Source organism: Euprymna scolopes, chromosome 41 (genome assembly GCF_053919585.1).
Source record: "Euprymna scolopes isolate OS-2025 chromosome 41, ASM5391958v1, whole genome shotgun sequence".
NCBI lineage: Eukaryota > Metazoa > Mollusca > Cephalopoda > Sepiida > Sepiolidae > Euprymna > Euprymna scolopes.
This window is the reverse complement of record NC_136522.1, coordinates 64,364,840-64,627,339: the sequence shown is the minus strand read 5'-3', so window position 1 is coordinate 64,627,339 and position 262,500 is coordinate 64,364,840. Positions and strand designations below refer to the sequence as shown.

At 33.1% G+C, this 262,500-nt stretch overlaps 2 protein-coding genes, 1 non-coding gene and 2 pseudogenes across 37 annotated transcripts; 3 read left to right on the top strand and 2 right to left on the bottom strand.

Annotated features, from left to right (window-relative positions):
• The first annotated feature begins 10,082 nt into the window (after positions 1 to 10,082).
• LOC145266556 (WD repeat-containing and planar cell polarity effector protein fritz homolog) lies at positions 10,083 to 15,759 on the top strand. The gene has a single exon (XM_080122370.1). It carries the CDS (start codon positions 13,423 to 13,425, stop codon positions 15,616 to 15,618), a length of 2,196 nt encoding a protein of 731 aa, XP_079978496.1. The 5' UTR covers positions 10,083 to 13,422; the 3' UTR covers positions 15,619 to 15,759.
• Positions 15,760 to 32,412: 16,653 nt separating this feature from the next.
• On the top strand, positions 32,413 to 224,935 carry LOC145266555 (mediator of RNA polymerase II transcription subunit 25-like). Of its 35 annotated transcripts, none has more exons than XR_013864744.1 (22): positions 32,416 to 32,649; positions 44,155 to 44,200; positions 45,722 to 45,846; positions 47,806 to 47,904; positions 48,465 to 48,585; positions 51,267 to 51,332; positions 52,965 to 53,046; positions 53,996 to 54,061; positions 56,539 to 56,912; positions 58,479 to 58,497; positions 63,701 to 64,303; positions 65,692 to 65,794; positions 69,738 to 69,903; positions 71,731 to 71,892; positions 89,559 to 89,633; positions 110,162 to 110,245; positions 114,838 to 115,063; positions 123,793 to 123,837; positions 137,857 to 137,892; positions 150,797 to 150,927; positions 170,937 to 171,101; positions 190,810 to 190,947. XR_013864744.1 is itself a non-coding variant. In XM_080122353.1 (22 exons), the coding sequence occupies exons 1-22, from the start codon at positions 32,516 to 32,518 to the stop codon at positions 224,678 to 224,680; spliced, it is 2,832 nt and encodes a 943-aa protein (XP_079978479.1). In that variant the 5' UTR covers positions 32,417 to 32,515; the 3' UTR covers positions 224,681 to 224,935. The 35 variants fall into 35 exon arrangements, 26 of the variants coding, with proteins under 26 accessions (XP_079978482.1, XP_079978479.1, XP_079978466.1 ...); XM_080122353.1 differs by lacking the exon at positions 170,937 to 171,101 and adding an exon at positions 224,673 to 224,935 and having other exon boundaries at positions 32,417 to 32,649; positions 71,734 to 71,892; positions 114,961 to 115,063; positions 190,810 to 190,996; XM_080122340.1 differs by lacking the exon at positions 170,937 to 171,101 and adding an exon at positions 224,673 to 224,935 and having other exon boundaries at positions 32,417 to 32,649; positions 71,734 to 71,892; positions 190,810 to 190,996.
• On the bottom strand, positions 180,951 to 181,086 carry LOC145266778 (U2 spliceosomal RNA; annotated as a pseudogene).
• On the bottom strand, positions 189,616 to 189,688 carry Trnar-acg (transfer RNA arginine (anticodon ACG)). The gene has a single exon. It is a non-coding gene; the product is annotated as a tRNA-Arg (tRNA).
• Positions 224,936 to 256,236: 31,301 nt separating the features above from the next.
• On the top strand, positions 256,237 to 256,338 carry LOC145266810 (U2 spliceosomal RNA; annotated as a pseudogene).
• Positions 256,339 to 262,500: the final 6,162 nt, after the last annotated feature.

Below are 262,500 nucleotides of genomic sequence, written 5' to 3'. Positions count from 1 at the left end.
AAATTGCTTGTTGTAACCATATCGACGTGTTTGTCTTTCTTTTGCCAATTATCCAATGTGTTCTTTCCAGGTAATGCAGACATCCTTTTAGATCGCACAAGTTCAGGCAGAATATAAATGCTGATTTGTGTCCAGTACTATCAGTTGTCACAGTATGTGTTTATATATTTGTACGTACATCATTCACTCCTAAACTAATTAACCGATCATCAAGAATTTCTTAATTTTATTTTCTGGGAGCAAAGCGTGGATGAAAGCTTTTTAAAAATTTTTTTTATTTTTACTGAGGAGTCTCCACTTATCAAGGCCCAAAGGCCACTCGAAGATAAGGGTTAATGAACGTTAGGTGGTAGTTTAGTAATCGTTAATGGTGTAAATTGGGTAGAATTGGATTATTTATGGGGACGGCTCAGCAAGAATTTGTTTACATTGGATTTGAAGGCTACTATGTTGTATTTAACAGAGAAGCAGGCCAAATTCAGATATTTCTGGTTTTTGTTTTTTTAATTTGAACAATAAATATAAGACATCATATGTGTGTCATTCAAACACGGTAGTGTTTGACTGTTTGAATGACACACATTTATTCATTTACATATCTATATCTACCCATAATAATAATAATAATAATAATAATAATAATACAGTAACTAGTAATTATTATATGTTGAATGTATGATTTTTCTTTTTTACTGGGGAGTCACCACTTATCAAGGCCCAAAGCCCACTCGGTTCTAGAGGAGTACATAGACGAAAAATCCAGGATTGACACGCTAAGACGGATGATGTTCATTAGTGACGAAATAGTCCATAAAAATATAACGAACTCTAATCATAAGTATAATCATTCATAGTTTCGTTCTGATTCAGAGTCCCCCCGCCCCCCCCCCCAAAAAAAAAAATTTATTAATCCACGTTCATAACTGGATGTTTACGCAACATTTTTAAAAAAAAAATCTTTCGCACACTCACAGTATGTAAGTAACTCACACCTTCGACTAAAAATTTCAAATTGGTTTCGAAACATGCTAGTGTAGTGATTGAATATATGGTTAAGTGGCAGTTTTAGTCATTTAAAACTGCTTTCAAGCTTCACCGCTCACTCATTTTTCGACCAAATTTCAAACAATTATTACAGTTTGTAGATCACCTTCTCAGCTATATTGTGAAAAAAAAAAAGAAAAGAAAAAAGATTCAATTCTCGTTCAGTAAAACAAAAGTTATGATGAATTTTCTGGTGTTCAAAATCGGAAAAATATGTAAGGAGGTGAGCGACGTTTTTTATGACTGATTTCCATAGCAACCACGTGACTACTAATTCACTGCTGTCGTGGTGAAAAGAGAAGTAACAAGTGAAACAGAGAGAATGAAAACGGGAAAGGGAAATAATTGGGGGATTTTATTGAAAGCAGACGAGTGTGCCGTAAATTGTAATTACATGTGCGTTTATGGGGGCAAAAAAAATAAAACTGAAATTAAACAAAGAACAAGTGAATTTATTGGAAGCCTGGAAAAATTATGGTTTACATTAGAAAAATGCGAGCATGAAAAGTAATATGGTTAAGCTTAAACATGGAAAAGTAAAGGACTAGTTGTTAAAACTGGAAAAGAAAAGGACAAGATATTCTAGTAAAAAATATAATAAATTTATAACTTAAAATATTGTAGCATTAAGATTTTTAAAAACAAATTCAATTTATAACATTATATAATCAATTCTTAATGCTGCAATATTTTAAGTTATAAATTTATTATATTTTTTACTAGAATATCTTGTCCTTTTCTTTTCCAGTTTGAACAACTAGTCCTTTCCTTTTCCATGGTTAAGCTTAACCATATTACTTTTCATGCTCGCATTTTATTTTTTATTTTTTTTATTGTAATCTATCTATTATATAAAAAGAACTTTGCTAGTAACATGATCCCTTAAAGAAATTTACATAATACCAGTTGTGATAGGAGCAACTGGTTTAATGAAAAAACAAATCTTAAGAAATACTTGGAAACAATTCCTGGAAGACCAAGGTGTCACGAAATACAGATAGCAACCATAAAGTGAACAGCATATATTCTTAAAAGAGCCCTCGGATATAAATTCAAGTCATAATGAAATCAAATTGTTAGCTCCAGGTCGGAGCCCCTTGATCTCTTAAAAATTGCCAAAATAAAAAAGGAGGGAATTTGAATGCTTACTACACAATATTTTCGAATGCCTAAGGTTTCTCTGTACAGGTTTTTTTCTGGCATGAGGATATTTCATTTGTATGCATATGATTCACTTCTAATCTAATTAATTAATTATTATGAATTTTTGGATTTTTTTTCTAAAAATAAACATACTTCTGGTTTTTGTTTTTTTTTTAAATTTTAACAGTAAACATTAGACAGTGTGATACAATGCTGAAGTGCTTTTCTTCTCGCATTTAAAAGCTTTACACCCGACCTTCCTAGAATACTCGTGACTCGTTGGGTCAGTATATCTTATAGCTAGCTATGGAATAGCGAGTATATTAATTATGCCAAAAATATGCTCCTGCGACAATGACCACCACTTTTACTATAAGAAACTACATCGCTTAATATCAAAAAACTAATTATTTGCGAAAAAATTTAAGTGCGATATTCTTTTTCAGCATACCCGAAAACTTAGAAAAGTAGTAATTTTAAAGGAAAATGTTGAGGTGGAAATCAAGTAAAAATTTACCAAAACTTCTATTTTTATATTTGCTTAAAAAAAGCTCCAGTGTTAGTCATCCTTACCTTAAAATTTCTATGACGTCACTTCCGCCGAATGGCTTTGTAAATAAAGAAGTGCAACTCTTAACGAAAGCCACTATGACATAAATCACTCATCACAAATCAACGGCTATAACTTTTGTTTGTTTTTAACAGGCTAAAAGTCTATCATTTGCATAATCCTAAAAGTATTAATAAACATTTGCAAGTAATTTTAACGTCTTTAAACTGCCAATTGCTGAATCTTATGCAATTAAAAAGACTTAGAAAATAGTTTAAATGATAAAAAAAACTAAATAAAGCACGTAGAAAAACAACTGGTATTGCCTTTGGTAACAGTTACCTTAAGACAACTAGGGTTGAATTGAATTGTGTTATAAAAACATGGCGACCTCAGAGTGTGTTGTCAATCTGTGAAGCTGACAGAAGTTTATATTATCAAAGTCAAAAGTAATCAATCCAGTGAACTTGTCATCCGAAGCTTGCAAAATAACAATATCTCTGTCACTTTGTTTTGAATATGTATCGATGTTTCTCTCTCCTTTCTCTCACTCTTTTTTTTTTTTTTTGTCACTAGGAGAAATTTAAAATTCAGTTTGGAAGTTCGACTCGTTCTTAAAATGCGTCTTCAAATGTTAAAATATAAAAAAAATATTTTGCTTGCTTATTTCATACAGCATGCATTTTTCATGTGAAGATCCCAGCTAAAGATAATTAATTCTCAGGAGAGAATTAATGATGATGAAAATCCTTGCACTAATGACGATGAAAACACGAAAAGAAAATGTGCCAAACAGATGTAACAAACGTTATATAACCCTCTTCATCTAAAGAGAATGTGCTTATCATTTTATCATGTTTAAGACCCGGGGGCGGGGGCTAGTTGGCAGGCCAGGACATAACAGTCTTTCCAGAGACGTCCTCATAAAAACCAAGTCACTCTCTCCTGCAACTAATAGTAACACATCAGTTAATTAACATCTAAAATTCAGTTTTTTTATGCATTTTAAAGGGTTTTAGGGACATTATATGGGCACAACCTTCCATGTGAAACTTTAAATATTTCAGTTAAAGTTGGTCCATAATCATTAGATGCCAATTAAACAAAATTCTTTGAATTTTCATTACTTTTTAAGACCCTTTAAGCTTTAGCCTTAAATTTTGGACATTTATTTCAGATTCAAAATCATGCAATGGGTTTGGATTAAAATTGGAAGAAGGAGTCTAGACATTAGGTTTAATAGCATTATATATTAATTTTAATCTTAGTGTAAAAGTAATGCAAAACTGTAGCAGCAAACAAGAAAAACAAAAGAAAACATCAATAAAAAAAGACCATCAGTAAATCGGTGCCTAGTGGGGGAATCCTTTTTCTCTTCCCTGCAGCCATCTATCGTTATTTTCATGGCAAGTGCTCGTCTGAGCTCCAATCTATGATCCCCCATCGCCAAAAATTCATTAGAAGCACTCGTCTAGCTGAAAACACTATCAATAAATTCCCCTACTCTTTATCTGTGCCTAAACTCAAACGTGGATTCCATGAACAAAGTTTCTTTCTTAGAACGGCACGCCTGTGGAACTGTCTTCCGTTTTTGCCTGCTTTCCAGCTGACTACAATATGGCCGTTTTCAAGTCCAATGCAAACAAGTTCTTGATGAGCTGTTCCACTTAAGTAAAACAAATTTACCCAATTTCCACGACTAACCATTACTATGATTCTGATACTATACACTCTTTAACCCCTATCCTCTGGGACTTGATAAGTGGTGATGCCTATGTAAAAAAAAAAAAATAAAAAAAAAATAGCATCGACTCGGGGACAAATTCTAAAACTGAAAATAACAAATTTTATTTAACCAGAAGTTTATTTTTATGTATGGGAGATGCATTCAATCCTGTATGTTCGTGATCTCCCCATGAGCATGGAATTATTAAGATTAAAGTCCATGAATAAAGCGGGGAAATGTGCATTTTTATAAGACGAAAGTCCAGAATTATAGTCTGAGTGTAAAAAAATATTTGTGTAGTGGTAAGAGTATTGGCTGGAAATCTTTCGTGACTGAAGAAATCCTTTGCAACTGAGGAAATTGTTATTTTCCAAATATTTTACCAAGAAACACTGCAAATGAAAATATACTAGGAAGGTAAGAGTTTTGCGAGAAAAAAATATCCGTTATTTGTTGTTTGCGTGAGTTTCATTGGTAAATGATTGAGTAATTTATCTCTTGCGGTTTTAACTTGGTATTCTTATTGGTGCAGTTTTACGTCTTTCGAACGGAGTCCAACACGAGTGATATTCACAGGCAGCGATGATGGTGACTTGCGGAAACACTGTCTGAAGACTGCAGAAACGTTGTTGAGACTGACTGGTTTTTGGTGTGTCAGACCTTTTATATTGACTTTCTAGAATGTTCCGACCTGTTTACTGTCTACATGCATGAATAGACAAAAATATAGTCCCCCCCAAAAAAGGTCACATCACAGCCACGACTCTACACACTGATAGAATTGCAAATGGTGATTATGTGACGGGCGATTTTATTTAGCTGGTCACTACATAGACAATATGGAGTAACAATAATGCATATTAAGAGGAGTTGGAAAATTTAAGAGAAATCCTTCACCTGTAACAGTATTTTCATGCACCCGGACAGTGTCAAATTACCTTGATTAGGGGTTAAGGGTTAGGTGTGGTCGAGGGTGTTGACACTTGTGTTACATGATAAAAGGGCTGTCCCCTTTTCATGTAAGTAAAAAAACATTAGGGAATTAGTTAAATGTAAATATGAAATAGGATAGTCAAGGATTCGAACTTGCGAAGCTAGATTTGGAATTGAAAATTCCAATCATAAGTTAAAATAAATACAGAATGTTATTGAAATAAGGAATTGCAATGGTTTAGCTTACATATCTGTATATGGAAAAGGAATGTAATAATGAAATTTGTTTCTGTTAAGGAATTTAATCGTCAATTGAAATTGTAAACATATTTTGTAAAAATGTTATTTGAAAAATAGTTTACTGAACTCGGGGTCATGTCAAGTTTGGCAACATGACGTATGTCATCCAATGGGCTTTATGAGCACATGTTTAATCATGCGATGACGTGACGAGTTCTCAATATAGGTAAAGTTTTTAGATGCAGTCTAGGAGAAGAGTCGGAGAGAAGCAGAGAGGTTCAGACCGATTCTCCGTTAGAATCAAGACACCCTCTAGAAGTGAGAGGGTTTTAGAAATAACCATGTAAAAAAACTTTGAATTCCTCAAGTGAAATCATGGACCAGTCATGAAATAAAGGACGTCATCATCTTTGTGTATCTGCGTCTTCTGTGTTCATCATTACAACGAGAAAGGTAACGTGTTTATATTATATGCACAACTGTCAAAACGTAAATGTCAAACGCACTATCTCTCGGTCTATCTATCAAGATATTCATAAATCACCTCTTATTGAATTGGTTCTCTTGTAGTAACATGTACACTGTCTATTATATATATATACAGAACTGTCTCTCTTTAGATGTACTCTGTCTCTATATCTTACCAATGTCTCCATCTCTTACAACATGAACATCTTACGACATATGAACACTCAACACATGAACACTCCTAAGACTGTCTCTATCACTCTAAGACTCTCACAAATATAAACAACAACAAATAACATCAGTCCTCTTCGAATAAGAATTACATAACATATACGAATATTTGGTACCGTATTTGGTACTTCCAAAAATAACACCTGTATGCAACACTTGGCCAAATATGTCCAATATTATGATCTCCCCTGAACAGGAAATTATTAAGATGAATAAAGCTGGGAAATGTGCGTATTTTTATAAGACAAAAGTCCAGAATTATAATCCAAGTAACAAAAAAAAAAAATGATATTTGTGTAATTTCAAGAATATTGACTAGAAATCTTTAGTGACTAAAAAAAATCCTTTGCGACTGAGGAAATTGTTATTGTCAACTTTTTTTATGAAGAAACACCGTGAATAAAAATATACTAGGGAGGTAATAGTTTCGTGGGGGAAAAAAAAATTAATTCTTTGTTGTTTGCATGAGTTTCATTGGTAAACGATTGAGCAATTTATCCGTTGCAGTTTGAACTTGGTATTCTCATTGGTGCAGTTTTACGTCTTTCAAACAAAGTCCAACATGTGTAATAATCACAGGCAGCGACGATGGTGTCTTATGGAAACATTGTCGAGATTAATTTGTTTTGGGTGCATCAGGCCTTTTATATTGATTTTCTAGAATATTCTGGTCTGTTTACTGTCTACATGTGCAAATAGACAAAAATATAATCCCATGGATTTGTGTGAAAAAAGGTTGTGTCACAACCACGACTCTACGCGTTGATAGAATTATGTGGGTGAACAGTGACAAATTCAAATTGTTCCTGAAATGAATAAATTCCAGCAGAATACATTCCTCTGATTACGTGACGAGCAGTTTGATTTAGCTGGTCACTACAGCACTTTAATTTGAATTTTTTTGTTTTGTTTTGTTTTTTGTATAAAGATAATTTTTTAACGCTTATTTTCAAAACGACTCTTATAAGCTTAAGCTTTCGTTAGATGAAATAAATTGCATTAACAATGTCTATGTAGCATTTAAGTAGGACTATAAAAATGAATTGACCATCCAGTCATGGAAAAAATGTTATTTTTTTTTACACACACACACAAAAAAAAAAAACAAAAAAAACATTTTAAGCACTGAATTTGCATTTTTGTTTTGTTCTTGTTTTTTGTATAAAGATAATTTTTAACGCCTATTTTCAAAATGACTCTTATAAGCTTAAGCTTTCATTGGATGAAACAAATTGCACTGTCTATGTAGCGTCTAAGTAAGACTATCAAAATGAATTGTAAAATTTGACTAATTTTCATATTCTGATAACGGCCATCTTGGTTTTATAATGAGGTTGACCATCTGCTCATGGAAAATTGTCATTTTATTTTTACACAAAAATGATTTGATAATTTAAAAAAAAAATCCTTAGCACTGATTTTTATTTTTATCAAAATTAATTTTACACCTATTTTCAAATGATTGTATGCTGTAATGTAAATGGTATTTGTAGCATATAAACAGCATTATCAAAATGAATTGCAGAAGTATACTAATTTGCATATTCCGATAGCGGCCATCTTAGATTTATATCAGGGTTGACCATCTGCTCATGAAAAATTGTCATGTTTTTGCACAAAATGACTTGCCAATTATTTAAATCCTTAATCTTTTGAGCGTAGACTTTTATTTATTTTTATTTTTGTAGAAAAATAATTTTTTACACCTATTTTTAAAATAACTGTAAGCTTGACCTTTTATTGTATTCCAAAACAATTTGTGGCATATAAGATAGTGTAGCAGTAGGTGTATCAGAATTTTTGTAGGAATTTTTGACATCCCTAACACGAAACTGCGAATAAAATATAAAAAACTCATAATTTCTCCTTTAAAAGTGGGTTGTTTATTTTCTTTATGGATTATACTTCCAAAATAAACTATTAAAGTTGTATAAAAAGTTATAGAAATATTATTTTTTTTATTTGTTAAAAAACAGTAATGAAATTAATTGAATTTTACAAGTTCAGTATTTTTCAATTTTTAAAATTAAAAAATCTATCAAAACTTTTCTATTGATTCAATTTTTACGATATTTTCAGAGTCAATGTGAAATTTTATGTTCTTTCCAATAGACCGAATATAATATTTTAGACAAACGTTTTTTTTTAAACTCATGCCCTCCCATTTTGAAATGTCTATTAAAAAGTAAATAATTAATTTATGTACCAAAGTTTTATGTATCATAAATTGAAGATAAAAGATCAATAAATAATATATTCAAATTTAAAACAAAAAGGACGTGTTTTTTTAGAAATTTACCTGTAAAGTCTGAAGTTTAAAACCTTTTTAAAAAAAAAACACGTTTTTTTTTTTTTTTTGCTTTTTTTAAATGAAACTTTGGTCCTTGCTCCTTTAATTAAAAAAAAATTAGGGCTTGAATTATATTTTTCGAGTAGTTATAAGCTTGGAAAGACAGAGAGTGGAATTATTCAATATTTTTCACGAAATTTCTGACACACCTAGTAAGAACTATTTTCTCTGGTGAATCAATGCCATCCTCTGAGTTCTCCGGCCACTGGCTGACTAATCAGCTAACAGGTGCATTGATTCATCTGCTCCCTAAAAGTCTTAAGGAAACGCCAGCCAGTCAGATCCAGACCTCCAGCCTAGCAACATCTATCCTCTTTCGTCTCCTGTCCACCAGACATCTCGCTATAATATTGACGGTCTCGATTTGAAACAACTGCTATCCAGCCGGGGACGACACGATATTGACTGACCTTTGATGACCTTAAAAAATTTTTTTTTCCCTTCTTCCCTTTTAGCAGCCTGACCTGCCAGTTCCTGCTACAAATAAAATACTCTTCATTGTTATTGTCTAAAAGGAAGTTTGTGTTTCTTTTGTGCCTTGTTCTTTGCTTTAATTTATTAGGAAGGTAAAATAGCAATCACATCTCCTAAATAGTACGGAACCTGTGGAAATTTCACAGCGGCATTTTTCATATGTAATATATTGCTGCTAGGTATACTGTAGACGTTCAGCATGAATGGAGACCTCATGATATTATTGTAGCCCTTTTGTTAAAACTGTAAAATTATTTATCTACGTGATCTGGTTAATGTAGTGTCAGAATATATCTGGTTATCCGCGTTTATCTCCAAAATCCTTATAGGAGTTTGTGACATATTTCTATTGTATGGACGTTCAGCTGGAACAGAAATACCATGATATCATAATACCATCTTTAAACAAAACAGATACTACCCTTGGATCCCAGATAGAAGATGTAAAAGAAACTCGTCGTTTAATTTCAATGTATGCCCTTTTTTTACAGCGGTGAAATTTCACCGTTTACACCGCATCGCATGACACCGGGTAACACCGTTACGCTTCAGGGCAGCATTTATTTTTGAGAACTATTTTCTCATCTGATGAGATATCGAACATTTTCCGGCCGATATCGTTGCCGTTTTAAACGAACTCTTTATTTTTCTGTCGGAATCGATAGAAACATCCGGGATTTAGCAGAGAAGTGAACAAACGAAAAAAAAAAAAAAAAAAAAAAAAAAAAATTAAGCATAAAAAGAAATCAACTTCACAGCCAAATTTATTCGCCGAAAATTGTATTACATTTCTAATTAATACGTTGACATTTTTTTTTTGTATTATTTAAAGATGTTTATTTTTTGTGCACTCACTTGTGTCTCGTAAATATATATATATATATATATATATATATATATATATATATATATATATATATATATATAATATTACACTTATTCAAAAAAATATTAAAGTTTTGGGGTCCAGTTTCTTTAAAGGTGAGAATGATTAATTAATTGCAAGTATCAAATTAATTATTGTCATCTTTAGTTGTTTTGATTAAAAAAAAAAAAAAAAAAATCAGACAAAAACTATTACTTTATTTAAATTTAAAAAAGATGCAATATCACTAGCCCGAACTTTAAAAAGTTGTACTAATTAAGGAATTAAATCCGCCAGAATACATTTCGATTTCCTCAAAGTATCTGAAATTAAAATAGACCAGTAATAGGTACTAGTGCAGAGAGAGTGACCCGGACGTAAATAATAACGTTATTATTTAAAAAGCCATTCTTAACATGGGGAAGGTAGGGTGTTTTGTACCTATTCTATACTTCAACCTTACAATTGAATAAAAAAGCATCATAAAACTTGAAAATACGATTTAAAAAATAGCGCAGATCTCTGCAGTCTGCACTAGCACCCAATAATACAAGTTAAACATCCCCCCCTTTTTTTTTTATCATTTATTTATTTTGTAATTTCCTTTCCATATCTGAATGTAATGAACTTTACAAATACCAAATTGAAATTGATTTTTGAAATATCTAACGCACGAATACTATCTCACTTTTGATGCTTACGTAGTTTACAAACTTTTTTTTTTTTTCATTTTTTATAGATCGTATTAAGTTGAGAAAAATTCAAAATCGCAAATGACACTACAGTTTAAAAAGCAACAAAAACGATAATAAAAGGAAAAGACCATACTAGTGCAGAGAGTGATCCGGACGTAAATAATAACGTTATTATTTAAAAAGCCATTCTTAACATGGCGAGGGGAGGGTGTTTTGTGCCTAGTCTATACTTCAACCTTACAATTGAATAAAAAACATATCATAAAACTTTAATTAAACTTGGAAATACGATTTAAAAAAATAGCGCGGATCGGATCACTCTCTGCGCGAGCACCGAAAAGACTCCCTGTTAAATAGGACTAATGATAAAATAAGATATAAATCCCTACCCCCAAAAGGGGGGAGCGTCATAAATATATTTTAGCAAAATAAATAAATAAATAAGAACGTAGATTTGGTTTCCAAAAATGTAAATTGTATTTCTTTTTAATTCTTTTTGTTAAATTGGCATGATTGTTGTAGAGCAAGAGCACAGTCGACCATTTCAAATATAAAATGTAAATACATACAAATATTAACAGAAGTGGGTACTCTTACACCCAATTCTATAATTTAATTATTGTTTATAATAAGTAAAGAAAAGAAAAAAAGAAAAAGAACATACAAATTGTTAATCTTAATAATTATAAAACCCTGTGGGTGGACCGACCGTCTGGGCGTCCTTGCTTGCTTTAAATCTTATATATTAGCAGATACCCGGCGTTGCCCGATATTAAACGTAACATTAAATTCTTAAAAAAAAAAACAAACAAACGAAAAAAAAAAAACGGATAGAAATTGCATGTGCATGCGAGTATTGTTTTTTTTTTTTTCTAACCATTTCACTTCTTGTAAGTAAAAAAAAAACAAAAAAAAAATACTAGCTGAATCGAAACCAAAACCTTCACACAGTGAGTCAAGTACGATAACCATGAGGCCAGGGGCCAGCTTGCCACGATCTTTAAAAAGTGTTTTCAATCCTACTTATTCTTAACATGAGGAAGCTGTTACACGAGCGATTTGCGCATGCGCAGTCATGAAACAGTTGACAAACTGCTAAAAATCCGATGACCCCTAAGTACCAAATTTTCAATTTTCAGCCCTTAGCACCCCTTTTTTTCTGGATGAAAACCGATTAAAACGTTTTTCACATGTCTAAATATCCCATATATCAAATTTCAAGTCTGTAGATCAAGAATTCGTTGAGTATTTAGGTTGAGAATTGTCCTCATATACATTCTCACTTTTATAGATATCACATTTAAATCTAGATAAGCCTGCATGATTTCACCGTAAAGAATCATTGTATTCCTTGTCATAACTAATACGTAACTGTTTAAATACAGTATTTATCTAATAGCTTAATGTTTTGGTTTCGATTCTAACTGATGACACTCAAGTCATATTTCTTTTTAAAACTTTTGAAATCACTACTATATATTGGGTACAATATAATAATGAATAGACAATTGGCTCTATAATAATAAATACAAGATCTGCATAAATTAAAATATCATATTTTAAGCATATTTTACGACCAGGCAATGCCCGGTGGCGTGCTAGTTATTCATAAAAAGTAAAGAAAAGAAAAAAATACAAATTGTTAATTTATTAAAAAATAGAAATACAATACTGTAAAATAACTACACAAACTTTTAATGAGATAAAAAAAAAAAAAAAGTTTTTATTAAAGTAATTCCTCCAGGATGCATTTCGTTTTCTCTATAAATGAGTCGGTCATTTTAATCTTTTGCTAATTTAAAAAAAAAAAAAATCCTAAAAGTATTTATTGTCTACTAATGATAATAAAATGAAATAAAATATCAAATTAAAAACTCCCGGGCAACATCTGGTTGATATTACTGACAGATAAATATGCTTTTAAAAGTAAAACTTCACCCAAAACTAAATACAATTGTAATTCAATATATTTAAGAAATATATTCATTAATCTATTTATGTACAAAAGAAAAAAAATTATGAAAGTAAATCCACCAGAATGCATTTTGGTTTCTCCATAAATGAGTAGAATATTTTAATCTTTTAACAGCAGTTGCAAAAAAAAAAAAAATGGAGTACTTCAGAGTTTTGAAAGAATCTCAAATTTAAGGTTTAAACGTGAGAGGTATTTTTATTTTTTTGCAATTAATTGTCCAATTATTCTCGATGAAGTGACCTCCCCCTCCCTTTTTTTTTAGAAGCATTTAAGTTATTTTTAGGCTGGAATTAAAAAAAAAAACAAACAAAAAAGTAACAATCCTACAAGTATTCACAGTAAAAAAAACAAACTAGTTAGTGATTTTGATATCATCCCTAAATTAACACAAACAACAAACTTTCACAAAAAAAAAAACACTCAACTAGCTACAACCACTACCAACAATTTCCCCCGTTCTCTATCTGGGTCTAAATCTAAGTGCAGATTTCACAAACTGCCCACGTGTGGAACACTGTTTTGCTGACCTACTTCCTGGCCAACTACAGTATGGTAGCCTTCAAGTCCAATGTAAACAAATTCTTGTTGAACTGTCTCCTTAAATAATCAAATTCTACCCAAATTACATCATTAACGGTTACTACACTACCACCTCACATTCACTAACCCGTATCCTTGAGTGGGGTTTGGCCTTGACAAGTGGTGATTCCCTTGTAAAAAAAAAAAAAATGACAGGGTGCATGGCAGAATTGTTTTTCTGGTCTCTCGGTAACAACGTCTGTATTCCGGATCACGTTATCGGCTGTCATTCGTACCACGATAAGGAGCAAAAAGTTTCGAACCCCGAACATCCTTACTTGGAAGAGAGACAATTATTTGCAGACAGTCAGGATATTACGTGGACCCCACGTAATAAGCGGCCTGATCGTCTCCGCGATACGCTAAAGGATGTCGAAGCACTTTTGACACAATACAAATGTGTGAAAACTAACTGGAGAAGCCGAACTGTTCTTCAAACCGTGCTAAGCAATGGCTGTTTGATTTCATATCAACTCAAAAGCAATGCTGATATCGAGAAATTAATAATCGACAAATCGTTGATCGGCAAATTAAGCAGTCAGTTCATCTCCGATGCTGTCCTTACAAAATCGTTTTTTCTATTTTCTTATCCAGACTGTGCCAAACTTGATTATATATATTTCCAAAAAACACCATCGACCGGTGATGACATCAAAAAGCTTGAGAAAATCTCTTCCTGGGACCCCAAAATCTATCGACTCCACATTCCTGGCCCGACGACTAGAAGAGTTTCCCGACATCTCTGTTATTGCTCCAACTCGGATCTTTTGCTTGCTTGGTGGTCACTAAACCCAGAAGATGCGTGTCCGTGGTCACCGTTGGCTAGTGAAAAAGAAGAAGCTAATTTAATCTTGTTGGCTCTCAGCGGGCCGCACTTGGAAGTTGTATCTTTCGTAAAAACAGAATACAGCCTCTTGCAAGTAAATTTTAGCCGTTGCCATATGCAGCAGATTCTTACAATCGAGCTGGTCTCAAGCCGCTCAGGAGAAGCCACAGTTGAAGTTGCTACCTACCAAATATTGTCAGCTCGGATGCAGCGTCGGAATAACGCTGTCTCTCTCGTTCTACCCAGCATGGTTTCATGCTACTGCGTCCACCCGACGCAGAATAAGATTCTATTTGGTTGTTTCGACGGAACTTTGTTCATGTTCGATCAACTTGGACTGACCACATGCTCAACCCAGGCGAATATCACCGCATCCTGCATGGCGTGGCACACCAACGGCAGCGTGGTATTTATCGCCAGCTCTTCAGGTAACATCCAGATATTTGACCTTGCACTTAACCATTTGAGATTACAGCTTGTTGGTGAAAATCTTTCTTTAGATAAAATTTTAAAAACAGAACCATTTTTCAGGAACACGACACTTCTGCAAGATATCCAGTGGAATTCCATATCCGAATGCGAAGACACTGTAGGCGATCCACATTTTCTCCTTCTTATCTATAAGCGCGGACCGCTTGCTGTTCTACGACTCTATCTTGGACTAATCAATTCGGAAGGCCTTTCAGTTCTGGAACTGATTAAAGAATATTTAAAACATTCTCAGTTAAGCCAGGCTACGAGTCTGCTGTGTTCACTGCGATGGGACATTGACGGTCCAAGTTGCTATGCGGGACTTTCTGCTATCGTGAACTATCTACTACGACAACCTTTAAATGCTGAAAGGGAATCTTATCTAGAAAAAGCACTCGGCATGTTTTATTCTCCGAAGGAATCTTTAACAGATGCAGTTATATTAGAATATCGGGATCCGATCTGTCGACTAGCGCGGCGATTCTTTCATCTCCTTCTGAGATATTCTCGGTTTGATAAAGCTTTTCTCTTGGCCGTCGACATCGGCAGTGAAGACCTCTTCATGGATATTCATTATGCAGCATTGGATTGCAAAGAAACGGGATTGGCCGAAGTGGCCAAGAAAAAAGCTGAAGAAATCCGTGACACGTACGTTAATACATCAGACGACGACTACGATTCACAAGAAAGTGCTGATCCAGAACTTTATTCTTACGACGACGATTGTAGTGCCAAGTCTGGGTCTTTGGGAAATGCCTATCACAATCGGTTGAAAAGATCTTCAAGTTTGCGTAAGAATGCCACGTCGTCCCGTGATCCTCTTGACATGAAAAGACATTATACAAAAGAGAAGTTATACAAAGATGTAGATACACGATTGGACGGGTACTCCAGAGAAGTATCCGACTTGCCTGATAATCAGTCAGAATATTCCAATGATGATATTGGTCATAAACTGGCAAATGAACTTATACAAGATTACACGGCTGCACTGATGGATTCCCCTCCCCATGAAGGAAACAACGGTCATGTTCTGACTTATCTTTAATTTGAGAAGCTTTATTTATTGTGGACCCAGTGTAGAGTTAGCAGCTGAAAGGGACGGATTTAGCACAACACTATATCTGACGTCAGTTAAACTCGACACTCTTAATAATAAATGTAAATAAAACTTATACTTTTATATTGATTTGGTCTTTGAATGTCTTTTTTTGTTTTTTTGCTTGTTGTTTTTTTTCTTTTTTTTTTTTTCAAACCTCCATAAACATTTACGGTAGAAATATATGACCCCCCCCCTTCACTACTAGCTAATGTAAATGTCTCCTCTCATCACCTAGGACATAAGCTAACCAACCCTCTCCTCTATTGTTTCAGAGTGTAGAGTGAACAGCATTCTTTAGTGGAACTTGGAGGACGCACTCAGACTACATCAGGATCGTCAGTCTCTTCTTCGCCCATTCCTTGTCGACTAGAGAAAGGTGTGCTACTCATCTATGCTGTTCACTCTACACTCTGTTTGATTTTCTCAAAGGTAGAACAGTAAAAATCCACGGACATCGGAATGAGGATGCCATTGGGTATGAGGAAGTCAAGGGTGATCTCACCATTAGCCGAGACACTTGCAGAGGCATCCGGCATTTGCACCACCACCATGGTGAAACAGTTTTAATTCCACCACCGGAGGTAAAAAAAAATAGATTTAATTAGGTTCGAATCAGAAACATTCCATGCATGAGATCGGCTTTAGCAAGTCCTTCTTGGCACTTCCTTGTTGTGAGCTGCTGCTGATTTTGGTCAGCCAATGTCCATCTTCATCTTCTTGGGGTCAACAGGTCAGCTATCCACTGACAATTCTTCATCTCCAGGACTTGTATAGAATAACTACCTATCGGAAATTCTTCTGAAATTAAACATGGCTTCCAATTCAATGCATAGAATGTGATGCATAGAAAGCTAAATGTCAAGAAAGGACAAGTTTTTTTTTTTTGTTTTTTTTTTTTAAATGCTTGGATTGCTAGTCGAGTGGATATGATGATTTAAAACCTGAAACCCACAGAGGAATCAAATGATCAACATTTAGTTTGTAACACCTATGAGATATAGTATTTCTAGCATTTGTAAAATACTAGCATTTCAGCCCGGCGTTGCCCGGGTGTTTGGAGGTGTATGCTGAGCAAAAAAAAAAAAAAAAGAGTAAATTTTTTTTTAATTTGACCCCTATTATGACCCCTTAAAATTTATAGTTTCGGGCTCAAATCACTTTATTAAATTAGATCCAGGTTCAAGGAACCTATATCTAAAATTTCAAGTGTCTAGACCCAAAATTGTCGGAGGAGTTTGGTAGAGTTCTTAAAGGTCAAATCGTTGAAATTTGACCCCTTAACAGCCAAATTTCTGGCTGACACCCGTCACATCGATTTTCCCAAATCTCAGTACCCGGTATTTCAAATTTCGAGTCTATAGACTAAAAATTGACAGAGTTATTGCATAAGGAAATGTACACAGACAGACAGACAGACAGACACGTTCACTTTTATAGATATATAGATAAGCTCATGCTATCTTTTCTTTTAAACTGAAGTTGAGATTAGATGACTATAGTCTTAACAGCGCACATTGTGATATAAATGGAAGAAACTGTCAGCGGCTGAATTAAGTTCAACATCAGAATTTTGATTGTCCATGCTCATGCTGTGAAAAAGAACGCTCAGCATTCTTTAGTGGAACTTGGAGGACGCACTCAGACTACACCAGGATCGTCAGTCTCTTCGCCCATTCCTCGTCGACTAGGGAAAGGTGTGCTACTCATCTAACTACTACCACCACCACCACCATGCATGCACGCATACAAAGAAATTTATTCAACAATTTTGAAAAATATTTTTTGCTTATTTTTTTGCTTGGTTCTTTTGCTTTATAACCCTTTTCAAATTATTTGGTACTAGTGCACGTATTGATCCATGCTGAAATAATAACGCTATTTTTTAGAAAGCCATTCTTAACATGGGGAGGGGGAGGGTGTTTTGTACCTAATCTGTACCTTAACCTTACAATTTGATAAAAACAGATATAAAACTTTAATTAAACTTGAAGATACTATTTTAAAAACAGCGTGGATCAATAAGTGCGCTAGCACCAATCATTTAATGCTGAATTCAGTCATTTTGGTAAAAGTTTTAATGTTTTTATATCTTCAAATATTTATTCATGATGTTTGGTTTGGTTGTTTTGTGGAGGAAAATTGTTGTCTTTGTGTTTTACTTTGCAGAACATGATTGAGTTTTTCAAAGGTAAAGGAAAAAAAACATAACATCAATATTTTGTGCGTTTTAGGTCAGGAAGTCAGTATCTTCAAACAGCTTGATCTGGTGGCATTAGGCTTATTAATGAATACCAATTTTTGGCCAATGGAGGTGAAAGCAATTTGATTTAGAGTGACGGAAATCTGCCAAAAATGAAAATTATATTTCCTGATTATTAGTCAATAATTTTCAAAATAAGTTTTATGCTTCAAGTTGTTTGTATCTTTAAATATTTATTCATGGAGTTTGGTTTGGTTGTTTTGTAGAGAAAAATTGCTGTTTTTGTTTTTTACTTTGCAGTTTATTTTTTTGAGTTTTACAAATAGAAAGAAAAAAAAAATAATATCAACGTTGGGTGTATTTTAGGTAAGAAAGTCAATATCTTCAGGCAGCCTGATCTGGTAGCATTAGGCTTATAAATTCCAATTATAGGCCAATGAAGATGAAAGTGATTTGATTAGAGTGAGGGAAATCTGCCAAAAATGAAAATTGTATTTTCTGATTATTAGTGAATCGTATTTTTGGGTATATGTAGAACAGTTGTGGTAGCAAGTTCTGTTCATAAAGGTGAAGGTTAAGGAAAGAAAGAGGGATGAAAAAAGACTTGGGTAGAGATAGTTTTGTTTGAAAGTTAGTGTTTTTATTATTGTTGTTGATGTTGTCGAGCATCATTCATTTATTTCGAGTGAATCAGATGATTTGATTGTTGGTATATGTTTCCTCAATATCTTTTTTTTGTTGGGCAGCAACCCCACTACAAAATGGCGATCTGACATCTTCTCCTAACTACACATATTAATTGTAAGTTGTTTGGAAACAACAAAAATACTTAGTTCAGTGCAAATAACAATAAGCGACCGTACATTAAAAAATATCAATAATCGACGTCTGACATGGTGTTTATTATTTTATTGTTGTTAAGCATCATTCATTCATTTTGTATGAATCAGATGATTATTGTTGGCATTCATTCCTCTGATATCTTTCTAGTTAGAATTCTTTCTAGAAAGATACCAGGTACTTACGCGAGAAATCACATGAAGGTTGCCAACATCCTTAAGTGAAAGCGTTTTTGTGAAACGAACTGGATTCGAACTTGACGCACCCAGGCTGTCAGTCTGTGTCGTTAACCACTTACCCATCGTCACCTCTTTATTAGTGTGTTTGGGGGGTGGGGGGTGAACCAAAGGTTCTTGTTTCGTTTTTTTTTTTTTTTTTTTTTTACAACCGTGTTTTTCCCCCGAAAATTTGTTTCACTTTTTATTTCTCGTTCTTTTTTGCTTTCGATTTAATAAGTACTTGTGGAAAGAAAACAACTTAAAAAGACGAGAACTTTCAAACGCATTTTTGGGAGAGAAATTCAACAAGAACAACCATTTTGTTAAGCATCATTCATTCATTTTGTATAAATCAGATGATTATTGGCATTCGTTTCTCTGATATCTTTCTAGTTAGAATTCTTTCTAGAAAGACATCAGATACACCGATGCAGGTTCCCCACATTGTAAGCGAAATTGTTCAGTTCATAAAAGGGAAGGATAAGGAAAACCTGGGAGGAAATAACAATGAAAGAAAGATGGATAAAACAGACTTGGGTAGAGATAGTTTGGTTTGAAAGTTAATTTCTAAAAGCCGTTCAACACATGCCAACGTGTAAAATGATGATGATCATTCATTTCCGTATAAATCGGATGATTCTCTTGTTCTAGAAAGATATCAGGTACTTACGAGAGGAACCACATGAAGGTTGCCAACATTCCTAAGTGAAAGTGTTTATTGTGGAACAGTCTGGATTCGAACTTGGCACACCTAAGTTGTTAGTTCGTATCGCTAACCACTGAGCCACCCGCACCTCCTGTTGTTGTTGTTGTTGTTGTTGAACATCATTTATTTCGTATGAGTCATGATTATTGTCAGTATTCGTTTCTCTGATATCTTTCTAGTTAGAATTCCTTCTAGAAAGATATTGAGTGTTTATAGAAATGAAGATGAAGGTTGCCAACATTCTTAAGGGACAGTGTTTCTGTGGAACAAACTGGATTCGAACTTGGCATAATCAGGTTGTCAGTCCGTGTCGTTAATCACCTCACTGGTGTTGATGATGATGATGATGATGATGTTGATCACCATCACCATCATCATCATCATCATTTTCATATCGCATTAATCTGAAGATTATTGTTGACATTGTTTTTGCCGATACTTTTCTAGTCAGAATTATTTCTAGAAAGACATTGGGTACTTACGAGAAGGACCACATGAAGGTTGCCAACATCCTAAGTGAAAGTGAGTTTTGTGACACGAACTGCATTAAAACCTAGGACATCCAGGTTGTCAGTCCGAGTCGTTAACCACCGTCATTGGCTTTGATTTTCCTGATATCTTTCTAGTTAGAATTCTTTCTAGAAAAATATTGGATTCTTACAGTCAGGACAACTTGAAGGTTGCCAACATCAATAAGTGAAAGTTTTTCTGTGTTGTTAACTACTTAGTCACTGTCATTAATGATGCCTGTATTGTCTAATTGTCTACGGGATATTTCTCTGTGGTGAATGAGCTTTTCTACAGAGTGTGACCGAAAGAAATGAAACTTTCTTGGTCGGACGTGACTAAGCCAGTTGTGGTTAATTACAATTAATAAACACGGACGATAACGACATCTTGTTGTATATTTATTATCTCACCATCCTGCTTCTCTCTAAAAACGTATCCCAGGAGCAAATGTCCTGATGCTACCCTTCACTTTTTCTGTTCTCGGTTAGCGGATGAGAAATCCTTCTAGATTGAGGCAATTTTAATTTTTTGTTCCTATCCAGAGTGCCCTTAAGTTTCTTAGATCATGCGTCATTTTCTGATCCCTTTGAGTTTTTTTCTCCAATTCCAAGAGGACAGTGTCCTTCGACAGAAGAGTCTTGATCGTAATATAAGACTTCTCATTCCAACGTTCAACATTTTCAGCAAATTTATCAGGCAGAGATAAAGATAATGACCAGCTAATACCGAAATTTGGTGTTGAACAACCGCAAGTATGCATGGAAGACAATTATAAAGCATCATTTTAATAGGTTTGTGCTCCATGATGCTTGCTTATGTGTTGTGGCCAGAAGGTCCATATCCCAAAAGGCCAATATTCTTCTTCAGAAGAGTCTTTATTGTAATATAAATCCTTCTGTTTGATGCTGTGAATCCACACCGTTGACACTATCAACTACGCCGTTCTTTTATTTGATTCTTACTTTTTCGCCTACGCACAATGAAATTGAGAGACAGAATATGGGTTGATTTATTGTTATGGTGTTAAATGGTAATAAAACGAAAGGAGCACAGGACTCTTAGAAACAAACATGTATTCACATATATTACAGGCAAGGCGGGTTGAGCAATACCATTTCACAACTGCTGGGCATTTGCATACGACCTCCTTGGCCATGTACCAATCTCTGACTCCCAGGCACCGGTACTCGTTACCGGAAGTGAATTTTCCTCTGTAAAAAAACTTACTTGATCAAATTAAGCTAATTTTTAATGAGAACTTTATTCCACAACAGCACGTAAATCATAGAGGGTTTTTTTTTGTTTTTGTTTTTTTTTGTTTTGCTAAACAGCATAAGCACTCAATGATTTCATGCGGACTAAAGAAATAACGCTATTCCAACTTATCATAAAGCTGTTTGACAATTTTCAAATGATTCAATAGATTGCAAAGCATCGGTTCTTTCAGTTTCAATTTATATATCTATAAAAGTGAACGTTTCTGTGTGTCTGTGTACATTTTCCTTTGCAATAACTCCGTTTATTTTCAGTCTACAGACTCGAAATTTGATATACAGGATACTGAGATTTGGGAAAATCTATGTGATCGGTTTTCGGTCAGAAATTTGGCTGTTAAGGAGTCCAAGTTCAACGATTTAACCTTTCAGAATTCTACTAAACTCCTCCAACAATTTGGGGTCTAAACACTTGAAATTTTAGATATAGTTTCCTTGGACATAGATCTAACTTAATAACTCGATTTGAGCCCAAAACAATAAATTTTAAGGGGTCATAATAGAGGTCAAAGTTAAAAAAAATTGACCGTTTTTTTTTGTTTTTTTTTGCTCAGCATACACCTCCAAACACCCGGGCAAAGCCGGGTCCCCATGCTAGTTTTTATATAAAGTTCAAATTCATAAGCCATTTTCTTTCTAGGCTGCTGTATGAAAGAAAAGAAAAACTGTCACATTATTTTCACACATTTTCATTTTAAAAAAAATTTGGTGCTTCTACACTATTGGGACGAGATTTTGTAGTCGACAAATGGAGTTTGCAGATAAAAAACAATAGTTTTAACTGATTTTTTTTTATCAATTCTAATAAGTTACATTGGTAGCTTCCAAATTATGCAGTTGAAATTACCCTGAATATTACTGAATTATTTTAAAAAAAAAACAACTTTAATTGTGTTAGCAGGTGAAAAATTGCCGCCATATTTGTTTAATTTGAACGGAAAATTAACTCCCTGTTGAACTCTCCTGTGTTTTACGATCATTTTCATCAAATTCTATTTTTTATTTTCTTTAATAAATATATTTCTACCTTCTCGATTTTCGCAAATTTTGGATATAATCATCTTAAAAATATAAGGAATACATAGATACCAAGGATGGAGTACTGTTGCCACATCTGGACAGGAGCTGCTAGAAAGCACTTATCCTGCCTTGATAGAGTTCAAAATAGATTGGGTAGCCTCGTAGGGGATGCCTTTTTCTCTTCCCTGCAACCTCTTTCTCACAGAAGAGATGTTGCGAGTCTGTCTCTGCTATATCGTTATTTTCATGGCAAGTACTCGTCTGAGCTCAAATCTATGGCCCCCCCTTGCCAAACTTTCACGAGAAACACTTGTCTGGCTGAAAACATTATCAATAATTTCCCTCACTTTTTATCTGTGCCTAAACCTAAACGTAGATTCCATGAACAAAGTTTCTTTCTTAGAACTGCACACCTGTGGAACTGTCTTCCGTGTGCCTGCTTGCCAGCTGACTACAATATGGTTGTCTTCAAGTCCAACGTAAACAAGTTCTTGATGAGCCGTTCCACTTAAGTTAATAAATTTACTGAATTTCCATTACTAACAATTACTAAATTATCCAATTGACTACTGTACACTCTTTAACCCTTATCCTCGATTGGCCTCTGGGCCTTGATAAGTGGTGATGCCTATGTAAAAAAAAAAAAAGAGAAAAGATACCATTGTTTTCATGTGAAATTCAGTTTTACGATTTCCAAAACTCTTGTCCCAATTCTGCTGAATAATTTTATGTTTCCCATTAGAGCTCTGCTCTGCAGGTCGGGTCGGATTATAAACTTGGACAAGCCTGATCTGGCCCACAAGCCGTAGTTTGAAAACCCCTGATCTATTAGTATAAAGGATAGTTGTTTGTGTGTATGTTCAGTAAAAAATAAAAAAGCTACAAAAATGCATAAGAACGAATCATTGTCATAAACATCATCTACAAAGTTGAACGCATTCTGAGAACTCGGCAGCCATTTTCTTTCTAGGTCGCTGTCTGTGTCTACCATTTACCCTTGATTAATAATATAAATAATCAAAAGATTTGTTTAAAAATAAATTTAATAGTAATTTTAGAAATTAGGTGCGGCCGGATGTATACTAATGTTAGAACCCCCCCCCCCCCAAAAAAATACACTTAATCCTATTCAGGTCTGGTTGTTAATATTGTTAAGTTAGAATGGTAATGCGGACAGACGTCTACGTATTATTTTTTTTTTTAGCCGTGGATCATCGCTGATTAAATACTAAGTCTAGAGATTATAAAATGATTTTGTATTAAAAAAACCAAAAAAAAAACCCAAACAAACAAACAAACAAACAAAAAAAAAAACCCAAAAAAAACCCCAAACAAACAAACAAAAAAAAAAAAACAAAAAAAAAAAACGATTGTGTTTCCTAAGTAATGAAAGTTTAATTACCGTTTTATGCAACATTGCCGTGGATGAATTTATCTCTCTCCCACGGCGAGAAGATGTGTCATTAGGATCGGAAGGTAGGACACTTTTGTCTAAAAAAAAAAAAATGCCCTGGACAGCCTCACCGGCATTCTCCAGTAAGGGGGCCTCAGGCGATCAGCAATAAACCAACCCTTTAAAGAGTAGAGATGAGATCAAAGTTTGAGAGCAGAAAGTTGTCCATTTTTTTAATTTATTTTTTTTTTTTTACTGCCTCTTTAAACTAAAACTGCCGAAGAAATAAAAATAAATAATTAAATAAAAATAAAATCTTGTCGGGGTTTTATTTATAATATAAATCTCACATGTCATGTATGTATGTATGTATGTATGTATGTCTTGTATGTATGTATGTATGTATGTATGTATGTACACGGGCCATGTCATATGCTACTGGTACCATGTAACCCAGTACTACCTGCCTCATGGTCGGGTCACTGGCGACTAAACTGGTTCCTCCACCAGACTTGTTTGGTGAGGAGGGCGGCTAGTCTCCCTGAAGGATTAAAAACAAGACCTTCCAAAGGGCGAATGAACTCTTTTTCTGGGTCAACGACCAACTAGCACCGTATATATTTGTGTGTGTATATATGTGTATTGGGGTAGAGAGGGCTCCCGTAATCCGTGGTGAAGGCAACCTTTCTAGGAGAAGCAAATCTCTAATTTAAAAAACCATAAAGCGGAAGACCAGTACCCGCATTAAGCTGGTCTGCAGTTTAATTTGTTTCTGGCTATCTTGCTCTTGCTTGTTGCTGGATCTCAACATTTTGAACCGAGAGAGAGACTTAGCTGTCGTACAAAGCTAAGACTCTGTAACATCATATTTGTATAGATACTCCCTCAGACATTTGGAATCACGGATTTTAAATGTCTGAGGGAGTGACACTCGTCTGACAAGACGTTGCAATCATCATCATGTATGTATGTATGTATGTATTTATGTCTGCCTAAAACGTTCGATAGAGACAACAGATTTTCACGAGATTGGTATTGTTTTGGAGCTCGATCCTTTGGATGACAAATATCGAAAAATTGGACAAAAACATTAATTTCTTCACCCTCAACTGGCCACTTTTCTACAGAGAGGGGTCGCTTTTTTCACCGATATTTTCGAAAGACATCCACTCTTTTCAATTGTCTAGCCTTGATTTAAACCTATGTCACTTCTGATTTGGCGATAGGTGGAACAAAAAACATGTCATATTTTTTTTTTTTTTTCACATTCTTTTCCTCCTTCACAGTATGGGTTTGAGTTGCCTGCCTATTTCTACCTTTTTTTTTTTTTTTTGCTCAACACACACCTCCAAACACCCGGGCAATGCCAGGCACCCAGGCTAGTTTATCTATAAAGCACACCAAATGGCTGCTGCTGTTTTTTTTGGTCCCCCGACAAAAGGAGGGTGAACGTGTAAATTCACACTTGTCCGTTCGTCTGTCCGCACTTTTCTCAATAACTACACCTTCATATTTTTTGAAATTTTGCACAAACATTAAACATAATGTGAGTAAAAATGAATAGAATCGATTTTTCGGGAAAACTTTGGCCCCCCCCCCCCTAGGGGTGCCTATCGGGTTAAAATGGCTAAAATTGACACTTTTGTGCTTATTAAAAAATTGATATCTTGGATTTTTATAAAACTTTCTGAAAAGTTATAACTAACTGATTTCTATATAATTTTGTTTCGCGATAACTCTTAAGTGTGCCCCAGGGGCTCTTTTAGGGCTAATAAAAACACTCCATTTTTGGGACTATTTTACCATATTTGTCCAAAATTTTCTGTGTATGTCTATTTAGCAGTTTTGCATGGTGCTGAACTCAAATTTATATATGTTAAGGCTTAAAACTGTACCATTTGTTCATTTTCACCTGGATTTGACGTCCCCTGGGGACTTTTGGGGCCAAATGGGAGGAGAGGGGCAAATGCTGAACTTAGTCATTTTTTTTTATGGCTCATTCACTGTGCACTCACAGAGGACCATGCATGCTTCACATTTTTTTTTAATGGAAATAGGTTGTGACAAAGTGTGAAGCCACTTGATGTACGGAGCTAACAAGGAGGAAAGAAAACAAATGCCTATTGGCCTTAGTCTTGAAAAGACCATGGCTGTAGGTAGAAGGAAAACAGTGAGCAGAAAGAGAGTTCCACAACCTTGCAGTCTTTGGAAAGAAGCTACTGGAATAGAAAATAGGAAGCTGTATTACAATGAGGTATCAAAACAGCAAATTGATGGAGACCACTAGACCAAAGAGTCAAACGAGCTGGAACAAAGGAAGCAGGGAATAGATCAGTCTATGGAAAGAAGCAAGATAGCAGTAAGGTATTAAAACAGTTCATTTACCAATATTTACCAAAACAAGAAAATAAAAGATTTATCGATTGTACACAACAGGTGTAGCACTCACAGAGAACTACTTTCTCTGGTGAATCAATGCCCCCCCCCCTCCCTCTAAGTTCTTCGACCACAGGCAGACCAATCAGCTAACAGGGCACATTGATTCATCTGCTCCCTAAAAGTCTTAAGGGAACGTCAGCCAGTCAGAACTGGACCGCCAGCCTAGCAACATCTATCCTCTTTCGTCTCCTGTCCACCGGACATCTAGCTATAGCATTGACGGTCTCGATTTGAGACAACTACTATCCAGCCAGGGACGACACAGTACTGATTGACCGACGACGACCTTAAAAGAACTTTTTTTTTCTTCTTCCCTTTTAGCACCCTGACCTGCCAGTTCCTGCTACAAATAAAATACTCTTCATTGTTATTGTTTAAAAAGAGTTTGTGTTTCTTTTGCTCTTGTTCTTTGCTATAATTTATTAGGAAGGCAAAACAATTACACCTCCCCTAAACAGGCCACTAAACTGAGGTTTTATTAAAAACTGTTATCTTCAAGATTAGCTGAGACCCTTTTTAGTAATTTATAATTGCCTTTTGTTAGATAAATTATCAGTGGTCTTATCATTTTGACCAGGTGAAAATGTTTGTTTTTTAAAAAATAATTATTAGATCAGGGTTAAGGTTTTGAATGAAGCAGATTTCATTTTTTCCCATCATATTTTCCCTTTTGGCAATGGTTTCAACCATTTGTTTGATTAAAAATTCGATAATATGCATAAACGCTTACTTTCTTAAGTGGTCTTATGATTTTGACCAGGACTGTATAAAATATATATTCCTTGTACCTATTTGTGAATTATTCCATGGATTTCGGCCTTTTGGATTACTTTGGATCATCTTCCAATTACGTGATTCCCTTGGATTTTACTTGTACGAATCGAAATTTAACTAACTTTCTTGGATTCTGCATAATTGGATATTTTACCCTTCACCAGACTATCCATTCACATGAAATCACTTTTTTATTCACCCTATTCCCTCTGCTTCACTTTTTGTTATCAAGTAACATCTATGACTTACTTGTAGTTTCATTTAATACTTTTGAAAGCAAAATTCGATCCCGCATTTTGCTAAATCCTACCTTCTGATGAGAAGGAAAGTATTTCTTTGAAACTCTGCGGATTAAGGACTATCCACTTATTTAGTGTTTCCTTTTTAAAATTAAATATATTTTTAACTCTTTTTCAATGTGTTTTTTAACATATTTTATTAACTACTTGTTCTTATTATAAGCTCTATCTTCTATTTGGTTTTATCAAGCTTTTACATCTGGTTGAGATTACTTTATAAATATTAATTCTTTAATATTTATAATTTACTTTAGTTTTGCCATGTTGGATCATTTTGGTAAACTTAACTGTAATTCTTATTTTATATATATATATATATATATATATATATATATATATATATATATATATATATATATGAAATTTATTTATACAAACATTGATGGCTAACGTAATGTACTTGCAATAACCCTTATCCCTGAGTGGCTTCCGGGCCTTGATAAGTGGTGATCACTGTGTAAAAAAAAAAAAAAAAAAAAAATGTGCATACATGTTTCTGTAATCACCCGCATCGGGGGATCACGTCTTCAGGCCAAGAATTATCGTCGAGAACTGATATTTCAAACAAAAACATTTTCTTATTTCGTTTACAAAGTTAGAATGTAACATGGGTGGGGGTTATGAGCGGGGATATATATATATATATATATATATATATATATATATATATATATATATATATACTAGTAGGCCGCCCTGCATTGCCCAGTCATAGAATACACTTAAATACGATATTTTGATTAATGCAGATTTCATATTTATTATTATATTATATTGAACCCAATATATAGTAATGATTTCATAAGTTAAAAAAAATGACTCGTGTGCAACCACCGAGAATCGAAACTAAAACGTTTAGCTTACGATTTACTTTTTCCTTTGATGTTAATGCTTGACCTATGAAGACATGTTTGCTGCAAGGTTAAAAATTAAAACATGAACCAATAGCTATTACGTTATGCATGCATATTTTTAATGCTAGCATTTGACCTTCATCTGACAAATTTCATTTTTTTTTTAATTTTTACACTTTTGTACAGATTTTCTGAGGCAAAAATCCATATATAAAGTTTCGCATGGGTTCCATTATCTTATATATGAAGTTTCATGTCTGTAAATCAGAAACTGACAGAGGAGTTTGGCAGGCAAAATTTTTAAGCAAATATATATACATATACATAAATATATATAGAAAAATGTTTGTATTTACTATACCTTTCTATGCAAAGATTACGCAAGTATAAATCATGTAGAATATCTGCATGAACATGTTTACACGTAATAGTTAACCAAAGATGATCATACCATAGAAAAGCGAAAAAACTAATAGGGAATTAATTGAAATAAATATTTAAAAGAATATGCAAATTAGCTATTTTTGTTTGCAGATGAATGCAGTTCTGCGACCCATATAGAACAAAGTTGTATTTTCTTTTTAAATAAACAGAAGAAAGGTTCGCCTTTTTCTTTCTTGGTCTTCGGGCCAAGATCTTTTTTCTGTTATCAAAGTGTAGTATTTGTTCCGGAAGATACTGCAATTAAAGACCCCACATATCAGACCGTTGCTCTTGAGCAATCAGTTTTGGTCAGTGTAGGGGAAACCCTTCATACCAATTGTCACTATCCAGTTCGCTCTCAGGGGAACTGCCCCCCCCCTCCCCTCACTCTCCACATAAAAAAATGGCCTTGTGCCTAATTTGCTCAGTAGGAAAGCAAATAAATGACTAAATAGAAAAAAGACCGGCCTTTTTTGCTTGCTTGGTCTTCGGGCCAAGATCAAGGTGTTAGGGCCTTGTGCCTAATTTTGTTGAATTGAATTTTTTGTACGTTTTTTATGTTCAATTTTTTCTTTCTCAATAAAATATATAAACAAGATCAAGGTGTAGTATCTGTTCTGATACCTCACTTAAGTTAATTGGTCCTTGGACAATATTATATTTTACTTTTTATTCATATCCAGCTTTTAATTTATGAAGTTCTATGTAATTGAAAATTTTTCATTAAAAAAAAAAAAAAAAAAAATAGAATTTGATGAAAACGATTGTAAAACACAGGAGGTAATTTTCCATTCGAATTAAACAAAGATTATCAACACGATTAAAGTTGTTTTTTTTTTTAAATTAATAATGCAGGATAATTTCAACTGCATAATTTGGAAGCTACCAATGTAACTTATTAGAATTGATAAAAAAAAAAAATCAGTTGAAACCATTTATTGACTACAAAATCTCGCCCCAATAGTGTAGAAGCACCAAATTGGCCCAGCTGTTTCAGGGTCCTTAGGGAACTGTCTGTCTGTCTGTCTCTCACACACACACACACACACACACACACACACACACACACACACACACACACACACACACGGTGCCTTTTATATAATAATAATAATAATAATAATAATAATAATAATAATAATAATAATATGTGAATGTGTGTGTAATTATGTTTTTTTTTTTTAAATTATATTTCACTTTTTATTCATATCAAGCCTTTAATTCTTGAAGTTCTATGTAATTACAGAGCATATAACAAATACATAACAAAAGCCTATGCTCCAAATTTCAATTTATTCCTTTAAGTACTTAAGTGTTCATTCCTACTTAAAGGAATAAATTGTAAGATGGTCAACATCTTGAAATTTGGAATATAGGCCTCTTCATTTATTTGTTTATATGTGTGTGTGTGTGTGTGTGTGTGTGTATATATAACATGTTTCTCAAGTTATTTTTTCAGCAAAAACCTAACAGCCAGCCTTGGTTCTCTCCAGAATGTGCTGCTGCCATTGCGCACAGAAATCACTTTTTCCACTGCTTCAAACGTAATAGATGTATGGAAACTAAAGCCGTTTTCAGGACTGCCAGCAACCATTGTAAGAAAGTAATAAGGAACGCAAGAGAGTTGTATGCTCAATCTGTTAAGTCCAAAGTAGCTGAGCAGCGGCTTGGTTCCCACCAGTTTTGGCAAATAGCAAACAGAATTCTGAACAGAAGCGTGTGCTCCATCCCAACTATTATCAATGGATCTGAGGTAATCTCGTCAGCATCAGACAAAGCCAAACTCTTTGTCAAGAACTTTGCAGCTAATTCTACCCTTTGCGACCAAGACCGCCAACCCCCAATATTTCCTCTTGTATCAGAAAACACGCTATGTGATATACGTATATCTGTACGTGATGTTGCCAAGCTAATCAAAAACCTTGATTCCAGTAAAGCAACTGGCCCTGATGGTATTCCAATTATAGTACTCAAAAAACTTCAACCTGAACTAGCGCCCATACTTACAAAACTGTTTAAACGTTGTCTTAAGGAGAATAGTTTCCCATCTCCCTGGAAAATCTCATCAGTATGCCCTGTATTTAAGAATTCAGGTGATCGCTCATCCCCCTCTCAGTACAGGCCAATAAGTCTCCTGTGCGTCATGAGTAAGTTGCTAGAATCTGTATTAAATACAGAAGTAATCAAACATCTCAACAAAAATAACCTTCTTAGTGACACTCAATATGGTTTCCGTTCTGCTAGATCTACAGCAGATGTCCTTACAGTTATATCGCATAGGATTAGCAAATCTCTCGACGGTGGCAATCTTTCTAGGGCAATTGCTCTTGACATATCTAAAGCCTTTGATAGGGTATGGCATAAAGGTTTACTTCATAAGATCGCTAGCTATGGTATAGCTGGAAAAGTCTTCTCAATTATTAAATCATTTCTTTCTGATAGATTCATAAGAGTAGTAGTTGAGGGGCAAAAATCAGAAGCTCACAATATTAATGCCGGTGTCCCTCAGGGATCCATCCTGGGCCCAACTCTTTTCCTGATCTACATTAATGATCTTCCAAATCATATCCTTACATCATTTGTAGACATTTATGCTGACGACACTACCATTTATGGTAGCACATCTAAGACAGTAAACGAGCAAGTTCTCTCCAATTCTCTCTCCTCTGATCTTGAGCACGTAGTACAATGGGGAAAGGAGTGGCTGGTTACTTTTAATGCATCTAAAACCAAGCTTCTCTCTTTACATCATCAACATTCTAATCCACATTTGTCATCAATTGAAATGAATGGCTCTCGTCTTCAGGAGGCCTCAAGTTTTGACAAGCTTCTGGGCTTGACCATTACTCCTGATCTTAAATGGAACACGTACATCAAATCTGTTGCCAAGGCCGCTGGAAAAATGGTGGGATCTTTCTATCGATCCAGTAGATATCTCACTGCTGATGCTATTCTCTATCTATATAAGAGCCAGGTACGTCCAAGGATGGAATACTGTTGCCACATCTGGGCAGGAGCTGCTAGAAAGAACTTGTCCTGCCTTGATAGAGTTCAAAATAGACTTCGTAGCCTCGTAGGAGATGTCCTTTTCTCCTCCTTGCAACCTCTATCTCACAGAAGAGATGTTGCGAGTTTGTCTCTGATGTATCGTTATTTTCATGGAAGGTGTTCAACTGAGCTTCAATCTATGGTCCCCCCTCGCCAAACTTTCACAAGAAACACTCGTCTAGCTGTAAACACTATCAATAATTTCCCCCACTCTTTATCTGTGCCTAAACCTAAACGTAGATTCCATGAACAAAGCTTCTTTCTTAGAACTGCACGCCTGTGGAATTGTCTTCCGTTTTCCTGCTTTCCGGCTGACTACAATATGGTTTTGTTCAAGTCTAAAGTAAATAAGTTCTTGATGAGCCGTTCCATATAAGTTATTAAATTTACCAAATTTTCATTACTAATGATTACTATATTGACCAACTTCTACTGTACACTCTTTAACCCTTATCCTTGAGTGGCCTCTGGGCCTTGATAATGTGGTGATGCCTTTGTAAAAAAAAAAAAAAAAAAAAAACCCCCCCTCTCATAAAGTGCTTAATTATAGATTCTACAAGTGCTAATATAAATTATTTTATTGAAAATCATTAGATAAATGTATGTGTGCGTGTGTGTAAAAAAAAAAATGCTAAAGTTGAAATAAATATAGGTTAAGGCTAGTTTTTTTCTGGTCTCAGCAAAAGAATAAGCATGAAAAATTGCTGATGAAAAAAAATGCAGAGTTATCACCCCTTATGTCACCGTTTCGTCCAATAACCGACAGAGGGCAGCACTCAAAATTAATTTCTCCAGAGAAGCCGGATTAAAAAGTCTGTATTTGTTTTTTTTAACCCTGCAAAGAAATGGGTATTACGCCTGATCCACAGCAAACCATCTTTCCACCCGTTTCTGATGTTGTATTTGTGATTGAATCCACAGCCAACCTCGCCGCCCACATAGACGTGCTAAAGAACTCGTATATTATACCTACACTTGAGTGAGTAGCGATTTTATTATCGTGCGACGGTTTCTTTCTTTTTTTTTTTTTTTGTGTGTATACGTGAGTTAGCCATTATGTGAGCTGTTCATAGTGTACGGATGGCCATTAGCGTAATAAGTAGTTTTGTTTTGGTTTGAAAATCAATTTACATCTTTCGATTTATGGTGTCGAATTTAAAAATTTTATTAATTCTATTTCTTATGTAAAATAATATAAGCTTTTCGCATGTTTTTAAAAAGTAATTGGAAACAAAACAATGGCTAACATTTATATATTTTCAGAATATTTTCACATTTGTTTATTATTTAAGCTAACAATTTACAGTAACTACACCGAATGATTTGTTATTGTGTTAAAAAATACTTCTGCAATTTAATGAACCAATGCTATCTTTTTATATAAATTTGTTAAATAAAATTTTCAAGTTAAATAAGTGCTGAATAGTTAACAAATCCAACCTATCGATGTTAAGAATTTTTGGGTTTGTATTACTGTACACATAGATTCGAAAAAGTTGTCACAAAACAAATATATAACAAATGTTATCAAAGGCAAGATAAGTTACTTTTCTACCCAACCGGATGTTTTTAGTGTTTATATTTAATGTAACATGTTTATTCAGCTCGAAAAACATACAGTGTTTACCGATGTATTGGAAAATGAAAAATGGCGGCCGACTCTCTCTCGGAGACGGTAAGTTTGGGAAAAGAAGTTATAAATAAAAGTAAAAATACTGTTAAAAACCCACCGAATATATGTCAGCCTATGTCACGGTAACATATATTTAGCGAGTTTCTAACAGTATTTTGTCTTTTTTTTTATTTATAACTCATTTTCCCAAACTTACCGCCTCAAAGAGAGTCGGCCGCCATTTTTAATTTTCCAATACATCTGTAAACACTGTATGTTTTTCGAGCTGAATAAACATGTTACATTAAATATAAACACTAAAAACATATCCAGTTGGGTAGAAAAGTAACCTATCTTGCCTTTTGATAACATTTATTTGTTTATATATATATATATATATATATATATATATATATATATATATATTTTTTTTTTTTGACAACTTTTTCGAATCTGTGCACAGTAAAACAAAGCCGAATTTTTTTTTATACTTATGCAGAATACGGACCGTACTGAAATAAAAACCTTGTTTAGAAACTCCTTTTTAACATATGGAAGGTAGTGTGATATAACTTCTTTCAGTTAACAAAATATACCGTAAAACTTAAATTTCACTACTTGGAAATACTATCAAAACAAAAGCACGGTATTTTTTTTTTTTTTTTTTTTCTTTTTAAAACGGAATCCCCACTTATTAGGACCTAAGGGCCAGTCGAGGATAAGGGTTATTTTTTTAAATTTAATTTTTTTTTTTTTTATTACATTTTCACCCCAAACAAGGCACATTGCCACTTTGGTGTAGGGGGCTACTATCAGGGGCAGCATCTAGTTGGGATTTGGGCAGCAAGATGTCGGTTCACGTTGCACTTGAACTTCTGCATGTCAGTACAGTTAGGGAAGCAGGAACCTGGAATGGAATTCCAGAGTCTAGCGCCCTAGCGGTTCTGGGGAAGAAACTACTGGAGTAGAAAGATCTTTTACATCTAGGGATCTCTACTGTGTGGGGGTGGGATTTAGCTGCCTGTCGAGCGAGGGTGTCTACGTTGTGAGGGCACAAGTGTCTACAGTTCGTCAGCAGAGCATTCACCGTTAAAATACTTGTAGAACAGGTAGAGGGATGCAACGTTTCGTCGATGGGACAGAGGCTGAAGCTTATTTTTTTTTTTTTCTGGTTTGTATTACTATACACATAGATTCGAAAAAGTTGTCAAAACAAATATATAACAAATGGGTACTAGTGTACTTATTGATCCGTGCTGAAATAACGTTATTATTTAAAACATATTCCTAACATGGGGAGGGTGTTTTGTTTCTATTCTGTACTTTAACCTTACAATTGAATAAAAAAGCATGGTGCTAGTGCTGAGCACTCAGCAGCGTGATCCGCGCTATTTTTGTTAAATCGTATTTCCAAGTTTAATTTTTTTTTTTTATTATTCAATTGTAAGGTTGAAGTATACAATAGGCACAAAACACCCTCCCCTCCCCATGTTAAGAATGGCTTTTTAAATAATAACGTTATTATTTACGTCTGGATCACTCTTTGCACTAGTACCAAAAACGGTGCTTATTCAGTTTATTACCGAAATTGAAGACGCCATTTTTTTTCCACGCACTTGCTATTAAAATTTAAGGGATATATCATTATCTGGCCAAACGATTACTTCCGGAAAGTGAAATAATTTTTTTCACGAAAATAAATAACAAAAAAATAATTGTTTAATTGAAAATGTTTTGATTTAATTAATGAGAACGGCAAAGTTTTTCATGGATCATTTTTATTTTTTATTTTAATAATAAAAAAAAAAGACAATGAAATGACATGAAAATTTATCAAAATAATTGTAAAAACATTAATTAAAAACATTAATTTGAACAACAAATTAATTTAAATTGTTTTTTCTCTTAACGGGGAAGTTTTTGTTTTTTAAACTTGGAAGTGGGTACAGTTCTTTAATCAACCCTAAAATACTTCTTAGCGGACTGTCTCCAACTACATAGATTCAGCTAGATATGACTCCACCAAATGCGTGTAAAAATAATAAATTAATAATAAATTTATTTCCCTTTCCGGAGTAATCGTTCGGCCAGATAATGATATATCCCTTAAATTTTACTAGCAAGTGCGTGGAAAAAAAATGGCGTCTTCAATTTCGGCAATAAACTGAAGAAGCACCCCCAAAACAAAACTTTCATTAAACTTAGAAATACGATTAAAAATATAGCGCGGATCAAGTGCATTAGCACCAATAAATGTTATCAAAGGCAAGATAAGTTACTTTTCTACATAACAGGGTAAGTTTTTAGCGTTTTTATTTAATGTAACATGCTTATTCGGTTCGAAAAAAACATGCAGTGTTTATCGATATTTTTAAAAGACAAAATGGCGGCTATCCCGCTTTTGATTACATTAAGTTTGGGAAAATGAATTAAAACTAAAAAACCTACAAAATACTACTAGAAACCCACTCAATATATGTTAGCGTGACATAGACTGGCATATATTCGGTGGGTTTCTAAACAGTATTTTGTATAACTTTTTAGTTTGAACTCATTTTCCCAAACTTAATGTATTCAACAGAGACCTCGCCGCCATGTCTTTTTCAAATATATCAATAAACACTGATTTTCGAACCGAATAAACATTTTACATTAAATAAAAACACTAAAAACTTATCCCGTTAGGTAGAAAATTAACTTCTCTTGTCTTTTATTTGTTATATATTATTTATTTATTTATTTTTTTTTTTTTTTACAACTTTTTCGAATCTGTGTATAATAAAATAAACAAAACCCAGAACTTTTCCAGAAATAAACAAAAAACATAACCTTTTTAAATCCCACATCTCTACGGGTTTTATTTTATCATAATTTTTAGGATATATATATTTTAAATCCTAAATTCAGCGCCTCTTTATTTTTTCTTCAATCCTTGAAACGGCATTTTTAACAATTAAAAAAAAAAAAACTTTACATTTTTTAAAATCTTTAATTTTAAATTTTATTCCAATTTTATTTATTTTAATTTTTTTTATTTTTAACGAAACATTGAATAAAAGTTTGGGATTCATTTTTTTTTTTTCTGTTTAATTGGATTTGCTATCATCACAAGTTTTAGTTAAATGTAATGTTAAATCGTGTTTGTACTTAGATGTTGCTTCGCTAAAATCTGGTAACGAGTTACAAGACCCAAAAGGCGACCATACAAAATGAAACCATGGTTCTTGAGGGAACGAAAAGGCACTGACTTATTTATTTGATGAGTGGATTTTAAACCGGACATTCAAAATCGGCATAAGTACCGTGTTTTATTCAAATCTGAAATAAAATTAAAAGTTCTGTTTATTTGTGAAAGATTTATTTTTAAAACAAAAGAAAATATTTTTATTTAAAACTCTTGACTTATTCATTTTACTTGTGAAGAAGTAGGTGTATCAGAATTTTTGTAGGAATTTTTGACACCCCTAACACGAAACTGCGAATGAAATATAAAAAACTCGTAATTTCTCTTTTAAAATTGGGTTGTTTTTTTTCTTTATGGATTATACTTCCAAAATTAACTTTTAAAGTTGTTTTAAAAGTAATAGAAATATTTTTTATTTAAAAAAAAAACAGTAATGAATTTTACGAACTCAATATTTTTCAATTTTTAAACTTTAAAAATCTATCAATTTTTCTATTCATTCTATTTTTACGATATTTTCAGGGTCAATGTGAAATTTTATGTTCTTTCCAATAAACCGAATATAATATTTTAGAAAAACGTTTTTTTTTAAATTCACGCCCCCCCCATTTTCAAGTGTCTATTAAAAAGTAAATAATTAATTTACTCACCGAAAAGTAAATAATTAATTTTCTCACAAATTGAAGAGAAAAGGTCAATAAATAATGTATTCAAATTTAAAACAAAAAAAAAGTAGTGTTTTTTAGAATTTTACCTGTAAAGTTCGAAGTTTAAAACCTTTTTTAATGAAACCTTGGTCCTTTCTCCTTTAATTGAAAAAAAAATTAGGGCTTGAATTCCATTTTTCGAGTAGTTATAAGATGGAAAGACAGGGGGTCGAATAATTCACGCCTCCCATTTTGAAATGTCTATTAAAAAGTAAATAATTAATTTATTCACCAAAGTGTTATATATCACAAATTGAAGAGAAAAGGCCATTAAATAATACTCAAATTTAAAACAAAAAAGTAGTGTTTTTTAGAAATTTACCTGTAATGTCCGAAGTTTAAAACTTTTTTTTTTTTAAAAACACTTTTTTTTTTTTTTTTTTAATGGAACCTTGGTCCTTGCTTCTTTAATTGAAAAAAAAAAAAAAAAAAAAAAAAAAAATTAGGGCTTGAATTACATTTTTTCGAGTAGTTATAAGCTTGGAAAGACGGGGTGGAATTATTCACTATTTTTCACGAATACGTTTAGTGTGAAATCTGTTAAACGATAATCCTGCCGGTGCGTGTAAAAAATGTCTACATTAGAAAAGTGCGTTGATTTAATGGTTAAAAAAGGGATACTTATTTAAAATTCAATCTAATAAAAAATTTCAGATTTTTTTATGATATACGTATCCTTTACCGAACGAAGATATCATATTTCAAAAATTATGTAAATTGATAAAATAATTTTATTTTTAATCAAGAAAAAAAGTTTCGCGTCGCCATCTTGAATCCCCCCCAAAAAAAACAAAGGTAGATAAGGCCACAATAATTCAAACTTGCGAAATCAAACCTTGTAATGCCAACGATTTCACATTCCTCGTTTAAAACCATTCTTTATTTTCTTTATAAAGATAAAACTACTTAATTCATATCATTTCTGGAATATATTTTCGTTCCGTAAATCCTAAAGATTGTATATTCTTTTTAAATTTAGGTTGACCTGTGGGCTTGCATCTTTTATTAAAATTAAGGCGGACGTTGGGGATCTGGGTCTTAAGCCTTACCTTATAAATTCCACAATTTTCACTTTTTTAACGTTTTTCTTAATATCATCCAATGTATCAGATAATAAAAAAAAAAAAAAAAAAAACTTTTTAAAATCATTTTTTATTTTTTTTTACTCTAAAATAACCGGACGTAACTCAGCGTTCACTAACAATTTAATAAAAGAAACGTTCCGGGTGAACACTGAGTTACGTCCGGTTATTTTAGAGTAAAAAAAAAATGGACCCTGAGTTCGTGTTTAATTTACTACAACGTTATAATAAAACTGATTTCTTGGCCTTCGAGACAAGATCGAAGTGTAGTATCTGTTCTTCAGATGCTGCACTTCTATTTCTTGTTCTCTTTCAGTGGAGGAGAAATCCTTCACGATTGAGACAATTTTTATTTTTGTACCTTTTCTCCACGTTAAAAAACGACCCTGGTGTCTAACTCTGCCCCGTGGGGAGGCATAGTACTACAACGTTATAATAGAAAATTGAACAAGCCATGAAAAGTTTTTTTTTTTTTTTTTAATTATCTGATACATAAGTCTCTATTGGATGATATTAACAAGAAAAAAGTTTAAAAATGAAAATTGTGGAATTTATAAGGTAAGGCTCAGATTCTCAACGTCCGGCAAAATTAATTTTGGTTTTATTTGTCAGTTTTAAATCCATTCATTATTTTTATATTTTCTCGAATTTCACCCAAGACACATGGTGATTGCTGAAATAGCTTTTTTGTTTTAAAGCTGACGACCACAAAAAAAAAAAAAAAAAAAAAAAGCAAAAAAACAATTATGTCGCTTTTGGCCACCCATACAATGAAAATGGATACCCGGAAAAAATAGAAAGGAGAAAAAAAAAAAAAAGCATGTCTTGCGCGTCTTTCATGCTTGCGTAAACTTATTTTTTGTTTTTCGATGATCTTTGTGATTTTCGGAATATTTATTTACCGCAAAGTTTGCTAAAAAAATTAAAAAATCTGTATGAATTTGCGAATTCCTCACATTTTTTTTTAAAAAAGTTGATCGCTTTTTTTTGTTGTTGAAACATACGGCCATGCTGATTTAAGCGAAAACAAAAATATCAACAAAATCCGTATTTTTTTTATTTTTTTATTTCAAGATTTATTTTTAAAGCAAAAATATAATGTTTATTTTCACGATACTTGTGCAGAACTGTGCTATTTTTATTTTATTTTTAAGAAAAGATTTTTATGTTAAATCCAATTTTTACGGTATCATTTTTTTATGTAGACGCACAGAATAGTTAACAAAACTGCTAAATGACGTTATTTTTCAGCACGGTTCATAAATTGTATAAGTACGAAAAAATAAAATAAAAACAATGCTTTGTGATTTTTCTATATGCCATTTATGTAAAATATGGGGTAAATTTTCAGATTAGGTCCACCTCCACCTCTACAATTTTCTTTTAAATGACCACTCTATAGGTTTTCGGCCATGCTAAATACGAAAATCGTCTTGAAATTTTGCAGAAATAATTAATTATCGAGATATAAAAAGTTGTATTATGCATTGTATTATTTGGCGGCCATCTTTGTTACGCGTGTAGATTTGTTTATGGAGCGCGCGCACGCGCGTAAAAACGATGGCTATTAAAGAATACAATGCATAATACAACTTTTTATATCTCGATAACTAATTATTTCTACAAAATTTCAATGCGATTTCCGTATTCAGCATAGGGTACTCTTGCATAATTTGACCCGGATCCTCGTGATTTCCCGTCAAGCCCGGATCAGGCGAGACCGGCAATCATCGGGGACAACCAAGAGGCGGCTAAGGAAAAAAGGGTTTGTATTACTGTACACATAGATTCGAAACAGTTGTCAAAAAACAAATATATAACAAACAAATGTTATCAAAGGCAAGATAAGTTACTTTTCTACCAAACTGGATATAATTTTCGTGTTTTTATTCAATGTAACATGTTTATTCAGCTCGAAAAACATGCAGTGTTTACCGATGTATTGGAAAATTCAAAATGGTGCCCATCTGTCTCTTTAACACGGTAAGTTTGGGAAAAGATGTTATAAATAATAAACTAGACAAAATACTATTAAAAAACAACCGAATATATGTCAACTTATGTCACAGTAACATATATTGAGCGAATTTCTAACAGTATTTTGTCTAGTTTATTATTTATAATACCTTTTCCCAAACTTACCCTCTCCGAGAGAGAGTCGGCCGCCATTTTGAATTTTCCAATACATCGGTAAACACTGTCAGCTTTTCTTTGATAACATTTATTTGTTATATATTTGTTTCTTTGACAACTTTTTCGAATATGTGTACAGTAATACAAACCCGGAAAAAAAGCAAAACAAAACGAAAAAAAAAAAAACCCTTAAAATTTTCAAATAACAAGAAACCTACCTTTTTAAAAAAAACAAATACGTTGGTAACGTTTATTTAATTTATTGTAGTATTTTTTAATTTTTTTTTTTTTTTTATAATTATCAAGAAGTTTTTTTTTAATTTATCCGCAAAAAAAAGGTTGATTACCGGTATAATTGTTAGGTGTAAGTACAATTTTTTGTTTAATTAGTATTGATTTTTTTTTAATTTTTTTTTTTTTTTCTAATCAGAAACGACTGTTGTACCCGGCAGAATATATTTTTTTATTATTGGAAGGAGGGTTTCGGCTTTTCGATTTGGCACGGTGACCAAAAAGCCTCCTAAGATTCTCCCAACGTTATGTTTTCCTCGGTTGAGTAAGGATTCGTCAATTTTTACAGTGTGCCCCTGGGCCTCCTATCTGCCGGGGATTCATCATGAAATACTCCTGGCAAATTTCCCTCAGAAAGTTCTTCCAATCCGTGTACGTGTGTTCGGATACAACACCGCATTCTCTCAATATTTTTTTTCAAAGGCCCATAAATAGATGGTTTTCACTATTGTTGCAATATCCAAATTGTAACGTGCAAAAAACGATCCTGTGCGCAATGACACCCACTGCCTACATCACCAGAAGCCATCCTTTACGAAATTTCTTTTTTTTAGTAAACATTTATGATTACATTTGTTGCATCTCATTCTTTGGGAAAGCAATTTCTTTTCCCGACAAAAGGAAATTGTCTGCATCGGCGTTTCCATGTTTTTCAAGCATGCACAGATTTATTCCCATGGCTGTCATTATTTTCAGTTGTTACTTTCTTCCAATTCGATTGTCGTCTGCTTACAGTTACAAACTAAAGTCGGATTAGCGTTTCAACATTTGGGCAACGCTCGGTAGATGCCGATGATTGCTGGTCTCGCCCGATCCAGGCTTGGCGGGAAATCACGAGGATCCGAATCAAATTATGTGAGAGTACCCAGCATAGTAGAAAACTTTTAAAAGAAAATTGCGGAGGTGGACCTAATCTAAAAAAATACCGAAAAATGGTAAAAAAAAATCAAATATATGGCGCACGGCACTGTGTGGAAACGGTGTCCCCCTCTGTCTTCTTTTTTTTTTTTTTCTTAGTGGATCATTATCAAATGAACACTAGTTTACCAAATTATCGAAAAAAGAAAAGCCAATATTTAAGTATTTGCGAGAGGTGCTCAATTTCTAATGCAACATTTTAGTAAATCGATAACCCATTTCAGAACCACTCGATGTATTTAGGTTAAAATTTGTGAACTTAGTCCTTTTAAAAGAAGTTTAGCCCCCCCCTTTTGTTTTTTAATTCAAAATTTCGCTTTCTCCGATTATTTGCACGCAAACAGTCATGGCGACTAGTGAAAACAATACGGACCAGAATACCCCTAAAAATAACTTTTTAAAGGTAAATCTTTAATTCTAGCGCATATTCATTGTCCTTAGATTGTAAAGATTGGGTGACAAAACTTGAAGATAGCCATAAATATGAATAGAAAATAGTTGGAGAAAGCGAAATAATAAAAAAAAAAAAAAAAAAAAAAAAAGTTAAAAATAAAAAAGGCTAAATTCGCGAAATTTGGCCTAAAAACATTGAGTGGTTCATAAGTGGATGATCGATTTACTATGTTGCATTAGAAACTGGGCACCCTCTACAAATATTTACATTTTTTTTGGTAAAATTTTACTTTAAGGCCCGTCTCAAGTTCATATAGAAAAAAAAAAAAAAATTGTAGATTTCGGTGTCCTAAAAACAAATCTAACCATTTCCGTCGCAGAGAAATAGTTTTCACGATACAAAGAAATTACTTTTTCAAAATGTGGATGATCACTTTTCCATATAAATTTAACTTAAAATGAGCACCCACTTTCTGGCCACCTAGTGAGGAGGCATCTTTTTTTTTTCTTTCTACTTTCATCTTTCAATAAAGACGCGAGGAAATTGAAAAATAAAGAATTGTGTAATTCCTTAGGTTATCAGTGGTGACTATTTCATAACACGTAAGCGCACATATTTTTGCTGCAAAGAAGTAGTTTTCCAGATATTAAGCGATGTAATTCTGTTATCAGTGGTGGCCATTTTTATACGCATGTGCATATTTTTTATGCATATGCGTAAAAAAATATGCGCGTACAGAAATAACCACCACTGATAACCTAGAATTACATGGCTTAATATCTGAAAAACTACTTGTTTTTCATCTAATTTGAAATTGTCCGTCAAAGATTACTATGCTATGTGAGTGCGTGCACAAATGCACATTTAACAGCCTTCGTTTATGCTACCGTGCGCAGCGTAAACAAAGGTTGTGATATGGCTGAAAATAGTCCCAGTAAAAGTTAAAGAGTGCACGTTAATCAATGGGATAATATCGTGGTAATCATTAATGTAACTTTGGTAAGTCGGATCACTTAAGGGGAACGGCTTATCAAGAATTTGTTTAAATTGGACTTGAAAACAGCCATATTGTAGTCAGTTGGAAAGCAGGCAAATGGAACAGTTCCACAGCCATGTAGTTCTAAGAAAGAAGCTTTGTTCATGGAATCTGTTCAAGTTTAGGCACAAATAAGTGTGAAGAAATTGAGTGGTTTCAGTTAGACGCATATTTTTCATGAAAGTTTGGCGAGGCGGGATTGGAGCTCAGACGAGCACTTGCCATGAAAATAATAAAGCAAAGACAGGCTCACAATATCTCATCCGTGGGAAAGGGGTTGGTAACATATTACTGCAAATATTTGATGCCTCCGTTCAGTCTTGAGACAGTGGACACCACTGTCAGGGTAGCTGTGTGTGTAATTGTGAGGCCAAGGTTGCATAATCCCAACCAGTCCTCACCCGAGTCGACACCGCTTGGGTCCAGTGGCAAGAAGTGGCTCAAGACTGACTGGAAACAATACCGACATAAACCGAGAGCACGTACAGCACCGGGAATTCCCAAATGGTTACCCATTTTAATACTGACCAAGCTCAATGTTGCTTTGCATAAAAATGTACTTTCATGATTGATGGAGATGCCATCATTTTCGGGTGAAATCTAACAAGCCAGATTTCAGTTACCTCCCCTGTTTATTGGTCTTTAGCTGGTTAAAATAGTTTTTAGGGGGTCAAAATTGAAAAAAATCAGTATTCATTTTGTACATTCATTTTTATTTTTAATTGGTTCATATGTGTGGCGTCGTTACAGTGGTAACGTCACCAGCTTTGGATGCTACGGTTTTGATTCTAGCTGATGGCACCAATTTTTTTTATTTTCACTTTTGAAATCACGACTCTATAATATATACGAAATTAGGAAAAATTAAAATATTGTATTTAAGCGTATTTTACACCCGGGCAACTACAATTTTTCTTCAAAAACTGTTTTCATTACCACTTAATTTTCCACTTTATCATTTTTTGTAATTTTTGGATATGTTACTAATTTCGACATGACAATTAAGTAGATACTATTGCCTTTAATTGAAATTCAATATTTAGATTTTCGTTCCTGTTCTGAACAAACAGCTAAAATTTAAATATCTTAGAAATAACAATTATTAACTATTTTTTTTTTTTCCCCAGATATTTTAATGGTGGCCCACCTGACCCGACTGACTATGGATGTGATGTAAGTAAAACTTTTTAACTGCTTATCAAGGTCAAAAGGTACTCAAGGATAAGGGTTAATGAGATGGATAAATTGACAGTTGAATGATGATGAATATTACAAAAGGGTTGAAAATAATAAAAGTAATAAGATAGTTTGTTTGGGAAGAAAATTAAAATGAGAAATGTTTTCATTTTTAACTTTTTTCTTGTTTTTTACTTTTGTAACATCCAGAAGTAAATGTCTAATAGTGAATGCTACCAGGCTTCCCAAAATCATGATGATTCGGGACAGTTATGGCTACAGAATCATGTGTACTTCTGTAACATACTTTTGTTAATACACTTTTTTTGTTGTTGTTAACTATATATACCACTGTTTGACTTGATTTTTACCATCTTGCAAGGTTACAACAATTTTATAGGCAGAAGAATTGTTTTATTTATTACTAGCTGAAATGCCCGGCATTGCCTGGGTGTTTGGAGGTGTATGTTGAGCAAAAAAAAAAAAGTGGTCAATTTTTTTAACTTTGATCTCTTAACATTTATTGTTTTTGGCTCAAATCAAGTTATTAAGTTAGATCCATGTCCAAGGAACCTATATCTAAAATTTCAAGTGTTTAGACCCAAAATTGTCGGAGAAGTTTGGTAGAGTTCTCAAAGGTCAAATCGTTGAACGTTGACTTATTAACAGCCAAATTTCTGGTTGAAAACAGATCACAAAGATTTTCCCAAATCTCAGTACCCTGTATTTCAAATTTCGAGTCTGTAGACTTAAAATTGACAATTATTGCGTAGGGAAATGTACACACAGACACGTTCATTTATATATATATATATATAATATATATATATATATAATATATATATATCCCTTGAGAGGAGTAATTTATTTATTTATTTGCAGACTGTTATCCTCCTTTTCATAATTGTTGTCGTTTCATCACATTTTGGCCAACTCATCCTGTGGCCTTCTTCAAATGATTACCCATGACGGTATAGGAATACTGTGTCTCTTAATTGTATCCCCAGTAATTACTGCCTTCCATAGTTGTTGTCTCACTACGTTTTAGCCAACTAATTCTCTGGTCAGCTTTGGGTAGGATTGAAACTGCCATCTTCAGACAATGCGCACCTGGAACCGTAGGTGCAGTGGATAGAGGCATTGAGTCTGTACGGTTCCAGGTGAGCATTGTCTGAAGATAGCGGTTTTAATCCTACCCAAAGCTGACCAGAGGATTAGTTGGTCAAAATGTAGGGAGACCATTATGGAAGGCAGTAATTACTAGGGATATAATTATGACTCAGTATTCCTATCCCGTCGTGGTTAACCATCTCAAGAAGGCCAGAGGATAGGTTGGTCAAAATGCTAATATTTTCACTAGCCAGCTATTCTTAGACTACTGCTGATTATCTCACATGACATACTGTTACAGTAATAAATTAACATGCACATGGGCACATTACAAGTTTTCCTATTCTTTATTTAGGTTATCTATTTATTGAACATCAATTGCACTTTATTTTTTTTCCTCTCTTCTAGTTTAGCTGTACATTATATGCCCTGGTGGCATTTCACTCTGCCGACATTGCCCCGGAACCTGCTGCTCGTTGCTATGCACCAACAACAAACATCCACACATTCCTCAGTTGGCTTGACAGCATCCCGTAAGTAACATCTCTTCTAAAAATAATCATTCCGATAAATTTTATTAGAAGGATTTTTTTTTTTTTTTTAAACTGTTTGTGTTTTAAGAAATGTTCAGAATGTTTAAAAAATCAGGTTGGAAATTGGTTGATAGGTAGAATTTCATTAACAAGAAAAAATCATAGTGTTATGGAGGTGTTCCCTGGAGTGTTTGTGACAAACCCCCTAGATTTTCTGTACTCTCTACTAGCGATGAGATGATTTCAATATTTTTACAGATTCCGATATAATTACCGATTCCGTTCTTAATTCCTGATTCTGATTCTTTTCAAATCTTTAAATATTTAACTGTAGAGATTTTGTTTTTAAATTTTGGATTACCGTAAAAAGTACCCCCTCATATATGCGTAGATCATTGCAAATAAAAAAATACATTTGTGGGGGGGGGAAGGGTGATCAATAGGTTTTGGTTTTACTGGTTCAATATTTATAATTTTATCATTAGTAGCAACAAATGAAATTTAAATTTTAAACAAAAATTTAAAAAAAATATATATATTGGAATTGGTGGGGGGATATTTGAATCGTCCCATCACTTTATAGTCTTTGAAGTTTTTAACATTTGAAACTATACAAAAAATTACTTTTTATCATTCGTTAAAAAAACCCATCTAGTCAGCAAGTCATTTAATCACCTGCAATCACTGCATCAACTCTCTTGAATTTACTATAATACCAATTTTTTTTTATTTTTCAAGGGATCATCAGTTGTTTACCATGAAACACTGTTTCGAGGATTTAAAAACAAAACAGTATATTACATCATGGCTCCCCAGTAGTGTTGATCAAACACCACCACCCTTAATCTTAGGAAGAAGACATGTTACAAAAATTTGATCCAATTTCCTATTCTTAATTGCAATTACTAACCTTTTCATAGTATAAAAATGAATTTCTTACCTGTGCGATTCATCAATTTCCACATTTAAAATGGATTATATTTATTTGCTGTCCACTCAGCAAAATGTGGCACAAGGCCGGAAAGTGGTAACCCAGCAGGCTCCCCTAAAGGAGGGGCACTCCTGCAATTTTAAAAATTGCCTGAGTAACCCCGTCGGCATTCCCGGTCGGGGCGCCTCAGGCAGCAAGCAATAAACTTGCCCCACCGGAAAGCCCGGTGGCAAGGCCTGGGAGGGTGGACCTCCTAGGTATTACCCAGGCGGTGTACCTCAGTCCAACAGGTGCTGGGCCGGTCTCCGGCCCCTCACCTGTTGGGCTGAGTGTCAAGTGACGGATCCTTGACTTGTACTATCCATTTGAAATGGATACATTTTTTAATTTATCAGTCTTGTATTTATAAGATTTGGATTAATCCATTTAACTACTTATCACCCCCACTATAATTAGTAGTTTGTGTGTATATATATATATATATATATATATATAATATATTTATATATATATATATTAATCTTATAAATACAAGACTGGTAAATTAAAAAATACATCCATTTTGAATTTGGAAACAGATGAATCTCACAAGTGAGAAATTCATTTTTATAACATGAATAGGTTAGATAAAGTAATTAAGAATAGGAAACTAGATCTAATATTTGTAACATGTTTTTTTTTCTCTTAAGATTAAGGGAGGTGGTGATCAACACTGCTGGGGAGCCATAATGTTTTGTTTTTAAATCCCCGAAACAGTGGTCCATGGTAAACAACTGATGATCCCTTAAAAAATAAATTATTACTGGTACTATAGTAAATTCGAGAGAGCAAGTTGATGCAGTGATTGCAGGTGATTGAATGACTTACTGACTAAATAGTTTTCTAACGAATGAAAAAAATAATTTTTTAATTTTTTTTTTTTTTTTTTTTGTATAGTTTTCAAGGTTAAAAACTTCCAAGACATATATATTCATTTTTTTTTTTTTTTTTTTCCTCCCCTTTGATATAAAACATTTTAATGTTAACAGGTTCATTGGCGGTGCTGGAGAAGGCAAGAGTCATATAGCTGAGGGTCTCAGTACAGCAATTCAAGTTTTTGATGATTTCAAAAAGAGACGTCATCCAAGGTAACAACTTTTTATTCTCATAAATATCACCAGAGTATAAGTTCCAATTTGGTAAAAATTAGTATAGCCCCCCCCCCTTTCCTCAAAGTAACTCTTAATGTAATTGTATAAATTACATACAAAGATCATTCCAAAAGTAAAGCTTTTTTTTTTTTTCTTTTTTTCAATTCAAAAAGTTAGAGCTATGGGAGTTGCACCATTTAAAATAAGCAACCCTTTGTGTTCCAGAGTTTATTTTTTTCTACATAGTCACCACCATTCTCAATGCGCTTTTGCTTGGAATTTAGTGACGCATCTCTGCTTCTGATGCACGTCCATGACAGAGGTTACTTAGTGTCTCACACAGTCAATATCTGCAACAGATGAAACTTTCAGGTCCTGAATACATAAGTTCAATCATCATAATGCAATTTGCAATCCTCTCTTATCCATTCAGGCAAAAAAAAAAAAAAAATAGGAGTCATTACTTTTGAAACGCCCCTCAAAGATAAATTAATAAATCAATAGACAAATTACTCATCTCAAATAATAAATAAGCTTTTTATTTATCTTTTTTGCAGTATCAAGCCACAATGTCATTGTGTGCTTGTCACAAATTCGCCACCTTACCAAATACCAAGTTTTCAGGTAAAAAACTATGCTGGCCACACCTGTGAAGAACTTGTCAGCATGATGACCAATGTAAGTTTAAAATTTTTTTTTGGTAATTTTGAATTTTTTTTTTTTTTTCTTTTTTTTTTTAACTCTCAAAACCCACCTGACCTTGTGTCTAACTTGTAAAAAGGAGGTCAATAAATACTTTACGGGCCAAAAGTATTTGCGAAATAATAAATCACTGCAATTATCTTTTCCAAAAATAAAATCTCATTATTACATTAACTTTTACACAATGTGCCATTCTGGTAATTGTACCATCTCATTTAATTCTGAAAAAGAAAACATTAAATCTTATCTTAACTTTTATCCAAAACCTCAGATATTATTAAAGCATAGAATATGATCTTGAATTTAATGCTTTATTTAAACATAATAATTCTATAGTTAAATATTTGCAGTTAAACATAAAAATATTGGAATTGGGAATATAGTATGGTATTGGAATTGGGGGGAGGGAATATCAGAATCGTCCCATCACTAATATAATATATATATATATGATGATGATTGCAACGTCTTGTCAGACGAGTGCCACTCCCTCAGACATTTAAAATCCATGAGCCCAAATGTCTGAGGGAGTATCTATACAAATATGATGTCAAAGAGTCTTAGCTTTGTACGACAGCTAAGTCTCTCTCTCGGTTCAAAATGTTGAGATCCAGCAACAAGCAAGAGCAAGATAGCCAGCAACAAATTAAACTGCAGACCAGCTTAATGCGGGTACTGGTCTTCCGCTTTATGGTTTTTTAAATCAGAGATTTGCTTCTCCTAGAAAGGTTGCCTTCACCACGGCTTACGGGAGCCCTCTCTACCCCAATACACATATACACACACACAAATATACACGGTGCTAGTTGGCCGTTGACCCAGAAAAAGAGTTCATTCGCCCTATATATATATATATATATATATACACACACACACACACAAATGTACGCATATATATATATAATGTGCGGGTCAAGTGTTTGCAAAATTATATTAATAAATCACTACAATTATCTTTTTCCAAAAATAAAATCTCATTATTACTTTAATGTGCCATTATATTAATTGTCCCATCTGTCATTTAATTCTGAAAAAGAAAACATTAAATTTTATGACGTTTCTGAATTTTTGAGATGAGGATTGGTTATTCGTATCATTTCGATGCCTTGAACTACTGTTCTCATCTTGAGTGTGATTTTCACATTTCAATCGATGTAACCTCCGACCACAAGGACTCGTGGGCTAGTGATTAGGGTACTTGAAAAAATCAATTGTAAAAGTGATCTTCTGAAGAGTGAAGGTTCAATTCTTAGTGTGGACGACTGAAAAAATACAATTGCAAATTACTTAGGAACTCTATACAGGTTTAAAAAAAAAAAAATTTTTTTATTTTAATAATTAGGAAACATGAAGTGGGCCAAAAGAGTTTGCAAAAACTGTATATTAACAAAAATGTGATTACATTAAGTTTTACAGTGTGCCATTCTGATAATTGTACCATATCTATATAAAGTAGTGTGTGTGTGTCTGTGTGTACTACTATCCTACAGCCCACATCATTGATCATGACCGAACCTGGCATGATGGTCCCCGACCTAGGAATGATGCACACCATTTTTCAAGCTCAAAGGTTAAGGTCATAGCCTATGTATATATACTCTCCTACAGCCCACACCACTGGACTGATCATGACCAAACCTGACATGATGATGGTCGCTGACCTAGGGATGGTGCACACTATTTTTCAAGGTTAAGGTCGGGACTTTTACTGTGTGGGTTTGCAGACAAATTTAAAAGTTTTTCTTCAATCCTTTGATGTGGTTACTCTTGATCTGCTGCTGTTTTTTTTTTTTTTTGTTTTTCTTTCTTTGCCCTCATTAACAAAACGTTTCACAGTTTGATGGTCTTGCTTCAGATTTTTTGCTATTTCTAAGGTAGATTGTTTTCAATTCAAGTAATTTCACAATTTGATTATTTCCGCTGGATGTCAGCATCTTTCATCTATAATATAAATCTTACCTGTCTGTTTAAATGTATGTATGTCTGCTTAAACTTTTGACAGAGGCAACGTATTTTCACAAGATTGGTATCGTTTTGAAGCTCAAACCATCGGACGACAAATATAACAAAATTTGCTAAAAACATTAATTCCTTCACCCTCATCTGAGCATTTTTCTACAAGGAGGGGTCGCCCCCCTCTTTTTTTTTTTTTTTTTTTTTTTTATATTTTCGAAAGTCATCCCTTCGTTTCAATTGATTAACCTTAATTTAAACCTTTGGCACTTCTGGATTGGTGATGGACGCAACGGCAAAGATGTCATGTTTTTAATTTTTTTTTTTAACATTCTTTTTCTCTGCGGTACAGGTTCAAGCCTACCTTTCTACTACCACTTTTTTTTTCACCTCACACCTCCAAACATTCGGGCAACACCAGGCACCCAGGCTAGTTTAACTATAGTTAACAAATTTTAGTAATATACAAAAACGTTTGGCTCACCTTAAAAGAGGAACATATGAACTTAAATTTATTTTAAGTTAATTTATAAAACTGCATTAGTGTGATTTACATTAATGAACTGCAAAAGATAATAGACGAACCATTAAAATGCATGCAAGATGAAAATGAACACTTTCAGCCATGAGTAGTTTCAGATTTAAAAAAAATTTATTTTTTATTTTTATGTAGTTATCTGGATTGTTTCTATTTTTATTTTCAGAAAGGTATTTCGTTCTCTGTGATATCACCCAGAAAAATACCTGTCCTTTTGCGATTATTCGAAGAAGTAAGTATACGCTTTAAAAATTTTCTCGTCACAACTTCTATTGACTTTCCAATTGACTAGGAGCAAAGTAGCTGGCCTCCAGACGGTTAGAATCTTAAAAAGATCTCTTGGTTGGGATATGAGATAGCAGGTGGATGTCTAACGTCTGGTTGGATGTCCCATCCCAAGCTTGAACAAACTGATGAGAAAATTGAAAAAAAAAAAAGTCTTTTCATTCAAGTGATCTCTTTCCTGGTACAGGCATTAGCAACTCTCTCTCTCTTTCTCTCAAAGCATTCATGAATTCATTGTTGCTCATTCAGAACCCCATACACATTGTTTCTCGAAAGGGTTCAATATATTGTCATAGCTTTCTATGCAATTGTACAGACGGTAGGTTTTATGAATCTTCTAATAAGCACAATGAGATAGGAAATCATGAACAAGATTATCCCTATTGCTTTTGTATTACATCAATCACTTGCTTTCGATAATCTCGCGTTATCCTGATCAAGGGGGTTGAAGTGGGTTCTTGACCTCGCCCACAAACTAGTGGGAGGGAAGGGGGTACCTTACTTTGTCAGTACTGTCCTTCCAATCTAAAGATATGAGTACGGGACTCGGGTGCCATCAGCCAGATGTGAAACTTGCATAACTGAAGTTTGTATTGAATGCTTTTACCGATGTGGCCATGATTACACAGATGTTATAGCATCGCAAATTTATTATTTAAAATGGAAGAAAATAACTACGATTAGCACATGCGCGGTTTGCAAATCACGTCGAAAGCAAGTTTTTTAACTACCCCCCTCCCAGCCTCCTTCAAAACCATATTTTTATACAAAATACATTTTTATCTCACCACCTTTGGGGGGGGGGGTAGTGTAGTGGCTAATCTCTTATTAAATAATTTTTCTAGATGTTACATCTTTCTTTGGGGAGAGGTAGTCTAGTAGTAAATGTTTGTTCATCATGATGCCATCCTCTCAGGCATTATCTCCACTGAAAGTGGCCTATTTGTAAATAATCCATCAACATTATTTTTCTCAAGTAGATTGCGCTCAATATGAATCCCTCGTTTAAATATGTAATTCTGAAGAGAAATAACATTCTGGATGGCCTAATTTGAAATCAGAAATATTTTCAAATTTTTTCCTTTATTGAGCTATTAAAAGAATTTTTTTTTTTTTTTTTTTTAAATATATTTTGGCTCTTACACAGAATCCTTTATATATATATATATATATATCTATGTATGATGTTTGTCACAAAACAAAAATATCATATTCCAAAAATCACGTAAATTTATCAAGTATTATTTTTAACTAAAAAAAACAGATTTTATTATTATTCAAGAAGGGACTGTCTTGCTAACCATTTTAAAACCAAAGGGAGATGATTAAACAAGAATTCAAATTCGTTAGATTTTTGTGATTCCCATTCGCTTCATTTTTTTTTCTTTTTTTTTTTTTTTAAAATAAAAATAAACTTGCTTAATTGATTTACTTGATTTTTGGAATATATTTTAGTTTCGTCGTGAGTATGTACATTGTGCAGATTTTTTGCATTATTTTTGTTTTTTAATATGGGAGGGAATTCTGGACAAGAAACTATTTTTTTATATTACACGGTGCATTTTTGTTTTTTCTGTAGGGTAACATGGATCAAGTCAATCTGAAAGATTGCACGGTTGATCATCGGCACCAAGTGTTATTGACGGGCTTCTCTCTCCCAGGTAAGAAACTTTTTTTTTTGTTTTTTCCTGCATCTGCCATTTCAGCGCTTTTATATTATAAACGTAAAAAACAAATTGAATTTCGACTGAAACGGATGTTACCTACATAATTGTCATGTTGCAAAGAGTAACATATCCAAAAATCCTGGAAAACGATAAGGTAGAAAAATAATCTATAAATATAAAAGCAAAAATGTATGTGTGTGTGTTCGCTTTTTCTATATGTCTACAAAAGGCTTTTTTCAGAGAAGCGGTTGGTCGCTTCACAACTTTTTAAAACTTTTTATATCACATATAAATCGTAATATCTCAGTTAACAAAGCTCGCCTGTCTATTTAATTTGCTCGATTTCGGGAAGATAAATATTCAACATTTGTCGCTCGCCGCATGTGGGTTAGTCTTTTTCCTATAACATCTTGGGAAAATAAAAATCCCGCAGTCAAACTTGACCTGGTTACAAAAATTAGTAATACAGGGTGACCCCAAAAACAAGACATTCAATTGTCTTTCTGAGCATTTTAGTCAACGTTGGAAAAAAGGCCAAAGACCCTAGTGTTTTGATGTGATGTTTTGAATATAATAAACTAGTTATGACCAAAGTTTCATTTCATTTGGACAAAACACTAAGAAATGGGGCCTAATTAGAGTTGGAGCCTGTTTCTTTTCTTTTTTTTTTTTTTTTTTTTTTTTTTTGTCACCCTGTATTTTTTTATTTTAATTTTTAAAATTTTTTGTTGTTGTCTAAATCAAGATATCTTTTATTCATATTAAGCCAATGATAGCCAATGTTTTCTTAAATGATGTTTTGAAACTTCTTGGCATTTTACGTAAAGTGCCCACAAAATTCTAACGATAGCATGGTCCTTATTTTGCATAAGTACCGTACCAACTAAAATATCAAGTATTCTGATTTTTAATTTTTTTTTTTTTTTTTTTTTTTTTTTTTCAGAACGATCACACAGTCCTAGTCTAGAAGAAGAGCGGCAACTCACAGAAATGCTCCGTGCTAAAATATGTGAGCACTTTATTTTATTTATTTATTTTTTTTACTTGAGTCACCACTTATCAAGGCCTGAAAGCCACTCGAGGATAAAGGTTAATGAATGTAAAGTGGTAGTGTAGTAATCGGTAATGGTGTAAATTGGATAGAACTTGATTATTTATGGGGACGGCTCAATAAGAATTTGTTTACATTGGATTTGAAGGCTACCATGTTGTATTCAACTGTGAAGTAGGCCAGCAGAACAGTGTTCAACAGGTGGGCAGTTCTTGGAAAGAAGCTTTGTTCATGAAATGTGCGTTTGGATTTAGGCACAGATAGTGGGGAAAATCATATATAGTGGTTGTAGGTAGTTAATTTTTTTTTCTTAGTCAGCTAACGTACTTCCTAACTTCTGATGTGGTTGCTACCGGAAGTGGTGACAAAGCAAATCATTTCCCTCATTTTATTTTGTGTCTATATCTCCTCTGTGCATGTACTTTTTTAAAAAAGATTTTCCGATTGTTCTTTTATTTAATAATTATTGAAAAGTTTTTTCAGTCTTATTTTAATTAAGAATTATTGAAAACACTTTAAAATACTTTAAAACTATTTTGGGAATATTCTGTATTAGATACGTTATGATGGTTGAAATTTTATTGTGATTTCAATAATTTTATTTTTGTACTTTCAAACATTTATTATATAAGTTAAAATAAAAAATTATTTTTATAATTTCATAGACATTTCTTATAAAAACTTATTTTTTAATTTTATTATTAAAAGTGCAGCTAAAAAAACTAATTGTATTTTTATCTGTAAATTTTTATTGTATACTTTTCAATATCCTTTTCTAAATATTTTATTTCAATAAATCGCTTCACAGTAGAAAAACTGATTTGCCTTGTCACCGCTTCCGGTAGCAGCCACGCCAAAAGTTAGGAAGTACATTAGCTGACTATAACCTATATAACCTTCAGGTTCCAATTGTAGATTTGAATCTAACACTGGACAGTTTTTTTTTGTTTTTTTTTCTAGGAAATATAGTTAATGTAAAAAATCAAAAACCTGAATATATATTTAAAATTTAATACATATTTTTAACTTATCTTGGCTATAAAATTCCAGAAAGGTTGAGAAACCAACATAAAAAGGTACTTCAGTCATACAATTTAACATCAGGTTATATATGTAATTTTGGGGTTCTTGTGAAGACCCCCCCCACCCCCATTAACAAAATAAAATTAAAGAAAATTCTGTATGATGTACATACCCATAATGAAACAAAAATATCTGCCAAAAATCATGTAAATTGATAAAAGTAGTTTTATTTTTAAATAAAATCAAATTTTATGAGTAACAGAAGAGTGGCTATCTTATCCACCATTTTGAAAACAATTAAAAGCAAACAAAGGGAGATAACTCAACAATAAGTAATTGAAGATTTCTGTTGTAATTGCTTATGAATTCCCATTAATCACTTAAAAATTATTTTCCTTATAAAAATAAAGGTACTTGATCCATTTGTGATTTTTGGAATATATTTTTGTTTCATCACAGACATGCATATCATACATATTATTTTTGTTTTTTAATATAGAAGGAATTCTGGATAAGAATCAATTTTGGTGTTTGTTTACAGTGGCGATCTTTTAAACTGACAAATTTAAAAAATTATGAAAAATAGATTCGTTAGATGTATTTTTAACAAAAAAAAAAAAAAAAAAAAAAATCACGTTCCATTTAACAACGGTGGACCATAATTCAAGCCAAGGATTATCTCCCTTGTTTGTCATACTGAATTGGTTACACAAATCTTCCACATTAAAACATACAATAAAATTCCATAATTAAATTCTATTTTTACTTGTAATTTTCTATTGGATCATTTTTTTCGTAATTTTTTTGAATTTATACTAATTTCACTAGGACACAACTACATAATGTTTTCAGCTGAAATGTGTTGGTTTAAAAGGTCGCCTCTGTAAATAAGCACCAGAATTTTTGTTAACTGTGATAAAAAAAAAAAAAATAAACATGTGAATATTTTATCTTTTAGACAAACACATGTCAGGTTAAATCATTCTTACGTACTAGCATGTCATGACAAAATTAATTTAAATTCCAAAAATTACGAAAGATTATCCAGTAGTTTTGATGGATTTATTTTTAACAAATCTTCCACAATTACATTTGGTTTAAAAATGGCGGATCCTTAATTTCATTCAATTGAAGTCAAGGGTTATCTCTCTTGTTTGTCCTACTGAATTGGTCACACAATTCTTCCATATTAAACATGATAAAATTTGATAATTCAATGAATTCTACTTGTAATTATTTTTCTACTGGATCATTTTTCATTAAATTTTTTTTTTTTTTTTTTTTTTTTTTTTTTTTCACTAATTTCCACATGATATGTAATGTTTTCACCTGAAATGTGTCTGTTTTAAAGATCGCCAATTGTTAACTATGATAAACAATAAACATAAATATCTTGTCTTTGTATTTTAAAGCGATCGTGTTACCTGGTAACCAGCAACCGTCTCCTCAGTCCCTCCAGCCTGGTGGCGGTGGCATGGTACCTGGCCAACCTGTGCTCCCGAATCCAGCCAACCACATGCTGGCTGGCCAGCAGCAGGCAATGGGGCAGCAGGTGATGCGTCCAGGGAAACAAGGTATGGCTCACATGGGAGGTCGTGGAGGGGCTGGTGCTGGCGGACCACAGATGCCTATGACCCCACCGCAGGTGATGCCGCCAAATATGTCGCCGCAGAACATGCAGCAACCCCAGCAGCAGCCACCGCCACCAGGACTTCCCCTGATGCAACCAAACATGGGACCACAACAAATTCAGAATGCTGTTCAATCGCGGGTCATGTCGCAAGCGGTAAGTTCATGTTGTTTCAATTTCAACTTGTTATAATAAAACCACCATTCTTAATGTCAAGAATGAGGGTTCAATAGAAACGTTTTAATTTGAATAAAATAAAATATGCATTAAGTGCACTTGAAACCAAATCAAGCGCACTTGATGCGTATTTTATTTTATTCAAATTAAAACGTTTCTATTGAACCCTTATTCTTGACATTATTCTCGCGTTACCTACGCACAGTTCAAATGTTTCAAAATATGACCACCAGATACAACGCATGGCTCTATACAGACTTCTTTCTCCAACTTTACAACATGGCAAGGAAGGAAAGGAAAAAAAAACCCAAAACAACACACTGAAGATGGAGTCTACCTCTGAAATATATTTGTGATAAATTTCAAACAAAATATTTGTTTATTTTCCTTATATTACATTGTGATTTGCTTTCAAGATCACTTGATGCATATTTTATTTTATTTACCATTCTTAATATTAGTGTTTCTTTAAAAAATTATTTTCATAAGGGAGTCACCACTTATCAAGGTCAGAAGGCCACTTGAGGATAAGGGTTAATGAATGTAAGATGGTAGTTTAGTAATCGTTAATGGTGTAGGTTGGGTAGAATTTGAATTATTTAAGGGGATGGCTCAACAAGAACTTGTTTACATTGAACTTGAAGTCTACCATATTGTCATTGGCCGGGAAGCAGGCCTGTGGAACAGTGTTCCACGGGATGGCAGAAACTTTGTTCATCGAATCTGTTAAGATTTTTAAAGCAAATTGAATTTTATGAGGAAGCGAAGAGGGGGATAGGAACGACCATATTGTTTTAAATTTTGTGAAAATTCAAGGGCGACAATTTAATTCGGCCATAGAGATTTTGTTTCTATTCAAAATGATTAAAACATTTTAATCGCTAAAAATCGAAATGTTGAATCCCTCTGCCTGTTTTACAAGTATTTTAATGGTTGATGCTTCGATGAATTACAAGCTCTTGTACCCCCCCCCCCCCGAACAAACCTGATGAGCAGCTAAATCCCAGCCCTACACAGATCCTTAGGTGTAAGAAAGCCTTCTACTCTAATAGTTTCTTCCCCCAGAACTGCTGGACTTATCAATTCCCTTCTGGTTCCTGCTTCCCCCAACTGTACTGACATGCAGAAGTTCAAATGTAATGTAAACAGACATCTTGCTGCTCAACTCCCTACATAGTATCCCTGCAATTTATGTCCCTGATAGTACATGAAAGTGGCACTGTGCCTTGTTTGGGATGAAAATGTAATATAGAAAAAAAGCAAAATCAAGAAAATCAATATTTGATTTTCTTGATTTAAAACAAAAAACAAAAAAAAACAAAGCTGCTTGATCAATTCAGACGACTTTTGGAATATGTCTTCGTTCCATGATGAGTATGTTCATCATAAAAATTTATCTGTATTTTCTTATTTTATTTTTTTTTTAATCAAGTGTAATTCTAAATAAGCACCAAAACTTTATCAAATTTTAAATGCAAATTTTTTTACTGTTTTTACAAATGTTTTAAATTTTGTTTTTATTTATTTATTTATTTTTTTTTCCAGAATGAGGAATCCATGATGGGTAAGTGTTTACATTTTAAGATTTTACATGATTGAATGAAAGTTTTCCTGTAGAGATTTTGGTCTTTTTTTTTATACTTTTAATAAAGTTGATGCCATGAAAAAAATGTCCAGTGCTTCTATATTAAAATAACGAAAAAAAAAAGTATTTCAAGCAAAACAAATGGTACCTACGTAATTGTCATATTGCAAATAGTTATGAAAAATAAGGTGGAAAAATAATTATTCCTAAGACATTTGTAAAATCTAGCGATTTGGTTTTAAAATCTTCTGATTTGAATTGGAGGGTTGACAGGGGAGGTAATTAAGTTTTTAATTTCTCACAAATTCAATCAGTCCTTTTTTTTATGAAAAAAAAAAAAATTTATTTTAAATTCAAACAGTTAAAAAGTTATTTTAAAAAAAAAATTCACAAATTACATGTATATGTTATGTCTATTTGTTTTTGAAATAAGTTCTATCTGCTTTCAACTGAGTTACTCCCCCCCCTTTTTTTTTTTTTTTTTTTTTTTTTTTAATCATGTGATCCAATATGTCTGACCCAGCATGTCGCCTTATCGGAACTGTTTTTACCCTTATTGTAATTGTTTTTCATGAATAATTATTTTTCTACCATATTTTTCAACTTTTTTCCGTAGGCTTCATTTAGAATATCTTTTTAACCGGCATTATCAACTTTTATGCAAATATAATAACTTGTCTCATATTTTGTAGTTTTCAATTCATCTGCTAACCAGCAAACATTATAGCTTGCCTATGAATATCATTTTGCTAACTACTTTCCTCTGACGATAAGAGCCTATAGAATAGGGACAACGCATTGGAATGTTCATTTTAACATTTCATAAACAACTTTTTGTTATTTCCATTAGTAGAAGAGTTCCTTGTGTCGAGACAAAGATTAGATATCCAACAATTAGAAGCCTGTTGAAGGAGAAAGAAAGACCGGTGTTCAGTGTATATATGTATGTAGAAGCGTGCGTCCGATAGACGGGGCAAAGGATTAGTTAGTATCTCGTAAGAAAGAATAGGTGTGTGTGTGTGTGTATCTTCTTCAGAATGTTCGTTTGAATACAATGTTCATTTCAATACTGCACGTGAGATAAATGTGAGTTAGAAGAGTCATAGCTAGCTTGTCCGCTAGTGTCTCTTTTGTGTATGCATGTGTATATATAAACTCAATTAAACAGTTCACAAAACAGAACAAATACATTTTAGATACCTTTATTGTGACCGAGACAAATAAAAATCTTTGTCTGATTGGCACCAGATAAAAGATAAAAATACTTTCTTCATAGTCACTGTTGTCCGGCGGTTAATTTTTTCCTTTAAGTTCTGCTGTTGAGATACTTTTCCTGCAAAAGAAACGTCATAATACCAAGTTATAATTCACAGACAACTTTATTCATGTTTCTCTCGGAGTTTGCAGACGTTTATCTTAATTTCTACATCTTCTCTAGTTATATCAACTGAATGCTTCCTGCTTGATGTATGTATAAATGACCGTAGAAACCAAAATCTCTTCTAAATCAATGACTCCATTGGCTCGACTCAATCCTCATTCATTTGCGGCTGACTGGAAAAAATCTGGTCTGTGTTTGTGGAATATAAGAGTTTCAGATTTTACCCTTTTATATACTTTATCACGTGATAGAGCTGGCTTGTAATTGGACAAGTCAGGGAGAAAATGGATTTCAAATCTCGTCGAAGTAGCTCCTGCCTGTGATGTAGCGAGTGTCGGTTGCTACAAGCTATTCTTTGAGACACTATGGAATAAGGAAAATTAAAAAATTTTTTTTAACTTGTATTCCTTGTCAACTAATAATTTGGGTCAATGTGCACTGGTTGACCAGTCTGCAAAAGATGTTTATTGCAAAAGCCGTTTTTAACATGGGGAGGTTGGGAATGTTTATTCCAAAATTAATTTTATTTTCAACTTCCTCATGTTAAGAACAGCTTTTGGAATAAACATCTTTTGCAGGTTGGACAACCAGTGCATAAATTGTTGTAAATTCTAATTTACAGAGTATTTCAAATGAATTTATTGTCTGACAGGATACTCAAATAAGATATATTGAAATTTCCATGATCCGCTGAATTTCAAAGAAATGCGTTCTCATCAGCGGAAAGATATTAGCAAATAAATATAGTGAAGCTATGAATTTGCTGGCACTACTATTAATTGAAACAGCATTACGTGAAAGGTAGTCATAAATGCAAAAAAAAAACTCTTTTGTGCAGAGGTTGGTCTCTATCTGGCTGGGTTTGCATTCGGTCGATGTAGATGAGACTTAGGTATTCACCTGGATCATAAGAATCAGGGGAAAAATTTTGTAAAAATAAAGATGAATTAATTTAAGGATTAAAAAACCAGATGAAAAGATTATGAAGAGGTTAAGTATTATCAATGCAAAAAGATAATAGGAGACCATGTTCTTATAAGAAGAATATGGAATTATGCTGTTGACATGTAAACTCAAATTAAAATCCAAAATGTGTAGTGATCCAAATATATATATATATATATATATATATATATATAATAAAAATTCATTTTGAGGTAGAAAGTTTAATTATGGCTAAATATAGTCCAATTAACATTATTAAAAAAGGCTAGCTAACTGGGTTTCATTTCTCGCTCAATAGAGGAAGATTGAGGAAAATTGCGATTTTTTTTTTTTTTTTTTTTTTTTTTTTTTTTTTTTTTTTTTTTTTTTTTTTTTTGTCATTAATATGATGGGAGAGAAAAAAATCGATATAAAATTTTTTTTTTTTTTTTTTTTTTTTTCCCCCCCATTTAATTTGAATAGATTTTTTTATATTGATCTTTTTTCTTTCACCTGCCATATTCATGACAATTTTTACAATTTTCCTCTATTTAGTTCTGTTGAACTAGGAACGAAACCCAGTCAGCTAGCCCTTTTTTATTTTTTTAAAATCTTGTTAATTGGTCTATATTTAGCCATATATATGTGTGTGTGTGTGTGTGTGTTGATGCTGTTTTTGTTGAATGTTTTCTTCATTTTTTGTTCTTGTAATAAGTGACTCGAAGAAATGAACAATTTCTTTAATTTTCTGTGATTTTGTTGTTTACATTATTTTCATATTTCAGACTGTTATCCCCATCTTGGTTGTTGTCATGTTCACAATGTTCTTCAGGTGGTAAAAAACCTCTGAGAATTTCAAACCGAATCGAGATAGACTATTAATATGGGTGTAGCACAGGGGTTGATCCTTGGACCTTTATAATACTTTATATTTATAAACGACATCCCTAACAAAATTTGCAGAAACCTTTAAAAAAGGGCATCCAATCTGTAGCGAAATGTGTCCGTAAACGGATGGTAACATTCAATGCTACTAAGCGTCTTACCTTTTAACACTTACAAGAAACCTCGATCACTAATAGCTATGACTAATAACATCCCACCTGTCTGCAAAGATGGGCTCTCTCTACCATGCTAGAAAATTACTCATACTAAGGGGCAACTTATATCTCTAAAAATCCACTATTTGTCCAAGCTTTTTTTCTTTTTTCATGGGTGGTAAGATTTTATCTTTTTCGATATCTTGTATATCGGATTTTTTTTTTTTTTTTTTCCATGTGTTCCTTCACCAGGAATTGAACTTGCACCACACTTGTTTGTGTGCCGAAGGGATAAGCCTTCACCAAGCGTAAAGATACATCAAGGTTTTACCCCTGCAGCTGGTAATAAAATTCTCCAAGGAAACTTTTTTTGTGATAAACCATTTCTGTTTCTAAACTTTTTTGAGATAAGGATAGATTATTTGTATCTTTTAGATTTTTTTTTGACTATCGTTCTCCTCTTATTTTTGCAACGGTTTGGTCGATATATAAACTCCGACCCTCTTCACATGTATCTTGTCCAAGTCGGGAATCTTTCTGTTGAATTTAGAGATCTGCACAGAAATCTTTATTTGATTCACAGGAGGTAGCATGTTCGTGTTCCATCAGCCATGACTGGATAGAAGTCCTAAGTAATTTGCGATTCTATTTTGAGTAACGTTTGCTCTGAGGATTGAACCTTCAACCTCCATAAGAGTATAACTTAGAACTGATTTTTACCAAGTACTTTATCCACTATGCCACAGATCCTTTTTGAACCTTACTACCCTCATGGATGAAATAAAGGCTTCCATTTGAAATTCTGTGCTTCGGAGTTCAAAAAGATTCCCCTAGTTTTCAACAAGATACACCTGAAGGTCAGAGGTTACATCAATCAAAACATTGTGAAAATAACAAGATGAGAACAATAGTCCAAAATTTAAAAGATATGAATAATCAATCCTCATCTCAAAAAAGTTCAGAAACAGGAATCGTTTATCACAAAAAAAAAAGTTTCCCTGGAGGATTTTATTGCCTGCATAAAATCTTGATGCATCTTTACACTTGGTGAAGGCTTGCTCTGGTGCTGGAGCCTTACTTAAATGAAGTATGTTTCTGTGTGGTTCTAAGAGATCCATCCTCTCAGGCTTTGCCTTCTCTCTTTGAGAAGGGATTAGTTTATTGTTAATCACTTAAGGCACCCCTATCGAAGGATTATGATAGCGCTGCTCGGGGATATTTTTTTTATTGATGTAGAGTGTACGTTTCTCTTATGCATTGTCTTCCAGCATTGTGTCACGTCTTATTGTGGTGGTGGAAATAAATACCTCCAACTATTCCTACTGGTGTTGCCTGTTTGTAGGGTCAAAAAAAAAAATCAGTTATATTAAATCTGACGAATGGTTGTATAAAAATAATTAAAAACACAAGCATTATGAAAGAATCGTTTAAAAAAAAACAAAAAAAAAAAAAAACCTTAAAATAAATGCTAATACTTGCTTCCCTTATTTTGTCTTCACATTTCTGGAGAAATGTTTCTGACAAAAGGGGTAATCACAGCAGCACCAGCACCTCCCTGTGTTCCAATCTGCAGAAGAAGTCATTGTTGGTTTGGTCACATTTAAGGAGAGTTTTTAGATTTATTAAATGTAGAATAGTTGAGTTGGTAGGGAGAGGCCAAGAAGTATTAAATAATCGAAAAGGGTTGAGATGCCATAAAAGAAAACAACCAATCAACTGACTGTTGTGAATATGACACCCCCTCTCTCCCCGGTGGGGCTAACGGTCTAAAACATCCACATGATGTAAAATGCTTTTGCTTCTTGTATTAAATGGATTTTAATTGTTTTTTATCTAGTATCTCGCCAAGCAATGATGGGAGCTCGACAGCAATCACCAATGATGGGACAACCCAACCTCGTCTCTCAGCAAGGTGCTATGATCCCTGGTCAACCCGTAATGGCACCAGGCAATGCTAACCTCCAAGGCCAAATGGCCATGGCGCAGAATCCACAGATGCACCCGGGCCACCCGCATGTGACCATGTCGAATCAGCTCCAACAGCAGCAGGTGCACCCGAACTTCCAAAACAGTCCCGGTTCCCAGATGCCGGCAAATGCTTCCCCTGGTCCAGGCGGGGGTATTGCTACCATCGGCCAGCAGGGCGGTCAACAGCGTATCCACTTGACGCCAGCACAGTTGCAGTCCATGAAACAGCAACAGCAGCAGGCACAGCAGCAACAGGCACAACAACAGGCACAGCAGCAGGCGCAGCAACAGGCGCAGCAGCATCAACAGACTATGAGCCAGGCGCAACAGCAACAAGGAGGGGCCGTCTCGTCTCCTCAGCAACAGCCGCAACAACCCCAGCCACAAGGCCCCAACCAGCCAGGCTTACCGATCGATATTAATAATCCTGCTTTGGGTTCCAAAGTAACAAGAGAGAAAAAGATTTGGTCAGGTAATTGAGATTCAATTTAAATCAGATCTTTGCTGTAATCACCCCCCCATGAAAAAATTTTTTTTTGTGCTGTACATTATAATAATAATTAGATATATAAAAAAAAATGCATTTTTAAGTAAAAACACTTATGTAATTACTTGTCATGCTGAAATTAATAAAAGCTAGCAGGGAAACCTGACATTGCTTGCGATTGAATGAAGATCAACAAATGTACTACACTGCCAATAGTTTTAATGTCATTGAAATCGGTGAAATCGCCATTTTTCAATCAATCGATTTTGATTACCTGCTCTCATTGGGGACCCACCGCGCTGTACTGGGAAAGAAGGTTCATATGCCATAATAACTTGGCCCACAATACACAATAGTTTACATTGCATAGTAGAGAACTTACTCTTGATTTTTATTTTTTTTATTTTTATTTAAAAAATTTATCTATAGAATGACTTGAATTAGTTTAAAATGCAAATATCATAGTTCAGTTGTGCTTTAAACAGAAACATTCATTTTGAATGCATCCCTGTCATCTCAAACAACCTACTGTTGATTTTATATGTCTGACCATTTTGCTGTGATAAAACTTCTCAGATGCACTTTTAATGTTAGGCTGTATAAGAGTGTTAACTTTGGTCAAGATCAGACTGTTACTTCTTAATCGGGTTATTTCGATTATTGATATTTGATACTCAACCTATCTAAGCACACTCGTAGACACATAAAGTAATTTGTGTGAAATTAAAAAAAAAAAAATCTGGCTAGCCGCTTAAGAGTATATAGGGAACAAACTTGCACATACAAAGTGTTTTTTAATTATTTTTTGTATTTTCATTTATTTTTTTTTTTTTCACTAATTTTGACATTACACAATTGTTTTTATTTTTAAATGCATTAAAAATATTTTTTATATCCGACTATAATGCACACTCATTTTTTTTTTTTTTTTTACTATAATGCACAAGCACCTTTTGGTGCTTATTTAGTCTTGCATTTAAGAAAACAAAGATAAAGAAAAAAAAACCTTCGGCACGGCAATCATAGTTTTCAAAATGGTAGATAAAAAGCCATTCTTCTGTTACCCATAAAATTTGATTTTCTCATTTAAAACTAAAACTACACGATTTGTTTACATGATTTTGGGAATATGATATTTTCGTTTCATCATAGATGTGTACATTTTTAATGTAGGTTTAATTCTGGACAATAACATTTTTTATTTTGTTATTTCTCTTTCCGTTTTGCTTTTCTCTTTCCTTTTAATTTTTTTCAATCATTTTGATATTTTTATTTCATCATGGATATATACATACCTTTATTTATTATTTTGCTCTTCCTTTTTCTCTTTTCCTTTCAACCATTTTATTTGCAATGTCTATTTATAATTGTAGGAATATTAGAGTGGCCGGATATGTCCAAACAAGGTCAAAGCACTACGAAAGTGACGAGATCCTTACAATGCAGTATGACAATTGCACCGGGGGAACAAGATATGTAAGGCCTTTCAAATTTTTTTTTTTTTTTTTTGTTTCTTCATTTTTGAAACATGGATTGATATTTCGGATTATTTAGATATTTCATATTTCAGCTGACATGTATGCCGCACTTGACACAGAATATGCCGCAGATGATGATAAAATGTGCTGAATGCATATGAATTAATTCCAGAGGAGTATAGGTTAAAATTCAGAAATTTTAGAAAATATGAAAATCATACTTTTTGTGGAATTCGCAAGAGAGAAAACAGATCTATTTAATAGATGGCTTAGGGCTAAAAAAAAAAAAAATAGACAATGACTACAAGAAATTACATCAACTAATTTTAATAGTTTTTAACCGATGTGTAGATGAAAAGAAACTGAAATACATCTGGATGAAAAAGTAGAAACCATAAACGAAGCAGCAATAATCGCAGACACTCACAATGTACCCCTAAGAAAGAGTCGTGAAATGACTAAAATGACTGATAACCATTCAGATTTACACTCGAATAGGAGACCATTGCTTACGTCTCATAAAAATCATCTACAGGAAAAAAATGGAGTACATATCAAATAGTCCATTTCCGAAACAATAAAAAATTACATGCATATATTGCAGTAGAAATAACCGTATTATATTGGAATGCAGAGTACAAAAAAAGAGATAACTATTCTCATCTTAAATTTTATTTTCACGCCGTTTTACTTTCACAGCGTTTTACTTTCACGGTGTTTTATTTTCATGTTTTGGTCGAGGTAATCTTCAACCTTCTTGTCAAATTCAGAAATCTTTGAATTTGGAAATTTGCACGGAATTTCGAATGGAACCCTTTATTTAATCCAGGGGGGTAGCATGCTCTTGTTCTGTCAGCCATGACTGGGTAGAAGTTCTAAGTAATTTGTAGTTGTAATTTTGAATGGGTATCACACTGATGACTGGACTTTCAACCTCCAGAAAAGTGTAACTTACAACTGAATTTTACTGAGTACTTTATCCACTACGCCACGGGTCCTTGTGGATGGAGCATGCTCTTGTTCCATCATGGTTGACGAAACGAGAGTATACTGTCCAATGAATTATATAAAGGGTTCCGTTCAAAATTCCCAAGTTCCACAGAAAGATTCCCGAGTTCGACAAGATATACTTGAAGGTTGGAGTTTACATCTACCGAAACATTGTGAGAATAACACTCGAGATGAGAACAGTAGTCCAAATAATCCAAGTGATACAAATTATCTTTAAAAAAAGTTTTCTTATATTTTTTTATGTTGCATGGATAAAAAGAAGCTGCAGCACATCTGCGTGGCATGTCAGCTGCTTAAATCGGCAGAAAGAAAGAAAAAAATGAAAGAATTTGTTTGTAGCTGGATTTTTTTTTTTTTTTTTTGTGTCTGGCATTAATTTGCATGTGAGGGGAATAGCTGCTTTCAATCTAATAGACCCCACTTTGTCAACTAAGCTCCAACCCCTGTCCCATCACTGCAATAGTGCATCTCTGTGCCTGTTTTACAAATATTTTAATGGAATGTGCTCTGATAAGCTCATTACACTTGTGTTCCGTTGGCATACATATCCCCGACAAACCTGCTTAGCAACAAAATCTCATCCCTTCATTGTTGAGGACTCTAAATGTCAGAAAGCTTTTTACTCTAATAGTTTCTTCTCTCAAACAGTTAGACTTTGGAATTTTCTTTCTGCTACCTGGTTCCCTGACTGTACTGATATGCATAAGTTTAAATGTAATGTAAATCAGCATCTTTTTAATCTTTCCTAAGCATGGTCCCAAATAGTAGCCCCTTACGTCCAATTGGCGATATGCCTTGTTAGGGGTGAATGTGAGTAAAAAAAAAAAAAAAAAAAAAAAAAGGCCAAGTTGTGGTTGTGGATTACGGTGTTCATGAAGAAGAGTGAGAGAAATGATGAGAATGATATGACGAATGTGTAATGTGAGTGTTATAAAATATGCTTAGATCTGATGACCTCAGAGGAAGATTAAATCTAGAAAGTATAGGGCGATGTGTGCAAAATGAGATTTCAGTGTTATGGTTGAAAAAAACCCAGAAAAGTGTTCTTGGGTTAGATGTAGAACTTGGGGAGAACTGATATGAGAAGGGGTGCAGTAGCTCATATTTATAATAAATAAAATAAAACCGACATCTTGCTGCTCAACTCCCTAGATAGTACCCCTACAAATTATGCCGCAGATGGTAGCCCTCCTACATCAAAGTGGCAGTTAGCTTTGTTTGGGGTGAAAATGCTAAAAACAAAAAGAAAGCACTGACTCCGACACATTCTGTAAAAATGAGTTGCACTGTGTGTGTGTGTGTGTGTGTGTGTGTGTGTGTGTGTGTGTGTGTGTGTGTGTGTGACACCATGGACCCTCTGAATGCGTCCACATCTACGTCTATTGTTGAATGGAGGCTGTGTTCATCAGTCGGTTGATTTCCCCATCTACTCCAAACAACGCTCTGTGTTCAATCAATTAAACTTGTAACTGTCATCAACTGGATACAGTCTTTCACCATGTCCAACTGTCGTAAAACATCACAAACCCTAGATTCTACAAGCTACTTCTAACCTTCATCGGCCCTGTCGGTGGGGGCATTAGAATACGCCGACTGCCCCCCTGCAGAGGGTAAAAGTCCCTCAATGGGGGCCCTGGATATGACCTTAAACTATATCCAGTGGTGAGGCCCCAGCTTGTGGGCTTTGGGGAGTGTGGAGCCACCCTTTTATTGCCATTGCTCCCAGGTCCACTCTGACCCGGAGTGGTAGTACTTGTTAGGGTCCCAACTATGGGTTAAATAGAAACTGATTTGAAAACAACAAATATATTCTATTTAAAATTTTTTTCTTCAAAATCTTTGGATTCTGCATTAAATAACCCGAAAAGGGTTGATATGCCATAAAACAAAAACAACCAGCCAACCAACCTAACCTTCATAAAGCTTGTCTAAGCTTCCATCTTAAGCTTGGCAAGGACTTTGGTCCTTGCCAAACTTTCACAAAAAACACTTGTCTAGCTACAATGACCATAAAGTTCCCCCTACTCTCCAGTGGCGTAGTTAGAGTTGCTGTCCCCCCCCCCTGCTGTCATCCGGACCCCTCCTCCCTTAGATACGATATATATATAAAACCACTTAATCCTTTTTCCAATTATTTTTAACAGTTAAAAAAATGAAATGAGTGTCATTAAATAATTTCAAATGATTTCAAAAAATTAAAAACTACAAAAACATACAATGGTTTAGAGTTTTCAATAAACATCAGCAAAAAGTTTCTAATATTTTAGAAAGGATTGATCACTTAAAAACTTTACATAATATACAATAAATAAATCCTATTTTCAGATTATTTTTGCACCTTAGTCTGGCTGAAAAATTTTGTTGGGAACATTGTCACCCCTCTTTTGCTGCGGTCACCATGGGCAGACCCCCCCCCCCCAACACACACACACACACTCTGCCACCTCTAGCTACACCACTGCCACTCTGTCTGTGCCTAAATTTAAACGCAAATCTCATGAACAGTTTCTTTCCCAAAACTGCCTGCCTGTGGGACTGTTCTCCCCCCCCCACCCCACTTGACAATCCATTTCTACCCCATTTACACCACTAACTAATAATGCACTGTTGTCTCGATGACTATTGTATACTCATTAACCCTTATCCTTGAGTGACTTTTATGCCTTTATAAAATAAAAGCTTCTTGCCAATCCTAAAAGTAACTTCAAATATATCTGTAATACTTTTTACTTCTTGTCCTCTGCCACACCTTGATTATAACTGTATCTCAATTCTCCTTTGTGTGCAAACAACTTCCTCTCCATTTTAAAAAAACATTTTTTTTTTTTTTTTTTTTTTTTTTTTACTTCATAACACTTGGAGGGGGCGATGCCGATAGTATCACAAAACTGGTGTCTAATGTATTTTATCTTTTTCTTCTTCATTTCCAGTAACGCTAACAATTGGCCGAATAAGCTGATCATGCAGTTACTTCCGACGGAAATTTTGAATCATTTCTCTGATTTGTTTGTTAACACGAAAACGCTCACCTTTAATTTTGCCAATTCTGATGTTGAAGCAATGAAGAGTCTGTACCGCATTCTTGCAAACTCTCTTGTAAGTATATATCCTAGCAGTTCATGGTTACTTATACATCTGAACAGTGTTGCCGGTTGCAGCAGTTCATTTGTACCAACAACTTCTACTTCTTTAGGCATAAAAGTTGCCATATTTGTTTTACTAAGCATGATGACTACATATTGAATACTAGGTATTGCGTGGTAGAGAACGTTGACACTTCCCTACATATTGAATACTAGGTATTGCGTGGTAGAGAACGTTGACACTTCCCTACATATTGAATACTAGGTATTGCGTGGTAGAGAACGTTGACACTTCCCTACATATTGAATACTAGGTATTGCGTGGTAGAGAACGTTGACACTTCCCTACATATTGAATACTAGGTATTGCGTGGTAGAGAACGTTGACACTTCCCTACAAAACCTAATGTCGTTACCTCTCCTGATAGGAATATACAAGTGAATGTGGACCACTTATGAATTTGATATTCTCATGAAACTTCTAGCTCCAAAACCATTCCAACGTTGGCAAAACTGCCTGGAAGGCCAGCTGAAGACACAAGTACACACTATCAAAACAGACGTAGAAACTCTATGGTCCACAGGTTTACTGTGTTCACTGCTGGTCCCAGGACTGGCTGCCTATCAATATTCTCGTTGTTGTGAACCATTGTGTGCGTGGTCTGTCTAGAATTCACCCATTATTTAGAAAACTACACTATAATATTGAAATTCAAAATTTTTAATATTCAAAATTTTTAACATTGAATTTCAAAGCAAACCAATTGTCTCTACTTAATTGTCATGTTACAGTAATGAATATATCCAAAAATTACATAAAACTATGAGGCAGAAAAAATTATTAAAGAAAACATTTTTTTTGACAAAAATTTGTGAAAATAAAATATTTGGCTAAAAAAAAACACTGGAGTTTCAAAGGCAGGTAAATAGCTTGTAGTTAGTACCAATTTAAAAAAAATATATTGTGTGTTTTGCCTTGGGTACTTGTACAGTTTAATCAAGATATTAAAAAATGAAAATATCGAAAAAAGGTTATATTGCATGTATTCATTATGGAATGAAGTTCTCCGAAAAATTTTTTTTACTTAATTTCATCAAGTAGTTTGCTTTTCGCTGTAAAAAAAAAAAAAATTGATACGGAGCAAAAGGTTCAATATTTATTTACTTTTTTTAAGGAAGAAAAGCTAGTATTAAAGATGGGAGGGAGTGTCAGTGCTTTACATTGAGTTATCTCCTGTGGCGTGTTCAACAAATTTCATAACGGCTGATTTCAACGCGCTCTCATAAGAACGTGTTTTTCCGCTGTAAAAAAAACTACTTGATCAAATTAAATTAAATTTTTTTTTCCGGAGATCTTCAGTCCAAAGCGGATACGTATAATACAATTTTTTTTTTCGATATTTTCATTTTTGAATGTCTTGATTAAACTGTACAAGTACCAAAAAAACACTGGAGAGTTTCAAAGGGAGGTAAATAGCTTGTAATTATTACCAATATTTTAAAAATAAAAACGTGTGTTTTGCCTTGTTTTTAGCATAACTGAGTTCTTGCTTGTTATTATATCACGTCTTCCCAAAGAAATATGGTGATAATTCTTTTACAATAAAGCTCAGAAACTTAATTCTTTACAATAAAGCTCAAAAAATTTTATATCAAATAAATGAAAAAGATTTTTTTTTTTCTTCATGATTGCAACAAAATTATGAATGAAATGTTTGTTTTGAATCAACGTTTCAAATATTTCGGGTAACTAACGTTGCAAAGTCAAGTAATTACACAAGCTGATCTAATTGCTTTATCTGTTTATTCGCTTCCCTTTCACCACATTTTTTTTTGTTAGCAGGCTGGCTGTGTGCATATTCCAGGTATGCACCAGTGTGAACTCAGAGTGGTGATGCTCATCTTCAGTAAGAAAAAGAAGGCGTTTATCGGTCTCTTGCCCAATGACCAAGCAGCATTTGTCACCGGCATTCGGCGAGTGATAGCTGAACATAAGATGAAAGTAAGTTTGACAATTGAAAATAGAATGAGTGAAAAAAACCCAAAAAACTTTATTTCTGTATTTTTGAGATAAGGATTGGTTGTTTGGATTCTTCAGACTACCGATCTCATCTTGAATGTTATTTCTGCAATGTTTCGATCGGTGTAATCTCTGACCTTTAGGAGTGTCTTGTCGAACTCTGGGATCTTTTTGTTGAATTCTGAGATCTGCACAGAATTTCAAATGGAGTCCTTTATTTAATACAGGAGAGGTGAGTAGCATGCGCTCATTCTGAATTCGATAAGATACACCCAAAGAAAGCTGGAAGTTACAGTGATGAAATATTGTACAAATAACATTCAAAATTAGAACAGTAGTCCAAATAATCCAAACTTTCTTTTTATTTTTTTTTTTAATTCACTTTCTTGTTTTTTTTTTTTTTTTTTTTTTTATATACCTGATATCATTTGTTTTTATATCGTTTGTGTTTTTTTTCTTGTTTTTTAACACGTGATATTTGTGTTTCTTTTTTTAATAGTTGCTATCACTTGTATTTCTTTTTATTGACACGTGATATCATTTGTTTGTTTTCAGGGTTTATTAGTTTTGTATCACTATCATTTGTTTTTTTTTTTTTTGTTTTTTTATAACCTTACAACCTAGTTATGCTAGTCATCTTTAGGTGTATTTTGGATTCTTCTTTGTGTGTATAGTCCAGCAGAGAACAACTTTGAGTTAAGGATATGGGAGTTCAATCGGTTGAACTGAATAAAATATAGTCTTAAACAAATGTGATGTGTTTCATGACATTTGTGAATCCCTTGATGCGCATTATTGGCATTGTCGGGACGATAATGGCTGTCAATTTGAACATGATTCTTCAATTACATTTTTTTTTATTCAAAGCTTTTCTATTTTACTCTATGTTCATAAAGGTTTTATCGTCATTCGAAGTGGGAGTACAGTTTTGTTTGAGACACCCTGTATTTGAAGTTAATATAGCTATTCAAAAAATTTTTTTCTGGAAGATTTTTTTTTTTTCCATTAAATATTCATCTTAATTTTCTTTCTTTTTTTTTTTTTGTGTGCATATTTAGAATTACTTAAAAAAAAAAAAAAAAAAAAAAAAAAAACCAACTTTCTGATGTACATAACAAAACAAATATGTCATATTGTAAAAATCATGTAAATTGGTCAAGTAGTTTACTTTTTGTCTTAAGAAAATCAATTTTTATCCTGGGTTGAATGGGCACCATGTTTTAAATTTTGCCAAAATTCAAGGGCACCAATTCAATCCTACTACAGAGATTTTTGTTTTGCGAAAAATTGTAAAATTTGATTTTGGGAATATGACACCTTCGTTCTGTGACAAATATGTACACCATAAAGATTTTTTTATTTTAAGGAAAGCATTTAAAATTTATTCTCTCCACCTACAAAATTCTTTTTAAAACTATACCAGTTACCAAGCATTGCCCGGAGAGAAAAAATATAACATCTATCCCCCTCTGTTTTTCTCCTCCTCCGTTTTCCCTCCTCCTCCCTCCCTAGTCCCTCTTTCTTCTTTGCCCAGTGTGCTCCTCTCTAGACAGATGCACACATGATTCGTGTCAACATAAGGGAAATAATTAAAAAAGTCAGTTACTTCCCTTTATGTGAGTACATTAAAAGACGGGTGTATGTCTTGATAATAAATGATATAAATGGCCATCTATAATATAAATCTCACTTTTTTATTTTACTTCAGTCGAAGTTCTCAGAAATCAAGGGGCCCACAACCTGGGGCTAACACTTGAAGTCTATATGAGATACATAGATATTCGAATGTTCCATTTAAGTTCTTTATCTCTCAAGCACTGAGTTAGTAAAGAAGTTCAGAAGATAATTTCCCTCTCCCCAGTTAACCATTTTTATATGTTGTAGTATATCTTTTATTTTGGTCTCTTGGTCTTACTGGATTCCAGGATAAGAATTTATCTAGTCTGGTGGAGTATCCAGCTTCGTGCTATTACTTGAGGTAATGTCACTTGGAGAAGGTGCACCATTCCTCCTAAAAGCTAATGTGAGTTAGCCATAGTGAGATCTTATTTGTGCAGTGAATACAAAATGTGATTTTGAATATTTGGTCAGGATTTACTTCTATGGAAAAAGTATCCTCATGCCAGGTTGTTCTGACAAACTCCTGTACAGAGAGACCTTAGACACTCGAGGACAGTGTCTAGTAGGCATTCACCTGTATGTATGTATGTATGTATGTATGTAACTAACTTTCCACAGAAGCGACGGATGTTCATGAGATTGATATCGTTTTGAAGCTCTACCCTTTGGACGACAATATCGAAAAATTGGCTAAAAACATTAATTTCTTCACCCTTAACTGAGCACTTTTCTACAAGTAGGAGGCGCTTTGTTTCGCCAATAATTTCAAGTCATCCCTTCTTTTCGATTGGCTAGCTTTAATTTTTATACATTCATCACTTCCGTCGCTTTTTTTTTTTCCACATTCTTTTTCTCATTTGCGGTACAGCCTACTACCACTTTTTATTTTTTTTATAAACACATACCTCCAAACAGTCGAACACACAATAGTTTAATTTTCAAATAATGAATCTTTTTTTCTAAATTTTAGATATTAAACATCGGTCTTCAAGTTATCTATAAAATAGTAAGGTAGACAGTTTAAGCCTTGATAGGACAACTAAGTCGAGACAGAAAAAAAATGATATTACGTCTGTGACCAAATAGATCTCTGGCATGTATTGTGCGCTTGAATAGTCATCACTCAGCGGACTAAGTGAGTCTTCTCGACATGTAGAAACTCGTCTGATAATTATATATTAGTGTTGGAACGATCAGTCGGAATCGGGAATTGAAAAAAATTGGAACTTTTTGGGGTATCCGAATCGAAAAATTTGTTCCTGTTTTCTGATGCCAAAAACGATTCTTTTAATTGTCTTTTTTATTTGATTTTGTATAAAACAAAATCTTCCACTGCTGGTAGTAAGGATAAAATAATAAATATTTATTGATTTTAAACTACCAGTAGAACTAAAATTTATAGATTACCCCGCTCCCTCCCCACTATAAATGTATTATGTTTGAGAAAAAATTCTGCACGTTTAACTTTTTTTTTTTTTTTTTTTTTTTTTTTTTTTTACAGTAATCTGTAAAAATAACTTTATAGTTAAAATATTTCAAGATTTATATAGAATCAGAATCTGGAATAGATAATTTAATCTGGGAAAAATATTAAAATTCTCCCATTACTAGTGTGTGTTGCGTGTATGTGTGTGTGTCTGCTTCTCGACTGATTACAATATGGTGACCTTCAAGTCCAATGTAAGCAAATTCTTGTTGAGTTATCCTCTTAAATAATCAAATTCTACAATATTAACGATTACTAAACTGCCACCTTACATTCATTAACCCTTATCGTCGAGTGGCCTTCAGGCCTTGATAAGTGCAATGACGCATCTCTGCTTCTGACAGGGGTTGCTTCCTTAGTTTCACATCGTCTATATCTGCAAAACAATGGATAAAATTCTGTAATTGCGGTAAAGTACTGAATTAAGCCAACGTAAAGTTATCGTTGCTTTATTATTATGCAGCTCTATCTGATAGTACATCGAGTGTGTTTGAGAAGTCGATTTTAAGTTTATAAAGTTGGTTCAGATTTTTTTTGTTTTTAATTTTTAAATCAAAGAATAATAATTATCAACTCTTAACCCATTAAATCTCAGAGTATCTAATTTTTTTTATTATTGAAATTTTTTGTAATGACTAAAATTCGGTTAGAATATATTGATAGGAAAAAAGGTTATTTTATTTAGAAAACGAAATAGTGACTCGCATAAGAGTCACAAGAAGACATTACAATTTCAGAAGTCGGCCCATTTCTTTGGTAGTCTTTCTTCTCAGCAAGTCTGTTAAAAACCTGTATTATAACTATGTACTTGGGTTGTACCGATTAATCGGCAGTAATCAGCCTAATTGGCTATTTTGCCGATTAATCAGTAATCAGCGAATTTGCCGATTAATCGATTGATTAGTTTTCTCTTTCCTATTAAATTTAAATCATTTCATCACTGCCAAGTGACTCATCAGATAGCTTTGACACATTAACATACTAACTGCTAATTTACCTTAACATTTAATTAAGTGTCTGGTCACTATTATGGTTTTTTGCCTTTATTAACTAAAATTACAAAATATAAAGTACAATTTCTAATGCTTAAACAATTAGATAAGAAAATAGTAAATTACAAACCAACTACAAAGTACAAATTGTAATTCTTTGAATAACTATAAGCTGAAGTTCTGCACCTGCTGCTGCTCTACTTTTCTATTTTTGCTATCTGCCTCCTCTGCTCTCATAATCTCCTCAGTATTTAAAGTTGAATACTTTTAAGTTGTAATGTAGAAACATTAGAGTTTCTCTATTCTCAGGGCACAGTCTGTTCTTCATAAATGCATACACATTACCACCTGTACTAAAGAGCCGCTCACCCTCCACAGATAAAGGTGGTACGCTTAAATATTTTGAAGCCAATTTACTCAGCAGTGGTAAGGTCTTCTGTGTCTACCACTGAAATGGATCATCACCTCTTGCGGGTAGTTGTAAAGCTTCATAATGGTCAAGTTCTTTTGTGCACTCAAGCGTAAGGGATTTACTTCTTTTAAGTTTAGATTGTGATTCTTATATTTTTGTATTTCTACTGTAGTCGCAGTCTCCAAGTTTAACTCTGCTTCTGCCTACTCTAAGTTTTCATTTGTTACTGTAGGTTTATTTAAAGATAATTCATTAAACAAGCTTGAAAGAGATACAGTTTTACATTCACTGTGATCTTCTTGGCCCTCAATAGAGCTTGACGTAGTGTATCCTGTTGATTCTGCTTCATTATCATCAGTAGATGTAGAATCCAATTCTTAGTGTTTTTCATGTTCTTTTGAAATTAAAATTTGGATCTAAGAAAGTAAACACAAGTTTTTATCATTTAGATAGGATGAAAATCTTGTTTCATTGAAATTGAACGTATCAGCAATTTTATCGACTTATAATGAAATAAGTTACAGTTGAAATTGTTTAAATTGTTCAACAATGGTAAGGATTCCACTGAAGTCAGAAATATGAGAATTAGATTGGACAGTTTTTGAAAGAAATAACCTCAAAGCTAAAATTATAGGTATTATCGATATGGTTGGAGTTCTGCGACTTGCTTCTTTGGTGATTTCTTCACATAGACTCAATAACTGGATAATTTTTTGAACAAGTCCCCATTGGTAAGTTGTTAAGGTAGGAATCTTAGTGTCATGAATTCTCATATGAAAAATACTGAATGAATCTGTTATTAAAATTTCTAGTTTGTGCGAATCCTTCTGCTTCACATTCTATGAAAAAGTCCTTTCTGATTAATGTTTACCAGTTAAAAAAAATATACTGTTACTCTGAAAAACTGCCAAGTTCGTTTGCTTATTTTAAAACTGGTAAACATTAATCAGAAAGGACTTTTTCTGGGTATTCAACATAAAGCAGAACGGTCTGCACAAACAGGAAATAAATGAGTTGTAAACAATCACAGCATTAACTCGAACAAAGCGAATACAAAAATAAAATGATGTTAGAACAATAAAAAAACAATACTTATGCAAAGAATCTTTTAGAAACCAATTTCCTAACATGTGGAGGAGAGGGTGTGTTTTTTTTTTTTTTTTTTTTTTTTTTTTCTAACTAGTCTGTACTTTCACCTAACAATGTAATAATGCAAAACAAGTGACTTGTACCACAAGCATTGAAGGACAACCAAAGTTGTTTTTCTCTATGTGTTTGACTGGGGAATGGGTTGAGGGAACCATCTCAAATAGACAAATGTGATTAGTGCCAAGCAAAGAATTCAACAGAATCTCAAAGAAATACCAAAAATTGTATAAAGAACTCTGTCGTTGATAACATGCAGCTCTTTTATTAAAATGAAATCGATGTTGAATGTGTACGTTTCTGAATTTTTGAGATGAGAAATGGATTCATCGGACTACTGTTCTCATCTTGAGTGATTTTCACAACGTTTTGGTTGATGTAATCTCCAACCTTCTTCAGGTGTATCTTGTTGAACTCGGGAAGTAAATAAAAGGTTCCGCTCGAAATTCCGTCCAAATTCCCGAGTTCGACAAACATTCCCGAGTTTGAAAAGATACACCTGAAGAAGGTCGTAGGTTACATCGACCGAAACTGTGAAAATCACACTCAAGACGAAAACAGTAATAATATTGAACATGTACATTTACTTAATTACATCGCCATTTTCAACAAAGCGAAAAACACTACATAAATATATATGTAATGGTAGCAAAAGTCTGAAAATGAGGAACAAGAGTATGACTGATGAAGAATGGTTTATTTTCTGTTCGCACGTCATCGCAATTTACTGTACAATTCTTCAATATGAAAACAGAAAGATGAAGTGAAAATTTTCTTTGACAAATGATTTAAAGTAAAAAAAATAACGTTAATTCGATTATAAGAGAAAGGAGGGAAATTTTTCTTATGCTTACATCTATTTGCCTCAAATTCAGTGCAGTTGTAAAAGTCTAAATGTTAACAGCGCATCATGCCTGTTATTTGATAATATGGTGTAGATGATGCATGTTGCTTTGATAATCACTTGCAAGCAAAAGAGGGAGTTGACTTGTCTCCGTTTATAATATATTTAATATTAGTATCATTTATGACAACAAAATTTGTGTGATAAATCAGCATTAGAAAACCGATTAATTGGTAATCAACCAATTACCAAAGGCCAATTAATTGGTGATCGGCCAATTTGTAATTTGGTTGGTTGTTTTCTGGCATATCAACCCTTTTCAGGTTATTTAATGCCGAATCCAGTGATTTTTTATATATATATATATATAATTTTTTTTTTTTTTTTTTTTTTTTTTAGTCAGTTTCTATTTAACCCATAGTTGGGACCCTAACAGGTACTACCACTCCATGTCAGAATGAACCTGGGAGCAATGGCAATTAAGGGGTGGCTCCACACTCCCCAAAGCCCGCAAGCTGGGGCCTCACCATCGGATATAGTTTAAGGTCATAATCAGGACCAATTTGTAATTTGATAATCCCTAATATAAATATATATATATTGTTAAAAAGCACGGAGAGTTTCTCCCCCCCCCTCCCCAACTCGTGTGTTAATTTTTTTGTAGTTTTATCGAATGTTTGTATATAGGATCCATATGTTACATATTGTTGTATTTTCTTCTAGCACTTTCTACTGAAACCTCGGTTGTCTTCAGCCGGCTGTTTTGTCTGCTAGGTTTATATATATATACTAGCAGGGAGACCCAGCATTGTTCGAGATTGAATGATGATCAACTAATATTTCACTCCTGTATTTTTATTGTAATAGAAATCCGTGAAATTGCCCGGGATGAAGCTTTACATACCTCCATGCAGTAACTTAGTCCCAAAATATGTTATTCTACATTGCACTCTAGAGAACCTACTGTTTCTTTTATAAAATTATTTTATATAAACTTTTTTCCAGTTAACAAAAAAAAAAAAACATTAAGAAATTTATGTATGGGGTTTGAACCTACAGACTACGTCATGCAAAAAAAAAACCCATAAATTTTCAAGTCTTATAAAATTCTTTGCAGTTAGCGAAAAAAAAAAAGAAATTTACGTGCAGAGTTTGAACCTACAGACCATGTCATGCAAAAAAAAAAAAAAAAAAAGTATGCTATCAACTTACCACAGAATTTTCACGGCCTGTTGTTCTGTCATTGTTGCTAAGCAATGACATGGAAAAAATGGCTTTACCGATGATGAATTAGAATTACTGTTTCGATTATCAGTAATTATCGGTGGTATTCGGAGACAAAACATAACTAAGATCACTCCCAAACTTATACACTAAAGTTCTGCAAATTTTAAAGAAAATCTGTTCCGCCGTTTCATTCTATAAGGAACGAACTCTCACACACAAAGTTGCATTTATAGAAATGTGTGTGTGTGTGTGTGTGTGTGTGTATATATATATATATATATATATGAGAGATAGAGAAATATTAATAGAAAAATATATACTGCTGTTTATAGTTTTAGTGATCAATTTGAAACAATACAATACAGTGTGTAGGAGTTATGAAAGCTGTTTATGCCAGGCATTTCGAAGTCTGATGCTTCTCATCAAAAAAGGAAGGTAATTACTAGGTTAGAAGATAGGGATGCATCGTCTAGCAATAGACATATTTCGGGATTTTGTATTTGGAGTATAGATAGGAGAGAGGGTGTCTAGGAGATTATTAGTTAATTATGGTGCTTTAAATATGCTAAAGAAGGGCGTTTAGTAGGCTTGGATGATAGAGGATGGAGTACACTTTAGGGAGTATGTACTATATGTTCCTATTTACTTGCCTCCTCACAAGGGCAGAGTTAGACACAAGGTCAGTTTTTAATGTGGGGAAAATCCAGCTCCCCAAAAACGAAGCTTTCTGGATAGGAACAAAAATAAAAATTGCCTCAGTCTAGCAGGACTTCCTCCTCCACCAATCAAGAACCGAAAAGGTGAAATCTATCAGAACAGATACTACACTTTGCTCCCAACTACAAGGCTAAGTAATGTATTTACTATATGCTATGGGATTTCATTAACTAATTAATCAGTCAATTTGGGTCTAATGAGTGAAATGTGTCGATCTATACAGAAATAAGGACTGTTATTATTGGAATTTGCCAGGTGTCTAATGAGTTTCATAATTTTTTTTTTTTTTTAATGAAAAAATATTTGTTATTACAAAGATAATTCAATGAAAAAGATATTATTTCTGTTATGAAGAGTTCTAAAAGGGAGGTAAATATTTTTTGAAAACTGAAAATCTTTGTCCAATTTAGCAAAGCTTAATTTTTTGCTAATTGTCTTCAAAAACTGTTTTCATTTATATATTAATACGATAGCATTTTATTTTCTGTGTCACGCTTACGTCCAGGTCATTTAATTGTTATGCACTTCCATTTGTTGTCATGAATAATTTTATCAAGAATTCTTCATAAGTTTTCGTTTTGATTATAGCTGCACTTAAGTCATCTATTTTTTTTTTTTTTTTTTTTTATGAATAATTTTATCAAAAATTCATGTTTTGGTTTCAATTTCGATTATGACTGAAGGAACTCGAGTTATATATATATATATATATATATATATATATATATATTCCGACAAAATAGAGAAAATAAAAAGGAACAAACCGTATCATGTGTTCATCAACGTTTCGTCTTTATTTTGAGACTTCCTCTGGATGAATGAGATTAAGAAACCAAAAAATATACCAGTACAAAATATTTGAAAATGTTTCACATGCTTTGTAATAGAACTGAGTCACACTGTGCACGTGAAACATTTTCAAATATTTTGTACTGATATATTTTTTGGTTTCTTAATCTCATTCATCCAGAGGAAGTCTCGAAATAAAGACGAAACGTTGATGAACACATAATGCGGTTTGTTCCTTTTTATTTTTTTTCTCTCTCTCTCTCTCTCTCTCTGTATATATATATATATATATATATTTCATAAGTTTTTTTTATTTCGGTTTCGATTCAAGCTAATGCACATAAGTCATATGGATAGTTTTTTTTTATTTTTTAAATCGCTACTTTATAATATATAAAAATCGATAGAACATTAACTCTATAATAATATCTATGAAATCTGCAAGAATTAAAAAAATCATATTTAAGCGTACTTTACGACTGGGCTTTGCCGAGCGTTCGTTCTAGCTTTGATAAATACTTTTGCAGTTTTAACAAGAAAGCTACAATAATATCAGAGCGTCTTCATTTACACTAAACATGTACAGAATGCCAACATAAATATATTACATAGGAATTTCCACAGGTCTGTCTACCTTATGGTTTTTCATAAGTTTTGGATATGTTCATTACTGTGACATGACAATTAAGTATATACCATTGGTTTTACTTGAAATTCAATACTTCATTTTTTTTTTTTCAAATTTCACTACAACTTCGAAGAAAAACCAAAAATAGATCTACAGTTTACAACATTAAGAACATTACAATTTTTGAAAGGTTCAATTTTTATACTAACTAGCAATTCTATGCATTTCCTCTTAAGTAAAAAGCCTGAATTTTGAAACTCCGTAGAATAAGGAAACCTTTTTTTTATTACTTGTTTTTGAACAATGAATTTTAATTTGCATCATTTAAGTCCCCTCATATGCAGGGTGGAATGATAAATTTGTCGCCCTAAAGAAAACAACACTACAGCTTTATTTTAAAACTTTTATTGAAAATAATCAATTCAGGTAACTTGAGTATGTAGTAGAGCTGATATCTATTTAATGTAGCCACCTTCAGCCTCAATCACCACCTCCGATACGGGTTCAGAACTGGGAGCATGCCTTTTTCACAAGCGCCAGCGGGAGCTTGGCGAAAACTCAACGGATGGCAGTGATCAGTCTGGCTTTGGTATTGTGGGAGGTCATGTTGGTAATGTTCCTGACATATGACCAAATGAAGTAGTCCAGCAAGTTCAGGTCGAGGGGAGGTCAATGAGAGAAGGGTACAAGACGTAGCACTCCTTCTGAAGCCAAGCCTGGTCTGTTTGGATTGTGGGCAGACGCAGCGTCCTGCTACCACACCCAGGATCTGTCAGTGACCACTTGATTGCACCAAAGGATCACCACACTTTTCAGCACATCCAGGAACACTTTGGTGTTGACTTTTAAGCTGACTTCGAAGATGTGAGGTGGCATGATGTGGCCCTCACTTGAAACTACACCAAAGACTATAACCGTGACCGGTAATTTTGTTTTCATTATCCTGGGAACGTCGCTGTTATTTGTGGCAATCCAGCAATGCATTTTGAGGGTGCTGGCAATAGTTCTGTTGTAAGTTGGATCAATAGAGACCATATGTTTTACAGCGGCTCATCTTCAGAAAATGGGACCTGTTATGGTCCGAGATATATCCGAAATATTTCAACTTTAAAAAAAAAAAGAAATTAAATTTTCTTTTCTTTTTAATGAAATATTTTGCATTTTTAATATGTTCTAAAAACAGTTTTATCTGTTTATTCAGTGTGTGTAATATATATATATATATATATATATATATATATATATATATATATATAAATAAAATCAAATTTTAGTCATTCAATGAATTTAAAAATTTATGCAGTGAAATGTTTGAATTTCACATCGAAAGATTTTTATTATTCTATGTAAGACAAAGAATACATCTGAAATATAACTCCTTATCCTATAGGATTTCAATGTCTACCATCTCTTCAGAGGAGAAAATATTAGCAAATAGTTATAATGGTTTACACCTATTTGCTAAAGTCAGTGAGACATGGAAAATCACAATTAAAAGTTTAAGTATTTAAATGTCATAGAATAATGAAAAGGATATAAAAATTCACATCCAAATTACATGGTAAAATCTCCAAAGTGAATGTCTTTGGTAGCAGTGTTGTAAAATGATCCAAACTGTATTTTATTCTGATGTGTGTGTGTGTGTGCGAGTAGTTTTTTTTTTTTTTCTTTTTCTCCATATAAGTTGGGTAATGAATCATTACTGTTTTTGGTGCTCACTAACAAGTAGAACTATAGAATAAATTTTTTCGATTTATACAAACATTTTAGCTACATGTGTACACCTATAGGTTGGTCACATGCCAATGACTGGCCTATGTGTTACACTAAATGCTCTAGAAACGGCTTACGTATGATCTGTAGATTAGACGTCTTTCTGTCTAGGTAAAGAGCAAAAGAATACCTGAAATGTTGGATGTAGTTAGCTCATTCTTCTCCCAGGATGACATCTTGTTCTTTGAGGGTTTGACGTGGTTGGAATCTTATTTTACAGGTCCGCTTTGTTTATTAATGTAGACATTTAAGGCAGACACAAGAAACGATGCACGACACGAATGGTAATATAAGAAATATAATTAACTTTTTTTTTTTTTTTTTTTTTTTTTTTTTTACAATAAAATATTACAATATTTTTACGAAAACAATTTACAAGTGATAATTAACTCTAACAATTAATACTAACCTTAACTAGTGCTGAGGAAGGGGGTGCCACCCTCCTCTCATTTACAGACAAAAATATACATCTTACCTCATGCTGTCCAGACGAAAAAAGATTAAGGAAAGGAATTGTGGGATTGCATTCTGGTTGCTTATTTTTGTGTGTCCCTCTGATTACGGCCAAATCATCTTCTGGCCATGCTGTAAGGGGAAGGGAACAACCACCACAACTGGAGTATTGATATAGTGCCACATGTTCCAACTAAGCTTCCTCAGACCATGTTGTTAAAATGAAAACCAAGGGAAGAAAAATTCTGACAAGTGACCATGTGACTGGAATTGTTTTAGAATTTAATGTCCGACTTTGATTATCGTAATTTCTGCTTTTATTTTTATTAATGTAGAAGTACTTATTTTTTACAGCGTTGAACTGAATAAGTCTAAAGATGAAACGTGTATGCACATATGTAGCCAAAATATTTGTATAAATTAATTTTTATACTAATATATATATACATACATACATGTGTCTATATTTATAATTTTTTTTCATGTATCCACTTAAAATTTCATAAGATATTTTATGTATCAATTTTCAGTATTTACTTCAATAGTGCTCAATATGCGAGTGAGCTAGGTAGTCAGTTATGAAAATATCTATGGCAGTTAAGCTACACAGAATTTTCTGCATCTCATTTTTCTGACTGATAAAAGCGCGGCTATTGACTGGTGAAAACAGGAGCGGGCATAACAAAGAATCTGATTGGGTAACGAACAAACTTAATACCATGTGTAAGTATAAAAATATGTGTTAACATTAATTCCATGCAATTAGCCTGAGGCGTCCTTACCGGGAAATGAAATTTAGAAAATTCTGTGTAGCCTAATTGCCATATATATTTTCATAACTTATATACATATGAAGGTCATTTCAAAAGTAAAGCCTCCTATTTTTTTAAACTCCAATTGAGCTATGAAGATGGGAATGGTACCATGAAAATGGACGACCATTATGTCACCACCATCCTTTGCCAGGAATTCAATGACCCATTTTTTGCTTCTGATGCACATCCATGACAGAGAGTTGCTTTCTTAGTTTCACACCATCAATATCTGTAACAGCAAAATGAAACTTTCAGGTCATAAATGCATAAGTTTAGTCATCATAACCATGCAATTCTGATACAATTACCGATTCTGTTTTAAATTCCAAACTCCGATATAATTACTACTCCATTCAAGTGGAATAAAAAAAACCATAGGAGCCATTACTTTTGGAACGTCCATTGTACGTGATGGGACAATTTCAAAATTTTTTCTGATTCCGATACAATTACTGATTCCGATTCTTTTAAAATCGCTAAATATTTATTTACAGACTTGTTTTTCTTTAGATTTCTGTAAAAATTCATGTGATATATTTTTGTGAACGTAAAAAAAATACACTTATGCAGATGATATATACATTTTAATTTTGTTTGTAGTTTAAAACTAAAACACATTTACCATTTTCTTTAGTAGCAGTTAAGCTTTAAATAAAAACAAACCAAATAATAAACAATTATATCAATCGTTTTTTTTTTTTTTTTTTTTTTTTTTTGGCATCGGAAAATAGGCACAATTTTCTGATTCCGACACCTTAAAGAAGTTCAGATTTTCTTGATTTCTGATTAATCGTTCCAACAATAATCTATAATATAAATCTCTCCTGTCTGTTTAAATGTATGTATGTGTGTTTGTATGTCTCGCAAAAACTTTCGACAGACAACAACGGATCCAGACAAGATTGGTATCATTTTGAAGCCGACGTCTCTGATGACAAATATTGAAAAAATTGGCTAAAAACATTAATTCCTTCACCCTAAACTCGGCCGTTTTTTACAAGGAGGGGGGGGGGGTCGAGATATATATATATATTTTTTTTTTCCAACATTTTAGCAAGTCATTGTCACCATTGGATTGACTTTGGTTAATTTCAATGTTTTTGACTTCCGGTCATGTCATGGAGACATCAGCTAAAACGTCAGATTTTATTTCACTTTCTTTTCTGCCTTCGCAACATGGGTTCGAGCCTGCATACCACTCCCCTCCTTACTACACACTCGGGCAACGCGGAATCCCCCCCCCCCAACTACCATTTTTTTTTTTTTTTTTTTTTTTTTTTTTTTTTTATACCCCTCTCTCCATCCGGTCTACTGTTTTGATTCCCTCCCCACTACCACTTTTTTTAGCACCTCTCTCCACCAGAACTTCCTATTATTTCAACCAGACCCCCCCACACACACACCTCTCCACATCCGGGCAACGCTGGGTACCCCCACTAACCTAATATACAAAAGGCAAAATGGGTGCAAGCGTTTGTGTATGTCCACAAAAGGTTTTTTATGGGAGATTCCGGGAGAAGTTTTCTTATACTTCCTAGATTGTAATATCTCAGATTTGCAAACTGACATTATTTCTATTTTTTTTTTTGATGGAGTTTAAAAAAAATTCCCTCGTTTCGAGTGTTTATTTGTCTTCTTATTATAAATAAAGCGAAACTAATCGAACGAAAACGCCTGGCCTTCCAGCCGGGTAGTATCTGTTCTGTAATTGGTCCTTGGTCAATATAGGGGAAACCTTTCATACCGAGACAATTACTATTTGGATACTGCCAGAGTGCCCCTTTTTTTTTGGGGGGGGGCTGCTTTTCCACCTTCGTGGGAGGTTTAAAAGTAACGCCATTTCTGCAAGTCATCTTTTTGATTGACTTAATTTTGAACGCTTTACACTTTTGGTTGCATCACGGAGAGTGGTAAGACGTCAGATTTTCTTTCACTTTTCTATCATCGCATCACGGGTTCAAGCCTGCCTGCCTACTACCACATTTTTTTTTTTTTTTACACCTCCAAACACCTGGGCAACGCCGGGCACTCGGGCTAATATATATATATATATATATATATATATATATATATTAGTGAATTGGAACAATTTAATCGGGGGATCTGAAAAAATCAGAAATTTTTGTATTGGAATCAAAAAATTTTATGCCTATGTTCCAATGTCAAAAACGATTTTTTTTTTTTTTTTTTCGATTTAAAACTTAATTTCCCATTACTGGTACTAATGATGATAAAATAATAAATATCTGTATATTTTAAACTAAAATCTATAGGCCCCCACCCCCTCTTACCCTTCCCCACGTGCAAGTGTACTTTTACATTTTCAAAAATATATTCACATGTTACACGAGTATTTATAGTACCTTGCACCCAACTCTGAAATATATAAAAAAATTAGCAAAACTAACTTTATAGCTAAATATTTAAAGATTAAAAAAATACAAAAAAACTGGAATCTATAATTATATACTCGCGTGGGTGATCTGTACATTTTCATTTTGTTTGTAACTTAGAACCAAAATGCATTTACAATTTTATCATTAGCGGCAGTAATGGAAAATTAAGTTTTAAATAAAAACAAATCAAATATTATTTACTATAATTACTATTTACCATATTATCCGGGTTTGTTTTACTGTACACATAGATTCGAAAAAGTTGTCAAAAAAACAAATATATAACAAATGTTATCAAAGGCAAGATAAGTTACTTTTATACCTAACTGGATAATTTTTTTAGTGTTTTTATTTAATGTAACCTTTTTAATTTGGCTCTACAAACAGTGTTTACTAATGTATTTGAAAATTCAAAATGGCGCCGGACTTTTTGTTGAACACAGTAAGTTTGGGAAAATGAGTTAAAACTAAACAAAATACTGTTAAAAACTTGCTCAATATATGTTACTGTAACCATAGGCTGACATATATTCGGTGGGTTTTAACAGTATTTTTCCCAAAGTTACTGTGTTTGACAGTCCCTTGCCATTTGAAACTTTCAAATACATTGGTAAACACTGTATGTTTTTCAAGCCGAATAAACATGTTATATTAAATAAAAACATTAAAAATATTATCCAGTGTGGTAGAAAAGTAACTTTTCTTGCCTTTGATAACATTTATTTGTTATATATTTGTTTTTTGACAACTGATTGCTAGCTATCTATCTATCTATCTATCTATATATATATATATATATATATATATATATATATATATATATTTTACACAAAGTTAAAGGTATTCAAGAATGATAACTAATGAATCTAACAAGTTTATTTAGAGTGCTCAATAAAAGAGAGATATATTTTTGATATAAACAAATTTATATGGGCATGACACTGGAGATGCTAATGTTTTAGGTAAATGGTTGGTTAAAATCAGAAGTCTTCATCAGGTGACTTAATAAATGGTTGCTTTCCATAGAAGAAACGTGTCCCCAAAGAAAAAATAAATTTTTGTTTTCATTTGGGGACATATTTTTTCTGCAGAAAGCAACAATTTATTAAGTTGCCTGCTCAGGACTTCTGGTTTTAACTGACCATTTGCCTGAAACCTGTTTTATTTTACTTCAGTCGAAGTTCTCAGAAATCAAGGGGCACACTACCTGGGGATTTGAATGGTCCATTAAAGTTTTTTTCAAACACGGAGTAAAGAAATTTAGAACATTTTTATACATTGTATGCCTTTCGTTTTGGTCTTGTTGGATTCCAGGACAAGAATTTATCTAGTCTGGTGGAGTATTCAGCTTGAGGTAACATCACTTGAAGGAGGAGCACCATTCCTTGTAAAAGCTAATGTGGTTTAGCCATAGTGAGGAGATTTTATTTGGACTACGAATATTATGTGATTTTGAATATTTGGTCAGGGTTTACTTCTAGGGAAAAGTATCTTTATGCTAGGTTGTTCTGGCAAACCCCTGTACAGAGAGGCCTTAGACACGCGAGGATAGTGTCTTGTAAGCATTCAATTAGCATGTCCAATTTTGTGACCATGTAAATTTGTTTTTTTTTATATATGTATGTACAGGGTGACCCCCCCCCCCCAAAAAAAAAAAAATGGGCCCCAACTCTAATTAGGCCCCGTTTCTTAGTGTTTTGTCTGAATGAAATGAAACTTTGGTCATAACTAGTTTATTATATTCAAAACATCACATCAAAACGCTAGGGTCTTTGGCCTTTTTTTTCTCCGTTAACTGTAAAATGCTCAGAAAAATAATTGAATGTCCTCTGTTTTTTTTTGGGTCACCCTGTATGTATATCCGTAAAGAATAGTAATTCTGTAGGAAATCTCAAGTTGGAGAGCTCAGTGCATAGTAGAGCATAAAAGTTAAAAGAAAAAAAAAAACTTCTATTTTCTCTATATTTCTTCCACCTTCTCTCTAAATTCTCCCTCTCTTTCTTCTCCCACTTATTTTCCCCTCCCTCCCTCTCCCCTTGTTTAATAAACACAAAATGATTGTAAATTTGTTTGATAATTCCAGTCATATACTAAACCCCAGCTAGCTTTTCTCATTTGATAAGGCCCTTTTGGGTTGAAATATAATTATGATAGGATCTGGCTAAATGTGTTAGTTGTTTTGTTTTCTTTTTAAACTTATATAAGGGTGTGTATATGTTTATGCATATATTTATGCATAAACATCTATAATTGTTGTTGTTTTGTTGTTGTAATAATTGTTTCGGACTGCGTAGCTTTGTGCCCCTAGGTGGTGCCTTATTGTGATGACTGCGTTTGTTCTGTTTCGTAGCAGCAAAAAGTTATGCAAGGACAATTTGGCCAGATGGTCCTATCCATGCAACCGGGTCTGCCCAACACCACTCAGGTATACAATTCCACCCTCAACCACCTTGTTTTCACACGGGCTGGGCTATTTTATGCATTTCTTTTTTAAAATTTGGATCCCTCCACTTCTCTCATCATATAACCACTGGTTTATTACTTAGCTAGACGTACACACATACACACATAAACGCGCAAACACGATGGCTGGTTATGGCTACAGCATGGGCTGCGGTGTCACTCGAGCAAACACTTGACTCAAAGCCCTTGGAAACTACACTTTCTCGGCAAATATTAGCTGCATTTTATTTTTTATCTGCAAAATTTTTTTTTTAATCCTAAAATTGCCTTCATATGCCAATACATATTGGAAGCATTTTTTTAAATCTAAAATTGCTTTTATATGCTGATAAATATTGAAGCATTTTTTTTTAAATATTAAGATTGCCTTTATATGCCAATACATATTGAAAACATTTTTTTAAATATTAAAATTGCCTTTATATGCCAATACATACTGAAAACATTTTAAAATATTAAAATTGCCTTTATATACCAATGCATATTGAAAACATTTTAAAATATTAAAATTGCTTTTATATACCAATGCATATTGAAAACATTTTTAAATATTAAAATTGCCTTTATTTACCGATTACTAATTAAAAAAGAAAGTCTTTTAATTAAATGAAGATTTGCTAATGCTTCCAACTTTTGAAGGGTCACACAGTAATTCTATTTTCTTTTTTCTTTGCAAATATTAAAATGTTTGCAGTTTACAAAGAAACTGAAATGCAGTTAGATGGATTTAATTTTGCAATTAAATTGTTTAAATTATAAAAAAATAGAAAGTATTTTATTTTTTTATATACTATTTCAGTTTTATCATATATTCCTGAATAGTTATTTTTTCTGTCAAACTCAATTATTTATAAGCAAAATCCTCAAATTTATTTTGATCCTCTTCATGTTAACAGCTAATTTTAAAGAATAAAAAAAATTATGCTCATATTAAAATGTTATAAAATGCTATACTCCTATTAAAATGTCAAGTAGATATCCCCTTCAAGGCTAACGGGAGATTTAAAAAAAAAAAAAAAAAAAAAAAAAAAAAAAAAAAATCACATTTTTGAATAATTTGGTTTGAAGATGAAGACCTCTATATTTATATTTCTTTTTGTCTGTTCAACTTTTTCTGAGAAACTACTGGCCGCTCTGGATGAAATTTTGTATGGACCTTTATGATAAGGTATAGGGAAGTGTTACAGTATCCATTCGGTGCACAGTTCAGGATTAATAGGAATTAGTATTTAATGCAAAAATGAACACAAATTTAACCTTATTGAATCCTTGCTTTTCCATAAAGCACTCCTTAGTTAACCAGCTAAAACTTTTGCCCATTTTAAATGGGTGGAAACTTTAGTATGCCTATAATTTTTTTTTTTTTTACTCACAAAGCATATTGGCACTTGAATGTGAATGTAAAGGGGGGGGGGTGAGATCTTATTGCTAAGCGGGTTTGTACACCGAGGGAAGTACAAGTATGAGTTCGTCAACACATTCCATTAACATATTTGTAAAAGAGGCACAGTGATGCAACATTGTGGTGATGGGACAGGGGCTGGAGCTTAGTTGATAAAGTGGGACCGATTAGATTGACAACTCTTTTCTTTTTACCCTATCTAAGAGGGAGAGACTAGTGGTAGATGCACTAGCCCAGATGGCAACAATACTCCATGCATGGGCGAATGGTGGCCTTGTAGAGGTACAGGATACTCTCAGATGTGAGTAGTCCTCTAGCTCGATAGAGGGAGCCCACCTTCTTGTATTCTCAAGAACGGATTCTTTTTCGTTCATGACTCTGAAACCTTTGACTCTGGATTAAAATAAACCTGCAAGTTATCACAACTAAAGGATAACGCTCCATACCCTTAAAGGCTCCCAAATGTAGGTGTCGCCACTGAGTGCACTTTAATCTCAGATTCTGAATATCAAATCTTGTCAGTAAGTTCTGCTTGATAAATAAATACCATTTAGCTATTTTGGAAACTTTTTAACGGTATAGAATTTTAGTTATCTTTCTCTTAAGTGTAAGTTTTCGACACCAATTTTTTTTTTTTTTTAATCTTTTTATTTTATTTATTTATTTTTATTTTTATTTTTTTTTTTTTTAGAAGTGTTTCAAACTTAAATAGATATTCAGAAATATATTTAAAATTAAAAAATATTTTTAACTCTTATAACTGTTTTTATGGATACATAACTGATTGAGTTGGTTACTATTGATGGCAAAACGTGTCTATGGCTAATTCTCCCCCCCCCTCTCTCTCTCATATATATATATATATATATGATGTGTGTGAAATCAAAGGGATGTAGTATTTACCGGATATACACAATAGTAAACTTCAAACTACTATAAATAACAGTATTTGCATATAGATAATTTAATCCCAACCGAATAAAAAAAGCTCAATATGCAATAGAGTAGAACTTATTATAAGGGAAAGAAAATTAAAATTGTAAGTTGAACTTTACAATCAAAATTTATTGTTCGACTAATTTTTCTTTTTTTTTAAGTATTGTAAAGTTCAACTTACAGTTTTACTTTTCTTTCCCTTATATTTTTTATTTTTTTATTTTTTTTAACATAGGCATCACCACATTATCAAGGCCAAGAGGCCACTCAAGAATAAGGGTTAAAGAGTGTACATTAGAAATTGGACAATATAGTAATCATTAGTAATGAAAATTTGGTAAATTTGATAACTTATATGGAACGGCTCATCAAGAACTTATTTACGTTAGACTTAAAGACAACCATATTGTAGTCAGCCGGAAAGCAGGAAAACGGAAGACAATTCCACAGGCGTGCAGTTCTAAGAAAGAAGCTCTGTTCATGGAATCTACGTTTATGTTTAGGCACAGATAAAGAGTGGGGGGAATTTTTGATAGTGTTTACAGCTAGACGAGTGTTTCTTGTGAAAGTTTGGCGAGGGGGGACCATAGATTGAAGCTCAGTCGAACACTTTCCATGAAAATAACGATACATCAGAGACAAACTCGCAACATCTCTTCTGTGAGATAGAGATTGCAAGGAAGAGAAAAGGACATCTCCTACGAGGCTACGAAGTCTATTTTGAACTCTATCATGATGGACTTTTCCGCCGATTTCGAAGCATGAGCTTCTGCCACAACAACTGAGTTGCTTTGAAATCCACACAAATGATTTGTTTATAGTGGTGAAGGCTTTGTATAGAACCAACCACGCTTTTTGGTATTACTGTATTACATATACTCCAGGTTAAAGGTATTATTCAAGAGTGATAACTAATGAATTTAACAAAGTTATTAAGAGTGTTCAATGAAAGAAAGAGCAAGATATATTTAAACGACCATTTTCTGAAACATTAGCATGTCCAATGTTGCAACCCCGAGCTTCAATCTATGGTCCCCCCCCTCCCTGACAAACTTTCACAAAAAACACTCGTCTAGCCAAAACCACTATCAATAATTTCCCACACTCTTTATCTGTGCCTAAACCTAAATGTAGATTCCATGAACAAAGCTTCTTTCTTAGAACTGCACGCCTGTGGAACTCTCTTCCGATTGCCTGCTTTCCAGGTGACTACAATCTAATTGTCAAGTCCAACGTAAACAAGTTCTTGATGAATTGTCCCCTCTAAGTAATCAATTTACAGAATTCCCACTACTTATGTTTACTATGCTATAGTCACATAAACTAATGTATACCCATTAAGCCTTATCCTCGAGTGGCCTCTAGGCCTTGAAAAGTGGTGATTTCTGTGTAAAAAAAAAAAAAAAAAAAAAAATGTAAATTTGTTTATATTAATAACATATATTTTAATGAATGTACATAAGATGTAAGATATAGTATTTTATGTATCAATTTTCAGTATTTCAAGAGTGCTCAATACATGAGTAGAGCCAGGTAATAATTTATGAAGATATATGGCAGTTTAGCTACACAGAATCCTCCACATTTCATCCCTGTAGGGAATCGTTGTGCTAGAATTCATGTTACCTTGTGTTTTTTATATACATAGTATCTAAGTTCAACCAGCCACCAATCAGATTCATTGTTACTCTGGGGATTGGCTGATAATTACAAAAGCCTGTGGGTGGGAGTAACCCAAGGTAACAAAAATTCCATGCACTCCATCCAGGGAGCAGAAACATGGGACAGCGAATGCTGCCATTTTTCTGTTGAGATGAAAGCAACAAGATATGCATGTAGTATTGGGAATCCCAGCTTAAATGCTATCTAGGTAGTTTTAGAAATAGAAAGTTTTTTTTTTTTTTTTTTTTTTTTTTTTTTTACAAAGGCATCACCACATTATCAAGGCCCAGAGGCCACTCAAGGATAAGGGTTAAAGAGTGTACAGTAGAAATTGGTCAATATAGTAATCATTAGTAATGAAAATTTGGTAAATTTAATAACTTATATGGAACGGCTCATCAAGAACTTATTTACTTTAGACTTGAACACAACCATATTGTAGTCAGCCGGAAAGCAGGAAAACGGAAGACTATTCCACAGGCGTGCAGTTCTAAGAAAGAAGCTTTGTTCATGGAATCTACGTTTAGGTTTAGGCACAGATAAAGAGTGGGGGAAATTATTGATAGTGTTTTCAGCTAGACGAGTGTTTCTTGTGAAAGTTATATTAGCATATTTTGTTTCCTATCAGCGATTTAGCAGGGTCAGAAAAGGTTAGGTTTGACAGGCATCAAACTCAAGTCACCCTTGAACGACCTAGATAGAATGCATCGGAAATTAGGGATGACACAGGATTGTGGTCGTAGGCTTCCGGTTGGCGTCCACATGGAGAGAGTTGGTCTAGGCAGCAGATGAAGCAGACGGGAAATTGGGTCCCTCCCGACAATCAGGGTCCAAGATGATAGGCTTGCCTTGAATAAAAGATTGAAGCTTCAATCCATCTTGTTGTTCATTAATGAATCTGTCTGCAGCGACCACTCCCCAACGAGATGGCAGACCAGCGACCAGAAGATATCCGCTGGCTAAGGCAAGCAGGTTTGTTCACATTACATTGCGCATACACGTATCGGAAACCTTCCAAGGCAAGAAACGGGGTAAGGATAAGAACACACACCAACACACACATATAGCGGTGAACTGCACGTAACATACGTAAGAGCATACACACCCACATACGTATACGTAAGAACAGTGATAAATGTAAACGAAACGTAAAAGTACACATAACAAGAAAACGTAAAAGTAAACGAATTAGTAATAAACGATTAAGAACTAATAGAGTAACAAATAAATACGGATGCAACACCCTTTTACATGCACACACACACACACACAAAATATTCGGAAGGTTTTACACGATTGCAGTTTAATCATGCATTCCTTACTGAATAATTAGTTTTTCTCTCAAACTCTAAATAATTTCAAGAAAGACAAAATTTCCAAATTTCTTTTCCTTTTAATGTTAATGGAACATCTTGAAGGAAAAATGTCATGCTCCTATACTTTAATAGGAGTATAACAATTTAGACTCCTGTTAAAATGTTATGTTAAGACTCCTGTTAAAATGTTATGTTAAGACTCCTGTTAAAATGTTATGTTAAGACTCCTGTTAAAATGTTATGTTAAGACTCCTGTTAAAATGTTATGTTAAGACTCCTGTTAAAATGTTATGTTAAGACTCCTGTTAAAATGTTATGTTAAGACTCCTGTTAAAATGTTATGTTAAGACTCCTGTTAAAATGTTATGTTAAGACTCCTGTTAAAATGTTATGTTAAGACTCCTGTTAAAATGTTATGTTAAGACTCCTGTTAAAATGTTATGTTAAGACTCCTGTTAAAATGTTATGTTAAGACTGCTATAAAAATGTTATATGTTAAGACTGCTATAAAAATGTTATATGTTAAGACTCCTGTTAAAATGTTATATGTTAAGACTCCTGTTAAAATGTTATATGTTAAGACTCCTGTTAAAATGTTATATGTTAAGACTGCTATAAAAATGTTATATGTTAAGACTGCTATAAAAATGTTACATGTTAAGACTGCTATAAAAATGTTATATGTTAAGACTGCTATAAGAATGTTACATGTTAAGACTGCTATAAGAATGTTACATGTTAAGACTGCTATAAGAATGTTACATGTTAAGACTGCTATAAGAATGTTACATGTTAAGACTGCTATAAGAATGTTACATGTTAAGACTGCTATAAGAATGTTACATGTTAAGACTGCTATAAGAATGTTACATGTTAAGACTGCTATAAGAATGTTACATGTTAAGACTGCTATAAGAATGTTACATGTTAAGACTGCTATAAGAATGTTACATGTTAAGACTGCTATAAGAATGTTACATGTTAAGACTGCTATAAGAATGTTACATGTTAAGACTGCTATAAGAATGTTACATGTTAAGACTGCTATAAGAATGTTACATGTTAAGACTGCTATAAGAATGTTGTGAGATGTTAAAAAGAAATATGCAGAACTTAAAACATTTTTGATACCAAGTTTGGAATATATGCTTTATCATGACCATGTTACTGTTGGAATCGGCTGGGCGTTTTACAGAAAAGGCTGGAACTTGTTCAAACACTGAACCAATGAAAAATTAACATTTAATTTTTCAATTAATGTTTCAATTGAAATTATTTTCATTTTTAATTGAAATACCTTGTTTGCTATCAGTTGTTTCTTATTGAAAAAATCCTGCATTTACTGACCTGCGATTTCCAAAGTTGGCTCTGGCTCACTGAGTAGCTGACGGAAATAACCAGAAAAGATTGGCCGAGCGGTCCTCAATTTTTAACAAACGCTCTGTTTTTAACTAATCCGAATTGATGAAGGTTACCTTTTTTATAAATTGGAAGAAATAAAATTGAATTTTAATTGTGCAAGTTAGGGTTGGGTAAGATTCATGTTTGTAGTTTTATTTGTTGTATTTCCATATTTTTCCTGTTTATCATTTTAATTTTCTCGTAGCAGTTTAATATTTTGCAATCAGCTGCTTCCGGTTATTCCCGTTGGCAGCCGAGCACACCTGAGAAACTTTGTGTAAATCACAAGTCGGTAAATGCAGAAGGATACTCTTGCATAATTTGACCCGGATTCTTGGGAATTCCCGCCAAGCATGGATCAGGCAAGACTGGCAATCATCGGTTTAAATAAATAATTAGACCCCCCCCCCCCATTATCACTGAAAAAATATTAAAAACATTACATAAAAAGAAAAAAATAAATAAAAAAAATAAAAAGTCGATTTTAGCGTTTCAACATTTGAACAACGCTCGACTGAAACTAATGATTGCCGGTCTCGCCCGATCCATGCTTGGCTGGAATTCTTGAGAATCTGGGTCAAATTATGCAAGAGTACCTGCAGAAGTACCAATATTTATTCATGAAACTTACCTTACAATGAGTATTTTATTTGTTTCTTGATCTGAATATAAGTTTTCTTAGAGTTTCATGAAATAATACTTCAAAAATGTTCTTTTACTGTTTCAATTAATTTAATTTTTTTTTTTATTAGCTTTTCCACTGACAGTAAAAAAACATTTTTTATTTATTTTTTTTTTCAAAGAAAAATGTCCAGTATTTGCACAAAAAAAAACAAAACTTTTGTTCGGCAGTTTCCGGTGTTTTCCATAAACCGTCTAGACTATTTCGACAATAGCACGATCCTTATACTGCATAAGTACCCTAAGATTTCACGAGAAAGGAACCCTCTAGCAAAGAAAACAACGAGCAGAATTCATCTACATTTGAACTGATGTCTGAGTGGATGAACTCTATTTGGTTGGTTTTCTTGTTAAAGAATTCCTTTTCTGACTAAAACAGTGGCTACTATATCTTGTGTCTAGAATCCTTATATTTATATTCATGATTTCGATTCTAAAAAAATGTCTCAAATCTAAGTCTTAAGTCCAAAGAAGAACTTAAAATTCAAGGAGTCTTGCTTATTTGAAATCTAATCTGAAAATATTTTTTTTTTTTTTTTTAAATAGGAGCTCTACCTATATTATGCTTTGCCCCCCCCCCCCTCCCAACATATTTTTCCTTTTAAAACAGTCGCATCCAAAATGTTAAGAATTCTTTACATATCTTTTATTAAATATTTGGTGTTTTTATCTATAATTGAACATTCTGGATTTTATTTCCGCTCCTCCCCCCAGAACTACAACTACATATTGTTAAGCTCTTATAATTTAAAGGCAATTTTAAAAATTTTACCACTAAAAGACAAATTAATTTCTGTTGCTAGCAATTACAGCATGATTGGTATTTTTTGCTTTAAAGTCCTTTTTTATTTTTCTGGTTCTAAGGTTTTCTTTAAATTTTTTTTATTTACAAATTTAAAACTATATGATAATGGTTTTAATTTTATAAACTATTAAGAAAGCAAAAAAAAAAAAAAAATTATGTGCAAGTCCAAAGTTCAACCTAATCAAACAAAAGAAACTCTTTCTGAGGTACGTAATCATTAGAGAAAGAAAAATCTCATATTCCATAAATCATGTAAAATGATCAAGTATACTTTTTTTAACTAAAAAAAAACACTTTATTAGGAAGTAAGAACGTTGTTTTGAACTGTCATATATATATATATATATATATATGAAAGGCAAAATGGCCGCGCACATTTTGTATGTTCAGCAAAATAATTTTTCTGCGTAATATCTATGATTTGCGAAATGATGTCGTATTTACATTGAGTTTAATAAAATTCATGCTATTCCGTCCTCTCGGGTGTTTGTTGGCCTCTTTTGTATAAATAAAGCGAAACTCCCTGGTGCAAAGGTGTCAGCGGCCTTTCATGCTGAGACGTCTTGAAAAGCAATTAGCTTTTTTCAATATGTGGGGAAAACCCTTCATATCAGACAATTGCTATTCGGAGGGAGCTTGGTTTCCCCAACATAGTGGGGAAACAAATGAAACGGCGGAAAGCTGAACTGGCAACAGCCAACGTTCATTTCTGCATTTGCTTAGCAAGTCAACGTTTTGATTGACATTGCTAAATCTAAACGCTTTTCACTTCCTATGGCCTTGTAGTGTAGCGGTAAAATGTCACTTTCCCCACTTTCTTTTTTTTTTTTTTTTTTTTTTTTTTTTCCCCCCCACTTTCTTTTCTGCCTTCAGGTTTGTCACAGGTTCGAGCCTGCCTCCTTATTCACATTTTTTTTTTTCTTTTACACCTTCAAACAACGCTGGGTACCCTCGCTAGTATTTAATAAATAAGAGCGAAACAACTCCATTCGAATTACCAAGATCAAAATCAGCTTTGTAATTGCTACAATTGAGTATTAAAATTGCTGAAAACCGTAAAAAAGTTTTTTTTCGTAATTATAAAAAAGAAAATACTTGATCAATTTGTGATTTTTAGAATAGTATATTTTCTGCGACTGGTAGGTATTTCATGGATTATTTTTTTTTAGGTTGAACTCTATACTTGCACCAAAAATTCTGTAATTCCATTTAAAATAACAGAAAAATACTCCTTGAAAAGTGTATCTGTTATCAACATGGCAAACAAGTCATTAAAAAAGAAAGTCTATTTGGTGACTGTTTTGATTTTAAAATCTGAAATCGACCAGCGTTGTTTACCCCAAAGCAGTCCTTCATAATTTTATATCTTGGTGTTAATCTTTTGAATTTCACTAATCAGTTTGTAAACCTTTCATTGAAAGAGTTAGATTTCTTTCATACTAACCCTAAGTCTGAGTTGCAACATTATAAAATCAGGTGTAATTGGCTAAAAAGTAGACCTCCGTGAACAAAAATGTTTAATTTGATTATTTGTAATCATAAAAAATTTGATTATAAAAAAAGCAATTATGTGTTATTGATTAAAATGGAGACAAATAATTGCCCCCCCCTCCCAAAAAAGAAAAAAATCCAACAAAATATAATGACTATTTTTTGATACACAACACTTGTAGATTTCAGATTTTAAAACGAGAAACCATTACCAAGTAAACTTCTCCTTTTTAACCAACAAGTCGATTACCCAAGTAAATCTTGCTCATCTGAAGTTATATACGAGATGCTTTCAATAAGTTTCTAGACATTTTTCATATGAACACTTTTATTTATAGTACACGCATGAAACTCTAGTCCCTTTCAAAGTAATCTCCTCCGGCTGCAATGCATTTGTACCGTTCCAACAACTTCTGGAAGAGCCCACGGAAGTGCTCTTGTGTTAGCGTGTCAATGACCCTTGCCTTTTTTATCTCCTCAATTATCTCATAACGACAGCCTCTAATGTTTTCCTTGAGCTTAGGGAATAATCAAAAGTCAGAGGGAGCAAGGTTTGGACTATAGGGAGGGTGAGGAACTGCCTTGATGCCCATCTTGGTAAAATAGTCCGTGACAAGGATGGAGTTGTGGACTACACCCTTAGAACAAACTTTGTACAAATCTTCGCATCTTCAATTCCTCATGAATAATTGTGTGTACAGTTCCCACACTGACATCAAACTGTGCACTTATCGTCTCTATAGACACATGACGGTCCTTATCCATGAAATTCTTTATTTGGTCAATCAACTCTGGTGTTTTGACTTTCTTACTCCTCCCACACCTCATCATCTCTCACTGATTCCCTGACTTTCTTGAATCTCTTAAGCTACTCAAAAACTGATGTTTGATTCATTCAAGAGGTTTCATACGTTTCTGTGGCATTTTTTTCCAAGTTTAAAACAGAATTTTATCGCATATCATTCTTCTCTTCTTTGCAGTTTTGAAATTCACCAGTTTGTCAATCAGGCTTTAGTAGGTTGTATTCCAATTCCTGCTGTAGCTGTTCATTTGAACCTAAAATCATAAAAATTGGTCAGTCATCTCCTAAGATGTATAGCAATAGTATATTGACTTTTCAAAAGTCTACAATAATTTTAAATGCCTGTACAAAAAAAAAAGTCTAGAAACTTATTTAAGGCACCTTGTGCATTTATGAATTTGGATTAATTACTGCCGAATAATGGAATAGAATTAAAAAAAAAAAAAAAAACTCTGAGAGAATATTGAGCAACGTTGAAAACTCGCTGTTTCTATACAGATCTATTCTTTAAAAAAATAAAATTTGGTATGTCTAATCGGAGCTTACAGTTTACTCCACATCACGTCTAAATTCTATTAGGTTGGTTTGTTTTATAGTCGGCAAGTTGTCCTCACCTTGTTTTGTTTGGTACTCTTGTTTTTTCATTTTTTTTTTTTATTTTTTTTTTTTAAATAGGATTTTGTAAGTTAAAATTAATACTGTATGGTTTGGTCATTAAATTATTAATTAAACTTAACTAATTATTATAAAGCTACTATAAAAATACCCGTTCCAGGACAGGTAAACTTAATTCTGCAAACAGAACAGTTTTGCATCAGTTTTGTTCCCTTTATGAAGATTAACACCAAGATATAATGCTACTAAACCTTGTGTCTAGAATCTTTATTCCAATTTTGATCAAAATTCATCGCATAGTTTGCTTCTGGAAAATGTTTCAAATATAAGGCTTAAGTTTATAGAACCTTAAGAAATTCAAGGAATCTTGTTTAATTCGCATCTAATGACATTTGATCAAATAATGTAAATCTGAAATTTTCTAATTTGAAAATTAGAGCTCTATCCATGTATGTCTTGCTAACCCTTTGAAAATACTTAAAAAAAAAAAAAAAAAAAATGGAATTTGAGAAATATTTATTAATCTCTAGTACTTATTAAATAATTGTGAAAGTCTAAGATATATTAATTTTTATCAAAGGCTTCCATCCTCTTTTTTTCCCCATTTGCATGAAATGTAATTAAACTAATTATATCCCACATTACCCACTCTTACGCAGATGTGTTCTAAATCTAAAAATTTATCTTGATCGATTAATTAGTTTAGGATCCATTTGGGGGGAATAAAATAAAAATAGGAGGCATTACTTTTGGCACCCTCTCCTATACTTATCGCTTTGGGCAGTTTTCGGTATGAAATGATCAAATAGATTGTTTACTTTTGCTTCCAGTTTTTTCCTGTAATTTATGAAAATTGGAACCCCGGGCAACATTAAGTAGCGCTGCTAATTGAATGTGTAATTTTGCCTTATGTTCAATTTTACTTGAATCATAAATGAATCTTAGTCAAAGAAAAAAAGAAAAAAGACGAAATTATTAAAACAAACTTTAATCGGGTATTTCAAATGCAAATTTTATTTTGCACTTCATCTGTAGATTTATGAAACTTATTTAAAGTCTGTGCTCATACAGAATTTCCTCTGTATTAAAAAAAACAAACAAAAAGAAGCAAAAATCCGTATGATGTGTATATCTGTGACAGAAAGAAAATATTGTATGGCAAAAAATACATAAATTGATCAAATAGTTTTATTTTTAAGAAAATCAAATTTTTGAGTAATGGAAGAATGGCTGTCTTGTCTGCCATTTTGACCCCCCCCCCAAAAAAAGGGTGAGGGGGAGATAACTCAACCTAGTTCAAACTTGTGAAATTTTTTTTGCAATGTCTATGGATTTTCACTAAATCGCTTAAAAATTATTTTCTTTATATAAGTAAATATACTTGATCGCAAGTGTCGCTTTTGAAAGCAGATTGAAGGATAAAAGGGAGACAACTCTAAATAATTCAAACTTGCAAGATTTTAGAAATCGATTCTTAACATGGGAAAGGGGATACATTGGAAAAACTCAAATACGGAATACATTAAAAAATGTTCTTTTTTTTTTTTTTATTATTTTAGATTGTTTTCAAACTGGACAAAAACCGTTGCTTTTCTGTTACTAGTGAAATTTTATTTTCTTTAAAAATAAAACTACTCAATCAATTTACGTAATTTTTGGAATATATTTCATTTGGTCATGTGAACATACATTATACATTTTAATTTTTAAAAAAATTTTTTTAATATAGGAGAAATTCTGAACAAGCACCTTGGATTCAGTATTGTAGTGAAAATTGAAATATTGAATTTCAAGTGAAACCAATGGATTGTCATGTCACAGTAATAAACACATCCAAAAATTGTGAAAAACGATAAGGTGAAAAATTAATTATTAATGAAAAGTTTTCAAAGATAATTAGTGAAAATTTGAGTTTTGAAAAAAAAAAAAAATGGAGAGTTCGAATCTTAACAAGAAAGGGAGGTAAATCTTTTCTGCAAACTGAAAATCTTCGGCCAATTTAACAAAACTTCGAAAACTATTTTCCTTAATAATTAACTTTCCACCTGATAGTTTTCTTTTTTTTTCTTTTTTTTTTTTTTCTTTTTTAATTTTTGTATATGTTGATTGCTGTGACCTAACACTTGAGTAGATAACATTTTGTTTCACTCGAAAATCAATTTTCGAATTTTGCTACAATAACAAAGAACCAAATCTTGTCACCATGAACAATTACTTCCCTTTTTATTTTTTATTTATTTTTTTTTTATGCTTTGGCCTACAAGCAAACACTTATTCTCTGACATGGCTTCCACTGCTTTGTCCCTCCTCTCCCTTCAACCCCCACCCTGCCCAATCATGTTCTAAAACTTTCTCCTCACAATCTTCTATGCCATCGCTATGCACAACTCTTTATTGCTTTTGGTCTCTAATGGTTTGATTTTTTTTTTTTTTTTTTTCTTTCCTCAAATTGAGCATTCATTAAACGGAAATGGGGCTAGATGCACATGCTGTGTCCCTGACACTTACGAATCTGAATTTAATGCGTACTATCTTTGCATCTTACAAGGGACGTGCTTCAATTTTACTTGTTTGATCCTAGGGGATAAATCCTCTTCATGTTGCATTTCTTTGTAAAATTAGACTGCAGTTTTTCAGAGTTGGAGTGATGGCACGACCACCAAGTAAGTTAAGCAGTGTTGCACTTGCAGATGGGTGACTAATGTGTTTTTTTTAATTAATTTTTTTTTTTTTGCGGGGAGAGGGCGTTGTATTACTATACACATAGATTCGAAAAAGTTGTCAAAAAAACAAATATATAACAAATGTTATCAAAGGCAAGATAAGTTACTTTTCTACCTAACTGGATACTTTTTAGTGTTTTTATTTAATGTAACATGTTTATTCAGCTCGAAAAACAGTGTTTACCAATGTATTGAAAAATTTAATTTTTTTTTAAGTATTACATTTAATATTAATTGCGTTTTAGTTTTTTTTTTATATACTTTCTTTATTTTTAAGATATTTTAAAAGATTTATTTTACGCCTTATTTTTGTAGAATAGAGGCACCGCAGCTTTTTTTTTTTTTTTTTTTCTTAGTGTTGTCTATAAACTTTAAATATAGTAAGAAATTACAGTTAATTAAAAAAAAATCCTGATACTATTCAAGTGGCAACAGTTACAACGACCATATTGTTTACAACGATATGGGCGGAAGAAAAAAAGATGGCTGAATTTGTTTGTCGTCACTTTTTGTGTGACTTTAAAAATTATTTTTTTTTTTTTTATTAAAAGTTTTTTAAATTGATGGAAAAAAGTTTGTATTACTGTACACATAGATTCGAAAAAGTTGTCAAAAAACAAATATATAACAAATAAATGTTATCAAAGGCAAGATAAGTTACTTTTCTACCTAACTGGATATGTTTTTAGTGTTTATATTTAATCTAACATATTTATTCAGCTCGAAAAACATACATTGTTTACCAATGTATTGGAAAATTTAAAATGGCGCCGTACTCTCTGCAGAACACGGTAAGTTTGGAAAAATTAGTTAAAAATAAAATTATACAAAATACTCTTAGAAACTTGGTCAATATATCACCGTGACATAGGCCAACATATATTCGGTGGTTTTTAACAGTATTTTGTACAGTTTTTTATTTTTAACTCATTTTCTCAAACTTACCATGTTCAACAGAGTCCGGCGTCATTTTAAAGCTTCCATACATCAGTAAACTGTATGTTTTTTGAGTTGAATAAACATGTTACATTAAATAAAAACGGTAAAAAATTTTCCAGTTAGGTAGAAAAGTAACTTATCTTGCCTTTGATAACATTTGTTCTATATTTGTTTTTTGACAACTTTTTTTAATCTGTGTATAGTAATACAAACTTTTTTTTTTAAATTTTTTTTTATCCATTTACCATCATGGTAAGTAACTATCGCAGAAATATTAATTTTAAACAAATATTTGTTTATTTTACATAATTGCATTGTACATTGGTTTATAAATGTATTTTATACATATTTTATTTATTTTTATTTTTAAATATTAATTTTATTTAAATTTTTTAATAAAAAAATCAAAATTTTCATTGTATTAAAATTGAGCATTTATATAAGGAAATAGTGTGAAGTTATTAAAATCGAAAAATGTAGTTTTAAGCAAAAAAAAAAAAAAAAAAATGGCAGTATAAATCAGTTTAGAGATGTTTTAACAGGCAAACAATTGATCCGGTCATGATCAGCAGAAACGGCGATTCTCTTAGTTCTGAGACAGGAAAGATATCACTGAAGAATTCAACAAGATTCAGTCTATTTTATAAAGTTAACCATACCATACTTTGGGGTAATCTTTGATTTGCTACTGTCATTTATTTTCTAAAAATCAATGAAACTAATGTCACTTTTTAAAATGTCTTTATTTAAAATTGAACTGTTTTAGTAAAAAGAGACAGCATAATTTGATTTGGGAACAATTCATTTTAAAATGAATAAGCGAAAATTGTTTACTTGAGCAACATAAGATTAATAACTAGTAACTATTCTTGCTAATTCTTTCCCCTTTATCCTTTTTCCCCTTTCCCCCCTTTCCTTTTTCTTCCCCCCTTTCCTTTTTTCCCCCTTTCCTTTTTTCCCCCCTTTCCTTTTTTCTCCCCCTTTCCCCTTTCCTTTTTTCCCCCTTTCCTTTTTTCCCCTTCTTTCTTTTTTTTCTCCTTTTTTCCCCCCTTTCCTTTTTTCCCCCCTCCTTTTTTCCCCCCCTTTCCCCTTTTCCTTTTTTCCCCCCTTTCCTTTTTTCCCCCTTCCCTTTTTCCCCTTCTTCCTTTTTCCCCCCTTTCCCTTTTCCCCCCTTCCCTTTCCCTTTTTCCCCCTTTCCCTTTTTTCCCCCTTCCCTTTTTCCCCTTTCCTTTTCTTCCCCCTTTCCCTTTTTCCCCCCTTTCCCTTTTTCCCCCCTTTCCTTTTTCCCCCCTTTCCCTTTTTCCCCCCTTTCCCTTTTTCCCCCCTTTCCCTTTTTCCCCCCTTTCCCTTTTTCCCCCCTTTCCCTTTTTCCCCCCTTTCCCTTTTCCCCCCTTTCCCTTTTTCCCCCTTTCCCTTTTTCCCCCCTTTCCCTTTTTCCCCCCTTTCCCTTTTTCCCCCCTTTCCCTTTTTCCCCCCTTTCCCATTTTCCCCCCTTTCCCATTTTCCCCCCTTTCCCATTTTCCCCCCTTTCCCATTTTCCCCCCCTTTCCCATTTTTCCCCCCTTTCCTTTTTTCCCCCCTTTCCTTTTTTCCCCCCTTTCCTTTTTTCCCCCCTTTCCTTTTTTCCCCCCTTTGCTTTTTTCCCCCCTTTGCTTTTTTTGTTTCCTTTTCCTTTTTTGTTTCCTTTTCCTTTTTTGTTTCCTTTTCCTTTTTGTTTTTTTTGTTTCTTTGCTTTTTTTCTTTGCTTTTTTTTTCTTTTTTTTTTCTTTTTCTTTTTTTTTCTTCTTTTTTTTCTTTTTTTTCTTTGCTCCTTTTTTCTTTCTTTTCTCCTTTTTCTCTTTCTTTTCTCCTTTTTCTCTTTCTTTTCTCCTTTTTCTCTTTCTTTTCTCCTCTTTTTCTCTTTCTTTTCTCCTCTTTTTCTCTTTCTTTTCTCCTCTTTTTCTCTTTCTTTTCTCCTCTTTTTCTCTTTTCTCCTCTTTCTCTTTCTTTTCTCCTCTTTCTCTTTCTTTTCTCTTTTTCTCTTTCTTTTCTCTTTTTCTCTTTCTTTTCTCTTTTTCTCTTTTCTCCTCTTTTTCTCTTTTCTCCTCTTTTTCTCTTTTCTCCTCTTTTTCTCTTTTCTCCTCTTTTTCTCTTTTCTCCTCTTTTTCTCTTTTCTCCTCTTTTTCTCTTTTCTCCTCTTTTTCTCTTTCTTTTCTCCTCTTTTCTCCTCTTTCTTTTCTCCTCTTTTCTCCTCTTTCTTTTCTCCTCTTTTCTCCTCTTTCTTTTCTCCTCTTTTCTCCTCTTTCTTTTCTCCTCTTTTCTCCTCTTTCTTTTCTCCTCTTTTCTCCTCTTTCTTTTCTCCTCTTTTCTCCTCTTTCTTTTCTCCCTCTTTTCTCCTCTTTCTTTTCTCCTTTCTTTTTTTTCTTTGTTTTTCTTTTTTCTCTTTTCTTTTTTGTTTTTCTTAATGTGTGCAAGGTGATAACTTACGTACAAACATTAAATGCCTTAGCTTATTATAGATTAGTTCTAATGTCTGCATATATATAAAGTTCTTGAGTTCATTCTTAAAAATCGAAAAATGTAGTTTTAAGCAAAAACAAAATAGCAGCATAAAAGCTTTTCCAGGCAAAGAATTAATCCAATCATGATTAGCAGAAACTTAATGGTTTTCTAGTTTTGACATAGAAACGCTGAAAATTCAACCAGATTCACTTTTTTATAAAACTGTTCTGTCATCTGATTGTTCTGTCCTTATGACACATGGTTATAAATAGAATCGGCCAAATTTATATTTGACCAAAAATATTGCAACAGTTTGAATGCCATAAAATGTAATTAAAAAAAAAAAATTTGACCTTAATTTTTTTTTTTATTTTTTTAATTTTTTTTTTTTTTGTAAGTTAATTTCCGTGATGTTAAAACGTTATTGGATGACGATCTTGTTCAAGAATGGTCGCATGCTCCAATGCCAAATAAAGTAGAAATTGAGGATTGTTCTTGTTTATAAAGCATTTGTAAGAAAAATAAGTTAAATGGCTTAGGTTTCATTGGGTTGTTGGTGACCAGAAAAAGGTTGGATGTTTTTTTGGTTTGTGCAAAGTCAAAACCTAGTAACAATGTGGATTTTGTAACTCCTATAGGAAAGAAATAATTTGCATAATCTGTTGATTATTGATTATTTAAGATAACAAGAACCCAAGTTTGCCCAGCTGGGCAAACTTGGGTCCTTGTACCGGAAAAATATCCAGTAAATAAAACGTTGTGTAGTAAATCGTTATTTTTCTGCATTTTCATACACCAAACATGGATATAAATATCACTAAAACATCGCTGGGTCATAAGCTTCATTTCAATACCTTACTTGCCTGGGTGGATTGCCTGTAGGCTGAGATAAACCACGTCACACACACACATACACACAGACAGACATTAGGAAAATTTATAAGATTCCTCCTCTCTAGAGGATAGTGTCGTTTGGAAAGTTCTTGATTTGTACCATTTCCAACAAGAAAATTGTTGGTTTTTATATTCATAACAGCTTGACTGAGCTCCAATCTATTGTTCCTCTTTGCCAAACTTTCCCAAAAAACACTCGACTAACTACAATCACTATATATGATTTCCCTCTATCTGTGCATAAATCTAAATGCAGATTCTATGAACAAAGCTTCTTTCTCCAAACTGCTTGCGTTGGTTTGCTTCCCGGTTGAATACAACATGATATCCAATGTAAACAAGTTCTTGCTGAGCTGTCCCCATCATCAAATTCTACCCAATTTACAGTCTTCAACGATTACTACACTACCACCTTACTCCTTAACCCTTATCCTTGAGTGGGATTTGGCCTTGACAAGTGGTGACTTCCAAGTTTAAAAAAACAAAAAAAAACACATAGGATGTATAAATACCTCGCTCATGTAGGTATAAAAAAACTTATTTTATTAGTTGTATATTTGAGAGGAGGATCGATAAATATTGTATTATTTGGGTTGTTTCGACTTATTGGTTATTCTCACAACGTTTCAGCCATTATAATTTCCGACTATCTTCAGGTGCATATTCATGTTATTGGTGAATGCTGAAAAATGTTTAGGATTTTTCTGGTTTTTGTTTCTCCAACTCTTTTACGCTTTTTTTTTTTTTTTTTTTTTTTTTACGTTTTTTTTTAACGCTTTTTTTTTTTTTACGCTTTTTTTTTTTTACGCTTTTTTTTTTTACGCTTTTTTTTTTTACTCTTTTTTTTTTTTTTACGCTTTTTTTTTTTACGCTTTTTTTTTTTTACGCTTTTTTTTTTTTTACGCTTTTTTTTTTTTACGCTTTCTTTTTACGCTTTCTTTTTACGCTTTTTTTTTACGCTTTTTTTTTACGCTTTTTTTTACGCTTTTTTTTACGCTTTTTTTTACGCTTTTTTTTACGCTTTTTTTTTACGCTTTTTTTTTACGCTTTTTTTTTACGCTTTTTTTTTACGCTTTTTTTTTTATGCTTTTTTTTTACGCTTTTTTTTTACGCTTTTTTTTACGCTTTTTTTTTACGCTTTTTTTTTACGCTTTTTTTTTTACGCTTTTTTTTTACACTTTTTTTTTACGCTTTTTTTTTTACGCTTTTTTTTTTTAACGCTTTTTTTTTTACGCTTTTTTTTTTACGCTTTTTTTTACGCTTTTTTTTACGCTTTTTTTTACGCTTTTTTTTACGCTTTTTTTTACGCTTTTTTTTACGCTTTTTTTACGCTTTTTTTACGCTTTTTTTTACGCTTTTTTTTACGCTTTTTTTTAACGCTTTTTTTACGCCTTTTTTTTACGCCTTTTTTTTACGCCTTTTTTTACGCCTTTTTTTTACGCCTTTTTTTACGCCTTTTTTTTACGCCTTTTTTTTACGCCTTTTTTTTACGCCTTTTTTTTACGCCTTTTTTTTACGCCTTTTTTTTACGCCTTTTTTTTACGCCTTTTTTTTACGCCTTTTTTTTACGCCTTTTTTTTACGCCTTTTTTTTACGCCTTTTTTTACGCCTTTTTTTTACGCCTTTTTTTTACGCCTTTTTTTTACGCCTTTTTTTACGCTTTTTTTACGCTTTTTTTAACGCTTCTTTTTTACATGCTTTTTTTTATGCTTTTTTATATGCTTTTTTATATGCTTTTTTTATGCTTTTTTTAATGCTTTTTTTAATGCTTTTTTTATGCTTTTTTTAATGCCTTTTTAATGCTTTTTTAATGCTTTTTTTATGCTTTTTTTTATGCTTTTTTTATGCTTTTTTTTATGCTTTTTTTATGCTTTTTTTTATGCTTTTTTTTATGCTTTTTTTTATGCTTTTTTTATGCTTCTTTTTTTTATGCTTCTTTTTTTTTACTCCTTTTTTTTTTTTTTTTTTACTCTTTTTTTTACTCTTAACTATACAGCACAATCAGCAAACACTACTTTATAATTAAGTGCATTCCTCAATTTCTGTATTTAAAATGTTTTTTTTTATTGACAACCCAGGCTCACCTGGGGCTTTTGATCCATCGCTAAAGTGGACATGCAAGGAGAGGATAGAGAAATAGTGTCAATACAGAAATGGTAACCCATACACAAACTTTGTAATCTTGTAAAAATAAAAAAATAAGGGGAGGGGGTGCTGGAGAACATAAAATCAACAAAAGAGAATTGAATTCCTTAAAAAGTTTCAACGGAAAATCGTTCACTCCACTTGGTCAATTTTGATGTTTGTTCGATTCAAATTGGTGATTTCTTAAATTTTTGTAGATGCCAGGAGGAATGAATATGGTTGCTGGCCAGGTGCAACCCCAAGTGCAGCAAATGGGAATGGATCAGAATCAAGCAAATATGGTAAGTTGTGGCAACTATCCGTCAGCTTTCTTTTTCAACTTTTGCCATTCTTGTACCTTTTTTTTTTTTTTTTTAAAACCATTTCACAGAAGATTGTATATGACAGTGATGGAGTGATTTCAATGTTTGGTGATTCCGATGCAATTACTGATTCAGATTCTTTTTAAACTTCTAAATATAATTTTTTTTTTTTTTTTTTTTTTTTTTTTTTTTTTTATGGGTTGGCTGACTAGCATAAAAACCTGTGTAATATGTGCATATATTTTCGCAAATGTAAAAAATAAACTTATGTAAAAATACACTCTCTAGATTTTAGTTTTATGGGTAGTTTAAAATCATTAAATATTTATCGTTTCATCATTAATACAGGCCGTGGAAAATATTTGTTTTTTTTTTAAACAAATAGAAACAATAAAAAGACAGGGGCATTTTTAAGATGGATGTTTCTGGTTACAACACAATTGAACCATGATACTTGACTTTTACATATAAAACTTTAATTCAAGCCATTGTATATAAAAATAATTTTATAAAATCAACAGTAGCTTGACTATCTATGAGAAATTAGCTCTCCTGAATTTTAAAGAACCCAGAATTTATTAAACTGCAAATCTAAACCCAAATTTTATGAATAAAGCTTTTTTCCTAGAGCTGCTCGCATGGGAAACTGTTCTGCGGGTCTGCTTTCCAACTGACTACAATATGGTTGTCTTCAAATCCAATGTTATACCTGATTTCTACAACTGACAATTACTATGTTGCTGCCTCGATAACCATTGTACACTCGTTTGCCTTTATCCTTGAGTGGCCTTTGGGCCTTGATAACTAGTAACTCTTGTAAAAAAAAAAAAAAAAGTGACAGCACTAGTTTTGATGCTCTACCAGACTAGATAAATTTTTATCGTGGAATCTGGTAAGACGAAGAGACAAGAAACCTAATTAATAAAACTCTGTCTGTCTTCAGATTTTCAAACTCTTTCTTCCGACACTGAAAGTCTCAGAGTGGCACTAAGGGCCTCAAATGATTGGATTTTCTTGTGGATCGTTCTTTTATGGGTCTTTAGCCAGTTAAAATAGTTTTAAGCGGCCAAAAATGCATCAAGATTTAAAAAAATCGTTATACATTTTGTACATTCATCTTAGTTTATTTTTAATCAGTTCATATGCGTGTCATGTCGTTACAATGGTAATGGTGCCAGCTTTGAATGCTATAGTTTTGCTTTTGGTTTCGATTCTAGCCGATGGCACCCAAATATTTTTTTTCTTTTTTTTTTTTACTTTTGAAATCATGACTCTATAATAATATATCCAAAATCTGGACAAATTAAAATATCATATTTAAGCATATTTTACAACTGGGCAAAGTCGGGCTAGTATACACTATAGCATAGTTAACTAGTCAATTGGGGAGAGGGAAATTAATGGTCTTCTCTTCTTTATTCAACGTTTGAGAGGTACATGAGAATCTTGATAGAGGACTCGTATATCTATGTATCTCGTAAAGAAATCCAATGTTAGCCCCAGAAAAAAGTCTTGATTTCTGGGAACTTAACTACATCGAAATGAAAACAAAAGTTAAGAAATTCCTCTTTAGCTCAAAAAAAAAAGTCTCTTTGATTTTTTTTTTTTTTTTTTTTTTTTTTTTTTTTTTTTTTCCATCTTAAAATTGATAAACTGTGACGTTTTAAAGTTCAACTGCAGTCGCCTTGTAATTCGGACTCTTTGAACAAGCGTTTGGCCAAGACAAACTAAACATGAGAATAGTTCACTCTACAAGTAAACCCTTACCAAATATTCAAAATAACAAAGTAGTCAAAGCCCAAATAAGACCCCCCCCCCTCATCCTCCCACAACTATAATACACACTGGCTCATATATGAGGTGTAGTGCTGCAATCTCAAGTAATAACAGTTAGCTAGATACTATACCAGACTAGACGAATTTTTGTCAAAATTCAGAAAAGACTACAATAAACAAACTATAGCATGTCTAAACATTGACTCCTATGAGGAAAGGTGTTCCTTCTCTTAGCAACAGTACTTGGCTGGACACTCTACCAAACTAGATGAATTGGTGCATCTTTTCCAAGTGATGTTACATAAAGTCTTTTATATTTTTTTATTTTTTTACTAGAGCAACACGTAACACAAGGTCGTTTTTAATGAGCCCCCCCCCCCCCAAAAAAAAAGGGCACTCTTGCAGTAAGCAAAAATACAAATTGCCTTGGTATAAAAGAGTTTCCCTTACATTGACTGAGGACAAATTAAGTTTCGCATCAGAACAGATACTATACTTAGATTTGAGCCCGAAGGCCAGCGACCTTAATCGAATTTGTAGATCTCGCAAGTTTTAATTATTGTGGAGTTATTTCCCTTGTTTTTGAGTGATTTTTTTTTTTTTTTTTTTTTTTTTTCAAAAATGACAAGCAAGATAGTCACTCTTTCAAAGATAATAGGGAAGAATAGAAAGAGAGATGAGTTTTAAAAGAAAGATACACACTTTAACTTTCTATTTTGTTGTCCAATGCTCCTCCCAGACAATGCTGGGTAATCATTTCAAGTTTCAAAATCGAGGAAGAAGAAAAAAGAAAAAAAAAAGACGCATAGTTATAAACGTCCCCAAATAATCCCAACCCAACAAGTCTTTATTTATATAAAATCACTCTTCCTAGTCCACAACGTCTCGTGGCATAGTGGATAAAACACTTGATAAAATTCAGTCGTAAGCTACATTCCCCATACCCCTCCCCCCGTGTCGTCTGTCCCCCCCCCCTGTATCGTCTGTTAAAGTTAGTTAAAGGGTTCAGTTTGAACCTCTTAAATGGTTACTCCCATTGTAAAATGACAATTGGAAAATGCCGAAAGAATAGAACAGTTGCAACCAAAATGGTGAAAAACACTCCTTGAAAAATTTAGGAATCTCTAAGAATCATTTGGTTTTGTTTGCCTTCTCAATACTATGGCGTGTTAGTCGGAAGAGGTTGTCTGCAATCGTACCATCCGCGATAATATTAAGCAGTTGATGTAGTAAAAAAAACAAAACAAACTGTTCATAAGAATTTTGTTTAATGTCAGGCTTATGGAGGAAGAAAAGGTTCTTTGCAGTTGTGGCAGTTAGATGAGTTTTTATTGATTTGGACATTTGGTTATTGTGTATCATTTTTATTTTTTAAATTTAAATTGTTTAAGTTTTACATATAAAAATAATGCTTACTTATATTGAAATACATTTTGTCTAAAATATCTAGCAGATATATAGGCTACCCGCCCGAGTGATCTGCTGGGTCAGTGTTTGTTGTATGCATTGTTATATATATAAGTTAAGTTTGACATGTTTTTACAAAGATTTTAAAATCTAAGGATTTCGCAAAGCCATAAAACATTGTGACGTTATAATAATTCTTTTTTTCCTCTTCTCACTTTTAAGTATTCACATAATTCCATGAAAAAAAGGATTTAACAAAATTGAAACACATTGTGATGTGAATAAACCATTGCTGTATACCCACTTTTCATCCCCTCCTCTGTTCAGCCCACACTCCTCTTTTTATCTCCCATATCTTTTCTTTACCCACTCTCTTTTCCTTCTATTTTCCCCATGTCTGTTTCCCCCACCCCCATGTCGTCTGTTTCCCCCACCCCCTTGTCGTCTGTTTCCCCCACCCCCGTGTCGTCTGTTTCCCCCACCCCCGTGTCGTCTGTTTCCCCCACCCCCGTGTCGTCTGTTTCCCCCACCCCCGTGTCGTCTGTTTCCCCCACCCCCGTGTCGTCTGTTTCCCCCACCCCCGTGTCGTCTGTTTCCCCCACCCCCGTGTCGTCTGTTTCCCCCACCCCCGTGTCGTCTGTTTCCCCCACCCCCGTGTCGTCTGTTTCCCCCACCCCCGTGTCGTCTGTTTCCCCCACCCCCGTGTCGTCTGTTTCCCCCACCCCCGTGTCGTCTGTTTCCCCCATACCCCTCCCTTCCGTGTCGTCTGTTTTCCCCATACCCCTCCCTTCCGTGTCGTCTGTTTTCCCCATACCCCTCCCTTCCGTGTCGTCTGTTTTCCCCATACCCCTCCCTTCCGTGTCGTCTGTTTTCTCCATACCCCTCCCTTCCGTGTCGTCTGTTTTCCCCATACCCCTCCCTTCCGTGTCGTCTGTTTTCCCCATACCCCTCCCTTCCGTGTCGTCTGTTTTCCCCATACCCCTCCCTTCCGTGTCGTCTGTTTTCCCCATACCCCTCCCTTCCGTGTCGTCTGTTTCCCCGCATCCCCCTCCCGTATCCCCCCTCCCGTGCGGTCTGTTTCCCCGTACCCCTCCCTCCCGTGCGGTCTGTTTCCCCGTACCCCCCCCTTCCGTGTCGTCTGTTTCCCCGTACCCCTCCCTTCCGTGTCGTCTGTTTCCCCATTTAAAGCATTAAAAGAAAACAGGTTAACAGCAGAATTATTGTTGTATATGTGCATATATATATATATATATATATATATATATATATCTATCTAGAATCTTTTGACTGTCTCCAACCACATGTCTTTTCCTTTTGAACCGCTGTCATTTTTCTTTTTAAGTTTATCTTCAAGTTTTGACTGAGTTGCTTCCCCATCATTATTGTAGATACTTGCCCGTCAGTTCGTACTGGGCTCAAACACTGGACCCCTGGGGTCATCAGCCCAGCACACTGTGGCTCTTGCCGACCACACTCCTGCCTCATCTCTTCCTTCCACTGTGTGTTTGCAGGCCAAGATGCAGCAAGCTAAGGCCAAGGAGATGCAAGGAATGACCGGCAGTGAACCCCCGCCGAAACGTCAGCAAGTCATAGATGTCCGCCAGCCGATGATGGGTTAGTATCGTTCTTTTTTCTTTGTTTAATTTGATTATCAAATTTTTTTTTTACTGATAAATTGTAATGTTTTTCATCCATGTTTTTTTTTCTTTCTGCTGTGTTTTTTTTCTTTCTGCTGTGTGTTTTTTTCTGCTGTGTGTTTTTTTCTTTCTGCTGTGTGTTTTTTTCTCTTTCTGCTGTGTGTTTTTTTCTCTTTCTGCTGTGTGTTTTTTTCTCTTTCTGCTGTGTTTTTTTCTCTTTCTGCTGTGTGTTTTTTTCTCTTTCTGCTGTGTGTTTTTTTCTCTTTCTGCTGTGTGTTTTTTTCTCTTTCTGCTGTGTGTTTTTTTCTCTTTCTGCTGTGTGTTTTTTTCTCTTTCTGCTGTGTGTTTTTTTCTCTTTCTGCTGTGTTTTTTTCTCTTTCTGCTGTGTGTTTTTTTGTCTTTCTGCTGTGTTTTTTTGTCTTTCTGCTGTGTGTTTTTTTGTCTTTCTGCTGTGTGTTTTTTTGTCTTTCTGCTGTGTGTTTTTTTGTCTTTCTGCTGTGTGTTTTTTTGTCTTTCTGCTGTGTGTTTTTTTGTCTTTCTGCTGTGTGTTTTTTTGTCTTTCTGCTGTGTGTTTTTTTGTCTTTCTGCTGTGTGTTTTTTTGTCTTTCTGCTGTGTTTTTTTTTCTCTTTCTGCTGTGTTTTTTTTTCTCTTTCTGCTGTGTTTTTTTTTCTCTTTCTGCTGTGTTTTTTTTTCTCTTTCTGCTGTGTTTTTTTTTCTCTTTCTGCTGTGTTTTTTTTTCTCTTTCTGCTGTGTTTTTTTTTCTCTTTCTGCTGTGTTTTTTTTTCTCTTTCTGCTGTGTTTTTTTTTTCTCTTTCTGCTGTGTTTTTTTTTTCTCTTTCTGCTGTGTTTTTTTTTTCTCTTTCTGCTGTGTTTTTTTTTCTCTTTCTGCTGTGTTTTTTTTTCTCTTTCTGCTGTGTTTTTTTTCTCTTTCTGCTGTGTTTTTTTTTCTCTTTCTGCTGTGTTTTTTTTTCTCTTTCTGCTGTGTTTTTTTTTCTCTTTCTGCTGTGTTTTTTTTTCTCTTTCTGCTGTGTTTTTTTTTCTCTTTCTGCTGTGTTTTTTTTTCTCTTTCTGCTGTTTTTTTTTCTCTTTCTGCTGTGTTTTTTTTTCTCTTTCTGCTGTTTTTTTTTCTCTTTCTGCTGTGTTTTTTTTTCTCTTTCTGCTGTGTTTTTTTTTCTCTTTCTGCTGTGTTTTTTTTCTCTTTCTGCTGTGTTTTTTTTTCTCTTTCTGCTGTGTTTTTTTTTCTCTTTCTGCTGTGTTTTTTTTTCTCTTTCTGCTGTGTTTTTTTTTCTCTTTCTGCTGTGTTTTTTTTTCTCTTTCTGCTGTGTTTTTTTTTCTCTTTCTGCTGTGTTTTTTTTTCTCTTTCTGCTGTGTTTTTTTTTCTCTTTCTGCTGTGTTTTTTTTTCTCTTTCTGCTGTGTTTTTTTTTCTCTTTCTGCTGTGTTTTTTGTACTGTATTGATTTGAATAATTTTTTTTTTTTTTTTTTTTTTTTTTTTCTTGCATTTTTTAATTACCCCCTCCGTAATGATTGCTGGAAGTGGTGCTGGTGCAATTGTTTCAGACGGGAACTGTGGACTTTGTTTTCAAGTAGTTTTTGGATTATTGTACTATATTTGTACTGTTCTCATTAGGAAAGATATAAATCCATTTCTCCTAACTCCAGCTAGTAGGGTAATCTTTAATTCTTGGCAACGAAACTAGTATCAGGGGGAGAACTCTAAAATAACACCGACATGACTCTAATGGTTTGTCATTGAGTAGCAAAAAAATCTTTAAGATTTGTAAGAATTTACCCCCCCCCCCCAAAAAAAAAAATATATATTTTATATTAAGCTAATTGTCTTCCTTCACAAAATGTTCACACTAAAGCTATTTTTGGATTATTATATTGATTTCCCCTATATTTCACAACAAAAATGAAGAAAAATCTGTATGATGTATGTATGTGACGAAACGAAAACATATTCCAAAAATCACGTCAATTGATCAGCTAGTTTTGTTTTTATGAAGAAAAATAGTTTTTAAGCAATCAATGGGAATTTGTAGATCTCACAAGTTTTAATCATTGTGGAGTTATCTCCCTTATTTTTGATATTTTTGTTCAAAAATGGCAAGCAAGATAGTCACTCCTTCAAATATGATAAGGAAGAAAAGAGAGGGATGAATTTTAAAAGAAAGATACACACTTTAACTTTGTTGTTCAATGCTGGGTAATCATTACAAGTTTCAAAATTGAGTGGGGGGGGGGAAAGGGGAAGACGCATAGTTATGAACGTCCCCAAATAATCCCAACCCAACAAGTCTTCATTTATATAAAATCAGACTCTTTCTAGTCCACAACGTCCTGTGACATAGTGGATAAAGCACTTGATAAAATTCGGTCATAAGCTACATTCTTCTGAGAGTTGAAGATTCAATTCTCAGTGCAGATGACACTCAAAATACAATTGCAAATTGCTGTTCAGATTTCTTAAGTTTGATCAAAAGGTTCTCGACTTCAAAATAAAGTTCACCTGAAGAATGATGCGAACATAATGACCTAGATGAGAATTGTGATCTGAATAATGCAAAATAGATTTTTTCATTTTAACTTTCCATTTTTTTACTGTTACGTTTTAAAACGATGTCAGTTCAACTTCTTGTTACAGTTCTGAATTTTTTAGATAAGGATTAATTAATCGTATTATTTGGATTCTTCGAACTACTGTTCTTATCTTGACTGTTATTTTCATAACATTTCGGTCAATGTAACCTCCAACCATCTTCAGGTATATTTTGAATGCAACAGCGATAGTATGGTCTTGTTCCATCAACCATGATTGGGTAGAAGTCCTAAGTAATTCGCAGTTGTCATCCGCACTGAGGATTGAACCTTTAGCCTCCTTTTTTATAATGTACTCTATCCCCTGCGTCTTTGTGGACAATTCTAATACAAATTTTGGAGCCTTAAACCCAAGTTCAACAGAAAGATTCTTGAGTTTGAGAAGATACACCTTAAGCAGGTTACATTGATTGAAACATGAAACTAACACTCAAGATAAAAACAGTAGTTTATAGAATCCAAACAATATGTATATTGTGTTGGGATTTTTCTAAAATGGATTTTAAAAAACAAAAATCATTTTTTTTTTTTTTTGTTTTTTTAAATTTGAAAATTGTTTTGCTTGTTTTACAGACGAGATTAAAAAAAATTTTGCTTTGAAATTAAAACCATTTTTTTTTTTTTTCCCTACGGAAATGCAAACAGAATTAAAATAAAGAAAGGACATTTTATGGACATTGTTTCTTTGTGGTTTAAATATTTTTTCCTACATGTTTTGGGAGGCCCTATTTTTATTTTTATTTTTTATTTTTTGTCGTCCCATCTTTTCATGAATGATTTTGTGTTTATATTTTTTATCTTATTTTTATTTATTTATTAAGAATTTTTTTTTTTTTTTCAATTTTCAAACAAAAGCAAGAAAATTAAAATGTTAATTCCTTTATTCATTGATTTACTTGAAGCTTCTTTGGGAATATGTATTTTCAGCTAAAACTATAAAACTACTAAATAGACACTCCCAATGCCTGGGAGGATGATCTCATGACAACAAAAGATGCACTAGTTCCCCTTTCCTAATAAAAAGTAAATAGTGCCTGGGAGGATGGTCTCATTACAACAGAACATATACTGAGCATTGGCAGGCAGTACAATTAATAGAACTAATAGTATAGTGTTAGCTTCATCTATAAATATAAAAGCGAGAATGTGTGTATGGATGTATGTTCGCTTTTTGTGTATGTCTGTAAAAAGCTTTTTTTCGCTGGACTTTTCGGTCGGCTCATTCCTTAAAACTTTTTATATCACGTCTAAATCTATGAGTTACGAACGGGGGTCGCTTGTCTATTTAATTTGCCCGACTTTCACATGCTATTTTTTCCAGATTTTTAGAGCGTCCTGTGTATCTTTCGCTTTTCAGTATAAAACGAGCGAAAACTGGCTTGCAGCCGCGTCATGTTTCAAGGTCAAACATCACGCGACTTTAGGTTCTCGCACCTGTTAATTTCATTTTATAAAAGTTAAATTCAGAGGTTTTTTCATTCCTCTTCTCTCGTGGCCGAGATGGCTAGGTCCCAGGTTTTTTTTTTCCATTTCATTTCCATCTCCACGTTAAAGGTTCGGGGTTCAAGCCTACTTTCCTAATAAAACTTTTTCTTTTACACCTTCAAACACCAGGCCAACATTTTTTTTTTCTTAAACAGTTGTTTTGATCCCCCCCCCCCCAACACACGCCTACAAACACTCCGGGCCATGCCGGGTACCCCCCGCTAGTCTATTATATAAAGGGCAGTTGTCTGTATGTAAGTCCCGATAAAACTATAAAACCAACGCCCACAAAGTTGTCATTTTCTTGACAAATAATATCTTAAAAAAAAAAAAAAAAAAATTATGCCTTTGACTTTAAACTGGTGCAGATGTCATTTCTTTGTAATATCATTCAACACCTGCATTTGTCTAGGGAGCTAACCTTTAGAATTCCCCCCTCAATCACACTATTTCTGTTTGCTACTAGGTTATCCTGACATGTACTAATGTGATCCATGTCAAAATTCATACTAGTTAATATAATCTCTACTTATTGACATAGGGTCCCAATGTATAACCTTAGCCCACAATATGATTTTTGAAAATAAAAATCTTTACTGAAACCACTAGACTCCGTATTAAGTAATTAAATAGTATCAAAAAGGTTGATGTTACAAAAAAAAAAAAAAAGAAATAAACAAAAAAAATTTGAAAAATTGAATTAAACAAGGCTGAACATGGAAAACTAGATGAATGGGTTTTTTTTAAAAAATTTTTTTGTCGAATTTGGAAATTGGCCAAAATTTTGGAAATGCAAAATAATTGGTGCTCCTGCAGAATAAAAACCATGTTATCAGAATTTTCTGAACAGGTTTACGTAAAATACTGGAATATGCCAAACAAAAGTTTTGTCTTGTGGCAGCCATTGCATTGACTGAGATTGTCAAAAAAAAAAAAATTAATATCCAAAAAGTGTGGATGGTTCTGCAAAAACCTTCACCATTATAAACAAATCATCTGTGTGGGTTTCTGACGATTTAGTTGTGTGAACCTCATGCGTCGAAATCGATGGGAGAATCTGTTTTATATATATATATATATATATATATATATATATATATGATGATTTCAACGTCTTGTCAGACGAGTGCCACTCCCTCACTTAAAGTCCATGAGCCCTAACATGACTTTTAGTGGTACTGGCGAATTCACACACTCAAGCAAACATGACACTGAAGACTGTCATTGCTATACATACATATATATACATACGCATACACACACGCACATATCCATAAACATGCACACATATCCATAAACATACACACATATTTACATACATACACAATACATATACATATGCATATATACACATACATTTAACTACATATACATATCTATGCATTATACACAAACATACACATATGCATATATACATAGACACAAACATATATATACATATACATATTGATATATATACATATACATACACATGTACACATATAAACATACGTACACATATACGTACATACACACATGGATACATATAATGATGGCAGATCAATTATTACATGCTTCCAGCATTTAAAGCCTACACGCGTCACAACTTTTCCACTGCTATAGGACTATTTTTTATAGACAAATGTCTGAGGGAGTATCTATACAAAGATGTTACAGAGATTTAGCTTTGTACGACAGCTAAATCTCTCTCTCGGTTCAAAATGTTGATCAAGCAAGAGCAAGATAGCCAGCAACAAGTTAAACTGCAGACCAGCTTAATGCGGGTACTGGTCTCCTGCTTTATGGTTTTTTAAATCAGATTTGCTTCTCCTAGAGGGGTTGCTTTCACCATGGCTTACGGGAGCCCTCTCCACCCCACATATACATGGAAATAAACACATGCATACACACAGAGTTCACGCAAACATACATATGCATCTACACACACATGTAAACATACACACATAGAGGCACACACATATATAAATATACTAGCCTGGGTGCTCAGCATTGCTCGGGTGTTTGGCGGTGTGTTGGGCAAAAAAAGAAAAGTGGTAGTAGACAGGCAGGCTTGAACCCGTACCGCGTAGGAGGAAAAGAATGTGAAAAATTCTGGAGATAACATGGTGTAATAAAGTCGTGAGGGGGAGGATTTTCTGTCTTTGTTCATAATTATTATTTTTATATTAATCGTATTTGTATGTGTCTGTGCGCGCGACAGATTGTCAGTCTATGTATATCTATGGATGTGGTCATGTCACCTCTCCTGTGTGCGTACGTATTGCAATAAAATCATGTACCCTTTTTTTTTTTTTGGTGCTGTTTTACAATCCTTCACTGTGCAGGAGGGAGACAACACTTTTACTTTAGATTCGTTCATTTTTTCATCTCCTTTAGAACACTCGGTGCAGAAATTTTTTTTTTTTTTTTTTAAATCAAAACGAAAAAAAGCGGCGACCAATTTTTTTTTTTTGTGTAACAAAGTTAACATTTCTAATACAAAATGTAATCTGTACGAAGAGAAAACCAATATTTTCGTTAGAAGAAAACATTTAAAAAACAGAAACTGCGGAAATTTAAAAAAAACTTTTTTTTTTTAAATTAAAAGTAAATATTATGGTAAAGTTTTTAAAAATTTAGTCTTTAACCTTTAAAAAATACTAAGAATGAAACTCTTTAATAAAACAGGGATGAAACTTTTAAAGCTGTGGTGACATTTTTTATTGTAACAAAGCTTATAATATTAACAACACCAACATATAGTTTTTAACATAAAAAAAATAAAAATGCGACAATAGTTGTAGAGGAATTGTAAACGCAGCTTTAAAAGTTTCATCCTTGTTTTATTAAAGAGTTTCATTTTTTAGGTTAAGACTAATCTTTTAAAAACCTTACAATAACATTTACTTTTTAATTAAAAAAAAAAAAAAAAATTGCTGCAGTTTTTTTTTTTTTTTTTCATCTAATGAAAATAGTGATGGTTTGTTGGTTTTCTATTAATAGTCGCATACAAACTACATTTTGTATTATTGTTATCAACTTTGTTACATTAAAAAAATTGGTCGCAGCTTTTTTTTTTTTTGTTTTGATTTAATAAGCTATCGTATCGAGCATTCTAGATTATGAGATGAAAAAAAACGAATAAATCTTTAAGAGTTTCTCCCTCTGCACAGTGAATGATTGTAAAACAGCATCGTTTTTTTTTTTTTTTTCTTGATCTTCTCTGATCCATTCTTCCTGTGACGGATCGATGCTGAAAAGTAACATATGATAAAAACACAAGGCCTATCTTCTGGCATGGATTTTTTATTCATTTAATGAGTGAACGAAGCCATCACACTGTCTACCTAAACTTTCTTTTTGCGTTTTCTTTGCATTTTCGCATCTCCTCTGACATGTCTGTCTCGTCTGAAACCAGAGGGCAAACTGCTCATTCGCTTTGTCCAAACTTGGAAGCTATCTTTTCTTTCTTTTTCATGGATTTTTTTTTTTTTTTACCCACAAACTGAATGATATCTCAAGTGTCACCACTGACCCTAGCTACCGTGATTGACATACATCAACCATAACCCCATGAACTTTTTTTTACATTAACCAACCTGTGAAGCAACTCACAATTTCCAACATGGCTGCGTAACCCAGGATATATTATATATAAATGGCCCTTATTCTGTATAAGTATCCCCAAAAAATCTTACAAATATTTTTTTATGAAATATTTTTCTTTTTTGTTATTAATCTTTTGCATTTGTTTATTTTTTGTATCTAATTTATTTTTTATTTTTAAACAGGTGCTAGCCGTGATTCTATTCTATCTATGCATTTTTTTTTTCAATTTAGAGAAATGAATAGAAAAAAATGAACCAGATATAAATCTGTCGTCAAAAAACGCTTGTACGACTGGACAGTGGATTTTCTTACCTGTTTTTTCAACTGCCTCTCCCCCCACGTATTTTTTTTTCTTGGTTCTTACTTAGAATTTGACCTAGTTAGAAAAAAAAAAGCATAAGTATAGAAAAACCTTCATGATGTACATGCTCGTCATGGAACAGAAATGTTATATTCGAAAAGTCACGGAAATTGATCAATAGTTTTATTTTAAACAATTTAAAGCAATTAATATGAAATCCATAGCTGATTACTCGGCTGATCTGACAAGTTTAAATTATTGTGGACATATCTGCTCTTTTTTTTTTTTTTTTTCCATCATGAGCATGGTCAGTACCAGACGGGTCACCATTTTGGAATACCAGGCACTGTATATAAAGGAAGATGTTGACACTTTGCAAAAACTTAACGTTTTTAACGTGCACTTGTACTCTGAATGCCACCCACACTGCGGATTGAACTTGCTTTTTTTTTATATTAATATTACTATCTTAAATAGTATATGACAGTCCCCTTTTACTTACTTACAAAATTTGATTTTCTTAGTAAAAAAATAAAACTACTTTATTAATTTACGTGATTTTTGGAATATGACATTTTCATTCCGTGATGTGTATGTACATCATAATGATTTTTGTGTATTTTCTTTAAAAAATTAGGTTGAATTCTAAATAAGAACTTTTTTTTTTTTTTTTAAATTTATTACCTGCTGCGTATCTAATCTGTTTTTCCCCAACTTTTGTATCCTTGTAGATGTTTTCTATGGCGGAAATCACCCCCCACCCCATTTTTTCAGTGGTAGGTAACAGTCTTTTCTCTCTCATTGACCGAGTGGGTAATCTTGCTGTGTCCGGTCAAGGCTTTTGGGCAAAAAAAAACAAATAAACAAAACACTGAGAAAAATATACTAGTGCAGTTGCCTGTGCTTCGGTCTGCCAATGGACGCTAATGTTGACCATTGCACTCCTCCTCCTACTCCTCCTGCCCTTCTCCTCTCCCTACAACCCTGTTATATACCATTCCACACTCTGCAGAATTGCAGAAGCAATTGCTATAATTTTGCTTTTTTTTTTTTTTAATTTTTTGAAAAATCTTTTTTAGTGTTGTAATCACAAAATTTGTTGCCAAATTTCAATTTAGTCGCGACTTTTCTAGCTAAAACCCAAATCGATTTCGTTCCACATGTCTAAATACCCTATATATCAAGTTTTGTGTGTGTAAACAAAAAATTTGACAGGATAGTTTGGTAGAAATCGTTCCGCAGACTGACAAATGGCCACTTTTATAGGATATATATGTATTAGTGCTTGATAGTAAATAGTTATTTATATTAATCTTTATACAGACATGAACAAGGTTCACTATATTGGTATGACACTAACCGTTCCACACTCTGCAGAATCAGAGAAGCAAATACCATAATTTAGGGTTTAAAAAAATTTTTTTTTTTTTTATTGAAAAGATTTTTAAAAAAATTTTTAAAATCTTTTTTTAGTGTCACAGTTAAAATCATTAAATCAGAATTTCACTTATTTTTTTTTATTTATTTACCAGGTAACAGCATAAAAGCAGTTCCAATATAGTTCATTCATATGTTTATATTTCTGCGAAAATATCTTATTTCCTTATAATATATACCAATCCTTATTTAAGAAGCTCAGTGTAATTACAGAACATAAAGAATAAATGACAAAAGTCTATATTCCAAAGTTCTTTGTAAATGTCAACCGAATTAAAGGAATAAATTATAAGATGGTCAATATCATGAACTTTGGCATATAGATTTTTGTCATTCATTTACTATGTGCGTATGTGTATGTGTGTGAAAAGATAGGGCAATAAGGATTAAAGTTACGTAAGAAACAAACTAAGACATAAACTATTTTCAATAATTCTAAATTAAAATGAGACCAAAAAATCTTTTCAATGATTATTAAAAAAAAAAAAAAATTGTTAAAACATAAAAAAAAGTACACGCACAGCGGAGATATAAGCATAAGAGAGAAAAAAAAAAAGGAACTGATTTTTCTTGTCACCGTTTTCGGTAGCAGACATATCGGAAGTAAGGTAGTATGTTAGCTAACTATTACCAGCATATCAACCATCTATAGCTTATTTAATATTGGATAAAGGTGTCAAATGTATTCGATAGATAGGATAATTATTTTATATTCTTAGAAAACACATTACTCCTTGCCTTTGGTAATCTTCTTTGAATTGAGAACCTTTTGTCTAATCCACAATAGTAGCATTCTCTTGTTCAGTCAGCCATGACTGGGTAGAAATCCTAAGTAATTTGCAATTGTATGTTGAGTGCCACCCGTATTGCGGATTGAACTTGCAACCTCCAAAAGTGTGTAATTTACAACTGAATTTTACCAAGTAATTTATCCACTACGCAATGTGGCGGGACGGCACTAAAAAAATTAAGTTGTGAATTACTTAGGATTTCTACCCAGTCATGGCTGGCAGAACAAGAGCATGCTACCCCCATGGATTAAATAAAGTGTTCCGTTTGAAATGCCCTGCAAGTTCCATGAGTTCCGCAAGATACATCTGGAGAAGGTCGGAGGTTACATCAGCCGAAACATTGTGAAAATAAAACTCTAAGATGAGAACAGTAGTCTGTAGAATCGAAAGAATACTAAAGATCAATTCTCATCTAAAAAATTCAGGAAAAAATGTTTTCTATAGAACTAGCCTGGGTGCCTGGTGTTGCCCGGGTGTTTGGAGGTGTGTTGAGCAAAAAAAAAAAAAAGTGGTAGTAGACAGGCAGGCTCGAACCCGTAACACGAAGGAGGAAAAGAATGTGAAAAAAAGTGACGTCTGTGCTGTTGCATCCATTGCCACACTGGAAGTGGTGAAGGTTTAAATTAAGGCTAGTCAATCGAAAAGAGGGGAGGACTTTTGAAAATATTGCCGAAAAAAGTGACCCCCCCCCCTCCCTGTAGAAAAGTGTCCAGTTGAGGGTGAAGGAATTAATGTTTTTAGCATATTTTTCGGAGTTTGTCATCCGAAGGGCCGAGCTTCAAAACGATACAGATCTTGTGAAAATCCATCGCTTCTGTTGAAAGTTTTAGGCAGACATATCAGCATACATACATTTAAACAGACAGGTGAGATTTATATTAAAGATGAAGGGTTAGGGTTAATCTATAATTTTAGTTTGTGAAAGAAAATATCAGTTTTGTTTTGTTTTTGTAAAATGGCTGAAGGTAGTGCTATTGGTGCTGGTATACAATTCGCGGTGGCGGAAATAACTATTTTTGGTGGTGGTTATCATTAGCCGAGCAGCTTTGGCCGACAATTGTATCAAAATATCCCTAGTTTAATCATGGAAACTCGATGATCCTGGCTTCAGGAAGGTACATGTCTAGCCCCACTGAAGATACAGCAAAACGGTCTCTATGGATCACACACACACACACACACACACACATATATATCAAATAATTTTACATGTGTTAAACTAAAAAAAACAAAAGAATGTTTTTCCAAAGTACTCAATACATATGTAGAGCTTTTATTATCAAATGTCTAACCACACTGAAGAGCTCTGATACAATAAAACAGTCTCTGTGAATGTGTAAGGTGATGTATAAATATTTATTACTTCATCATTTAATATGAGCCACAGAAAATACAACTAAAAGACGTAGCTAAATTTGTTACAAATCATGACTGATAACTTCACCTCGGAATTCTTTTGGCGTTTAGTGTTATTAAAGTGTATAGGAAAAAAGTTGTAGATATATACCATTAATCGACTCCGATATTCATATATAATATTCCAGGTTAATATTTTCCAGGGCTGAAGCAACCACTGAATTTTTTAACGAGGTTCATACAAGAGTGCTCAATATCGAAGTAGAGCAAGATATACTTTTTATTTGTTTTTACATGAACGTTAATATGTCGCTACACGTTTATTAGCATGGAAAACTAACAAATGCAGTTGAAAGAATCGTTTTTGGCATTGGAAAATAGGCACAATTTTTTTCTGATTCTGATACCAGTTCCTATACTTCAATGAGTACTGATTTTTTTTTTTTTTTTTTTTTTTTTTTATTCCCAGATTCGATTAATTGTCCCAACACTCGAACTTAAAAACAATATAATATGAGAGGAAAGAAATATTTAATTAGTTTATTACAAATTCTGACTCACTGGGAAAAGAAGTTCCTCAGACATAACTTTGCCTTAGAATTTTAGTGTGTATTTAGTGTTATTAAAATATACAGGAAGTAGATTGTAGAGAAACAAATGCGATACTATGAAGTTGACTTGAATCACTAAGTGCTGAGAGGGGGGGACCAATTGACAGATAGGAAATGTTTTACAATACACAGAGAGTTAGGAAATAGCAAACAATGAATCTGTAGGTATTTTTAGATTGAACCTTTTAGATTTGACAATGACAATAGAAACCTACAGAACAGATAACAAAAGGAACCAACTACACTTGACAGGAGTATCAATAAGATGCTTAGAGAGGGAAAGGCAGCTTCTGGGTAGCCGGGGTGGGGGGGGACTTCAGATAGCGACGCCGAGAACACAGTTGAAAACTAGCTGCCCTTTGCGGCGAATGGGTGTTCGGACTTGATAACGGGCAGTGTTGGACAACGAATGGACAGTTTTTAGAGCTGACAGCAAAACAGATTGAGATGAGTTCATGACTTGACGGAATGCAGAGGAAACACACACATACTCTCAGGTCCAGTCGTCGAATATGTTTGAATTATTAGCGTTGTTTTTTTTTTTTTTTTTTTTTTTTATTCTATTTTACTTTGTGGACCCATGCGTGTTTTCTCATCGACAGTCATCAGCAAGAAAATGGCGATCCGGCAATTAGAAGAATAGTTGACAAAAAAATGTACGGCACACAATGTTGGGGGTGGGTGGTCTATCGGGGTCCACACGTGGTGTCACACAAACATAAAGCAATAGTACTGGGATAACCCTCCAACCCATTTGGCCACGGCGATGGTCATACCATGATCTTGCAAATTTATGTACTTAATGTATCCAAAAGGTGAAGAAAGAAACAATTTTATGTGCCCCCTCCTCCCCCATCAAGTTCTGCGTTAAGGTAGAAAAAAAAAAAATGAATATTTTGTTCTAAATTTCGCATATTATGCATCCGAGTCCTTTTCCTTTAAGACTGTACCAGAATCATTCTTATTTGCTTTGGATTTCGAAAGTTTTTTTATACACACACACGCACATTCACACGAACAGACATCTCTCCTTTATGTAATAGAAGATGAAGAAAATTTAATTTATATTCAATTATTAGCCTTTAAAAACGAGAATAAGTTTATTTAAACTGAGTTATTTCCCTTTTAAGGTACGAGTTATTTCCCCCCTTTAATTTTCATAGATGAAAATGGATGTGTTTTATGCTTCCATGAATTCAATGTGGTTCACTTTTAGGAAAATTGTAAGAATTTAGGATATTCAGTGTATCTTAAATAGTATGTGACTAAAACCTCTGCCCGCCAGTGTTTCAACCAGGCAATGATCGGGTATATACACGTAGTGTGTATATATATGTGTGTTAAAATGATTAGAAAGAAGTTACTTTTCCTTTTTGGCTTTAATCTCTTCAGTTTTTGTAAGTTTTGCAACTCCCCTTACCCTCAGGTATATTTTATCTGGACCCCCCCCCCCCCAAAAAAAAATACCCATTTATCTTTCCTCATAGTTTCATAGTTTAAACCCACTTGGTCAACCCTCTTCCCCGTCTTCCTCCCACACTGGTGAAGGTCACTTACAGGGTCTTATGATTTGGGCTACACAGTACTCCCCCCACCCTCTCCACCTAACAATGTATCCCCTTCCACCACCACCATCACTGGTATGGCTGACTCATTTGCTTTTCTTGCCCACTCTCTCTCTCTCTTTCAGATATCTTAAATTGCATGCCCTGGCTGAGACAGCCAAAACCAAAAAATCCCCTCCCCCACAAAAAAAAAAAAAAAAAAAAAGATGGCGGACAAAAGAACCCATCATATCTATCAACACTACCACTGCCATCGCTGCAGCCAGCATCACCACTACCACAACCGTCATCATCATCATCATCAGTGCATGTTTATAACTAAAATACCTTTTTTCTCATATTTAATCAACATTTTCATTCATTCATTTATTTTGTATTTTATATGTATTTTTTCTTTTACGTCATATAACATTAAATGGGCTAGCATGAGATGTTGAAACTATTTTTTCTCTAATGTTACTTTTATGGTAGGTGCTTCAATCCATGGTCCAACTTTCCTTTGTAAAACTTTCACAGCGATTACTTGTCCAGCTGCAACTGTCAATCTGCATTTCAATTTTTTGTTCTCAGTTAACGGAGGAGAAATCTTTAATGACTGAGAAACTTTTTTTTTTTTCTCCACATTAAAAAACAACCTTGGTGTCTAACTCTGCTCTCGTGGAGAGGCAAAGTAAATAGGAACACCTTGCACACCAATGTACCAAAAAAAAAAAAAAAAAAATTCCATGAGTAACCCATTAGTGTGGAATTGCTTTCCTAGCTGATTATAACATGGTTGTTTTTAAGTAAATAAATTTTTGAGCCGTCCTCTTGTATAATTAAACCCTACCCAAGTTTCACCATCATTGATCATTAGTGTTATTTGATCATCTACCTAATACTCATTAACCCTTATATTCGAATCGCTTCAGGGCCTTGATAAGCGGTGCCCCCCCCCCCCAAGAAAAAAGAAAAAAAAGATGAACTGAAAGCTTTTATAAATCTTACATTTGTTCTTAAATTTTAGCAGACTTATCTATTCAGAGAGTGGAGTTTTTGAAAGTACTCCTGTTATTTATTTATTTATTTTTTTTATTAGAATCCTTTGAGATGAGTAATTTGTCTATTTCTCTGCGGACTGTTATCCTCAACTTCATAGTGGTTGCTGTTTCACTATGTTTTGGCCAACTATTCCTCTGGCCTTCTTCAGGTGATTGTTACCTGTGACAGGATAGGAATGCTGAGCCTCTTAACTGTATCCTCAATAATTACTGCCGTCCATTGTTGTTGTCTCGCCACGTTTTGACCAACTAATCCTCTGGCCTGCTTTGGGTAGGATTGAAACCGCTATCTTCAGACAATGCTCACCTGGAACCGTAGAGACTCAACGCCTCTATCCACTGTGCCACTGAAGAAGGCCAGAGGATGAGTTTGACAAAACATAATGAAACAACACTTATGAAGATGAGGATAACAGTTTACAAATAAATATATACTTCTGACTGTAAAAACCATTAGTCATTCGCCTTAAAACAACCGTGTATGACATTACATGTGGGGGTAGGGGGGGAGGTTAATACCATGAATATCTATAAATTATTGGTAATTTATTAAAATACTTATTTTGTATCCAGAATTCCCTCTATATTAAAAACAAAAATAAAGAAAAATTTGTATGATATATATACATGTGACGAAATGAAAATATATTCCCAAAAAGATTTAAATCAATCAAGTATGTTTTTTTTTTTTTACTAAGAAAATCAAATTTCTTGAGGAATCAAGTCTGTCTGCCATCTTTAAAATTCATCATTGGTTACCTCCCCCTTAATAAACTCTCTAGAAATGGAGATCAAAATCAGCTTGTAATGGCTATAATTAATAGTAAATTGCTAAAAAGAATAATAAAAAAGACAATTATTTTCTATAAAAATAAAAAAAAAATCTGGATAATGGATACATCTGTGATGAAATGAGAAATATCATATTCCAAAAATCATGAAAAATAATCAAGTAGTTATATTTTATTAAGTCATTTTTAAGTGATTAATGGGAATTCGTACGGATTACAACATAAGTATGAATTAAGTTTTTCTTCTTTTTCAAGAGAGAATATATGGATATACATATTTTTGATTCCTGTCAAGTATCCGCCCTATATTGAAAACAAAAAATAAAGATTTACACACCTTTTGAAAATATCACATTATTGATCAAGTAGTTTTATTTTGAAATAAGAAAAATGAAATTATGAGTAAACGAGGAACAGCTGTCTTGTTCGCCATTTTGAAAACGATCTAAAAACAAAAGGAGATAATTCAGCATAATTCGAAACTTGCAGGATTTATGAATCCTTATTAATCACTCAAAAATTATTTTCTTTATAAAAATTAAAACTACTTGAGCAATTTTAGTGATTTTCGGAATACAATATTTTCATATTGTCACGGATATGTACCTCCATACATTTCTTTTTTTTTTTTTTTTTTAATATAAGGGAAATTCTGGCCAAGAACCATGTTTTTACCCAAAAATAAACAAGGGGATTAATAACCTTTTCGATCAAGCTATATCAATACTAAATAATAAATACACTTTAACTTATGACCAAAATATTTAATTCTACCCCGCGAGAATTAATTATAACGTGTTAACAAAAATAGGTAACATGTAAGCACAGAGGCGTAGAAAGAAAATGGCCACCGAGTTATTAGGATACATCCAACAAGTCTTGTAAATGCAGAAGGTGGCTTTGTGGCTGGGTTTGAATCTCATGACTAGCACTAATACACTGATGATTGGATAAGCGTGAAATGTAGGTATAAAGAATTATGATATGTACACATCTTTTTATACATTTATAGGTATGATAAAAAATGGCAAAAATGTATAAATTCAAAGAAATACCTCTGATTGTCTTTATTATGTTTTTGCTTTTCATTAATTCAAGCAAATGTGTGCACAGAAACCATTTTTAGCATTTTCATTTTGGATACCAAAGCATAAACATGGTTGCTACAAATAAACCATTTCCCATTTACCTCCAATTTAATAGGCTTGTGTCTAATTGTATATACAGGTGCAATGCCGATTTTCTATTATCTCCAGAGTCTTGCCAGATTAATCGTTTTGTCGAATGTTCGAGTGCATTTAAATTCTAATTCAACACATCCCTAATATTTTTAATTTTATTAAAAAAAAAAAAAAATGGTAATATGTTTACACAGCAGCCTAAAAAGAAAATGGCTGTTGAGTTCTTAGAATGTATCCAATAAGTCTTGTAAATGATATTGATGACAATTATTTCATGCAAACTGAAGAAATAACAATTTTCCAACTTGTCATGAAGCTGGCTGACAATTTGGAAATATTTGATTCTAAATAGCCAGTTATGTTCGACAATGTCACTGTTTGTTGTATGAAAAACAAACAAAAAAATGAAATCAATCATTTTCACTGATTACAGATTTTATCTGATTCAATAAGTGAGGTAGAGGCTTAGAAAATGGTGCAAAAAGTGGCTTCGTGACTGGGTTTGAATCTCATGACCAGCAAGAATTGTCACACCTACACTGATGATTGTGTAAGCATGAAACACGTGCCTGTAGGTATAAAGAATAATTATTTAATTTATATATATATATATATATATATATATATATATATATATATGGTAATATGTAGACACAACAATCTAGAAATAAAATGGCTGCTGAGTTTTTAGAATTCACCCACCAAGTTCTGTAAATGATGTTTATGACAATGGTTTCAAGCAAACTGAAGAAATAACAATTCCAACTTGCCATAACGTTTTCTGACAATTTTGAAAATGATTCAATTGATTACCAAGCATCAATTCTTGGAGGTGTGAAATCTGGAATTCACCATGCGCATTGAACCGTTATTTGCAGTCAATTGATGGTTGCAGCTAGAAATTTTCAAAAGATGGATTTCTTTGTTCAATATGAAAAGAACTCTTTTGAGTGATACAAACTTTCCTTACAAACAATTATCTTTATAATTTATACGTGGAGTAAGTATTTCTTTCGGTTTTAGTTTTTACATAAAACCTTACTCGGCCATTTTCTTTCTAGGCTGCTGTGTTTACACATTACAAAAAGATCTATTTTGAATCAATTTTATGAAAAACATACTTAATCTCAATCAATATTTGATTTTGCGTACTGATATCAAGAAGTGGTAGGAGTTATAATTTGGTACTTGTACAGTTTAATCAAAAAATGAAAATATATTGAAAAGTTATATTGTACGTACCCGTTATGGAATAAAGTTCTCCAAAAAAAAAAAAAAAAATTCACCTAATTTGATAGAGTAGCTTTTTTTTTTTTTTTTTTTTTTTTTACAGCGAAAGGTAACTGTTTGAATTTTTACAACACGCCACAGGGAGATAACTCAGTCTTAAGCGCCTACCCCCCCCCCCCCTCCATGGTAAATAATAGCTTTTCTTCATAAAAATCAAAACGTGGCTCCCTTTTGATTGGTATCGTAACAAATTGTTTTTCGCTGTAAAAAAAAAAAAAACCCTAAAAAAAACTACTTGATCAAATTAAGTGAAATTTTTTTCAGAGAACTTCATTCCATAATAGATACATACAACATAACTTTTTTTTTTTTTTCGGTATTTTCATTTTTTAGTATCTTGATCAAAGTGTACAAGTACCTATAATTCTTCTACACAAATATAACCTAATTTTCAAACACGAGCTTCATTTGTCATGGGGATGCAATTTTGGTTCTTAGCAGAAAAGAGCGATTCAACTCTCAAAAACATCTAGTACGAGTCAAACTCCATGACAAAAAACTGTATATGAGATTTCATGCAAATACAAAAAACTATACAGAAGTGAGACCAGTCGCTCCCCTAAAGGTAAGGCTAGAAGAACACCGTAAAGCCGTGACATGGGAGGTTGAAAAAGTTCAGACAAGATGATCACATATGGAAAGAAAAAAAAAAAACACACTTCCCTTTCCGGAGCGAGGTCAAAATAATTAACAGGGATGCAAGGTGGAGGGTCCAAACTACAATGAACATGTTTGAGGACGGTTGAAGGCTAATCCGATGAAAACGTTGCACAAATAAAATCCAAAATGAGAACAGTAGTCCAATCCAAACATGTAAGATAAGCAATCAGCCTTCATCTAAAAAAAAAAAAAAAAAAAAAACTCAGAACTTTAAAAATAAATTTAGTTTAAAAAATGGGTTATTTTTAGGTACATGCTTCTCGGCTGCCCATTTAATGTTACCCAATAGACTGTTGTGTCATTTATTTTACTGCATTTAAAATATGTGTCATTTATTTTACTGTTTAAAAATGTGTAATTTATTCTACTGCATTTAAAAATGTCTTCTCTTTTACTGTATTTAAAAAATGTGTCTTTTGTTCTGTATTTAAAGTGTGTCTTAATCCTATCATATTTAAAAACATCATTTATTTTACTGTATTTAAAAATGTCTTTATTTATTCTACTGTATTAAAAAAATTTTTTTTTTGTGTTTTGATCATTTTAATTTTCATTCATTTCATCTAGTTGGCTGATCATCTTGTCACATCCATATGTATTTAATCATTTTATTTTTCATTATATATGAAACATTTTTTTCTTCCATTTTTTTATATATATATATATATATATATATATATATATCACATTACAGATGTTTAACATTTTTTTTCCTTCTTGCTTTGTTACAGTTTTTAATTTACTGAAATTCGTATTATATTTCTCTTTATTTGTCCATTCCACTTTTTCTTGGAAATTACTGGACTGATCTGGCTGAAATTTTGCATTAATCTTTGTTATAAGCTGCAATGAACGAAGAATTATGGTATCCATTCGATGTACACTTAGGATTAATAGGGATTAGTCATCACAATACCACATTTATTCTAGAAGTTTTTCTCAAAACTATTGGGCCAATCTGGCTGAAATTTTGTATGGACTTCTTGTTATAAGGTGCAACGAACTAAGTATTATGGTATCCATTTGTGCACAGTTAGGGATAAATAATTACTAAGGATTAGTATCTAATGCAAAAATGAGCACTAATTTAGAACTCATTTTCCCAAACTTAACCGTATTCAACAGTGAGCACGCTGACATTTTTCTTTTTCAAAATATATCGATAAACACTAATTTTCTAAAGATTCCACGTTTTAAATTGAGTAAAACCACTAAAAACTTTTGCATATAGGTAGAGTAGTAACTTATCTTGCCTTTGGTTACATTTATTTGTTATATTTGTTTATGACAACTTTTTCAAATCTGTGTATAGTAACGCAATCAACCTTTACTTTAGCATAAAGCACTCGTTCTAAGACACTGTGTTATAACTACTCTAAAAAAAAACCAAATTTCATGGCAAGTGCTCGTCTGAGCTCCAATCTCTCGTCCCCCCTCGCTAATCTTTGACGAGAAACACCCGTCTGGCTGAAACTACTGTCAATTTTTCCCACTCTTTATCTGTGCCTAAATCCAAACGTAGATTCCATGAGCAGAGCTTCTTTCTCAGAAGTGCACGACTGGAACTTTCTTCCGTTTGCGTGTTTCCCACCTGACTACAACTTGGATGTCTTTAAGTCCAACATAAACAAATTCCTGACAAACCGCCCTCTTAAGACACTCTATCAAATCTCCAATACTAATGATTACTACAATACTATCTCGTTGATTATTGTACCCGCAATAACCCTTATCTCTGAGTGGCCTCCAGGCCTTGATAAGTGTTTACCTCCATGTAAAAAAAAAAAAAAAAAAAAAGTCATGCATATGTTGAAACATGTCAAATATAAGAGCACTCTTTAACAAGAAAGAGGAAATCAAGGCCAAACAAATGATTCGTCTTTCTTTTTTGGTAAGGAATAAGTAATTGTAAAGTGATATCGGAAAAACTAAAAGTACAATTAGTGGACGGGTAGGAGAGCATTGAGAAGAAACAAAGATAAGTCTTTATACAAGGTGCCGTAAACAAGTTTCCAAACTTTTTTTCTGTATGCACACTTTTATTGATAATACACACATAAAACTCTAGTCTCCTTTGAAGTAATCTCCTCCGGCTGCAATCTCTTCCAATGCACTTGTACTGTTCCAGCAATTTCTGGAAGGCCCCATGGAAGTCCTCTAGTGTGAGTGTGTCAATGACCCTTGTCACAGCCTCTTTCATCTGCTCAATTGTATCATAATATTTCCAGCTATATTGGCAACAGATTTGATGTATATGTATATACAAGAAATACATTTATTGCTTTTCTATACATGTGTGTATACGAGCAATTCACGTAAATTGTAGTTGCATATTAATGCAATTTAAAAAAAAAAAAATTCATATTGGTATATGAAGGCAATTAATAAACATAAATTGTATCGACATATAAAGGCTATTAAATGTAGGTTCATATGTAAAAGCAATTAAAAAAATGATATACATAAACTGTATTGGCATATAAAGGAAATTAAAAAAAAAAAAAGGTTCATATTTGCATATGTAGGAAATTAATAAGAATATAAATCTGGGTGTCATATATAGACAATTAAAATATGTTCATATTTGCATATGTAGGCAATTAATAAACATAAATTGTATTGGCTCACGAAGGCAATTAAATATAGGTTCATATTGGGATATAAAAGCTAGAAATATATAAACTTTACTAGCATAAAACGGAAATTAAAAATGTTCTTATTTGCATATATAGGCAATTAATAAAAATATTAATTTTTGTGGCATATATAGGCAATTAAAAATGTATTCATATTGATATATATATATAGGCAATTAAAAATGTTAATATTAACATATAAAGCAATTAATTATAAATATAAATCTTTTGAAGCATGTAAGGGAAATTAAATCTTTAAATTAAGATATAAAGACAATTAAAAAAAAATAAATAAAACTTGTGGCACATAAAGTCAATTAAAAACTTGCTCATATTGACAGAAAGGCAATTAAGGCTTTGTAGTTTAGAAATGCAATTTAATTCCTTGTAATAACTTGTAAATCAAATTATTTCCTTCAAAGATTCTAGCTATCCAGAATTCGCTGTATATTAAAAAAAAAAAAAAAAAAAAATTATGACGTACACTCATGATGGTATGAAAATATCATATTCCAAAAATCACATAAATTGATCAAGTAGTTTTATTTTTAACTAAGAACATCAAATTTTACGAGTAAGCAAAACTGGAGCAGTCTCGTGCCGTCATCTTGAAGAAACAAGGACAGATAACTTTACAATACTTCAAACTTTCGAGAGTCGGCTTGTAATGCCTATGATTTCCCAATAATCGCTTAAAATCGTTTATAAATGATTTTCTTTATAAAAATAAAATTACTTGATTAGTTTACGTGAGTTTTGGAATATGATCTTTGCGTTCTGTTCCTGGTATGTACATCACAAAAAAATTGTTTCTATTTTTTTTTTTTTTTAATATGGGGGAATTCTGAATGACCAAGTTTTTAAATTGAGAAGAGGATGAGGAGTTTTATCGATGCTTGTGTAGATTGGTGATCTTTTTAAACCTATGCATTTCAGGTGAAAACAGTATTACGTGTCATGGCGAAATTAGAATAAATTCTAAAAATTGTGAAAAATGATCTGTTAAAAGAAATAATTACAAGTAATAATAGAATCTATTAAATTGAGTTTTATTGTATATTTTAATGTGGAAAAGTTGTGTGACCACTTCAGTATGGCAAAGTGACTTATCTCCTTTGACTTAAATTAAGGACCCACCATTTTTAAACACGTCAGAACGTAATTCTGAAGTTTTATTTATTTTTTTTTTATTAGAAATATATCCAGCATATTTTCTACTGGATCATTTTTTGTAATTTATACTAATTTTGAAATGAGGCGTAAGTATGTAATGTTTTCACCTAAAATGCGTTGGTTTAAAGAATCCCTAACCTACACAAGCATCGTTTTAATCTGTTTTTGTTTAAAAACATGAACCGGCTTTTGTTTGGCTATGACTTCTTTCTTAACTGTCTATTTTTCCTCCTAACCTTAATTAATTTTGTTGATTTGCTATAGAATGGCCCCGACGACAAATAAACCGAAAAATAATGGGTAAGACATTTTTTTTTGGGCCCGCTGGCCTTTTATCTCTAACCAATTAAGATTACAATGGCATCTCGGCTTTTTATTATTATTATTTTTTTTTTTTTCATTAAAAATATATCTTTGTAAGTGGTTTCAGAAAACAAAATTGCTTAGCGGCTTTGGGGAATTTTGTCTTAAATTTGAAGTAATGTTTTATGTACATAAAATTATCATACTTGTTTGTCTTGTTGATCTTTTAAACCCACGCATTTTAGATTAAAACATTATTGCGTACTTACATGGCATGTCGAAATTTAGTATGAATTCCAAAAAATTAGGCAAAGACGTTCCAGTAAAGAAATAATTACAAGTAAAACGTAGAATTTATTAAATTATCAAGTTTTATTGTTTTTATGTGGAAAGAGTTGTGTGACCAATTCAGTATGAGAAACTAACTTATCTCCCTTGAATTGAATTAAATGAAGGGTTTGCCATTTTTAAATTTAATGCAAATGGAGATGATTTTTTTGTTTGTTAAAAATGCATCTAGACCATCTTCAACTAGATCATGTTTCGTCATTTTAAGAATTTATGCTGATTTTGCCAAGTGTAAGTATGTAATGTTTTCATCTGAAATGCGTTGGTTTAAATGATCAGTGTTAACAAGAACCCAAAATATTGTTTGTATGTTAAGCGATACATGTATGTTTAATTCATTTTAATATGAATGATGTATCTCTTCATTGATATTTCATTTATATTCTTTCTCTTTTATTTATTTTTTTTATAACCATGAATTTTTTTATTGAAGTAAAATATTACGTTTCAACTTGATTATATTTTACTTTTTTGTACAGGTAAGTTTTTTTTTTTTTTCCTTCTACCTTTGGGGACATGGGCATTATTCGTCATTCTCTTTTGCGTGCACGTAGTCTGGGGTTTTGATTGACAGCATCTTCTCAACAGGTAGCTGGAACAACATCCAACATATGGAAGAGAAAAGACAAAAGAGAATTCAACTAATTGGATCCGTTTTCCTAACTCAGAGTTGCTTCTCATTTGTCATATATACAGAAAACTTTTTTTTTTTTTTTTTTTTTCTTTTTTTTTTTTTTCTGTTCAGCGTCATGTATATCACGTTTCCTTTTTTAAAAATTAATATTTCAAATATTTGGATAAAGAATAGCACAAAAAAACTTAACGCATACTGGTCAGACCTAAAAGAGACCAGTTATGGTCCAAATAATTATAGTCTGGTATGTGTTAACTTTTTTTTTTATTTTTTAAATATTTGCTCTGTACATTAAATGTACTCACGTGAGAAAGATGTTTGATATGTATTTATGTATTCGCTGCGGTCTACGATGTATACACTCTGACAGTGAGTAAAGCACAACACAGCTGATCTATAAAATATATTGTTTTTATTTCACACCGACAGTTTTGGATCTATAGTTATTGTCTGGTATGTGTTAACCTTTTTTTTTTTTCTTTTGTTAATTTTAATGTATTTGTTATGTATTCACTGGTCTATGATGTATACACTCTGACAGCAAATAAAACACAACATAGCTGATCTATAAAATAATATATTGGTTTTATTTCACATCAAGTTTTGGATTTAAAATTATGACTGGTGTTTTGACATCTCTAAAGGCGGAATGTCAAAGAAATGTGTCAGCTTGCTCTCTGTCTGACTGACTGCCCCGCTTTCTGTTTGTGACGATTTATATAAACATTCTTTTCCCCTGGAATGTTTAATATTTCCCATTTGTCTATTGTTTCAATCGTTTGACCGATATCCTTTCATTTATTTCTGGGTCAAGTTATGCATTCCAATAGACAATGGTAGAAAGTCTTGCGTTCCTCACATGGAATCAGTCTGAAACCCATTGAATGCTTCTCTTCCTTATTTAATAAACACAATAAGGATTTACTGGATTTTACTCTATGAACTTTTTCGCTATGTTAACTGACATATATATATATATATATATATATATATATATATATATATACACACACACACACAGCATAATTGCATTGATACACCGGTTCTCGTCGGATCATTGAAGTTAAGCAACGTTGAGCCTGGTTAGTACCAGATGGGTGACCATTTGGGAATTCTAGGCATTGTATGAGCTTTCCGCTTATCACGGCATTTGTTTCCAGTCGTCCTGAATATACACTCCACTTGCCACTGGAATTTAATAGTGTCAACTCAGGAAAGGTGTGGTTGGAGATTGTGCACCTCCTGCCACAAAAATTTCGTGCGCAGGCACCTGTATGGTGGGTACCCATAGTCTATCAAAGACTGAAGGAGCCTCTCTCTCTCTATGAAATTATGTTGGCCAGATTTGTAAATTAAGCTCACAAATTAAAATTTGATTCTAGTTAGCCAATTTTCATTTGTTATTGTTGCAGCATGTTATTGACAATAAATTAGTGTATTTTGCTACAATTTACTTTATTTTCTTTTAGAAAAAAAAATCTGGCTTGGCAGTTTACTCATATAGACCACCCCACCCCATCCCACCTCACCCCACTATGATTTGGACTTATTTTCGATAGCCTCATAGCTCTCATTTCCTGCTTTTATCAGTTAATCCTCAGATTCCATAAACGATGTTTCTGACAAAGGGGGAAGAATTGTTGCTTTTTAGATTGTAGTTTATTCATATTGTTGGCTAGTTTTTTTTTTTTTTTTTTACTTTGAAGTATTTTTTTAACTTCGTACATCAATTGGCTTCATGCTTGTCTGGAGCAATATCCATAAAAAACTATTAGATAAAGAGAATAACTCTTATTTTAGTAAGAGAAGAGTAAATATTCTTTATTGGCTTTTTTTTTTTTTTTTTTTTTAAATTAGATATTGAACCTAACAAATGGTGAACTTATTGAACATAGCACAAAAACAAATTTATACATAATGGATCCTGGTTAATGCAATAGTGTGTGTGTGTATATATATATATATATATATATATATATATATATATATATATATATACACACAAACACACACTGAAGACCGAAGGATCTTTTGAAAATTATGTGCTTTTGAAAGAAACCTTTTTTTTTTTTTTTTTTTTTTCAAAAGACCTTTTGTATTCCTACACGTCAACACACAGGAAATAAATACAGAAAAGATATAAACATTTATATATTTTTCGTATTGACTTTTTTCCCCATGTGTGTGTATATATATATTGGAAGTTTTTAACCTTTTAAAAACTATATAAAAAAAAAAATTAAAAGAAAACCCTGTTTAATTTTATATTTTATCATTCATTGAAAAACTATTTAGTCAGTAAGTCATTTAATCACCTGCAATCACTGCATCAACTAATATATATATATATATATATATATATATAAATGACGTTTCATCTTTATTGTGAGACTTCCTCTGCATTCATCCAGACGAAGTCTCACAAAGATGAAACGCTGATGAACACATAACTTTTTTTTTAATCTATCTTATCGGAATACTATTTCCATTATTCTCATCATATATATATATATACAGGATGACTTAAAAAAAACGGGCCCAAACTCTAATTAGGCCCCATTTCTTAGTGTTTTGTCCAAATGAAATGAAACTTTGGTCATAACTAGTTTATTATATTCAAAACATTACATCCAAACACTGGGGTCTTTGGCCTTTTTTTTTTTCTCCGTTGACTGTAAAATGCTCAGAAAAACAATTGAATGTCCTGTTTTTTTTTTTGAGTCACCCTGTATATATATATATATATATATATATATATATATATACACACACACAATATGATGGGGCAATTCCAATATTGTTTCCAATTCTTTATAAATCTCTAAATATTTAACCATAAAATGGTTACTTTTTCCAGTTATCTTCAAAACACGTTACATGCGCATGTATTTTCTCAAACATAAAACACACTTGTTGGGGGGGGGGTGATCTATAGATTTTAGTTCCACTGGTAGTTTCAAATGGACAAATATTTATTTTATCATCATTATTATCATTATCATAATTATCATAATTATAATTATCATCATTGGATGATTTTGTTTTAAAAGAAAATCAAATAAAAAAAAAAAGATAAAAGAATCGTTTTGGCATTGAAAAATAATGCACAATTTTTCTGATATCGATTTTGATACACCAAAACGTGTCATTTTTTCTGATTCCAATTAATCATCCCAACACTATCATATATATATATATATATATATATATATATATGACAAAAAGTCTATATTTTAAATTCCTGTCCATCTTACTGTTCTTTCAGTATGTTAAAATGTTCAATTCTTAACAGCACCTGTTTCGTAGTGCAAAAACATTCATATAATTATCAATTTTTGAATCTTTCCTGCCCTGACTCCTCAGAAGAGTATGGAACTCATCAACTTTAAAAGAAAATAAAGGGAATATTGGCATGATTATATAAATTCTAAAAAATCAGAAGAGTAGTTGCAATTGTGTTTTGTGATAGCTACGCTTAAGAAAATCTATTATGAATTTAGTCAAATCTCAAACTTATTTCAAATCCATAGGCAGTAGGGCATTTTCAAATGAGAGAACTGGTTGTTTTGATGTCACTAATGGGAGAAGGAACAAAATTCAGTATAATGCTACTGATCGGGCGAAATGTCAGCTGCCCCCTCAGACATTTTGCCCGATCGGAAGCATTGCACTGAAATTTGTTTCTGAAATTTTGAGTCGACACGAGAAAAATCATTTGATTGATCAATGTTTTTTACAAATAAATCAATACTTTTTACTTATTTCCTTTAACAAAAAACAATTGTGATTTTATTCTAGACAATTGTCTTTGGATCTGTTTTTTTTTTTTTTTTTTTTTTTTTTTTTTTAATTTTCATCTAAATTTCTATTCTCTTTTGTGACCCTCTCAATAAAACACTTACTAATAAATGTATGCACAAAACCAGTTGCTGTGGCAACGATCCAAAATTGCTTAACTGCTACTTGCACAGCAATGAATGCTTACAAACTGAGAAATGTATGCACATAACCAGTTGTTATGGCAACCTTCCTAAACTGCTTAATTGCTACTGGCTCGACAACGAATGCTTAAACACTGATAAATGTATGCACACAACACGATTATTACCACTAAGTTTTTTTTATTGTCAGACGAAAGACAATTTTCTTTCTAGCCTTAAACTTTTAAGAAATATGGGAAACTTTTTGATGAATGTAAATTAAAAAAAAATATTTGTATGGATTTGTTTATGTATATGCGCTAGTTTTGCTGGCAGAATTTAAATTGAACTAGATTTACAATAAAAAGTGAAGCGTGCATGGTCCCCCGTGATTGCACAGTGAACGAAACAAAAAAATGCAAATGTTCAGCATTTGCCCCCCCCCCCTCCCGCCCTCCGTTTAGCCCCAAAAGTTCCCAAGATCTTAACATATTTACATTTGAGTTGAGCACCATGCAAAACTGCTAAATTGACACACGCAGAAAATTTTGGACAAATATGGAAAAATAGTCCCAAAAATGGAATGTTTTTATTAGCCATAAAAAAAGCTCCTGGGGCACACCGAAGAGTTATCGCAAAGTATAGACAAACAAAATTATATAGAAATCAGTTAAAACTTTTCAGAAAGTTTTATTAAAATCCAAGGCCTCAATTATTTTTAATAAGAACAAAAGTGTCAATTTTAGCCATTTTAACCCGAAAGGCACTCTGGAGGGGGAGGAACCAAAGTTTTCCCGGAAAATCCGTTCTGTTACTTTTTTACTCGTATCATGTTTAATGTTTGTGCAAAATTTTTCAAAATTCCAAGGCGTAGTTATTGATAAAAGTGCGGACGGACAAATGGACAAGAGTGAATTTACAGGTTCACGCTCCTTTTGTTGGGCCGACCAATAATATATAATGCAAATCTAGATTTATAAATGTCTAGAAAGAAAAGATTAAATATTCAAAATGTTTTAATTTAAAATATTTTATGATTGTATCAGTTTTAGTACTTAAAAAAAAAAAAAAAAAAAAATAATAATTTGAATAGGATCTGTTATTTTACAAAAATATGCATTAGTTTTATGGGTGGAATTTAAATTGAGCAAAACTTTTAAAACCAAGCAAATATTAAGAAATTCTGAAGACAACATTGTAAATAGATTTTAGAATCAAATTGTTCTACATATTATTATGATATGCAAGTAATTATAGAAGTAAATTAATATCTAAAACAAATATAATTGGTTATTTTTTATTTTACAAAATGAATGTTATTTTATATCTCTCATGGTAGAGTTTCTGTTTTCGATTTTGTGTGCAGCTTAGTGTCCACATTAATGCTTGCTTTATACTGCGAGAGAGTCATGAATTTTAAAGTTTCCTGCTTATATTTTATGATTTGATATAGATTATAGCTCCCCTTTGGTATTTCGTAGATTTTTACGATGGTGAAATAGGCTTATACAAGTTCTGTGCCGTTAACGACTATGCAGTATTACTATGCAGAAGGAGTTGAATCCCTTGAAGGCCATAAATTATTACGAATGAAGATGTATTATTACTTTCAGAGCATAAAAGTTGTTTCAGTGACTGCAAAAAGTCAGTCCATAATCATGGTTTCTGTTATTTAGATTTAATTATTTATTACATTTTTAGATTTATTTTTTTCATAAGTGTCTTACACGCGTTTCATTTTATATATATATATATATATATATATATATATATATATGTATATGTATACTGTATTAACAAAACCAAGACTTAAAAAAAGGGATTGATAGCAGCAAAAAGTGTATTTCATTGTAAGTTACAATATATATATTAGTGATGGGACGATTCCAATATTTTTTTTCCTGATTCCGATACAATTACCGATTCCGATTCTTTATAAGTCTCTAAATATTTAACTATAAAATGGTTATCATAACGCATGTTAAATGTGAACATATTTTCTCAAACGTAAAAACACACTTGTGAGGGGATGATCTAAAGATTTTAGTGTTACTGGAAGTTTAAATCAATAAATATTTATTTTATCTTTACTATTAGCAGTGGAATATTTTTTTTAAAACAAAATCAAATATAAAAGTACTAGCGGAGGGTACCTGGCGTTGCCCTGAGTTTTAGAGGAGTGTGTGGTTGGGGGTGGTGGTGGTAAAATGAAAACAAAGCAAAGTCATAACCCTGTTTAAATATTATAAAAACAAACAATGTTAAAACTATTAAAAAAGAATCGAGTAAAAAAAAAAAAAAAAAAAAAAAAAATTAAAGAAATAAATGTGATGCAATATGAATGGTATGGCGGTGCCCGTGTGTTTGAAAAATCCTAAAAAAGTTTGAGGGGGGGGGGGGGCTCGAACTCGAATCATTGAGGTGAAAGCACAACCCCCCCCCCCCAAAAAAAACATGATGAATTAACTAAAAAGTGAATTAGGTAAAAAAACAATTCCGCAGTGAAGTTTGTTTTGGTTTAGTTTCAGTAGTCACATCACACTCGAATTCTAAATGTATGTTTTTGTTTTCTCGAATTCTAAATGAATTTGTTTTAATTTTAATTTAAGTGTAATGGAAGTGAATTCACGATGTTGTTGCGTTTTAATCTTTGTGTAAAAATAAATGTTGAGTTAAAAGTACTAATCAATAAGTCACAGTCAGATTTCATGGTTAGAGTCGTTAAAACCGGAAGTAAAATCCTGTTAGTCTCGCAGAGTGCGTCACTAACCCCCAAAAAATAAAAGCAAAAAGAAAACAATAGTAATCGCATTTTTATTAATTTTTTTTATTTCTATTTTATCGAAAAAACAGAAAGCATAAATCAGGGAAAAAAGATTTAAAAAAAAAAAAACCCCAAAAAAACCCCAGCATAAGTAACGTTGTACGATTCCAAACCGGTGTGTTTCCTCGTACTGTTCCTTGTGAACGCATCCACTGCAGTGTACATGGGGAGAGGGGAAAAGAGGAATTTAATAGACAAAAGATGTTGCAAATTCCATTGAATCTAAGCGATTTTGGCAATGGACTCTCACCGGAAAAAATATAGGAATGTACCATTGTGGAGGAACTGTAGAGGTAATAGGCCTATAAGCAAACCTCAGATAATGTGCTACAGTCTACGCATTACATTTGCATGTAATGTCATGATTTTTAATCCTATTAAGGTCAAAGTTGGAGGGGAAAAAATGAGTTCATTTTATTTATATAGATTATTAAAGGAATCATTTTTAGCATCGGAATATAGGCACAAATTTTTCCGATTCTGATACCCCTGAGTTCCTAGGTTTCTGATTCTGATTAATCGTCCCAACACTGATTATTTTGAGATATATATATATATATATATATATATATATATATATATATCAGTGTTGGGACGATTAATTTGAAAATTGGAGCTTTTTGGGGTATTGGAATAAGGGGGGGGGGTTAAATTTGAGTGTATTCCCCGATGCCAAAACCGATTCCTTTTAATTATCTATTTTATTTGATTTTTTTTATAAAACGTCTTCCATTGCTTGTTAGCAATAATAAAATAAATATTTATTGATTTTAAACTTCCAGTAAGACTAAAATCTCTATATCCCCCCCCCCCCCACATGTGTGTTTTTACGTTTGAGAAAATACATGCATGTTTAAGATGTGTTTTTACAGTACTTGGGAGAAAATAACAACTTAATAGTAAAATATTTAGAGATTTATAAAGAATCGGAATCGGGAATTTCATACGGAATCGGTAATTGCATTGGAATCGGGGAGGAAAAATGTTGGAATCGTCCCATCACTAATATATATATATTATATATATATGTATCAAAATTTAGGTATTTAAATTTTATGATTTGAAGATATAAAATATAGAAATTTTTGTTTGAAAACAAAGAATACAATTTAATAAATCTGTTTCCTTAACCCATGAGGTTTTGATCTCTGTATCTTAAATGTACTTTTTTAAAAAAAACTTTAATTATTCTATGTTTATTGCTTGCAAAAAAGGTGCTAACCAATAAAAATATTTCGTAATATTTTTCCTCTGAGGAGATGAATAAGCATCGAAAACTGATGGGTTAAGGAAATAGATTTATTCAATTGTATTTTGTTTTCAATCAAAAAAATTTTTTTGATTCATTTGCTCTATCCTGTATATTCAGAATTTTCATTTAGCTGGGATTGTCTTATATAAAATATTGCATCTAATAATATTTTGTAAGACTGAAAATCACTGGATTTACATACCAGTTAATATATTTTCATTATTCTGAAGTGTATGTGTGTAAGGGCGAATGAACTCTTTTTCTGGGTCAACGGCCAACTAGCACCGTGTATATTTGTGTGTGTGTGTGTATATGTGTATTAGGGTGGAGAGGGCTCCCGTAAGCTGTGGTGAAGGCAACCTTTCTAGGAGAAGCAAATCTCTGATTTAAAAAAAACATAAAGCGGAAGACCATTACCCGTATTAAGCTGGTCTGCAGTTTAATTTGTTGCTGGCTATCTTGCTCTTGCTTGTTGCTGGATCTCAACATTTTGAACCGAGAGAGAGACTTAGCTGTCGTACAAAGCTAAGACTCTGTAACATCTTTGTATAGATACTCCCTCAGGTATTTGGGCTCATGGATTTTAAATGTCTGAGGGAGTGGCACTCGTCTGACAAGACGTTGCAATCATCATATATATATATATATATATATATATATATACATACACACACACACAATCAATGTTTGTGTGTTAGCAATATATTTACAGACCATTCAAAAAAGTTTCAATAAGGGTTACAATTTTCTCAGGATCTACAGAAAATATTCCTTCGATTCCATATGGGATCAGTAGGGACAAATATTGGTTAGGCCCATAAAATAACTGAAAATATATTAATGTTAAAAAACTAAGTTCATTTTTTTTTTTTTTTTTTTTTTTAATAGATTTTCTTCGTTGTGCCATAAAATGAAATTTAAAAAAATACTTCAGTGAAGAATTTTAAGTTTAAACATTTTAAATTATTTTTATTGATATTTTTAAAGAAATATAACATCAAGTTTTTTTTTTTTTTTTTTAAAAACACCATTGTATTTTTTTTTTTTTTTTTTTTTTACTTCACCTCATATTGCAAATGGGTTCTTGTCCAGAATTCCCCATTATTAAGAAATGAAAATAAAGAAAATTAGATGTTATGAGTATCCAAGGAGTGACTGTCCCATCTGCCAGTTTGAAAACAAATTTAAAAAAAACAAAATAAAAATAGGGAGGTAATCAATGATTCATGTTGTTCATGAAATCCCATTAATTGCTTAAAATTTTTTTTTTTTCTTTCTAAAAATAAAACTGCTTGATCAACCAACTTTGTAGTGAAACATTCTTATCAATGTAGAGTCTGTTTTTTTTTTTTTTTTTTTCTTGACCGCATTGTGGAATTCTGCGTGCGAGGGTGATGGTAGTAACCCGGTGTTCTTGGTAACAGCTCGATATTTAAATAAAAATAAGTCATCAGCAGAGTGTCGCGCCAGCCGTGCAAAATTGAAATTAGGAAAGAAAATTTTTTTTCTTATCTAAATATCGAGCCGTTACCAAGAACACTGGGCTACTACCATCACTCTTGCACCCAGAATTCCACCATGCGGTCAAGAAAAAGGAAAAAATGAAAAAAACAGACTCTTCATTGATAAGGATGTTTAGCATCGAAATATATGATATAAGCAAATAAATTTGTTTATATATTTTATTTATTTATATATATATATATATATATATATATATAAAAATGCGTTATTTTCAGTTTTCAAAATGTATTTATTTATATACGTAATTATTTAAATTTAAAAAAATTTTTTTTATTTTCTATTTATCATAGTGTTTCACTCCATTGTCCGAAGCATTCCTCCGATCTGCATCGGAACATACCTTACTTAGGGGACAGTCTATGAGGATGTGTATACGATATGTGTTAAGTTTGTTTTCCAGGCTAATTCAAGTTAAGGTACTATTTTCAATGATTGGTGATTCATTTATTTAATTCTTTTCTTACATAAAAATGAAGGCATTTGGTGACTCCTAAAATACTTTTAAATACTCTTATATCTAAAGGGAAATAACTGTATCATAAACTTGTCTTCCTTTGCCAAGAAATATTGTGAAGCATGAATTATCTGCCCCTCAATTTGATCAGACAACACTGCTGTAAACAAAATTTTAACTCTTCTTTTTATAAATATGAAATTCTTTTTCTTGTCTCATATTTTTTCCAGGCTAACTCAAATGACGGGTTATTTTTATTTTTTTTACGTTGTTTTTCTACTTAAACAAGACATTACCACTGAAGCATTAAGGGCCAGATTTATGGAGGTCATCTGAAATGAAGAGTTGTACAGAAAGATGTTTGTTTACATTACATTTAACTTTCTGCATGTTGGTACAGTTGGGAAAATAGCAGGGAGGAAATTATGAAAGCAATCTCTCCAAGGAAAGTGCTATTACAGTAGACTAAGATCATCTTCTGTTATTATAATTATCTTTCGTTCTTGTAAGTTTTTTTACATCAAATAGCTTCACACCTTGTCTGGAGCGATTTCCATAAAATAAATTTTTAGTGTTAACAGAACTGAAGAGAATGAATAAAAATATTAGAAAGAGAAATAAAAATGAGATTAAAATTTCGTACTCTTGCAGAATTTGACCCGGATCCTTGGGATTTTCCGTCAATTATGGCTCAGGCTTGACCGGCAATCACCAGATTAAGCAGAGTGTTTAAATGTTGAAATGCTGAATCAACTTTTTTGTATAAAAAATGTATTTTCTTAATCAGTTTTTTTGGTGATGGGGGTATTTTTTTTGGTTTATTTTTTTTAACATTAGTTGACAAAAAAAGGAATTTAAAAATTTTCTTAAATACTTTTCTGTATTTTCACCTAACAAATACGGCTTTCATGAAAATCATTCATCTTTTCTTATAGAAAACAACTTATTTACACACAAAAAAGTTTGCTGACAAAAAAAAAAAAAGACAAAAAAACTTTCCTATCACCTAACAATTCACGGTTAAAAAACATCTACCCCCCCTCCCCCCGACCCCGACACAAACACCCGGGTATTTTGATTTACCCAAAACTACACACACCTCCAAACACCTGGGCAACGCCAGGTACCCCCCACTAGTTGATTATATAGATCTTACCTGTCTTTTTAAATGTATGTATGTGTGTGTTTGTATGTCTGCCTAAAACTTTCGACAGAGGCGACCGATTTTCACGAGATCGGTATCGTTTTGAAGTTTGACCCTTTGGACAACAAATATAAAAAAATTGGCTAAAAACATTTATTCCTTCACCCTCAACTGCGCAATTTTCTATAAGGAGGGTTCGTTTTTGACGCGTCACCATTTTTGCAAGTCATCATATCAGTTAGAATGACTTTACTAATTTCAACGTTCTAAACTTCCGGTCGTGTCATGGAGTAGGGGTAGGACGTCAAGTTTTCTTTCACTTTCTTTTCCGCCTTTGCGTCACAGGTTCGAGCCTGCCTGCCAACTACCACTTTTTTTTTGTTCAACGCACACCTCCAAACACCTGGGCAACGCCGGCATCCAGGCTAGTTTTTTATAAATGACAGCAAAGTGCATCATTGCATTGCCAATAACAAGTGAACATTGGCTAGTCAGAAGCAAAGTTTGATTTGTCAGCATGATGGCTATTTGGGCCTGACTTTGAAAATCCAACGTTAGTGTAACTTTAAATGCTAGATGACATGGCTACCCTTATGACTTTCAGAAACCACTCAAAATCATGGCTACAATGTTGGGAACGTCTGTCTTGGTCACATGGTAAAAAAAAAAAAAAAAAAAAAAAATCCAATATAATGTCGTAACTGAAAAAAAAATTCTTTCCTTTGCAACGTTTTAGGATTGAAAATAAGTCTTTTTTCCGCCTTCTAAATTGAATATTTCTTTGATTATTTTATTCTGTAGTTCGGCATCAACAGCAGCAGCAGCAACAACAGCAGCAGCAGCCACACCCTCAGCAGCAGCCCCAAAACAGGATGCCTTTGCAGCAAACGCAGTCAGCTTTCACAACTCAGCAGCTTCGACATTTGTTGCAGGTAAAACTCCTCCTCCTCCTCCTCCTCCTCCTCCTCCTCCTACTACTACTACTACTACTACTACTACTACTACTACTACTACTACTAACATCTGAAAATGTGCTATTTTGTCTGTTTTTTTTTTATTTTGTGTCGGATGCAGGAGACATGTTTTGCTTAAGTAAAACAGTCTTTTTGTGGTTAGAGATCTACGAAAGGCTTCGGAAATACATAATTGTCATTCATTCATTTTTTTATTTTTATTTTTGGTAAAAAGTCATCCTAAAAAGGAATCAATTATACTTGAGGCACCCCACAATAAGCAACAGCCTAAAATGACACATTTTGCCTTGACACTGACTTTTGAAAATTTTTACTTCTCTTTTAATCATAAACAAAAAAATACCAACCTCTGCAATAGTCGAAAGTTTTTTTGTTTTTTTTCCCTGTAAGCAGCTTTGATACAAAACAGATGTTGTGAATCCAAACTTTGTTCCTAGAAATATTTCTTCATCTTTATACAATTGTTAGAGTATTGTACTCAGGCTTCTCCATGTTTAGTACATGATATTCAGCATCTGAAGAGAGTTCAAAGACGGTCTACTTAAATAGTGCAGGGTCTATTAGTTTTTGGCTTTTTGATTGACTCCTCCTTCAAACCATCTAAACAATAAAATACATTTAGCCTTCATAATAGCTTAAGACAGGGGTCTTCAAACTACAGCCTACGGGCCAGATCCGGTTCGCCAAAGTCTGTAAACCGGTCATGTTGAGATGTTACGAAAAATGTAAAAATATTCAGGAAAGATTTAAAAAAAAAAAATGTAAATGTGTGAAAATATTCAGGAAAGATTTAAAAAAAAAAAAAATAAAATAAAAAATGTAAAAATATTCAGGAAAGATTTAAAAAAAAAAAAAAAAAAAAAAGTGTGAAAATAGTGTGGTTTTTCCTTTTGTTCAGAAAATGATTAAAAGTATGTGGTTTTGGAGAACCGGTTTCACTAAAAAGCAAAACTAATAAAAAAAAAAAACTGTATAAAACAAGTGTAGGTTATTTAAAAAAAAAAAAAAAATTTTTTTTTTTTTTTTTTGCTTGTGTAGTTCTAAAAAGTCAGCAGTAATTTGTAATTTAGCCTCCGCAATACCGAAACAATACATAATTTTATTTACAAGCACTTGTTTTTTAAACGCACAGTTTTATAATTAAAAAAAAAAAAAGTTGGTTCTTGACCAGAATTCTCCCTATACTAAAAATAAAAAAAAAATATGATGTACATACCCGTGATGAAACGAAAATATCGTATTCCAAAAATCATGTAAATTAATAAAGTGGTTTTATTTTTAAATGAGGAAATAAAATTTTACGAGTAATAAGAGTGAATGTTTTGTCCGCCAATTTGAAAATCTAAAAAACAAAAAAACAAAGGGAGATAATTCAATAATTTAAACTGGCGAGTTTTGTTGTAATGCCTACGAATTTCCATTAATCACTTAAAAATGATTTTCTTTAGTTTACTCACGTCTAGAACCTCTGCAGCAAAGAGGTGTAATTCTTCTGCATGTCAGGTATTTATGATGAAGGGTACAAGTGTTTCAGGTTCATCAGAGCATATTCCATTGAAGTACTCATACAATAGGCACATGGTTGTAACGTGGTGATGGGACAGGGGTTGGAGCTTATTGAGAGTTCAGGACCTATTAAATTGGACTCTGTTTTTGAACTCTGTCTAAGAGGGAGAGAAACTTGTGATAGAGGCACGAGCCCAGATGTGGCAACAATCAGGGTTCTATGGGCAGGTTTATCTTTAGTTGACCTTTGTCTAAATATTTTCGTTTACTAGCCAAATAGAAAAGTTACCAGCTATACCTATGTGATTTTAGGAATATGATACCTGTTTTTGTGACGAGTACATGCATCATAAAGATTTCTTTTTCTTTTTTCAAGAACTAATTTTAGATATGCACCAAATTTTATGTTGATACTTGAAGGTATAAACATTGAATTCAGATGTTTTTTTTTTTAAACAGCCTTCGTTAAAAAGAACGAGTATGTTGTTCTAATAAACTTTTATGGTTTCAATAATTTAACTCTGCTCATTTTATTTAAAGAGAAAAAAAAATGGTGAAAAGGACATTTCTTTCAACTCTGTCATGAGCTTTGGATGATTGTTGGTGAAAAGAAAAATGTTACTAAAAGATGAGTGTTTTATTATTTCTAGTCGCCACTTGAAAAAAATCACTTGCAAATGTGACTGTTTCACTCACAACATAAATCATTGGTGAATTGTGGCTTTGTAGAGATATACTGTCAAGCACGAGTAATTTTTTTTTTAGCATGGTAGAGGGAGCCCAACCTTCTGTGCAGCAGCCTTGGCAATGTCTTCAATCCAATTCCTTTGAACACTAAGACAGAGCAGACAGTTAAGATCAGGTTTTACATCAGTTTTTCTTGTCTTAACTAAGGCCGAGGGTGCATCTCTCCTAGTACAATTAAACATGCCCCCCCCCCCATACTAACTTGGAAATTTCTACGTCTCAGTACATACAGTGCCTGTTAATTCCAAATGGTCACCCATCTCAGATTGGCCAGGCTCATTGTTGCTTAACTTCAGTGATCTGGAGAGAATCGGTGTGTCAATGTGATTATGCTCTGTGTGTATATACATATATATATATCAAGAATTGTAAAATTCAACTGAATTAAAGGAATAAATTATAAGATGGTCAGCATCATGAATTTTGGAATATAGTTTTTTTGTCATTTATTCTCTATATTGCTATGTAATTACATTGAGCTTCTTAAATAAGGATTGGTATATATTATGAATATACTTCAGTAGAAATATATATATATTCAATTTATTTTTACATAAGCAGTAATGTATTGCTACACAGTCATGAGCATATTTCGGTCATCTAGTATTTAGTAACTAGAGATGTGAAAGTGAAGTTAGTAATAAAAAAAATCAAGTCATCTTACAGTAAAATGCTGTTTTTGTCTGTTGGGATGAGAGAATAAGATAGTTAGGGTTTAAGAAGTCGGGTTGGAGACAGCGAAAGATCGGCACACAGAAAATAACAACCTCAAATTATATATATATATATATATGACAAAAGTTTATATTCCAAATTTCAAGATGTTGATCATCTTACCGTTTATTTTTTAACTCCATTGACATTCACTGTTCTTGACAGCACCTGTTTTGTTGCGCAAAATCAGTCACGTAATTATATAAATTATTGAATTTATTTCACGTTTAACGCATCAGAAGAAAAAGCACTTATCAATATTAAAAGAAAATAAATGTGTGTGTGTGTATATATAATATATACACGCTTACCTTCCCCCACTCCGACTCTGAAAACTAAAAACAAATGAATAAAAAATATATATAAAAAAAGCAAGCAAGAGATAAACATAAATAAAAAAAAAAATAAACTAATGAATAAAGATAATTCTTATCAAAAAAAAATTAAAGTCACCACCAAATACAGATATACAACCATAAAAAGAACCTAAGGATATGGGAAATTTTAAATCAAGGACAATAAATAACCACCAAGCTAAGATAACTACCCCCCCCCCAATCCCTACTGCTCACAATCACAAAGTATACCCCCCCCCCCCCCCAGAATGTAGATTGCACCCAAATATCTTATAAAAACCAACGTGGTCTTGACACCCGTTTCAATATCAATTCTTTTTTGGTCTGATGAAGTGTTGTCACAGATTTGGGACTCCACTGAAACATGTATGCACAGATACACACACATGCGCACACACACACACATATATATATATATATGTATTATTTTTAAAAAATACATATGCCGCTCCCAATTTGGGGGTATCAAAATTGGTTAAAGGGAAAATTATTCCCAATTAGCATTTAGGTAAAGATGCACTTTCGTTTGAATTCATTCAAAAAGTATTGCAAAAGAAATAACATATATATATATATATATATATATATATATATATATATATATATATATATATATATAAAAACTTGTGGAAATGTAAATTTAATCAACTCTTTTGGATTTTACCATTATTGGATATTTTACCCTTTACCAGACTATCCATTCACGTGAAATCACCTTTTTCTTCACTATATTCCCTCTGCTTCACTATTTGTTACCAAGTAAGATCTATGGCTTACTTGTAGTTTTATCCAATACTTTTGCAAGCAAAATCCGATTCCGCATTTTGCCTATCCCTACACTCTGTTGAAGGGAAGTATTTCTTCGAAACTCCGGATTAAGGACTATCCACTTATTTTGTGCTTCCTTTTTAAAATTAAATATGTTTTTAACTCTTTTTCAAAGTGTTTTTTTAACATGTTTTATTAACTACTTGTTCTTATATAAAAACAATAAGAAGTGATCTATAGTGATAGCTAATACGATTGTATATCTAAAACCAAGAATAAGGTTAAGATTCTCCAAATTCATACTAGAATTGTTTGTGGAGTAATAGATAAAGTATTAGATAAAATTTAATTGTAAGTTACTCTTCTGGAGTTTGAAGGTTCAATCCTCAGTGCGGGCGACATTCAAAAATACAATTGCAAATTACTTGCAACTTCTAGTGATTATGGCTGACGAAACAAGAACATGCTAACCTTTATGGATTAAATAAAGGGTTCCGTTTGAAATTCCATGAGTTGGACAAAAAAAAAAAATTCCTTAGTTCAACGAGAAACGGTGAAAAAGGTCGGAGGTCACATCTGTCAAGATGAGAACAGTAGTTCGAATAATCCAAATACCAATTAGCAATACTCATTTGAAAAAATTCAGAAACGGTGCTTCATATTCTATCAAAAGTCCGCCATCATATATATATTTCTTTTTTTTTTTATACTCACGTTTACCTCTAACAAGGCAGATTGCCATTTGGACCTAAGGAGCTACTATGCCTAGGAAAGATTAACAAGATGTTGGTTTGCATTACATTTAAACTTCTGCATATCAGTACAGTCAGGGAAGCAGGTAGGAAATTCCAAAGTCTAGCTGTACGAGTGAAGAAAGTATTAAGAGTAGAAGGCTTTTCAGCATTTAGCGACCTTTACTGTGAAGGGGTGTGATTTTGTTGCTAAACGGGCTTATTGAAGGTATGTATGTCGAGGGGGCACAAGTGTAATGATGTGGGCTAGGACAACAGCATATTCTTTTCATTGTTTTGACTCTCTAGTGTGTATCCGTTGATATCTTGTATGCTTTGTTTATAAAGTGATGTGGTTCTCGGTTGATTAACTGTCTGATATATACTTGAGTCGAAACAATGAAAATAATATGCTGTTGTCATAGCCCTAGTAATGAGTTCATTAGAGCACATTTCATTAAAATACTTATAAAACAAGCACAGAGATACAATATTATGGTGATGGGACAGGGGTTGGAGCTTAGTTGACAGTGCGGGACCTATTAAATTGGAGACTCTTTGTTCTACTCTGTTCAAGATGGAGAGACAAGTGGTGGCAACAATATTCAATGTATGGGCGAATGGTAGGTTTGTAAAGATACAGGATACTCCCAGGTGTGAGTAATCTTCTAGCACGATAGAGGGAGCCCACCTTCTTTGCAGCAGCCTTTGCAATGTCCTCAACGTATGCTTCAAACTAGATATAAATCTGACATTTTCCAATTTTGTTTGACTGATGGTAATGACTTACTGAAATTTATCGTCTCCTGTTGGCTGCCTCTAGTTCTAAGTATTTGAAATTTTTTTTTCAGCTGGGATCGATTTAACTTAAAAACGTGTTGAAATATTTTTTTAATTGCTACACTTGAAAAGGTTTGTTATTTATTGTGTTGTTAAAGATTGACATCATTTCGAAATATGCAAGGGGCATTTTTCATACCATACCTCGTATTGATAATTTATTGGCATGAAAGATTTTCCAGAAGGTAAATCGAATTTTCATATGACAAAATGCAAGAGTGCGTACATTTTTTTTTCCTTCTCCATTGTTTTTTATTCTTTCAACTGTGTATACGAAGACATTTGATTGGTAAAATTTCGATCTGTTTTGATTGTTTAGTTTGAAATGGCTGTAAAATTGTTTTGTATCTTTTACAACTCTATGTAAATGTTTTTTATTGCGGAAGACGATTATTTATGTACAATTTAAATCTAATTTGATAGTATAATTTGATGAAACGGCTGTAAAATTAGAATAAAGATTACTTGGCACTTTTGTAGGTTGGGTCAAAATCCAAATATATAATTGAATAAACAGATAAAATTGTTTTTAAAACATAAAAAATGCAAAATATTTTATTAAAAGAAAGAAGAAAAGTATGATTCAATTCCTTTTATTCAAAAAAAAATTTTTTTTGAAATATTTCTGATATATTTCGGACCATAACAGATCCATCTTCAGAGAGTGAATGAGTTCTATTGCCTGTCTTTTTTTCCTTTGCAATTAAAAAAAATTTTTTTGCATTTTTAACATGTTCTAAAAATGTTTTCTCGGTTTTTTCAATATTTTTAAATTCTCAATATGCTTCCAAGAGCTTTAATACAAATTCATATATATATATATATATATATATATATGAATAAAAATACAAACGATGGTTGACATTAAACTTTTAGTAGATAAATGGTAATTAACATTTTGTCCCTTTTTCAGGGGATATCATCATCAAGATTGAGTTAAAAATGCTGAGGAAACGGGTTACAGGCCTGTAACCCGTTTCCTCTGCATTTTTAACTCAATCTTGATGATGTCCCCCGAAAAATGAAATGTTGATTACCATTTTATTTATTTTAGGTTTTCCTTTTCATTCACGTGTGTGTGTGTGTGTGTGTATATATATATATATATATATATATATATATGCACACACACACACCTGGCATTACCAGGTTGAAACATATTGGCAGGTGGAGAGTTTAGTCACATACTATTCAAGCTTCACTAAATATTCTAACTTCTTACAATTTTCGTGAAAGTGAACCACATTAAATTCATGGAACTATAAAACACATCATCTATGAAAATAAATGGGGAAATAACTCTCATAATTTAGAGAGGGTGAAAAAACTCTCACAGCTTCAACTTACTTCCATTTTTAAAGGCAATTGGTGTTGGTTAATAATAATTGAAAATAAATCAAATAAACTTTTAATATTTCTAAATAGAACAATTAAAACAATTCTATTACAACAAATAACATGGAGCTAGTTATTAAAATAGGTTTTCTTAAATGCAATATGCAAATGATGTTACTTTTTGAATGTAGATTTCTTTTGAATAAATAGTATGTATCGAAATCATGCTGGAATGAGTGTGTAAACGTCCATTTTCAGTGTGAAAATTAATTTGTGAAATGTGGTGCCTTTTGTACATATTAAATTGTTAACAAACAAACAAATGGACATACAGGAATACAACTTCAATCTAGTATACAAATTGGTGGACCTGAAAAATCTTTCCCCTTCTCTCTTTTTTTTTTTTATCTTTTTTTTTATCTTTTTTTTTCTCAATTTTTTTTCAGCAGATTATCGAATAGAAATTAGTGTACTAGATTATCAAAAAAAAAAAAAAGTCAATATTTAAATATTAGTAAGGGGTGCTCAGTTTCTAATGCAACATTCTAGTAAATAGATCACCTATTTTAGAACCACTCAACGTTTTTAGGCCAAATTTCGTGAATTTAGCTTTTTTTAAAAAAAAATTATTTTAAAAAGTGAAATTCAAAAAAGGTTAAACTACTTCAAAAAAAAAAAAAAAGTCTAAATTCATGAAAACATTGAGTGGTTCTAAAATTGGGTGATCGATTTACTAAAATGTTGCATTAGAAACTGAGCACCCTTACGTATTTAAATAATTTTTTTTTTATGATCTGGTAGACTAGTGTCCATTTGATAATTTGTTGAAAAAAAAAAAAAAAAAAGAGAAGGGCAAGATTCTTCAGGTCTGCCTACAAATTAAATATTTGTATAATTTGTGTAGTAGAATTCTCGTCCTAGGACAAATAAAATAAATTCCTTGAACAGCTGCTTTGGGTTCTTATTCAGAGTTCAACCTAATTTAAAAAAAAAAAAAAAAATTACAATGGACTACTTGTGCATCTCACAATCCTCGAGACAAGACTTGGCTAATAGACTACTTGTGTATGCATACTTGGCATCAAAACTGACCCACTTTGCTCAACACTCTTATCCCTTAACCTGAAATTAAACCAAATCTTCAAGACTGATGTTTCCCATTTTGAATTTTGTAAACCACTTTTCCAAACAGTTGATTCTCCTATAGCAATGTCACTGTACGCTTCACAAGTCTCTTTGAAAATTTTAGCAGTTTCTCCTTTTTTTTTTTTTAAAAAAAAAAAAAAAAAAAAAAAGTATAACTACCCAAACATGAAATTTGTTGCAATCCATTTTGTTGTAATGAGGAATACCTGAAAATAAATTCAAAACATTTTGTCGGTAATGGAAAATGTATGTGCAACACATGCTAAGGTTCATCTGTGATTTAACTAAACAGTTGACTTGTTGAGGGCCTTCAGAAAGTTGTATTTTTAAAATACTAAGGTCTTCTTTCCGGACAAGCTAATACAATCTAGTTGCCAACATTCTAACTATACCTCTGAAGATCTCTTGTTAATGATCCAATCTATTGTCCTCCCCTTACCAAACTCACAAAATCACTCGACTAGCTACAACTACTATCAACAATTTTCTCCACTTTCTATCTGTGCCTAAATCTAAACAAAAATTCCACAAACACAACTTCTTTCCTAGAACTGCCTGCCTATGGAACACTGTTCCATTGGCCTGCTTCCCGGTCGACTACAGTATGGTGGTGTTCAAGTCTAATGTAAACAAGTTGTTAAACTGTCCCCTTAAGTAATCAGGTTGTGCCCAACTTACACCATTAATTCATTGACCCTTATCCTCAAGTGGCCTTTGGGTCTTGATAAGTGGTGGCTCCCTTGTGTGTGTATATATATATATATATATATATATAACGAAATTTCCGGACAACCTAATATAACATAGTTACCAATTCTAACTATACCCCTGATGAAGATCTCAAGCTAATGGTTTAAACATTCTAGGAAAAATTTAAAAATATATATATATATATATATATACATACATATATATATAATATATATATATATATGTAATCTCCATTAAGTTATATATTGTTTTATTTTCATAAAATGTTACAGAAAAACAAAATGTTCATCCTCGTCACTGTCCCTTTTGGTCGTCTATGCTAGTCCTAGCTAGGTTTACCATTCAGCATAATACCCCAAACACATCAGGGGGTCGTCCTACTTAAGATTCCCTGAATCAAATCAATTTTTTTTTTTTTTTTTAAATTAATAAAATATATTACTATGAGTAAAATAAAATTGTATAAGTCAATTAAATGTAAAGATATATTTAAAAAAAAAAAATTTTTTTTGAAATATTTTTTCATTATTTGTACATCTTTACGAAAGACTTGAGAGTGAATTCCTAATATCACTAAATTTTTATCAAATTTATCTCTTGATCACTTAGTTTTTTTGTTTTTTTTTCTCACTTGCTTTTTATTTTTTGGAGTTTGTGTCGATTTTTTAAATAAAAACAAAAAATTTTTAAGATTAAAAAAAAAAAAATTGATGCTTGTGCAGTAGTTTTTCGATTTCCAAAAAAATGCATTTTATCTGTGCCTAAACCTAAACATGGATTCCATGAACAAAGCTTCTTTCCTGGAACTGCCTGCCTGTGGAATTCTGTTCTGTTGGTCTGCTTTCCAGCTGACATTATCTTCAAGTCCAATGTGAACAAGTTCTTGTTCAGTCGTTCTCGTAAATAATCTGATTATACTAAATTATCACTACAAACGATTATTAACTGCCCCAATGACAATACACACATTAACCCTTATCCTTGAGCGGCCTCCAGGCCTTGATATGTGGTGACTCCTGTGTAAAAAAACAAAAAAAAAAACAAAACAAACTGTACGAACTTACATGTCATGTCGAAATTAATAAAAATTACGATTAAGATCTGCTGGAAATATTTTTTATAAAAAAAAAAAAAATAGGTATTAGCAATCTGCCATTTTCTGCTTTGAAATGACACTTAAATTTTGTTACAATCATAGATTGCAGTTACCTTCCCTGGATTTTAAGAACTCTTAAGCTTTAACAAACACAGTAAAAATATCAAACTAGAGTATTACTTGCTTTGATTGGACTATTGTTCTCATTGTTATTTGTGCAACGTTTCGGTTGGCGTAGCCTTCAACCATCGTCAGGCATGTTGGTTGCAAATTTTTTTCACACGTACAAAACCACAGTGGGAAAAAAAAAAACCTCCAAAAATACAAAATCATCTATGGAGCCAGTAAGTTTTACCCTTTTCTTTTCCAAGATGGTGATCAACATTCCTGTCAAAAACTACATCAATCGACATGTTGCATAAATAACACTCAAGATGAGAACAATAGTCCGATGAAAACGAGTAATACAATCAATCAATCCTCATCTCCAAAATACAGAACTGTAAAACGATAGGATATTATTTCTAAATTATTTATAACAAAAAAGGGAGATAAATGTTTGATTACTCATTAACTAATTATAAGTTAAATTTTTTTTTTTTATAAAAAATTTAGAAATGATATCCCTAGTATTTCATTTGATATTTTTTATTGCCTTTATATTTTTTCTTTTGTAAATTTGCTTTCAATTAGAACCTTAATACAGAACCACAGAAGTGTAAAGTTTCTCCCCTTCCCTTTACCAAACATTGCAACTTGTACACCTGAAGGTCGGCAATTACATCGACCAAAACGTTGTGAAAATCACTCAAGATGAAAGCAGTAGTCCAATGAATCCAAATAATCCAAATAACAAATCCTCATCTCAAAAATTACTGTCAATCATTAATAAATACGATAGAACTTGATAATTCAATAATAATGTTGGGACGATTAATTCGAATCTAGAATGGGAAAAATCAGAATTTTTGGGGGTATCAGAATCTGAAAATTTCTGGCTCTTTTCTGATGCCAAATACGATTCTCTTGTCTTTTCTAAATTTGATTTTTGTTTAAAATGAAATCTTCCACTGTTGGTACTAATAAAATAAAAAAAAAAAAATATTGATTTTTAAACTAGTAAAAGTAAAATCCATAGATCATTCCTCATGAGTGTATTTTTACATTTGCGAAAATATATTCACATTTAACATTCATTTTTACTGTAATCAGAGGAAAAAAAATAACAAATCTATAGATAAATATTTAGAGATTTATAAAGAATCGGAATCAGAATCGGTAATTGTATTGGAATTTGGAAATATATGGGAATCGCCCCATTACTAATATATAGTTGTTGTTTCACCATGTTTCAGCCAACTAATCCTCTGGCTTTCTTCAGATAGGAATGCTGAGTTTTATAACCAATCCTCTGGCCTGCTTGGGTAGGATTGAAATTGCTATCTTCAGACAATGCTCAAATGGAACTATAGTCAATGCCTCTATTCACTCCGCCATGGGCCCTGAAGGGTGATCAAGGCCAGACGATAAGTTGGCTGAAACGTGGTGAACAACTATGAAGATGACAAAAGCAGTCCGCAAAAGAATCAATAACACAAATTTTTTTTACTTGTTATTTTTCTACTTCATCACTTTTGGAATTTTTACCAATTTCGACATAAGTATATAATCGTGTTTTTTACCAAAATGCATTTATTTGAAATTGAATTACAATGTACATGCACCACAATTTTTCTTTTTTAATTCCATAATCGAATGTCATGAATACACTCTCGGATATCTTGATTCATCTTCGGCGCCTTACAATCTTATTGATCATTTTTTTTTTTTTTTTTTTTTTTTAAACCAAACCCCGTTTTGCACACACACACACACACACACACACACCAATATCCAGGTACCATCTTCAACCTGGCAAAGAACAGGATCTCACCATTAATTCAAAACCTCTTCCAAAACTTTTAAAAACATTTAAAATATTTCCTGACTGTTACTTCTTTTTCTCTACAAAATGGCCGACCCTTCTTATTTTTTTATATGGCCTTCACATCTCGTTTGAGTACTCCACCGCCTCAAGTCGAACTCTGGTCTGTGTATAATTTCCTCATCCCTGTTCTTTGCTGGTCCGTCAGTATCAACGTGTGGTTTCCGGGTCTCTTGTGTAAGCATACAAGGTGCTGATCTCTGTTGGTGTCTGCTGGTATAATTGTGCCTTTAAATTTTTGAGATGAGGATTTATTTGTATTATTTGTATTCTTTGGGCTATTCTAATCTTGAGTGTTATTTTTACAATGTTTAGGTCGATGTAACTTCTGACCATCTGCAGGTGTATCTTGTCGAACTCTAGAATCTGCATAGAATTTCTAATGGAACCTTTCATTTAATCCACGGTGTAGCATTCTCGTTTCATTGGCCGTGATTGGGTAAAAGTCCTAAGTAATATGTATTCAAAAATTTTTTTCAAGTTTACAAATTGAATAATTCTGGAAACTTAGAGTATAAATATTATCAAAATTTATTAGACAATCCTAATCGGATGAAAAAGCTCAATATCTGAGATAGAGCATTAATATCAAAATTAGAATTTACCATAATTTATTATCTGACAAAGTTGAAGACTCCTATCCTTTGTCGAATAAAAAAAAAAAAAATTTTAAATTCTAATTTACAGAGTTTAAATTGAATTTCTTATCTATTGTAACTAGCGGAGGTGCCTGGCGTTGCCCGGGTGTTTGGAGATATGTGTGTTGGGGGGGGGGGTTAGATCAAAACAAAATGGCTGAAGTTATAACCCTGTTTAAAATTTAAAAAGAAAAAAGTTGCCCGAGTGTTTTGAGGTGTAAAAGAAAAAAACGTTTTGGTAGGAAGGTAGGCTCGAACCCAAAGCCTTGATGCAAAGGTGGAAAAGAAAGGCCCCCCCCCCCCGACATCTAACCAGCTCGGCCATGAGAGGAGAGGAAGGGAAAAGTGTTTTAAGTTAACCTGTTTGCTTTCCTGGACAACCGGCACAAGTGCCAGGGCGCTGCCTTTTATATGGATTCAGTTTCGCTTTTATACTGAAAAGCGAAACAGACGCGGCGAATGGAAAAAAAACTCGAAAATAGCGTGTGAAAAGGGGGCCAAATTAAAGATAGACGCAACCTCCCTTCGTAAATCATGGATATTATAATTTAGACTGTATATAAAAAGTTTTAGGAATGAGTGAGCACCCCGAGCGCCCCCACCCTAAATATACACACACATTTTAGCTTTTATATATAAGTAGTGTAATGAAGAGCATAATCACGTTGACACACCGGTTCCCAGCAGATCATCGAAGTTAAGCAACTTTGAGTCTGGTCATTACTAAAATGGGTGACCAATTTGGAAATTCCAGGCGCTGTATGTATGTTGCAAAAATCTAACGTTATCTCCCCTAATAGGGATATACATGCGACTGGGGATTGCTTGTGAATATCATACTCCCATGGATTTTCCCCGTGCGGAGGAAGCCGGTTAAACCTAAATAGAGTTAGTGCAGTTTCTCAAACACACACACACTAATCAAGTGCAAGCCGACAGAGGTTAAACAGGTTTTCTAGTGCAGATGGGATCAAACCAAATCAAAGTGGTTGATTCTGGCTTTAAACTAGAACAACCTTGACAAGGGTTGAGTGCATAATGACGTGTCAATTATGTGGGGACCCATATCCCTCCTCTGCCCCTAAAATATATAGAAACGCACATGGGACATTTTGAATTCAGTTAGCTGAGAGAGACCGGCAGAGTCGAGTAGGAGAATGAGAAAGTGAAGACACAAAAAGAGACCTTTGAGTCAGCAGTAAACACATTCCCCGTGGTATAGTGGATAAAGTACTTAGTAAAATTCAGTTGTAAAGTTACACTATTCTGGAGGTTGAAGGTTCAATCCTTAGTGTGGGCAATATTCAAAAATACAATTACAAGTTAAGACTTTTACTGTCATGGCTGAGAGAATGAGAATATGCTACCCTTATGGGTGCCATTTGAAATTCTATGCAGATTCTCATAGAATTGTCTGCAAGGATCTGTGGCATAAAATTCAGGTGGTTAAAGGTTCAATCCTTGGTGTAGGGGCGACACCCAAAAATATAATTTAATTCATGACTGAATGAAGGCATGCTACCCCTGTGGATTAAATAAAGATTAAATCTTTATTTAATCCACAGGGGTAGCATGCCTTCATTCAGTCATGATTCCAGAGTTAGACAGAAAGATCCCAGAGTTCAACAAGATACATCTAAAGGTCGAAGTTGCATGGCTGAAATGTGAAAATAACATTCGAGATGAGAACAATAGTTTGAAGAATCCAAATAATGCGAGTATACGCAACCTCGTTAAAATCTAGTTATTGTTGATTCTGAGTTTGCTGGATTATGCAATCTCTCTCGATGTTTGGAGTCTCGGATTTAATTTTATTTTTGTCATCATTTCTTCATATTTATGATTGGTAAGTCATATTTTGTTGCTCTGGTGCTTCCATATTATAATAACGAAAAAGTATTGAATTTCAAGTAAAATAAATGGTACTTACGTAATTGTCATGCAAATAGTGACATATCCAAAAATTAATGAAAACGATAACGTAGAAAAATAATTATTCATGAAAGACAGTTGCGATAAAGGTAAAGAGTTATACTGGGTTGGACATATTAGATCACGTGATGTAAGCAAAAGGGGCAGTAACTCCGTTGCTACAATACGTAGCAGACAGAATGTATTCAGAAAATTGTGAATTTTTTAATAATTTATTTTAAATGTTTAGATAAAAAAATGATTGAATTTGTGAGAAATTGAAAATTAATTTCTTCCCCTCCAATCTGTAGATTTTGAAACGAAATCGTTAGATTTTATGTCTTTTTTGTGAATAATTATTTTTCTACCTTTATCATTTTTTGTAATTTTTGGATATGTTACTGTTTGCGACATGACAATTACCTGGGTTCTGTTTGTTTTACTTGAAATTCAATATATTTTTCATTATTATAATGTAGAAACACTGTTGGTCTCTTTGTTTATATTTTAATTTTATTTCCATTAAAAACAAAAATTGACTTTTTGAAATGCAATATTTTTTTTTTTTTCCGAGTTGTTTATGAACTGTTTAAATCGACACAAACCTGCCCTTGAACAAACACACGGGTTAGAGCAGCCTTGGTTGTTTTAGAAAAGCAAAGTAAAACTAAGAAGAAATTCTTTTAAAAAAAAAAAAATGAATAAATAAAAAAGTATATGGATTTGCACTGTATCTTTTGTCAGTCTCTGAACTCACTCGCTATTCTGGCTACGGCCCTACAGTACTTGTTCATATACTTGCATTGTACGGTCAAAAAACAAAACAACTTCTGCAAAACAAACAAAAAAAAGAACCATGCTGTAACCTCTTCCTATGTGATAATATATATATATATATATATATAAATATATACTAGATGTAAAACTTTTATTTATAAAAACATTTTTGTTTACACATTTGCAGGCATGTTTCAGTCAAAACTGTAAGACAGCAAGACATTTTGAGGCGGTTTTTTCTTAAAAGGGTTTGAAAGTGGTCTTGTTTCAGTCAAAGCTATGAAAACAGTAGCCTGAAGAAGTCTTGATTGAAACATATCAGCAGATGTTGGCAAACGTTAAAGATCGCACCGGATAAACAAGGTCATTTGATGTTGGGTTTTATGTAAAAAAAACAAAAAAAACTTGGTGAAACTAAAACGAAATATGAAACCAGCAAATGTGTAATTATTTACAAACAGGACTCTACAGACAAACCTATCTTTAGTAGACCTTTGACAACTAAATGTTTTTGTTTACTAACCAAACCCACATGATTTTTAGAATATGACATCTTCGTTCTGTGATGACTATATACATCATAAATATTTTTCTGTATTTTTTTTAATAAGTGTAATTCTAAATGTACAACAAATTTTATGTCGATACTTGAAGGTATAAAGTTTCTAATTTCTTCAGATTTTTTTTAAACGGCTTTAATTAAAAAAAGAAAATAGTGTATTGTTCTATTAAACCTTTATTATTTAAATAATTTAACTTTGTTCATTTGAAAAAAAAACAAAAAAAAAACAAAGTTGGAAAAAATTTTTATTCAGTAGAGAATTTTGGAAGATTGTCAGTGAAAGAAATACAATCGGCAAAAGATAAGCATTTCATTATTTTTCGTTGCCATTTTGAAAAATCACTCGACTGTTTCACTTGCATTGTAGAACCCTGAAAAAACTTATTTTGAAACTGTGATTCTTTCGCAGGTTTTAAAATTTAATCTAAGTATAAAAATATTTCTTTTACAATATTTTGTTTCTAAATCTCTATACCAGTTAATTTTTGCTTGCTTGTTATCGTAATACAAGTTTATATGAATTAAAGCCTATTTGCAAAAGTATTTTTCTTTCAAAATTTAAGTCTCAGTGGCAATTTATTGATTCATTTCAAAATTGTCAACCATCTTCATGCAAAGTTGGAATATTATTTTTTCAGTCTGCTTGAAATCATTGTCATAAACATCTTTTACTAGAATTGTTAGACATATTCTAAGAACTCAGCAGGCATTTTTTTTCTAGGCTGTTGTCTACATATATATATATATACTCACACAGGGTGAGTCACGGGGAAACGGATGTGTTTAGAATATGTTTAGTACATGTTTTTATGTAAATTATAAAGTTTTTTTTTGAAATATTCAGTTTTGTTTTCCTTAAAACCATCCATTTTCGTTACTCACCTTGTGTGTGTATGTATATATATAATATATATATATATATATATATATATATATATATTATAGTATTCTGAATTTTATTAGGTTTATGTAATTGATTATTCAGTAACGGTTCATATACCTATAAATTTTAAGTCGGAATGAGATGACTTAAATTGTAAGCTTCAAAATGACCATATTTTGTAATTGAGCATTTATATATTGTTTTAACAAAATCAAGACATCAAAAAATGGATTGATAGCAACAAATAGTGTATTTCATCGAATGATGAAATACACTATTTGTTGCTATCAATCCATTTTTTGTTAAAACTTGTATGTGGACACTTCACAACCTATATACTCAACAAATTTTTGATCTACAGAATTGAAATTTGGTATATACTAGCAATGGGAAGATTCCAAAATTCCATTCTAAATTTTTAAGAACTCGGCAGCCATTTTCTTTCTAGGTTGCTCTGTGTGTGTGAAATATACATATAATAATAATAATAATAATAATTCTTTATACCTACAGACACTAGTATTTCATGCTTATGCAATCATCAGTGTAGGGGTGACAATTACTGCTAGTCGTGAAATTCAAACCCAGCCACAAAGCCTCCTTTTACAGTTACAAGACTAAAAATTTTTCTTTCTAGGCCTCTGTGCCTACATATTACCCATTTTTGTTAACACATAATTCTCGAGGTACAGAATGAAATATTTTGGTCATAAGTTATAATGTATTCATTATTTTAGTACTGATATAGCTCGACTGAAAGTATATCCCTGTTTATTTTTGGGTAAAAATGTGGTTCTTGTTCAGAATTCCCTCTCATATTTAAAAGAAAAACAAAAATCTGTATGGAGTACATATGTGACAATATGAAAATCTCATATTCCAAAAATTATGTAAATTGATCGAGTAGTTTTATTTTTATGAATAAAATCAATTTTAAGTGATTAACAGGAATTTGTGGGCAGAATCCTGCAATTTTTGAAAGTTTTGAATATTGTTGAATTATCTCCCTTTGTTATTTTTCAAAATGGCAGACAAGACAGCTGTTCCTCATTTACTCATATTTTCATTTTTTTATTTGAAAATAAAGCTACTTATCAATTTACATTACTTTTTGAATATATTTTCGTTTCATCACACGCGTATACATTTTTTTTTTTTTTTTTTTTTTTAATATAGTGGGGATACTGGACTTGTTGGACGTATTCTAAGAACTGAGCGTAGATTTTCTTTTTAAGCTGCTATCTCCACACATAACTTATTACACGAAATAAAAACCGTTATCAGAATCAATTAAATGTGGAAGACGGCTTGAGGTGTTTCATATCAACAACAGAGCCTAGGATAGAATTGCTAGCTAAAAAGGTACTTGTACAGTTTAATCAACACATTAAAAAATAAAAATATCGAAAAAAGGTTATATTTTACATATCCGTTTTGGACTGAAGATCTCCGAAAAAAAATTTCATTTAATTTGATCGAGTAGGTTTTTATTTTTACAGTGGAAAAACACATTTTTATGAGAGCGTGTTGAAATCAGCCATTATGGAAATTTTTAACACGCCACAGGGAGATAACTCCATATAAAGTGCCGACACTCCCTCCCCATCTTTATTACTAGCTTTTCTTCCTAAAAATCGAACCTTTTGCTCGGTATCATAACAAATTGTTTTTTCGCTGTAAAAAAACAAAACAAAAAAAACTACTTGATGAAATTAAGTGAAATTTTTTTTTTTTTTTTTCAGAGAACTTCATTCCATAACTGATACGTACAATATAACCTTTTTTGATATTTTCATTTTATAATGCCTTGATTAAACTGTACAAGTACCAAAAACATTGCAATACCAGCCGTCTTATTATGGTCAGTTCTTAAACATACTTTTCATAATGGTGGAAATTTGTGTTTGAATAATTTTGAATTGATTTATAATTAATTGATTTTTGTAGCAATTTCGGAGTTGTTTATCAATAAATTTAAAATTAATCATGGATTTACGGAATGTATACTTACTTTACAAATAAATCTTTAATTCAATAATTGCTGGAAATGGCAATTTGTTGCACAAAAAAAAATGAGTGAATATATGATTTTAAGGATAAGGGTCGCTTCCTCATTAATTATTTTAAATTGAGTAGCGTATTTGAAAGGTTGGGAACCCCTGGTCTACACATTACATTTTTAAAGCATTATTTGGTCATTAAATTATTAATTGAACCAAACGAGTGGAACAGAAACAAAAATTGTTTTTTTGTGCTGGTTCGTATTTCCTTTCAGTTCTGTTTTTACATGAAACCTGACATTGGGTGGCTATTTTGAAAAAAAAATTTTTTTTATTTATTTTATTTTTTATTTTTTTATCTGAAACGATTTTTAACATTTGTCTAAAAGTGAAGTCCAAAAACTGTTTATATAAGTAAAGTTTTATACCTATTAAACAGCTCTATTCATTATTGAGCACTTTTATATAAATACAGTAAGGATTCACTGAAATTTTACCCCTGTGTATCTATGTAAATATATATTTATTTTAAAATTTAGCAAAAGGAGGAAAAAACCCCAAAAACATTGGTACTGTCAGTTTCAAATCCAGTATAAGGGGATCAGTTTATGGTTGAAAAATATTGGATCCTCTTCAGCCTCTCTTTACATCTGCCCCCCCCCTCCCCGCCCAATGATATAAAAAAGATATAAACAGAGGTAGAACAGAATCCAATATTTTTTTTTATCATAAACTTAAACGTGCCTCCGTTCAGTCTCGAAAGATAATGGATACTCTCTGTAAGGGCAGCTGCGCATGTAATTGTGAAGCAAGCGTTGCACAATCTCCAACCACACCTCTCCTGAATCGGCACTGCTGGAAACAATTGAGATAAGCAAAGAGGATATACATCACCTGGAATCCCCAAATGGTCACCCATTTTTAGTACTGAGCAGGCTCTGTTGCTTAACTTTGGTGCAACGTGATTATGCCGTAAACGAATCCCCTGATATCAGATTTGAAACCGACAGTATCAATGTTTTTCTAACCTTTTGTAAAATTTTAAAATAAATGTTTTGCTCTTATATTGAATATTTTCTTTATGATCGAGCACTGTCCTGGGGTTCTTTGTCACAAACACCTCACAGTTATATAGATATATATATATATATATGAGGCAACCTGATTATGTAGTTGTAAAAAAAAAAAAAAGTAACCCTACTGCCATGAAGCTATTGATATAGCGAAGTACATACAATGTATTATATTTTGAACTTATAAAGGTTGAATCTGCACAAGGCAAGTGGAGGCCAAGAGGCAGTGAAAAGTCCAAGCGGACAGAGTATAGCCAGATAGGCGGAAGGAACAGGAGCAATCCCCAATCTTGATTCTATAAACGGAGTCAAAAGGTTGCTCGCGGCACGCAATATAACCGAGTGAATTACGAGGTGAGAGGGGACGTTTCTTTTATGTTGTATCGTGTATGCCTCAAACTGTGTATGTCTTTTGGCTCTGTCTGTTATCTAGGGACTTGACGTAGCTCCTGTCTGTTACGACCGACTGAGTGAATGATACAGAGAGTGTCACCGGGTGTGCCTCTGAGAGTGATAGGCGTATATATATTTTTTTTTTTTTTTGCTGACAGTGTTGTCTTATTTAGTTGTTACTTTTATTTTATTTCTTTCTTTCTATATTCTTATGGGAGGCGGATTAAATTCCATCCACCCTTCCTGACCCCTGATCCTTTTTGATGACACGAGGTCAGAACTTTGCAAGATACTGCTTTCTGTCTTTTTATTTATTTTTTTCTTCTTCATTTAATTGATTGAACACCCACCAAAAACCCTTTTAATGTTTAATATACAGTTGAAGAAGGTATGTTTAATATACAGTTGAAGTTTTAATGTTTAATATACAGTTGAAGAAGGTATGTTTTTTTTTTTTTTTTTTTTTTTTTTTTTTTCTCAGCAGAATTTAGTTTTGATTGGCTTCGAAATATCTGGTTAAAGATTTAGCGATTGTTTCGATTAACAAACAAAAAAAGTAAATGTCTACACCAAAAATTATGGAAAATCATCCAGTAAAATTTGTTTCATAAAATTAAAGAATGAGGCTTCTGTGCTCAGTGCAAAAGTACCTGCCATTGACTTGGCACTAAATATAATAACGACTGATGACCATAAAAAATATCTCATCCTTAATCATATGTATGCATGCATCGGTGACCACAGCTCTCCAAATTGTTGAGCCATGGTAATCTTCGGAAGACAAGTAAAGACAGTAGCTTCCTGTTGCTTTCTGTCTTGATCCGGTGGTGTATCATCCCCAGATACCAACTTGGAAATTTCTATGACTCTGCGCGGTACATACAGCGCCTAGCCTTACCAAATGGTCACCCATCTGGTACTGGTCAAGCTCATTGTTGCTTAACTTCAGTGATTGGGCAAGAACCGGTGTGTCAACATGATTGCGCTGAAAGAAAGAAAGAAAAAAAAAAAAAATGAAAAATCCTCTTGTTACAAATCTAAAATAAACACCATGACAATGAATACATAATCTTCTGTTGAATTCCGTTGTTGAACATATATTGGCATCTACGTGAATGAAAAAGTGGATAATGCAGTAAAAGAATCATTTTAACAAACCTAAAACCCAATATATATATATATATATATATATATATATATATATATATACAGCCTTTGAGATTTAAAAAAAAAATCACTCGACTGCCGGTCGAGTGTGAGGGGAAAATTTACTCGCCCAAAAATATTTTTACTCGTCCGACTTTGTCTTTGTTTCAGTCAATAATAGTAAATAATTTTACAACAACTCAATTATATTTTTTTTCTTAATAAAAATATCAACAAACTATTCTTCCGATACCCAAATTATGTCGTAAAATTTCATACAAAAATTAAAATATCTAGCCTAAACCGTGGGCGTTGAAAAAAAGTGTTACGAAATCTCCGGGTATTCACGATTGTGGACTGAAATCTCCTGGTACGAGATCTCTGTGGCCCGAAATCACTGATATTCAAAAAAAAAAATACCATTTAGCTGAAATGAACTAGATTTCTTAGAAAATCGGCATGGTTTAATATCTTTTTAAAAATTTAAACGGTCAATTTTTCTCTGTAATTTATGGAAAAAAAACTTTGACAAAGAGCAGAAATTGGTCTCTTTTGTTTCTATTAAAACAAAGAATTCACCTCGGAACAACATTCTGAAATTTAGAATATTTTAAAATTGGGTATCGATGATTTTTTTGAAAGTTGCGCAAAAAAGGGCATGCAAATATCTGAATTTATATAATTGAGAAAAATATGATTACTTGTTGCATAATTTAATTTTCTGTGCGTGCTTGACGGAACGATGCATTTTTTTCCTCTTTCAAATGTTCGTCTTTACTTTTGTAAGCATGAAGTGTATGTAGTTGTAGCGTCGAAGAATTTTTTTTCCAAATGAATTTCAAAATCAGAGTTAAATGAAGGCGACATTTTAGCTACATGCCGAATGTGTAAGTTTGGCCTCTTGTTGACCTTTAGCATGACCACTCTTTTTTCAATATTCCAACGGTCTCACAGATAGAGATGAAAGAATTCATAAATGATGAGACATAGGTGATTCTAAATCACCGCATATTTGAGAGTCGTAAAATAAATCAGTATGCATATATATATATATATATATGCATATATATATAGGTTTGCATTTCCTATAACCTTTGTATGCAAATATTATGCAAGTATAAATCCTGTATATGCATGCATAAATATATATATAAATGTATATGCATACATAAATATATATATATAAATGTATATGCATACATAAATATATATATATAAATGTATATGCATGCATAAATATATATATATATATATATATATATAAATGTATATGCATGCATAAATATATATATATATATATATACATACATAAATATATATATATATATATATATATATAGAGAGAGAGAGAGGTTTGCATTTTCTATAACCTTTGTATGCAAATATTACGCAAGTATAAATCATGTAGAATATCTGCATAAATATAATTACACATAATAGTTAACTAAAGATGGTCATCTCATAAGAAAACTGAAAAAGGAAACTTATAAGGAATTAATTAAAATGAATGTTTAAAAGAATATGCAAATTAGCTAGATCTTTTGCAGATGAATGCAATTCCACGACCAATATATAAGAAAGTTGTATTTTCAAAAGGGTTTCTAATATGCACGAAAAATAAAAATTATGGGCATATAGATTCCCTGCAGATTCTAGAGTTTGACATAAAGATTCCCAAGTTCCACAATATACACCTTAAACAAGGTCGGAGGTTACATTGATCGAAATGTTGTGAAAGTAACGCTGAAAACGAGAACAGTAGTCCGGAGATTCCAAGTGATATGGATAATCAGTTCTTTTCTCAAAAATTCAGAAGCTAAAATTCTGCTTGATAATTTTCTGTAATTTTTAGTATACACGAATACTTGATGCATAAACATATGAAAGAACTTTCCTGTTATTCTATCGTCATTTTTTTTTAATTGGTTGAATACTGACTAAAACAAATTCCTTTTTAATGTTGGAATATACGATTGAAGAAGGATGTTTTCTTTTTTCTCAGCATGATTTATTTTCGATCAGCCTTGAAATACCTGGTGAAAGATGTGGCAATTGAAATATGGCAGTAAAAAAATGAAATAATGAGAAAATTATTTCATTTACTTACATATCAGGCAAAACTTTATACACCAAAAAATTATGGAAAATCACAACTAGAATTTGAACACAAAATAAAATTATTTCATTACGAGCTGGCAGCCCGGCATTACCCCGTCGTACAATATGCTTAAACATGATATTTTAATTTATGCAGATTGCATATGAATTCTTATAGGATCAATCCTCTATTGATTATTATATTACGAGGAATAATTTACCAGGTGAACTAATTTAAAAAAAAAAAAAAAAAAAATGATACTCATCAAATTCCGTCTGCGTTCATTTATAATATCACGTCAGCTGATATTTAGGCTTGATGATGAATGCCCTGGAAAAGTAACTTCTGATTAATGTTTAGTTTCAAAATATGCAAACAAAAAAATGATTTTTGCCGATTTTAAATGGTACCTCCTTTTATCGTAAGTTGAACTCCTTAATAAGAAAAAATTAAAATAAAATAGTGAGGGACACCTGGGCTTGAACACTGGATCATTCGATCTGTAGTTGAATGCTCTACCACTGAGCTACATCTCCAGATTATAATAAATCTTTTTTAAGAAGAAATGGTTTGTTTATAATTTATTATCTCCCTTGAGCAGTGTAACGTAAAATATTCTTTTTATTTATTTACTAGCGGGGGTACCCGGCGTTGCCCGAGTGTTTGTTTCCGGGACGGGGGGGGGGGAGTTTTAAAAAATGTTATGGTAGGTAAGTAGGAAGGATCAAACCCGGAGTCATGAGTAAAAGTAGGAAAATAAAGTGTGAAAAAAAAAAAAAAAAAAAAAAAAAAAATCTGCAACGTTAACAGTTCGGCCACCAAGAAAAGTCCATTCCAGTTCTTTAGGAAAAAAAAAAAACAAAAAAAAAAACGACTACGGTAGGTCGGCACGAACGTGAAAATATAATGTGAATTGTCCAGCACGCTAGTTTAGTGATTTTTAAATAACTTCACATGAAAGAACTACGAAGCCAAACCGGTGTTCTCTTCTCAACTGTTCCTTGTGAACGATCCCCAAACGGTGTTAAGTGGTGGCAGGGGGAGGAGGAATTTATTAGAGAGAAAATATTTTACCACTTCTATTGATCTTAACCGATTTTGGCCGTGACTTCTCAGCAGAAAAAGTATAGAAATCTAAGATTATCGAGGAATTTGAGAAATAATAAGCCTATAACACACCTCAGATATTGTTCTGCCGTTTGTGCATATTATATTTGCATGAAATATCTTGATTTTTAATCCTATTAAGGTCAAAATCTGACGGGAAAAAATGAGTTAATTTTATTTATATAGAGATAAGAGACAAAAAGTTATTTTTAAGATCGGATTTTTTTGATTTTCAATATTTATTGGATGAATTTTTGTACAAAACATATCTAAGAACACTGCCAGGCATATAAATTAACATTGTGTGAAATTTGTAAAAGATGGGCTCAGCAGTTTCGGAACCTATGAGGAAGGAAGGAACTCTCTCTCTCTCTCTCAAACACACACACACAGTGACTTTTATATAATAGAGATTTGTAGTCAACAAACTTTGAAGGATGAGACCACATGGCAGCAAGGGAGATAATTATCTATGACATGTTAGCTTATAGACGCATTATAGAAATGAATTTTATTTAAATATGTAAGTTTTTTTTAAGAAGGCTGTTAGCAAAGTAGAATGCCAGCATGGTGAAATGTCGAAAGTCGTATTTAAATTATAATTCATCGTAAATCTATTTTTTCAAAATCTTATTCATATAAATAGGTAAACACGGACTTACTGTTTAAATATAATCGGGACGCTAAAATGTTTAAAATATAATCGGGATGCTAAAATGTTTTTGATAATTTTAAAAACGAAAATTTATTTGATTGAAGAAAAAAAAATCATAACTCGGTGCATAGCTGGCCTGAAGTAAGGTTGCAAAAAATACTGTATATTTCGGTGTATAAGGCGACTGTCAGATAAAACGAGGTACAAAATTGGAGCAAATTTTAATAAATTTATCATATATCGGTTGTATAAGATAACTGCTGCATCATGAAACCATGGTTGTTTAGCTTAGGCTAGAGATTGCAACACCCGGTATCTTATGAAGTATTGGTTTTTAAAGATGATTTCTTTAACTTAAAGGGTCGTCTTATACGCCGAAATATACGGTACTTCCTTTGCGACCCTCTTCTCGAGTCTCTTAACTACAAGTAACAAAGATAGTACTCTCTAGCAGCTCCTGCCCAGATGTAAATTTAACTTATCAAGAACTTGTTTACATTGGACTTGAAGACAACCATATTGTAGTCAGCTGGAAAGCAGGAAAACGGAAGATAGTTCCACAGGCGTGTAGTTCTACGAAAGAAGCTTTGTTCATGGAATCTACGTTTAGGTTTAGGCACAGATAAAGAGTGGGGGGAATTATTGATAGTGTTTTCAGCTAGACGAGTGTTTCTTGTGAAAGTTTGGCCGGGGGGGGGGGACCATAGACTGAAGCTCAGTCAAACACTTGCCATGAAAATAACGATAAACAAGGACAAACTCGCTTACATCTCTTCTGTGAGAAAGAGGTTGCAGGGAAGAAAAAAGGACATCTATGAGGCTACGAAGTCTATTTTGAACTCTATCAAGGCAGGATAAGTCCTTTCTAGCAGTTCCTTCCCAGATGTAGCAACAGTACGCCATCCTTAGACGTACTTGGCTCTTGTACATGTACGAGAAACAAATAACTAGCAAGGAAGGTTTCTTGTTCGACTTGGATGTTAGAGAGCCTCCTCAGGCCCAGCAGCTGCACTTTGGTAAGTTAGCCCATTATTTATGAGATGATCTAAGACTGACCGAAGCCCATTTATATCTTTGACCGAAAATGTAAGTAGATATCATTGGTTTTTTATGAAAACTCAGTTTTTCGGTTGTCGGATTTTGGTATAATAATGAAGCCCCCCCCCCCCAGTTAATTTTAATGGCAAAATGTTTTGTTTGCCATTTTCTTTTTTTTTTTTTTTTTTTTTTTTTTTTTTTTTTTCTTACAGTAAGGTCAGCGGGTAAGGGACATAATTCTGAGTTTAAATTTCACACAATCATAATAATGATACCAACTTGAAATTGTTTGCTTATCAAATTTATTTTATTATGTAAAAACAAAAATAATAAACTTGTGAATTTTGGTGTACATTTTTTTTTTTTTTTTACCCTAACAGGTAGGTACATAATGTTTCTATGCGATTATAATTTTTTTTTAATATTGAAGTAAAACTGGATAAGCATTCTTAGTATTTTTTTTTCTCGGCACAATTTAAGTTTCGATTAGTCTTAAAATACTTGGTGAAAGATTCGGTGGTTGTTGCGATTAATACACAAGTAAAATATGACAGTTTAAAATAATAAGACAACTATTTCATGAAACTAAATTGTCTACACTAAAAATTATGGAAAATTATCAAGTATTAAAAAAAAAAAAAAATTAATATTCAGTCGCTGCTGCTACCAGATCAGGCTGTCATTTTTGTTATTGGAATCCTTTTGAGATGAGCAATTTTATACATTTATTTATTTTTTTTTATCTATTTATTTTTTTATCTATTTTTGGACGATTATCCTCATCTTGTAGTAGTTGTTCTTACACAACGTTTCCACCAACTATCCTTCTGGCCTTTGTCATGTGGTAAACCACGATGGGAGAGAAATGCTTAGTCTCGTGGCTGTATTCTCAGTAATTACTGCCTTCCATAGTTGTTGTCTTACTATGTTTTTAGCCAACTAAGCCTCTGTTCCAAATACGCATTGTCTGAAGATAACGGTTTCAATCCTACCCAAAACCAGCCAGAGGATTAGTTGGCCAAAACGTGATGAAAAAACAACTATGGAAGGCAGTAATTACTGAGGATACAGTTATGAGATTTAGCATTCCTACCTGTCCCGTTTTGGTTTACCACCTGACGAAGGCCAGAGGAATTGTTGGCCGAAACGTGAAACAGCAACTAGAGGATGAGTATAATAGTTTGCAAAAAAAAAAAAAAAAAAAAAATATATATATATATATATAAAATGACAGTTCAAATAAAATAAAAACAACTATTTCATAAAACTAATTGTCTATACCAAAAATTACGGAAAATTAAGTAGTATTAAAAAAAAAAAAAAAATTTTTTTTACTATTCATAGTTGCTGCTGCTACCAGATCAGGCTGTCTGAAGATACTAGCTTCCTGACATAAAATGTACTCAACATTGATGTTATTGTTTTTGCAAAACTCAATCATGTTCTGCAAAGTCAACAAGAAAACCACAATTTTCCTTTTTACAAAAAAAACAAAACAAAAAAACAAATCTAACTTGATGAATAAATATTTGAAAATATTAAAACAAAAAAAAAAAAAAAACTGTAAGCATGGAAACTTTTTTCCGAAATTACTGGATTCAGTATTAAATAAACCAACAAAGGTTGATATACTGGAAAACAAAACCACCAAACCAAACTATTCATAGTCAATAATAAACCCTAACGGACAAGATTGTTATCGTGTCTTAGGAAAAGGGAGATAATCTGTGACGTGTTGGCTTAAAGAATGAGTAAGAAATGAATTTTATTTATTAAAATTCTGGTTGATAATTTTCCATAATTTTTGGTGTAGGTGTTTAATTTTGTGTATCAAATCGTTTTTTTTTTTTTGTTATTTCATATTGCACTTTCGTATTTCGCTTGCGTGTTAATAGAAGCAACGGCAAAAGATTAAAGATAAAAAAAAAATGACAAAGTTAAAAACATTCCATCATGGTGACTTTTCAGAAAGTGACAGATTTTACGGTCATCATTGCTAATCGACATATTTTTAAGGAAATATCGTTACAAAATTATTTTTTTTTTTAACTACCAGTAAAATTCTGATCTATAGATCATTCCCAACAAACATTTTTTACGCTTGTGGAAATATATGCACATATTACATGGGTTTTTGCAGTTAACATTATATTTAGAAATTTAAAAGAATCAGAATCTGTAATTGCATTGGAATTGGAAATATAAAACGGAATCAGTAATTGTATCGAAATGGAGAAAATATTGGAATGTATATGAAAGTGATACAGGTTCGCAACAGAATTCGAAGTTCGCTTTGTTAGGTGGCTACAGACTCTGTGACGAAGTCTGTAGTCACCATACTAGAGCACTCAATACTAATCTAGAAGCAACTAATGTTGGCATGATTAATCAGAATCGGGAATCGAAAAAATTGGAACTCTTTGGGGTATCAGAATCAGAAAAAAAAAAAAATTGTGCCTATTTTCCAATGCCAAAAACAATTCCTTTTTATTGTTTTTATTTGTTTTAAAACTTCATTTTCCATCGCATCGTACTAATGATGAAATAAATATTTATTGATTTTTATCAGTGAAAGAAAAATCTATGGACAAAATCTATTCAGAGACTGACTTACCGTAGTAATTAGGAAATGACCATGCTATTAACTACATAAATCAGAATAGATGTTAGATTGTACATAATACATCTGGCCATAGCATAACGATTTCGCAATCAGATTTTTTTTTCATAACTTATTCAATTAATGCATTGTTTTCAACTGTAATTCTATTGTAATAATGTTTCTTTTAGTTATATCCCAATTATTTTGTAAGTTTTCTTAATGGCTGTCACATGTAGAAATTATCCAGGAAATTCTTTATTTGGCCAATCAACTCTGGTGTTCTGATTTCCTTAGTCTTCTCACACCTCTTATAATTATTATATTACGACAGTAAACCTTAACTGTATGTATCTCTCTGCCCACAAGTGTATTTTTACATTTACGGAATATGTGCACAATATCATATGAGTTTTTTACGTTAATTAAAAAAAAAAAAAACATGAATGAATAAAAGATTTAAAAAAAAAAAAAAATCTGAATTTAGAACAAAATTGGTCATTGAATCGAAATTAAGGGAGGAAAATATTGGAACCATCCCATCACTATATGCTAGCAACATAAACAGAAATATTTTGCTCAGATCTGATATTTATGAAACTTGAAATGCTTATAACTTACATTAAATATATTGCTGAAAATGACTCAGGGTGACCTGACGTTGCCCGGCTTTGAATGATGATCAATGAATGTTTCACACTCCCATATTTTTATTGTTATTGAAATCGGTGAAATCGCCCATTGTTTAATCAAAGCGATTGTGTGCTGTAGTTGAGAACCCATTGTGATGCTCTGGGAGTAAGCTTCACATGCCTCCCCACAGTGACTTAGTCCACAATACATTGTAGTCTACATTGCACTGTAGAGAATGTAGTGTTGATTTTATAAAATTATTTATTTTTTTTTTTTTTTTACAGATAATGGCTTGAATTAAAGTTTAAAATGCAAAAGTCAAGTATCATGCTTCAATTGTGCTCTAAACAGAAACATTCATTTCAAATGTGTCCCTGTCATATCAAAAAACCTACTGTTGATTTTATTAGCCGGGCCTTTCTGCTTGTGTGATGATAAAACTTATCAAATGCACTTGTGATGTTAGGCTGTGCAAGGTGTTCCTATTTACTTTGTCTCCCCATGAGGGCAGAGTTAGACATCAAGGTCGTTTTTTAATGTGGAGAAAGGAACAAAAATTTAAAATTGTCTCTGTCGTGAAGGATTTCTCCTCCACTGAGAACAAAAAAAAATTGAAGTGTAGTATCAGAACAGATACTACACTTTGATCTTGGCTCAAAGGCCAAGAAATCTCTTAGGGTGTTAACTTTGGCCAAAATTGCCTGTTCTGTCTTTCAAATTTTTTCGTTTATCGATACTTGTTAAAGACCTTCAGATACAGAACTTATCTAAGAACACTGCTAGATACATAACGCACCTTCGTGTGAAATTTCATAAAAATCGACCCAGCCGTTTTCGAGTCCATAGGGAACGAACACACACATATACACACACACACACAAAGTTCTATTTATATAATAGTAAATACAAAGATTGTAACTTAATATTTTTGTATCATAAATAGTTCGCAAATGAGTTGGTAAACCAAATTGGTTTTTAACCGGTTTCATGATGGTATTTTCTTTTAAAATATTTTGGAATAATGTAACGAAGCCAAGTAAAGATAAAGATTTGCCTATATTTAGTTTTTTTTAAAGAAAATCACGGTTTTAGATCGACTTCTTGTGATAATTGGAATAAAAATTTATCATATACAGGCCCCCCCCCCCCCAAAAAAAACCCCCAAAAGCTAAATGTAGGCCATCTAGAACATATGCTGTAGAACGGAAAAAAAAAAAGGCCAAAGACCCTAGTGTTTTGATGTGATGTTTTGAATATAATAAACTAGTTATGACCAAAGTTTCATTTCATCCGGACAAAACACTAAGAAACGAGGCCTAATTAGAGTTGGGGCCCGTTTTTTTTGGGGTCACTCTGTATATTCACCGAGCTTACTATTCATAACAATTTTGACTATTTCATAAAAAAACACATTTTCATATTCACTCATATATATATATATATATATATATATATGTCTCCACATAAAGTACTGTTTCGCTGTTTCACAGCTCATCAGTGTGGCTAGACAAGCAACTACCTCAAGCCAGGATCGAAACCTAACTGCCCACACAACAGTCGGAGCTTCTAACCGTTGCACTATTATGCGGGCAGCAAATTAACAATGTTTTGACATTGTCCAAATACCTAAGCTCTCTTTGTTTACACAAAGAGCATCGCTTAATACGCTAATAGTAATTTGTATATCACTTCCCATTATGCTCAACCAAAGATAAGGAGCATTATAGTCATATATAATGAGAATAATGGAAATAGTATTCCAATGAGATAGAGATAAAAAGAAACAAACCCAGTCACACGTCCATCAGCGTTTTGTCTATCTCCTCGAATACTACTCTTTTTTTTTTTTTTTTTTTTCAAGTCACTCGCCCATCAATGTTTCGTCTTTATTGTAAATAAACTTGATTTGTTTCTTTTTTTTTTTATTTCACTCTCTCTCTGTATGTATGTATATATATATATATATATATATATATATATATATATATATATATATATATTTATTAGTGTTGGGACGATTCTACTATTTTTTTTCTGACTCTGATATAATTATTGATTCTGATTCTTTATAAATGTCTAAACATTTAACTGTTATTTTTTCCCAATTACCATAAAAACACATGTTAACTGTGCATATATAAACAATAAAGACGAAATATTAATGGATATGTAACTTGGTTTGTTTCCTTCATTTCACTCTCTCTCTCTCTAATATATATATATCTATAATATATATATATATATATATATATATATATATATATATAATATAAAGCTGAACGTGTGTGTGTCTGGTCACGAATAGGCTCCTATATGGTTGACTATTATAGAAAACTGATCACATATAATGATAGATGTATTGAGACACAGGAATGGGTATGTTTGATCTGGTATAATGATGATTCATTAAAATTGTGGGGTCTGCATACGCGCCTTGTCCACAAAGTATGGAAATACAAAATTAAAACATTAAAAAAAAAACGTTTACAAGTATTTTTGATATAGATGTAAATAATAATACTTTGATAAGTACGTTTTAACTTAAGTAGGGATGGTATAATAAAATTGTGGGGTCTGCGTTCATGCCTGGCCTCCATAGAATGGAAATAGGCACAAACTTTAATAAAGACTTTTCATATCTATCTGCGTAAGTATACTATGATAATTATGTTTCAGTTTGAAGAAATATGGTATAATAAAATTATGGGGTGTTCGTTCGCGCCTGACCTCCATAGAATGGAAATATGTCACAAAGTTTAACAAGGTTTTTTAATATAGATCCACAGAATATTGTGATAAGTGTTTCAGTGTGAACAGGTATGGTATAATAAATTATGGGGTTTATCTATTTTATTTTTACTTTCATCATATTTTGCTTTGGTTTTGATACCCCCAAATTCGAAGTTATCTCTTTACAACCCTTCCTTTTCAACTTTCATAAATCAGTCCATTTTCTGTAGGCTGTTTTTGAACCCAGTCAACGACGGGTACTTTTGCTAGTATATATATATTACTGTTGGGACGATTCCAATATTTTTTCCGACTTTGATACAGTAAGTGATTCCGATTCTTCATAAATGCCAAGATAATGTTATTTTTTCCCAATTACTGTAAAAACACGTTAACTGTGCATATATTTTCTCAAATCTAAAAACAAACTTACCGGAGAGTGATCCATATATTTTAGCTCTATTGGTAGTTCAAAATCACTATTTATTTTATTATTACCAACAGTGGAACATTTTCTTTTAAAACAAATAAAAAAAAAAAAAATTTAAAGGAATCGTTTTTGGTATCGGAAAATATGTACATTTTGTTTTGATTCAGATATTCCAAACAGTTTTTCTGATTCCTGATTCTGATTAACCGTCCCTAAAGTATATATAAGAATTAGGTGAAATTGCCATTAGTCTATGAAAAAGGTAAAATGGAAAAAAATAACAAAAAAAAAGGGGGGGGGGTGATGGTAAAAATTGATTTGATGCTGAATGTTTTATCTGTTGTGAGTTTTCATGTCAAAATTTGAAATCTGTGACTACTCTTTCTTTTTCTTTGCAATTTCACTTTTTTATTCACAATATTTTCTTTGTTAACCATCTTAGTTTCTTTTAAATGTGTGTCTGTGTATATGTGTATATATATATCTTGCTACAATGTGCAGACCGCTCAATCATATTAGATATCATCAAGCAAGAAAAATTAAGGCACAAAAACTGAAAAGGTTAAACACCTTTTAAAATTTTGAAGAGAGAGAATTTTCCTTGCCTGATGATATCGAATATGATTGAAACGGTCTGCACATCGTAGCAAGATATGACTGTATTTACATAAAAAAATTTATAACTTGCTCTCTTACGATTGAGCACTATCAACGACCCTTGTTGAAATTCAATTATTTTCAATCTTTGGATACCTTTCCACCGAAAAACGTGTGTGTGTGTGTGTGTTGAATAAAAACATTTTTTGAAGTGCTCAATACATATGTAAGAGCTATTATTAATGAAATAATATAAATATCAGAAAATCCTTGCGCAGATTAATTAACGTTTCAATGATGTTACTTATATCGTTAGGTGTTCAATAATAAAAATTAATATCAAGATTATTGAATCAGCATTTTTTTTAATGTTTGTATAATTCCACTTTGTGGGTGTATGTATGTGTGTGTGTGTTTTTATATATATATATATATATATATATATATATATATATATATAAATTATCCCATGGTAAAAGAAAAGAAATAAAATAAATTGAAAAGTCTTGTGAAGAAAATCAGAGACAATTTCAATTGAATAAGGTGAAATTACTGCAATTGATTGAAAAAGTGAAAAAAAATTTGGTTTTGAAATTGATTTGATGCTATCATCTTGATGTTTGAAAAAGTGCGACTGATGAATGTTTTCTTGTTTTGAGATTTGGTGCCAAATTGAAAACTTATGAACCCTCTTTTTCTTTTTCTCTTTCTCTTTTTTCTTTTTCTCTTTTTTTCTTTTTCTCTTTTTTCTCTTTCTTTCTTTTCTTTTTCTTTTCTCCTTTTCTCCTTTTCTCTTTCTTTCTCTTTTTCTCTTTTTCTCCTTTTCTCTTGCTTTCTCTTTTTCTCTTTTTCTCCTTTTCTCTTGCTTTCTCTTTTTCTCTTTTTCTCCTTTTCTCTTGCTTTCTCTTTTTCTCCTTTTCTCTTTTTCTCCTTTTCTCTTTTTCTCCTTTTCTCTTGCTTTCTCTTTTTCTCTTTTTCTCCTTTTCTCTTGCTTTCTCTTTTTCTCTTTTTCTCCTTTTCTCTTGCTTTCTCTTTTTCTCCTTTTCTCTTGCTTTCTCCTTTTCTCTTGCTTTCTCTTTTTCTCCTTTTCTCTTGCTTTCTCTTGCTTTCTCCTTTTCTCTTGCTTTCTCTTTTTCTCCTTTTCTCCTTTTCTCTTGCTTTCTCTTTTTCTCCTTTTCTCTTGCTTTCTCTTTTTCTCTTGCTTTCTCTTTTTCTCTTTTTCTCTTGCTTTCTCTTTTTCTCCTTTTCTCTTGCTTTCTCTTTTTCTCCTTTTCTCTTGCTTTCTCTTTTTCTCCTTTTCTCTTGCTTTCTCTTTTTCTCCTTTTCTCTTGCTTTCTCTTTTTCTCCTTTTCTCTTGCTTTCTCCTTTTCTCTTGCTTTCTCTTGCTTTCTCTTTTTCTCTGTTGCTTTCTCTTTTTCTCTGTTGCTTTCTCTTTTTCTCTGTTGCTTTTCTTTCTTTGTAATTTCACTTTTTTTTTTTTTTTTTTAAATTTTTTTTTTATTCATGATTATCCTTTGCATTAACACCTTTATGGATGAATTATTTCCAGATAAAATTTGAATATCCCCCTCCCCCTCGTTTTAATTTAAGAAAAAAGTTTTTGTAAAACTAACAAGTAAAATAAAAAATAACAATTCGATCACCTTTTTCTATAACAGTTATAAAACTCTCTAGGCACCCATGGGTAGGAAAACGGATATTTGTTACCAACCCATTCTATAGCATAAGTACTTTTTCCTTTTATTGGTATCGTCCTATCACTATAGTATTTGCATTATTATATAAAAAGAACTTTTTGTTAGAGTACATTCCCTATAGACTCTTAAATAGTGGTGCAATTTTTTTTAAAATTTCACACAAATCTTTGTGCCTGGAATTGTTTTTAGATAGGATTTGTGTTAGAATGTCTTCGATAAGCATCTGTTGGTAGTAATGATAAATATTTATTGATTTTTAACGAATACTAAACTAAAATCTATAATTCATCCCCCACAAGTGTATTCTTTACGTTTGAGACAATATCTACACATTTAGCATGTTTTTACGATAATTGGGGGGGGGGGGAAATAACTTTATAGTTAAATATTTAGAGATTTATAAAGAATCGGAATCCGTAATTGAATCGAAAATTTAGTAAGGAATATATGATTATATTGGAATCGTCCCATCACTAATACACACACACACACACACACACACACACACACACACACACACACACACATATATGTATGTTGAGATAAAATGTTCGTTGCATGCTTATTTGCAATTTTTATGGAAGATTGGTTCTATTAGTGTTTTTAAATATATATAAAGCTTTCAATATAATAAATAATATCCAGTAAATATCAATTTTTTTTTTTTCCTTTTAAAGACTTTTGATTCTTTCAGTTCTTGTAAATAGATTTATTTTTTGTATTATTTGGATTCTTCAGACTACTGTTCTCATCTTCAGTGTTATTTTCACATTTTGGTTGATGTAACATTCAAGGTGTATCTTGTCGAATTCTTTCTTCACGGGGTAGCATGCTCTTGTCCCATCAGCCATGACTAGAGGTCCTAAGTAATTCACAATTGTATTTTTTAGTCGCCCACCCTGAGAATTATATTGAAGGGTTCCGTTCAAAATTCTGTTCAAATTTCTGAGTTTTACAAGATACACCTGAAGAAGGTCGAAGGTTACATCGACCGAAATGTTGTGATGACAGGGCTCTACATTGTGAGTGAAACAGTCTTCAAAGTGGCGACTAGAAATAATGAAACACTTATCTTTTGGCGATTGTATTTCTTTCACTGACAATCTTCCAAAGCTCACTATTGAGTGATATCTTTTCAACTTTTTTTTTTTTTTTTTTTTTAAATAAAGCGAACAAAGTTAAATTATTTAAGCAATAAAAGTTTAATAGAACAATATACTCTTTTTTTTTTTTTCTTTTTTTAAACAAAGGCTGTTTAAAAATATCGAATAAATTAGAATGTGTATACTTTCAAGTATCAATATAAAATTTGTTGTATATTTAGAATTACACTTGTTAAAAAAGACACAGAAAAATCTTTAGGATGTACATACTCTTCACAAAATAAACATATTCTAAAAATCATGTGGGTTTGGCTAGTAACTTTTCTATTTGGCTAGTAAACGAAAATATTTAGTTGTCAAAGGTCAACTAAAGATAAGTCTGTAGAGCCCTGGATGAGAACAATAGTACGAAGAATCTAAGTAATACAAATAACCAATCCTCATCTAAAAAATTCAGAAACGTAATTTATTTTTGTATTTAAATTTTTATTCTATTGGTTGTTCATATTTTATTTTCGTTGTTCGTCATTCATTGTGGGATATGTTTAAACTTTCTTTATCCTGTGTTTTAATTGAATGTTAAAACTTTAAATCTGTTGATTCTCTTATCCATTTTTATGTTTTGGCATTTTTTGAGATGAGGATTGATACTTCGAATTCTTCATACTACTGTTCTCATCGTAGACGATATTCTCACATTTCAATCGATGTAACCTCTGACCTTCTTCAGGTGCATCTTCTCAAGCTCTGGAGTCTGCACAGAATTTTGAACTAAGCCCTTTATCTAATCCACAGGAGGTAACTTAGTTTTCCATCAGCCATGATCCGGTAGAACTCTTAAATAATTTGCACTTGTATTCTTAGTATCGTTTGTACTGAGGATCAAATCTTCAAGCTTTAGAATTTCTCTTTGAACTGATTATAAATTAGTACTTTTATCCATTGTGCTATGGTCCAAAAAACGTGTTGAGAATAACACCCAAGATATGAGCAGTATATCTACACATTTAACAAGTTTTTACGATAATTGGGGGAAAAAATAACTTACTTTATAGTTAAATATTTAGAGATTTATAAAGAATTAGAATCTAAATCCGTAATTGAATCGGGAATTTAGTAAGGAATCGATAATTGTATCATACACACACACACTCTCTCTCTCTCTCTCTCTCTCTCTCTCTCGTACACATAGAATTTCTCTTTGAACTTATTATAAATTAGTACTTTTATCCATTGTGCCATGGTTCCAAAAACGTGGGGAGAATAACACCCAAGATATGAGCAGTAGTTTGAATAATTCTATTCCTTGAAAAACTGAGAAATACTTGAAAAATACTTCAAAATGGACATTGAAAATCTGTCGTTGTTTTTCCACTCTTTCTCAAACTAATTCTTAGCACTTTGTGTTTACTCCCACAATTGTTATACATTTACTATTCAAAGTAATGCGGTGCGATCCCGGTGTCACATAGATTATTATTATTCATTTATTTATTGTGGACTATTATCTTCATCTTTTTTAGTTTGAGATGAGGATAATAGTCTGCAATGAATAAATAATACTCATCTCAAACATTCCAATTGATTGAATAATATAGATTCTTATTAGATCACCGTAGTAAAGCAACATTGAGCCTAGCCAGTACCAGATGGGTTATATTTGGGAATACTAGGCGCTGTATGTAGGATGTCAACACCTTCCTGAAAGAACAACAAAAACTTAACACCATCATCTCCCCTGACTGGAATATACATACTATTAGGGATCGCTTGTGAATTTAACATTCCCTCAACACTCTCTTCGAAGGAAGCCAGTTCAACTCAGCTAGAGTGAATGCTGTTGGCACACATAAATGCATACTAACCTAAGAACTCTCATTCATTCTTTCAATGTGGCCATACCATCAAAGTCTCCTGCTTTTCACACATCTCTCTATACAGATTTAATTAGACTATCATTCTCGTGTCATTTCTCTACCTGCAACATGCGTCTCCAACCCTCACTGCAACATAGAAATGAAACTTTTAGGTTGTGGATGCAAAAGTTCAATTGTCATAACAATGCAATTTACAATCCCCTCTGATCCATTCAGAAGGAAAAAAAAAAAAAAAAAATAGCAGACGTTATTTTTTTAACGCCCCTTTGTAGATAATTTACCATGGAATTATGTCATATTATCCTGACACAAGAAATGCACACAAATTTATTGGTACTTAATTTCTTTGTGCGTGTGTCTGTGCGCATATGTATATGTTAATCAGCACAACAAAGTTGTCTCCCTTGAAATAATTAAATTTAAACATACCACCTATTTTTAACAAGAATGTAGAAAATCATTTAAAACTTAAACAAAATGCTAATCCACGGAAAAATAAGTAAAATTAAATAAGATAGTATTGAATACTAGCGGCTACGCCGTGTCGGCATACACACAATGCTGAATGAAACACAAAATCGAGTACATTCAACATAAAGTACACTCTGCATCGTCTTACCATCAACGCTTACCTCGTGAACTCGGAGTATGGGAAATTCCCAAAACAAAATCACTGAAAAAAACAAAATCACTGAAAAAAAAAAAAAAACCCTAAGGTTAAGGATAATAAGTAAACGTTGGATAAAATGATGGTTAAAATTATTACGAACTTGCCAGGATTCGAACCTGGAATCTTCTGATCCGTAGTCAGATGTGTTATCCATTGCGCCACAAGTCCTGTCCGTATGCTGAAAGATGTTACTGCAACTCTATACAGACAGTGCTAAAATCCGTTGACATGGGCAGGTAACTTTTTCAACAATTGCATGAAACGACCCAAAAACCCTTATATCGCGCTTTTTGTGTGACTCGGCGTTGTTCATTACAAACCATATATAGATAATGACAATCTTAGGGACTTACACCTTCCAGGGGGGAAAAAAGAATTTTTCAATTCAGTGCATCTGTTCGAAAGATTTTTATTGGTGTGTGTGTATATATATATATATATATATATATATATATATATATATATATAATCTCACGCACACATAAATAAATAAACATTTAGAATTTTATTAATAGATTAACATAGTTCTACGTTATTAAATTTAAAGAATAGATTTTTATACAAAATAAAATAAATTTCAGGTCTATTTCAATTTCTGTCAAACTGCTCGCGCTTAAGATAGTCCTCGTAAGCACATTTGAACAAAAGTCGAACACGTACAAGTTCAATAAGTTTCCAGACTTTTTTTTTTTGTACAGGCATTTAAAATTGTTAAAAATTCATGTTATTGCCATACATCTTATCAGATGAGGGACCAATTTTTATGATTTCAGGTTAAAACGAACAGCTACAGCAGGGATTGGAATACATCCTACTAAAGCCTAATTGTCACAGCTGGTGAATTTCAAAAATGCAATCTGGACGCACTAAAATTTCTATATTTGAAATTTGACTTTTTCAAATCACAAATTTTAACTTCCTAAATTATGATATACGTGTGTGTGTATATTGCGTTATATATTAAATAAAAGATGCCGAATAAAAGTTATATATAACTTTATTATATCATCAGAACGAAAACCTCTTTAGGCCATGGCATTTTGAAGCTGAATGCTTTTCAACAGAAGTGCTAAAATTATGCAAATATAGAAAAAATTGGCTTAATGAGAATGAAGGAATAGGATAATATGGTAAATAGTAATTAAACAACATATAATAATTACTAGTTACCGTATTATTATTATTATTATTATTATTATTATGGGTAGATATAGATATGTAAATGAATAAATGCCAAAGTTAACTAAATTGACTTAATTTTATTTTCCTTTTTGTGCGTATGATTTCAGCAACAACAACAGCAGCAGCAGCAGCAGAGTGGCCAACAGCAGCATCACTTACGCCAGACACACATGCAGATGTTACAGCAGCAACAACAGCAGCAGCAGCAACAACAGCAGCAGCAACAGCAGCACAGGGTACCCGTCTCACAGCCACAGATGGCAGGGCCCCCTGGGATGGCTCCACCCCAAACTGGTATGGCACAAGCAGGCGGACAGAATTTTGGGGAAGAATTTGAGATGATGTAACCATCTTCGGGGATGGGGTGGGTGTATGGGTGTGGGTATGGGGGGCGGGGGTTGTAATTAATGAAATTGTGCCTAGGACTCGCGTTGCCGTTGGCGACAAAGTGGACGGTCGGTGTGAGTCTAGAAAAATTGTTTCTCCGTTTTTTTTCTTTCTTTTTTTCCTAAGTCGAAACCAATTTGAAATTTTTAGTCGAAGGTGTGAGTTGCTCACGTACCGTGAGTGTGCAAAAGATTTAAAAAAAAAAAAAAAAAAAAAAAAAAAAATGTTGCGTAAACATCCAGTTATGAACGTGGATTAATAATTTTATTTTTTTAAAATTGGAACTCGGAATCAGAACGAAGCTATGAATGATTATACTTATGATTAGAGTTCGTTATATTTTTATGGACTATTTTGTCACTAATGAACATCATCCGTATTAGCGTGTCAATCCTGGATTTTTCGTCTATGTACTCCTCTAGAACCGAGTGGGCTTTGGGCCTTGATAAGTGGTGACTCCCCAGTAAAAAAGAAAAACCATACATTCAAACACTACCGTGTTTGAATGACACACATATGATGTCTTATATTTATTGTTCAAATTAAAAAACAAAAACCAGAAATATCTGAATTTGGCCTGCTTCTCGGTTAAATACAACATAGTAGCCTTCAAATCCAATGTAAACAAATTCTTGTTGAGCCGTCCCCATAAATAATCCAATTCTACCCAATTTACACCATTAACGATTACTAAACTACCACCTAACGTTCATTAACTCTTATCTTCGAGTGGCCTTTGGGCCTTGATAAGTGGAGACTCCTCAGTAAAAAAAAAAATTAAAAAAAAAGCTTTCATCCACGCTTTGCTCCCAGAAAATAAAATTAAGAAATTCTTGATGATCGGTTAATTAGTTTAGGAGTGAATGATGTACGTACAAATATATAAACACATACTGTGACAACTGATAGTACTAGACACAAATCAGCATTTATATTTTGCCTGAACTTGTGCGATCTAAAAGGATGTCTGCATTACCTGGAAAGAACACATTGGATAATTGGCAAAAGAAAGACAAACACGTCGATATGGTTACAACAAGCAATTTAATATTATAGGATAACACAACGGAAGTGAAAAAAAATAAAACATAAAAACAGGAAAAGAAACGTTTTTCTTCAACAAGTATGCAGTATTTGATATACATATCTTTGTGCGAATAAAAAGGAAAACTGAAATTATGAACGTATTCATTAGTGGAGGAGAAACCCTTCATGACTGAGACAATTTTTTATTTTTGTTCCTATCCAGAGAGCCCCTTTTTGTAGAGCTGTATTTTCTCCGCATTAAAAACCGACCTTGTGTCTAACTCTGCTCACAAAAGAATGTGCATATTCGTAAGCTGATCCCGGATCTTCCAACTATGAACAACTCGGAAACCAATATATAGAGAGATAAATATATATTGGTTTCTGAGTTGTCCATAATTGGAAGATCGTGGATCAACTTACGAATATGCACATTCTTTCATGAGCAAAACGGTCTGAAAAAATATCCCAAACTTTATTAACCATTAATCATATATTGTTCGGTTATTTATATACATGCTAGACAATGCTTTAAGCAAACTAAATTAATCTTTATATATATATATATATACACACACACACACTTTTGTGTGGGTTTATAACTTTGAACCTACCATCTCTCTCTTTTCTTACTCACTTCCCCCTCACTCTTTATCTTCTTCTCTCTGCTAGACACTGTAGGTTTGCTTTTATGTTTTATATTTTGTCTTGTTTTAGATTTTTCTTTTTTCACTCATTAAGTCCTTGGAGGAGGGGGTGATACCATATGACTGCTCTCCAGACCAAAATTTCTGTGAACTTGTTTTAAAATCCATCAAGGAGTGAATGTTTGGAAAGCAACATCACCTGATGTCTCTAGTTATTTACAACTAGTTGACTGAAACATACTCATGAATGTATAGCGATATCTAAATGTTTATGTAAAAACAAAGAAAAAGTATTTCTTGCTTTACTTTGTATTGAGCACTCTTGTATAAACCTCGTTAGATTAATTGGATGTTTTGCCTTTTAAATATTCTTAACCTGGAATCTATATATATATAAGCGAAAATGTATGTATGTATGTATGTACGCTTTTCCTCAATGTCCACAAAAGGCTTCTTTCAGAGAAGCGCTTGCTCGGTTCACAACTTCTTAAAACTTTTTATATCATCTATAAATTGTGATATCTCAGAGTTACCCACGGAGCTCGCCTGTCTATTTAATTTTATTGACTTTCAAACGTTAATTATTCCACATTTCCCGCATCGGCACGCGTTACATTCGGTTTTCGGTATAAAAAAAAGCGAAACTCGACTCTAATCACAGGCCGAAAGCCAGTTGTCTCAAGAGAGCTAAGTAACGGTTGTTCAATGTCGACTTCATCATATCAGACTGTAGCTTTCATTTTGCTCCTTCTAATAAACAGGGAGCGGGTTTTTAAAATCAAACAAACCGATTTATTCACCTCATTCAAAACTGTCCCGCACAAAATCGTAACTGCTGAATACCTATCGCCGTCACGTCAATCAAAAACGCGCACCTGTTTTTTTTTTAACACTTTACTATTTTCCAACTGCGCGTCGTGAAGGCTTAGTTTTTTTTTTTCACGGGCACCTGTTTTTTTTCACATACCCCGAAAAACACCCGGGCAATGCCGGGTACCCCTCGCTAGTAATATATATATATTAGTTTTTTTTATATTTAAATTTCATTCAGAAAAATATTTTTTCAATATAAAGATTTATTTCACCAAAGAATACAATATTCAAAGTAATTTCCTTAATCCATGCAAAATATTAAATATAATTTTGCTATTCAGCACATACATAGAAAATATATTAAAGATATTTTTAAGTGACATAGAGAAAAAAAATGGTTAAAACAAAAAAAAAAAAAGGATGAGATTTTGATATCCAAATAGAATAGTAATCCTTGATTAGAATGGGACGATGCTTTTAGGTTGCAGATTGAAGGTAAATTCCAATTCTGTTCGATGGAGCATCCAGAGTAACAGGCAATAATCCTTTGGGAATGGGGAATTTTAGATTTATTCTGTCTCAGTTTTTGGTGGTGCATAAAAATAAATAAGATGTTATATATGTCCAAATAAATTATGGCCGACTTTCTAAGTAAATAAAAATGAGCTTTGAGGTGAAGCCACTATTCAACCATATTTATTGTAAAAAAAACAAAACAAACAACGTGTGTGTGTATATATATATATATATATATATATATATATATATGTTACGAGAAAAATAGAAAAAACCGAATGAAAATATTAAAAAATCAACGTTTCGTCCTTATTTCAGAGGACATCTTCAGGATAATTGAAATAAAAAATAAAAATGTAAGAAAAGAAAATTTATTTTTTATTTCAATTATCCTGAAGATGTCCTCTGAAATAAGGACAAAACGTTGATTTTTTTTTAATATTTTCATTCGGTTTTTTCTATTTTTCTCGTAACATAACGTCAACCACCACTGGTATTTTTTTATTCCTTATACATATATATATATATATATATATAAGAGGTTAATGTAGTTTGCTTGAAGCATTATTTAGTATGTATAAAGGTCATTTATTTATTCCACACTCTTCATCTTGATTTTTATATTTTAGTTCTTTCACATTATAGAAGTGATTAGAAAAAAATTTTTTTTTTTTTTTTTTTTTTAATGATCGTAATATACAACTTTTTTGTTTTAAATGTTTAATTCAAGCCAGAAAAAGTTTAAAATTCAATCCATTTTTTTATTAACATACTTTCGTATAATCCTCGGATGCATGTTTGCATACTTTCTCTGTAAAAACAATCTTTCCAGATTGTACCACAATCTAGTCAATCCAAAGGTTTAATAAAGCCTGTAATAAAATCTTATATCAGGAAATGAATACTCCAGATACATTGATATTCTTAACTAATAAAAATTATTTTTAAATCTAATTCCATTTAAAAAAAAATCGATAAAAGAATTGGAAAAATTCAATAAAATATTTATAAAAACTGATTTTATATAAAAATAAAAACTGGAAACATCCAGATGATCCAATTTTTTTTTTTTTTTTTTTTTTAATGTTTTAAATTTCTATATTTAATTTTTTGTTAATTGTTCAGAATTCCCCTTAAAATAAAGAAGAATCTGTGTGATGTATTTATCCAGGACAAAGTGAAAATATCATATTCCAAAAATCACATGTATTGATGAAGTAATTTTATTATTTTTAAATAAGAAAATCAAATTTTATGAGCATCCGACAAGTGATTCTCTCGCTCGCCATTTTGAAAAAAATCTGAAGAAACAAAGGGAGATAACGTAACAATACTTCATGCTTACTAGATTAATGTCGTAATGCCTATGGATTCCTATTAATCACTTAAAAATGATTTTCTTTCTAAAACTAAAACTACTTGGATTTATGTGACTTTTGGAATATGATATTTTTGTTTCGTGAGGGGGTACGCACATCATACAAATTTTTCTAGTCTTTTGTTTTTTGATATGTGGGGAATCTGGACCAGGGTTGCGGAGTCAGATAGTAAAAGTCCGATTCCGTAACCCTGATCTGGACAAAAAACGTTTTACCATTTTATGCTGTTGCATTTTTGATTTCTCAAAGGAAGCGATTTCTAATAAATGAAAAAATATGTAAAACGTAAGAGAAATCTGCAGAGACACAAGAAATGGTCAGATAATTTGTTAGTTGTCCAGAATTCTCCCTAAATTAAAAAACAAAAATACAGAAAAATCTTTGATGCAGGTACCTGTGACATAAAGAAAATGTCATATTCCAAAAATCACAAATTAATCAAATAGTATCATTTTTAAACGATTTTAAGCAATTAATGGGAAATCATAAGGCTGATCTCGCAAGTTAGAATTATTGTGGAGTTATCTGCCCTTGTTTCTCCAACATGACCATGCTAGACATTCCGTTTTTGCTAATTCTTAAAATTTGATTTTCTTCGCTAAAAATAAAACTACTTGATCAATTTATATGATTTTTGGAATATGATATTTTCATACTATCACAGGTATGCACATCATCCAGAATTTCTCCATTTTTTTTTTTCTTTTTTTGTTTTAATAAAAGGGGAATTATGGCCAAGATCCAATCCAACTTATTTCATAGCATTATCTTTGGACATTTTCTGAATACACTATTTTTCCATTTTGTTTGATGCGTTACTAATTTTTCCACTGTTAGCAAAAGAAGTTCTATATCGTTGCGAACCCGATCAGTCCAGCGCTTTGGAGGCCTACTACTGGGATAATTCTTTCTTGTATACTTGGTATAAATTGTGAATCAAATTTTGAGCGATAAAAAAAAAAAAAAATAATTTTATTTAAAAAGGGATAAAAGTATAGAAAATTCGGATATAGTTGGATAACATACTTCCTAATTGTTTGTGGAACGCTACCAGAAATCGTGACAAGACAACTCAGTTCCTTCCCTTTTATTTGCTCTTAAGTATTTCTATTGTGAAGTGATTTATTGAAATAAAATACAAGGAGATTATTGAAAAGTATGCAATAAAAATTAAGAAAATTATGCAGATAAAAAAAATAACACAATTAGTCTTTTATTTGTACTTTTAATAACAAAATTTTTAAAAAATAAGTTATTTTATTTGAAATTTTATAAGAAATGTGTTTTTATAAAATTATAAAAATAAGTTTGTTTAAATTTTAAAATTAAGTTTTTTTTTCTTTGAATTTATATATATGCTTATGAAATTTATAAAAATAAATTGAAATCGAAATAACAAATTGATGATGCACAGTTCTGTGGCTGGCATTACTTCATGAACTAAATAGTTCATTACTTAAAAAGATTTAAAAAAATGTTTTCAATAATTCTTTTTAAAAAAACAACAAAAAAAAAAGTGCTTGTACAGGAGAAATATAGGCATGAGAGAGAGAGAAAAAAAAAACTGCAACGGAACTGATTCGCCTTGTCACCACTTCCAATAGTACTACGCTGGAAATTAGGAAATACGTTAGCTAACAATCACTGAAAATTCAAATCAAATAAACAAAAAACAATGAAATAATAACTAAAAAAACAAAACTGATTGCATACATAAATAAACAAAGATAGGAAACATCTGGATTGAATTATCCAATATACTTGCGTATTATTTAATCTCTCAAACATTTTCAAAATTAAATTGTTTCATTTTCAATAAGCATAGACATGCCTCCCGAATGTTTGTGGAAATATATTTTAAAAAGATTTGCAAAATTCCCGGTTATCTCCCTTGATCAGCTGTATTTGATAATGTGTTTTCTAAAAAAAAAAAAAAAAAATTCTATTATAAGCAGAGAAATTGTTTTGATTCTGAGTTCCTTTTGATAAAAAAAAAACTGGATATCTGATTCCACTTGCTGCACTGTTAACCTGTCTGAATTTTTACCACATTCATAATTTATTTTGTCATTCTGTTTTGATGTCTTTAATGTTCTAAGAAGTTTGCAGTTATTCTTGTCAAAATGAATACATGCTAATATTTATCTCTATTATTTCTTTGATTCGTATCCGGAATTAAAAAAAAAAAAAAAAAAAAATCTGTATGCTGTAAATACCGGTGACAGTAACAAAATATCATGTTCCAAAAATCATAAATTCATCAAGTCGTTTTATTTTAAACTAGCGGCTGCACTGCATCGGCACACAACACAGTCAAACACAAAATCGAGTACACTTAACATTATCTTACCATCAACGTTTACCCTGTGAACTCGGAGTATGAGAAATTCCCATATGCACAAAACAAAATCATGAAAAAAAAAAAAAAATACCCTAAGAGTAAGGATAATGAGTAAACATTGGATAAAATGGTTAAAATTATTACGAACTTGCCAGGATTTGAACCTGGAATCTTCTGATCCGTAGTCAGACGCATTATCCATTGCGTCACAAGTCCTGTCTGTATGCCGAAAGATGTTACCGCGACTGTATACAGACAGTACTAAATTTTGTTGACATGGGCAGGAAACTTTTTCAACAATTGCACAAAACGGACCAAAAGCCCTTATTTCGAGCTATTTATGTCACTTGGCGTGATTCGTTACGAACCATATATAGATAAGGACAATCTAGAGACTCGCACCTTTCAGGAGAAAAAAGAATTTTTCGATTCGGTGGATCCGTTCGAAAGTTTTATTGGTATATATACACGCATACGTAAATAAACATTTCGAATTTTATTAATAATATCGATAAGAAAATCAAAGTTTTTCAGTATCTGAAGTATGATTATTATTTTAATTTGGACGGAATTTCAAACGGAACCCTTTATTTACTTCATGGTGGTAGGGGATAGCATGCTTTCATTCTGTCAGCCATGACTGGACAGAGGTCCTAAGTAATTCGCAATTGTATTTTTTGTCCACCCACACTGAAAATTGAACTTTCAACCTCCAGGAGAATATCATTTTCACAATTGATTTTTCCAAGTACTCTAACCGTGGTATCATGAGTTTGATGGAAACATTCCAGAGTTTGACGAGATACATCAAAAGAAGGTTGGAGGTTTCATTGACTAAAACGTGAAAATGACGCTCAAGCTGAGAGCAATAGTCCAAAGAATCCAAATAATATGAATAACCAATCCTCATCTCAAAAATTTCAGAAACGTAATATGAATATCTTGTCTGCCATTTTGGGAAGATGTCAAGAAACAAAGGGAGATAATTCAACAATAGTTCATACTTAGTAGATTTGTTGCAATGTCTATGACTTCCCATTTTCTTGTTTAAAAGTGAAACCACTTGATCAATTTACGAGGTTTTTGGAATATGATATATTTGTTTCATCACAAGTATGTACATTGTTCAGATTTGTTTACTTTTTGATATAGGTGGAATTCTAGACAAAAACCATTTCTTTTCATAATGATTTGATGAGGCCCAAGTCGAAAATTTATTTGAAATTTTCAATGTCCGATCTTGTCAGGAATTGAATTGTATCGCTGTCGTTTCCTATATGTAAATCTACTGAAACTCTTTATCAAAAAGAATTCAATGCCACACAGAGCATTATTATAGTATGTTTATTCATACAAACACTATTGGCTACATATGTGCATACACGTTTCTGCTGCAATTCCTTTGGAAAAGCAGTATCATCAGGCCAGATCTTTTACAATGAAACCTGATTTTTATACAATGTTTCTTTGACATTTGAAATTGAATGGAAAATCGTAAAGAAAAAAAAAAAAGAAAAAAGAGAATGTAAAGAAAAGGGATTGAGTGATTTGAGGAGTGGAGCAATGTGGCTTTTAATATATATATATATATATTATATACAGTAGCATGGGTGCCCGGCATTGCCCGGATGTTTGGAGGTGTGTGTTTAGCAAAAAAAAAAAAAAAAAAAAAAAAATGGTGGTAGGAAGGCAGAACCCGTACCACGAAAGAGGAAAAGAACGGGAAAAAAACGTGATGTCTTTGCTGTTATGACCACCAGCAAACGGAAGTGATGTACGTTTAAATTAAGGCTAGACAATAGAAAATATCAGTGAAAAAAGCGACCCCTCCTTGTAGAAAAGTGCCCAGTTGAGGGTGAAATTAATGTTTTTAGCCAATTTTTTGGTATTTGTCGTTTGAAGGTTGGAGCTTCAAAACGATACTGATCTTGTGAAAACCTGTCGCCTCTGCCGAAAGTTTTAGGCAGACATGCAAACATACATACATTTATATATTGGTAGCTCAAATTTTCAACCCAAACCGATGAAAAAGCTTGCCCGATCACTGAATACCCTTTATGTAAAATTTCAAATGTTTAGACCAGAAATTGTAACTTGGTAGAGACTGCAGAGGTAAAAGTTTTTGTAACTTTGACCCCTATTATGACCCCTTAAAATTTATTGTTTTGGGCTCAAATCAAGTTAAATTAGATCCATGTCCAAGGAACCTATATCTAAAATTTCAATTGTTTATACCCAAAATTGGCGGAGGAGTTTGATAGAGTTCTCAAAGGCCAAATCGTTGAACTTTGACCCCTTAACAGCCAAATTTCTGGCTGAAAACCAATTAGAAAGATTTTCCCAAATATCCATACCCTGTATATCAAATTTTGAGCCTGTAGATTGAAAATTGACAGTTATTGTGTAGGGAAATGTACACAGACACACACACACACTTTCACTTTATATATATATATATATATATATATAAATAATCACAAAATTTTGTTGAAATTCAAAGACTTAGATTTTTTCTTTTATTGGTTGGTAACATTGGATGGAAATCACATCTGACGAATTGATGAGAAAGAAAATTTTATGAAAACATAAAATCATAAAATTGTCATCCTATTAACGAAACGGCTGTAATCAAGAAATCCTAGATGAAATAAACAAAGTTATAAAAAAGAAAAAAAAGTAAGTCTTTGAATTTCAACAAAATTTTGTACTATATATGCTCTGCATCTATAAAATAGATGCATTGAGCTTTACTCAAAATTAATGGTGATTCAGTTTTTATCATAACGGTCTTAACCCATTAAATGAAAACGGTATACATTGAAATTAACAATATTTAAAAAATAAACATTTATAATATATATATATATATATGTATGTATAAATTTTATTCAGTCAAGTAAACAAATTTAGCACACTACATCTATTGTTTCAATCTAAAAAGATCCCATCAGGCGACCGAAGCTTTCAGTCTTCATTGATGCCAGTCTTTTAAAAGACTAATGGTAATTTTGCTTACTTAAATTGAATAAAATATCTTGCTCTTTTTATTGAGCACTATCAACAACCTGGTTTTTGGATATTTTTAACCTGATATATATATATATATATACACACACAAATACATATGGGGTTCTATGAACAAATTTATCTTTACTTGACTTTTTACAACTAAATATTTTCATTTACTAGCCAAACCCACATGATTTTTAGAATATGACATCTTCGTTCTGTGAAAAGCATGTACATCATAAAGATTTTTCTGTATTTTTTTTTTTTTTTTTAATAAGTGTAATTCTTAATAGTTAACAAATTTTATGTTGATACTTGAAGCTATAAATATTCTAATTTCTTCAGATGTTTTTTTTTTTTTAAGCAGCCTACGATAAAATAGTGAATTATTCTATTAAACTTTTATTGTTTAAATAATTTAATTTTGTTCGTTTTATAAAAAAAAAAAGTTGAAAAGATATTTTTCACTCAGTAGTGAGCTTTGGAAGATTGTCAATGAAGAAATGCAATCGCCAAAAGATAAGTGCTTCATTATTTCTAGTCGCCACTTTGCAAATGCGACTGTTTCATACACAATGTAGAGCCCTGATATAATAAATTAATTCAATTATATAAGGATATTATTATTTTTCTTATAGCTATGAAAAAGGGAAGACTGAGTTTTTTTTGTATCCATGATAAAAAGAAGGACGGAGGGAAAACATTTGATGAAGGTTAAGAAAGAAAAAAAAAAATTAATGGGGTAGAGTTGGCCGACCAGGTTTCGCTCTCACTTTTCAAAAAACAAATCGAGTTGTTTTTTTTTTTTTTTTTAAAATTTATTTTTATTATTATAGGGAAACAAATTTAAACCTGGGGAGTGACTAAAATAAAATTATCGGGAGGAAGAAAAAAAAAATGGGAATGACTAAAATGAATCTGTCGTCCATGATAATTGTACAATGGGGAGAAAACGCCTTAGAGACAAATCACGTCCAAACCCAGAAGGCAACCCTTTTGCTTACAGAGAGATCTCCTTAACCGAATGTGAATAGTTTCCAAGACCTTCAAACTGGAATAATGAGTGAGCGTGACTCAGGATAGAAAATGAGTCACTGCTGAAATTCATTGCACATCGTGGGTTTTTAAGCAAAGGGTTTGTTATTTATCATAACGATAAATTTATTTTAGTCATTCCCCCATTTCTCCCCCCTCCCCCGATAATTTGATTTTATTTTAGTCGATCCCCACGTTTAAATTCATTTCCCTATAATAAAAATAAATTAAAAAAAATAAAAATAAACCTCGTTTTGGCTTTTGAAAAGTTAACCCCCATTAAAGTTTTCCCTACATCCTTTTATATCCTGGATATCAAAAAAAAAAAAAAAAAAAAAAAAAAAAAAAAAATCAGTCTGCCCTTTTTCATAGTTACAAAGTTTTGTACCCCCCAAAAATAGTGAAATATTATTTTTCTATAGAACTGAAGACATTGATTATTTTATCATCTAATTTACATTCGTGTTTGTGGTACATGCATACACACGTATGTAAATTTGCTGACTATGCTGAAAAAGAACTTAACTGCAAATACTCACAGAGACATTAAACGATATCAGGGTGGTTGAATTGACGTAGGCAGAAGAGCTAGGAAGGAATTGAGTGAACAATAGAATTTTTTGTCAACCATAACTCAATCCCAAGACCAAAGTATATTTTTGCATATGTTTTGTGTTAAAGCAAAGAAAAAAAAGCAAATGTTTGTAACTCACATTTAATATATATATATATATATATATATATATATAGTGAATGTGACCATCTTATAATTTATTACTTTAATTCAGTTGACATTTACAATTCTTGACAGTATCTGGTTCATAGTGCAAAATTAATCACTTAATTATTATATCAATCAGTGAATCTATTATGCCCTTAATTCATCAGAAGAAATAGCCAATCCGTCGAAAGGAAGTAAAGTGCGATTTGACATGATTAAAATTAAAAAATTGGAAGAGAAGCGGCAAATACCTTTTAATATTTCCATCACACCAGTTTTATATATATATATATATATATATAACATTAGAGTGTATTTAACTTTGAACAAATAATATCTTTTAAAAAATAAAATTTTATAAACATCAGAAAATGCTGACGTAGGTCAATCAATGTTTTGACAACATTGTCTTGTTCTGGATTTAACAATGTCTAAAATACTTGAAGGAAGGCTAATATAATTTTAAAAAATTAAAATAAGGGGAAAGGATGTTGTATGTACACCTAAAAAATACACTAATGGGTAGGGAGGGGTGACATTGTTTGAAACACGTTTTGTTTTAATTGGTGTCAGTTTGCCAAATGTCATCTCTGCAAAAGCGTATTTTGTTTTTAAATTTGTTTTTATTTTTCATTTATTTTTACTTACATATTACAAAGTCAGAATCTACTAGCCCTTTGTCTGCACCATTTTCCATTGATTGCAAGATTTGATCTGTATGAGCAAGTAACCTACGCAACTGGAGATATTCGATCATCACTGCCTACGCTATATCCTCCATGCTTGCTGGCAAGAGTTTGTCCCCAATTTGTACTTGCTGTAGGATTCACTATCTCCAAAAATCTCTCCTTATCAAACCCTGTCAGCAACAACTTTGGACAACACCCAGGTGACTTCATCTGTAAAGTCATCAATCCAGCTTCACTACCAGGCTGAAAGAAACAACATGGTGGTCAACTTAAAATTTGGCTCAGGTCGATCAAGAAGGATGCTAAACTGACTCTGGGTTTTCACCTTTTTGACATCCGTAGTTGGAACCGTGAATGACTTGCACTCATAACAGAAGCAACCTTGAATTGTGTGCTTGGTCAGCCATTGTTTGGGACGTAGTGAACTTGTTAAAGAGTCGGCTCAACTGACCCAGGCTGAATGTCACAACTATGCCCATATATATATATATATATATATATATATATATATATAAGTCCTTATGCCGCAAAGATTCAAAGAATGCCACTCTTGCTATTCTTCTCCTCAAAGAACGATAAGAAATTAGCAAATAATTGTAGCAAAGCTAGAATTTGCTGGTTGATGCATTAGATGAAACAACAGTTTATGATATTTAGTCATAAAATGTAAGAAAAACAGTTAAAATATTTATATGCATGAAACAATTGGAAAAAAAAAACAGACTAGGAATAACATTTTAGTGGGTAATGGCTCCTTCATTGGTAATCTGAAAGACGAAAGAGAACTCCTTTTAAGAAACAAAATATCCAATCTAAATATAAAAACTCTGTGTGTGTGTCACGAATAGGCTCATATGGTTGACTATTTTAAAAAACTGATTACATATAATGATAGATGTATCGAGACACAGGAATGGGTATGTTTGATCTGGCAGAACGGTGGTTCATTAAAATTGTGGGGTCTGTGTTCGTGCCTGGTCCACAAAGTATGGAAATACAAAATTTAAAAATGAAAAAAACGTTTACAAGTGTTTTTGATATAGATGTACATAAGAATACTTTGATAAGTATGTTTTAACTTAAATAGGGATGGTATAATACAATTGTGGGGTCTGCGTTCGCGTCTGGCCTCCATAGAATGGAAATAGGCACAAACTTTAATAAACACTTTTCATATCTATCTGCGTAAGTATACTATGATAATTATGTTTCTGTTTGAAGAAATATGGTATAATAAAAATATGGGGTGTTCGTTCGCGCCTGACCTCCATAGAATGGAAATATGTCACAAAGTTTAACAAGGTTTTTTAATATAGATCCACAGAATATTGTGATAAGTGTTTCAGTGTGAACAGGTATGGTATAATAAATTATGGGGTTTATCTATTTTATTTTTACTTTCATCATATTTTGCTTTGGTTTTGATACGCCCAAATTCGAAGTTATCTCTTTACAACCCTTCCTTTTCATAACCTATCATCTATATATATATAAAAGGCAAAATGTGTGTGACCATTTCACGTGTCTTCAAAAGGCTTTTCTCGCATACGGTTCCGAGGTCGTTACAATCGCTTACAACTGTTTATATGGGTCCTAAATAATAATATGTACGATTTGGGAAAGCGCGTCGCATCTAGATTTATTTACGTCAACTTTTACAAAATTATTGCTATTTTGGCTTCTCGTGTGTTGATGAGGCTTTTTCGTATAAAAAGCGAAACTAATTCAAAGTTAACAAGTCCTCGGCAATCGCACCGGGAAATGTCCAGAAGCAATCAGCTTTGATCAGTGTTGTACATCAGACAATTGCTATTCAATCTGGACAATTGGGAGCTGGTTTCCCTCTCCCCAACATCTGTTGGGGAAAAAAACAGTCAAATTTGGGTAAACAACTGCGTGACTTCTATTTGACCTTCTTAATTAGGTCAAATGGAAGCAGCAGAGTTAACTTTTATTGCGCACGCCTGTTTTTATAGTTCAATAAATAAATTCAAGCCGTTGTATGTTGCGGTGGCCTAATGGGTAACGTCGCCAGTTTTTTTTTTTTTTTTTCACATTAATTTCCAACTCAAGGGTACGGGTTTGATTCTCATACTTACCTACCAAAACATTTTTTTATTATTTAACCCCCCCCCCCCCAAGTACTTTCATAAATCAGAGTACATTTTCTGTAGGCTGTTTTTGAATCCAGTCAACGGCGGGTACTTTTGCTAGTATATATATATATATATGGTCCTCCTCTTTCCTATAACTGCATGCTTGTGGAACTCTGTTCTGTTTGCCTGCTTTCCAGCTGACTACTATATGGCCGTCTTCAAGTCCACCGTAAACAAGTTCTTGATGACCCATCTTCTTAAATAATCCAATTTACCAAATTTCTACTACTACGATATTGTCTCATTGACTACTGCACACTCGTTAACCCTTATCCTCAAGTGACCTCTAGGTCTTGAAAAGTGGTGACTCCTTTGTAGTAAAAAAAACAAAACAAACAAATCTCATGTGTAACGTGCTCTCTCTAGATGCTTGTCGGCCAACTCTTTCGTTTTTTTTATCTCGGCTTTGTATGGAATATAGTCTCTGAACTTGCTGCCACGATCCTCTGGAGACAGAATGTTTTGTTAATAGCGTTGAGATAACTGATGTGTGTGTGTGTTGGTCAAAGTTGACTACGGCTTACTGCATGAATCCTCTATTAGTGGGGCAGATTTCTGAAACAATCTTTCACTTGGTGATACAAGCACCAAAATTGAAATTTGTCAGGTTTGCTTCAGAGACCAAACCCAATCAATGCAGTGGAAGCACTTGGACTCACAACCTCCAAAGAAGGCAAGGGTGCAGCCCTCTGCTGGCAAGGTCATGCTCACAGTCTTCTGGGACCAGGACAGAGTAGTGATGACAGGTTTCCTGGCAAAGGGTACCACAATTACAGGAGCCTATTATGCTTCACTTTTGAGGAAATTAAGGGAAGCTATCAAAATCAAGAGGCGGGGCAAAATCAGCAAAGGTACCCTCCTCCTGCAGGACAACGCTCCGGTCCACAACTTGCATGTCGCCAGATCAAAAGCACGGGCGTGTGGTTATGAAATCTTTCCCCATCCTCCCTACTCTCCTGACCTTGCACCCTCTGACTTTCACCTCTTCCCAGCCATGAAGTTGTTTTTGAAAGGAAAGCGTTTCCCAGATGACGCAGCCTTGATTTCTAAAGTCACGTCGTGGTTGGAGGACCAACCTGGGGTGTTCTGCAAAAACGATCTCCAGAGCTGCATCAAACGATGGGAGAAATGCATAACTCTGGGTGGTTCCTATGTAGAGAAACACTAATAACTGTGCCAAGTTTCGTTGCTCTACTGCTATGGGAAGTGGGCCAGGGGCATTACTTATTGCACACACACCCTCGTACAATAGAAAAATGCAAGCATGAAAAGTAATATGGTAAAGCTTAAACATGGAAAAGTAAAGGACTAGTTGTTAAAATTGGAAAAGAAAAGGGGCAAGATATTCTAGTAAAAAATATAAATTTATAACTCAAATTATTGCAGCATTAAGAATAAAAAAAAAAAATCAATTTATAACATTATATAATCAATTCTTAATACAGTAATATTTTAAAGTTATAAATTGATATTTTTTACTAGAATATCTTATCCGTCTCTTTTCCAGTTTTAACAACTAGTCCTTTACTTTTCCATGTTTAAGCTTAACCATATTACTTTTCATGCTTGCATTTTTCTATTGTAATATATCTATAAAAGTCTGTGTGTGTGAGAGAGAGAGAGGACACTTCTCAACCTATGTACTCAATGAATTTTTTTTATCTACAGACATGAAATTTGGTATGTAGGGTATTCAGATGTGGAAAACTTTTTAATCAGTTTTCATCTGGAAAAAAGGGCTGCCATGGGGTCAAAATTGTTATTTTAAAGGGCATCGGATTTTTATCTATCAACTGTTTCACAACTGTACATGTGTTAATCGTTCACATGACAGTTTCCTTATGTTAAGAATAATAAGGTTTTAAAACTCATGGCAAGCTGGTCTGATGGTTATCATACTTGACTCATTATCTTCAGGTTTTGGTTTTAATCTCGGCTCAAGTATATATTTTTTTTTTTTACTTACAAGAAGTGAACTGTTTAGAAAAAACAATACTCGCATGCATGTCTCGGTTTCTTTCCGTTTTTTTTTTTTTTTTTTTTTTTTTTTTTACTTCATTTTTTTTTTTTCATTTATTTTTTTTTTACTTCATTTTTTTTTTTTTTCATTTTTTTTTTTTTTTTTTTTTCATTTTTTTTCTTAATTCAACGTTACGTTTAATACTGAACAACGCCAGGTACATTTGCTAATGTTATATAGTTAAGATTTACTAGCAGAGTGGGAGAGAGCGCCCTGCTTTGCCTGGTCATAAAATACTCTTAAATATGATATTTTAATTTGTCCAGATTTTGTATAAATTATTATAGTTGTGATTTCAAAAGTAAAAAAAAAAAAAAAAAAATTATTTGGGTGCAATCAGCTAGAATTGAAACCGAAAGCAAAACTGTAGCATTCAAAGCTGGTGATGTTACCACTGTACCAACGTGACATACATATGAACTAATTAGAAATAAACTAAGATAAATGTATAATGATTTAAAAAAAATTTTGACCCTTAAAAACTATTTTAACCGGTTAAAGACTCATAAAAGAACGGCCCATAAAAAAATCCAATCATTTGAGGCCCCTAGTGCTGCTCTGCAACTTTTAATTTCGGAGGAGATAGAGTTTGAAAATATGGAGACTGACAGACATATAGCCTTTTATATATCAGATTTAATTTATCTCGCTTGCATGATCTTACCCGTGGAGTGAACCTTTCATATGAATATCCTATTTTTCGGTTATTTTTAATAAAACGTCTTCTTTTCAACGTCTGTTTTCTCTTTAGCAGAAGTTTTACAAAAGTGTACACCAAGGAAATGTCTTATGCTTATGTAAATTCCAGTATAATTTTTTAACTAAATTAATTAATGTCTTTTCAAAAGTGCTCAATACATATGTAGAACTTTTATAACTAAAATTATATATTAACACTAGAAATGATTCCCTGCGGATTATTCAACAATTCATCAGCTTGATCATTTTAAGACGTTTAATCATCTTTTTCGAGCCCAGATGAGATGACTAGCATCATAGATCGATCCGTGTTGAGCCTTTTCTGATATTTATGTAATTTTACTTGTATACATCATTTGTGAACAATGCAAATACTCCAAGTATATAATGCATTCATATTATTTTATTTGATATGTCTTACACGTGTTTCGATGAATGGTATACCAAACAACTGATCAGAGACCGATATAAAACCATAAGATTTGTTTTGTTTTTATGTAAAAAATTTTTTTTAATTGTTTGAGATACCATTAAGCGAACCACGTGTAAGATGTACCATATATATATATATATATATATATATATATATATATATATGAATGTACTATAAAGCATTGAGCTTAAATAGATCTGGCAATTTATAAAAACATTTTTATTGTGTGTGTGTGTATGTATATATATATATATATATATATATATATATATATATATATATATATACAAAGGGCAAATGAACTCTTTTTCTGGGTCAACGGCCAACTAGCACTGTGTGTATTTGTATGTGTATTGGGGTAGAGAGGGCTCCCGTAAGCCATGGTGAAGGCAACCTTTCTAGGAGAAGCAAATCTCTGATTTAAAAAACCATAAAGCGGAAGACCAGTACCCGCATTAAGCTGGTCTGCAGTTTAATTTGTTGCTGGCTATCTTGCTCTTGCTTGTTGCTGGATCTCAACATTTTGAACCGAGAGAGAGACTTAGCTGTCGTACAAAGGTAAGACTCTGTAACATCATATTTGTATAGATACTCCCTCAAACATTTGGGCTCATGGATTTTAAATGTCTGAGGGAGTGGCACTCGTCTGACAAGACGTTGCAATCATATATATATATATATATACACACACACACACACTTCCACAAGACTTATCATTATGGGAGCTTCAGCTATCAAAGTTCAAAACTGGAAACCCAGTGTCTGACATTTAGCACTCTATGAACTCAAATAGAAAACTACAAGTGACAGAGGCAGAAATTATATCGCATTATAAATTTTTCTATTTATCAACTTACTAGCTGTACATTGCCGGGTAAAAAAAAAAAATCTGACTGGGAAATCTCATAATTTAAAGGGAAATAAATCGTAGGTTAAATGAAAACTTTTATTTTTAAACGCAGTGGATGTTGATTATTATAATAATGAAATTAAACGTAAGTTAAATAAACTTTATATAATATTTCTAAATAGAATAATTAAACATATTCTATTAGAAATTGCCATTAAACACTTAGAGCTAATTATTAAAACAGGTTTTGTTTAATGTAATATGCAAATGAGATAACCTCTTGAATGTTGATTCCTTTTGAATAAATAGTATATATGGAAATCATACAGAAATAAAAGTATATAATAATTTGGTTTTAATACCAAAATCTATTTGTAAAACAGTGTATCGTTTGTATATGTTAATCAAATTCTGGACAAACACAGGAATACGACTTTATTATAATAGATAATGATAACTGAAAGTACTCGATTATTCTTTTACGGAAGAGCGTTGCCTTAATGCTATATGGAGATCATTATTTTCGTGACAAGATCTCACCATGCAAAACTCAGACGCAATATGATTTACCAATTTAAAGTGAACCACAGTTGGATTCATCATATTTTAATTCTTTCATCCATTTTTTTTTTTTTTTCTTTCTGAGTTCTGGATGTATGTCTGGATAAGTGTGTTCCTGTGTGACTATCTGATGCTGACTTTTCTTTTCTGTTCTGAGGGTCAAACCGATAAACCGATTTCTAATTCGACAGTGAATTCGATTCAAGTTATCTCCCCCTGTATCAGTGACTGGCTTGTTTCAATTTCTCTGAATAAAATAAACCAAAGAGAATATATATATATATATATATATATATATATATATAAAATAAAGAAATATAAAATAATTTTGTTTCTTTTGTCTTTGATTTCAAGTGTTGCATTTATTTCTAATTTCTATATTTATTTCAAACACTCTTAGATTAAGTAGATTGCCAGAACGAACACAAATTTTCTTTTCGTTATATTTAAAGACACTTGTTTCCTCTTTTGTTCAATTCAACATTGCACCCGTCAAGTATTATTATTATTATTAGATATCACAAATCAAAATTTTGTTTACTTTTTTGTTCTATTCAACATTTGCTTCCATCAAGTATTATAATTAGATATCCATAACCGAGTTGTTTTTGTTTTTTTTTTCTCAATTCGACATTGCACCTGTCAAGTATTATTATTATTATTATTAGATATCGAATATCAAAATTTTGTTTACTTTTTTGTTCTATTCAACATTTACTTTGGTCAAGTATCATAATTAGATATCCCAAATCAAAATTTTATTTTCTTTATATCTGGAGATACTTTATTTGTATTTTTTGCTCTATTCAACATTTGCTGTCTTTTAACGTTTGCATCTGTCAAGTATTATTATTAATAGATATCTCTAACAAAAAAATTTTATTTTCATTATATTTTAAAGAAACTTTTCTATTTTTTTCTCTTCAGCATTTGCACCTTTTTGCAAAAACTTTTAATGCAGTCAGATTGATCTTAAAACCATAAATGATGATGCAAAATTAAATATTTTTTCTTGTTTGAACTGATTAAGTTTTTAGAAAAGCACTAATACACACTTAGATGATTTTAAAAAACATTTAAAACAAAATTTATTACAATAGAAAAATGCGAGCATGAAAAGTAATATGGTTAAGCTTAAACATGGGAATGAAAAGGACAACATATCCTAGTAAAAAATATAATAAATTTATAACTTCAAATATTGCAGCATTAAGAATTGATTATATAATGTTAAATTGAAATTCATAAAAAAAATTCTTAATGCTGCAATAATTTCAGTGATAAATTTATTAGATTTTTTACTAGAATATCTTGTCCTTTTCTTTTTCATGTTTAAGCTTAATCATATTACTTTTCATGCTTGCATTTTTCTATTGTAGTCCATGATTTTTCCAGGCTTCCAATAAATTTATTTGGTCTTTGTTTAATTTCAGTCTTAATTTTTTGTCCCCATAAACATAATATACACATATGTAATAAAAATGTACGGCACTTGACTGCTTTCATTCTCTCTGTTTCACTTGTTACTTCTCTTTTCATGAGAGCAGTGAATTAGTAGCAACACTAGTCGCTTAAGCGACGTGGTTGCTATGGAAACCAGTCATGTCTTTTTATGATTTTGAACATGAGAAAATTCATTGAAACTTTTGTTTTACTGAATGAAAATTGAAAATATTTTTTCACAATATAGCTAAGAAGATGATCTATAGATTGTAATAATTGTTTGAAATTTGGTCAAAAAATGAGTGAGTGGTGAAGCTTTAAAGCAGTCCTAAATGACTAAAACTGCCACTTAACCGTATATTCAAAGACTATCGTGTTTTGACTGATATTTGGGTTAATTAAATTACTGTTTTCATTTTTAGTTTTATTCTCGCGTTTCGTTCTCATGCGACCTCCAACCTAGGTGGATAAGTCGGCACGTTTGACATTGGGAACCTAAATATAAACCCCCAGAAACATATAACTAACTCTTTTCCTAATATCAAACATTCCGACTTATACATCTGGAGAAGGTTGGAGGCTCCATCGATTGAAGCGTTGTGCAAATAACCTTCAAGATAGAATCCGATTAATGTAAATAAATTTTCGTTTGCCAAACATGGCAACTTATGCACCGCAAGAATCTAACAGATTACATTAACCGAAACGTTATGCAAATAACTCTCAATCCCAATAACACGAATCGTAATAAATTTATTGGCTAAACTCGAACAACTTTTGAACCGGACAAAATCGACTTTTGCCAAATGTGTAATTCCCGTAAACCGCCAGAATAAGCTGAATAAAAACGAAGCAATATAAAAATCAAAATAAGGCTGAGTTTGAAAAAAAAAAAAAAAAAAAAATTAGATTCATGATTATCTTCATCTCCGATCACGTGCCCCCCCCCATTCTTCCTGTTAAGAATGGCTTTCGTGTCCACTTGATTGTATCAAATTATCCAGTCAAATGGCTAGCAGAAATTGTAAATCAAAAAGAGTAAACTACCTTCATTAAAACAGAACTTTTTTTTTCTTAGAACTGCCCACTGTAGAACACTGTTCCACTGTCCTGCTTCCCGGCTGATTACAACATGCTAGCCTTCAAGTCCCATGTAAACAAGTTCTTGTTTAGGCATCTCCTTAAATAATAAAATTCTACCTAATCTACACCATTAACGATTACTACACTACCACCTTACATTCATAAACCTTTATCCTTGAGTGGCTGACAGGCCTTGATAAGTGGTGACTCCCTTGTAAAAAAATGCAAAAAGAAAACAAATTAAAACTTTGCCTAAATATTTCCATGTGCTAGAATGTTTTTATCTTAAATTCTACGTAATTATGCAGAATGTAGAAACTATGCATGAATAAAATTCAGTGTAATAATGAAATTTGACCAATCGTCTAATAAGAAACCATAAAAAATGAATAATTAACGTTGATTTTTCAAAAGAATATGCAAATTAGTTAATCTTCATGAAGGCATATGCATGACAGTATATTAAGTTCGTTTTAATTATTTCTAAATACAAAATGTAGGATTTTAATATTAATGTCAAGGAAAGAAAAACTCAACTTTATTGGTCTATAGAAGATATATATATATATATGTGGGTGTGTGTACATCTGTGCTTGTTTAGGTATACTTGTGCATGTGTATATATTAGTGATGGGAAGATTCCAATATTTTTACCGATTCCGATTCTTGGAAATCTCTAAATATTTAACTATAGAGTTGTTATTTTCCCTGATTTTCATAAAACCATGTTAAATATGCAGATATTGTCGTAAACGTCAAAATACACTTGCGGAGGATAATCTATCGATTTTAGCTTTACTGGTATTTTAAAATCAATAAATATTTATTATTTTATCATTATTAACAGCAATGGAAGATTTTGGTTTAAATATGATCGAATAGAAAAAGAGAAAGGAATCATTTTTGGCATCGGAAAATAGGCATCAATTTTTTCGATACCCCCAAATCTTCCAATTTTTCCAATTCTGATTAATCGTCTCAATACTAGTATACATACAGATACACACACTTCAGGCACTTACATATTCCTGACTGAGTATATTAAGTTTGTTTTAATAATTTTTAAAAGAGTAGATGTTAATATTAGTCAGAGCAAGAAAAAAAAAGCCCTCAACTTATATATATATAAATTATTTTTCTGAATGCAGTTTATTAATTATGATTGTTATTTACTTATATGCAATTACTAAGTTTTAACTGAGAAAGCTCAATAGTGCAGTACTAGAGCTACATATACTTCTTCAATGTTACCACTTCATAAGGGACAGACACTCTTAATGTTTATTTTTAAAAATATTATTCTTTTATTGGTATATATATATATATATATATATATATATATTAGTAATGGGACGAATCCAATATTCTGCTTACGTTTCATTATAAATCTCTAAATGTTTAATTTTTAATTTATGATTTAAAATATTTTAGCATTAAGAAATATATATACATATGTTAAATTGAATTTTTAAAAAATTCTTAATGCTGCAATATTTTAAGTTATAAATTTATTATATTTTTTACTAGAATATCTTGTTTTTTTTCTTTCCAGTTTTAACTAGTCCTTTTACTTTTCTAAGTTTAATCTTAACCATATTACTTTTCATGCTCGCATTTTTCTATGTAATCCATGATTTTTCCAGGCTTTGCTTTGAAATAATATTTTTTTTGTGTTCAATATCCTACACATTGTCAACAATCCATAAAAAAAATACCAACTTTTTTAATTGACTAAATAAAAGGAAAGAAGGAACAAAAAAAAAAAGAAACAGAATTAACGGGCAACATCATAAGCAAAGATTATTAGCCCTTGCACGACAAAGGGCATCACTTTTGTTAACTCTCTCTATATAACCCAAATAAGATGGCATGCGAGTGACATTCCCGCTATGATTTATGAATATTTCGACAACGAAAAAATTGCTATGGTAACCAGCAACCAATCAGAAGAAATCGTCTCTAAAACGTCAATGTTGAAAAAGTTGCTGTGGTAACCAGCAGTCAATAAGAAGTTGCTGTGGTAACCAGCAGTCAATAAAAAGTTGCTGTGGTAACCAGCAGTCAATAAAAAGTTGCTGTGGTAACCAGCAGTCAATAAGAAGAAACCATCTTGCACGTCCTTACTTATCCTGAAAACTTTTGAACACCAATAATTTTATTATGACTTTTGCATTAATGAATGAAAATTGATAATTTTTATTTCAAAATATAGCTGAGGAGGTGACTTATGAACTGTAAAAATTGTTTGAAATTTGGTCACAAAATGAGTGAGCAGTGAAGCTTTAAAGCAGTTCTAAATGACGAATATATACAGGGTAGCCCACTTAAAAGTAGCCCAGAAAATGTAGTAGAGAGGAGGCACATTCTTTTATTTTTCAAATTACATTTAATGTTATAAAAGATGCTGGAAGTGCTCCCTGTTGACATCTATGCGTTTCTGGATACGTTTAACAAATTTCTTATTCCTTAGTCTCCAAGCCACGCATACACACACACACACACGCACACACACACAGAGGGTGACCCACTTAAAAGTAGCCCAGGGAGGATGAACATTCTTTTATTGTTTACATTACATTTAATGTTATAAAAGATGCTGGAAGTGCTCACCGTTGACATCTATGTATTCCTGGGCACGTTTAACAACGTTTGCAGATACTGCCTGTAGATCTTCTCTGGCGATTCTCTTGATAGCGTTGGAAATGTTCTCCTTTAGTTGGTCCAGATTGTGAGGATTATTTGCATAAACATTTTTGTGTTAAAGTCCCCCGAAGATAAAAATCACATAACAAGTCCGGGGAACGTTGTGGCCATAACCCTTTTCTTATTGTTCTCTCTTCTGTAAACATGTCATGAACTCTTGTCAGTGATCTGTGAGACGTATGGCATGTAGCACCATCTTGTTGGAAAAAGAATTGCATTTTGCCTTGTGGTGTCAGTTGGTCGTTAAGAGAAAGATTAAATCTCTGGCTACTTTTAAGTGTGCGACTCTGTATATGACCTGTTCTCTAACAGGTGATCCAACCCCAACAGCTGTGGGGATCAGTTACTTGACTTATTCACTACTGGCGACATCAGTTTTGACAGCTTCATCCTATTGCTCAGTGCATTTTTTTGGCCACCGACTACCATGCGACATGACAAATATTTGTTGATATTGGTTTTGAAAGCTACCATGTTGTAGTCTGCAAGGAAGTATTCCTGTGGTAACAGGTCCCACAAATGCAAAGTTGTTGGAAAGAAAATCTGTGTGGAACTTCCGTTTGATGTCATGCACACAAAGGAAGGATCATTCTTTTTCAATTCGGCTTTCTTTTTTAAAGTGGAATTGAAGTACATATTCATAGTTCTTCCAAAACAATGCATTTCATTATTTTTTCAAAGTCTTTTCGTACACACACATGCTTTTTAAAAGTCTCTGTCCTCGCCAGCCAGTGTTGCCTCGCCCTTATGTTTACACGTTCATCTTCCACGGCACACGGTCCTGGATATGACCGTAAACTATATCCAGTGGTGAGGCCCCAGCTTGCAGGCTTTGGGGAGTGTGGAGCCACCCTTTAATTACCATTGCTCCCAGGTCCACTCTGACCCGGAGTGGTAGTACCTGTTAGGGTCCCAACTATGGGTTAAATAGAAACTGATTTCAAAACAACAAATATATTCTATTAAAAAAAATTTTCTTCAAAATCTTTGGATTCGGCATTAAATAACCCGAAAAGAGTTGATATGCCATAATACAAAAACAACTAACCAATCCACGACACACACTTTGCTTCTCTTCTTGACCATGTGGTGCGTTTTTTTTCTCCTTTTCTTATGATGCAAGGTCGCACACACTTGCTAATTTGCATACGTGCTTTAATAGATGCTGCTACTGCTAATATTTTTGCTAGCCAGCTATCTTTCGCTGCTGCTGATTTTGTCACATTCGCACATACACACTGTTACAAGATGAGTTCTTCCTGTGAATGTTTTAGAACCAGAGATTTCCGTGACTAGCACTATGTCACGGCATGAAAGCAAAAGTGGCAGCTCCTTTCTCTCTCTCTCTCTCTCGCCGTCTTTCTCTCTCTCTCTCTCTCTCTCTCTCGCCGTCTTTCTCTCTCTCTCTCTCTCTCTCTCTTTCTCTTGCCGTCTTTCTCTCTCTCTCTCTCACTCTTCTCTCTCTCTACCACTTTCCTAACTCTCTCTATCACCATATTTCTCTCTCTCTCACTCTCTTCTCTCTCTCTCTCTCTCTCTCTCTAGACCTCTTTCTCTTCTCTTTCTCTCTCTCACCCTCTTTGCGCAGATGTAAATGCATGCGAAATGATGTCAGCGGGAAAGAAAAGACTATGCAAAAAGAGCAAGGGAGAGATTGTGATCACGTGTAAGGCATGTAGAATATTTGAGAAGACGATCATGTGGGGAACGTCACAGCTGTGAAGGGAAAATGAGGAAATAGACGTTGCTACAAGGAACAAGCAAGTTGGAGTTATTTCATATTCTTTGTCTCGGTTTCCTTTGCGGCTGAAACTGGACACAACGTGTCTTGGTTTGCGGACAACGTTACATTCAGATGCAGCAGCCATACTCCTGTAAATATAACCACGTGGTTCCCCCACTTGTGTGTATATGTATGTGTGTATGTATGTATGTATGTGTGTATGTTAGCTTTTTGTGTATGTCTGCAAAAGGTTTTTTCCGGCGGGTTCTCGAGGCCGTCGCTCATTCTTAAAAACTTTTTATATCACGTCTAAATGATAATATCTACGACTTAACAACGGGGGTCGCCTTTCTGTTTAATTTGCCCGACTTTTACCAGCTCGCCGTGTCTTCGAAAAGCGGGGCAAACAGTAACTGGCTTGCAGCACAAAACTAGGTCAAACATCACGCCACTTCCTCAACTGGGCACTTTTCTACAAGGAGGGAGTCGCTTTTTTTGCTGATAGTTTTGAAAGTCATACCCTCTTTTCGATTGACTAGCCTTAATTCAAACCTTCGGCAGTTCAGGTTTGGCATTAGACGCAATGGCAAAAATGTCACGTTTTTTTTTTTTCATGTTCTTTTCCTCCTTCGCGGTACGGGAATGAGCCTGCCTGCCTACTACCACTTTTTTTTCTCTCAATACACACCTTCAAATACTCGCGTAACGTCGGGCACCTAGGCTAGTAAAAAAACAAAACAAAACAACCTGAAATAAAACAAAGAAACTAACGCAATCTGCAAATATCAATTGCAGCCTGAGGGTGTGTGCTTGACGTTATCTCGACACGTCAGGTCCATGTCTTAGAAGTTGTCTGCCGAGGCTGTGTTTGTCAGTCGACTGATCAATTCATTTCCCCTATCTGCTACGAGTCACAATTTTCATTTGATTATGTCCAACTCGACTAAAATTGTTGTCAACTGTCGCAAACGTAAGACTGTCTGCAAACTTTTCCCAACCATCGTGAACAGTCGCAAAACTCATCAATACTCCTAAAATACATTGACTGGTCTTGTTGTTCCCATTTACCGGAACACCTTGATTAAAATTAAGGTATCAGTTTCCCTTTGTGTTTCTTTGTGAACAACTTCTTCTCCACTATTCTGCTGATAAACCTATTTCTTTTTTTGTCGTACTTTTTTATCTATTTCGCCCCCTACTTCTCAAGACTTGGGGGAAAAGAGGCAATGCTGATAGGATCACACATTAGTCTCACGTTTTGATGAAATATATAAATCCTGTAAAGGATAGTCTTTTTTATATGAAATCTTCAGGGGGAGAGCTCAATACATAGCAGAGCATAAATAAAAGTTTAAAAAAAAAAAAATATATATATATATGAATTTATTTCAAACCCATGAACAAAGCTTCTTTCCTATAACTGCCTGCCTGTGACAGAGAGAGAGAGATACTTGAGTTATAAGTGCATACCTTATTCTACATTGTTAGATCACCTTAAAAATACATTTTTTCCCTATTTTTAATCATGATTGTATAGTTATTTATATCTTCAAATATTTATTGATGTTTGGTTTGGTTGTTTTGTGGGGAGAAAAAATTTGTTTTTAACTTTGCAGAACATGATTAAGTTTTGCAAAAAAAAAAAAAGCACCAACAGCAATATTTAGTACTGCACTTTAAGTCAGGAAACCAATATCTTCAGACAGACTGATCTGGTAGCATCAGAAGGCCTTATAGGAAGGTTAAATGTGGACAGTATTGGAAGATGAATACAGAAAAGTGCTTTGAATAATGAAAATGGATGTGAAAGATTTGAATTCAATGAAAATAGGGTTAAAAATATGAGATAGGATGTTCAAGAATATTAAATCACTAGCAGGGAGACCCGATGTTGCCTGGGATTGAATGAGGATCAACAAATGTTCAATACTTTTTATTTTCACCGAAATCGTTGAAATCGCCCATTTTTCAATCAAATCGATTGATTGCTTGCTACAGTGCACCTCGTGGAAGCTTCACATGCCTCCCCGCAGTGACTTAGTTCACAATACATTGCAAGCTGCTGTTGATTTTATTAAACTATTTTTATATGACGGCTTGAATTAAACATTAAAATGCAAAAGTCAAGTATCATGGTTTAATTGTGCTTTAATCAACTGTTTTTGTTTTATACATTTGTGCAGTAATAAAACTTCCCAAAAGCACTTGTGATGTTAGGCTGTATAAGGGGGTTAACTTTGGTCAAAATTGGACTGTTTGTTCTTTAATCTGATTTTTTTTCAATTATTGATTTTTAATACTTATCAGAGGCATTCTGATACAAAATCTATCTAAGAATGCTCCCAGACACATAAAGGACATTTGTAAGAAATTTAAAAAAAATCAGTTTAGCTATTTCAATGTCCATAGCAAACACGCTCTTTCTGAGACACACACAAAGTGCCTTTTATATTTCATAAAAAACAATAAAAAAAAAACAGTTGAAATTTTTTTATGAAAGTTTCTCCAGACAAGGCATGAAACCACTTGAAATTTTTATGGAAATCGCTCCAGAAAACACTATAAAGCCACTTGAAATTTTTATGGAAATCGCTCCAGAAAACACTATAAAGCCACTTGAAATTTTTATGGAAATCGCTCCAGAAAACACTATAAAGCCACTTGAAATTTTTATGGAAATCGCTCCAGAAAACACTATAAAGCCACTTGAAATTTTTATGGAAATCGCTCCAGAAAACACTATAAAGCCACTTGAAATTTTTATGGAAATCGCTCCAGAAAACACTATAAAGCCACTTGAAATTTTTATGGAAATCGCTCCAGAAAACACTATAAAGCCACTTGAAATTTTTATGGAAATCGCTCCAGAAAACACTATAAAGCCACTTGAAATTTTTCATGAAAGTTGCCTCAGATAAGGCATGATGCCACTGGAAATTTTTTATTGAAATAGCTCCAGACAAAGCATGAAGCCACTTGAATTTTTCTATGGAAATCGTTCCAGAGAAGACATGAAGCCACATGAAACTTTTCATGAAAGTCGCTCAAGACAAGGCATGAAGCCATTTGAAACCAAGTGGGGAAAAATAAAACTGAAAAATGAAAGAATTTTGGCGACAATTATTGAGTTTTTAAACATTCTGTTCTACGAAGATGTGGTCTGAAATATGTTAACAGGTCTTTGATGGATATTATTTTTTGGATCATGAATCCGGCCGGATTGAATGAGGCTTCTAATTTCATGTAAATATATGAAGAAAGAGGACACAAGGAGACGTTTACTGAGTTTTCATCAAGGTATCAATGTAGAAGAAAGAGAAACTGGATATCCCTTAGCAAATAATTTACTCCTTAATTTAACTTGCTAACTTAATTAAAATGAATGGCACACACAGAGAGAATAAATCAAGGTAACATTCCGCTTAGATTATTCTAATTTTTCTACATGATTGGCAGTGTCTCATTTGCATAACTTATATGGAGAGACTGATTTGAAAACTTTCATTCTCTCAGCTCCATAAAAATGTGACGTCATACATCATATCACTCTGTTTCGTTTTTGGCGTTTGATCTGCTCCACTGCTCCACCTTCACATAACACATTTCTCGGAACGATTCTCTTTTGCAGATCTGTGTTATTATGCACTCGGTATAACCTGTCAAAATTCACACTAGCTAACTTAATTGCCATTGATGTAGGGTTAATAATATGTAGCAAATGGCCCAGACACTATAGTACAAATTGTAGAGGATGTTGCTATAGAGATAAGTTCCTTTTCATGCAGAAAGAGGACATAAAGAGATGTTCGCTGAGAGTTTTCATAAATGATAACATTTATATTGAATTGACATGAAAAAGAGAGACCAATGTTCCCTATTATTTACTTCTTAACTTGACTTTCTGACTTAATTGAAATGAGTGACTCAAACAGCCAGAACAACTAGTAACTTTCTGCTTAGATTATTTCTACATTATTTGCGTTTTTTATCATTCACATGGCTTCCATGAAGCGAGTGATCTAGAAAACTTTTTCTTTCACTTGAAAAATGTGATGTCATTCTTCATCTTGTCTGTGTTGTTTATCGTTTAATCTGCTGCTCTTTGCCTTTTTGTCACTCGTCTCGGTGCAACCCTTGCATTTATTTTAAGCAGACAAGCTATTAGTTGACCATCCGATGGTGAGGCCCCAGTTTGCGGGCTTTGGGGAGTGTGGAGCCACCCTTTAATTGCCATTGATCCCAGGTCCACTCTGACCCGGGCTGGTAATACCTGTTAGGGTCCCAACTATAGGTTAAATAGAAACCGACTTAAAAAAAACAAATATATTCTATTAAAAAATTTTTCTTCAAAATCACTGGATTCAACATTAAATAACCTGAAAAAGGTTGATATGCCGTAAAACAGCCAACCAACCAACCATAGTCGATCCTGACAGACGGAGGCTTACTATAAATGTCTTATTTTGCTTAACTCTTTACCGCCAAATACTTTCAAGTTGTCTTTCAAAAATATTTCTTACTCTTATGGCTGATCTCCAAAGTATGCACGGTTCAACAAGTCAATGTTTGTTCGTGTGTCAGTTACATGCTAACTTGTGGGTTTGATGTATAAAAAATAAATTTCTCGCAGTAAAGGGTTAAATATAATTCATGCCGTCAAACATCGTTTTGAAATGTGGTAAAATTAATGAATTAAGACTGTGTTGATGAATTATCATTAAGAGTTAATCGATGCCTCTGTCCAGTCTCGAAAGACAAAGGATACCTCTTGTAAGGGCAACTGCGTGTGTGAGTGTGAAGCAAGTGTTGCGCACTCTCCAACCACACCTCCTGAATTGGCACTGTTTTAGTCCAGTGGCAAGAAGTCCAGGACGACTGGAAGCAATGCCGAGATAATCAGAGAGCACATACAGCACCTGGTCACTTATTTAATATTAGCCAGGGTCAACGTTTCTTCTGTGATTCAGCAGGAACTGGTGTGTCAACGTGATTATACCATATATAAGAGTTAATCAGAGCAATTAAAACTATATTTTTCTCAACTTGAAATAAAGATTCACAAACTTATTTCAAACGAAAAAGAGCAAATATTACACTAAAATCGTATAAGACTTGAATGACGTTAAATTTTCGGTTATAGTCTGCTAACGTACTTCCTAACTTCCTGCATGACTGCTACCAGAAGTGGTGACAAGGCAAATTAGTTTCTTCACTTTTTGATTCTTCAGTATTTCTACTGTGAAGCGATTTATTGAAATAAAATATGAGAAAGGGCTTCGTTGAAAAGTATACAATAAAAATTAACAAAATTACAAAATTATGCAGAAGAAAATAACACAATTAGTTTTTATTTGCAATTTTAATAACAAAATTAAAAAAAAAAGTTTTTATTTTATTTAAAACTAGCCTGGGTGCCTGGCATTGCCAGGGTGTTTGGATGTGTGTGTTGGGCAAAAAAAAAAGTGGTAGTAGACAGGCAGGCTTGAACCTGTACCGCAAAGGAGGAAAAAAACATGAAAAAAAATGTGACGTCTTTGCCGTTGCGTCCATCATCAAACCAGAAGGGGCAAAGGTTTAAATTAAGGCTAGTCAATCGAAAGAGGGGGATGATTTTCAAAAATATTGACAAAAAAAAGCGACCCCCTCCTTGTAGAAAAGTGCCCAGTTGAAGATGAAGGAATTAATGATTTTAGCCAATTTTTTGATATTTGTCATCTGAAGGGTTGAGCTTCAAAACAATACCGATCTCGTGAAAATCTGTTGCCTCTATCGAAAGTCTTAGGCAGGCAGACATACATTCAATCAGACAGGTGAGATTGATATTATACGCTATTTGGCATTTTCTTTGCCCTTCTCCTGAGATATGCCTTTAGTTCATCAGAAGACGGAGTTTACCTTTGCTCCAGATAATCCTCACCTCTTTAGCATTTACCAAAGTCCAACAAGTTAGCATCAAGTTTGCTGATGATGCGGTGGTACCATTTCATACTGAAGAAGGACTTGAAAGAATCATTGACAGGCGAATACCAAAAGGCATTTTCTACAGTGAACCCACGACTGGCAAAAGGAAAATCGGTCATCCTCACCTCCACTATGTCGACGTGTGCAAACGGGACATGAAAGCATGTGATACCAGCTGGGAGCCCAAGTCCGCAACATCTGAAGACAAACAGTAAACAAAGGCCTGACCACTTCACCCTCAACTGGGCATTTTTCTACAGGGAGGGGCTCACTTTTTTCACCGATATTTATAAAAGTCATCCTCTCTTTTCGATTGGCTAGCTTTAATTTAAATCTTCACCACTTCCGGTTTGACGATGGATACAACAGCAAAGGTGTCATGTGTTTTTTTTTTTTTTTTTTTTCACGTTCTTTTCCTCCTTCGTGGTATGAGTTCGATCCTGCCTGCCTACTACCACTTTTTTTTTTTGTTCAACACACACCTCCAAACACCCAGGCAACGCCGTGCACCCAGGCTAGTGTATTATATATATCTCACCTGCCTGTTTGTGCGTATGTCTGCTAAAAGGTTTTGACACACGCAACCAACACTAATAAAATTGGTATCATTTGAAAGCTCAGTCTCTCGGCTGACAAATATCCAAAATTGGTCAAAAATATTCATTCTTTCACTACAAGGAGGGGTCATTTTTTAGTCAACATTTTTGCAAAGTCATTCACGACATTGACGTATGCACAAAGGATGTTATTTCAAATGCCCGTGATGTCATAAGTCGCATAGGCGAGACGGCTGAATGGTTTCCTTTTTTTTTTTTCACCTCCTTTTCTCCTTAGCGTTACAAGTTTGAGCCTGGCTACTGCGGCTATTTTTTTTTTGCTTACAAAATTTTACTTTTGGTTTCGCTTTTGGCTGATGGTAACCAAATGATCCTTCTTCCCCCCATCGTCACAATTTTTTTTTTTTTTAAAGTAGATTTTACAATCGGGTAACCTAACCCCTTCCCATTTTTTTATGCCCGGGCAACGCCGGGTGCTCCGCTAATCTATTATATAAAGGGCAAATGTCTGTGTTTGTGTGTGTGTTTGAATGTCCGCTAAAAACTTTTGTATCAGACATGCACCAATGTGGCATTGTTAGAAAGAGCGATCTCTCAGACAAAATTATAAAAAAATTGGAAAGAATCGTCCATTATTTCCTGTAGAAATATCGTTTTCTTTTGAAGTGGTGGGGTGGGTGTCAGATAAAAAGCTGGCTTTTGACATGATTTGCAAACCAGGCATGTGCAAATTTTATGTGTTTTCGTTTTAAATTATTAAATTTGTAGTTTTATAGCATCTGTGTTCTCGTAGGCCCATTGATAAAAGCGCTTCGGTTACTAACTTCAGTTATGCAACGTTCGCACCTGGTACGTGTCATTTTTTTTTTCTGTTTCTCTTTTGCTTGCAAAATTTTGCTTTTGGTTTCACTTCTGGCTGATGCCACCCAAGTCCTGTTTTTTTTTTTTTTTTTTTTTTTTTTACAACTGGACAACCCCCTTGTCATCATCCCCCCCCCCTCCTCCGTCACAATTTCTTTATATCCCCCCCCCCCGTCACAATTTTATTTTTTTATGACCAGGCAACGCCGAGCATCCCCCACTAGTCCCACATAAAATCTCATGATTTTCCTTCCATGCTTTGCCTCCTTCCCTTATTTATATACTTTGAGTTTTTGTAGGTTCTAACATTTTCCGTTTCATTATTTATTTATCTTTTTTTTTTTGTTTGTTTTGCAGGTCGTTGAAGCAAGGAAATTGATGCATGGAGCAAGTTGAGTATTGGGCAAATCTCATTGGTGGCAACGACAACAATGTATAGATCTGGCTTCTGACTCTTTTCCACAGCCACCCTACTCTCTAAAGTTGGCACCCTCTGATTTTCATCAATTTTCAAACCGGAACAAAGATCTGACGGAATCACTACATTATGGAGGCTGTGGACATCTGCTAATGTGAGCAAGATTCAGAATTCAACAAAGATAAAAGCCTTTTGGCACAAATGGAAGAAATGTTTGGATTTACAAGTGGAAAATATTGAAAAATAAATGTTTGTAAAAAAAAAGTTTGTTTGTCACTTAATTACATTATATCTAACGTATTGACAAATTAATTGTGGATTCAATCTCTCTTCATATAGTCTCATAGTATGCCAGTCGACAGTTCCAACCTCGGCAATCAGTCCGACAGAAAGTGGGCTATTTCGGTGGCCTTTCAGCTGTCGAACTGAGGCAAATGTTCTGGATAGCTCTAGGAGGTCCACCCTCCCAGGCTTTACTTCCCCGCTTTTGGGAGGAGCAACTGAGGGTCGTTTTCTGCCATAGAGAGAGATAACAACATCAAAGATATTTCTGAAATGTAAGACGGATTGGAACCTATCGTTATCGTTATCATCATCATCGTCATTGTTATCATCATAAAGGATTGGAGCCAATACAATATAAAATTTAAGGACTATCTTATATCGTGGACAATGGATCAACCAGGTTAAGTTACGCACAATCTTATCTAGGGGTGGGATTTTGCTGCTTGTCGGGTTAGTTGGGAGTATGTATGTTGAGGAGGGCACAAATTTTATGAGTTCATCAGAGCATATTCCATTAAAGTACTTGCAAAACAGGTACAGGAATGCAGCATTGCGGTGATGGGACAGTGGTCGGAGGTTGGTTAATAGTGCAAGATTTGAGACTCTTTTAGACCCTGCCTCAGAGGGAGAGATTAGTGGGCGCTGCACCAGATGATTGAAGAACTGGAGTAAAATTTAAGGACTATCCTATATCATAGACAATGGATCAACAATTTTAGTCAATTTATGCACGACAATCCTTCTAAGGTTGTCTAGATGCAACGAGACATACAAGGTGCCTTCAATAAGTTTCCAGACTTTTTCTCATGGGCACTTTTATTGATAGTACACACATGAAACTCTAGTCCCCTTCGAAGTAATCTCCTCCGGCTGCAATGCACTTGTTGTACCATTTCCATGAAAGTCCTCTTGGGTGAGTGTGTCAATGACCCTCATCACAGCTTCTTTCATCTCCTCAATTGTCTCGTAACGACAGCCTCTAAGGTTTTTCTTGAGCTTAGGGAATAATGAAAAGTCACAGGGAGAGAAAGATTGGGAATATAAGGGGTGAGGAACTGTTTTGATGGCCATCTTGGTCATGACGACTTTCTTTCTGATCTTCTTTGAGCACCCTTCGGACAAACTTCGCACAAATCTTCCACATCTTCAGTTCCTAGTGAATGATTTTGTGTACAGTTCCCAGACTGACATCAAACTGTGCACTTATTGTTTCTATAGACACACGACTGTCCATGAAATTCTTCATTTGGTCAATCAACTCTGATGTTCTGACTTCCTTACTCCTCCCACACCTCATCATCTCTCAGACTCCCTGTCTTCCTTGAATCTCTTATGCCACTCAAAAACTGATGCTCAATTCATGCAAAATGGTCCAAAAGCAGTCTGAAGCATTCCATACGTTTCTGTGGCCATTTTTTTCAAGTTGAAAACACAATTTTATTACATATCGTTCTTTTTAATTGCCCTAACGTCCAGATTGCATTTTTGAAATTCACCAGCTGTGACAATCAGGCTTTAGTAGAGTGTATTCCAATTCCTGCTGTAGCTGTTCATTTGAACCTGAAATCACAAAAATTGGTCAGTCATCTCATAAGATATATAGCAATAACATACTTAATTTTCAAGAGTCTACAACAATTTTAAATGCCTGTACAAAAAAAAAAGTCTGGAAGGCAGCTCGTATATATACTCTTTAACATATACACTGCTAGTCGACTCGAACATGGCTTTTTAACCCTCAGTCCCCAAATCAACAGAGATTAGAGCATTCCTGTAATTATATATCCTTTGTTGATTGCGATTTAGTTGCTCTGTGTTATGAGGTTCTTCCTTCCAGACTTTACCATCTGTCTTTGAGAATGCAGCGTCAGAGTGCTCCTCCTCTGGAGCGCTGACTTTTCAATATCACTTTCCGACCCTTGTGTCACATCTCTCTCGGTTGGAGACAAATAAATAATCACACTGCTAATCGGACTCATCCACACAGTTCATACACGTCCTCTATCATTAATAGAACAGATGTACGCGAGCAGCTATCTATTCTATTTATGTATACTGTCACACGTAAACGCACGTGGCACCAGCTGAAATGAACATGATTACTCAAATTCTCTATAAAAATAAAAACAACTTCTTTTCACTTGGAACGTTCTAAGATTTTATGAACTTTCAAATTCTACGAACTCTCTATCTTTTGATGTCTGAAGTTGTCCGTGCTAAATGAATATATTTTCGTCTGCTTTAAAATCCGATTCACGACAATGTACATCACTAAATCAAAGAAAAAAAAACCTGTATAAATGATCCGTACAAAATTTGGTTATTTATATATATGTATATACATTATATATATATATATATATATATATATATAATCTATAAAAGTGAACGTGTCTGTGTGTCTGTCTGTCTGTGTACATTTCCCTACGCAATAACTCTGTCAATTTTTAGTCTATAGACTCGAAATTTGAAATACCGGGTACTGAGATTTGGGAAAATCGATGTGACGGGTGTCAGCCAGAAATTTGGCTGTTAAGGGGTCAAATTTCAACGATTTGACCTTTAAGAACTCTACTAAACTCCTCCGACAATTTTGGGTCTAGACACTTGAAATTTTAGATATAGGTTCCTTGAACCTGGATCTAACTTAATAAAGTGATTTAAGCCCGAAACTATAAATTTTAAGGGGTCATAATAGGGGTCAAAGTTTTAAAAAATTAACCATTTTTTTTGTTTTTTTGCTTTTTTTGCACAGCATACACCTCCAAACACTCGAGCAACGCCGGGCACCCCTGCTAGTATATATATATAATGTATATATATATATATATATTTTTTTTTTCTAGTTAAGCCAGCGATGACAGATGACATATTTTCTTTCTATCCATTTTATTTCTCGAGTTTGCTTAGCTGGAGATCAACTTTTCTTTGGACTACTGCACTATTCAAAAAAACAATTTCTATTATTTCAGCTGCTTTGAAAACTTTCCATCCAGACTATTTATATTGCACTGGATTTAATTTTGGATTTCATTCAAAAGACCCCAACACAAGCCCAAAAAACGTTTTCGTGATCGCATCAAGAAGAGTCTGGTGAGCTTACATGTCCCTGTTGACAGTTGGGAGTCCCTAGTGTATGATCGCAAGCAGTGGAGGACACTGATATACAGAAGCGCAGAATACTTTGAAGGAGCCAAGATAGGCTGTAGATAAGAGAGCATGTAGGAAACACCAAACCTTGTCGGCCAATCATGGATCTTTGGATCCGTCAGGTGTGTGACCGGCCTCTGTTGTCCAAGGCAGGTTTTGTTAATCACATTAAAGCGCACGATGACACTGGTTCTGTTGCTGTTAGTTTCATCCAAACCAATGACCGTCTTCGGTGTCATGTCTGTTTAAGGGTGTGAGGGTCCAACGTAAGCAAGTTCTTGATGAGCTGTTCTCATTAAGTAATTCAATTTACCAAATTTCCACAACTAACGATTATTATAATATTATCTCATTGACTACTGTACACTCATATACTCCTATCCTTAAGTGGCTTCCCAGCCTTGATAAGTGATGACTCCTTTGTAAAAAAAAAAACGAAAAACAAAAAAAGTAGCCCAAGATTTCTATCCAGCCATGGCTGAGGGAATGAGGACATGCTACCTCTGTGGATGAAATAAACAGTTCTGTTCGAAATTCAATACAGAATGCTGCGTCTGACAGAAAGATTTCCGAGTTCCACAAGATACACCTGAAGACAGATGGAGGTTGCACCGGCCGAAACGTTGTGAAAATAATGCTCAAGATGAGAAACGTAATCGGAAGAATCCAAATAATATGGACTTGTGTATTTCTTCTTTTTGACACTGCTACACCCCTCACCTTCCCCTTCGTCCAACACTTCCTAGGAGTGGGAACGTGGTCGGTTAACAGGGATCTTGTGGAAATCTAGGAGGTGCCGCCATCAGGATCCGTCATCTTCTGGTCATGTCTGCATCTGTTCTTCAGATGCTACACTTTGATTTCTTGTTCTCTGTCAATGGAGGAGAAATCCTTCATGACTGAGACAATTTAAAATTTTTGTTCCTGTTCTTCTCGTAAAAAAAACACCCTGGTGTCTAACTCTGTCCTGTGGGGAGGCATTGTAAATAAGTACTTGTATACAACTTTCTTGGTGCCTTGTTAAAAAAAAAATGCATTCTTGCAGAATAACGTATGGTTGCAATCGATGCAGCAGCAGTTCGTTATGCAGAAACACTTTCACTCACAGATGCTGGCAACCTTCATGTGATCTTTCCCATAAGTACCTAATATCCTTCTAGATAGAATTCTTTGCTAGAAAGATATTGGGGCGGGGATGGGAGAAATGAATGCCAACAATAATCATCTGAAATGAATAACTGATGCACCACCACTACCACTGCTACAACAACAACAACAACAACAACAGGGAGGCGGTGGTGGTGGCTAAGTAGTCAATGATACGCACTGACGACATGGGTGTGCCAAGTTCGAATCCAATTTGTTCCACAATAAACACTTTCGCTTAGGGATGTTGGCAATCTGGAAGTGGTCCCCGATGTCTTTCTAAAAAGAATTCTAACTAGAAAAATATCGGGGCAACCAATGCCCACAAAAATCATCTGATTCATACGAAATGAATGAATTATGCGCAACAGCAACAATCATCATCATCATCATCATCATCATCAAAAACAACAACTACAAGCAACATCGTCAACAAAAACAACAACAATCATCAGCATCGTCAACAAAAACAACAACAACAATCATCATCATCGTCAACAAAAACAACATCACAATGACCATATGATTCGTCATTACACAAATCAATTCAGCGTTATACAAGGTGTTAATACAGGATGCGGCAGAAATACCTCCCACATTCTAAACTTTCAACTATATGTTGCTAACGAACTTATGTAAATGCCAATGTTGTTTTCATTTAGCTAATAACTAACCCTTTTTTTTTCAAGGTATTCTCATCAAGCAATATGGTTTGGACTTGTGCGCACTATGCTTTTTCTATACAAATTTGTTTTGAAGAATGGTGAATCAGTAACTGCAGCACAGAGAATTTCCGAGTTCATTACAAGTTAGGACGGCATGATGCTGTTCCAGATAGAAAAACAATAAGCTATGGGTTGAAAATTTCAGAGCTACATATTCAGCACTTAAAACAGGTTCGAAGCGTTCGAACGCCACACAGTAATTCGAGCTATGAGATTTTCCGTTACTCAGTCTCCTGCACGTTCAGCTTGCAAACATGCTTTGGTCTTGGGATTGTCTGAACAGTCAAAAGAATTCTACACACTGATATGTAGTTTCATCCATGCAAATTAATGATGGCTTAGAAAATGGGAAGATCACATGTTAAAATGTGGGAGACGTTTCTGTTGTGACCGTTTGTAGAATTGAATAATTGTGGAATTGGATGATTTATAATGTGTAAGTATAATTTGTAAATGAATAAGCGTTGTTTTTTTAAATTTTTTTATGTATTATTATTATTATTGTGTGTGTTTATATGTGTATGTATATATGCGTGTATGAGTGCGTATATGTGTGGGTGTGTCGACGTGTGTGTATGGATGTGTATAGATGTGTGCGTACGGCATAATCATGTTGACACCGGTTCTCGTCAGATCTACAAAGTTAAGCAACGTTGAGCCTGGCTAATACCAGATGGGTAACCATTTGGGAATTCTAGGTGCTGTATGTGCTCTCCACTTATCTCGGCATTTGTTTCCAGTCGTCTATTACATACACTGCAGTGGTTATCCATAGTCTGTCAAGACTGGAAGAAGTTGTTATAGATGTGTGCGTGTGTATGTGTATATGTATGTATGTATGGGTGTGTATATGTATATGTATGGGTGTGAGTATGTGTGTATATATGTATGTATATATGGGTGTATGGATGTGTATATGTATGTGTGTGAATGTGTCTGTGTATGCGTATTTGTGTGTATGGGTATGTATGTATGTATCTATGTATGGGCTTGTGTTTGTGTGTGTCTGTGTGTCTGTGTGTATATGTGTGTGTTTGCATGTGTATTTGTGTGTATATATGTGTGTATATGTATGTGTGTATGGGCGGTTATGTATGTGTGTGTATGGGTGCGTTTGTATGTGTATATAGGTGTGTTTGTGTGTGTCTTTCTGTATGTATGTGTGTATGTCTCTGTGTATGGATGTGTGTGAACGCTTATGACTGTGCGTGACTGTTTGTGTGAGAGAGAGAGAGAGAGGTGGTAGAAAAGGAGAAGAGGACTTTAGTTACTTGTAAATGGCTGACCGAAACATGCTCATTAATGTGTATGTAAAACAAATAGAAAGTATATTTTGCCTTACTTTGGTATTGAGCACTCTTGTATCAACCGCGGTAAAACTTCATTGGTTGCTTTACCTCTGGAAAATATTAACCTGGAATTATATATATATATATATATATATATATATATATATATATATATATATATATATATATATATATAATATAATATAAAGCTGAACGGCTGTGTGTGTGTCTGGTCACGAATAGGCTCCTATATGGTTGACTATTATAGAAAATTGATTACATATAATGATAGAAGATGTATCGAGACACACGAATGGGTATGTTTGATCTGGCATAATGATGATTCATTAAAATTGTGGGGTCTGCGTTCATGCCTGGTTCACAAAGTATGTAAATAAAAAATTAAAAAATTAAAAAGAAAAACGTTTACAAGTGTTTTTGATATAGATGTACATAAGAATACTTTGATAAGTATGTTTTAACTTAAATAGGGATGGTATAATAAAATTGTGCGTTCTGCGTTCGCGCCTGGCCTCCATAGAATGAAATAGGCACACACTTTAATAAAGACTTTTCATATCTATCTGCGTAAATATATTTTGATAATTATGTTTCAGTTTGAACAAATATTGTATAATAAAATTATGGGGTATTCGTTCGCGCCTGACCTCCATAGAATGGAAATATGTCACAAAGTTTAACAAGGTTTTTTTAATATAGATCCACAGAATATTGTGATAAGTGTTTCAGTGTGAACAGATATGGTATAATAAATTATGGGGTTTATCTATTTTATTTTTACTTTCATCATATTTTGCTTTGGTTTTGATACCCCCAAATTCGAAGCTATCTCTTTACAACCCTTCCTTTTCATAACTTATCATACTTTCATAAATCAGAGTCCATTTTCTGTAGGCTGTTTTTGAACCTAGTCAACTACGGGTACTTTTGCTAGGATATATATATATATATATATATATATATATATATATATTGTTTTTTTTTGTGTCATTAGATTAAGAGATAGAGAAAGAGATAAATCCGCAGAAATACGCACGCACAAAGTCCCAAACTTTTCATAAGTCATCGATTATCGATCGATTCACTCACCTTTGCGATTATGATCGCTCGGCCAAACATGGGGACTGTAATTGGTCATCTTATGCTTTGTCATCATCGGACGTGTTTGGACGATACCGTTTTTAGAAGAAAACAACAACAAATAAACGGCCAGCGTTTGCTTGACCCCCCCCCCGCCCACCATTATTCAATTTCCTTTTTATAATGTCGAACGAAGCGCATATCACCGCGAACTGGAATAAGGACGATCGTCACTTGGCGATAGCTTCCGATTATTGGCGATTAGTTCCGGTAGGCAGCATATATCGGTATCAATTACAAGACTCGTCATGTAATGAAATATCAACGAAGGAAGGGAGGAAGGAAATAAGATTTACAAAGCAAATAGAAACATTTATATATTAATACCGTAGTAGCTTTAACGTACGTACGTATGTCACGGTTTCCAGATTATAAATTATTCGATCGGGAGATCCTATTTATTAAAAAAGGAGGATAGAAGGTGATAACTAGCGCTATGACAACAGCATATTCTTTCCATTGTTTTGAATCTCGGGTATATATCCGACACAGTTAGACACAGTTAATCAACCAAGAACCACATCACTCTATATAAAAAGCATACAAGATATCAATGGATACACACTCGAGAGTCAAAAAAATGAAAAGAATATGCTGTTGTCCTAGCCCTAGTGATAACATACTATGGCGGTTACCATAATATAATTCTTGTTGGGTAGGTCACCATTTCGGCGGGTCCCCCTTTTGGGGAGTTGTCAAAATTAATAAGACGGGAGTAGAAACCGACCTGGGAATAATAATAAAGAAACAAAGGAACTTCCAAACGAAACGGTTTTATATTCATTTCAGCGTACAAGTGGTATCGGATTATAGAAAGTTTGTGATTTTCATTTATGTCCCCTGACTCTGGAACCACTCGCGTCTCCATCTTTTTGCTTCTAACACTTTTTGTATTTTTTTTTTTTGTCTTTCCCACCAGAACTGTTCTCTGTCCTGATTGGTTACAACCTCTGGTCACATTTTTGAGGAAAGGAGGAAGGAAGGGGGAAAGGTAAGAGTAGAGAGAAAGAGACATGTAATGGAGAAATAGTAGTCTTGGCTTCACTACAACACTACGAACATGAAAATTTCATGTTCGTAGTGTGTCATACTTTACGAGATTCTATCATTATACGTAGATCCCACGTAGTCTTATTTTCGATATTTCAGTTGTGTTCTCCATGTTTCCCCTCGTTAGTATACTTTATTTTCTTTCGATTTTATAAATAGAATATCATTCAATCCCGCCCGAGAAGAGTGAGGGCGAAACCGGTCACCATTTTTTTCTATACTTTTCATCATGAATATCAAAACATATCTTCCTTTCATAATTGAAGTAAAACACACACACACACACACACACACACACACACACACACACACACACACACACACACACACACACACATATGCAGACTCTACCAAACTCCTCCGCCAATTTTGGGCCTATACACTTGTAAATTTAGATGCACGTTACTTGAACATAGATCAAACTTTTTAATTTGATTTGAGTCCAAAACAATAAATTCTAAAGGGTCAAAATTGCGGTCAAAGTTAAAAAAAAAATTGTGACCTCTGCGGTCTCTACCAAATTACTCAGCCAATTTTTTGGCTAAACATTTGAAATTTTACATAAAATGTATTCAAACATAGGGTAAGGTTTTTAATCGGTTTTTGGCCGACAATTCGGCTGCAAAAGGTCAAAGTTAAAAAGATTTGACCTTTGCGGTCTCTAGCAGAATATTCAGCTAATTTTGGGTCTAAACATTTGAAATTTTACATAAAGGGTATTCAGACATGCAGCAAGATTTTTTTTGTTATCAATTTTTACGCGAAAATTTTGCTTGCAAGAGGTCAAAGTTGAAAGAGTTTAACTTTGCAGACTCTACCAAACTCCTCTGCCAATTTTGGGTCTAAACACTTGAAATTTTAGATGTAGGTTACCTGGACATGAGTCAAACTTATATATATATATATATATATATATATATATATATATATATATATATATATATTCAGAATAATGAAATACAATAAACTACTGGTGTGCAAATCCAGTGATTATCAGTCTTCCAAAATATTATTGGATGTAATATTTTATATAAGACAATCCCAGCTAAATAAAATTGCTCAATATCCTAGATAGAGTAAATAAATCGTAATTTAGGAATTTAAAAATTTGTGATTTGAAAAAGTTAAATTTCAAATATAGAAATTTTATTGTATGCAAGACAAAGAATGCAGTATAGTAAAATATATTTCCTTAACCGATGAGTTTCCGATGTTTATACATCTCCTCAGAGAAAAATATTAGCAAATTTTATAAAAGATTTGCACCTAATTTGCTAAAGGCAATAAACATAGAAAATTAAATTCAATGTTTTTAAAGTTTTTAAATCATTTCAGCAACATAGAATAATGGAAATTTGATGTTGATGCAGCAAAAAAAGGATATTTAATTTCAAATCGAAAGTGTGTGCTATATCCTGTAATGGAAGTTCTTGGTATTCGGCAGGTAAAAAGATCCAACGCGTATTGTAATAAATCCAAGGAAGCTGGTAACAATTCAATATATTTTCGCAGTTTTTCTATAGTTTGATTGGATATCCGGCAAATCTTCGATTATATCGATCCAGTAAATTTTTTTCTATATATCAGTTTCAAAATTCAGTTCAAGTTTTCAATCAATTTGTGAATAAAAACCAAAAGATATCCGTAGACAGGCAAATAAAATTAAATTAAAATTAACTGAAAATGAAAATTAAATAAAAGAATTGCTTATCAAACCGAAGCAAAATAGTCTTTAAAAATCAGATGCAGTTTTTGTTATCAAGGTTATATTTGTAAGTCAGCACAAGTGAAAATGTTATAATGTTATAATATTAAAATTGCAAAATTTAAATTCTATCTTCTAAAAATAAGGAAGTGGTAGGAGGATTTAACTTGAGAGGGGGGAGAAAGAGAGAAAAATAAAAATATGATAAAATAAAGGGAGCGTCTAACTTATTAATCTTGAATATAAAATGTCTAGACAGGATTTGACACGATCAAAAAATAGATCAAGGTTCAAGTTAAGTGTTAAAAGGCGGGAAAGAAAATAAAAGAAGAGAAAAAGAAAAAAAAGAAAAAGAAAGCAAAAGCCTAGTAATGTTAAAACAAGAAAAGGAGAAAAAAGGAAGGGAGAAAAAAAAAGGAAGGGTTAAGGAAATATATTCTACTGTACTGTATCCTTTGTCTTGCATACAATAAAATTTCTATATTTGAAATTTAACTTTTTCAAAATCACAATTTTTTAAATTCCTAAAGTTATGAACAGTATATAGGGCCCGAGCAAAGCCGGGTTGAACTGCTAGTATATATAAAAAAAGATTTTTTTTGCAGGGGAATATTTTATGTTACATCGGCCAAGGAAGAAAATAAAAGCTCAGCAAACAATTTCTTCTTAAAAACAGATTTGTTGACATATGGAGATGTAGCTCAGTCGTAGAGCATCCGACTACAAATGGAATGATCCCCTGTTCAAGCCCCGGTATACCTGACCATTTTATTTAAATTTTTTCTTATTAATGAATTCAATTTACGATAAAAGCGAAGGTGCCATTTTAAATCGCCCCCCATATATATATATATATATATATATATATATATATATATATATATATATATATATATATATATATATATATATATATATATATATATATAAGCGAAGCCCACTATTAATTTGTTTTTAAACAAACTGATGGTTAGAGTACTGTTACTACGGACGGGTGTGGATTTAATACACACTCGAGGAGAAATATTTACAGCACTCATTGGTGGTTTGATGGTGAGAGCTGCCGACTGTCAATGCGACGGCTGTAAGTTCGATCCACGGTTGAGGAAAGGTGCATGTCTAGCCACACTGATGAGTTGTGATACAACGAAACAGTACTGTATATGGATGACAATATATATACATAGCATATATATATATATATATATATATATATATATATTATACACACACACACACACACACATATATATATATATATATGTGTGTGTGTGTCGCTCCCGAATGGGGGCATCACATTACTGAAGAGAAGATTATTCCTGACTAGAATTTGTGTGTCCAGATATAAGAATTAGCTAGATGAAGGGCTATACTGGAGGGAAGAAGAAATATACAGAAGAGATAGAAGTTTTAATTGAAATATGAATTTGATTGAAATATGTTACTGTTGTGATCACCCTACGGATAATAATGAACTCTTCCACTTTATTATAAAGACCGGGAGAATATGTCTCTAGCAGCGAAGTTGTTACTAGCATCAGCAGCCGTTTGAGCACTATGCTGCTTCGTGTAAATAGTTGAATTCCTTTAAAAGTCTCGCAAACAAATCAAATAAATTCGCGGCAATTTTTTTCTCCAGATATTTAAGCACGCGTGATAGAAAACAAAAGAAAACAATGGACACATCACGACAAAATGTAGATTAACTAAAGACGACAACTCATCGTAACTTCTTAGCATGAAATATCGCCTGTGGTCGTGTAAATCTAAACATTAATGCTCACCGGGTTGACAACTGGCAAATCTAACGCACGTGCCGTCACTATGGGATTGTGCGTTTGACCCGTCTTCGAAAATATCACAGCTTTATTTTTCCCCCCGTAAATTCAAATGAGATTTAGAAATGTCCATTGAAATAGGATTGTCGCCATTTATCGCGTGTTCCGTGCGTCTAACGATGGATGTCTTCGGTTATTAGGGCACTTTTCGCGAAGAATTCAACAAACGGAACCATGGACACTAAAAGAGAAGTGCGTATTAACCAAAACAACATATATCAAAGAATTATACGAAATATGTTATATGTATGTACTAGCAGAACTACCCGGCATTACCTGAGAGAAAAAAAAAAGTGTAACTATAACGTGGCTGTCACGATCGAACCATGTTGGTTACAGTTCAAACCTCTCTCGGACCCCCATGCCGTCCGGTACAGTCACAAAGGAACAAAGGAACAAAAATAAAATCCAACTCCACTTTTTTTTTCTATTTTAGAAAAAGGCATTTCTTATCATTAATTTCCAAACAATATTTGCTCTTTTTTTTTTCACTGTTCATTTCGTCTCCCATAAGGTTAAAAAAATACCCTTCCGTTCCGACACAAGCTTAAAAGTCTCTCGCCGTCACCTCAGGGCCACACGTCCATCTCGCCCGTCTGCACTTTGTATCTCTTCTACCACGTGCTGTCCTCTTTTTTTTCTTGTGACGTAAGTCCGTGCACACTTACAAATTTGCATACGTACTCAAACAGCTGCTGATGTTGGTAATACCTTCGCTAGAGACATATTCTCTCGGTCTTTATAATAAGTGGAAAAATTTATTATTATCCGTATGGTGATCACCCCACAAGAGTAACATATTTCAATTAAAACTTCTATCTCTCCTGTATGTTTCTTCCTCCCCCGGTATAACTCTTCATCTCCCCACTCCCTCTTTGTTCGAGATTTAACATTTACAACATAAAAGAGCAAATGCACGTGTGTACGTTTGTATGTCCGGCTAAAACTAAAAAGCGACAAAAAAACACCCACAGAGTTGGTATTTTATTGATTAGCGTTGCACCGGATGAATAATATCCAAAATTTAGAAAATCAAGATTCATTCTACGACTCTAAACTGACCGGGAGAAGGGGGTTGTTTGCCAGCCAGACTATGTATTCGACTGCTTTCAAAGGTTAATTTCTGCGTTTGTTTTTACTGCACTTTTGTTATGGGGGGGGGAGGGGTAGAAGAGGAAAAGGAGGAAGAGAAATCCGCTGCTAATCTTTCAAAATATCTAATCATTTTTTTTCATGGTGATTCATACGTCTAATTACTTTTCATCATTTAACCATAACGAGTGTCGTTTCATTATGAGAAAAACAAAACAATAAAACGTTTCTACAAATTTATTACCCAGTAACAAATTCTCTAAAGCGTGGCTTTAGGTCTGTTGAAACATAGTACTTCAGTCACGTGTTTAAGCGCAATTTACACCTACCAGTAAATATATATATATATATATATATATATATATATATATATATATATATATATATATATATATATATATATATGTATATATATATATATATATCGACTCAACATATCTACAGTTTATGCTCATTTTATTCTTTATTATTTACTAGTAGATACGCCCGGCGTTGCCCGGTCGTAAAATACGCTTAAATATGATATTTTAATTTACGCAGATTACGTGTTTATTATTATACTAGCCTATGTGCCTGGCGTTTCCCGGGTGTTTGGAGGTGTGTGTTGAGCAAAAAAAAAAAAAAAAAAAAGAAAAAAAAAAGTTGTATTAGGCAGGCAGGCTCGAACCCGTGACGCAAATCAGAAAAGAATGTGGAGATGTGTGTAAGGGTGTTGGTTGAAAAAAAAAAAAAAAAAGAAAAAGGAAAATTGTGAGTGCAAAAAAAAAAAAAAATAGGAGTAGTAAAAAAGCTCGAACCCGTAACGTACCAGAGGAAAAAGAGGTAATCCCCCCCCCGCCCAAACTGTCATACCGATGTGTCTAACGTGGTTGTGACGTCACGGGCGGTCGAAATAACGCGTTTTAAGCGACGTCGTGACCGTGAAGGTTGAATGACTTGCTAAAAATGTCAGCGAAAAAATCGACCCTCCCTGTGTGCTCAGTTGAAAGTGAAGTAATTAACGTTTTTGGCCAATTTTTCGATATTTGTCGCCCGAAGGGTTGAACTTCAAAATGATTCCAATCTCATGAAAATCCGTCGCATCTATCGAAATTTTTAGGCAGACATACAAACATACATACAAACATACATACATACATGCATACATACATGCATGCATACATACATTCATACATACATGCATACATACATTCATACATACATACACACACATACACACATAATACATACATACATACATGCATGCATACATGCATGCATGCATACATACATTCATACATACACACATACACATACTACATACATACATACATACATGCATACATACATGCATAATACACGCATGCATGTATGCATGTATGCATGCATACATGCATACATGCATACATACATGTATGCATGCATGCATACATACATAGATTCATACATACATACACACATACATGATGATTGCAACATCTTGTCAGACGAGTGCGACTCCCTCAGACACTTAAAGTCCATAAGCCCAAATGCCTGAGGGAGTATCTATACACAGATGATGTTACAGAGTCTTAGCTTTGTACGACAGCTAAGTCTCTCTTTCTCGGTTCAAAATGTTGAGATCCAGCAACAAGCAAGAGCAAGATAGCCAGCAACAAATTAAACTGCAGACTAGCTTAATGCGGGTACTGGTCTCCCGCTTTATGGTTTTTTAAATCAGAGATTTGCTTCTCCTGGAAAGGTTGCCTTCACTACGGCTTACGGGAGCCCTCTCCACCCCAACACATATATACATACACACAGATATACACACATATATATATACATACACACATACATGCACACATATATATACACACAAATATACCCACATACATACATACATACATACATACATACATACATACATACATGCAAGCATTTAAACAGACAGGTGAGATTTATGGATTATAGAGTCAATTATGACATCTTATATTGTACCACATATATAGTTATGATTTCAAAATTAAACAAAAATATGATTTGAGTGCCATCAGCTAAAATCGAAACCGAAACCAAAACCTAACATAATTTCATGGTCGAAACTACGTCTACAAGTTAAGCAAAGACTGAAGTTTATTTGTGTTCAATATGGTTGGGCTGTGGAAATAAGTGTGAATTTTATTAAATACAAGCTGGTTTCGATGACAACGATGTTTTTGATAGACAAGATGCAAGCAAGAGCGATCGGACGATCCACGAAGTTTTATCTATATAAGTAACGAGGGTGGGGAGGGGGCGTGTCCCCGGTCGTAAAATACGCTTAAATATGATATTTTAATTTGTCCAGATTTCGTATATCAAAGCTGATGACGTTACCACTGTACCAACGTGACACGCATATCGACTGATTAAAAATTAAAAATCAAATAAAAATTCTAAGATGAATGTACAAAATGTATAACGATTTTTATTTTTCAATTTTGACCCATTTTTTGACCCCTTAAAAACTATTTTAAGCATTTAAGCATAAGTATTTACGCCTGCCGCACGATTCGAACCTCGCGACAAGAGTCTGAATTAAATCTCCAATTCAAAGCCTATACTTTAACATATATATATATATATATATATATATATATATATATATATATATATATTAGCATTGTAAATATTGTAAATATGTCGTTTTCATCTCATCTGGGTAGGTTTCAAATAGCTCACGTTCATAGAGTGAATGCGGTATTGTGGTGATTGCAACTAGTTTTAGGGAATAGACCAAGTGGACGACCCCCGACACTTCTTTCCCTTCGGGCTTCATGCCTAATCATGGAATTGTAGCATTTTTCGTTATATAACACCTGCCTGGCACTGTATGCCTCAAGAAATGTACACACAATTTTTATGATAAATAAATTCAAAGCCTGCCATAAATGGTTACGAACAAGATAAGAAAAATAAACTCTATATGTGACAAGGGAGGAGGACAGGTATATACAGCCAACAGGCCCAGAGCCACCCTACCCCCGCTTCGGCGGCACGGGGGACAAAAAGTGTAGTATCTGTTCCGACAGATGCTGCAAGCTATGACTAGCAAAGACCATATGTGGGGGTAACCCTGCATATCTGACCTTGGTCACTGTGGGGGCAACCCTTCATACCAACAGTTACTAATCCAGCTCCCATTTCCCACCTCTCGGGAGCTGGTCCCCCCTTTCCCTCCCCCTCCCCCTATCTCCACATTAAAAAACGGCCTTGTGCCTAATTTGCTTAGTGGGGAAGCAAATAAACCCAGCAGGTATATACGGCCATCATAACAGTGCTCGACTGCTCGACAGGAAGGAACACGCGGTATGTACAAACAAACGCACTCACATATATATTCTGGCGGTTCTTATTCAGAATAGACCGAATTTCCGGAAAATTCCCGTCAGTATTTTCCGGTATAATTACATAAGCAGCCGAAAAAAGCAGACGCATAGGCCGCCAGACGATAAATCCAAAACGCGACGTTCTAATCAAACAGAATAAATGATACAGGTTAGAACGATAAAATTGAAAAATAGAAAAGCCGACATGATTCCATTTCCGTTTGATGAAAACCGATTTTCTTTTCTTTTTTTTTTGCAGACCATCTACTAGTTGGCTAGTTGTGTACAAATTCCAAGAGCGATAGGAGCTTTCTATCATGTCTGAAAGTGACACAATGTTCAACGAGCGAGATCGGAGATGTGCCACTGTACAACTCATGCTCTTTACCGATCCAGGTTATAACAACAAGAGCATTGCCAGCATCCTCGATTTGCCACGAATAACAGAGACGTGGCCAGAGTGATGAAAACAAAGTTTCCGACCACGGTTAAGGTCTTTGATGTGGCTTCAAGTGAGGGCCACATCATGCCACCTCACATCTTCGAAGTCGGCTTGAAAGTCAACACCAAAGTGTACCTGGATGTGCTGAAGAGTGTGGTGATCTATTTGTGTAATCAGTTGGCCGCTGGTATACCCTGGCAGCAGCAGGACTCGGCGCCGGCCCACAAGTCCATCAGACTCAGGTTTGGCTTCAGAAGGAGGTCCACGACATTGTACCTTCTCTCACTGACCCCCTCCTCCCCCGATTTGAACCCACTCGACTACTTCATTTAGTCATACGTCGAGAACATCACCAACATGACCTCCCACAACACCAAAGCCAGCCTGATCGCCACCATCCACCATTCGACGAGCTCCTGCTGGCGCTTTTGGGAAAGGTATGCTCCTAGTTCCGGACCCATATCGAAACGGTGATTGAGGCTGAAGGGGGTTACATTGAATAGATGCCAGATCTAGCACATAATCAAGTTACCTAAATTGATTTTTTCAATAAATTTTTTTAAAAATAAACTGTAGTGTTGTTTTCTTTAGGGCGATAACTTTATCGTTCCACTCTGTAAAAAACAAACAAAAAAAAAGAACAAACAAAAAAAAAAAACAAACAAACAAACAAAAAAACACCGAAAAACTGTGAAACTAGAAGAAATTAATTTTAATTATATGAAAATACAAAAATTATTTTTCCAAAAAGTTTTAAAATGATTAATATTTTCGACGAAAATAGTAATAATCACTCTGAAGAAAAATGTTGGGGTTTTAATTTTTTGTTTTCGCAAAATTTTACTATTTCTTAATTTTTGGAGGGGGTATTTTCGTTAAATTCTTTTCAATTATCATACCGTGAGACCACAGGCATGTCACTTTCAATACTGGTATTCATGTTCACAACCCCCTCTCCCTAAAAAAAAACAAAACAAAACAAAACAAAAAAACAGTATAAGTTACGGATAATGTGCTATAATTCATCTCCAATTAAAAAAAAAAAAAAAAAAAAATGTTCACATGGCACATTTCCGATTTCATTGAAACTTGTCGTCTGCTGATAATTTATTATATAATTGTGTCAGGATCTTTCGGCTACTTAGCGTAACCTGCCGGAAGATGATGATGCGAAATTGCTGGAAATTGGGTCGTATTTTATATAAATATCATTATGGCTAGGTGTTGCCGGGAAGCGAGCCGAGAGGAAGGACGATAATGAGATGTGCAGACACCATGCACGATGACTCCTACAAAATCGGCTTTTACTCGAACCAAGCGTGTGGTCGTGCCAAGTGGAGACAGCAATCTATTATAGTCGACCCTGCTTTTGATTAGGACTAACGCAGAAGGAAGATAGAGATAACTCCTGGCTAAATAATATTTCTCAGATATGTCACACTATTCAATTATTTACATTTACAGACAAATAAAAGGCACGAGCATTATCGCAACAGCCGCTTACCATTGATTTCTCACTGAAAACGACTGTTGGCCTTCTCTGGGATTTGAGTCATAACAAGCTACCCGAAGCTTACTCTACTCTCCATGCCTTCTGGATAATTCTCACCGTACTTTCCATCCTCCTTAACACTTCATGATTATTTAAAATTGTACTACTTTTTTTTGGAGGGAAGGAAAGAAGGGAGAACGTCACATGAATATTACTTTTATTAGTATCTATATAATATTTATTAGTATCTATATAATTTTTATTATTATTATCTAGATAATTTTTAATATTATGTACATAATTTTTATTATTATCATCTTAATTTTTATTATTATCATCTTAATTTTTATTATTATCTATATAATATTTATTATTATCTATATAATATTTATTATTATCTATATAATTTTCTGCTCGTCCTTTCCTTAGTTAAATTGTACGTTACGATTTGAAAAAGGTCACTGCATCTTTCGGATTTTTTTAAAATGGACAGAATATTTTTCACAGCTTTAAAAAATGGCCGAATATTTTTCACAGCTTTAAATATGGCCGAATATTTTCATTCAGTTTCATTTTCCAAAGAAATATTAATTTAATACAGCGTTCCCAACTTAGGACCGACATTAAAAAAAAAAGAAAAGAAAGAAAACAACAAAAAATCGTTTTAAACGTGTTTTTCTTATTTGTCCGTTTTTTGAAATGACGCCATTCAACAACAACAACAACAACAACAACAACAACAACGACGACGACGACGACGACGGCGACGACGACGACGACGGCGACGACGACGACGACGACGATTCCCTTCCCTTCATGGAAGAGAAACAACGACACGGAAGATTCATAAGGATAACAAAAGATGAGAATTACGAAAACACTTGGACATGTACGTAAAAAAGAACATGTAAACCGACAAACTGAATTCCTAAAAACTGCAGCACAAGCTAACTCGATAAGAATCGACAACATCAAAGCAAAGATCAACACAACGCAAAACAGCAAATGCAGACTCTGTGGACAAAGAGATGAAACGATAAACTATATAGTAAGCGAATGCAGCAAACTGGCCTAAAAGGAATACAAGAACAGACATGACCAAGTGGGAAGGGTAGTACACTGGGAATTATGCAGACAACTGCACCTCAAACGCACGGACAAATGGTATAAACATAAGCCGGCAACAGTAATTGAAAACGAAAATTACAAAATCCTATGGGACATGGACATACAAACAGATAAACCCATCCAAGTAAGAAGACCAGATGTCGTAATAATTAACAAGAAAGAAAAGTCCTGCCAATTCGTAGACTTTGCTGTTCCAGCTGACCACAGAGTGAATGTCAAAGAAAATGAGAAACGGAGCAAATACACAGAGCTAGCCAGAGAGCTGAAAGGGATATGGATGGTGAAGAAAATCAGGATAATACCTATAATAGTAGGAGCAACAGGAACAATTCCGAAAAACTTTGAAAAAAGAATGGGAGAAATTGGAATCAGAGGAATGACTGAAAAAATACAACGAATAAGAATAATGAAAACAGCTGAAATATTAAGGAAAACCCTTGAATGCGGAGACTAATACACATGACCTAAACGCGCGAGTCAGACGAACTACTGCAGAGACAAAACATGAAGAAGCGTTACATGGAACCAAGAACATTGAAGATGCACATCTATAACTTCTCTATCCTCTCGCCCCCTCCTAATACCTAATGAACGCCTCCCCCCCAAGAATGATGACAAATAGCCGAGAAGGGTCAAGGAAGATGGAAAGACCGAGGAGAGAATAATGACCAGACCTCCGGTGGACAAGTACAAAGAGAAGTGGGACCTTGGGGGAGGCTTATTGCTACTCAAATTTCAGTGGAGACCAATGGCCGCTGCTAGTGAGAAATCGATGGTAAGCAACTGTTACGATAATGCAAATTCATTTGCAAATGTTATCAAAAGAGGTGGAGTGCACTGGGAAACTAGGGAGACTTGTTGTCACTCAGCTTTCAGAGAACACCATAGGCTGTTTTCAAGGAGAGCTCTATTATGACCTGTGTGAAAGCTCCTTGTGAGCCAATAATAAAATTAATTAATTAATTTTATAGATATATAGATAGATAGATAGATAGATTTGTTTAATAAAAGTATATACGTATACATAAATATATATGGAAACAATTTTGTGTTTCCTGTAAACTTTTTTCGCAAATATTATGCAAGTATAAATCATGTAGAATATCTACATGAATATAATTACACGTAATAGTTAACTAAAGATGATCATCCCATTAAAAAACCGAAGCAACTAATAGGGAATTAAAAAAAAAAAAAAAAAGAATCTGTCAAATTGTAGATTTTGCCGTCCAGTATAAGCACCCCCCCCCCCACACACTTACTGCAAATATACGCAATACGTTTTTAAAATATGCATTTCTCTTACGGAGTTGAATTTTTCAGGCAAACATTCAATTCTATAGTTGTCAGAAGGGGTTTTCACATGTTCAAACACACGTCTGTCTGTCTGTCTGTCAGCCTCTCTCTCTCTCTCTCTCTCTCTCTCTCTCTCTCTCTCTATATATATATATATATATATATATATATGTATATATATATATATATATATGAATGTATGGATGCACGCACTAAGATGTGTGTTCAGTTCGTGTTTTCCTCTGCGTGTATTTGATTTGCAAAAAAATAAAAAAAAAATAAAATAACAAACAAACAAACAAACAAACAAACAAAAACGTTATTGGATCTTTCAGATTTTTTAAAAAACGATTTGAATATTTTCACTGCTTTAAATCTGGCCGGATATTTTTATTCAGTTTCATTTCAAAAGAAATGTTAATTTAATACGCGTTCCACTTTTTAGGGCCGACATCTTTTAAAATACTTTTTAAATGCGTTTTTTTCTTATTTGTCAGTTTTTGATTCGACGGTGTTCAAAAGCAGCAGCAGCAGCAGCAGCAGCAATAATAATAATAATAATAATAATAATAATAATAATAATAATATTAATAATAATAATAATATTAATAATAATAATAATAATAATATTAATAATAATAATAATAACAATAATAATAATAATAATAATAATAATAATAATAATAACAATAATAATAATAATAATAATAACAATAATAATAATAATAATAATAATATGCTCGTTTTTTTTTCATTAGTCCATACATCACGCCTTGAAAAAGGCCAAATACGGGTTTTGTGGTTTAAACTGCTTCAAAAAAGGTCAAATTTTGGAAATTTGGCTTTAAAAAAAGGTCAATCTGACAACCGTGAACAAGAAAGCGAGGGAGACCTCCCTTTGAAAGCGCAAAATTATAAGAAGATGGAGAAAAAGAGACGTAGAAGAAAAATGTGGGAGGAGAATGTGGAGGAAAAGAAGAGCAGGGAAAGGAGAAGGTGAGGAGGCGTGAAGAAAAAGAAGAAGGATAAGAAGACAAATAAGAAGAAGAAAAAGAAGAAGAAAAAGAAAAGAAATGAAGAATAAGGTGAGGGAGACGGATGAGGGAAAGAAGAAGAAGAAGAAGAAGAAAGTAGAAAAGAAGAAAAGAGGAAAGAAATTTGAGGTTATCATTCAAACAATGTTATGTACTTCAAAATGGTGCCCTCAAATCTGCTGACAAGAACCCCCCCCCCCCCCCAAAAAAAATTCTTTGTTGTTTCTTCGAATGAATAATCAGAAAATATTCGTCATGGAACCAGCAATTCAAATACATGCTTTTTCTTTTTAACAATTTCAATATAGTTTGCATTAACCCAAAAAAACAAAAAAACAAAAAACAAAAAAAAAACAAACAAAAAAAACAAACAAAAAACAAACAAACAAACAAACAAAAAAAAACAACCTTTTACTGTCTATTTAATTGATAATCTGTGAAATTCGCACGGATTTTTACGTTGAACGAAAATTGAAGAACACAGACGTGATTTGTTTAGTGCAGGTTTTTTTTTTTTTTTTTTTTTTAAGTGCGTTGCATTTAATGTTAGATTTCGACAGATTAAGGTCACTTGGTACAATCTCTAGTGTTCACTGGCGACGAATATGGAGTTAGGGTTAGGAGATTAGCTGGTTATTTTGCGTTATTATGTACTTGCCTTCCCGCGAGGACAAGCTTAGATACAAGGTAGGTATTTAATGTGGGGAAAATACAGTTCTCAACACATTTCAGGTGAAAATATTATTACGTATTTACGTGTCATGTTAAAATTATTTTATACTAATTTTAACATGGATTTTCCATGCAAAAACCCAATTCTATAGTTTTCAGAATGGGTGAATGGGTTTCAAATACTCAAACACACACTTCTTTCTCTGTCTGTCTGTCTGTCTGTCTCTCCCCCTCATCCCTCATCCCTCTCTCTCTCTCTCTCTCTCTCTATATATATATATATATATATATATATATATACATATATATATATACATATATATATATATACATATATATATACATATATATATATATACATATATATATATACATATATATACATATATATATATACATATATATATATATATATATATACAATACATATATATATATATATACAATACATATATATATATATATACACATACATATATATATATATATACAATACATATATATATATATATATATATATACATACATATATATATATATACATACATATATATATACATATATATATATATATATATATGTATATATATATATACTTCAGAACAATGAAATGAAATATATTTACTGATATGCAAATTCAATGATTTTCGGTGTTACAAAATATTATTAGATGTAATATTTTATATAAGACAATCCCAGCCAAATAAAAATTGCCCAATATACAAGATAGAGCAAACGAATCAAAATTTATGCATTAAAAATTTATGATTTTAAAAAAGGTTAATCTTCAAATATAGAAAATTTTTATTGCTTGAAAACAAAGAATACAATTGAATAAATCTGTTTCCTTAAGCCATGAGGTTTCGATGCTTATTCATCTCCTCAAAGGAAAAAAATATTAACAAATATTTTTATTGGTTTGCATCTTATTTGCTAAAAGCGATAAACAGAAAATTAAAGTTTTTAAAATATTTCAGATATATTTTTCTTTATAGAATAAGGGAATGGGATGTTGATCCAGAAAAAAAGGATATTGTAGTTTAAATCCAAAATTAATGTTAAATCCTGAAATGGAAAATCCTGGTAGTAAGGAGGTAAAGAGATCCATCGCGCCTTGTGGTCTTTACAAAGGTATTAAATTGCAATCGCATGCAAACATATTTCCTCCGTTTCGTTTGGTTATATAAGATACCGGTAAACATTTTGTTCATATTAGATTCAAAAATTAAATATAAGTGGTAAATCCAATATACAGTATATATAATAATTAGAGATTTAAAAGAATCGGAATCGAAATCGGTAATTGTCTCGGAATCGGAATTTACCACGGAATCGGTAATTGTATCGAAATCGGGAAAAATATTGGAATCATCCCATCATCACTAATATATATATTAGACATTATATTAGGAGATTATAGATAGATCTATAAACACCCGTTCACATACACTTTTCACGATAAAGCTAGATAAATTCGAGCAATTGCATCGACAACGGACAATGCCAGACCCAAAGTGGGTTTCGATGTACTGCATCTCATCAGTGACGTGCTCCGACATAGGCGCGAACCCAGGTCGTCGCACTCATGAAGTGTGCAATACTGACGATCTAACCATATGGACCACGGCGCAATCTATTGGCTATGCCTCGATTTTTAAATTCTTATATTTTTTATCCAGTTCTACATTCTACGATGTGACAAGCAACGCGTCCTATACAACTAAGATAGTTACTGCTCGTATGCAGGCGGTAGATATCACATCTACAAACATTAACTGATTGTCGATGCAATTGCTCGATTCTATCTAATTCTGGGTTCTAGCTTTATCGTGAAAAGTGTATGTGAACGGGTATATATATATATATATATATATATATATATATATATATATATATATATATATATATATATATATATATATATATATATACAGTGCCGACAAAAAGAAAGTCTGCACTTGTAATTCTTTAAAAAACTGTAAATTTAAGCTAAATTTAAAGTAACAGTGTAAGCAACCTATACCTCATTTGATTCGCCTTTTATTCTTCTATAATTTTACCTGTTCATATTTGACTTTTAATTGAAATATTCTAGTGTTCACGTCAATTTAAAAAAAATAATTTCAAATTGAGGAGGCAAAAAGAAAGTCTGCAGCAACAAATTCGCTTAAAACCAGCTTAAATTATCGCCCCTAAATCAGTTTAAAATATCCATCAACAGGCAACAAAGCATCTCTAATCGTAATTGTTGTTATTTCAGGTTATACAACGTAACATTTAGTCCATATGAAACGACATTCTCTTAGTGATCGTCAGGAGCTCATTAATCTCCACCTTTCTGGTTTATCCAATCGGGAAATCGGCTGCAGATTGAAATGTGATGAGAAAACGGTACGAAAGACTGCAAAAACACCAAAACACAGGCAGTGTTCGTGAAGCTCCTAAATCTGGTCGATCTAAAGTTACTTCTAACAGGAAAGACAAAATGCTATCAAGATCTGCAGCCTAAGAAACAGATTTGAAACGGCTCCCAAATCCAACAACAGTGCAATCTTATTAAAAAGTGCTCTCTTTCTACTGTCAAGAACAGATGAAAGAAATTTAATTTGCGAGGATACGTTGCAAGACGTAAGCCAATGATTTCTGTGAAGAAACAGAAAGCGCCGTTTGGCCTTGGTCAGATGCAATGAAGATCATAACTTTTCATATTGATCAAAAGTGCTTTTTAGCGACGAAAGCAAGTTCAATAAGCTAGGCAGTGATTGTAACCAGTACGTCTGTCGGAGGAAAGACGAAGAATTTAATCCTAGGTGCTCAGTTTCAACGCTGCTAGGTTGTGGAGGTTCAGTTTTGGTGTGGGGCATTATTAGTACCAATGACCCAGGGCCTATAGTTCGCTTGTAAGCTCGAATTAATTCGACCAAGTACATTAATATGTTGACTGAGCATTTCTACCCTACTTTGGTCGAAATTTGGATGATAATCCCATCTTCATGCAGGATAATACTCCCATTCACACAGCTGGCAATGCCAAGATGTTCCTGAAAGAGCATGATATTCCGTGTTTGGATTGGCCTGCACAATCTCCAGACTTCAATCCTATCGAAAACGTATGGTATTACATCAAGCAACAGCTACGCAATGATAAAATTTCAGATTTGGAAGAACTTTGGACAAAAATTAAAGAAAAGTGGATCAAGTTAGGCACAAGGTTGATTAATGTAGAAAAAAGGAGCACTTTCCATTGTGCCACATATGTGAAAAAAAAACAACTTTTAAATATGTGATTTTTGCCTTGTTACTGTCCTTAAAATTCATCTGAATCGAGTTTTATTTTTGTTTAAAATATTGTTTAGTCTTTTCTCCACTAAATAAAATTGTTTACTTCAATAATTATAGACACCTTCTCTACCACCAATGGTAATGGCCAAAGACTCTTTATCTGAAAGTACATCTTTTAAACTCGTCGATCTAACGTTCACAGGAAACATGAGTTGGAACAATTACATTGAGAGCATTGCCAGGACCGCTGCGAAGAAGGTAGGTTCTCTCTACCGTGCTAGAAAGCTACTAACGCCCGAAAGTATCCTGTACCTCTATAAGACCACCATTCGCCCATATATGGAGTATTGTTGTCATATTTGAGCTGGTGTATCTGCTACTAGTCTCTCGCTCCTAGACAAGGTTCAAAAGAGAGTCGCCAATTTGATAGGCCGTGAACTGGCATCTAAGCTTCAGCCTCTGTCCCATCGACGAAATGTTGCATCCCTCTACCTGTTCTACAAGTATTTTAACGGCGAATGCTCTGATGAACTGCAAAGCACTCGTCTCGTGCCCTCTCGACGTAAATACCCTCGACTAGACTACCCGTGACCCGTGATATTTTCCGATACCAAAAACGATTCCTTTAAATTTTAAAAAAAATTGTTTTAGAAGAAAATATTCCACTGTTGGTGATAATAAAATACATATTTATTGATTTTGAACTACCAATAAAGCTAAAATATACGGATCACTCTCCCGTAAGTTTGTTTTTTTTATTTGAGAAAATATATGCACAGTTAAAATGTGTTTTTACGGTAATTGGGGAAAAATAACATTATCTTGGAATTTATGAAGAATCGGAATCAGTTACTGTATCAAAGTCGGAAAAAATATTGGAATCGTCCCAACACTAATATATATATATATATATATATATATATATATATATATATATATATATACTAGACTACCCGTGACCCGTTGGGTCAGTATGTTATATTAGCTATAGAATTCATGTATGAGCGTGACACTTGTGACGTAAAGAAAATAGTTTTTTTTGACATAACAGAAACATTTCTATGAAAGTATATTAAAATGAAAAAAGAATATAGATAGTTTTTCTATGAGTCGTTCTGTTTATTATAATTGATTATTTTGAAAAAAAAAATACAGTTACTGAATTATAAGTGGTTGGTCATACTTATAGGTAAATGTGCACTGAACAGAGAACATAATATTTATTATAATTAAATTCAAATTTTGATATATCTGCTTTTTTTACATCGTTCATTTATGTATTACGTTTAAGTTATTTTAAAGCCCACTCTTCCCATGTTAAATAATAATTTCGAAATAATAACGTTAATATTTCAGTGTGCAGATCAAAATCTGCAAAAGAAGCGATTTGTGTTTATTTGTTTACGTTGTTATGGGTTAATGTTTATGCGCGCGCATGCGCAACCGGATGTCGTAAACCGGAAAGTGGGTTACATACATCGTTACAAGGTTATTTGAGTTTTATAATTATATAGATTAATAAACGAACTTTATTTGCCATTTTCGTTAGCAGCTTTATTAGAAGAGAGAAACGTATTAGTAAAAGAGTTCATTGAAAGAGAGAGAAAAGTGTTCAATGTGTTTGAAGATAGATTTAATATCATGCCGGCTGGTCGAAGAAGAGAATAGTTCAGTGTTCGTGCGTCATGATAGAATTAATACAGCGTAAAGTTTTCAGTGCGTTGATGTGTTGTCGTGCGTGAGTCTGAGTCGTATTGATGTAAGTGTTATAAAGAATGTTCTTTAGTGTTATAAAGAATGTTCGTTTGGGTAGCGCACGTGGAAACAAATGGGAGTTTGAAAAGAGCTATAGCTAACTCGTAGTACTCACCCCAGGCGATGTCTGCTCCCAGGCAGGGTCGGGATCAAATAGGATTAACAGTTCGTGATTTCGCCTTTTATAGATTCTGTCACGTGACTGAGAGCTTGCTTGTGATTGGACAAGCCAAGGAGAAAATGGATTTTAAATCTCGAAGTTGTGAGAAGTAGTCTCTGCCTTTTATTGAGATTGTCGGACTGACTTCCTCATCTTGGTTGTTATAGTCACAACGTTTCGGCCGTTTTGCCCTCCGGCCTTCATCAAGTGTTTTGTATCGAACTGGGGAACTGTTTGTTAGGAGTCTCGAATCCAACCCTTTATTATTATTACGGGGGTACCGTGTTACAAAACACCTGATGAAGGCCGGAGGGCAAAACGGCCGAAACATTGTGACTATAACAACCAAGATGAGGAAGTCAGTCTGACAATCTCAATAAATGAAAACACCTCATCTCAAAAATACAGACAATTAATAGTCTCTGCCTGTTTGTAGCGGTTGATACAAATATTTTATTACAGACCATATGCGCCGCTTCTTTGAGGCGTCTTACTTTTCCATCGATTTTCTTTGTCTATAATTTTCACTTCATCCTATAAGGGGAGATTAATTCCCCTCTTTTTTTTTTCTTTTAGTCATGTTCACTCCTTACAGAGCATATCGCCACTTGGGTGTAAGGGGCTACTGTTTGGGACCATGCCTACGAAAGATTAACAAGATGTTGGTTTACGTTACATTTTTAAACTTCTGCATATCAGTACAATCAGGGAAGGAGGTAGCAGGAAGGGAATTCCGAAGCCTATCTGTTCGAGAGAAGAAACTATTAGAGTAGAAAGCTTTCTGGTATTTGGGTACTTCAACAGTGAAAGGGTGTGATTTCGTTGCTAAGCGGTTTTGTTCGGATACGCACGTCGAGGGGGGCACAAGTGCAACGAGTTCATCAGAACACATTCCATTAAAATACTCGTAAAACAGGCAGAGAGATGCAACATTGCGGCGATGGGACAGGGGTTGAAGCTTAGTTGACAAAGTGGGACCTATTAGATTGAAGACTCTTTTTTAGACCTTATCCAAGAGAGAAACTAGTGGTAGACGCACCAGCCCAAATGTGACAACAATACTCCATACATGGACGAATGGTGGCCTTGTAGAGGTACAGGGTACTCTCAGGTGTGAGTAGTCTTCTAGCTTGATAGAGGGAACCTACCTTCTTTGCAGCAGCCTTCGCAATATCCTCATCATATTTGTTCCAATTCATATTGTCCGTGAAAATTAGGCCGAATGAGTTTGAAGGACGAATGTTCAGGTAGGGAGTTATTTGTCATGGATATCAATGGTTGGAGAGGTATCTTGTAAATGTTAAAGGAGAGCAGCTTAGTTTTACAAGTATTAAATATAACTATCCATTTGGTGCCCCATTCCACTATGGTCTGGAGGTCATTTTCTAACGATTCCGCCATTGTCTTAGATTTGTATACGCCGGTTCTTCCCTTGTGCATGTTATAGAGAATAGTATCATCGGTAAATATACCCATCTCGGACACAATATTATCAGGAAGGTCGTTAATGAATATCAGAAATAATAGTGGTCCAAGGATTCTTTCCATATAAGGTCAACCATAACTGACTCTTACATTTCTCCACTTATGGCTTTTCGGTGTTCCCCTAGCTTTACTTATAAAAAGGCTAATAGTTTTCCACGTTTGCACGAAATTTTATACGCACAGTTTTTTTTTATTTATCATACACCGACCAAAAAAATCATTATTTTTTCTCTTGTTCATTTTTCTCCAATTTTTCATATTTTCTTTCCCTTTCTTCCCATCAATCATTAAAAAATAATCTAATTTATAAAACTCACTATGTTTGCTTGTCTGTCTTTCTCCATATCTTCAAACTCTATCTCTTTCGAAACTAAAAGTCGCAGAGCGGCGATAGGGACCTCAAATGATTGGATTTTTTATGCATCGTTTTTTTTTCATGGATCTTTATTTGATTAAAATAGTTTTTAAAGGACCAAAAATTGGGTCAAAATTGAAAAATAAATCGTTATACATTTTGTACATTCATCTTAGTTTTTTTTTAATCAGTTCATACTCGTGTCACGTTGGTACAGTGGTAACGTCACCAGCTTTGAATGCTGCAGTTTTGATTTCGGTTTCGGTTGATGGCACCCAGATACTTGTTTTTTTTACTTTTGAAATCACGATATATAATAAATACGAAATCTGGACAAATTAAAATATTATATTTCGGTGTATTTTTCGACTGGACAAAGCCCCCCCCCCCGGCAAAATTTTTTTTTTTAAAAGTGACAAAAAAAAAATGTATATCTCGTTAAATTAAAAATAAGAAAAGGGCAATAAGTGACACACACGTGATTTAAACAGCACCTGTTTTTGTAAATTTTTTAAAGTTTCTAAGAACTTACAAATGCTAACCGGTCATATGAAAACCGCAACAGAGGTAAAACAAGAGCTTAGGGGAACACCACGTGGAACCAAGAAAATTGAAACTGCAATTTTTTTTCAATTTAATAGATTTAATTAAAATTTTTATCATAAATAATTTAAAAATAATGCCCTTCAAGCGTTTTTATCTGATAATTTTAATTGATTATTTTGTTTTTTATAAACTCATTTTCAATTAGACCCCCCCCTCAATACGAAACCTTGGAGTGCAGAGTTAAGCCCTTATTCTCTTTGGCAAACATGGCGACTTTTACACCTGAAGAAGATTTGAGGTTACATTGACCGAATCGTTGTGCAGATAAGAATACAATTGTCCGATTAATTCAAATAATAATAATAGTAACAAAAAAAAAAAAAAAAAAAAAAAAAAAGAGAATTTCTCGAAGTTCATCGCATGTTTTAACGTATTTATTTCATCTAGGATTTCTCCTTTACAGCAATTTCGTTAATGGGATGGTAATTTTATGATTTTATGTGTTCATAAAAATCTCCTATTCTCATTAATTCATCAGATGTTATTTCCATTCGATGTTACCAACAAAAAATTTATTTTGTACAAGATAAACCCCAGGTTTATCATGTACAAAATTAACTTCTTGTTGATAACATCGAATGGAATGACGAATTGATGAGAATAGAATATTTTTATGAACACATAAAATCATAAAATTGTCATCCCATTAACGAAATGGCTGTAATGAAGAAATCCAAGATGAAAAACACAAAAGTTACAAAAAAGAAAAAAAATGCTAAAAACGATTTTTTCAATTGTTTATTTTTTGGTTAGTTTTTGTTCAAAACTTAATTTTCCATTGCTGATAAATTATTATTATTATTATTATTATTATTATTATTATTATTACTACTACTACTACTACTACTACTACTACTACTACTACTACTACTACTACGCTTATCGCTCCGTCCGTTATCATGCTGTGCATCCCTAAAAAAGGAAAGTGGAATATTCCAAATAAAACTTGTCACCCCTTAAAAGCAAATTCCTAATAAAACAAAATAAAATTGGTGTCGCTGTTGAGGCAAAGCTAATAAAAATGATTTGTCTTTCTTGGCCTTTTGGCCAAGATCAAAGTGTAGTATCTGTTCCGGCAGATACTGCACTTGGGATAATTTGTACCAGTCAATGGAGGGGAAACCCTCTATACTGGGACAATTATTATTTTTGGTAACCAGAGTGCCCCCTTTTTGCCTACTTTTAGGGGAGCTGGTTTTTACCTCACATTAAAAACGGCCTTGTGCCTAATTTGCTCAGTGGGGGAGCAAATAAATACCATCTGTTCTCCAGAAGTCGGTTCCGGAAATGGCTACAACCATTTACGTTTTGGACATTACTTTATTTAATGTATATTTTTTTAACAGTGGGATGGGAGATAAGAAATTGGTCCCGGGAATGGCTGAAAAAGTTTATGATTTAAACATTGCTTTATTTCATGTATAGTTTTAACAGTGGAATGCGGGATATAAAGTAGTCCTGGAAATGGCTGAAACAGTTTACTATTTAGACATTACATTATTTCATGTATATTTTTAGCTGTGGGTTGGGGGATGTGAAACCAGTTCCGGGAATGGCTGAAACAGTTTACGATTAAAACATTACTTTATTTCCTGTATATTTTTTTAACAGTGGGGTGGCGGACATGAAGTCAGACCCGAGATTGAATGTGATAAGCGCAAATATTTACTAGCAGAAAGCATCGCACAGTATTGAATGAGATAAGTGAAAAACATATAGTAGCAGAATACCCAGCGTCGCCCAGGATCGAATTAGATAAGTGAAAGATATATACTAGCAGAATATGCGGCGTCGCCTGGGATTTGATAAGATAGGTGGAACATATATACTATGAGAATACCCGGAATTGATTGATGTGTTTGTAATTAAATAATCATCCCAGGCAATATATCACAGTTATTATTTAAGTAAGGGGGAGCGACATAGTGGGTTTAAGTTGTGAAAATTATTGTCGAAATTAGTAAGATATCCAAGAATTATGAAAAATGATGAAATATGAGTTATTTCATTGGTGTTTTTGTAATGAAATAATCAGACCAGACAATATATCAAAGTTCTTATATTAGTAGGGGAGGGGTATAATGTGGGTTTTTAATTATAAAAAATGATTGCTGAAATTAGTAACGTATCCAAGAATTATGAAAAATGAAATGTTAGTTATTTGATCGATGTGTTTGTAATGAAATAAGCTACACAACAAATATATCTAAGTTATTATTTTAGTAAGGAGGAGGCTATAAGGCGTGTTAAATTTATGAGAAATCATTGTCGAAATTAGTAACATATCCAAGAATTATGAAAAATGATAATATGTGATTTAATGAATTAGTGTGTTTGCAATGAAATAATCAGACCAGACAATATATCAAAGTTATTATTTTAGTAAGGGGGCGATGATGTGGGTTTAAATTATGAAAAATGAAATTAGTAACATATCTAAGAATTATGAAAAATGACGAAATGTGAGTTAATTGATTAGTGTGTTTGAAATAATCAGCCTAGAAAATATATCAAAGGTATTATTTTAGTAGTGTGGGGTTATTGATACGAGCAAAAAATATAAAAAGTAATTGTTGAAATTAGTAACATATCCGAGAATTATGAAATGCAAATTAAGAAATAGTTGTGTTTTTATGAAATAATCGGTCCGGACAATATATCAAAGTAAGAGAGGGCGATGAGGATGGTTTACATTATAAAACATATTGTTGAAATTAGTAAGATATCCAAGAATAACGAAAAATGGTGAAATGTGATTGAACTGATCAGTGTGTTTATAATAAAATAATAAGCCCAGACAATACATCAAAGTTATTATTTTAGTAAGATGTGCGAAATGGTGAGTTACAAATGATGAAAAATTATTGACATAATTAGTACCATATCAAAGAATTTATTACATATGAAAAATGCTGCTGGGGAATTTCCACAGGTCCCGCTAGTTATTATTAATATTATAACTATTATTATTATTATTATTATTATTATTATTATTATTATTATTATTATTATTATTATTATTATTATTAATATTATTTTATTATTATTATCATTATTATTATTATTATTATTATTATTATTATTATTATTATTATTATCATTAGTGTTATTATTATCATTATTATTAATATTATAATTATTATTATTACTAGTGTTATTATTATTGTTATAATCGCAGTGCTAATTACAATAATAATGATAATAAAAATAAAATCATTATTATTATTATCATTATTATTATTATTATAAATATTATTATTACATTAACTTCAAAATGTTGTGATGTTTTACACTGGTTTGCCCATTAAAGAGCGAGCTTTTACACCAAAGCTAATGAGAATAGTCGGAGTCAATTAGCTGGAAAGCACTTGGCGCAGGATGTTTGCTGAACCAAGCAGAACTGACTTCTGGAGTAAGGTGATGATGTACCTGATTTCCAAGGAGTTCGTTATTATTATTATTATTATTATTATTATTATTATTATTATTATTATTAGTAGTAGTAGTAGTAGTACAATATTAACACAATCTTTTAGCAACCGGAAGTTCATTTCTGACAGCCGGTTGAATTGCCGCTCCTTCAAAAATTCACCTGAAATGAATCCTAACAATCGTTTGCATCCAATCACATGCTAGAATTAGTTGATCACAAAAACTGACGTTTTTTTCTTCCATTATTCAATTTCAATAAATGGTGTTGTTGTTGTTGTTTCTGTTGTTGTTGCTGCTTTGTTGAAGCAGTTGTCGTTGGTGTTGTTGTTATTGTTGCTGTTGTTGTTATTGTTGCTGTTGTCGTTTATCATTATTTTTAATTTTTTAGGACACTTCGAAAAGGATAGGCTGCTGATTAGAAATAACATCATTGTCACACCTTCGATACGCCCACAAAGCCCGTCCCTGTGGATTCTTTTGACCCTGCGACAAGGGGAGACAAGGGGAGACAAGGGGCAACGCCTTTCAGCACCATGTTATTTTGGTACTACTCCATCCTTTCAATCTCAGACATAACGAAAACTTTTGTTTTTTAGCGCATTATGAAGTGTTTTTTTATGAAGTGTTTAAAGCGAAACATGTTTTTTTTTTTACAGAGTTCTAATTTCGGTTTCATATTCCCCAATTTTTTCTATTCACTGTCAATTATATGTGATGTGTTCCCTGGATTCTGAACGACAAGTCTTCCCAAATTTCGAACTAACTCCACCTCTTTCAATAACAGTTGTAAATCGGTTTCTTATTTTTCAATTTATTCTAGTTGTGGTGCTTTTCTCGGCATAAGAACGAAAATCAAAAAACGAAAAAAAAAAAAAAATGAGTTTTACCTACCTGATGTCGAAAGTAATAATATCAGGTTGACAAGAAAGGTCTTGCGATTTTTAACTTTTAAATTCCGATGAATCTATCTTGGCCCAAACAAAAATTTATTGATCGAAATAAGCACCATCAGAATCAACATACTTTTGTCCATGCAAAACAAGTGTATTTATGCCAGTAATGTTGCATTCTGGTCGTGATGAAGTCGCCCAATGAGTTTTTTTTTTTTTTTTTTTTTTTATATCGTTTAGGGTTTTTGAAGCATTTCTCATGCAGAAAGTTGTCGAGTTTCTTGAAAAGGTGTTAGTCGGTAGATAAGAGGTTTGGAGAGTGTGGAGAATGAAAAAGAGTTTCATAGTTCAATTCGCTCAACTTCTGACGGGTCGGTTTAGCAACGTAAGGTTGGGCATCATCGTGGAGGAGAATTGGGCCTTTTTTTATTGACTAATGCTGAATGGTGTTGATGATGAATTTTATCCATTAGTTGACATTACGTCTCCGCCGTAATAGTTTCACCTGCATTCAAAGATTGTAATAGATGAGATAAGTCGCAGACAACCAAACATCATCATGACCTTCGTTTAGTGCATCTCTGGCTTCGGTAAGTGTCGTGGAGCTTCGTCGGTGTCCAACCACTGATCTGAGCGTCGCCGATTGTCGTAAAGAACCCACTTTTCATCGCAAGTCAAAAACCAGTCGAGAAACAGGTCGTTCTTGTTGCGTAAAAGAAGGAAAGATAACACTACATAACGCCGTTTCTTTTGGCTGTCGTTAAATTCGTGAGGCACTATTTTATTAAGTTCTTTTTCTCTTTTCAATCTCTCTCAAGTGGTTGGAAATCGTCGTATACGTTACATCTAATTGAGAAGCAAGTTCTCAAACAGCTGGGCGTGGATTGGCTTCAAGTAATTGATTGTAGTCAACATCTGATGGCCGACCACTACGCCCATCATTTTCAAGACTCTCGTCGCCGCCACGAAATTTCTTAAACCACCATTGTGCTGTGTGCTCAGTAGCGGTTCCTGGGCCAAACGCATCGTTGATATTGCAAGCCGTTGAAGCAGCTTTTCGGCCTCGTTTGAATTAAAATTAGAAAATTGTGTAAATTTGTTGTTTTTTTTTCATTTTATATTCAACGTCCCGAAAAGAAGACATAATTGTTTTAAAACGATTATATAAAACGAAAAACTTTAAAATAATATATAAAGTAAAGGTAAATAAGTCTCATGAAAAAATACTGGCAGATAGTCTAATATTTTTAGAGCACTGAGATGTACAGCTATTCTATGGGAAATCGCATAACACATTTCATTTGAAGGTCGACGATAGAGTTAAATTGAGAAGTGCTGAAATATCTGTATATTCATTGTATATACATAAAAATAATTTATATTAAAAACAGATGAATAAAGTAGTCAAAAATATTATTTATTCAATGAAAACATTGTTGGATCATCTATAATATCAATTTCACCCGCCTCTTTAAATGTATGTATGTATGTATGTATGTATGTATGTATGTATGTATGTATGTATGTCAGGTCATGTCATATGCTACTGATACTATGTAACCCAGTACTACCTGCCTCATGGTCGGATCACCGGTGACTGAACTGGTTCCCTCACCAGACTTGTTTAATGAGGAGGGTGGCTAGTCTCCCTGAAGGATTAAAAACAAGACCTTCCAAAGGGCGAACGAACCCTTTTTCGGGGTCAACGGCCAACTAGCACCGTGTGTGTTTGTGTGTGTGTGTGTGTATGTATGTATGTGTTGAGGTGGAGAGGGCTTCCGTAAGCCGTGGTGAACGCAACCTTTCTAGGAGAAGCAAATATCTGATTTAAAAAAACCATAAAGCGGGATACCAGTACCCGCATTAAGCTGGCCTGCAGTTTAACTTGTTGCTGGCTATCTTGCTCTTGCTTGTTGCTGGATCTCAACATTTTGAACCGAGAGAGAGACTTAGCTGTCGTATAAAGCTAAGACTCTGTAACATCATCTGTGTATAGATACTCTCTCAGGCATTTGTCTATAAAAATGGTCCTGCGGCGATGGAAAAGTTGTGACGTGTGGAGGCTTGAAATGCTGGAAGCATGTAATAATTGATCTCAATGCTGTATTCAGTGTCATGTCTGCTTGAGCGTGTGAATTCACTGGTAGGACTAAGAAAAAACATTTTTGGGCCTCATAGACTTTAAGTGTCTGAGGGAGTGGCACTCATCTGACAAGACGTTGCAATCATCATGTATGTATGTATGTATGTATGTATGTATGTATGTATGTATGTGGTCAATGTCTGGTATGGACGTGTGTTAAAAGCACACAGATGTCTTAGCGTCATACTGTGCTTCTCCCAGACAAATCAACTCCACGTGCACGTCGTGACCACTGCCACGCAGACGGGGCTCTGATGAATGGTGAGTGTCCTGTGCCGTATAACTGGACCTTCACTGCCTTATGGGCCAAGGTTATTTTGACAGAAACCTCCAGAGGAGCTTAGGCTCTGTAAGCTGGGGCATACATGACCCACCGGCGTGTGGAATATGCTCTGGTGCCCAGCAACCTAAGTCCCAGTCATGGATCAAATGGCATGATGGGTGGAGAGGGCTCCGTAAGCCGTGGTGATGGCAACCTCTTTAGGAGAAGGAAAACCCTGATATAAAACCTGCGGCGACTGTTGCATCTAATGATCTTGACTTGCTCCTCTTTTTGGTTCAATGTGGCAGTTGTTCAGAGAATGGGATTGTCTCCGTGCAAAGTCTTTCCTTACTATAACAAGCTTCAAGCGCAGGCATTACTTGATAGGTAATGAAATACATATTTTACCATCAGCGTGTATCTCGATAACAAAGAAGGCGTGCTGTAGCCTAAAACAGCAAACAGACACTCAATAAGGACTGATGCGGATATGGAAATAAAGGCTATTGAACTTCCAAGGTCTGGTCCGGCAGGTGTTCAGGGCACCACAGCCTGGGCCCGGT

Excerpts from the sequence above, each read along its gene's own strand:
- LOC145266556 (XM_080122370.1), top strand. The coding sequence starts at position 13,423 with ATGACAGGGTGCATGGCAGAATTGTTTTTCTGGTCTCTCGGTAACAAC.
- LOC145266555 (XM_080122339.1), top strand. The coding sequence starts at position 32,516 with ATGGGTATTACGCCTGATCCACAGCAAACCATCTTTCCACCCGTTTCT. Across the intron at positions 45,847-47,805 it reads AGTTGGCTTGACAGCATCCC|GTTCATTGGCGGTGCTGGAG; the intron begins GTAAGTAACATC and ends TAATGTTAACAG. Across the intron at positions 150,928-190,809 it reads AGCTTCGACATTTGTTGCAG|CAACAACAACAGCAGCAGCA; the intron begins GTAAAACTCCTC and ends GTATGATTTCAG.